The sequence below is a fragment of the Nycticebus coucang genome, chromosome 9 (assembly GCF_027406575.1).
Source record: "Nycticebus coucang isolate mNycCou1 chromosome 9, mNycCou1.pri, whole genome shotgun sequence".
Classification (NCBI taxonomy): Eukaryota; Metazoa; Chordata; class Mammalia; order Primates; family Lorisidae; genus Nycticebus; species Nycticebus coucang.
This window is the reverse complement of record NC_069788.1, coordinates 65,712,373-65,954,967: the sequence shown is the minus strand read 5'-3', so window position 1 is coordinate 65,954,967 and position 242,595 is coordinate 65,712,373. Positions and strand designations below refer to the sequence as shown.

The following is a 242,595-nucleotide window of genomic DNA, read 5'->3' as shown; positions in this document are numbered from 1 at the left end:
TCAGAACTTCCTCCTGGGCTCTGGGCTGTTTACTCACAGAATACGAACATGCTAGTTTTAAAAAAGGCTTAAAAACAAAATAGAGCAAAAGATAGTTAATATTTCCACCAGAAAGATGGCCACAATAAAATAGTAGAAATTTTATTTAATCAGAATTAAACTTCTAAACTCTATTTTTATTTATTTTATTTAGGGTCTTATAACCCTAAACACCAATTAGTTATACATTTCTAACTTTGCCAATAATTATTGACAAAATATATTCATATTTTTACATAGGTATGGACTTTGAAGTGAGACTCAAAATAATTAATACTAGTAATAACAAATTAGTAGTGAAAATTTTTGCCATTATCACAAGACAATATATTAACATCAACACAAGCTTATTATGTGCCAAGTATCACAATGAATGCTTTGTATATGTCATTTTATTTAATTCTGTGAAACAGGAGTTACTATTATGCCCATTTTGCAGATAAACAAACTAAGGCTCAGAGAAATCAAGCAAAAAAGCTAAGGCCACATAGCCAACAGCATCTTAATTTCCTCTTGAGGGATCATCTCTTCTATTCTTATTTACTACATGTGGCACAGATAGAACTGACCCAACCTCTCTGCTTTCTATGGCAGGACTTGTGACCCAAGTCTGGCCAATCAGGATAGTCCAGCCTGCTGGCCCAGTGGTTAGTCATGTGACCGAAGCTAAACCAATGAGATTCAGCCCCTATTTTGTATGCCCACAGGAAAGGATTCTCTTCCCTGTTCTGTAAACCCAGAACAGCTGGGAGGCATTTTTAACACCACGTTGAGAGAGCCTGCCTGAAAATAAAACCAAAAAGAGATGAAAGAGGTTAGGTCCCTGCACTTTACCATTTTTGTAGTGTCTTTCTACTATGTGTGACCCAAGTTCTCTTTTCCATAAGCCAGCATGAGATTTCTCCCTCTTGTGACAGAAGCTCTGAATACAGCAGTACGTACCACACTTAGCAGTGTCTGGCACATACTAAGCCTTTCCTCAATGTTAGTTTTTATTGTTGAGATATGTTCCCAAAAGTAGATAGACATTAAAAAAAAAAAAAATAGGAACTTCATTTTGCCTAAAGAAGAACACAGTTTTCCCAGTTTAATATTTTGTCAGAGACAAAGCAGTTGTTACATGGCTAATTAAATGTTCCTGTCAGCTTCATTGAATGCTAAATGTCCCTAAAAGAATGTTCATCTTATACTGCTACTGTTCTGTGACTTGTGTTTTGTAATCATATCTGTTACATGCATCTTTAAGTCTGGGATGTCCTGCATATCAGATTTGCAGGATTCATATGAAGAAAAGATTCCACAACTTAAAAAAAAGTTAGAAAACTATCTATCCAATTCACCAATTTAACCAACCAGGAAATACACCCCATGCTGGGCTTGTGATGTGAGGCCAGTCTTCCAGCTGAGTGTTTTTCTTTCAACAGTCACTTCTGCTGGCCTTTTGGGACCTGAACTGTGAAATGTGGCAGGCCCAAAGTCACTTGTTTTCTTTTTGAGCTGGCATCTGGATTATTCCACAGTCAATTTAGAAAATGACGTTTCATTAGTTTACCTGGTGAGTTTTGTTAATGCACACTCAACAGGCTACGTTCCTACCTTCTTTGGGTCAAATAACTAAATAAATACTTGCTTTCTCTAACCATGTTGCATTATGCCAGCTCAGAAGTCAACAACTGACAGTTGAAGACCTCAGAAAATTAGGTGGCACTCAGAAGACAAAATGTGAGTGACAAAGAAGTCAATTTAGGCAGAAGCCTTTTCTTTCTTTTTTTTTCAGACCACAAGGAAATAGCATTTAATGAACCTCCCCTCTATGTGGCTTCAAGCCACCAGGACACAAGCCCAAATCTCTTCAGCTCTTCTGCTGAAGAATTTGGCCTTCACAATGACTGGCTGCTTTGGGAGTTTTCCCTTCCCCAGAACTTTGTAGTAGCACGATTGTACTACATCAATAATGGGAACAACTCCAGTCTTGTTTTTGGCAGCATTTACCTGTGCTGCTCACTGACCAATGTGCACAATTTATCAAGGTTGACAGTTGGGCAATAGCTCTGGTTCCTCTTTTAAGTGGTAATGCCTCATACCAACTTTCCCAAAGTAACCTGGATGATATTTGTTGAAGTTGATCCTGTGATGATGCCTGCCGCCAGCATTACCTCGGTCTCCTGGGGGCTTCCTGTGCTTGCGGATACAGCCGTGGTCGTGGCTCACGTGGCCCCCGAAGCTTCTGGGTCTTCCTAAGTCTGGGTGGCATGTCAGCGGCCAAGACGAAAGAGCTAGAAGCCTTTTCTACTAGGCTAGAAAGTGATCTAGGTTCTTGGATTTTCTCATTAAATCACTATTGCTTAAGTGTAGGGCTCTCTGAAATGCAAGAACTGAATTGGAATCCCTCTCTAGACCTTTCCCTCAGCCTGAAGAGCATAAGATGAATTTGGAAGACGGGCAATATTGTGACTCTAAAGCCCACAGGTAGCAATCATTAATATTGCACAGCATCCTAGGAGTCGTCTCGGTGCTTTACCCTCCCCTTGACTGAGAGTCCTACAAAAAGGTGTAGTGTTTTAGTCAAATATATTTTAAATGACCCTGTTAAGAGACTAATGGAGTATTAGCTTTCAACCACTAATAGCTAATAGCTTAAATAAAATACAGATTTTATTAAGGTAAACATTTTTTTAATATCAATTTTAGTGACCCAGAGTTTACACCGTTTACACCATCTTTCATTAATCCCTAAAAAGGTCATTTTTAGAATATGAGTGTGAATATATGAAAACACAGGGAGAAATATTTCCAGTGACAGTTTCAGTGTCTGTGGTAAAGGTGCTATCTGGATGGATTTAGAAGGCTTATAGCAGTGAGGTTTTAGGCCCTTTCCTGGTCAGCACTCCCCTAAGCCAAGCTTCAAAAACAATCAGCTCAGCACTTCATCTTTGTGTTGATTTTGACTTTTAAAGTGGTTTGGGTTTAGCACAGCCTTCTTCCAGTGGATGATACAGTGTTGGAATTTTCAATTGGATCCTGCAATCCCAGGTTTGACACTACCTCACTCCCTAAACTTTGGCCCAGTCACTTAACCCCTATGTCCGGGTGGCTACATTTAAAACAGAAGATGTTAACGTTGACCTGAAGGTTCAGGGAAGACTATCTCATTAAGGACTTGAAAGCACTTAGGACATGTAAAGTGCTATAAAAATCTCTCCTGCAGCAATGTATGGATAGCTTAAATGAAGCATGATAGCCAACTACCATAGAGGAAATGAACTATAAAACATAGGCACCATTTTGGAGTTGTGTGAAATTTAAGGCAAGTGTTTTTGCCAAAGGACAAATACATCAAAGTGGATACTCATGAACTTGCCTACTACTCACATTTGGGTGTCTTGTGAGGATGTGCTGTGTGATTCAAAACTGCCTTTTTATGTGTCAAAAAGTGTTCGGTTTCCTCATTGCTTTTAGCTTTTATTGACTAAGGAGGCAGAAAGAAAAAAATCATGTTATGAAATACTCTGCAGCAGAAAATGCTAACTGGAGTGTGTAAGGGCCTGTCTGGAAACTGTAGGGGAGTATGCGGAAGAGACACATGGGCATGTGGATATCCTGTCACCTGTCTTCACATTTTAGAAAATGTGTGGGCATGGCCACTGTAATTGGAAGCATTTCCAGACCCAAAGAGGCCAATTTAAAGCAGCTCTTTGCAGGGTGTGGCGCTTGCTGTGACAGTAGGTGTTATTTTTCTTTTCTGCTGCTTGGTGCCTGTACCTCTTTCCTGTGTTTGGGAAACTCTCCCACCTTATGAGTTTTAGTGGGAGGCAGAATCAGCCCTCACCTCTAGCAGGTGAAAATGCAAGGTACTGGCTTTCTCTGGACACAGCCACAGGACTGAGGTTCTGTCAATCAGGGGCACCTACTCTGCCTTTGAAAAGAGGACTAGTGATGAAAAGAAGGGACCAGAAAGAACTCCCTCCAGCAGGGACAGAGGATGCAGTAGTTCATCTTCTTGGGCAGTGAGAGAGGCGTCTGGGATTGCCTGCATGTCCTGAATAAGCAGCTTCCATGGTCCAAGTGCAGAGCTGTTTCCCGGTGGTGGCGACAGAGGTGTTCTTTCTGCAGTGGGATCTGGGCATTGCTCCTGCTGGGAGGTCCCAGTGATCCTTTGAGATGCTGGTCTCCTCTTGTTGCTGTTGTCAGTGTTTGAATACGGACATTTTCAAACACAGGTGAGAACAGCAGGAATAGCATATTAACCCTCTCTACCCATTCCCTACCTCCCCATCCCTCCCACTCCTCGTGCCATTTTACTTGCCATAAAATTTACTCAGTGAGTTTCAGTAAATTTATAGTTATCCATCTATCATCATGATCAAGTCACTTTTCTGTTTTAAGTGTTTAGTTTTGCGAATTTTGACACAAGCATAAATTTGTATTAACTATCACCACAACCAGGATACAGTTTTCATCACCACGATGAACTCCCGCCTGCTGTCTGTAGCCACAGCTTCTCCCACTTTTAACTTCTGGCAACTACTGATCTGGCCTCTGTCCCTGGCATTTGGTCTTTCCTAGAATGTTAAATAAATGTAATTATATGCTAGATAGCCTTTTGTACCTGGTGTCTTTTACTCAGCATAATGTCTCTGACATTCAACCAATTTGTTTTGTGTATCAATAGTCCATTCCTTTTTCTTAAGTAACATTATCTTGCATAGATGTACTGCAGTTTATTTATCCTTTCACGTATTGAAGGACATTTGCATTGTTTCCATTTGTAGGGGGATTATGAATAGAGTTACTATCTAGTTTTTTGCTTTGAGACAGGGTCTTGCTCTGCTGCCTGGACTAGAGTGTCGTGGTATCTTCATAGCTCACTACAAGCTCAACCTCCTGGGTTCAAGCAATCTTCCTGCCTCAGCCTACCAAGTAGGTGGGACTACAGGCATGTGCCATATACCCAGATATTTTTTTCTATTTTTTGTGGAGATGAGCTCTTGCTGTTGCCTATGCTGGTCTTAAACTCCTAGACTCAAGTGATCCTCTTGCCTCAGCCTCCCAAATTGCTGGGATTACAGCTATGAGCTACTGTGCCCAGCCTAGTATCTTTTTAATAAATTAATTTTCCTAATTAAACCAGTTGGTGTTGGTTTCTGCTGCTTGCAAGTAAGATTCAGACTGCTGTTCTTCTATAAATCAGGATGTCCCGAGATCTCTATAGCTGAAGGTATAAACAAGGTCATTTTACCACTTAGACACAGCTACTGCTAAGCACACAGCCCACAGCTGCATAACTACAGTGTTTCAGGTTTTGTTGTGTTTTGATTCTTTTCAAAAGGGGTGCCCTGCCCCTTTCACGCCACTGCCCATTTCAGCTAGATGACTCATCTCTGCGTGTTCATTCCTCGGCTACTGCTCACACATCATCTCTCTCAGGTGATGGGTAAAGACCCCTGACTCCAACTTTTCTGGGTCTATATTCTTAGAGACCCCAGGAGAGATGCTTAGACTCCAGGTAGCACAAGAATTCAGTGAGCCAAATGCTTTCATTTCATATAAGCCTTCTCCTCTCTGTAGAGTTCATAGTCTGTCAAGGGGTCTAGCTTGGGCTGAGCAGGCTCGGGACATGAGCACTGTGCTCTAGTGTCCCCACCACTCCTCTCTAGACCCTGGACCTGGCGTTGAGTCCTGCTCAGTGTGCCTTCCTGCTTCTTCCCTCAGGATGAACTCACTCTGGGGGGCAGCAAGTTCTCAGAGGTGAGATGTCCTCAAGTAAACACTAGTAAGTGGACAGAACTTGGACTCCACAGCATTTGTGCTGCTATACCAAAACACCACAGACTGGACAACTTATAAAGAACAGAAGTTCATTTCTTATGGTTCTGGGGACTGAGGAGTCCAAGATCAAGGCACTGGCATGGGTGTCTGGTGAGAGCTGCTCTTCTACTTCTAAGCTAGTGCCTTGCTGTGTCCTCACATGGCCAAAAGCACAAGGGAAGAGTGGTGAACTCCCCCTGAAGCCTTCTGCAAGGGCATTAATCCACTTACAAGGGCACAGTGCTCATGACTTGCCTCTTAATACCACCACAATAGGGATTAAGTTTCAACGTGAATTTTAGAGGAGTCACATTCAAACCATAGGAGGAATCTACATCTGCTGATGAAGGTAGAGACAAAAAGAGAAATTCTCCTCCAATGGGGCAGTCAGTGGAGGGGGAACACATCATTCTTTTCATTTAATATCTTTTAAAAAATAAAATGTATCCATCAAAACAAAGAACAACAAATTGGACGGTGCAAACATAAAAAGAAAGAATAGAGCTCTTGGATATTAAGAATACAGGCACTGGCTCCCTCACCCCCACCATCCAACCATCAAAAGACATTGTGTTCTTTTGGCCCCAGACTGCCTTCTGATGCAGGTTTGTCCTTTGCTTTCCACACCACAGAGCGCGCAAACACCGGCAACCCCATTTTCCTGTCTGCCACTGTTCACGGTTAGTTATTCATGTTAATTTTATTTTTTAAGCATGTGCTGTGGGCATTATAGCTGTGCATAGCAGGGGCGGAAGAATGCCACTGTTACATATTATATGCAGATGCACTGACAGGCTGGTGGAGGTCAGAGTCACAACTCTCGGGTCATTAGTGGCGTTGACCATCCCTATGTGTTTATGTCCATGTTTATATTTGCAGCAGGGGCTTAAAGAGGACCCCCCCCACCCCCGGCCCCGGACAGTATAATAATCAGTCGAGTGAGGAATCCTAAGAGGATATAAAACTCAGGGTAGAGGGGAACTGGAATCTCTTTCCAGAGGTAGTTTGGCATGTCTGAATTTTACTAAAGCAAGTGGGCAATCCTACTTTCCAATTTATGTGCTTCTAGACTCTTCCCTCTCCTTCCCCATTGTCCCAGGAAGATCTCTGTGAATAGGGTGAGTCTTCTTTGCTTGTTTATTTTTTGTTTGTTTCATGCTGCTATAGACTCAAAGGAAAAATAAAGAAAGGGTCATTTGCCTTTTAACTTTTAGTAAAGATAGTTAAGCCATTATCCTCTGAGTTTTAGGCTGGTTTTCTGTGAGGTTGTTCATTCATTTATTTAACATGTATTTACTAATGGAGCATCTATTATCACAGATCCTGAGAGCCGGGAGGATCACAGGAAGCAAAAAATACCTCAAGAAGCCACTTTCACAGCCTGGTAGAGAGAAACTTAATCAAATACACAGAAATATATTTGGAACCTCAAATGGGATAACTGCCATGGTGCTACGAAGCCTGCGCTAGGGACAGGGCACGTCACTTAATTGGGAGAGAGAAGGGTCAGAGAAAGCTTCTCTGAGGAAGTAACAATTGAGACTGACAGGATGAGGGGAATTACTCTGGAGGGAGTAGGGAAAAGCATTTTTTTTTTTAAGAGACAGAGTGTCACTCTGTTGCCCTCGGTTGAGTGCCCTGGCGTCACAGCTCACAGCAACCTCCAGCCCTCAGGCTTAGGTGATTCTCTTGCCTCAGCCTCCTGAGTACCTGGGACTACAGGCACCTGCCACAACACCTGGCTATTTTTTTGTTGTTGCAGTTTGGCTGGGGTTTGAACCCGCCACCCTCAGTATATGGGGCTGGCGTCCTATTCACTGAGCCACAGGCATCACCCAGGAAAAGCATTCTGAGGAAAGGGAACAACCTTTGTTTCAAAAGGGCAAGGCCGGCGCCTGTGGCTCAGTCGGTAAGGCGCTGGCCCCATATACCGAGGGTGGCGGGTTCAAGCCCGGCCCCGGCCAAAATGCAACCAAAAAATAGCCGGGCGTTGTGGTGGGCGCCTGTAGTCCCAGCTACTCGGGAGGCTGAGGTAAGAGAATCGCTTAAGCCCAGGAGTTGGAGGTTACTGTGAGCTGTGTGAGGCCACAGCACTCTACCGAGGGCCATAAAGTGAGACTCTGTCTCTACAAAAAAAAAAAGAAGAGCAAGGCCATCAAGAAATTAAGCTGGGGCTCGGTGCCTGTGGCTCAAGCAGCTAAGGCACCAGCCACATACACCTGAGCTGGCAGGTTCAAATCCAGCCTGGGCCCACCAAACAACGACGGGGCATTGTGGCAGGTGTCTATAGTCCCAGCTACTTGGGAGGCGGAGGAAGGAGAATTGCTTGAGCCCAGGAGCTGGAGGTTGCTGTGAGCTGTGATGCCATAACACTCTACCCAGGGTGACAACTTGAGGCTCTGTCTCAAAAAAAAAAAAAAAAAAAAGAAAGTGAGAAATTAAGCTAGAGTTGCTTGAAAGATGAAAAGGATGGCAGCTGATGGTTCAGTAAGATGAAGGGCCTGGCTCAGCGCCTGTAGCACAGTGGTTATGGAACCAGCCACATATACCGAGGGTGGTGGGTTTGAACCCGGCGGGGCCAGCTAAACAACAATGACAACTGCAACAAAAAATAGCTGGGCATTGTGGTGGATGCCTGTAGTCCCAGCTACTTGGGAGGCTGACGCAAGAGAATCACTTAAGCCCAAGAGTTTGAGGTTGTTTCGAGCTGTAACATAGTGAGACTCTCAATAAAAAAAAAAAAGATTAAGGGGCCTGACACTGGTCAGGGAGAGGGGCGGGGTTGTGTGATGGCTGTGAGTGGTAGGCTCCCAGACCTTGATGGAATCCAATGTCCCAGAAGTGGCAGAACCTATGGGTAGTAGAGGGCCACATATAGGGTCTATGAAACAGAGAATTGCAATAAGGGGCTCTGTTCCCTCTACACCCCTGTATCTGACCGAAAGTATAGAATTAACACATGATGGTCAGTATGTAAGCACAAAAGCAATTAAACACAACACTTTAAGGAGAAGTAGTGATTCGGACCTTTGTCTCTGGAACCGAGGCACTTAGGTTTAAATCCCAGCTCTCTTGTTCAACAGCTTTGTCCTTTGAGCAGTTACTTGAACTCAATTTGGCCTCAATTTCCCCATCTAAAGTGAGGTAACAACACCCATTTAATGAGGCAGTGGGGATGGTATAAATTGGTTAATAGATACCAAGTTCTTTAAAGTGTCTGGCACAAAGTACATACCATATTATATGTTAGGGAGAAAAAACGGCAGCCAGATGTGAGACCCTCCTGAATTTTCTTGTACTCTCTAAGTCCCTAAGGTATTGTTAGAACCTACAAGAGTGAGAGAAGGCCTAGAATTGGGCTGAATTTCCAGCCAAACTGTGGGAAATCGTTGGGATTTGAGTCAGGCCAAAAAAAAAAAAAGTAACATGTTTTTGCCTCCAAGTTTTCAGACCACTTCCCTTTGTGTCCACTGGCATGCCCATAAGCAACTTTCATTCTAAGAACAGTAGTGCTATGGTAAGCCTGAATCAAAGAAAAGGGAGGCGGACAGGTCTGAAGAGCAGAGTGGTGAGCCCAGAGCCCCTGGAAGGATCTCAGCACTAGCAGGTGTGCAAGGCCAGTGCACAGGAGGGCAGGGGGCATTCGTCATTGGGTTAGAGGTTTGATGGGCTAGCCTGGGAACCAACTCACCATTATTTGAAGTAGTGTTTCGGGGGAAAATGTCCCCAACATGTCTTGTCCTGGTGTGTGATCCAGCTGTTTGCTCAAGGAGAAAGTAAGGTAGGTTGTAATTCACTACGTATTTCTACAGTGGAATGAACCCTGGAAGCTAACAAAGACCAAGCAAGTTACCGCGCGCTCCCCCACCTACCACCACGCCCAGCCCCCTCCCCCAAGAAAGATAAACAAATATTCAATTACCCAGAGGACTGGGGACTCTTTCCCTCGCAAGCCGGGCCAGGGCTCCGGGTCTCCGGCAGGGGCCGCTGCAGCCCGGCGGGACGCCCAGCCCCTACGCCCCCTGCCGCAGTGTCCCGCCGGCTCGGAGTCCAGCCTCCGCACCACCCCGCGCTCACCACCCGCAGGTGGGTCTCCGCCGCCTCTCCAGGGCCGGGGCGGCGCCAACCTGCAATGAGCATGCGCGGCCCAGCCTGCCCCGCGGTCACCGCGTGCTGCTGTGGGGGGCTTCCGGACCCAAAGACTGGGCCGGGGGTCCGCGAGGGTGGCGGGCCCCGGAGCTCGACCAGGTGAGCTGCAGATCAGGCAGGGCCGGAGCGCGGTCGGCAGGTGCCAGGAGGAAGTTTTCATGCGGTTCAGGGAGGGTCCCGGTTCCTGGGGCGGGGTCAGCAGTACCAGCAGAGACCCTAAGTGCTCTGGGGCGGGCGGGATCAGGAGGGGGCAGGGAGCGAGGTTGGCGAGCAGCCGGACCTGAGCAGTGGGCCGGGGAAGCCGCAGTGACCGGCAGCCCGGTGAGGGCTCCAGACAGGCCCTTCCTTTTGAGAAAGGTCACTGTGGTGACTGCAGCTGCCAGGGTGACAAGACGGTGGCTGCGGTGGTAGCAGAGGACGTGGAAGGAGGGGTCGGGCTCCGGACATAGTTTAAAGGTGGAGCCGCCAGGATTTGCTGCACGGCCTGCCTGTGAGGCGTGTGAGAAAGCGCAGGGTCAAGGCCCAGTCTGTTGGCCGGAGGAGCAGCGGAGGAGGGCGCCTTTGGGAGGCGGGGTTTGGGGACTTGTGGAGCACAGGCTGCTGTTGGAGCGTGAGCTGTCTGTTGGGCACTGGGGAGGGCGGATGCAGTCTGGAACTCTGGAAAGAAAAGATGGGAGACCCAGAGTGGCAGGTCCAGAGACGCCCGAGGAAAACCAGGGGAGGGTGGCGGCTGGAAGCCAGGGAAGCGATCAGCTGGGTCAGAGGCCATCAAGAAAGAGGAGGATGGAGACTTGACCTTTAGGGTTTGCAAGGTAGAGGTCATTGGTGACCTTGACAAGAGCAGATGATGCAGGGAGAGGGAATGGAGCCCTCCAGTATAGACTGGTGTATTGATTTGGCTCGTAGATGTTCAAAAGGTATTAATTGAGTGCTTGTGAAAGTTTTTGCCATGTGTTTTTTGTCACTTTTATTATTTTTTACTGAAAAATAATTGTATGTATTTGTGGGGTGCAATGTGATGTTTTGATATGTATATGTAGAAAGATGAAATCAAGCTAATTAATGTACCCATATCTCACCTACCAACTTTTTGTGGTGAGAATGTTTTAAATCTACTCTTTTAGCAATTTTGAAGTACACGAGTACAACGTATCGTGTATATTTGAAGTACAAGTATCAACGATGGTTACCATGCTGTGCAGTAGAGCACTAAATCCTGTGCTTCCTGTCTTACTGAAACGTTGTCTTCCTTAAACATCTCTCCCAGACCTCGGTAATCACCATTCTGTTCTCTGGTTCTTTGTGTTGGACTTTTTTAGATTCTGCCTGTGAGATCATGTGGTATTTGTCTTTCTGTACCCGGCTGATTGTACTTAGCATAATGTCCTCCAGGTTCATCTATGTTGTTGCAAATGACAGAATTTTTAACTTTTGTAAGCCTAAATAGTATTCTGTTGTGTGTGTGTCTGTATATTTTCTTTGTTCATTCATTCGTTGATGGACACTTAGCTAGTTTTCATATTTTGCTTATAGTGAATAGTGCTACAGTAAACATGGGAATACATTTACCGCTTAGATATAGTTTTCTTTTTCTTTCTCTTTAATTTAAAAAAAATTTTGTTTTTGAGACAGGGTCTTGTCCTGTCACCTGGATTAGAGTGCAGCAGCATCATAGCTCACTAAAGCCTCAAACTCCTAGATCCCCTCAGGGGACCCTTCTGCCTCCCAAGGATGTGGGACTGGAGGTGCACATTGCCAGCTGGAGCCAATTTTTGTATTTTTTGTAGAGAGGGGATGTCACTCTTGCTCAGGGTGGTTTTGAACTCATGGCCTCAGGCACTCCTCCTACCTGACCCTTATCATATTTAAGTTCCTCTGGGTATATACACAGAAGCAGGATTGCCCTGATCATCTAGCAATTCTGTTTTCTAGCTTATTTAGGAACTCCTATATTATTTTCTAAAATGACTATACTAATTTACATTCCCACCAGGTGCACTAGAGTTCCCTTTTCTCCACATCCTCCGTAATACTTGTTATCGTTCATCTTTTTGCTAATAGCTATTCTAACAGGTGTGAAGTGATACCTCATTGGGGTTTAATTTGCATTTTTCTGGTAATTAGAGATATTGAGCATTTTTCACGTATTCGTTGACCATTCATATATATTCTTTTGAGAAATGCCTGTTCAGGTCCTTTGCTCATTTTTTAATTGGGTTATTTACTTGCCGTTGAGTTGTTGGGGCTCCTTATATAAGTAGCCCCTTATGAGATGTATAGTTTGTAAATTCTCCTAATATGTGGGATGTCTCTTCACTCTGTTTTCTTTGCATTGCGGAAGCTTTTTAGTTTGATGCAATCCCATTTGTCTGTTTTTCCTTCTGTTGCTTTTGTGGTCCTATCTAAGAAATCACTCCCCAAACCAATGTTGTAGCGCTTTTCACCTTTGTTTTCTTCTGTTAGTTGTACAGTTTCAGATCTTATGTGTACGTCTTTAATCCATTTTGAGTTGATTTTTGTAAATCCATTTTGAGTGAGATAAGGAATCAATTTCTTTATTCTGCATGTGGATATTCAGTTTTCTGAACACCACTTATTGAAGAGACTGTCCTTTCTCATCCTCTTTTCTTAGCACCTTTGTTAAAAATCACTTGACCATTGGCTCAGCACCCGTAGCACAGTGGTTACTGCGCCAGCCACGTACACCGAGGGTGGTGGGTTCGGACTCAGCCTGGGCCAGCTAAACAACAACTGCAACAAAAAATAGCTGGGTGTTGTTGTGGGCGACTGTAGTCCCAGCTACTTGGGAGGCTGAGGCAAGAGAATCACTTAAGCCCAAGAATTTGGGGTTGCTGTGAGCTGTGATGCCACAACATTCTACCCAGGGTGACAGCTTGAGACTCTGTCTCAAAAAAAAAAAAAAAAAAAAAAGAAATCCACTCTACTGAGGGCCATAAAGTGAGACTCTATCTCAAAAAAAAAAAAAAAAAAAGAAAAAAGAAATCAGTTGACCATAAATACTTACTCCTCTTAAAGTAAGAGTAGTCACCCAGGTCAGCTTTCACCTCTGAATCTTCGGGGCTGGTAACCTAACTCACCGTCACACCCTCTCACCCTTATGGCGATATTTATAGACCTGGAACAGGTTGTAAGCTTGTGGAAAGTAGAACCACTGCCCGCCCTGACCTCTTGGAAAACCAGGTAACCCCACACAGAGGATGCTTTCACTAAAGACCTGTGGTAGCAGCTTGAAAAGAGCTTTCTGTGACAAGCATTTACGATCCTGGGAGTAAATTCAGGTAGCACTGTTCAATGTTGTTTTTAGTCTCAATTTTGTTTTCATACTTATTGAGGGACTGGAAGAATGTCTTATAAATTAACAGAAAATTTAGCAAAATAGTTCCCATATTCATTTTCTTAAATTATGTGAAATATTCTCTAGTTAAACAGGCAAAAGAGTGGTTTCTGTAACTAGTGAGACCAAAAGTATCTCACTGATTCACTACTTCAGATAGACATGGAAAATTTAGATTCCACTAATAAACTTGTAAGTTAGTATAGACGAACGGTTTTAAATAAAAGAATATTCATGTTTAAAAAGAGTATTTTAGGGGATGGCGGGTCATGGTGTATGGCACACCTCTTGGAGGCAAGACTCAATTATAAGAGGGACTTTATCTAACTAATGCAATCGGCGCAACCTACTTCTTTGTACCCACAATGAATCCCAAACAATAATAAGAAAAGAATATTTTAATTGTATACAACCCAGGAGTATCGTGTGTGTATATGCATATATACCTATATGGTATGTGTATGTCATTAGACCTTACAGTTCATGTAAGATGAGAACTTAAAGCTATAAAGGCAGTCTCGGGGGTTGTGAATGAGATAGGTTCTGTAGGTTCTGTTCAATGTTTGTTCTTAAGTTGACTATGTATTTAAGTTGGAACAGGTGCATTTACCTATTACCTGTAATAGCCACCATTCATAAGTGTGAATTGTACGTAAGTTGGATATTTGTGACTTGGGGATTGCCTGTGTTTCCAAAAAGTACTTGCAGGTTGTATTTCCTCATCAAAGAATCTAGAAACTAGTGATTTTGGAAATGTTGAAACATAAGCAAGTAAAACTTATTTCTATTTTATGTTCCACGTTATAGTGACTGTAATTAGTACCAAGCAAGGAAGAGTTTGAATAGAAAAACTTAGATGAAAAATTGGTTATCATTTTATCCATATAATACAAGTCCTAATTGTCAGTCCTACAATTAAAAACTCCTCAGACTGTTTATGTTTTTGACAGCTCTTTATAATTAGTAATATATTCAACAACCATCTTCAAAGTAGAATGAAGATTTGCCCTCCCTTTACAGCCCTTCAGCAGAAGACCTATCATTTTGACCTTGCTCGGAAGAGCTCTACAGTATAATCACACTGGGTGCCCTACATTGGTGCCTCTGTGGATGGGATTTTAAATTCTTAAATTCCTTTTTTTTTTTGAGACAGAGCCTTAAGCTGTTGCCCTGAGTAGAGTGCTGTGGCATCACAGCTCACAGCAACCTCCAACTCCTGGGCTCAAGCAATTCTCCTGCCTGTGCCTCCTAAATAGCTGGGACTAAAGGTGTCTGCCACAACGCCTAGCTATTTTTTGGTTGTAGTTATCATTGTTGTTTGGCAGGCCAGGGCTGGATTTGAACCCGCCAGCTCAGGTGTATGTGGCTGGCTCCTTAGCCGCATGAGCTACAGGCGCCGAGCCAATTCTTTTATATTATTAATGACATTTATCATCCTGCTTTCATGCCTGAGATAAAATACGACTATCTATTTATGTGACTGGAGAGCTCTCCATGACTATCTATTTATGTGACGTAAATAGTCATAAAATTTAGGGGTTGCCTCAAATTTTTTTACTGTAAGTGGGATATTTCCTAATGTGTAAAAACCTACAAAGGAAGAAAAGGATTTTCTGGATCAAATTGGGAGTCTAGATTGTATTGATGTCTCCAGATTCAAATATTAGAAAGCAACAGTGGAGGAAAAGATACTCATATTTGGGAGAAGTAACTAGAGATATGTATTAGGCTCAGAATGGTAGCATAGTAACTTCATGATACATGTAAGAGGCTTTTAGTTAGCTGGGTATGGTGGCTCACACCAGTAATCCTAGCACTCCGGGAGGCTGAGGCAGATGGATTACTTGAGCTCATGAGTTTGAGACCAGCCTGAGCAAGAGTAAGACCCCCATCACAAAAAAAAAAAAAAAAAATAGCCAGATGATGTGGCAAGCGCCTGTAGTCCTATTACTTGGGAGGCTGAGGCAAGAGAATCACTTGAGCCCAAGAGTTTGAGGTTGCTGTGAGCTGTGGCGCCATGGCATTCTACCGTAGGCAACAAAGTGAGACTCTATCTCAAAAAAGAAAAAAAAAAAAGTTTAAGCTTTTAGTTAAAGTTAGTATTGGGAACTTCATAGTTTTTGTCAAGATACGTAAGTTTGTTATCTGTGATAATATTTTTAAAGCCTCACACCCCTTTTTCTTGATAATTATTGAAACTGGTGATTATTCTGTTTTTGTATATGTTTAAATTTTTCTATAATTAAAAATTTAAAAAACAAATTATGGACTCACCTCATTTATCCCTTCCTGAGGTTTTCCAAACAATTCAAAGTTTAAAGAAACTGGCTAAGCTTGCTTGCATTAATTTTTAAGAAGTTTTTCCTTTTTCTTTCCTTTTCTTTTTTTGAGACAGAGCCTAACTCTCTCACCATGGCTAGAGTGCAATGGCATCTTCGCAGCTCACTGTAACCTCCGACTCCTTGGATCATGTGATTCTCCTGGCTCAGGCTCTCTAGTAACTGATAGCTGATATTATGGGGGCTCACCACCATGCCCAGCAATTTTTAAAAATTTTTTGTAGCGATAAGGTCCCAAGCAATCCTCCAGCCTTGCCTTCTCAAAGTTCTAGGTTTACAGGCGTGAGCTCTCCATGCTGTTTGGGCATCCCCCTTGTTGCTGAGTCTGTAAGCTGCTCACGAGAGTTGCCATCAGCCTCAAATGCAGGCAACCACGAGGGTGTCCCACTGCTCACCTCCTCCCCCAGCACCCAGTCTGTACTGCTTCCCTGCAGAAATGACTCCAGGCAGCCAGACAGTATGGTCCCTGAGGTCATTCTGGAAACCCTATGTCATGTTTCTCTAACCTACTCTTTTCTTAGCATTCCAAGTATTTTGTGCAGTCTTTTTCATTGCAGTAGAGACAGATCACATGGAATGTTTGTGAACTTACTTGCTGCTTATTTGTAGGTGAGGTTTATTGAAATATTCCTTGCACAAAATGTAAAATTTGTCCTTTTTGTTATGCATATATATATATATATATATATTTTTTTTTTTTTGTAGTTTTTGGCTGGGGCTGGATTTGAACCCACCGCCTCTGGCATATGGGGCCGGCACCCTACCCCTTTGAGCCACAGGCACAAAAAAATCACAAAAGTAAAGACACAGAATTCTCCATTGCTCTAAAAGTTCTCTGCTCCATTGTCCCCCCTCACTCCCTCCACCCCTGTATGTGGAAACCACTGATGCGGTTTCTGTACCTACAGTTTTGCCTTTTTAGAAGGTTATATAAATGGTCTCAAAGACTCTGTAGCCTTTTGTGTCTGGCGTCTTTCACTTAGCATAAGGCTTTTTTCTTTTGAAGCAACTTTGTTATGATGTTAGGCTTACAGAACTGTTGCAGAAATATCACACAGAATCTCTATATACTATTTACCCCCATGTTAACATCTTAACTAGAGTACAATGATTTAAACCGAGACATTTAATGTACCTAGACATTTACATACACAGTACTATTAATAGACTTTATTCAAATTTTGTAAGTTGTTCCGCTAATATCCCTTTTCAGGTCTTGAATCTGTCAATTGAAGAATGACGAGGTCCATACATTTGAAAGGGAGAGCTTTTTTTCTCATAAGGGGTTGCAGCCTACAGGTGGGCCATCTTGCAGGTTGGGAAGCATAGCCTAGGGGAGAAGCTGAGAAGTAGCACTTTGAGGGTATGGTAAAGGAATGGGAAAAAAAAAAAAAAAGGAATGGGAATTTTTGCTGGGTGGAGTGGCTGAATACACATACTTAACAAGCTGTGGGAGGAGTCACGAATCATTGTCACCTGAGCTGTATGCCCCTTTGTGGGGCCCATGTTTAGCATATGGCGGGACCCTCTGGTGTGGAAAGATGAAACGTCCTCCATAGACTGGCCAGAACCAGCCAGGACCACTGGGCCCTCATCAGGCAGGAACGCTGATCAGTTGTAGTGCCAAAACCACAAGAAGGAGGGAGCAGCATTAGACAATTGGCTAAAATCAGAGAAGAACGTTGTCTTTCCAAAGGGCTACTCTCGTCCCTTAGGGAAGAAACCCTGATGGGAGCGGGTGTAATGAGGCATGTTCAACCTCTGGTTTTATCATGACTGAGATTTCAGTTTTTAAGATTTCTCTTGGATCCCATTGGTCAAGAGGGAGTCTGTTCAGTCAGGACTTTATTTCTTAACTCCTACTGAGGATCCCACATTGCCCGTAGTTGTTAAGGCTCATTAGGACTTGGGGCAGTTCTCCAGTTCTCATCTTTGAGAACTTTGACATTTTTCTTTTGAAGAGTATTGGCTAGTTTTGTTGTAGAGGGTCCCTCAGACTTTGTCGCAGAGTCAAATTGGGGGAAAAAATACCACACAAGTGATGGTTTGCCCTCGTCATTGCATCACATGAGGAGGTAGATGAAGTTGATCACTTGGGTAATTAAAGTGGTAGCTTCCAGGTTTTCTACTGCAAATATAACTGCTAACGCTTTCAAGATTTCATTCATGTTATTGAATGGCTTAGCAGTTTGTTCTTCGTATGGCTGAAGAGTGTTCGTAGTATAGATAAACCACAATTTGTTCACCCGTTTATAAATTGAAGGTAATTTGGTTGCTCCAGTTTGTGACCCGGCCCCATGCAGGAGGCCGTGGTGTTCTCCTGTTGAACATAAACCACATGACAGAGCACCAGCACCAGACGAGGCCCCACTCTGACCACAGTGGAGCAGGACAAGAACAAGACCAGTCAGTGATCATGTCTGAACTCAGACAAAGACAACAACGTGCCTAAACACAGAAGCAGCTAAGCACTCCCATCCTGTTTAATATGAGGGACTGCTGCGTCTTGACCAATGACAGCTGTAGCCTCACTTCATTCCTTCTACTTTTTGGATAAGATTTCTTACAATATGCAGTCAAAGTGTCCTGTTTCCCAACAACACCCAATCCAGAAAAAAGCCCCATTTCTGTGAACCCTCCCCAACATGACTGAACACAAGCCCACATCCTCTGATAAATCCAGCTCTCAGGCGCCCTGCAGTTCCTCATGGCATGTTCTTTCTCTTGCAAAATGTGCTCAACTACAAGCATGTTCCTGATCTTTTGGCTGCAAAGCATTGACAATCAAAACAACATAGAAACACGTGGAGGGCATCAAAAAACGTACGCACATTTTAAGAAGGGGAAAAACTGTATTAAAATTACAATACTCAATATGTACTGATAACAAAAGATGGATACTAGTCACATTGAACACCTCTTATAATAGCAGAAGTAAAATGTGACCTGAGTATTACAAATATAATACAGTTTTCCCCTTTCTTAAAATATGTATACAGTGTTTTTGGTCACCCTCTGTATACTGCTCTTCTTACATACTGTGTCCCACCCACATTCCGTTCTTACTAATTTCTTGTGAATTCTCTTTTTTTAGTGTAAATGCAAATAAATCCTAAGGTATGGTCTTACATCTCTTTCCCTTTCTTTACAAAACACTATTTGCATCTTTTTTCCCTGAACATTATATTCTGGGGCCTCTATTAGATGAGAGAGAACTTTCTTATTTTTGTTTGTTTGTTTATCTTGTTTTGTTTATTGTGGTACAATTACACATAACAAAGTTTGCCATCCTAACCATTTTTAAGGGTAGAGTTCAGTGGTGGTAAGTATATTCACGTTGTTGTGCAACCATTGTCCTAAACTCTTTCAGTCTTGTGAAATTTAAACTTTTTTTTTTTTTGTAGAGACAGAGTCTCACTGTACCGCCCTCGGGTAGAGTGCCGTGGCATCACACGGCTCACAGCAACCTCTAACTCTTGGGCTTACGTGATTCTCTTGCCTCAGCCTCCTGAGTAGCTGGGACTACAGGCGCCCGCCACAACGCCCGGCTATTTTTTTGTTGCAGTTTGGCCGGGGCTGGGTTTGAACCCACCACCCTCGGCATATGGGGCCGGCGCCCTACTCACTGAGCCACAGGTGCCGCCCTGTGAAATTTAAACTTTATGCTCATTTTTTTAAGTATAATTTACATACAATAAAAATTAACTTTTTTTTTTTTTTAGTGCTGAATTCTATGAGTTTTGAGAGATAGAATCATGTAACCACCACAGCCAAAGTTCATAATGTGGATTGCCACTGTTGGTTGACCTCATCCCCTACACTTGGATACTGAGGTTATTTCTAGTCTTTTGCTGTTTACCACAATGCCCTGATCTAGCATCTGTCACTTTGGACGTGTGCAAGACTAACGCGCAAAAGTTCTCTGACTTGGGATTGCTGGGTCAAAGGGAATGCATTTGTAATTTTGGTAGCTTGTCCTGCAGAGGGATTTATCATTTGTTATTTTATAATTTTCCTATATCCACATATCTTTAATCCTCAATTCTGGCAACCATTTGGCTCCCTGGATGGAAGTCAGCTCTGCTGATTATCACTGTCATTGATGCAAATGTTGACTTACTCTGTGTTTATTTTCCTTTTATAAAATTCCTCAGGTACAGATAGAGATTTACCAAATGTGCTTGAGGTGCTACAAGTTTCTTTGGCACTGTGTCGTCTAATCCTATGTGTTGTCATAGTACCCGCCTTCCCTTCCTATTTCAGTTAGAAATTACATCCCATACAAACTGTGCATTGATCAAAAGGTGACAGGCTAGTGGTGGTTTTCATACCTTTTTAAAAGCAGTGGTTTTTCTGTTCTGTTCTTTTTTTTTTTTTTTTTGAGACAGAGTCTCACTATGTCGCCCTTGGTAGAGCGCTGTGGAGTCACAGCTCACAGCAGCCTCAAACTCTTTGGCTTAAGCGATTCTCTTACCTCAGCCTCCCAAGTAGCTGGGACTACAGGTGCCCGCCACAACGCCCGGCTATTTTTTGGTTGCAGTTGTCATTGTTTAGCAGGCCCGGGCCGGGCTGGAACCCACCAGCTTAGGTGTATGTGGCTTGTGCCCTCCTCACTGAGCTACGGGTGCGAGCCATAAAAGCAGCAGCTTTTCAAATGAATCCTCCCATCTAACCCTTTTCCCCAAACTTCTGAGGCAGTGGCCCTCAAACTGGAGTGGTTCTCAGAATCACCTGGAAAAAGATCGTGGGCTCCAACCCCTGAATTTCTGAGTCTGGGTTTGGAGAGGAGCCTGAGACTGTATTTCTAACAAGACCTCGGGTGGTGATACTGCTGGTGGACTGAGGAGAACCTCAGCTTTAGGGCTCCTTTGCACATCCTAGGAGTGGGTGAATACACAAATGGAAGTCAGTGGGTTAAGAGGATGAATATCATGAAGATCTGTTACTAGGATTTTTGTTAGGGGCATTCTTTACATATGTGTGTGTGTGTAACATAAAAATAGGCTTGGTCCCCATCGCTCAGTGGTTAGGATGCCGGTCACATACACCGGGGCTGGCAGGTTTGAACCCAGTCTGGGCCTGCTAAACAACAATGACAACTGCAACAAAAAAATAGCCAGGTGTTGTGGCAGGCACCTGTAGTCCCAGCAACTTGGGAGGCTGAGGCAAGAGAATCGCTTAAGCCCAAGAGGTGGAGGTTGCTGTGAGCTGTGACGCCACAGCACTCTACCGAGAGTGACATAGTGAGACTCTGTCTCAAAAAATAAAGTTTATCTATATTTATTTGCATGTATAAAAATATTTTCTGATTATTTCTACAATATGTATTTATTTTTGTGATTTTTCTAAAGCCCACCTCAAGATTAGAACTATAAAGAAAACCTGATGTGGCCTTTCTGGTTTGTCCCAAGCCGATTATTTTCCCAGATGTATTGTGGCCTGAAGCCTCCAGCCTCCACACAAATCAAGATTTGCCTGACAATGGCTCGTCCAAGTTCAAGTAAGTCATTCTTAGTAAGCCATCTCCTCATCTTCAGCAGAATATGAAGAGCCTGTGAAATGCCTGGACCATCCTATACTTGGAGGGGAACGTCTATATCAAAGCATGCGTTAGGCAAGATTTTGGAGAAAGCTACTCTGTTCATTCTAGGGCAGAGTCAGAGAGTATCTTTCTCTCTCTCTCTTTTTTTTCTTTCTTTTTTTTTTTTTTTGAGACAGAGTCTTATTCCGTTGCCCAGGCTAGACTGCCATGGCATCAGCCTAGCTCACAGCTACTTCAAACTCCTGGCTCTAGTGATCCTCCTGCTTCAGCCTCCCTACAGATGCCTACCATGAGGCTTGGGTAGCTTTTTGTGTTCTCAGTAGAGACGGGGTCTCGCTCTTGCTCACATTGGTCTCGAACTCCTGAACTGAAGCAGTCTTCCCCCTCAGCTTCCCAGAGTGCTAGATTATAGGCATGAGGCACTGTACCCGGCCAGAGCTTATCTCTTAATACTCAAGTCCATTTAGGACATTATGTTGCTTCTGCCAGAATAATTGCATTTAAACTTTTCACACATGATTTACATTTTAAACTCCTCACCTCTCTGCAGGGGAGGAAAGCTAATGATTGTCCTGTTGGCAGTATGGGGTTATATTTTCTACTCAACAGAATCTTTGTAGTTCTATGTGACAAAAACCTGTAAGTTGTGGCTCAGCACCTGTAACACAGTGGTTACGGCACCAGCCACATGTACCGAGGCTGGAGGGTTCGAGCCCGGCCCAGGCCTGCTAAACAACAATGACAACTGCAACAAAAAAATAGCCAGGCATTGTGGCGGGCACCTGTAGTCCCAGCTACTTGGGAAGCTGAGGCAAGAGAATAGCGTAAGCCCAAGAGTTTGAGGTTGCTGTGAGCTGTGATGCCACAACACTCTACCAAGAGCAACATAATGAGACTCTTGTCTCTGGGCCTTAGTCTTTGAGTATTAGAGTCTAACAAAGTTTTATAATGAAATGATCCATTGGTGTCATGTTAAACAGGGCTTCAATATGACATCAAGAGGCCAAGCTGAACCCTTTTTGCCTCATTTTCAACATTTGGGTAGCTTTTCCTAATACTGTGAGTCTGCTTAGGCACAATAACCTCTCCTTCCATTTTTCCCAACCTTAGGAACAGAAAGAAACCAAAAGAATCTGATTCCACTCAACTGCACAACCCTTTGGAGTTCACAGCTATGCAGAGTAGGCTGGTAGAGTCTGTGCAGGGGGGATCCAGAAGTGGGTGCCTGACCTTGTTTAAAAGTAGGCTATTGACATTTGGAACCACAAAACATGCTGGCATTGTTTTCCTTTAGCAGTTGGGAAATGTATTTTTTTTTTTTAAAAAAAGATTTTATACCACATTAACATTACTGTATATACTATATCCTGTTTTCCAAGAACCAAATTTAGGTTGACTTTGGCGCTGCCCTAGGTTGACTTTTTTATTTGTTTCTAAAAGTTGCTTAAAGTGGTACCTCAATAGAAGTCTCTCTGACCTAGGAAGATGTGAACAGTGGATGACAGTTTCCATTTGGGGTAGAAAAGACCTTTAGATATGGAGAGAGTTTTAGGGGTAAACTTTAAAGTCCTTAAGGATATGAGTTGAACCCAGGATTCATACAAATGGTTCGTAGAAAAGTACTTATACACTTTCTTATTAAGCAGCTTGTTCTTTCAAGAGATTAGATCAGATTAGAAACTCGAATCCACCCAGATCGGCTTTTTCTTTCCCAGTTCTTCCTGGTAGGACAGCTTGAATCTCCAGATGGGCTTGTCTTCCATACCAGGCCATCTCTGGAAGGAATTGACTTCAGCCAAACCTTTGGTAAAACTGGCAGGGTAGTTGGGTTGACTATACCTGCAGAGGACAGCGTATTTTAGCATCTTCTTTTCATTCAGTCTGAGGCTGCCAGGAACGTGGTCCTGGAGAGCTCTGGGAATGTAGCCGGAGAGGATGCTGGTGCTCTCTGCATGTCTGTTCCTGAGAGTCTGTCTTTGTTCATTTTCACAGTAATCTATTGTAGGGCAGAGAGGAAGGAGAGGGGAGGAGGGCTTGAGCCTTTATTGAGAGTGTCTGTCTTGAGCCAGGCGTAGCACGTGGCTCTGGACTTAGGAGGATGAGGAAGGCCCATCCCTGACTAGAGGGGGTCATGTCTGAGAAACTAGTAGAATGTGCCTAACAGCTGGGGATACAAAATGAGGCCACTTTGCCGTTTAGTGGTCAAGTTAACTGTCTCTGAGTCCCTACCTTACTAGCTTTCTTCTTTGCCCACTTCCCACCTGTCACCAGTTCCATCTCTGGGGACACTCATTCAGTCCAAGGGTTAGCCTTGGTTGCATTCCCTCAAGAGGGGAAGGGCAGGAGCCCGCGCAGTCAGCTGAAGAACTCAGTTCCACATTTGCTAAGTCTTTAGTGCTTTAACACAGGTTGGGCACTCCTGGAAGTCCCCATGTCTGGGACTTACCCTGCTTCTGTGGCCTGGGCCTGCCCTGGGTGAAGCAGTCCAGTCCTCCCTTCTTGGGAGTCTCTCTTCCCCTGGCAGCTTATGCCCAGGCCCTCCTGAAACGTGAGGGCCTGCACAGATGCATCACCTGGGAGAGAAGATGTCGGTCTCACCCACCTGCTATGCCTGTGGCAGCGTGTTATTGAAAAGTTTGACTCGTATTTGAGCTGTCGAGGAGATAGTCACACATTCCTGTTTGGGGCAGAGCATTTGTTCACAGGAGAGGAGCCCTTGTCTTCACCTTGGGTTGCCATGCTGAGGGAAGTTGTACTAGCCAGATCCCCAAAGGGAAGGTGAATTTGAGGAGGAAGGGGAGGCCTTGAGGTCCTGTCACACACAAGCCTGTTTTACTTTTACAAGGAAAGATGAATTCCTACCCATTAGTCATTTTTAATCTTCATAATAACACTGCTCTAAGACAGATGCTACTGTACACCTCAAACAACCAAGGAGCCTGAGGATAGAAGGGGGTGAGTGTTTACATGAGAGCCGGGACTCAGTGCCTGGGGTGTGTGCCCAAAGGCCCTGCCTCTTTGATTTGTAGCTCACCCATCACTGCATGAGATGGCATCTTCATGGCACAGGGATGATTTTTGTTTGAGTATCTTAAAGTATAATTTCATGCAAAGTCAAGTTTCAAGGTACAGATGTCCAAATTGGCACACTTATCTAATAAAGGTTTTATTCTCTGTTTAGGTATGGCCGATTTTCGGACATTTTTTGCAAAAGCAAAGCACATAGTCATCATTTCAGGGGCTGGTGTTAGTGCCGAAAGCGGGGTTCCGACCTTCAGAGGAGCCGGAGGTTATTGGAGAAAATGGCAGGCTCAGGTTGGTAATATTTCCAGAACATGGACAGAGTCTTTTGAATGAAGTTATGACAGAGTTTGACTTAGAACCTATACCAGTGCCTGAAACCCAAAGGGAAACGTTTACCTGTGACCCTATTGTTCTCTTGATTTGGCATCAACTCAGAACTCTTATGATTGAGGTCTAAAATTTAAGCAAAGAAACCACTTTCCTTACTTTGTAGATATGTGTAAGTTGCATTTATTCAGACAACAATTTCTTCTATTCATTGTGTTAAAGCAGAATCAGAAAACTTTGGTTAGCGTAATTCATTACTAGAACTTCTGTGAACTTTCATGTTAAAACTAAGGCTTAGGACTTGATATTAAAACATCTCTGGGAAGGCCATTGAAATGTTAAGTTCTGTGCAGGTAGGTGTGGATCATTTTTGCTAATTCAGTTTTTGAGATATACATACAATTAAAGGTCACCAATTTTAAGGTTAAAATTCAATGAATTTTAACCAGTGGATATAGTTGTGCAGCCCCCATCATGATGCTATGTTCCCTCCCATCCACCCAGACTCAGAACATAGTTTTGGAGGACAGGGGATTTTGCCTGTTGTATTGATTTCACTGTTCTAGCTCACAGAACTCTGGTACATTGTAGGTCCTTAGTGGATTTTGTTGGTTGAATGAAGGCAATCATAATTACTTCAGAACATGACTTCCCTAATTAGTAGGTCATTTCTCGCTGAGTATAAAGTTCATGAACCTGACCCTTCCTTCCTCCCATGAGTGTGTGCAACTGGCAGACGTGTGGGATGTTTTGGCACCCCTCTGCTGCCTTCTGGTGAGGCCTGGGGCCAGCACCTGGTGATGGGGGTCCTTCACCTAAAGGTGAAAGGGGAAGAGCAGGAGCCCTTAGGGTCCAGGGAGGAAGAAAGGCAACCAAGGGCTATTGCTGGACCCAAAGCAGCAGAGGTAGGACCTCAGGGGATGCAGGTGGTGCGTGGAGGGTGCTCCGTTGTGTCAGGGAGGCTCAGAGTTGGAAGGGTGTGCGAAGGAGTTAATCAGAACACATTTTCCTCCATCCCTCGTTATAAGGACACCTATGGACATGTTCATGTGCCAGCTGCTCCAGACCACTCATGTTCGGGGTGGGAGAGCAGGAAGGAGGGCAGCACGGGCTGGGTGGGCCCTAGTGTGGACGTCCCCACGCAAAGCAGAGGCTGGCATTGTTACCAAGCAGAGGGGGCCTTTATGGAGGAATAGATGTACAGCGTTCAATGTGTTCAGTCTCAATCCCTGACAGAGAAACCGCATTTTTAAAATTAACAGAATTGAGGCAGAATTTATATAGAATACAATGTATGCACTGTGTACATTGTGTCCAATCTGATGAGTCTTGACACACACCTGTGTGACACCACCACCTCCAGTCAAGTACAGAGCATTTTGGTCATGGCTGAAGTTCCCTGTGCCCTTCCCAGTCCAGACAACCACTGCTCTGGTATTCCATCTAGGTGAGCTCTGTCTCTTCTGGCAGGTGAGCCACACTCTAAACATGTATGTTTTACATAGTCTGTTGACATGTACATACTATTTTATATGTGTAGTTGTGTGTACGTGCCATGTGTGTATATGTGTAATTGTGAGAGTTGTGTGTGTGTGTAGCTGTAGTTCTAAAAACCGAATTCTCAACGATGACCATTTTACCTCAGTCGGCCATTTTGCATTTCATATTTTTCCTGGGCGCACTCAAAATTATATTCCCTTTGTATATTTTGGGACTCCATGAATAAGTAGATTCAACCGCAAATACTGCCGTGCATGTTACAGTACTTCCTGTTCGCAACTACTTGAAGGGTAGGTGGGGCAGGTTGCGCTGTCCTGCTTCACCACTGGGGAGATTCAGGCAGATATCTCCCGGCCCCGGGTCAGCGGCTGGACTTGGGGGTTGCTGCTTGAACCTGAAGCCACCCTGCTGCCACCTGCTCCCTTCTGACACCACTTACCCCCTCTAGAGAAGAGGGGCCTGTGTAGTTGCCCAGGGCTCAGCGCCTGCTGCCCAGCTCCCCCCCAACCCCTGCCTCCTCTCACACCCAGGACCTGGCGACCCCACAGGCCTTTGCCCACAACCCGTCTCGCGTGTGGGAGTTCTATCACTACCGGCGCGAGGTTGTGCGCACCAAGGAGCCCAATCCTGGGCACCTCGCGATTGCCGAGTGTGAGGCCCGGCTAGGCAAACAGGGCCGACGGATCATGGTCATCACCCAGAATATTGATGAGTTGCACCGCAAGGCTGGCACCAAGAACCTTCTGGAAATCCATGGTAAGGGCCCTTCAGACTCACATGGGGTGGGAAACCACACATTAAAACACCTCCTGCCATTTCATGATGAAATCATCTTGACAAAATCACCCATGCATATTAGTCAGGGCCTTGTTTAGTTCCAAATGATGAAAACTCTTGTTTTAACTTAGAAGAATATAAACAAACCCCTTCATTTTATCATCTCTCCTTCCCTCCCTGCTGAACACCTGTCTTATCCCCCAGGGTGCTATGGCATTTTCCTTAGGGACACTTCAGTGCCTTGTGCCACCTGAACAGCCACTCTCAGTAGTGGGAGGATCACCCTGGCCCCCGGCAGTATTCAGTTGCCATTTCCTACACTGTTGCTCTTCAGAATGAGGGCTGGGAGCCAGCAATGGCACATCCCCTGGGAGCTTGTCAGAAAAGCAGAATTTCTCCGGCTCCAGCTGCACCCACTGAATCAGAATCTGCATTTTCCCAAGAGCCCCAGGAGTCCAATGTTTGTGGGCTGCTGGCAGCGTGGCCCTGCCCACTAGGCTCCTGGACAGGACACTGTGTGGTGAGATAGCTGCCCCACCTGGGCCAGGGAGTGGGATGTCTGGGCCTTGAGGGGAGCGGGAGGCTTCAGCAGGATTGGCAGGAAGAAAGACTTCAGCTTCAGGGGCTGAAGTCCATTCCCATTCCCTTTCCCTTTGTTCCCATGGGTACACTCCACTGAAGCTGTGCTTCCGCCCTACCTGGAGCTTTAGGGGGCTTCTGGCTCTGTGCCTTTGGCTGCAGCAAATCCCCCAAGTTAGTGCTTTTGGTGGCATTTATATTGGGTCTGTCTGGCTTCCCTTCTCCACCCTAGAGAGTCTCTCCCTTCCCTCTGGTTCTTCTCTCCTCTTTGTTCTCACCAAAAGTCTAATGCATTCATTCTCATGGGCACAGGTGTTCAAATGGTGTCCAAGGCCGTTTTCCTTTAAAGAGTTTTCCTTCACACCCCAGGAAAGCATGTCTTAAGTGCAGTGTGCCAGTGTGGGTGTTTGTTTCTGTGTGTGCAGGGAAGCTGCCTCCTTTTGCTTAGGCTCAAGGTTACCCTAGTAAGGAAAAGGGGGTGCTGTCCACCTGGATCTTATCTCTTCTGTGTCTCAGGAGCAGTCAGCCACCTATTGACTGTCCTTGGGGTACCTACATCTGCCCGTTCAGGGCTCTTTTCGTTTCTTTGCAATGTCAGAAATGTTGGCCATGTTATAGCCATGCATAAGCCAGAGATGATAGTGCCTCTTTTACAGAGTTGTCGTAAGGATTGAATAAGATCATACATGCATGTCAGTCAGAGTTGTCATAAGGATTGAATAAGATCATACATGCATGTTAGAAGATGAGAACTCTTCTTTTAACTTAGGAGAATATAAACAAACCCCTTCATTTTATCGACTCTGATCATCAATTTTAAGATGCATCTACCCTGTGCCCACTTTTGTCCACATGAACGTCACTCCCAGGTCAACTGAAAACATGTTAGTCATAGAGTTAGTTATGTTCCCCAGGTTATAAAGTCCCTGAGGGTGTATGCCCGCACACCTGTGCATTTCCCATGACACCCACGACAGGCCCTTTGCTAAAATGAAGTACAGAAATGAAATTATTTTGTACCCATTTAGACATGGAGACAATTGCTCTTCATTATACTAAATTCTGGACTTGATTAACGTGTATTTTTTAGGTAGCTTATTTAAAACTCGATGTACCTCTTGTGGAGTTGTGGCCGAAAATTACAAGAGTCCAATTTGTCCAGCTTTATCAGGAAAAGGGTAATTACACTGCACTTCTGAATAAGTATGTGTTGTTTTCTTCTTTAAGGCAAACATAAATGTGAAGAAGTTGAACATTAACCAAAGATTCCCATGGGTATTTATGAGAGTTAAGACTAGAGACAGTTCAGTGATATGATAAAGAGAAATATTTTGCTTACAATTTACATTGTTAAGTGAAAAGCATGGGGTACCAAACTGTATCCAATATGATCCCAAGTTTGTATCTAAGAGCGCGTGCACACACGCTTGCCGTGTTTGTGGATCGTATAGTTAAAAGACCAGAAGAGAGATGAGGTATAGTAACCAGTGTGATGTAAGCGTTCCTAATTCTATATGAAATCAGCACAATGTGCCCCATAAATGCATTAATGTATACGTGATCTATGTGTTTATGATTTAATTAAAAATAAATAAAATAAATACAAGACCTGAAGAAAATACGACAACATGTTAATAGGGATTATCAGGAGTGGAAGGGTTATGGGTAACTTTTATTTATTTCTTATAGTCTTGTGAATTTTCCAACATTCCTATAAGTATGTACTATTATTATAATTAGGGAAACGTTTGAGAGTAGATTCAGAATATCAAGAAAAATTCTATTGCACCATTTTAAGACAGCATAAATTATATAAATAATATGTAAGTACAGTGGCATTGCAGAGGATTCAAATGGTGATGACGAAGACCAATCAGGAAGCTCTCCCTTAGCTCCTCCCCACATACAGACTCCCCCTCTGATATAACAGCCACTGGTGGTTAATGCCTGGGGTTAGGAATTTTGTACTGCATTCTGCCAGACAAATAAACAAACTTATTGGATTATATTATTTCCTTGTTGACATTGACATTCTTTTTTTCTAATATTATTTCTAATTATTTTTCTAATATTATTATTATTACTTCAGTGCTCCAGAACCTGAAACTCAAGAAGCCAGAATCCCCGTTGAGAAACTTCCCCGGTAGGTTAAAAAGAAAAAGCTTTGATTTGTTTTTGGTGTCCCAGATCGTAAAAATAAAGGAAAGTTAGGAGTCAAAACCTAAATGTTTATTTGGTGACATGCCTCTTAAATCAAATGCAGAAATGTAAAAATCAGCCTTTGACCTCTGAGACCAAAGGCAGAAGGACAAAGATGAACCAAACCAGAGTGAAAAGAGCAATTTCTTTCCGATCCCTTTTTGTTTTGTGTTGGGGCATAATTTGAGGTCTGAGAGGTTTCTGAAGCTGTTAAAAGACAGATGGTCATGGAGTGTATAGAAAGCAGGGAGGCTGGATCCTGTAACTGGTCAGCTAATGTCACCAGAATTATTTTTTTTTTTTTTTTTTTTTTTTTCTTTTTTTTTTTTATTGTTGGGGATTCATTGAGGGTACAATAAGCCAGTTACACTGATTGCAATTGTTAGGTAAAGTCCCTCTTGCAATCATGTCTTGCCCCCATAAAGTGTGACACACACTAAGGCCCCACCCCACTCCCTCCCTCTCTCTTTCTGCTTCCCCCCCCATAACCTTAATTGTCATTAATTGTCCTCATATCAAGATTGAGTACATAGGATTCATGCTTCTCCATTCTTGTGATGCTTTACTAAGAATAATGTCTTCCACTTCCATCCAGGTTAATACGAAGGATGTAAAGTCTCCATTTTTTTTAATGGCTGAATAGTATTCCATGGTATACATATACCACAGCTTGTTAATCCATTCCTGGGTTGGTGGGCATTTAGGCTGTTTCCACATTTTGGCGATTGTAAATTGAGCTGCAATAAACAGTCTAGTACAAGTGTCCTTATGATAAAAGGATTTTTTTCCTTCTGGGTAGATGCCCAGTAATGGGATTGCAGGATCGAATGGGAGGTCTAGGTTGAGTGCTTTGAGGTTTCTCCATACTTCTTTCCAGAAAGGTTGTACTAGTTTGCAGTCCCACCAGCAGTGTAAAAGTGTTCCCTTCTCTCCACATCCACGCCAGCATCTGCAGTTTTGAGATTTTGTGATGTGGGCCATTCTCTCTGGGGTTAGATGATATCTCAGGGATGTTTTGATTTGCATTTCTCTAATATATAGAGATGATGAACATTTTTTCATGTGTTTGTTAGCCATTCGTCTGTCGTCTTTAGAGAAAGTTCTATTCATGTCTCTTGCCCATTGATATAGGGGATTGTTGGCTTTTTTCATGTGGATTAATTTGAGTTCTCTATAGATCCTGGTTATCAAGCTTTTGTCTGATTGAAAATATGCAAATATCCTTTCCCATTGTGTGGGTTGTCTCTTTGCTTTGGTTATCGTCACCTTAGCTGTACAGAAGCTTTTCAGTTTAATGAAGTCCCATTTGTTTATTTTTGTTGTTGTTGCAATTGCCATGGCAGTCTTCTTCATGAAGTCTTCCCCCAGGCCAATATCTTCCAGTGTTTTTCCTATGCTTTCTTTGAGGATTTTTATTGTTTCGTGCCTTAAATTTAAGTCCTTTATCCATCTTGAATCAATTTTTGTGAGTGGGGAAAGGTGTGGGTCCAGTTTCAGTCTTTTACACGCAGACATCCAATTCTCCCAACACCATTTATTGAATAGGGAGTCTTTCCCCCAAGGTAAGTTCTTGTTTGGTTTATCGAAGATTAGGTGGTTGTAAGATGTTAGTTTCATTTCTTGGTGTTCAATTCGATTCCAAGTGTCTATGTCTCTGTTTTTGTGCCAGTACCATGCTGTCTTGAGCACTATGGCTTTGTAGTACAGACTCAAATCTGGTATGCTGATGCCCCCAGCTTTATTTTTGTTACTAAGAACTGCCTTAGCTATACGGGGTTTTTTCCGGTTCCATACAAAACGCAGAATCATTTTTTCCAAATCTTGAAAGTACGATGTAGGTACTTTGATAGGAATGGCATTGAATAGGTAGATTGCTTTGGGAAGTATAGACATTTTAACAATGTTGATTCTTCCCATCCATGAGCATGGTATGTTCTTCCATTTGTTAATATCCTCTGCTATTTCCTTTCTGAGGAGTTCATAGTTTTCTTTATAGAGGTCCTTCACCTCCTTCGTTAGGTATATTCCTAGGTATTTCATTTTCTTTGAAACTATGGTGAAGGGAGTTGTGTCCTTAATTAGCTTCTCATCTTGACTGTTATTGGTGTATACAAAGGCTACTGACTTGTGGACATTGATTTTATATCCTGAAACATTACTGTATTTTTTGATGACTTCTAGGAGTCTTGTGGTTGAGTCTTTGGGGTTCTCTAAGTATAAGATCATGTCGTCAGCAAAGAGGGAGAGTTTGACCTCCTCTGCTCCCATTTGGATTCCCTTTATTTCCTTGTCTTGCCTAATTGTATTGGCTAGAACTTCCAGCACTATGTTGAATAGTAAAGGTGACAGAGGACAACCTTGTCTGGTTCCAGTTCTAAGAGGAAAAGCTTTCAGTTTTACTCCATTCAGTAAAATATTGGCTGTGGGTTTGTCATAGATAGCTTCAATCAGTTTTAGAAATGTGCCACCTATGCCTATACTCTTCAGTGTTCTAATTAGAAAAGGATGCTGGATTTTATCAAATGCTTTTTCTGCATCTATTGAGAGGATCATGTGATCTTTATTTTTGCCTCTGTTAATATGGTGGATAACGTTTATGGACTTGCGTATGTTGAACCAGCCTTGCATCCCTGGGATGATGTCACCAGAATTATTAATCCAGGGTTAGGCAGGCAACAAAAGGTCTTGGTAAGGGAAGTTATAGGATCAAACAGAATTCTTTTTTAATTTTATTTTTTAATTGACATATACCGATTATACATATTCATGGGATACATACTGATAATTTTGACATATATGATATATAGTGAATAGATCAGAATAATTAGCATATCCATTATCTCAAACATTTATCATTTCTTTGTCCAAACAGAATTTTTGTAGATTAAAAAAAAAAAAAACAACTCTAAGAATAGCAGGTCCTCAACCTTTTTAGCACCAGAGACCAATTTCATGGAAGATAATTTTTCCATGGATGGGAATTAGGGATGGGACAACAGGTGGAGCTCAGGCATTGATGCTGCGTGGCCTGGTTTCTAACAGGCCGGAGACTGCGTAGCTCAGGGGTTGGGACCACAACCTAAGAAGATTTTTATTTCAGTTTTCAGGACCAGATATTAAAACAATACTTTCAAAAGTTTTTCACTAAACTAATTCCATGCTATGTTGATGGGCATTACTTCGAAAAAAAAATGTTAAGTGCTGAAATAAATATGGAAACATTAAACCAAAGTTACAACACATTTGATCCACTGTAGGACTTCTCCAAGCATCTAATCCAGGGGTCCTCGAACTTTTTAAACAGGGGGCCAGTTCACTGTCCCTCAGACCGTTGGAGGGCCGGACTATAGTTTAAAAAAAAAAAAAAACAAACTATGAACAAATTCCTATGCACACTGCACATATCTTATTTTGAAGTAAAAAAACAAAACTGGAACAAATACAATATTTAAAATGAAGAACAAGTAAAGTTAAATCAACAAACTTACCAGTATTTCAATGGGAACTATGGGCCTGCTTTTGGCTAATGAGATGGTCAATGTCCGGTTCCATATTTGTCACTGCTAGTCGTAACAAGTGATGCAAGTGTGCATCAGTTAGTCTAGATCTGGTTGGAGATTTCAGATGTTTCATTCTGGAAAAAGTCTGTTCACAGACATAAGTGCTGCCAAAGACGGTTGCCATTTTGAGTGCATGGTTCCTGAGATTAGGGTATGTCTCAGAGGGGAGAGATGCATGGAAATTAGGAAGGCTGCTTGACTTGAATGTGTCTTTCAGAGAGTCACAATTCTGCAGTTCAGCCAGTTCCATTTGGTACTGTATCCACATTTTCAATGTCAATAGAAAATGGGTTACGGAAAAGCTGTATGTCCTGTTCATGGAAATGAAGCTCTTTAAATCTAAATTGGAACTCCTTTTGCAACTTTTCCAGTGAATCAACACATGTTTTATTTGGGAATGCAACCAATGGTTTTTCTGCCAACAGATTTTGAGTTGTGGGGAGACGGCAGAAATTTTCCTCCTTCACTTGTTTGATGAGGAGGCCTGATTTTACTTCAAGTGCTTTCACATGTGATTGCATATCACAGATGAGCTTCCCCTTTCCTTGAAGTTGCACAGTGAAACTGTTGAGTAGCTCTGTTACAACTGTCAGAAAGGCAAGGTGCCATTTCCATTCTGCATCATTGAGCTCTGATACTTCTTTGTTTTTTGAAAGCAGAAAAGCTGTAATCTGTGGAAGTAAGTCATAGAAATGTTTCAAAACTCTCCCTCGACTCAGCCAACAGACTTGTGTGAACTTTTCCAGTTCACACTAGCCTGTGTGAGCCGCACTGCAATCTGTGAACTCGCACAGGAATCTGATCACGTGGGTCTTCTCACCCACGCGATCAGATTCCACTGCAGGAAAAAAGAAGGCACGTATGCCTTTTTTCTTCCAAATCCAATGCAAGTTCAGCCATACAAGCATATGGCTGAACTCACAATGCTCAGAGATCGCAACAGTGTGAACCGGGGCTTACACAGCACACAACATACAACATCATACACAACTGACTAGCAATCAGAATATAAATGCAGGGGAGTCCGAGAGTTCTGTTCACATTCCACACATGTGCACTGTGGGCCTGGGACGAGTTAGCTGCTAAGCAAGACAGGCAGCAGGGGCAAAAACACCCAGCGGGCCGGATAAATGTCCTTGGCAGGCCGCATGTGGCCTGCGGGCCATAGTTTGAGGACCCCTGATCTAATCACTAAAGACTGTTGTTGCTGTCTAAAAAGTGGTTGTGGTATGTTAACACTTTGCTGACTTCTTAACCACAAAACCCTTTTTACTTTTTACATAAGGGTTTTCATTGCTAGATTCTGAAGTTTCAATCTGAAAGGATAGGGAGTCTTGGGGATTCCTGTGATGTAGGAGGTTCATATGGAAATGGTGTTTGGAAGAAATGAATTTAGAAGGTTTGTAGAGGATGACCTAGAGGTAGGAGAGAGTGAACGGTGAGAGATTTTTGGTGATGGACACTGGAGAACTTGGCTCTGGATACTACAGATCAGGCCAGGGAGAGGTGAATCTGAGAGAACTTGAGAGGCAAATGTTGATAAAATCAGGGATGGTTGGGGTGTTGGAGCAAAGGTGAGTCTGATATTACTCCCAGGTCTAGATGACTGTGAGCACAGTGGTGCCAAGGAGTAGAATGAAGTAGCTGGGAACAAACAGCCATTTAGAAAGGGAACATCAAGCTTAGCTGAAGCAGCATGTCAGCACATCACCTTAGTGCACACAGACACGGTCTAACTTCATGAGGATGGTTAGACTTTGGACTGCATATCCAGGGTGAGCCCACAGGGTTGGGGAGGGAAGGGATAGGGGATAAGAAGCCTCCTAGGTGACCCATTTGAGTGGCTGGGTTTGGGGCAGCTGCCAGCCTCCCTCTGGTCCATTGGGCAGACCTGGCAGGGCCAGTTCAGGGTTGGCTGAAGGATCTCCTTCCTCCAGGTGCGAAGAGGAAGGGTGCGGAGGCTTGCTGCGACCTCATGTTGTGTGGTTTGGAGAAAACCTGGATCCTGCCATTCTGGAGGAGGTTGACCGAGAGCTCACCCTCTGTGATTTATGTCTAGTGGTAGGTCCTGCCCTTCCCGGACCGGGATTTTCTGAAAGGCTGAAGACTGGGCTGGGGTTTCTTATTTCCTTCCTCTCTTCTCCCTCTCCCTTTCTTCTCCCCTCCCTCCCCTGCTTTTCTCTTTCTCTCCCTCCTTTCCTTCCTTTTCTTGAAATGGGTATTGAGAAGTCTTGTGGTATCCTATAGGAAAATTAAGAAACAATGAATAAGAATTGATTTGAAAAACATGAAACTATGCAAGACCCTGTCTTGGGCATCTCCAAGCCTTCTAGCCTACCACCCCTCAAAAGAAAAGAATATGTTTTGGGTTCATGTTTTTAAAATAATTAATTCTCATTATTAAATTTAATTGAGAAAATTTTGAAAAGTATAAGATTGTAAAGAGGAAATTAGAAATCACCCATCATCCACCATCCAGAAATAGCCACTGCTAGCAGTTGGATGTGTTCTCTTCTAGACCAGGGGTGAGCAGACTGTGGCCTTGGTCCAAATCTGGCCTGCTACCTGCTTTTGTAAATAAAGATTTATTGGAACACTGCCATGTTTATTCTGTGCACTCTCCATGGCTGCTTTCACATGACAACAGCAGAGTCGAGTACTTATGACAGAGATCATCTGACCTGCAAAGCCTAAAAAATTTTTTGTCTGGCCCTTTTCAGAAAATATTTGCCCATTTCTGGTCTAAACCTTTTCTTATGCAGATATACACATATTCATTAAAAATCAAAACCGAGTTCACGAGATATATTCTGTTTTGAGACGACTTTATTCACGTAGCAATTTACTTAGCACATTCCATGTCAGTACATCCAAATCTGTATCATCTTTTAATTGACCACACAGTAATCTACATATGGACAAAAATAATATATTCAGCTAATTCTCTATTGTTAGACATTTGGGCTTTTTCAAATTTAGATATTTTATTATTCATTTATTTATTTTTTTTATTTTAGACAAAGTGTAATTATGTCGCCCTGGGTAGAGTACTGAGGCGCCACAGCTCACAACAACCTCAAACTCTTGGGCTTAAGTAATTTTCTTGCTTCAGCCTCCCAAGTGGCTGGGACTACAAGTGCCCACCACAACGCCTGGCTATTTTTTTGTTGCAGTTGTCATTGTTGTTTAGCTGGCCTGAGCTAGTTTTTGAACCCACCAGCCTGGGTGTATGTGGCCAGCACCCTACCCGCTGAGCTATGGGCACTGCCAAAATTTAGATATTTTAAACAGTGCTGTGGGAAATATTCTTAGATACTAATCTAAGAATGCCCTTCAAATTATTTCTCTAGAACAAACACATTTCCTAGAAGTAGAATTAATTGGACAAATCATATGTATATTTCAAAATTTGCAAATGTTTGTATTGTAAGTTAGAAAATACAAAAAAGTTGTGGACCATTTGTATGAATTCAAAATGCGGAAATAAAAACAGAATTAACCCCAAAGCATGTAAATCGAGTGATTCCTTATTCTTCACAAATTCTAGTGATTCTTCACAAATTCTAGTGATTCACCAAACTGTCTCTGAACTTTCCACATAACCCTTAGATACTCTCCATTTTATCCCATCTAGCTGAGCTTTCCTCACCCCCTGCAACCACAGACTTAAGCTGAATTTATGTAAGGTTTTCTGAAAAATTATTCCTTCTCCCTGTATGTGGCCACACGTGCATTGTTGTGTGCTTGCCTTGTAGGTGGGCACTTCCTCTGTGGTGTACCCAGCTGCCATGTTTGCCCCCCAGGCGTCTGCCAGGGGAGTGCCAGTGGCCGAGTTTAACATGGAGACCACCCCTGCCACAAACAGATTCAGGTACAGGGACAACCTGGTGGGAGATGGGAGGTGGAGGGCAGGTGTGGTTGTGGTCATCTAAACCTGCTGTTCTAAGTAGAAACCAAAACATAGTGTTTGTTTTCTTGTTTGGTCTGTAGTTGCTTTTATGAAAGAACAAAATATCATTAACTATAGACTTCCCTGTATTGTTTTATATGGGCTTTGCCATAGGGCTTTTGTTCCTTCACATTTTGAGAGCTCTTCTTTAATTCTCTAGGCTTTGTTTTTCATTTGTAATTTTAAACTAGATTTAGTAATTGCCCAAAAATTCAGCAAGTAAGCCTGGGAGAAGACCACGCAGACCTTCCTCATGCGCTATTGTCATGGTGAAGCCACCCAGGAAAGTTCCTCTTTTATCTACTTGCCAAGAATGTTGTTTTTGTGGCTGTGTTCTGATCCTGTTTCTTAAGTTTGTATGGAAGGTATACATCATTACAGCGTGCATTTTTAGTCTTATTCCAGGTTCCATTCTGTGTCTTGACCTTTGTTTTGCTTTTTTTCTCCCCCTTTTTTTTGTTCATTTTTAATTCTTATCAGTTTGCTTAATTTCTTTCTAGAACAAGATAGACTATAAATAAGTAATGGATCAATATAAATAAATAAAACATAAGATTTTACTGATATATCTTGTCATTACCTTGGCTGTTTATTTTTATTTTTTTAATTTAAATTTTTTTAAATTTTAATTTACCTCTGTTACCCAGGTAGCCTTGAACTACTGGGCTCAAGTGATCTTCCTGCCTCAGTCTCCCAGGTGTCCAGGACTATAGGCACATGCTACCACACCTGACTAATAATAAATTTTTTTTTTTTTTTAGAGATGGGATCTCACTGTGTTGTCCAGGCTGGTTTCAAACTCCTGGCTTCAGGTGGTCCTCCTACCCTGGCCTCCCATAGTGCTAGGGTTACAGTCATGAGCTGCTGTGCCCAGCCAAAGCTTTTTTTATATACGCTACCAGTTGTATAAGTAACATAAGAAAAATGGGTAAATTGGACTTTATCAAAATTTAGAACTTTTGTACTTTAGTGGATACCATTAAGTGAAAAGACAGTCCACAGAAAATATTAAAATTCTGAAACGTTAGCCGGGCGTTGTGGCGGGCGCCTATAGTCCCAGCTACTTGGGAGGCTGAGGCAAGAGAATTGCTTAAGCCCAGGAGTTGGAGGTTGCTGTGAGCTGTGTGAAGGCCACGGCACTCTATTGAGGGCCATAAAGTGAGACTCTGTCTCTACAAAAAAAAAAAAAAATTCTGAAACGTTTGTAAGAAGCTGTGCGTGGTGGCTCACACCTATAATCCCAGCACTCTGGGAGGCTGATGTGGATTGCCTGAGCTCACAGATTCAAGAGGAGCCTGGGCCAGAGTGAGACCTTGTCTCTAAAAATAGCCAGGCATTGTGGCGAGTGCCTTAAACACTTAGCTGTGCCTAAGTCCCAGCTACTCGGGAGTCTGAGGCAAGAGAATCATTTGAGCCTAAGAGTTTGAGCTTGCTGTGAGCTGTGACGCCACAGCTCTACCATGGATGATTAAGTGAGACTCTGTCTCAGAAAAAAAAAAAAGATATATAAAAAAAGATAAAATATTTGTAAGTCTGATACTGACAAGGGATTTGTATCTAAAATAGATAAAGAATCTGAAAACTCAGTAATAAAAAGGCAAAAATTCAGTTTTAAAGTGTGCCAAAAGATTTGAAAAGACGTTTTCCAAATATATATACATGGCCAATAAGCGTGTTGAAATGATGCTGAACATCAGTAGACATCAGGGAAATGCAGATGAGAACTGCAGTGAGAGGTCACTTCACAACTACCAGCATGGCTGTGATGTTTACAACGAAGGAAACAACAAGTGTTGGTGAAGAAATTGGAACCTTTAGACATTGCTGGTGGGAATGTACAGTGGTGCGGTTGCTTTGGAAAACATCTGGCAGTTAAGTATGGTGTTACCATATGACCCAGCAATTCCCCTCCTCGGTAGACAGCCCTCGAAATGAGAGCTTAGTCTACACAGATATTTGTACATGATTTTTCATAGCAGCATCATTCATGGAAAAAGTGGAGACAGCCCAAATGTCCATCATCTGGTGGATGGATAAACAAAGTTTGGTGCATGTGTACAATGGCCTGTGTTTTAGCTATAAGGGGAATAAAGTACGGATGTGTGGCACGGATGCATGCCAGCACCAGGATGACTCGTGAAAACATGCTAAGTGAAAGAAGACAGTCGTAAAAGACCACAGAACGCATGACTCCATTTATACAAAATGTCCAGAAAAGGCAAGTTGGTAGGGAGAAGGTGGATTAGTGGTTGGCTGTTTGGAAGGGTGGGGAGGAGTAGGGAGTGAGTGCTGACCGGTACAGTGTTTCCTTTTAGGTTAATTAAAATGTTCTATAGTGGATTGTGGTGGTGGTTGTGCAATTCTGTGAATATACCAAAAAACACTGAATTATACTTTTTAAATGGGTGGATTGTATGTGGATTATATCTCAATAAAGCTGTTACATAATAAAGTAAATTTTCAGGCAGCACCTGTGGCTCAGTGAGTAGGGCACTGGCCCCATATACTGAGGGTGGTGGGTTTGAACCCGGCCCCAGCTAAACTGCAACAGCAAAAATAGCCGGGTGTTGTGGCGGGCGCCTGTGGTCCCAACTACTCGGGAGGCTGAGGCAAGAGAATCGCCTAAGCCCAAGAGCTGGAGGTTGCTGTGAGCTGTGACGTCATAGCACTCCTCCGAGGGTGACAAAGTAAGACTCTGCTCTAAAAAAAAAAGGTAAATTCTCTTCTGACTTGTCCACTGGAAAGTGGACATCTGATTTGTATTTGAGCACATGTGAGTAGCATCAGGACTACTTAACATCATCAAAAGTGCTACCAGAGTCGGGTAACTGAAGCCATTTGTCTACTTGAAAGACCATCCGAAAATGACAAGAGTGGGACAGGATAAACTTTCTGAAGTAGGACTGAAGCTTCAGCCAGAGTTCCTCAGCTTCACCTTGTCCTGTCTCAGTGTCAGCGTCTCTGTTCAGACCAACAGGCTTGCTAGTTAGCAACTCTTAGCGATTTGCCAAGCTGCTCATGGACCAGAACTGATCACGAGCACCATCCTGTGTGTCGGCTTCATGAGGAGCCTGACTTGTACTAGTAAGTCAGGATTTTCCCAGGTGAGTATAACTGATACAAGCCAACAAAGATTTTATCTCAGAGTCATCAAAGCTGACATTTAGAAGGGATTCCAGTGATCATTACCTCATCCCACTCAATTTTTCAAAAGGGGAAACCAACCCTAGAGTTGAACTCTACCCTAGGTCAGGGGTCAGCAAACTACTGCCAGTGGGGTGAATTTGCCCACCACCTGTATTTGTGGAAAAGTCTTACTGGAACGCAGTTGTGGCCACGTATCTGTATCACCTACAGCTTTTCTGCGCTAGAGCAGCAGAGTTGAGTAATTGCAACAGTGACCAACTGGTTTGCAATGGGTGGCCCTTTACAGAAAAAGTTTGCCAAACCTTGCTTTAGGTTAATGAGAAAAAAGAAAATTGGAATAATACTCCCCACTACTTTTAACTTGATTTTCTTTATCACCTAAACAGGTGGCTGGAGTGCTGCAGTATTTTAGAGTTGAATCTCAGGAGACTCCTTCAGCCTTATACAAGTTGTTTAGATTCTTCCCAGTTCTAATCTAGAGACAAAGTTACAGAGTTTGCTTCCCGTGAGAATGTATTTATAGTGTTGAGGTGTCACTCAGTTCCCGTTTAGGTTTTGCCATTTTCCCTGCCCGAAGGTTGTCTTGGATGATTGCTGATCAACTATGACTATTCAAGAAGAGCCTAGGCATTTTTGGATTTAAACATCAGTGTTTTAATTGTTACTCAACCCAGGGGTCCTCAGCATGTAGGGTTTTGTACATTTGCTGAGCAAAAATGGAATTAGTACTCCCGGTGAGCTGGTGTGCAGGGCCTTCCCAGCACCCGCAGCGCTTGGTGTCCGACGGCCTCCATGGTGTGCTCTATTCACCTTTGAATTTCTCTAAACTTTGAAATTTAATTGAAATCTATAAATATTAAGTATCTGCTATATACCAGACACTGTTGTAAGTGCTTAGGATAGGATATATCTGTAAACTAAACAAAAATCTACCAAATGAAGACGACAGTATGTGAGATGGTGCCAAGACCATGGGAAGAAGCAGGTGGAGTTGGGGGTGGGGCAGACGGGTTGCAGGACCCAAGTGGGTGGATGGAGCCATCCTCACTAAGAAGAGACCCGAGTAGGGCGGCGCCTGTGGCTCAGTGAGTAGGGCGCCAGCCCCATATGCCGAGGGTGGCGGGTTCAAACCCAGCCCCGGCCAAACTGCAACCAAAAAATAGCCGGGCGTTGTGGCGGGCGCCTGTAGTCCCAGCTGCTCAGGAGGCTGAGGCAAGAGAATCGCGTAAGCCCAAGAGTTAAGAGGTTGCTGTGAGCCGTGTGACGCCACGGCACTCTACCCGAGGGCGGTACAGTGAGACTCTGTCTCTACAAAAAAAAAAAAAAAAGAAGAGACCCGAGTAGAGACCTGAAGGAGGTGAAGGGGTCAGCTGAAGATGCCCGGGATACAGGCTTTCCAGACACTGAGATGACGCAGAGGAAGAGCCTCAAGGGAGAAGCGCACGTTGGGGAGTGAAGAAGGGCAGGAGGGTCAGCATGGCTGGACTGGAGGGAGAGTCCCAGGCCAGGCGGTCAGGGGAGCATCTCCTTTGTGTCTGGGAAGAGAGGCCCCCAGAGAAAGCTGACCGCCTGGGGAGTTAAGTCTAAGGAATTCTTAGATAAAAGTGTTACAGATTGCTGTAGTTAAGTCATTACTCATCCAGAGTGTGAAGAGGTCACTTCCTTTAAGTCACACTTGGCCACATTTGATAAAGAAGTCACAGGCCCTCTCTGGCTGGGCCAGCAAAAGACGGGGAGCAGAGGCCTCTCTGTCCACGCAGTTGGGGCCCCTAGTTGATCTGTTAATCCAAAAAGTCATTGAAAGCAAGACTAATAAAAAAGGACACATGCATGCCTTAAATGCTTTAATTTAAAGCATAAATTTGCCTTCATTTGCTGTTTTGGGGGGTAAAGCTAAAACCCTTTTTGTTTGACTAGGCTCTGCTCATTAAAGCTCAATTTTCTTGCATAAATCATACTGATAATTTTCCTAGTGTTCCCCAAATCTCTCTGAAAATAAGAATCATTCCAGCCCTTATAAAACAGGCAACCAAGAAAATGAGCTCCCAAGGCCCCAACCTAGACTTCCTGAATCAGAATTTCTAGGAGGGAAATGCCTGCTTTTGTGTGTAGTTAATAAGTGATCCAGGTGACTCTTTATCAGGAAATGTGGGAAAACGCTGGATTACAACTTCTGGATATTTCTATCTTTCTGTTCTTTTACAGGGGAGCAAGCATTTACAAAAAGAAACTCAAGAAGCAATCTTCCCCCAGTCTTTTACACTTGTACCTAATTTAACAGAATTATATTTAGTGACTATGTCTTTCCAAAGCATTCAACTAGTTTTTTTGGAAATAACTATGTTTTGCAGTTTATTACATAATTTTAAGTTAAATGAGATGATTACATTGACCTCTGAAAGTGGCCTGGATAGATTTAGAGTTAACACAGTAGACTTGGTTATCCTACAGCTGAGAAGGGGGCTGCAAAGTGCACCCCCTTCAAACATTGTTCATCTACAACCATTCATGTTTTAAAAGTTGACATCTAAAATTTTTCTCAAAACTATTTTAGTGTGGGACATGGTGGCTCACAACTATAATCTTAACACTTTGGGAAGCCAAGGCAGGAGAACTGTTTGAGGCCAAGAATTGCGACCAGCCTGAGCAAGAGCAAGACCCTATCTCTACAAAAGGCAGAACGATCGGCAATGCTCAGTAGTGCACGCCCGTAGTCCCAGCTACTTGGGAGGCTGAGGCATGAGTTTGAGGTTACAGTGAGCTATAATGATGCCACTATACTCTAGCTTGGGTGACTGAGCAAGACTGTCACAAAAGAAAAAAGAAAGAAAAGAATAAAAAACAGTTGAGAGAATGTAAACAATGTAACTTAATTGTACCTTTATATTAATCTGATATTTAAAAATGAAGTCTTTCAAAAAAAAAAATAGAAAAATGTGATTCCAGGTACACGGAAAGGAAAATACCATATCATGGTTTTAAGTATATCTAGTCAAATCTGAATGTCATAACTATTTGATACACATCATCCATTTATAATATAAGACACAAGCCCTTCTTTAACAATTGGAACCTTAGGCTGGGTATTGTGGTTCACACCTAAAATCCTAGCATTCTGGGAGGCCAAGATAGGTGGAACGCTTGAGCTCAAGAGTCGGACACCAGCCTTAGCAAGAGAGAGACCCTGTCTCTACTAATAATAGAAAAACTAGCCAGGCACCTATAGTTCCAGCTATTCAGGAGGCTGAGGCAAGAGGATCCCTTGACTCCAAGAGTTTGAGGTTGCTGGGAGCTATGATGCCACAAGTAGTTTAACCTGAGGCAACAAATACTCTGTCTCAAAAAAAAAAAAAAAAACCCACCAATTGGAACCTTCACATATTTTCTTTTCTCTTTGCACCTGTATCTCCATTTTACTGCTACTACAGAAATTTATACTAATGTAATATACTCATTTTTTTATTCTTGAAAATATTTTACTGACTACCCTATTATACTTCTGCAACAAGATATATGAATTGTTTCATTGTTTTCAATTTCCTTAAAATTTAAAAAGTGTTCTTTCTAGATTGAGTTATCACTATAATAATCTATAGTACATAGTTGTTGACACAGTTGCCCTCTGTAGAGTGCCATAGGGTCACAGCTCACAGCAACCTCAAACTCTTGGGCTTAAGCGATTCTCTTGCCTCAGCCTCCCAAGTAGCTGGGACTTCAGGCACCCACCACAGTGCCCAGCTATTTTTTGTTGCAGTTGTCATTGTTACTTAGCTGGCCGAGGCAGAGTTCAAACCTGCTGGCCTCAGTGTATGTGGCCAGCACCATAACCACTGTGCTATGGGGGCCAAGCCAAGAAATAAATGTTTTGATTAATAATTCCAAGAGTAAAATTTTATTTAAAAAACATGCCTTAATATATGAATAGGACATAGGTTTTACGAGTTCATCCACGTATCTATGGTTAAGAATCGTGTATTGTTAAAAGGAGATAATTCCTGTTGTTCCTCCTATAGTCGTCACCACAAACAAACTGTCAAGATTGGGTTTTGTTTTGTTAAAAAAATTTTTCAAGACAGGGTCTTGCTTATTGCCCTGGCTTGGCCTCTGAAAGTGGTACGATTATAGGCATGAGCCACTGCACTGGGCCCGTGATCAGGTTAATTGACTCAATGCAGTGAAGGAGACTGCACCCCAGTAGAACTGTGGAGTGTGTCCCTAAAGAAAATGATAGAGATGGGCGGCGCCTGTGGCTCTACGGAGTAGGATGCCGGCCCCATATGCCGGAGGTGGCAGGTTCAAACCCAGCCCCGCCCAAAAACTGCAAATAAAAATAAAAGAAAGAAAATGATAGAGCTGTTACAGGAATTGTGGGGAGGATGGAATCTAAGTGCAATTTAAGTGTTGAGAGACTTAGAGCAATTCAGAGGGCTGTGTGCAAAGGAGTCAACATCCAGTCTGGCTGGCAAAGTAAGCCAGGTCCTGTTTCCTTAGAAATTGCAAAGTTAAGGTAAATGTGGAATGTCATGTCCAAAAACCCTTCCCTTGAAGCTCTGCACCTGGGTCAGAACTCCAGCCTGCTTCTTCCTGTCAATTCTCAGGCATGAGGGGATATTTCATTCGTTTACTGCTATAATTTCAAACAGCAGAGTTTCTGGTAGTATGATTTTAGAGAACAATGTCAATTCTCAGTTTTTGCTTTTTATATGTTAAGTGCTGAGAAACGTAGGGCACCTAAACTCCAAGCATGGAAGGAATTTTGATATGGCATTGCCACTCAGATTTGGATTACCTTCCAAGTTACATGCCAAAATACAGGGAATAATTTTGAATCACATTTAGTGATCTGTTCATGGACAATTCTATCAGACCCTCTTTTAACTCTATTGAAAGCAAGAACGAAAGCATCCAACTTGAAGGACGACGTGTTACCTAGCCTGTTTGTTTTCTCAGATCCACACCAATATTCCAGACATCCCTTTATTTGGCACTTGATAGGTTTTCACACTTGGTGAGGCAGAACCATTGAATATCTGGGATGCGTGAGAGGTCTGGCTTGGTTTTATAAAGTGGGAGGAAGGTAAATGCGTAAAGGGGCACTTGAAAGTCACTTTCTAAGGAAAGCGCATAGGTGGAAAGTGAGGATCTGGGCACTCCCCCATGCCTGGCTGTAACTCTTGGGTGACCACTGTGCTGTAGGGGGGCTTTCTAGCAGCCAGTGCTGTGTATGCCATGGGTGGCAGAAGGCCTGGAGATGACATTGGTTAGGGCTGTCCAGTCAGTGGCCTTCCCTTGAGAGAAGGGAGTATTTGAGGGCTAAGGTAGTCACAATTTGTATTGTATCAAGAATATCAATAAATTACCTGGAGGAAATGCCTTTTTCTATTTTTACTTGTGCTCAACTGGTTTTCTCATTAATGATGAGAAAAATCTTGCTTTTTAAATTGTTTTTACCCCCCTCTCCTTTCTCTTGAAGGAAACAAAAATCATCCCCCCCCTTTTCTCCCACTTCTTTTCTCTTCCCCTTTCTAACAAAAAGTCAGAGGCCAGTTAGTTATAAAGTCCAGTGGATGGTTTGAGAGGCTTATTGACCCAGCTAAAATCCCTATCATCTTAGGGTATGAGGTTTTTTTTCCTCTTGCACTCAGAACAACATGTGAATGCTGTTTTAATACAATGTATGTATTAAAATATACAAATTGTACAATGTATGTACCAGGTCAGACAGTTAAGTTTGTGAACATACCACCGTGCACGTATGTGGGCAGCACTGTACAAACAACTCTGTAAGGTTTTGTAACCTTGGCATATCAGTGTTTCACGGCTGTGTTCATGTGGATGTGTGGCAGCCTCTTGCTGAGTGGTGTACATTATTGCTTTTGCATGTTTTTGTGTGCTGTCACAAGACATCAGAGCTTGAATTAGAGCAATGAATAAACATTAAATTTCTTGTTAAACTTGGCAAGACTGGAAGTGAAATCAGGGACATGTTAGTCTAAATGTATGGGGATAATGCTATGAAGAAAACGGCAGTATCCCGAATGGATTAAATGTTTTTCTGAGGAGAGAGAAAGCGTCACTGATGAAGAGAGGACCAGGTGGCTGGTAACAAGCAGAGATGACAAAAACATTGCAAAAATTTGTTGAATTGTGGGTTAAGACTTTTTGCTGACTGTGAGAAGCACAGCAGAGCAAGTAAACATAGCTAGAGAAACATCTTTTAGGAGCCGAGGAGTCAAGCCACTAGAGAAACATCTTAAGTGAAACTCTTGGCATGAGAAAAGTGTGTGCAAAAATGGTCCCAGAGGAGCTTGCTGATGAACAGAAGCAAAGGAGAGTTGAACTTGGCCAAGATCTTTTGGTGAGGCAAGACAATGTTTTGGGCCATGATGTTGCTGATGATGAAACATGGGTGTACCAATACAACCCTGAAAGAAAGCATCAACGTGCACAATGGAAGTCAGCCAATTCTCCATGACCAAAAAGTTCCATCAGACCAAATTAAGAATCAAAATGATGTTGCTAACCTTTTCTCATATCAGAGGGATTATTCATTATGAATTTGCACCAACTGGACAAACAGTTGATCAGGTTTATTATTTGGACCTACTAAAAAGGATGTGCATGTATTATTTGTACTTGTAAAAGATGAAAATGACCTAAACTTTTAACCAATAACTCATGGCTCTTGCATCATGACAGTGCCCCAGCTCACCTGGCAGTGTTTGTGAACATTGTAAACAAATAACTGTATTAGAACACCCTCCCTACTCACCTTATCTGGCCCCCAGTGACTTTTTTTCTTTAGCTGAAGATAAAGGAAATATTAAAACGAAGACATTTTGATGATATTCAGGACATCCAGGGTAATATATGGGTCACTATGAAAGTTTTCAGTCTGTGTTATGGTCCATTATTTCACTTCCAAGAAACAGCCGTCAGTGTCCTTTCTGGTTCACCCACGCAAGTTTCAACTTGCTTAGCTTATCAGTGTTGCTGGGAGGGCTTCATTTGTTTCTGTTCATGTAGATTTTACATTTCTTGATTTTTGTGTATCTCAAAATTTTCATAATGACCCACGTACGACAACAGCTCTGATGGCCATTCCAGAAAAAGTGTTCCAAAATTGCTTTGACAGCTAGGCTAGGTACTGGCATGGATGCATAGCTTCCCAAGGGGAAAACTCTGAAGGTGACTGTAGTGATAGTCAGCAGTGAGGCATGCAGCACTTTTTCTAGGACGCGTTTGTGTACTTAATTGTCAGGCCTTGCATATTCTTTAACTTAAAATTTCAATCATGAGTGGGGCAATACAATCACAAAATGCACTTTACAATCATGTCTCCTACCCATTGAAATAAAATTCCTATTTGCAGCACATACAAATTCTAGATAATTGCTTCTCAAAATTGCCTTCGTCACAGAGGCCAACCTATGGTGAAGTGCTATAGCTTGAGTTGTCAGAAACTAGAAAGAAGTGAGTACAAAAATCCAGAATACCATGTTTATGAGAATTGCGATTTTACTTTGGATGTAACTTAAGAAGTGGGTACTTCTGAAGAAGTTTGTTCCATTTGCTAACCTCTACCTCCTAACTCCCCCTGTCTGCTCCTTGTCTTTCAGGTTTCATTTCCAGGGACCCTGTGGTACAACTCTTCCTGAAGCGCTTGCCCCTCATGAAAATGAAACTGTTTCTTAAGTCTCCTAGGAAAGAGAAAATATAGTATGTCTAAGAACTGGACCACACACAGGATAAACTGTCTTGTGGGTAGTGAGTGAACTATTGGACCATCTAAAAATATCCCCTGATTCCCTGGCAGGAATCCAAGCTGTTGGTAAATGGTGGGAAACTTAGAGGTTGCAAGAGCAAATGTATTTAAGAAGTCAAGATGACTGTGGGATATGGTGGCTCGTGCCTATAATCCTAGCACTCTGGGAGGCCGAACTGGGTGGAGCTCAGGAGTTTGAGACCAGCCCCGGCAAGAGGAAGACCCTATGTCTACTAAAAGTAGAAAAAAACTAGCTGAGCTTTGTGGAAGCGCCTGTCAGTCATCCCAGCTACTCAGGAGGCTTGAGGCAAGAGGAACTCTTGAGCCCAAGGGTTTGAGGTTGCCGTGAGCCATAGCACCACAGCATTCTACCCAGGGTGACAGAGTGAGACTCTGTCACAAAAAAAAAAAAGGCAAACAAAAAGAAGCTAGAGAACTGTGAAGTGAATTCATGCTGTCTGATTGAACTGAAGCATAAGATACCTTTGATGTATTTGGTTGGTTATTGGGAGGGAACAAATGTTCTAATTGTCTAAAAGATGTAATTTTCCTGATTCTATTTTTGCCAAAGATAGAAATAAAGGGGTAAAACCCTGGCATTCAATTTTGATCTTTGAATTAGTTTTAGTGGAAAATAAAGTCATTCTCTTTTATTCTATAAAGATGTTACCCCAGGAAATGTCTTTGCAGGAGGCTTTTTCTTTGCAGCAGCATTTACCTTGTCTGCTTTTCCTCAGAGAACAGGAGGAGAAAGCTGACTGCAGGAATTGGGTGCAAGGGTGGAAGAGAAAAATACTGACAAAGGAGAACAGCAGGAGAATGATGTATATGTGGGCCTGAGGAATAACAGCTCGGCTCGGCACCCATAGCTCAGTGAGTAGGGCACTGGCCACATATACCGAGGCTGGCGGGTTCGAGCCTGGTGGGCCTGCTAAACAATGACAACTGCAACCAAAAAATAGCCGGGTGTTGTGGCGGGCACTTGTAGTCCCAGCTACTCAGGAGGCTGAGGCAAGAGAATCGCTTAAGCCCAAGAGTTGGAGGTTGATGTGAGCTGTGACGCCATAGCACTCTACCAAAGGCAACATAGTGAGACTTGTCTCAAAAAACAAAACAAAACAAAAAAACAGCTGGCTAAAATTTTGCTGTGGCCATCTTAGCAGCCAGGAGGAAAAGGAAGGTGATGGCTGACTGTTTCTCACCATTATAAAGACAGAAGCATGCAGTCTCTGTGGGGTCTGCCAACCTTTCCCAGACACTCAATTCTGAAGGGGGTTTTTCCCAAGGGAACTGATGCCCTTACTACTTTGGAGTAAGTGATAAGAACATAATTCTTTCCATAAGCCCCATCAGCTAATTTACCACTTGGGGGCCCTTAGAATGCCTGCTACCCAGCAAGCATGAGGCAACTGACTGGGAGGAGTGGACATGACCAACAGTGTATGCAGGTCAGTCCTTGGGTCAGGTGGGCCGTGGGTGATTATGTATCTCTGCCACTTGCAAAATTGCATTTACTAGTATACTCTTGGCTTTTGTTAAAATAGGCAGCAAGGCACTGTCATAGAGCATTCGCAAGTCATAACTTTTAATAAGTCCCAAATACCCTTTGTGTGGGGAAAAGGGATGTTTGCAGACTCTAGGGAGTCTGGAGAACCAGCCAGGCACCCTGAGAGCGTGATTCACACTTTATTTGGGTGGGCAAGAGATACACACTGAGGGTACTGCTAAAAGCTGTAATTAAGTTCTGTAACGCATAAAATAGTTTTTGTACACAAAATACTGTAATACATACAATGCAGTTTTTTGTACATACAATACTATCACTCACTTCTTTTTTTTTTTATTTTTTGAGACAGAGCCTCAAGCTGTGGCCCTGGGTAGAGTGCCATGGCATCACAGCTCACAGCAACCTCCAACTCCTGGACTCAAGCGATTCTCCTGCCTCTGCCTCCCAAGTAGCTGGGACTATAGGCGCCCACAACGCCTGGCTATTTTTTGGTTGCAGCCGTCATTGTTGTTTGGTGGGCCTGGGCTGGATTCTAACCCGCCAGCTCAGGCATATGTGGCTGGCACCTTAGCCACTTGAGCCACAGGCACTGAGCCTACTATCACTTTTAATAGCTTTGTTGCTAAGACGTTGCCAATTAACTCCATATATTTTTCTCCTATTAGCACCCTACCTCAGGTAGTCTGATTATATTTTGATTTGTAATTTCTATTTTTTTTATTTGTAATTTCTAACTGACCAAGGCCCAGAGGTCTCAAAACTGTTCTTTGCAACTCCTCTCATACTGGACCTTTGGTTCCAGCAGCATTTTTCCTTGTGTTTTGTCATTTTTGTTCATGTTTCATTTTGTCATTTTTTTTATTTTTTGAGACAGTCTCACTATGTCGCCTTTGGTAGAGTGGTGTCACAGCTCACAGCAACCTCCAACTTTTATGCTTAAGTGATTCTCTTGCCTCAGCCTCCCAAGTAGCTGGGACTACAGACCCCCGCCACGATGCCGGGCTATTTTTCTGCAGCAGTTGTCATTATTGGCCCAGGCTGGGTTTGAACCCACCACCCTTGGTGTATGTGGCTGGCGCTGTAACCACTGTGCTACGGGCGCTGAGCCTATTTTGTCATTTTTAAATTGGGAATTGCTTCTAAATCAGAAAAAAATTGAAAATACAAAATACACATGAGATAGAATTATTCAACTTACCATTGATTAAACATTTGCTATATAATAGACATTAGAAATAAAATGGTTAGGAAAACCTGGATCTTAAGGAGTTCACAGAATGGATGGGAAACCCGTCATGTAAATTACTATACAATGTGGAAACTACAGGAATAGAAATTTGTGGAAGCCTCAGAGACTAGTACAATTAGAGATGGGCAGAGTGGGAAAGGGATGGACACTGAAGGTGCTTGAAGTCAGGCTGGGTGGGAGTTTTTGAAGTCTAAGTTCTGCATGACGCAGTGCCTGTCAGTAGAGGGACGTAGGAGTGGGAAACAGCTTCATTTGTTCAAAGAATCATGAGTCATTCAGTACTGTATAACAGGGTAAGGGAGATAAACACCGCGATCACAAAGGGACTTGTATGTCCAGAACAAAAACCAGTAGGACCGCCATAGCTGATCACCACCCTACACTCACCCCTCCTTGAGTTGACCTGATCTTCATAGGCTGGACATGCACCGCATGTACTGTAGGCCTCGTTCTTTATGTTGACCAGTTGGTTACATTCCCTTGGCTGGTCAACTTACACCGATTCTACTGCAAGAAGTGTGTATACCACAAAACTAATGTTCATTCAGAAGGTAACGGTGAAGTTATTCTTGCAAAAAAAAAAAAAAGATATTTATTCAGCATATGCGTAGGACCAGCCGCTGTTCCACGTCGTGGGGTCGCGAGGGGAACCAGACACGGGCCCCACTTTGAGCTCACGCCCTGACGGGGAGCCAGACAATGAATTATCAGAGTGGGCTGGTTAGGAGCAGAGCTGCCGTCGCCGGGCACGCGTCAGGTGCTGAAGCCTTATTTAAGCCGGGGTCTGTGGACCTCAGCTGGGCCGGAGACGGCAGGAGCAATAACGTCCTTCCCCTGGAGCGCTTCTGCTCCGGTGAAAGCCCCCTCCTTGGGGAATGAGTCAATCGACAACTGTCCACGAACTGGACTGACCACGCGGCGACACAGCGACTGGGCCCGCGTTTATCGGGTTTCTGGGAATCGGCGCGCCAGCCCTGTCTTGACAAGAGCAGCCAGCGAATTTCCCCTGCCTGGAAATTAAGCCCCTCTGCAGCAGCACCGCAGGTGGAGCATTTAGGGGTGGCCTCCCGCCGGCGTCTCGGGAGCCGGGTGGGAGCGTCTCACCCGCAGACCTCAGGCCACGCCCTTTTCTCTTTTGGTACCTGCACCGCCTCCTGTAGAGGGGCCTCCGAACCTGCAGGGGGCGACGGAACCCCCTGTCGCTCTCTGGTCACGTCACGCTCCGCTTGAGGCTGTTTCCGGGTCAGAAATCAACCGGTCCTGTGTTCATGGGCCATGGTGCAGCTGCGACCGCGAGCGTCCCGCGCCCCGGCGTCGGCGGAGGCGATGGTGGACGAGAGTCAGCCGGCCTCGGAGGAGGAGGCGGAACATGGCTTGTTGCTCGGGCAGCCCAGCAGCGGCGCAGCCGCCGAGCCCCTGGAGGAAGACGAGGAAGGAGAAGACGAGTTTGACGACGAGGCCCCGGAGGAGCTGACTTTCGCCAGCGCCCAGGCGGAGGCCAGAGAAGAGGAACGGCGAGTGCGGGAGACAGTGCGCAGGTTCGGAGCTGGCGCCGGGCGGGGAGAACTGCCCCTTCCCGTACCGCTTGCCCTTCCCCTTGCTGACCTGTCACCGCTTCTCCCAGGGATAAAACGCTCCTGAAGGAGAAGAGGAAGCGACGCGAGGAGCTGTTTATCGAACAAAAGGTTAGAGGGCAAGAAGGCGTTTCATTTTTAAACCAGCCCTGATTGGGTAGAATTCCCGTGTTTGATGCAATTTGGGCTGCTACGATATTGGGATGGGAAAAAAAATCACTAATGTTTCTTCTGACATTGATAAGAAAGATGCTTGTGCCCTTTGCTGTCCACCAATTGAAAATAGGACTTGGAAAAGTGAATTTGAAACCACAAGTGTTAGATGGAGACCTAACTCTTTTGACACTTACCTGGCTATGACACCTTACTCATTTGGCTTTAAAGAGGTAGTTTCCTTATCTGAAACTAGGTTGCTGTGAAGATGAGGTGATTTGTAGAGTACGATTACTTTGCTGTGTGTTTCCTGGCACCTTTGATCATAGAGAAAACTCCAGATACATATGATTAACTGCTGTCAATTTTCAGTGACCTGAGGGTTGGCATAGTGTGGGCACCCTTTCCAATTTTCAAGTCTTCCAGAGAATGTAGAATCAGTTCTGAGATTTGTGGACCCCGTTTCCCCACCGCTTACAGATAGTGGGAGTGGTATGCAGCCTAATTCATTTACTTGTCTAGATGTAGGGCTGTCCTTATAACGGGTATCTTCAAAAGCAACTCTGGACATAATTCTTCTGTACATCACTTCTTATTTTTAAATGTCTTTATTTCAAAAAGAAAAGAAAACTCCTTCCAGATACTATTCTAGAGAAGTTAACTACAGCTTCACAGACCAGGTAAGTAATGAATCTTGAACTACATACTGGTACATTTGTTTGAAGTCATATAATTGAAGAAGTTGTAGAGCCTAAATTAAAAAAGTACACAGCAAGGCCAGGTGCAGGGGCTCACACCTGGAATCCCACCACTCTGGGAGGCCAAGGCGGGTGGATTGTCTGAGCTCAGGAGTTGGGAGACCAGCCTGAGCAAGAGTGAGACCCTGTCTTTAAAAAAGTGCTGTAGTCCCAGCTACTTGGGAGACTGAGGCAAGACGGTCGTTTGAGCCCAAGAGTTTGAGGTTGCTGTGAGCTATGATGCCAGGGTGACAAAGCGAGACTCTTCTTTCAATACACAGTGGTATTTAATTTGGTGGGAAAGATGGAGGTAATATTAAACTTAATTTTATTTGTTTGCTATTTATTTTTGTTTATTCCCATAGGTGACTGACTCCAGCCTCTAGTTTCCTGATCCCAGTGTGTTCGTTCAATAAATTCTGAGTGCCTGTCATTGTGATAGGGTTGGTTGATGGTGGTGAATAAGTGTTTTGAAGTTTATCATCTAGTGGAATAGCAGACATTTAGCCACAGGCTTTTGAAACTTATGCCACCAGCCTGCTGTTCTTATTTCCCATTTTATTTAGCAGCTTTGGTGTTTTATGGTTTAAAGCCAAAGCTGTCGTTGTCTCATGGAATCAGGCAAACTATTTGGATTTTTTTTCTACCCCCTTTTTCTTCCTTCATGTTTTAAATTCAGCAGTTAAACCCCTTTTTACCTAGGCCATGGTCCCCAAATTTTTAGTAAAAGAACTTTACCGAAGAGTCATTCATTCAGATCTTGAATACATTAAACATACAAGCAGATCTATTAGATTTGGTGGCAAATTCCCTTTCCCCTCTCAGAATTTAGGGCATTCACATCTACATTCCCATTCAGTTGCTCTTTCATCACTTCTAGTGTCCTTTGTACTCTGCATGTATGTTGTATTTTGTATTCTGTATTCTTATATTGCATTTTATTTCCATTAGATTACAGACCTTTTGAAGCTGGTCTATCTCCTGTGTCTAAACTGTTGATTAACCCTTTGTGATTTCTCCAAGCAAAATGAGTCAGGCCTATTCTTTTCCCTGCATATTCTAAATATTGTACTATATAACTTGTTCTTAAGGCTTTCCCTTAGTGGTAACTCTTATCACTCATGGGGTTCTACTGCTTTGGAAGCCTCCTAATATGCTTTCAAATTTAAAATTGCAAAGACACTCCAATCCTAGTAAGATTAGTTTGTTGATTTGGAGTTAGTGGAAGTGCATTGGGGACTGACTTTTGCTTTCCAAAGATCCTGAAGTAAAGATTGAGGATGATAATGAAAGAGGGGTATTTTATTTGTAAACCCAGATGAAATACTGTAACAAGTTTTGAGTAACCTTTGATCTGCCATTCCAGTCAGTGATTCTGTTTTTTTCTTCAGCATAAAGAAATCACCAGCAAAGTTAAAAGAAGGTATGAACTATTCTAACTTAAATAACTTCTCATGTAAATAAATGTCAGGGGCACTTGTAGAGCTTTTCAGTCAAATATGATTGGCCCTTAGAGAGCATGGGCCTGGCAAAGGTTAGCTGGAGCCTGTTCCTAGTATATATTACAAATAAAAACCATAACTAGATGGGGTATAAGTGGATATCTGAAGCAAACTCAGTAAATGTTTCTGATGTATTTTTACATAAATGGTAATTAGAAAATGTAACTTAATTTTTTAGTTAATTTGCAAAAGAAAAATGAAGAGTGTGAAAAAGGAAGTGATTCCAAGAAAGTTAAAGTACAAAAAGTACAGTCTGTCAGGTAATGAGCCTTTTTTTCCCTCATGTGGGATAGGGAAAATATTTTAATTAGTAGACTATTTAGGATTGGATCCTCTATGGAAAAATATGAGGTTTTTTTTTTGTTGTCTGTTTTGCAGTTTTTGGCCGGGGCTGGTTTGAACCCGCCACCTCCGGCATATGGGGCTGGCGCCCTACTCCTTTGAGCCACAGGCGCCGCCCGAAAAATGAGTTTTGATAATGAAAAACTCACTTGAATAACGTCATTGAATTATCATTTGAATAATCTGTCTTTACAGGTCCTGTGGGTCAAGTTCACATTGTTTTTTTTTTTTTTGAGAAAATTTTTATTTCATGTATCCCAGTGGATGTTATTTCAAGATACACTGTAACCTGTTGTCAGCACTTCAGACCTACTAGCCATTCACTTTTTATAGCAGTGTGATTTGTTCTCTGTGACCTCTGAATGGTCTGTGTCACCCACCCTTAATGGTGGAGGGTATGCCAAAGCAAAGATAGTTATTCCTAGAAGGGCATTCACCATAGTGGTCAGTCATCATTGGCCTTTCTTCAAAAGAAATCCAACATTTCCCTGAAAATGTGGCTTCATCTTCTACTCTTATGGGTCCAAGTAAGTCACAGAGAAAGCAACTACTGCTATTGGAATTTGGCCCACATGGTTGATTATCTACAACTGCATCCAGTTCAGCTTGGGGTCTGGTCCGGGTCCTTACTTATAAAATGACAAATTTGTTTTAGCCTCAGAATCAAATTAAAAGTGCAAGACCATAAGAGGAGTTTGTTGTGATATGTTGAACTCATATTTGGCCCAATTTATGTGGTGTAATGGATTTGGAAATAATGATTGGCAACTCTGGTGGATGCATTTCCAGGAATAGCTTTCAGTTCCCTTTTATTAGATGTAGCAGAACAATTTCCTGTTAAATAATATGTTTTGACTTTTGGTTTTAGTATATTTTAGTACAAATATCCAGGGACCTGTTCTTCAGTTAAATGTTAAATACAAATCTGAAAGAGATAAATTGTTTAACTGAACCAAAATTTAAAATATTTGCTCTACTAAAATGTACGTTACCCTATTTCTTGTAAAATAGCTCTGTAATTTAATCTATGCATATACAAAATTAGAAATTTCATTTATCACTATGACGAAAATGTTTTATTTTGAAAGTAAGCATGTATCATCCTCATTATTTTGACCTTTTGTATCGATAACCAGCCTTGACCTTTTGTATTGATAACCAGCCAAAATAAAAGCTATGTGTCTGTAAGGCTAAAAGACCAAGATCTGAGAGATTCAAGGCAGCAAGCAGCCCAAGCCTTCATACACAATTCTTTATATGGTCCAGGAACCAACCGAACTACTGGTAATTTTCTTATCAACTGTTTTTCTCACTTTTTACTGTGAATAAAACAGAAATAATAAACGATCTTCTCTTCTCTTCTTCTAGTTAATAAGTTCCTGTCTCTTGCCAACAAGAGGTTACCAGTGAAAAAGGCTGCAGCCCAATTTTTGAATAATTCTTGGGGTAAGATCCAACTTTATCCTGTTGTCTCTGATGGCTTTATTATGTTATTTTGAAAGAGGTAGTTCATAACTTTTTCCCTTATAATGGCTTATAAATATTTTGTTACATTTTAAAGTTGCTTTTGAAAATAGGTCAATGTGTAGTATATAATAGGCCTCATTTTTATATTTATATAGAATCATGAAAAACATTTTGAATTATGTTTCTTGGGCATTTTGTGTATCTCTTATCTTACTGCATAAAACTTCCTATTCTAGGAACCCAGAAAAAACAAAATGCCAAGAAGTTTAAAAGACGATGGATGATCCGAAAGATGAGAACTCCTAGGAAGTAAACTGAAGCTAAATGAAAAGTCTGTATTGAAATTTAAAGATATTTAAAGGACCAACTTCTCTGAAATAAAAAATCAAATAAAGAAATCATTCATAAATCACTTTAAAAGGTCATTATAAAAACTATACAAATCTACTTAGAAGTACTTGGCCACATTTTATCCTTATGGAGTATGCCTTATAGTCTTTGAGGCTCCTAGAAGATGAAAAGAAATGAGTTTTCCTTTCTTTTTACACATTTAACTGAATGCAAGCAATACCCCCACCAGCAATAGCAACTCTTCTATTCCCATCACCCCCTGACCCAGGTGGGCATGTGGCAGGAAGATGGAAGAAGAACAGACATCAGAAAAGACTTCTCAATGGCTGTGCTCTTGAAGTTTTGGTGCAACTTTCACAAAATGCTGCTTTGTGATATTCCTCAGGGAATATGAGGAAGTAATTGTGAAAGAATGCAGAATCTTAGTATAGATTTAAGTATCTGTTCTTCTTACAAAGATTCAGCACACAAAATATAACTGACGAACACCTTTACCAAACTGAAGGATCAGGATAGTCTGAACAGCTTTTTAAATTTTACTTGGCTGGGTACAATGGTTCATGCCTGTAATCCTAGCACTTTGGGAGGCCAAGTGGGCAGCATAGTAAACCTACAAAAAGATTTTTTTAAAAATTAGCCAGGTGTGGTGGCACACACCTGTAGTCCTAGCTCCCTGAGAAGCTGAGGTGGGAGGATCACTTGAGCCCAAGGGTTGAGCTTACTGTGAACTATGATAATACCATTGCACTCTAAGCCTGGGTAACAGAGCCAAGACTCTGTCACAAAATAAATAAGTTGTACTTTTAACCAGTTTTGAGTTTTGCTTGACTGGCAAGTTTCACATGCCATATTGTGACTGAAAATAAGAAGTTAAATTTCCTTTTGTCTTTCTATACCCCCTACAATGTCAGGTTTGACTCCAGTCCAAGGAAGTCAGTAAACTGAAGTCTTAGCCTGAAGAAATCAGGTTAACAGTAGAAGCCATTAATTGTATCTGTTCTAATTTCATATTAATTGTAAGAAGTACACAAGTACCTAACATATTAATTCAACTGACACTAGTATCTGTAGAAGTAAATTTTTAATGGCTGGTTAATTATATCACTACATTTTTATTGCAATATAGTACTCATTTAAGCACTTAAAAATGGAAGGTGTACAAAGATTAAATTAAGACACGGTAAATTGACTAAATATTTGGTTTTTATATAAATAAAGGTCATAACCACACTGTTGACATGTAATACTGTTATAGTACAACAGTTAAACTTGTGAGTCTACAACAGAAGTCATCTGTAGTTAAACAGGAAACAAAGTTGAAAAAGACCATGTTAAAACAAAACTACTGGGACTTAACAGGTCGGGATTGTAAGTAGCAACAAACATATTCACTCAGCTCCTGAGTATTTCAAGTTTTACAGTACACATTAAAAATGATTTCTTCCATCAACACTATAAATTCAAACTGTCGGATGTTTATGCATTTTGCAAGTTACACTGATTGAATGCTTATATGGGAGTGGGGGTCGGAACATCTCCCAATTTGAAGTTTACATTACCCACATGCTAACACAAACACAACTTGTTCCATTTCCTTCCCCTCTCTCTACCCCCACAAAGGCGGCAGGATTTTTTGGTTTCTTTTAGGTAATTGTTTTAAAGGATTTGTGATGATCAATTTGAATGTCTGTCTGAAATTCAGTAATATTTAACTCTTAGACAACTAAGAGGTTAAAGATGGAAAATAATTTCTCCTAACACTAAGTTAGAAAATCATTTGCATCATGCTGTAAACTAGGAAGCAATGTAAAGCGACAAAAACCTGTCCCCAGTACATAATTAAAAAAATCTAAATTTCAAATCAGCAGAGCTGGTCTACTTCCATGTTGACTATATGCCACAATATAAGTGTGAGCTCTTGAAATGCATAGCTAATGTAGGTAGTCTTCCACTGTAGCAAATGCACAGGATCCAATTCCTGATCGAGCCATCAGTCCTAGACATTGTGTGGCCTGTCCCATTGCTAGGGCCAGTGGAGGTTGCTTTGGCAGATTGTGGGTTTCTGAGGAAAAGTGATTAAAAAATAGAAATAGTAATTAGCAATCAAGATATATTTTTAAAAAATCTCCATCAGGAAAATAATTGCGTTACTCAGAAAATTACCAATGCTATACCATTCTTAACTACCTTCTAGCAATAGTAGTCTGTAAATAAACGCTGCTGTGACAAGGCAGTATGGCTATTAGGTACTCATTCCACTGTAAGAAAACTCTTGCAGAATTAGACTTTAAAAATATCAGGTATTTGGGCAGTGCCTGTGGCTCAGTGAGTAGGTCCCCAGCCCCATATACCCAGGGTTCAAACCTACCCCCAGCCAAACTGCAACAAAAAAATAGCCGGGCATTCTGTCAGGAACCTGTAGTCCCAGCTACTCGGGAGGCTGAGGCAAGAGAATCGCTTAAGCCCAGGAGTTGGAGGTTGCTGTGAGCTGTGACGCCACAGCACCCTACTGAGGGCGATAAAGTGAGACTGTGTCTTAAAAAAAAAATTTTTTTTTAAGTTAGTAAAAACTGTCAAATATTCAAAAAGCTGTTTAATACCCATGATAACTATGATGGGGGAAATATGTAACTTGTGATCTGATATTTGGAGTAGAGAATAAGAAATATTTAGTATTTCTCTACTACTTGACCAAAGTCCATTGACATTATTGAAAAAGGCACTGGGTTTTCATTATAAGTTTCCACTGGTGGATTCTCCCACTTCCATGGACAGGACGCAGCTGAGGCTGCCTAGGTGTCTCCAAGGGATAGTGTGAATGACATCGGGATGGTCAGGAGCAGGTGGTGGTGGTGACAGAGAACACAGCAAAGCCACCCGATAATTTTGGAGGTACACAGATTGGTGAGAAAGTTTTAAGAAAGTGGTCTGTGGGTTAAGATTATTAAAGTGCTGACTTAAAAACTTTTAACACTGAAAAGGAAAAATCTTTCTAAAAATGCCTAACAGGTTCACAGGATAATCTTGCTCAAAGGTAATCATCCAAAGGGTATGTTATAAATTTTGGGCAAAGGAAGCATCTGGTTTTAAGTATCCTTAATTTTTTTTGACATATGAAACTTACTCATCCATAGACATTTAATAATTTTGCAGGAATTATATACACTTAATAAATGTAAGCACTCCTTACAGCTGAACCCAGATAGCATAGCACAGTATGTAAGACTACATGTATTTTAAATAATGGTCCTAAGCAATATTCAACAAATTTCCTTGTTAGAAGAAAACTGGTCACTTTTCTTCAAAAATTATTTTCAAGTCTGAGTATTACCTAGCAATTTGGTCTTATTATGTACAAGTATTTTCAAAAAGAATTATAGTAAACCATAATTTCCCCTATAATTCCAGCATTAATACTAAGTTCTTTTATTTTTACCAATAGAGCTAAATGAATTTTGTACAGCCAAAGAAAAACACATTAACCAAAGAAAACACCACCAAGGATATTATTCCTATTCCCAAACTCCAATACTAGTCCTTAACAAAGAATACATTAATGAATTTTATAAGGGCAAAGAAACAGATTAAGGCTCACATATGAATACTTTTCATTGCTGCTTTTAGATTCCTGTCGTAAGAATCCTGGCCTTCATGCCCATCTTCCTAAAAGAGCTTGAAACACGACTAAAAGCCACAAAACTTAACAAAGCCAGATAGCACAGCACAGACTTCTAAACTAGACTAGAGTCTCATTTTACCTGGGAATTAAAAGTCTTTAAGTCAAATGATAAATGACTTACGTAAATTTCCTTTGACCAGTCAATGCTATCAAGTTTATATACAAACGCACAGAATGTGCAGTTACAGAATTCATATACGAAGGGTTGTTTGTTCAGTGCATGAACACTGTCATCACACTCTGTGGGAAGTTGCTCACAGGAAGAACCGCCAGGGGACAGCAAATTAAGTTTCTCATGTCTTCCTCATCCCTGGCTAAGCTTCCCCTTCTAGCAGCTGCTTTTTTCTTCCCTCACCTCTTTTTATTGGGTAAGGGCATACAGTTTGAGCTGGCTAACTCAAATGCAAATATAATTTGACTCCAAAAGGGTAGAGAGGGGGGTGACACAAGTCACCTGGAAGCTCCTGCATAGTGGGAGCTGTGACAAAAGTGCCTCGGGCTACTCTGCGCCCAAACACCTCAAGCAAAAAGGAGGGGAACATGGTGGCAGGAGGCACCAGGTGGGAATCCTGACCTCCACTAGGTCATGTTCGGATATTCAAGCTCTAGCCAATCCCTCAATTCCATTCTCATTATACTCGCTCCTCAAAACTCCATTTCCTGTCCAATTCAAGTTTACCCTGTCCCCTTCTAGCCTCTCTTGTGGATCAATTATTAGACTTTATCTTCATTAACATTCCCAGATTCCCTTTATAGAAGCCAAGTCACACACTCAGTTCTGATCACTCTACTACACAAAATATATTCAACTATGTAAAATGGTTATGTACCACCATAAATTTATACTTTTGTTTCTCTGCTGGGCTCTCAATGTCACAAGTTAGCCCTATTCCTCTGTTCAATTATGTTTCAATCCCTTCGTTGGCTCTAATTCAAATTCTCACCACTTTCACAATACTTTCACAATACTCAGCCCTTGATGATTATTTACTTAGAAAAATAAGAGGCCATGGGGCTTGATTCCTCAATTGCCATCTTCCACCCATGCTCATATCCTTCTTTTCAGTATCTGAGGAAGATGTATAGTCTACCTAACTTTGAGAATTTAGGAGAATGCCACTCCCTAATCTCCAGGCTAGAAATGAATGGCAGAAAACACCTTTCACTACAAAGAGCTAGAGGGGGTGTCTTCAGTAGAGTATTTTTAATTTAGACACAGGACCACCAAAATATCTCATTCTAAAAAAGAACCAGACATTCACAGCTACCAGAAATGCTGGCATACCTGAGCATAAAACCGCAAACATCTCAACACAGACCCTCAATCTACTGTTTCTATCCCATTTGAATCTGTATAATCTGGAATTGGGATAAAGGAGGAAAGTTTCTGTATCTTAAAGTAATTTTATATTTTAAAAATGTATAACATATTCCTCTTATAATTTTACCAAAACATACAAGCCAGCACAAATACCCTCTGTCAGATGTTCAGAGAATGTAGGTAAATTGTGCTCTTTGGTTTTACTTACCTAATATTGCACTGTTAAGAGCTGAGCACACAGGTTCTCTCTGAATTGGGTCAAGCTGATTTCCAACTGGGCTGTTCCAAGGATCGGAATATGCTAGTAAACTGAATGCATCCTGTTGAAAACATACCAATTTAGTTTTAATTCCAACAGTTCAACTACTAGGCTCATAATGGTTCCAAGCTGAAAAACAGGTAAAATATGGCTTTAAAGTACTAGACTACTTAACCTTTCAACCCATTTAACCCATGCCTGTGATGTCTTATATTTTTGAACAATTAAATCACACAATAAAAGCTAATTTATTTTCATTTTTCTTGTAATTAGCCATTCTCATTCATCTCTGATCGCAACAACACAAACTAAACAGAAGGAAATAAAACCAATTCAAAGGAATAGGCTAATACTAGTTAAGGTAGAGAGGAAGGTAAAGCATTCATACACTTTACAATTTATTATCACTGATGTGAATTTGCCAGTGAGAGCGTAAGGCCTAGCCTACATTTCTTTTGTTTAGTGGATGTGGTAACGGGACCCATCTCACTGGATGACATCTCATACTTCATTAGGAAAATATGACACTAAACTGGCTCCGCTTTAGGGCCTTTTTTTTTTTTTTTTGTAGAGACAGAGTTTCACTTTATGGCCCTTGGTAGAGTGCCGTGGCGTCACATGGCTCACAGCCAGCAACCTCCAACTCCTGGGCTTAGGCCATTCTCTTGCCTCAGCCTCCCAAGTAGCTGGGACTACAGGCGCCCACCACAACGCCCGGCTATTAGGGCCTCTTTTATACATTTACTGTTTCTAACCAGTCTCCTCAAGCCACCCCCTCGTTCCACCTTAAAATAACTGCCACAGTCTTCAAAGAACTAGTCTACGTTTCTGTCTTCTTTCTAAGGGAGGTGCATACCATGGTGGTTTCAGATACTGGCTTCAAGTTCAAGCTCTCCCACTAACTAGCTATGTGGCCTTTGGCAGGTAATAATCTCTGTAAGTGCCTGTTTCATCACTTTTGCAAAATGGAGATTATTAAAAGGTCTTCTTTCACAGAGTTGTATAAAGACTAAATGAAATTAGCAGTATCAGTTCACTCTGCCTTTCCAATAAATGATGTCTTATTGTGACAAAAGTCAATACTCTAAATCAAGAGTAATACTATATACATATAAATAATATATAGATATAGGATACCCTTAACAATTAAGAAAGTAGATGCAGAGAGGTAATGAAGAAACCATAATCTGTGAATTCAGGAATGTGACACTTTGAAAATGCTGACTACTGAAATTCCTAAAGAGCACAATGTCCTAGGTTCAGTTGCTCAAGCAATCAGATTCCATTCCCATTGTCAACTGTACTCTTGCCCTTCATCATGCACATGGCCTTCTATATTGTGGATTTAGAAAATAACCCACGGAAAACAACTAAAGTCAGTCTGAAGGTACAAGACAGGACAAACAAGTGCCTCTACGTGAACGTACAAGGCCCCTCCATTGTCTTACATTGTTGAAGATTTCACTTAGGTTATTGGGTTACTCTTCTGCCTCAGTTATGATAAAAGTTCTTTAAAGATAAAAAATTATTTATCATGATTTTGGGACTGAGACTACTGAGACTACTCATAGCTGCTGGGTACAAAAAAGACAATCATATGCCTATGGATAGAAAGACCTGCTTTTTCTGGTGTCTCAAGATGTTTTATGCATCTCACAAAGCTACCTGGTTTTATTTCCTGTCCCCAATCCAAATTTATCATGGTAACAATATGATATCCTCTTATCCTGTAAAGCTAACTGTAATCAATCACATTATTCCTAAAGACTGAGCCTTGATCAAGACTTAATTCATCCCACAACCATCTAATGAGATACCATCCCCATAGCATAGACAAATCAAAAAGATATACTGAAGAATCTGTTCAAGGACTAATTGGTACATAAAAACTTCAAGTACAAAACTATCTTCATGGGTCTACACTGTGACACACACCAAAACGGTGAAATGTTGCAGTCCCAAAACCCAAAGTAAGACTATATCCTCTAGAATTTAAAACAAAAACTCAGAGAAAGTAATAAGAATGGTGGTAATTTACTGTGCATGAATACTGTGTGAGGCCATGTTTCAAGCACTATCATCTATCATCTCATTTAATCCTTAGAATAACCTGAGGTTGACAACATCATGCCCATCTTACAGAAAAACTAGAGAGGCTAAGATCACACTGCTAATTTTCTTTCTTTTAATTACTGATCTAAATATTAAGAAGAAAAAAGTCTAAATTTCTGCTCTCATATTTTATTTTTAGTACAATTCAATCAATGTTTATTGAACACTGAGGACAGACAGTGATGACCAGGACCAGTCACTGCTTCAAGGAACTCAGTGTCTTATACATATAATGTATGTTATTTATGTAAATGAAATAACACACAGTATATTACTAGTGACTTAATAGAAACAGATTCAAGGTACATGCAAACTGAGGCTTGAGAGAAAGGACAAAATATGGGTAAGTTGTCAGATCGTAAAATGTCCCAAAAAACATTAAAAACTTTGAAATTTTTCTGGTAAGGAAACTAAGTTTTAAATAAAGAGCAGTATAGATTAGACTTGATTAAGAAGGACCACATAGCCATTAAACATGGCTTAAAATGAGAGTGAAGCTGTAAGAAAACCAATACAGCCTTAAAAAAATTGGTTTACATCATCAACCTCCCAAAAGTAACCATCTAGAACTTTATCCTTTTTAAATATAGGAAAATGAATGAAATCAGCAAATCAACATTAATGTTTTAAACCATACCGTAAAACTTAATTGGTGGTGATAACCAAAGAAATCCCTAATAAGCAATTTCACAACACGATTATACGTTAAACCTACCAAAGCAGGATTAAGGTAGTAGATGCCACATACATTTTTTTTTTTTTTTTTTAGAGACAGAGTCTCACTTTGTTGCCCTCGGTAGAGTGTCGGTGGTGTCACAGTTCACAGCAACCTCCAGCTCTTGGGCTTAGGCGATTCTCTTGCCTCAGTCTCCCGTGTAGCTGGGACTATAGGCACCTGCCACAACACCCAGCTGTTTTGTTGTTGTTGTTGCAGTTTGGCCCGGGCCGGGTTCAATCCCGCCACCCTCGGTATATGGGGCCAGTGCCCCACTTACTGAGCCACAGGTGCCACCCACATTTTTTTACTACCGTTAGTAAGGTAGCTTTCTGAAAAGCAATATGGTAATATGTAGCAAGAGCCACAGTAATTTTCATGTTCTTTGCTTCAATAATTCTATTTGTAGGATTTTATCTCCATGGAATAATTTTAAGGCAGAAACAGAGCAAGTATAAGGTGTCACTAAAGCATCTGACACAAAAGCAAAAAGAAATACTGTCGCATTATGGGTTATTTTTTATTTTAAAGAAAAAAATTACCTCAGTGGAAATAATTTCTGAGGGAAATGTAACTATTTCAGTAGGATTATCAAACTGTACTCACAGTTTGGAGAAATCTGGAGCAGTTTCTAAATAGGGTGAATCTAAATGGTTCTGTTTCTCCTTCAGTTACTAGATTAAAAGCCCCCTGCAGGCGGAGGCTGCTCACTCATAATTGACCCTCCCTGAGTCCTCCACAGCTGAACACACATGCACCTTACAGCAAAGCAACTGAGGTAAATACCACCTTCAACTTAAATCAAGTCATTCTCTATGGAGGTATATATGGCTCAGAAGCTTATGCAAATCCAAAAACATTAAAGACTTTTTAAAAGCCCTACAATCTCACATGAGCTGAAGTGAAGAATAAAAAGAAGAATTTCTAAACCTCAACTGCAACATGAACCTCTCTTCATGTTGCCTCAACTCATCCAGCCTTCTTTTTTTTTGGTATTTACTCATCCTTATTGAGCAAGATAAGCTTGGCAAGTGAGAGGAAAGCAACTCAGAATATCAGGAAAGTCTCTGAAGGCAGTTGGCATTTGCTTAGAATTCAGGGTATAGAATCAAAGCCATCTACATTCTTCAGACAAAGATAAATTACATCTTCACATAATTCAGTGCATACTCAAGGAATCGCTTTGAAAATTGGTCATGCAATGCCATTTTCTGAGCTCTATGCTAATTTGAATCAAAGACACAGTAAGAGGATGGAGTGTAATCTTAAATTTTTAAAGGTACCACACAAATCACATTTCTTCACAAGGTTCAGTTAGCATAATATTGTACCAAAGAAAACAAGTCGATGACCCAGGATAAAAAAACCTAAGAATTTTTACAAACATTTCATTTCCCCAAATATCTCCTGAAATAGTTCCCAAAGTATGATCCAGGGACACCTGGGCCCAAAACCCTTTGAGGAGGTCTGTGAAGTCAAAACTACTGTCATAATAATACTAAGACACTCCTTGCTTTTTTTCACTTTCATTCTCTTGTGGCTACACAATAAAGTTCACCAGAGGCTACGTGATGTGTCATATCACAACAGATTAAATGCAGAGATACATATGAGAATCTAGCTCATCTTCTGTTAGACCAACCATTAAAGAGACTTGCAAAAATATAAAGCAAGGTCATTTTCATTTTTTTGTTTGTTTGTTTGGGGAAGATTGTTATTCTAAAATTGTTTTAATTTCTAATATGGTCAATGTCAACAGATGGTAACCCAAATATACAAAACTCTGTGGGAATCCTTAATCACTTTTTAAAAGATTCAGACACTAAAAAAGTCCAGAACCACTACCCTAAAATATCCTCAGTACCTACTATAGTAGTTAGTACTCAGTTTCCCAAAGGGATAATTTTAGATACCTAAATTAATAAAAAGCCTAAGTGTTAAGTTTCTTATTCACACTCTTGATACCAGAAAAAGTTCTCCAATGTTGCAGAGTGATAAAAATCCTCAATTTGGAAAAACCAGTTACACTTTTCATAATTAATTTCAATTTAATTAGCATATACTGACTACCTAGGTGGTACGCATTAGAGGTGTATACATTAGAAAACATAAAAAAGAAAGAAAAGAAAAATATAAACATTTAAAAGAGAAGTTAAAGGACACAGTATGACCTCAAGGAAATCTTAATCTTCTAAGGCAAATGTGGATAGCCACTTTCTTGGTATATGAACATCTGATTTGACTTTTTATTTAGCATAAATGTAGTTTAACTTTTTTTGATAACTCAGGGTCACCATTAGAAATAGCACTTATTGTACTATTTAGTAGAGTACCAAGTACTATTTAGTACTCTTTACCAAGAGTACTAAACTTGGTAAATATATCTCCTTCTCACCTAAACTACTGAAACTGTAAGAGTCTGCACCTTTAACTTACATAGCCACCATCCTAGACCAGGCAGACATTGTCTGTACCTGAGCTGTACTGAGGCTACAGAGTAGGCAGATTTTTTTTTTTTTTATTGTTACTAATCTTACACCAGGTGAGTTATGTTAGGTGCTACTAGGTATTGCTGACTGGTGCAATATCAGTATCCCTTATCTGAAATGCTTCAGATCAGAAGTGTTTCAGATTTTGGGTTTTTAAATTTTAGAATATTTACCAATTGAGAATCCCTAATCTAAAAATCCAAAATCTGAAATGCTCCAATGAACATGTCCTTAAGCATCACAGTGGCACTCAAAGTTTCATATTTTACAGATTATGGATTTCTGAATTTAGGGATACTCAACCTACTCAATTCAGGTTAGGAAGAGACAGCCAGAGTCTTCTGTCCTTTCCTACCATACTCAAGTGTCAGCCTCCAGGCCACTATATGTATCTCCTCCCCTTTGTTTTGTATGAATCTTCCAAAACATTTAGGAGAAAATGTTTATTATCAAATCATTGTTAAAAAGCCACAACATCTCTACAACTGCAGTGCTGACTTAAGCTGGAGAATATCCCTCTATCTTCAAATGATAAATAAAATTGTAGCTAATATACTATTTAAATTTTATCCATCTTACCATTTCATGGACATCGATCCAAAAGACTTTAAAACTCATTTTAACTGTCGAAATGAAAACCATGTGTTACACATCCGAATTGCTGCAACCCCAAACAATGTTTACTAAAATAGGAGTATCTCAAACTTATAACTTTATCAGCAAACTCACATTTCTCTTAAAAAAATTGCTAATTTTATAGCCGAGAAAACGAAGTTGACAAATGACACACAAAGTCTTAAGTAGCAGAACTGAAATTTAACCCAAATTTTTTTACTTGAAGTCCAAAGCTCTTTCCAGCAGATGAGAGCTGCCTACTACCATCAAATGCTTCCATTCTGAAATAAGGAAGGGAGCTGAGGGGAAGTTAAAGTTCCCCAACAAAAATTTCTAGTACCATGTATGATGTTTTTCACAACTACATTTTAGTTCCTTTGACATATTTATCGTATTTCGAGGAAAAATATATTCACCTTCAACATTTTTTTATTTGCTGTGTTCTTGCCACATTCTCTCCTCAGCTGTTCACTCATTGCTTGCAGCTCTCTTCCAAAGTGGATCATTCTTTCTATGGCAGCCTGACTTCCTCCACACAATTGGCGTCGTAACTGACTTGAATCAACTTCTGTAATCACAACAGACAAGTGGTTTATTACTATAGGGAATGGAGTATAATACAAACATGAACATAAATGTCTTATAACATTTTATAAAATTATTTAGAAACTACTACCTGTTACTTCATCTAAATATGCAGATTTGTAAAAATTTATTTGTAATCTAATGTGGAACTTTGCAGCTAAAAGGTATACTATTATCTAGGTCTCAAGAGTCTAGGATCCAATTTCTAGCATGCAGCTGGGAGTCAGATGACAACCTTTTTATGTTAGAATGTATGTAATATGCCACAGAAAATTTTAGGAAAAATTAAGCCTAATTCTCTAAAACTACATTAAGCAACATTTTAAGTAAAGAAAAAGTTAGTACTTGCTTCTCAGGCCGCTTTAACTGACACAAAACAGAAATGTAACAGAACGATCCTGAAAACGAAGAGAGGCTGACTGACTCTAACAACAGCACAGAAGACATCCAATAATACTAATCAAAAGCACTAATTATACTACTTTTACAGAAATACTTTTAGAAAATAATATTGTCTCAAGTGACCATTATCACTAATCAATAATGTAATTGTATAAGTTGTAAAAAATATATATATAAATTATTACTATGACGATGACGATAATGGTAAACATTTACCAAGTATTTTGCACTATTAGCTTTTCACAGAGATTAACAAATTTACTTTTCACAGTGACTTATGAGGTAGTTATTATTATACCCATTTTACAGATGAAGAAACCAAGGCAGAGTGGTTAAGTAATTTGTTCAAGGTCATACAGCTAGTAAGTGGCAGTTGCAGAAATCGAATCTAGGTAATTTGGCTCTAGAATTCCTGCTCTTACTCACCATGATTAAATTATTATTCTTTGGACGGTAAGGTGGCTGACATCATAGAGTAAAATAAGGCTGCCTTTTCAAAATAATTTGCATAAATACTTTTTAATCTCAAAATACTAACAAATCTAAAGTTGCCACAGAATCCCAACAAATAAACATTTATGAGCTTTAATGAATCTCCATTTGATAAGAAAGTTTGTTGGTAGTTTCATGTTATGGTGCAATTAACTACAAAAGTTGTGTATAAAATAAAATTATGTAAGCTAATATATTTTTGAACCACACCTTTTGTTGTTGTTGCTGTTTCTTATTTTTGGGGGGGTTTTAGTGAGGGAGGTCATACTTAAGCACCTACCACGTGCCACACACAGTACAATGCACAATCACACACTTCCATTAATCTAAGAAATTATTTGACTAGAATTTGTAAAATCATATCTATCCATTTGGCCTTATGGGCTAGATTGAAAGAAATGTAAGAATTCTTCCTATCACCAACCTTAAATACCCTATAGGCTGAACACTAACAAGTTACTACTAGATTAATGACAGCACTCAAATTGAGCCTACCTGGACAGTTCAGCATAGAAAACTTGTCTGGCACTTAATTTCAGAAGTTAACTCAAAAGTAACTACTTGCTCTAGCAACTTACTCTCAGGAAAGTTTAAGTTAACAAGTATTGCTGTCAAATCCTATGCCACAAACATCTTTAAATTTGGTTTATGCTCATCAGCTGTGAATCAATACAAGTAAAAACACAACCTTGTAGCCATCATTTTTTATTAAAAATGTAAAAAATATCACTGCAGACCCATTTCGGTGTCACAATCTTCCATTTCGTGGTCATGTTTAGAGCTACCATTTAGGAAACCATTGGATGAAGTTTCTCCAACTCCATTGGAGTAGTGATCTGTTTCCATGTCTACATCATTACTGAAAACGAAAAAACAAACCTAATTTTAGAAATATCACACTTGCAGCTTAGTTAAAATAAATTACTACTCAACTATGCAGCCTACTTATAACTAACTTTAAAAAAGCAATAGCAATCTGCAAAAAAGGTATTTTGTTCAGTCTTAAATGTATTCAAAGCCACTGATTTTAACAAATTTGTACCCCTGGAGATAAGGAAGGGAAAAAGTACAAGTACTACAATGTAGTGATTTTATAACTTTACATCAATATGGAGAAATCACACTTCAGCATAACAGAACTATTTCTCAAACTCACTTCTACACTTGTACTATGGCCCCAGCATTTCCCCAGTGTTCATTTCCAGTATGTCAGGGAAAGACCTCACTCTCAAAACAAACTAGTAAATGTCACACCTGGAACTTGTTTATCTCTTTCCTGCCCTCCCAATTCAATCTTCTTCTAGAGCAGTGATTTTCAACTGGTATGCCACAGCACACTGGTGTGCCATGAGAGGATCTTAAGTGTGCTGAGAAAATTTTTAAAAATTATTTTTGAAAGAAGTTCAAAGCATAGTCAGTGTATTCTTTTCCTTTTTGATCAACATAATTAAGTGTGCCACTGGAGTTTAATTATAGGTCCAAGTGTATCATGAGATAAAAAAAAAAAAAAAAAATGAAAAAACACTGCTCTACACTGTGTACGTTGGCTCACGCCTGTAATCCCAGCAGTTGGGAGGCCGAAGCGGGTGGATTGCCTGAGCTCACAAGTACCAGCCTGAGTAAGAGCAAGACCCTTCTAAAAAATAGCCGGGCATTGTGGCAGGCGCCTATAGTCCCAGCTACCCGGGAGGCTGAGGCAAGAGAATCGCTTAAGCCCAAGAGTCTGAGGTTGCTTTGAGTTGTGACGCCATGGCACTCTACCAAGGGTGACAAAATGAGACTCTGTGTCAAAAACAAAAAACACTTTTCTAGACCCAAGGGTGTCCAACCTGCTCCTGCAGGTTGAATTAGGTTGAACTTTATCTGTGGGGTGGGATTCAGGAAAAGCATACACGGACCTTTTTTTGCTAATCAGCTTTTGTTAGTGTTTATATATTTAATGTGTGGCCCAAGCAGGGGAGGAATAAAGGTTAGATATCCCTGTATAATCTAGACTATATTTTAATAGCTGGTATTTTTTTCTTTATTACTTAAAAAATACACTCTGTCAAAGGTGACAATAAATTTAAAAACAACTCAGTCTCATCATTTCATACCTTTTAAGTAACCGACTCTCTCCTCTTTTACAGGCTACCTTCCTGGCCAAATCTCAATTTTCAAATCATTTTCTTGGATTTCAGTTTCCACTCATTCCATACTGAAGGAATGAGTATGTATGGGTAACTATCTACAGACAGATCTGTCAGTGTACAGCCTTCAGACCCACATTCTTAGATGCAACAGTAAATGTCTAACCTTTCAGATTTCTTCTATGAAGATCTAAGTAATAACTATTTAATTCAGAGGTAAACACTTGAAAATTTAGAAAATGTTTATATAAAAATGAACTTTCTCATCACAAAAGCAACATACATTCACTTGTAGGAAAAACCAATACAGGTGAGCAAAAAATACTATGTATCACGCCCTCGGAGGCAACCCCTGGCTAACACCTTTGGGTGTACATGCATGCAAACACTCCCATTAGTAAAACTGTAAGGGAAAAAGACACAGAGATCTGGACAGACAGGGGAACTGGCCACACAACTCCAGACCAGATTTATTCAGCCAGAAAAGCTCGATTATCTTGACAAACCTTGCAAATGGTAAAAATAAAATTAAAAATGTTTAATGAAAATTCATGACATCATAACTTTCAGGGGTCTTCAAAAAATACTAAACATTTTTTCTCTTTTGACAATTCAGTTTAGTATTTGAGGGGCATCCGTTCATTTAACACATTTAAAAGTCACTGAGATATGATTTATGTTAGGTGCCAAGGATATTATGGAACAGCATGTGGCTTCAAATAGCAAAAAGGCTGTAGAAAGCTAATTAGGTCCTTATATCACAGAGAGATCATGATCAATACTATGATGAAAGTTAATCCCAAGGAGCAGCACAACATTCGGTGGGGATGTAAATCCAGCAACACATCCTGAAAGATCATCAGAACTTAAGATTTTACAGCTTCAACAGAACTGATGGAGGGAGGGAGGGTGGGGAGAAGAGCACTTTAGATGGCAGGGGGTATAATGAGAAAAGTTTGCAAGTCAAATCTTGGGAAGGTGCCTTAACTCTGCAACTTACTAGCTACTAATAATCTGTAAAAAGTCATTTATGTTTCTAATATCCAGCTCTACATCTGTAAAATGGTTTAAATAGTTATGATTACTTTGCCTACTTCACAATATTGTTATGAGAGCCACTGTCAACAACAAAATAACTGTTACTGTTTAACAGTTTAAAGTGGTTCAAAAGTTTCTTTCCCTTCTACCCTATGCACAAAGGAGGATGTGATGTCATCAGCCCTTTCTATCAGGATTGCTTCCCTGAACTAACGTAATCATAGGTCTCTTTAGTAAATTCCTGCCCTGAGAACAGTATTTAAGGGTAAAACCCACAAATTGACTGTAATCTTACCCTCAAACAATGGAAGAACCCCCTTATCAATGATAAAATACCAATGTACTTTATGTATATTATAAAGTAAATGAACTACTAAAGGCTTAATGTTTTTAATTTCCGTATTTTTACTTCAATATTTAGATTTTATATTTTCCAGTATGTCATCTCTCACGTAAAAGGGCATTTCTGACCTCCTTGACACAAGATAACCACTTTTTCTGGTGTTCTCATACCACTTTTGGGGTCCGCCATTATAACTTGCATGAATCACACAACACCATCAGTTTAGCAAATTTCTGCCATGTGTGACAGATAATCCAGACATTTTCATTACTCTCCAAATTTTCATATATAGATTTTTTTTTTTCCATAGACTCCTTTCTGAAGAATCCTATTTCCAATAAGATTCCATGCTAAAAAGTTAGGATCCTTCTAACTTTACTAAGAAAATGCTGAACTGATGACCATGCCTGAAAATGCAGTATGACCAACTGGTTCCTGTTGTAGAGCCCAAACCAGCAACAAATTGATTCAGATGCTGGATTATATACACAGGCTAAATTCACAAGAACTTGCTCTTGCACAGTAGTATTTAATTCAAAAGATTTCACTTCATGAACTTTTAGGTTTTATGAATATGTCAAAGGCCAGACTATACTGACAGAGATGTATCTTCTCTCAAAGTTCTTTAGACACCATACCTAACAGAATGTTTGAGACACAACAGATTCTCGATACAATCCTCATTCTGTTTACTAAATGATTTAACCACTTGCTATATGCAAAGACAGTCTTTCCAAAAGCATTCTTTGTAAAGTTAGCCATTTTAAATTCAGAAAACGTTCTATATATTTACACCAAAAAAAAAAAAAACCCACACATAAAGGAAAAATAAGTTATAATCTTTTTTTTGTTTGTTTAAATAAAAGTCCTGCTCTGTTGTCCTGAGCATAGTGCAATGGCATCATCATAGCTCACAGCAACCTCAAACTCCAAGGTTCAAGTGATCCTCCTGCGTTAGCCTCCAAAGTAGCTGGAACTACAGGCGTTCACCATGAAACCCAGCTAGTTTTTCTATTATAGTAGAGACAGGGTCTCACTCTTGATCAGGCTGGTCTCAAACTCCTGACCTCAAATGATCTTCTGCCTTGGCCTCCCACAGGGCCAGGATTATAGGTGTGGACAACTGTGCTTGGCTCACCTTATATTAATATTAGAGGTTAAATATACCACTATGTCTTAATTTGAACACGTAACAAATGGCATTTGTGATTATTTGTATAGATCTGTGATTAGTAAGAAGATGACGCATAGAGTCTTGAATCTGTCCTTATAATCTTACTTGAGGGAAAAGGGTAGCAGAGAAAGAGGAAGGAACTAAGGAAAGAGCTCACGTGCATAAGAAGAGACTGAAAAGCTGTAGGAACTGATTCCCTACCCTTTCATTCTCTGTGGGCTTAGGAACCCACAGACGCCCACTATAGGTCGTATAATTCAAATTCTTTCAAATTTATCACCATGATGGCACTTATAACTAGATTTCTTATATTAACACAAAAGCTGGTAAAGTCACTTACCTGGTGAAGTTATTAACTTGCTGTGATCTTGACATATTTATACTGTTCAGTTCTGGTACATTCAAATTGGATGACTGGTGTTTACTATGACAATATGATTGATGTGCTTTATTAGATATTACACCATTACTACAACTTTCAAAACCTGGGGGGAAAAAAGAAAAAAATGCCACATGGAAATAGAAATAAACACTAATTATTCATTAGATTGTAAATAATGTCTCCATATTTTGATTTTGTATTTAAGATTTATAGAATTTAAGAGCCAATGGCTGTAACTATGACCTCCTCTAACGCTCACTGAAGGCTCATCTGTGATCTCACTTAACCTCCACAATCCCCCTCCATGACAGTATTGCCTGTATCTTCATCATCATCCCTTTTTTACATGAGAATACACTGAGGCTCAGAATTTCTCCTAACCTGATATTTATATTGAAGAGGAATGATAGCCAAGGACACAGACATGAGAATCATCTTTAAAGTACAGGGAGGTGATGTGGTTAAACTGACATGAAGTAATGTAGGAAGGGTATATACTGACTGAGAAAAAGCAAAGGTGCTACTCTACAAAAGGAAACATTACCTGACTTATTTTAGAAAATTAAATATATAGAGAAAAGGTAACATCTTGGGAAACTGAGAACACCAAAATCCACAGAAAGTAATACTGGTGAGCCAAAAGAAAGTATGGAGAAAATAAAATGGACAGAGTCAAGTCTTACGAGAGGCTTGGCTGGGGAAAAAATAAGAGAGACAGGCAGCCAGAGAGGTTTGGTTATGGGGTAGCATAAGATTTCACAATCAGATTACCTTTAAATTTATACTTTATTAAAACACATAATTACCTTTTCATTGCTAAATATCAATTATTTAATTCTAGTGATGATGACTCATTTTAAATGTTGACCTTCATTTACAGAGGTATGTTAATAGCTGACTCTCAGTCTCACTGTACCACCCTCAGTAGAGTGCCATGGCGTCACACGGCTCACAGCAACCTCTAACTCTTGGGCTTACGCGATTCTCTTGCCTCAGCCTCCTGAGCAGCTGGGACTACAGGCGCCCGCCACAACGCCCGGCTATTTTTTTTTTTTTTTGGTTGCAGTTCGGCCGGGGCTGGGTTTGAACCAGCCACCCTCGGCATATGGGACCGGTGCCCTACTCACTGAGCCACAGGCGCCACCCAGTATTTCTTTTTTTAAATAGACAGGGCCTTGCTCACTTACCCAGTCTGGAGTGCAGTGGCATGATCGTAACTCACAATACCTTAAACTCCTGGGTTCAAACAATCCTCCTGCCTCAGCCTCCAGAGTAGGTGGATCTATGGGCATATGCCACAATACCTGGCTAATATTTCTATTTTTTGTAAAGATGGAGTATCTTGCTCTTGCTCAAGATGGTCTCAAACTCTGACCTCAAACAATGATCCTGCCTTGGCCTCCCAGAATGCTGAGATTACAGACATGAGTTACTGCACCCAGGCAGAAACAACTATTCTTTAAATTACTTCTGAGTACTGATAACATTATGAATCTGAACCTATAGTTTTTTATCCAGAACATCCTGAAATCAAGTAAACATTTACACAACAGCTACAAAGAAAACATGTAGACTAAAAAAAGTTTTGGTTCAAAATTTAAAAATAATGTCAGAAGAGTGAATCTCACCAGAAAAATGCGCAGTACTTCCTTTGCCTGATGCTAAATTGTGGATATTCACTCCGTGGCTGGGACTCATACTTGGGCTACTAAAAGGTCGAGGACTAACAGGATAACTATCTTGTGATTTTGGACTTCGGCCTCCCAAACATCGTACTTCACTATCGGTACCATTCACCATTTCTATAAACTGACGCACTCTAAAAGAGAAAAGAAAAATTTGCTTAGACATTATCTCCAAATGGCCTTTTTGAAAATAGTTTAAAAGCTTTTATTTACCAGTTTTGGTCTTTAGACAGTAAGCTAAAAATATTAAATATGGTGTCATATACTGCATTGGTTAGAATTCTAAAATTTCCAGAAAAATTAAAGAGTATAATATAAAAAACACTATAATAGCATTATCTCCTTTGATCAAGCGTTACTAAGAAAATTAAAATTTATTTCTAGTTACAAAAAAAGAAAAATATATAGACTTCTTTTTTTTTTTTTGAGATAGTGCCTCAAGCTATTGCCCTGGGTACAGTGTGAAAGCATGACAGCTCACAGCAACCTCAAACTCCCAATTGGGCTTAAGCGATTCTCTTGACTCAGCCTTCCAAGTAGCTGCGACTACAGGTGCCTGCCACAATGCTTGGCTATTTTTTTTTCTTGGTTGTGGTTGTAGTTGTCGTCGTTGTTTGGCAGGCCTGGGCTGGGTTTGAACCCGCCAGCTCCGGTGTATGTGGCTGGCGCCTTAGCTGCTGAGCCACAGGTGCCGAGCCTAGACTTCATATTTTTTAAAGATAGGAGTCTTGCTATGTTGCCCAGGCTAGTCTTGAATTCTTAGGCTCAAGCAATCCTCTTGCTTCAACTTCCTAAACATGTGGAATTACAGACGCATACTATTGCACTTGGCATGGATGTCATTTTTGAGCTTAAAAAAAAAAAAAAAAATCTATAATTTAATCAAAATAATATTTGCACTTGGTAGCAAATCAGATACACAGTACATAAGGACATGGTTTTACGTACATTATCAGACATACAAAGCATAGCTTTCCCCCTCATTCTTTGTCACCCCTACCACCATTCCCAACCTCTTCAAATGGGCCTCATTTATACACCAACATGAAAAGAATTCCATCATTTGACTTATAAAGGATTTCTGCTGCTTAAAGAGTTGAAATTTTAAACTCAGTAACATAATTTTTAAAGTAACATCCATAAAACCAATAAAAAATCCCAAATTAGGATAGCTTAGCTGTTATTACAAAAATCAGAAAATAAGTGTTAGTAAGGGTACAGATAAAGTAGACGCCCTTGGGCATTGTGGTAGGTAGGAATATAAACTGGTTCAGCCACTGAGGAGAGGAATATGGCTGTTCTTCAAAAAACTAAACACAGACTTACCATATGATCTAGAGTTTCCATTTCTGAGTATATAACCAAAAAAACTGAAAGCAGTGACTCAAATAGCTATGTTCAGAGCAGAATTATTCCTGACTGCCAAGAGGTGGAAGCAACCCAAGTGTCGACAGAGGAATGGATACACAAACTGTGGTATATATCCACACAACAGAATATGATTCAGCCTTTAAAAGGAAGGAAATTCAGAGACATGCTTCAGTGTGGATGAACCTTGAGAGTATTACACTAAGTGAAATCAGCCAATCACAGAGGACAAATACTGTATGATTCAACTTATGAGGTACCCTAGAGCAGTCAAATTCACAGAGGCAGAAAGGAGAATGGAGCTGGCAAGGGCTGCAGGGGAAGAAGGAAAGAGTTACAGAGTTTCAGTCAGAGAAGATGAAAAAGTTCTGGAGATGGATGGTGGTAGTGGTTAGTTATATAACAATGTAAAAACAAACAAGGTATATTTAATAATGATTAAAATGGTAAATTTTATGTATACTTTACCATAATTTTCTAAAATGCAAAGGAGACTTACTATAAGATACCTTTAAGAAGGAAAAATAGACACCCACCTTCTAAATAAGATTTTCACATTTTTAAACATGGGGAAACAATGATAAAAGAACATACGCAAAGCAAGGACACCATCTACTTATAGTTATTAATATAAAAGTGGTTTTTTCTAATTTGTTACTTAAATGTGCTAATTGCAAAATTATACGAAACTATTTGAAATAGGATAAAATCAAAATTAAAACTATAAAGAGATAAAAATTTTAATTATACAAAATGTATAATAAATGTGTATAATATATAACAAATATAACAGTTTGTTAAACAAACTCACTTTAATGTGAAAAGGAGATTAGGATTTCTTTCAAGTAAGCTTGGGTACAATTGTTGTGTTGTTTCAATGGCTTCTCCCATTCTTCCTGCTAACACCAATTTCTGAATTCCTATTCAGTAAAACAAAGCAAAAGACTAATTTATATAAGAGTAAAAACTTAAATACAGTGAATCTTCAGAAGAAAAAGAGTTAGTAAAAAGTTTTTAAATAAATTATTGTGATTGATTTCCATTTCTTTTTCTTTCTTTCTTTTTTTTTTTTGAGACAGAGTCTCAAACTATTGCCCTGGGTAGAGTGTCATGGCATCACAGCTCACCGCAACCTCCAACTCTTGGGCTCAAGTGATTCTCCTGCCTCCGCCTCCCAAGTAGCTGGGACTACAGGCGCCCGCCACAATACCCGGCTATTTTTTGTTGTTGTTGTTGTTGCAGCAGCTGTCATTGTTGTTTGGCAGGCCCAGGCTGGATTCGAACCCGCCAGCTCAGGTGTATGTGGCTGGCGCCTTAGCCGCTTAAGCCATAGGCGCCGAGCCTCCATTTCTTTTTCTAATACCCATTAGGCAACTCCCAGAAAAATTTCAGACACACTAAAAAATGAGAAAAGTTAAGTACCTCCACAAACTGTAAAAAGAAAAATCACAATAAATAAATAAATAAATAAATAAAAAAGAAAAATCACAAGCTAACATATAAGTAATATAGTTAGAACTATCAAATACGATGATCCCAGGACTAAAAAAAATGCTAGTCTTTGAATAAGATCTGAACTGCATTCATTGTGGGGCAATTATTAAATGGGAAAATAAGCATACAAACTGAGTAAGTGATCATCTCTATTCAGTGATTGTCTCTGCTGAACAGAACTTAATAGTGAGAAAGGCAAGCACATAATTAACTAAAGTGCAAGGTAATCGGTGCTATTACAGCAATTTGACCTAAAAAAAAATTTTTCAACCACTGATTTCATCCATCTGTTTTGTTTTCATCCTTGTATTTTTTGTCAAATCATACCCATCCTGATGGACCCATTGCTCTTAGGATGGCTAACTGTGGACCAGTTATAAACAGGCCCTATAGTTCTGGCCACACAGGTCAGTCCTAGGACCTAAATAACAAGTATTTATGATCAATGTTAGCTCCGATTTAATAAAGATTTAAATTCAAAAATATTTATATTTCTTTCACATCTTATCTCTACCATCTACTCAGGACTATGTTACTCAAAAAAACAAAACAAAACAAAACCATAAAACAAAGAAGAAACTTTTCACCCAATGTTTACTTCCTAAAAGCTTATGAAAACATTTTTTATTTTAAGAAGATATGGTAAAGTCAGGCAGTGCCCGTAGCTTAGTGGGTAGGGCGCCAGCCACATACACCCAGGCTGGTGGGCTCGAACCCAGCTCAGGCCAGCTGAACAACAATGACAACTGCAACCAAAAAATAGCCAGGCATCATGGCGGGCGCCTGTAGTCCCCGCCACTTGGGAAGCTAAGGCAAGAGAATCGCTTAAGCTCAAGAGTTTGAGGTTGCTGTGAACTGTGACGCCACAGCACTCTACCCAGGGCAACAGCTTGAGGCTCTGTCTCAAAAAAAAAAAATAGAAAGATATGGTAAAGTCATTCCTAATAAAATCTTCCCCCAAATTCTTTCTATAATTAGTCTGACATAGTCCTATGCAAATTTTTAAAGCTAATATTCAAAAAATATCAGTGAAAATAAATTTCAGAGGCATCCATTTAATACATTTAAGTTTTTTAATTTTAGAAAATTTCTAAAAATAAAGTAGCTAAACCTATAACCTGAAAATAAATGTTAACCATGCACCATTGTCCTTACTTTGTCTATTCTTAATGGAAGCTAATTCTTCTAGAACGGTCTGGTCTGTAGATCTGGCAAAGGCCTCTGCTGTGGCACAGTACCCATGGTGGACTAAATAAGATGAAACCATTCTTAAAAAGAAGAAACATACATATTTTAGTTAGGAAAATACACGATTCATTATAATTTATACAAACAAGTCCTATATTGGTATTGTAAAACAAACCTATTTACTTGAAACAGTAAGAAATTTCAACTTTAACTTGAAAAAAAATTTTGTCTTATCATGTAATATTTCTAAAAAGGTAACTGCAAATGCTTTGTTAAGACTACTCTCCCTAAAATAAATATTACTTGAGAATCAAGAACACTAGTGATCTTTTCTTATATCTCCATTACCCTCAGGTCCCTTTGTATTTATTTCCCATTCTATTATTCAATCCTAATAACCATAATTTCTGTTTCAACTTTATCATATTATCCCAGTAGTATGTCATCATGTTGTAAAATAACATTTAAAAATAATGGATTAACTCTTTATGTTCCGAAACATAACCACTTTCATTACCCATCAGTTAAATGAGGTGAGTATAGAAAAAACCCTAAGGTAAACCCAGAGAATCTTTCAGAACAAAATCTATGTGAGTACTACTAATAAAGGAGGAATCAGCCTGCTAATCTAAATTAATTACTCTGGTTTTGCACAGAAAATTACTCAAACATGATTTACATGGAAGTGGCACTCTTCAGTGTCACCTGTTTAAGAATAGGTATATTTCTTAAAAAGCTACCAAGTTGTTAAAATATGTATTTACATCTACCCACAATATGTAGATAGAAAAACTAGTGATCCAGTATTATTAACCCAAAAGCTCCAAACAAAAAACTCTTAAACCTGTCTGACACTACTAAGGCCAGTGAGGAAACGGTGGGAAGCAGTGGTTTACTAGGGGTACACTAGGTAAAAAGGAAGAGAAGGTGAAGAGGACCTCTAAAAAACAGACTTTTATCTTATTTTATCTAATTGTACAAATTAAGGGGGAGAAGACTTTTAGAATGGACTTCCTAGGAGATCCTGGCAAGTCACTTCAATTTTCTGGAGAACTGGGCAAGAGAATCCTAGTTATATAAATGTTTCCTTTACTATTATCTTGCTGTGATGCTCAGTGGCAACCATTTTCAGAGCCTTAAAAGAAAGCTGCCCCATCCTATCTCCTAGCTCATAGGGACTACGGGATTGTGAGTTGGGAGTGTTTGTTCTCTAACTGCATGGAACAAAGAAACTGGTATCAAAGCTCTGTAACGTATATAACAGTTCTAGGGAAGAAGCTTTCTTTCAGAGTCATCATCATGTCTCCTAATCATAATGTCCTCCAAAAAAATATTTAAAAAATTTTTTTTAAATTTAGGAACATTCAAAGTGGTGGTGGTGGGGGTCCCCCTCACATTTGTAAATCTTAGCACTCTGGGAGGCTGAAGTGGGTGGACTGCTTGAGCTCAAGGATTGGAGAGTAGCTGGGCAAGAGTTGAATCCATATCTACTAAAAATAGAAAAACTAGCTAGGTGTGGTGGTACATGCCTGTAGTCCCAGCTACTCGGGAGACTAAGGAAAGAGGATCTCTTGGGCCCAAGAGTTTGAGGTTGCTAGGAACTATGATGACACCATGGCACTCAACCCAGGGCAACAGAGTGAGACTCTGTCTCAAAAAAAAAAAAAAAGAAAAAGAAAAAAAGAAAGTTCAAAGCAATTTAAGGATATTCAAGATGAAATGAGATGGTGACGGTGTCTGAAAGTTTTTGCTATTTTCTTGGCGTTGATTATAATAGCAGAGATGACTTTTAAAATGTAACAGTGTTTGCATAATTTTTAAGTCTATGCTACCATTTTGAAGTCTGTGCTATTATTTAGTACTAATGACATCCAGGTGTGTCATCGCTAGCCTTTTAGCAAAAGTAAAGTTGAAAAAGTTGACTGTCACAGGAAATATATTTTCCTGCTAACTACTTATTTTTTTTTTAAGCTCCCCAATAAAACAGGTTGAAAATTTTTAGCAAAGAAGGAATTGCGATAATTTTATGGTACCTTTCATTTAACACCCATTTTCTGCCCTGCTACTGGCCATCTTCCATCAAAGTTATGAATGAATCCTAAGTATGCTACTTATAGGAATCCTAACTACATATTTACTGCTCTTTGGTCTTCATTTCCTTTCTGCTTTCTCACATGTCTAATAATAGCATATACAAGTCAAGCATTAACATTAACTAGTAAGTTTTTTGTTTGTTTTTCAGTTTTTTTTTTGGCTGGGGCTGGGCCTGGGTTTGAACCCACCACCTCTGGCATATGGGGCTGGTGCTCTACTCCTTTGAGCCACAGGGGCCGCCCTCGTAATTTTTTTTTTTAATCTCTTAAAATGAAGGCTTTGGTCAAATTTTCCTGTTTAAAACAGAGGTGGTTTTAATATCCCTGAATCTAAATGCTAAAAAGTAATTATTTAGCAAAAAGAAGCTTCTTTAATAGTAACCAAAAATAACTGACATTATTCTTCCATAGTAACTCAAACAGTGGAAAAACTTGGCCAAATCCTGAAATACAAAATCTTCACATCTATATCCCAATACATTTTGATACTTAATCTTACCAAGCCAAAATTCTTTCTTTCTACTCATAAATATCTGAACTACTGCTGAATGATATAGCCAAGATCATGTCCAAACCCCACATATTCTGATTATAAAATCTAGATTATCTCTCTAAATGTATCTTTGGCATGAACGTTATTAAAAGTTGAATTGTATAACCACAGAAATCATTAAATCCTATCACTAAGAATAGCCTAGGTAACCTAACATCACATTATCTCCTCCACCAAATTAAGTCACACTGAAAACAATTCTGTATGTGTATCATCAATCTATTTTTGCTTAAATTACTTTTTGAGAGTAAAATATCAATAATACAATAATTATTAGGATATAAATCAGTAGATTAAGCAACTTCTATGAATACCAAAAGAATAAATGTCTTATAAAAAAGATTTCTGAATAACGTCAATTCAAATTTCTTCACTCTTACTTTTGTATCATGGTCTGCCATTCTCCTTCGCGATCTCCAATTGGAAATCGGTCTATCTGTGCCTGTATTTTGGTTCTCCACTCTCGCATATAGTCTTCTATATCAAAAACGAAAGGATGTTGCCCAAAATTGGCATCAACCACTTCTCCTGGTGTCTGAAGCCCCACAGTAGGATACAAATTTGGCTGTAAGACAACATATTTCATCACCTATCCATTTTAAGTTAAGGACTTACTTATTGTTTTAATGCTACTATTAAAACACTATAACTACAAATTTACTTTATGACATTTAAAATCCTGACCATATTAGTAAGAAAAGATGAAAATTAATGACCTAAAATATGTTATATGTTAGATAAAAAAGTCACTTCCTGTGATTTAATCAAGAGAAAACTAAAACAACCTAAGATGCCTATTTTTTTCAGCAGCAACAATGAATTATCCACATGGCATCATACTTCTAATATATAAAGATGTAATTCTTGCTCTTAAGATTATGTTATGTAGTTGTTAATAGAAATTAAAATATAAACACATAACTCTTATTTCATATTTACTACATTTCTGCAAACTGCATGTTAAAGCTAGTTACCATAAAAGTACAACCCTCACGAGGCAGGTACTATTTTAAATTTACTACTTTCATTTATCTGTCCAGTTGGGATGCCTGACTTTACAAAGGGAAGGTGATAAGAATTTAAAACTATAAGCAAAATATAGCCATTAAGAGTTGAGATTCTCTATATAAAAATAAAACTCAAATATACATATTTCAAAGGAGGGATTTGAAGATTCTAACTCAGAAATGTATTCAGACATCCTCCAGAATTTCAAAGCTAAACAATCAAGTTTAAAAGATGGTAGCAAAGTATACAAAAAAATGCAGAAGTCCTTCTTTTTCTCTATCACTGATTATAACAGTTGTTACATCAAAAGGGCAAATGAGTTTCTGAATGTCTACTGAACACCAAGGTTTAATCTTATTACTCCTGTGTAGTATCTATTATTTCTGTAACAAAGATACAGAAATTGAGGATTTGAGATTAAATAACTTGCTCATGGTTGTTTTGCTAACAAGTGGCAGAGATGGAATTAGTACAAAGGTTTCTCTGACACCTAATCCGAGGACCAATATTTCTTTCTAAAACTCCAAATCCTACCACATCTTCAATTTGTGTTATGTATGGCTTATTTTTTTTCTTTCTTAGTATCATAAGTATTTTTAGTATAAAAGAAGGTAAAGATTATGATTATAATTTGTGTGTGAATGTAAGATGTTAAACAAATTTCATAGCAAAAGGCTAAGGGGATGTATTTTTAAACAACTTTTCAATCATGCAAGAAAAATCGGAAACAAAAACAAATATTATGTCAAAATATCAGAAAATATAAAGTACTACTGGATTATGAAAATAAATGGTTAAATCAAAGCATGCCAAAGTACTGATTCTTAATGATTAATACAACAAGTTTATAGAATTTTAGGCCCCAAACAGAATTTTAATCCCAAAACATTGCACACCATTCTCATTTCACCAATGAGAAGAGTATGGAGACCTGAATACACTAAGGGCATAGAATTAAAGTACGCAGCTTGATAATGGAAAAAACTCATGTCTCCCTACTTACAGTACAGTATTCTTTGCATTAAAATCCACTGTAGATTTATGAGATATTTTAAAATAAAAGAAGCCAAAGATAAAGAAATCAGAGTGACAGGTAATTCTGTTCACTGATGTTCAGGATTGTCCAATAAAGATCCTTTTAAAATGGTTTTCCAATCTAAATATCCTTACAAATGTAGAAAAATAATCATATCAACACTAAAAAAAAAAATCAACATTCATAAATTTTCTGGTAAAACTGTTCCATAAAAGTTTCAAACTTTATGACAAAAATGTCACAAAACAAATGAAGTTTCTACAAAAAACAATCTTCCACACACATGATAAAGAATCAGTATTTCAAATGTAAAAAAATATCCACACAGGAAGACAGAAATTACCAGTTCAAATTCTCAAAAATGGCAATAGATATGTAGGCAATTCACAGAAAAAATAAAAAATTATTTACTCTTTAGAATGTAATGTAAAAACAAGGTCCTTTTGTTGTTGCAGATCAGATTAAGATTTAAAAATCTGAGAATACCCAATGTTGATGAAAATAAACATTCTCATCCACTATACACACAAGTATAACCTACATAACCTTTTAAGAAAGAAATTTGGAAAAGCCTATTAAAATTGACAGAGTAATTTCATTTGTAAGAGTTTTATTCTACAGAAAAGTGAACATGTGCAAAGATACATATTCTGCAGCATTATCTGTCGTCCTGGATAGAGTGCTGAGTGCTGTTGCATCACGGCTCACAGCAACCTCAAAGTCTTGGACTCCAGCAATCCTCTTGGCTCAGCTTCCTGGGTAGCTGGGATTACAGCCGCCCACCATGAAGCCTAGCTAGTTTTTCTATTTTTAGTGGAGATGAGGTCTCGCTCTTGCTGAGGCTGGTCTCAAACTCCTGAGTTTAAGTGCTCCACCAGCCTTGGCCTCCCAGAGTGCTAGGATTACAGGCATGAGCCACTGAACCTGGACAATTTCTTTAATGTCTAGATAGTAGGTATCTATAGCATGCATCAAATCTCAAAAGCCAATAATAGGATATACCATTATTTTATGGTCTAAGAAAAAGTATTGCAAATTAAACTGATAGGCCATAGATTCCAAAATGGATTCCCATTTCAGAAATATTAAAATATGAAAAAAATTGCATTTTAGTTAGAATTGATGAATTGCAGCAGTATATTGTAAAGAGGCAAAAAGAACAGAATAAAAAATGTCTGGACACAGAAAGATATCCTGTATATCACTAAATGAAAAAAGCAACCTGTAGAATAATGTACATACTATGGCCCAATCTTCTGTGTAAATATTTAAATAATCATCATACTGGCTTACATCTGTTCAGAAAGGGTCTAGAACAGTGGTCTAGACCACTGTGGGTCGTGACCCACAGGAACTGTATTAAAGGGCTGCAGCATTAGAAAGGTTGGAAGAATATACACTCTAGTTAGAACAGTCATCAGAGCTAAAGCTGCTAGGATTATAAACTTCTTTTTTATGCATTTCAGTAGTTATAAACATTTTTTCTCATTTAAATATGTAATAAGAGGTAGATTTAAAAAACATAAAGTACTCTCAAGTCAGTTTGGGTTCACTGCAAAGTAATTACAACTGGTATCCCATTTACTCAATCTTAAAACTGGAATATTTGGGGGAAGAAGATTAAGGACACGTTCCTTAACTTGCTAGACTATAGATTTTAGAAACCAACGGCTTTTTAAAGCATACAGACCAATGAGTTTTAGTATATTCACAGAAATGAGCAAATATCTTATCTCATTTTATAACATTTCCATCACCCCAAAGTAAAACAGTACCCATTAGAAACTATTCCTCCTTCCCTCAATCCCCCTAACCTCTGGGCAAACCACTAATATACTTTCTGACTCTACAGAGTAATTTGCCCATTCTGGGTACTCTATATAAATGGAATTATACAATATGTGGTCTGTGCCTTCTTCAATTTAGCATGTTTTCAAGATTCATTTGTGCGGCAGCACATATCTTGATTATAGATTTATAGGAAACATTTTCCAGGAACATATTTCTAAATTTAAAAAAATTACTCCTGCCTATGTAGAAGTAGCCAGAACTAACAATAGTTTCTTTATGAAAAGAAGAGAAAAACAGATCTCACTTTTATTAAATTGTGAAAGATAAAGATACCAAAAATACTTTCAGTCTAGAAATTGCTCAACAACATAGCTTGTTCTACAAGTATTATATTTAAAAGATTTCCTCTAATGAAATGAAAGCAAAAAATGTACCCATAAGAAGTAGATTTCAAGTCAGCATCTATAACTGGAAAGTAGCATCACTTTAAACAAGAATGCCTAGTATAACACAAGAAATATATAACTCAATCTCAAACTGCATTAGTTGGTTTATAATTAAAGCCATTTCACAAACTGGTGAGATGAGCTGGGAAGACTAATTTAAAAACAAAATTTAGATTTTTCAGAGCTGTATAAACACCCCATGTTCTGTAACAGGTGCAATATAGTCCAGGTAAACTGGTTTTTCTGCATATATACTTTCTCCCAAGATTCAGTGGCATAACTAGCTAGTGAAGGTCATAGGTCCAAAACATATAAACACTTCCTTGGTGCTTCCTTTAGGAGAAAGACTAACTTTTTCCGTCTTCTTTAACTGGAGAATTGGTATGTAGGCATGTGGAAGTCTTGGAAGGTTTATAGTCACAAAAATGAAAAACTCTTAGAAGCACTATATTAAAAGGAAGTCTATAACCACTACCCTACATACTGTTGCAACAAAGGTGCATATCATTGGGAGGGAAAACATAATGTGTAACTCAAAACTGAGACAAAAAAATAGAAGGGAGCACCAAAGTCCACATGTCTAAAACCAATCAAGCTTTTTCCAAATAATCACCGCTCTATCAACAAGAAATAAAAGGTAACAAAAAACTTCACTCTGACAAGTTGATTTTACACACTTAATGCCACTAAAAGCGAGAAAAACACAGCCACTAAGCCTTTTAAATAACTCCAGATAAAACTTAAAAGTATTCTTACCAGAGCCTCTCAACAGTTAAGGACCACATCAACTCACCCACTGAACCTGCACCTACACACTCTCCTGCTTGCCTGTTGCCACAACGCTCTTCTCATAAGCCCATCCCCTCCACTTATGCACTTGCCTACCTCTCTCTATACTACAGAATTGTTTTTTTGCTTGCTGGTGAATCTATCAGCAAACATGTATCTCCCTAAATCTACTAATTTAGATATTTTTTATTGGCCTCACTTCCACCACTAACTACTATTTCATTTCTTTACTCCGCAATGTGGCCAAAGTCTTCTAGAATTGTCTAGTCTATAATGTCCCTCTTCCTTTTCTCTCTTAAATCCATTCCAATCAGGATTTCTCCATCACTCTGTTGAAACTTTCTTGTCAAGTTTACCAGTGCCCTCCATTCCTCTAACTACAACAGTCAATTCTCAGCCCTAACCTTCTGTGATGTGTCACTAGCATTTGACACCACTGCTCACTCCTTGCTCCTCAATGTGTTTCTTCACTATCCTTTCATGACATCCAATTCTTGGTCTTCCCCCTTACTTCAATGATTGTTCCCTCCCAATTTCCCTTTGCTGGTTCTTCCTTTACTCCCAAATTTAGCATGCCCTAGAACTCAAACCTTGGTCCTCCTCTCTTTCCTGTCTATACACAATCCCTTGTTGATTTGGACTAGTCTCATGACATTAACACTCAAGAGGCTGACTCCCAAATTTTCACATCCACCCCAGCTCTCTCTTGAATTCAAGGCTTACATATCCAACTGCATACTAGACAACTTTTATCCAAAACTGAACTACTTACTCCTCTCTCAAACTTGCTCCACTTATATACAGCCTGCTCCATATCAGTAAGTGACATATCCATTCTTTCAACTCCTCAGGCCAGAAATCTTAAGTCAGCAGCTCTTTCTCACATTTTCACACCCAATACATTAGCAAATTTGCACTGCTCAGGAGATTTTTAGAAGAATCTTATTTATTATCTTATTTTCTCACTTAACTCTTCAATCTGTTTAGAACTTACTTTGATATAAAATATAAGATAAAACCCTAATGCTAATTATATTTTTTCAAAAAATACTTATTCCATTATGGCTTATTAAATAATGCTTCTTGGTGAGCAATTCTGATCTGTAGACTCTAAACTTTCCTTTGGCTTAAAGTTATTTTCTATTATAACTTTGATTTCTTCAGTGTTTTTTCTACCCGATTTCCTTAAGGAATATCAATAAATCTATTTATTGATTTGGTGTCTATTCTCTGACTCTGAATCTTCCATCATCTCTCTCAAATCATCTCTGAAACTAGAATGCCTTGATGGCACCTAACAATCAGTAATGGTCAGGCGGCTGATACAGCTGTCATGATATAACCTATACTGGTGTGAATCTGCTACAGAATGAGCTCAAAAACTACAGACCAATATCATTCATGAATTTCAACATAAAAAATCCAACAAATAGAATACAGCTACACATTAAAAAATTTATACACTGTGATCAGGTAGGCTTTATCCCAGGGATACAAAGCTTGTTTAACATAAGCAAATACATAAATGTTAATTCACCATATAATAGGAGCAAAAACAAAGACCATATGATCCTCTCAATAGATGCAGAAAAAGCATTTAACCAAATAAGTGATCACAGCATCCTTTTCTAATAAGATCACTTAATAGGCATAAATGGGTCATTTCTTAAACTGATAGAAGCCATCTACAACCAGAAAAAATTCCAAATAGCCAACGCAATTCTAAGAAATAAAAACAAATCTGGCGGCATCATGTTACTAGACTTCAGGTTATACTACAAGTCTCTAGTGATCAAAACAGCATGGTACAGGCACAAAAACAGAGACATAATCTATGGAACAGAATAGAAAACCTAGAGATGAAACCAGCCTCATATTTCCATCTGATCTTTGATAAAACAAAGCATACACTGGGGAGCAGAATCCCTATTTAATAAATGGTGCTGACACAACTAGTTAATCACATCTCTCACCACTTACAGAAATTTATTCACAATGAATAAAAGATTTAAATATATGATACAAAATGATAAAAACTCTAGAAGAAAGTGTGGGGAAAACTATTTTTTTATTTTTTTTAACTCTTGATGACATCAGCCTGGGAAGAGATTTCATGAAGAAGACCCCACTGGCAATTGTAGCAACAATAAAAATAAATAGAACCCGATTAAGCTAAAAAGCTTCTGCACAGCTAAAGACACAACAATTAAGCAAAAAAGCAACCTTCAGAATAGGAGAAGATATCTGCATGTTACAAATCTAACAAAGGGCTAACAACCAGAATATACAGAGAACTCAAACTAATCAATAAGAAAAGAGGCAACAATCCCATTTACCACTGGGCAAGAGACATGGATAGAACCTTCTCCCAAGAAGATCCCAAGCAAATAGATGACTGGCCAACAAACACATGAAAAAATACTCATTGCTGGGGCAGTGGCTCACACATGTAATCTTAGCACTCTGGAAGGCCAAGGCAGGTGGATAACCTGAGCTCAGGAGTTTAAGACCAGCCTGAGCTAGAGTAAGACCCCCACTCTCTAAAAATAGCCAGGCGTTCTGGCAAGCACCTGTAATCCCAGCTACTTGGGAGGCTGAGGCAAGAGAATCGCTTGAGCCCAAGAGTTTGAGGTTGCTGTGAGCTATGATGCCACAGCACTCAACCCCAGGGAGACTAAGTGAGACTTTCTCTCAAAAAAATAAAAAAAAGAAAGGAAAAATGCTCACTGTCCTTAATCATGAGAGAAATGCAAATCAAAATCACCTTGAGATATCACCTAACCACAGTGAGAATAGCCCACATCACAAAGTCCCAAAATTACAGATGCTGGCATGGATACAGAGAGAAGAGAAGAATACTGTTGGTGGGATTGCAAACTAATACAGCCTCTTGGAAAAGAAGTAGGGAAAATCCTCAAAGAACTCAAAATAGAATTTCCATTTGATCCCACAATCCCATTACCAGGTATCTACTCAGAAGAAAAAAACATTTTACCATAAGTTCCCTAGAATGTTTACCACAGCTTAACTCACAATCACTAAGATGTGGAAACAACCCAAGTGTCCATCAACTCACAACTGGATAAATAAACTATGGTATATGTGTGTTATTGAATACTATTCAGCCATAAAGAAAGATACAGATTTTACAACTTTTGTATTTACCTAGATGGATTTGGAGAACATCTTCCTAAATAAAGTATCGTAAGAATGGAAAAGCAAGCACTTACGTACTCTGAAACTAGTAGTTTCATCTACTGAAACTAGTAGATGAATAACTAGAGGCCCACATAAGAAAAAAACTCAATTAAATTCAAGAAAGGAGGGGGAGAGGAAGAGGGTTTGGTAAGCTCTAGCCTAACAGGCACATGTAGGGGATACATGGCACAGCAGTAACCTAACCATATGTACCTTTATAACCAAAGAGAATGAGCTCAGAAAGGAATGCCGAAGTTCTGGTTGTTGCCAGAAAACTTTTGGTTAATATAACCTTCTGGTACTATTTAAACTGACAACATTTAACCCTGCACTGACAGCATTAAACTATGTACAATGTGATCAGCAGCCTGGAGGAGAACGTTTTAGAAATGTTCTTAATGTGGCGGTGCCTGTGGCTCAAGGAGTAGGGCGCTGGTCCCATATGCCGGAGGTGGCGTGTTCAAACCTAGCCCCGGCCAAAAACCAAAAAAAAAGAAAAAGAAATGTTCTTAATGTTTTATTAATGGAGAAAACATCACACAGACACCAACTCTAAAAAAGTGATTTAAAAAGCTAGACTCTGAACACAAAGGAGTTCTGATAATACCTTGCTCAATTTATATTGCTTGTCTCACTCATCCCTTGTAGATGTGCGACAAGAGATATGGATTACAAATCTATGTTTAAATAACTCTACAAGATCATTCAGTAAATATAAAATAACAAATTCTAAGTGATAAGGAAGCACTGTGTCATAGTTTGTTAGGTTTTTTCCCCCATTGCTATCTCATGTGATGCATTTTACAACCAACAGTGTCTTAGATGTGGTAAATAAGATACCTAGAATCTTAGGTATGGTATCTAACTCTCTACTGATGAGTGTCACTGTCAGACCTCACTTGAATTTCTGCACCAGTCTCCTTGGAGATCCCCTCATGACTACCCTTACTCCTCTGTATAGTCTATTTTTCAACCCAGCAGCCTGATCCTATAAAAACTGAAGCCATTATCATTACAGCTAAAACCCTGCAATGTCTCTGTATTTCAGGCAGAGTTAAATAAATACTCCAGTCCTTCTAGGTGATCTAGCTCACCCCTTCTGCATCATGATCTCTTGCTTACTCCTCTCTACCACACCTCACATTCTTCACCACCTTTTCCCTAACTTTCCTCTGCCTGGAACACTCTTACTCTTGCGGGCATAGCCATTTGGCTAACTCCCCCAATCTTTCGAATGTCTTTGCTCAGTTCCCAACTTCAGCAGAGGTAACCTTGCACAACCCTGTGACCACCTTTGGCACTCCCAGCTCTATTTTTTTCCTTTTTTCAAAAGTACTTAATATCTTTAAATATGTTATGATTTACTTATTTTTTTTTTATGTATTACTTGTTCTCTAACTTCCTTAGCTTGAATACTGTAAACTTCAAGAGGACAGAGTCCTTTACTACCTGTTTTGTTGAACCATGTATTTCCCAAGCACAGAACCTGCCACATGGTAGGCCTCAATATAGAGTGGATGAATAAATGATTAGAAGTGCTATACAGCCGTTTGCTGAAAAGTCCAAAGATATTGAAAAAACGGATTTTGAATGACTGCATGGTGACATTAAAAAGTATGTTTTAAGTAATCAGTTCTGATTTGTTTTCCTTTATGCAACTGATCCAGTGCAATGTGGAGCTTAATTCTGAAGCTACCCAGGACAGCTTGAGAAAGGATCTCTATTCTCTGTATGGCATATAAGCTTAATAAATATCAATAACACTGCATCCTATACTTTCTAAATGTGCTTATCACCAGTTTCTTTACACTACTTCCTTTACTTAATGCAAAACTGCTTTTAGAAAATGTCTTACCGGTAAGTCGGTGAAAGCAATACCTAAAAAAAAAAAAGAAAAAAGAAAAAAAAGTGGTATTAGAAGCTATTTTTCAAAGGCAGACTATAATTATAAGCTGAATTTCTAACTAAAAAGAAGGAAAAGAGTAGCAAAGGAAGAAAAGGAAAAATATAAAAATACAGAATTAATTTTTTTATTTAACACTAACATTTATCTCTAACTGCTGTCCCAATTTTCAAGATCGCCAACCTAGTTTTTCATACACAAATCTTATTTCTGGGATGTTGCCATTGTCTCCAAGATTTTTGAAATGGTTTTAGATACATCTCCAAAGCCACATTAGGAACTACACAAGAAAACTGGTTGAAAATTGTCACATTTGACCTTTTACCCCTAAGCTGCATTATCCAGCCTCATCACTTAATCTTCTTCATTTAGATTTAACTTTTAAATAATGTTGAGTAGAAGGAAAGGAGCTTTTCTGTTATAAAAGATAAACAAAAGAAAATACAATTTCTGCTTCTTTAAAAAATTGTTTGTTTTTTTTAAGTGTGTTTCTTAAGAAAATACATTCTCAAGTCACTCCCCCACCCCCACCCCAAAAAGAGTCTCTCTCTGTCGCCCAGGCTAGAGTGCCATGGTGCCAGCCTACCTCATAGCAACCTCAAACTCAAGTGATCCTTCTACTTTTAGTATAGACCAGCGATTCACAACCCACTGGAACTGTATTAAAGGGTTGGAACATTAGGAAGATTGAGAACCACCGGTATAGATAGATGTTGCTCTTGGCTCAGGCTGGTCTCACCTCCTGAGCTCAAGAGATCCTCCTGCCTTGGTGTTCCAGAGTGTTAGGATTACAGGCATGAGCCACGGCACCTGGCCCTTGAATGGCTTTTGACTACTCTGGAAAAAAATTAATTCTTCCTTCAAAAGATAAACATTTACACAATTGAGAATTTCTCTTGAATAATCTTTAAAAGTAATTTCAACAGAATCTTGTTCTAAATACAATTTGGACAATGGCAATATCATTGGAATATCTACTGGCATAACAAAGTCACAATGTAATAATCTCCTTTCAAATATTCAAATATCTTAGTTAGCTGAAAATGATACAATAAATAAACCAAGATTTCTGCAGGGCTTCATCAATACATTTAAATAGAATAATGGGAGAGCAGCCAAGTTGATGAGTCAATTAATCTCAATTATTCCAGTCTAAACACACATCAAAACAAAGCAAAAAGCCAAACCAGCATTAGTACCTCTACAGTCTTGTTCAACATCAAAAAATGAGGGCATTTCCAATAAATTACTTTAAGATCTCTTCCCATTTGACATTCTCTACCTCAACATTGTGCAACACACACTATCCAACTCTAATTATTAAAATAATACAATTAAAAGGAAAGCTGAACAGGGGGACTTTTGTGGGGGGGGAACAGAGTCTCACTATGTTGCCCTTGGTAGAATGCCATGGTGTCTATCTCACAGTAACCTCAAACTCTTGAGCTCAAGTGATCCTCATCTCTGCCTTCCAAGTGGCTTGTGATTACAAGCTCCAGGCACTATACCTGGCTATTCTTAAGGACTTCGTCTAATTCTTGCTTAGGCTGGTCTCAAACTCCTGAGCTAAAGCAATCCGCCCACCTTGGCCTCCCAGAGTACTAAGATTATAGGCATGAGTCACCACGCCTGGCCATGGACATGAATATTATACTTTTTTTTTTTTTTTTGAGACAGGGTCTTGTTCTTTCTCCCTGGCTAGAGGTTAGTGGCATCATCATAGCTCAATGCAACCTCAAACTCCTGGGCTAGGGTAAGCTTCCTGCTTCAGCTTCCCAAATAGCTGGAACTACAGGCACATCCCAACGCATCCAGCTAATTTTTCTATTTTTTGTAGAGATTTGAGGGGAGGGGCCAGGTGTCTCATTCTTGCTCAGGCTGGTCTTGAACTCTTGGCCTCAATTGATCCTCCTGCCTTGGTCTCCCAAAGTGCTAGGATTATAGATGTGAGCCACTGTGCCTGGCCAAATATTGTAACTTTTAAAAATAAATGTGTAAAAATAATGCTTTGTAGTTAGGAAAGCCCTATTTTTTATGACTTTTAAAGACTAGTAAATTTAAGGGCTAGATACAGTAGCTCAAGTCTGTAAGCTCAGCACTTTTGGAGGCCAAGGTGGAAGGATCACTTGAGCCCAGGAGTTTGAGATCAGCCTGGACAATATAGTGAGACTCTGTCTCTACAAAAATATTTTAAAAATTTAGTCTGGTGTAGTGGGACTTGACTGTACTCCCAGCTACTTGGGAGGGTGAGGCAAGAGGATTGCTTGGAAGCCAAGAGTTCAAGGTGACATAAACTATGATTCTACCACTGCACTCTAGCCTGGGCAACAGAGAGAGGTCCTGTCTGAAAAAAAAAAAAAAAAAAAAAAAAAAAAAAAAATTTTTTTTTTTTTTTTTTTTAGGAGATTAAAAAGAATACAGGAAACAATAGAGAATAAAGAAAATATTTTAATGAACTATCACTATACATATTTTTATCTTTTCATAAAATTGGCTAGTCAAATGTTTTCCTCAAAGATGTCTATTTATTACAAAGACTATTAAAAATTATATTGTTTTAGCAAAAATCCTTTTTGTCAGTAATTACTGAAATTCTCACTGTACCAGAAACTCTTAATGAAAAATCTAAATTCCGCAGATTAACATTTTAGAACACTGCCAAATACTGCTACTTCATCTGTACATGTTCAGACTAGAAAAAGATGCCACTTTAATAGATTAGTCTATTTAAATTTCAGAGAATATAATTTCCAATATTTATAATTTCCTAATTTGTTACAAGGCTTTGTGAAAAGTAATCTTCAATTGATGAATAATATTCAATAAAACAAAGTCAAAAATCTCAATTTAACGTATATAATGAAACGTTTTCTCCCATATTTTCTCAGTTAAAAATCTTTCCATTTCTCTTTACATAATAAGCAAATGTATATTTTGAAAACCTTCCATGAGACAGAAACGAAAATGTATCAGCTTTTAGAAATCATCCACTTAGGAAGTACAAGGGAATAGTAACTGAATAGTATTTTATCTTCTAAGATGTCGGAATCTAGACTAGAGGCAGCAAACCTCTCCTGTAAAAAGCCAGACAGTAAATATTTTCTGTTTTCCAGCCAGTCTTTATTATAAATATTCAACTCTGCTATCTGTAGCAGGAAAGCACATATAGACAATATATAAATGAATGAGTATAGTTGAGTTCCAATGAAACTTTACATACAAGCAGATAGAAGGCTGATTTGATCACAGCTTGTAAACTCCTATTCTAAAGGACTAATTTCTGCTCACCAATGTTTTATTACTATATCCCTGGCATCTAGGCCATAGCCCAAAAACAATACTACATAACATTTAATGAGTACTCACTATAAGCCAGGCAATGATCTAAGAATCTTGTATGTATCCCTTCAGTTTACTCTAACCACCTTAATGTGGGAGTGATCCTATTTTAGAAAATGAGAAAACTGAAGCACAGAAATGTTAACTAACTTTTATCAAGTCATGTGGTATAATAGTCAGGAGTCAAACTCTGGCAAGTCTAACAAAAGAATTCTTATTAACCGCTATTTTCTCTCCTCTCTATGTGCTGATTAAATATTTATTAGACTTATGAATGAATAATGTGAAACGTTCAAATTTACTTAGAATTAAAATGGGATTTCATCATTACATACCTTTTCTTAAGAAGTCTACATTTTAAAAATAGCTTTCTTTGGCCGGGCATGGTGGCTCATGCCTGTAATCCTAAGCATTCCGGAAGGCCAAGGCAGGCAGACTGCTTGAGCTCAGGAGTCTGATACCAGCCTGAGCAAAAGCCAGAACCCATCTCTACTAAAAATAGAAAAACTGAGACAGAGGATGATGGCTTGAGCCCAAGAGTTGGAGGTTGCTAAGAGCTATGATGCCATGGCACTCTCCCCTGGGGAGACAGAGCTTGACACTGTCTCAAAAAAAAAAAAAAAAAAAACTTTCTTGTCTAGGCCCGGTAGCTCATACCTGTAATCTCAGCACTTTGGGAGATGGGAAGATTGCTTGAGGCCAGGAATTTAAGACCAGCCTGCGGAACATATGAAGAACTCATCTCTATAAAGAGTTAAAAAATAAATTAGCTGGGATGGTGACATGCAGCTGTAGTCCCAGCTTCTCAGGAGGACTGCTTAAGCCTCAGAGGCTGCAGTGAGCTATGACTAGGCCACTGTACTCTAGCCTAGGCAACAGATTGAGACGCTGTCTCTTATTTGAAAAAATAAACCAGCTTTCTTAGCCAAGAAAAAATTCAATGTAAATGTTTGTGAAAATCTGATAGGAAAAAAATTAATTCCTATTACCTGTGATTTTCCCATCTCTCAAAATAAAATTTCATCTCTAGAAAGTTTAAAAGTTAGTATTAAAAAGACTAATTGTGTGCCGGGCGCGGTGGCTCACGCCTGTAATCCCAGCACTGTGGGAGGCTGAGGAGGGAGAATCGCTTGAGCTCAGGAATTCGAGACTTGCCTGAGCGACAGTGAGACCCCGACTCGTGAAAAAAATGGAAAAACCCAGCCGGGCGCCGCGGCGAGCGCCTGTAATCCCAGCGGCTTCCGGAGGCTGAGGTAGCGGGATGCCCGCAGCCCGAGTCTGAGGTTGTGGTGAGCTACCACGCCCACTGCACTCTGCTCAGGGGCATAGGGTGGGACCCTGTCTCAACAAAAAAAAAAAAAAAAAGACTAATTGTGGTTTTTAAAAAATGTCTGCTTTTCCATTTTGAACCAAAGGTCATACCTAAAAGCGTATTTCTCTTGGTTTAAGACTTTAAACATCTAAGCACCAGAGCCAACTAAGACTATCTCAGTTAACTGTTTTGACAAGTCAGAGTCAGAACACTAACAACAAATAAAGTAGCTACATCCCCCAAGACCAATTGGCCACAACAATCAAATCACACAAAAATACATATAATTTGCACAAAGTCTTTAACATGATTTTACTAATGAGAATATAAGGATCTTTTGTAGACTCGGGACATCTTGAAGTCAGATAACACAAAAAATATCAGAATTAAAAGTAACATCAGAAAATGTTAAGCCAACTATAAATACAAAAAAGAATTAACTTTAAGAAATATTTTGAGACATTAAAAAAGAGTTAACTATTACCAATGCAGCCAGAAATTTAGAATTTTCTACTATGACAAAAAAAATCTAGCTACTGTGTTATATTAAAGAACATCTAGTATGTGCTTAAGCATATTACTTGCCGTCTAATTTTAAAATATAATTTTTAAGCAAAATAGAATTTCTGCCTTCTAGGGGTACATAGTTTTTGCTTCCGTTCATTAGAAATAATTTGTTATGAGTCAAGAACTTTCCCAATAGTAAAATGTGAAACCATTCTATTTAAAAAACAAGGAGAGGTGGGTGGGGCCTTGGTGTGTGTCACACTGTATAGGGGCAAGACATGATTGCAAGAGGGACTTTACCTAACAATTGCAATCAGTGTAACCTGGCTTATTGTACCCTCAATGAATCCCCAACAATAAAAAAAAAAAAAAAAAACAAGGAGAGGGCGGCACCTGTGGCTCAGTCGGTGGGGCGCCGGCCCCATATACCGAGGGTGACGGGCTCAAGCCCGGCCCCGGCCAAACTGCAACCAAAAAATAGCCGGGCGTTGTGGCGGGCGCCTGTAGTCCCAGCTACTCGGGAGGCTGAGGCAAGAGAATCGCTTAAGCCCAGGAGTTGGAGGTTGCTGTGAGCTGTGTGAGGCCACAGCACTCTACTGAGGGCCATAAAGTGAGACTCTGACTCTACAAAAAAAAAAAAAAAAACAAGGAGAGCCTCAGTCTTGCTACCCTTTATATGTTCCAGGATTAAAAAAAACAACAAAAAAAACACCTTCTAAGAAAAAGGAATATAATGACCACTCTTAAATCTGAAGTGCTATGAGTACATAGCCAACTAAACCCCCTAACTTTCTATTAGTCCTATAACAGATGGTTGTCTTCAAGTTTTCATTAACTCATTATTTCTCATTAGCCACCTGTCTTGTATTCTTAGAAATTTTGCTACTGTTTGCTTACTTGATTCTGCTCCCTTCCACAAAACGAACTTGTAATTACCAGCCTTATTTTCTGAGCAAGTCAGAGTATGTCAACACCCTTCATATACTGATGGTATCAAGCTTTCCTTCTGTTTGTTACCATTCCTCACACTATTCTAAGAAATGGCAGCCCATTTTTCTAAACACCTATTACCTTGAGAATTGAATCATACTGTGAAGGGTTTTTTCAAAGCAAAGCAGAAAACTCTTGGCATTTCTTTTATAGAATAAACATCTCAGTGTGGGGATTATCTCTACAGTTATTCCTATACATAGAATGTATGTATCCTATAAATGGCCTTTACAGAATATAAATTTTCACCATTTCCTCATCTTCTACCTGGGAATAAGGAAGTAACTATTTCCAGAGACACTGATCTATAAAAAAAAGAATCGCATAATAAATGAGACTGTCATGCTGGAAGTACAAAAATCATAATATTTAGTTATTTTTACATGCAATCATTATATTATTTTGGTACCTAAACTATGTCCATTCTTGGTATAAAAGCAGGTATTGTTGATAAGGTTAACACAACAGCCAATGACATCACCAGTTGTAAAAGTAGGTCCATAAGGTTGTCCAGTTCCAGAAGAACAAAATGAGTGTCCATCATCCCCATGGTAACCATATGAATGTTTATCCCAACCTAAAGAGAAAATTCCAGCATATTTATAATGAAAAGTAAGGTCCCTCTGTACTAGATTTATTCGGTAAGATTATGATAATTCAGAATAGTACAAAGATAAAATTCCCAAATGTACACTTAAATTCTCAACAATTATATTACATAATTACTTCTATATGAAAATACTGTCTACAACATTAAGGAAAATAAATTAGCTACACAGAACACTAAAACAAGTATTAAACAGAAAGAATTTATACCTGGCAAAAACAAACAAACAAAAAAAAAACACAATATTCACAGCAGAATACATTTTTTCATGCATATTTCTTTTTGCTAATAGACCAAAAGAAATTTGCTTTCATTTGATTTAAAGAAACGCACATAATTTGATGTAAAACAAATTACATTATATTCAATCATCACAAGCTTTTCAAGGTCATAATCAAACAATAAAAGTCAAACAATTTATGTTCTCTCCACACCAAACTACAGATATGTCTGCATCATTATTAAGAGATTTTTACTTTAACAGTTATTTCTATCAGGAGAGCTTTCGAATAATAAAAACCTCATTTAAATCCTCTTTCAACTTACAAAAATCGACTTACAATGGATTAAAGATTTAAATTTCATAAATGATAAAAATTTTAGCAGAAAGCGTGGAAAAAATTCTTGATGATATCGGCCAGGGGAAAGATTTTATAAAGACAGCTCCATCAACAATTCCAACAACAACAAAAATTTTAAAAAGCGACTTAAACTAAAAAGTTCTGTACAGCTAGGGATACAACAATTAAAGCAAACTGACAACCTTCAGAATGGGAAAAGATATTTGCATTTAACAATCTGAAAAAAGGTTGATAACCAGAATGTATAGAGAACTCAAATGAACCAACAACAACAACAAAAAATAAACAATCCCATCTATCACTGGGCAAGAGACATGAACAGAACCCCTTCTCTGAAGAAGACAGACAAATGACCAACAAACACATGAAAAAATGCTCATCGACCCAAATCATCAGAGAAACACAAATCAAAATCACACTGAGATATCACCTAACCCCAGTAAGAATAGCCCACATTACAAAATCCCAAAGCCACAGATGCTGGTGCACTTGAGGAGAGAAGGGAACACTTTTATCTTGTTGGTGAGACTAAAAACTAATAAGCCACTTGGGAAAGAAGCATGGAGAATCCTCAAAGAACTCAAAATACACCTTCCACTTGATCCTGCAATCCCATTACTGGGTATCTACCCAGAAGAAAAAAAAAATCATTTTATCACAAGGACATTTGCAGTAGATTGTTTACTACAGCTCAATTTACAATTGCCAAAGATGTGGAAACCATCCAAGTGCCCATGGAATGGATTAATAAACTACGATACACACACACACACACACCCCCCCCCCCATGGAATACTATTCAGCTATAAAAAGATGGAAGCTTTACATCTTTTATATTAACCTGGATGGAGTTGGAGAACATTCTCCCTAGTAAAGTAACATAAGAATGAAAAAAGAAGTATCCAATGTACTTAATGCTAATATGAAACCAACAGATGAACAAATACACATCCACACAAGAGAAAAACTCAATTCAATGCAAGTTCAGGGAAGTGGGGTGGAAGAGCGGGGATTGGTGTGCTCTCACCTAACACCTCCTGGGTGAGGGGCACAACTACAACAGGGACTTTACCTAACAAACACAAATAATGTAACTGAATCATTACTAATCTCATATTAACCCGAAATAAAACAAAAAAGCAAAAATAAATCCTCTTTCAAGTATAAGCAAAAAGGTAAAATGAAAGTATATTAAGTTAACACATCTGATTACAATTAGATGACAACTACATTAACTTGATTTGTTTCTTTGTTTTATGGCACGTCATGTAGTTTATATTGGCCATTTTGCTTTACATTTCAAAAAATTTCCCCCCAAATGATTTTTTAATATTAGCAGATAGAATACTAGAAAATACAATCCAAAAATTACTTCCCTCAGATAAATGTTATCAGGAAATAGGTCTGCCATCTAAATTCATACCATCTTCGGTTTACTTTTAATGTTAGTCTGTATTCCCAGAACACTAAATAACTGAAGATGAGTTAAAGGCCAGAAAGAAATGTGATGTATAACAAGCAGAACCAGCCACATGAAATGTTTAAAGTAGCTGATATTTTTGTGACTACACACTTAAAGTTAAAAATAAAAAACAAAACAAAACAAAACAAAAAAAAGCATGGTATGTATGCTTTGTACGTTTTGGTAAATAGCTAATTTTTTTTTTTCATAGAGACAGAGTCTCACTTTTTCACCCTCAGTAGAGTGCCATGGTGTCACACAGCTCACAGCAACCTCTAACTCCTGGGCTTAGGCCATTCTCTTCCTTCAGTCTTCCAAGTAGCTGAGACTACGGGCACCCGCCACGACACCCAGCTATTTTTTTTTGTTGCAGTTTGGCCGGGGCCAGGTTTGCACCCGCCACCCTCAGTATATGGAGCCGGCGCTCTACCCACTGAGCCACAGGCGCTGCCCAATAGCTGGAATTTAAATGCATTAAAAACTGCTGAGTTTCCACTTGGAACTCATGATGTAGGTGATAGAGACAAGTAAATCAATATCTTCAACTAATTCAATTTGTTCCTTGAAAATTTTAACTAGAAGGTGCTAGCCATAAGACAATACCACAATACTATGTAATTCAATTACAAGTGTACCTGGTAGTCTATTCATGTTCACACCTTGAGCAGAAAGACCAATTCCCATGTAACTGTTGGGAAAAAAGAAAAGCAGGTTATTATAGTCATATGTGTATAAATTACCCAGCACTCTCAAATAATAGCAGAACCAACTCCAAGATGAAACTCCTAGTACAGCTACAAAAATGTTATTATAAGTAATCACATAGCAGTAACAAAGGTCAATATTAAGCATAAATAACACCTAGATTCACAGTAAATTCCTACAGTAATAATTCATAAACACATCAAAGTATTAGTAATACCAATGAACTCTGATACCTGTAACATCTTTCCAATTTACATACAGATACAGTAGAACCTCTGTAAGCTGACCACTCAAGAGACTATAACAAACTGGTGAACATATACAGGTTGACAAGTCAAAATAAAGAACCACCCTCCCAGACCTCTGTTAGAGCTGCACCGGGACCTGTGATCGACACACTCCCATCTCCTGAAGAGATGCAAGGACCCATGATTGGCACCCTCCCGGACCCAGGTAAGAGCTGCATGGGGACCCTCCCTGACCTCCGGAAGACTGCACATAGACCCGCTACCCCGACCTCTGGGCCTCCACACGCCCTGACCAGGAACTCTGGGAGGCGCAACCTGGCGACCTCCCTCCTGTATCCTCCCTGCCTCCACACCGCCCACTCGTCTGGCCAGGGACTCTGGTAGGTGCATGCCCTCTGGAGCCCTCCTCCTGGCCAGAGATTGCTGGAGCCTTGGGCCCTCTGTGCCAAAGTCACTGGGCAGCAGGCACACCCAGAACCATGTGCACCACCCCCCGCCCTGTTGCTGGATCCAGGGGTGTCACACTCTGGAGCTGCTCCCAAAACCAGAACTCCCTGGTTGGGAAAGTCCCAGAAGAGCTACACAGGGTCACTCCCTACAAAGACCCAGCAACAATAGAGTGATCCCCCCCAGATCTGATCTCGGAGCAACACCAACCCAACTCTGAGGACGGCTAGAGGCAACAGTGAAAAACAATCATGAGACAAAATCCAAGGAAATACTCTGGCAATATGAATAATCAGAGTAGATCAACTCCCCCAAAGATTAATGGGGCAGACACAGCACAAGATCCCATGCACAAACAAATAGCTGAGATGTCAGAAATCGAATTCAGAATCTGGATAGCAAATAAGATGGAATTAGAATTCCAAGCACTAACCCAAAAGATGTCTCAAGAATACAACGAATTCAAAGACCAAATGAACAAAGATTTTCACACATTGAGACAAGAAGTTGCAGCCCTCAAAGATCTGACAAACACAGTAGAATCCCTCAGTAACAGAATGGAGCAAGAAGAAGAAAGGATTTCTGACAATGAAGACAAAGCTTTCAAATGCTCCCAAACCCTTAAAGAGGAAGAGAAATGGAGGGGAAAAACAGATCACTCTCTCAGAGAGCGCTGGGATAATTCGGGAGCGCTTGGCTTATAGGGATCCCCGAAAGTGATGAAGTGGCTTCACAAGGCACAGAGTCTCTTCTCCATGAGATTATGAATGAGAACTCTCCAGACATGCCAAGAGATTCTGAAATTCACATAGCAGACAGTTTCAGAACTCCAGCCGGACTCAACCCGAATAAGACATCTCCCAGACATCATAATCAATTTCACTAAAGTTAATATGAAGGAGAAAATTCTGAAAGCAGCCAGACAAAAGAAAAACATTACCTACAAGAGGAAGAATATTAGAATAACTACAGATCTTTCTGTTGAAACCTTTCAAGCTAGAAGAGGATGGTCATCGACCTTTAATCTCTGAAAAGAAAATAACTTTCAACCCAGGATCCTGTACCCAGCTAAACTGAGTTTCATTTATGATGGAGAAATTAAATACTTTAACGACATTCACATGTTGAAGAGATTTGCCACAACTAAACCAGCTCTCCAGGATATTCTCAGACCTATCCTCCATAAAGACCAGCATAATCCTCAACCACAAAAGGAAACCCACCCAGAAAATTTTGATCAAATTCCAACTTTCACAGTCGCAAAAGGATTAAAAATGTCCACCAGACTCTTGAAAGGCTTATCAATATTCTCAATTAATGTGAATGGTTTAAATTGTCCTCTAAAGAGGCACAGGTTGGTGGACTCAATACAAAAACTCAAGCCAGATATCTGCTGCATACAAGAATCTCATCTTACATTAAAAGACAAATATAGAATCAAGGTGAAGGGATGGTCATCTATACTCCGCAAATGGAAAGCAGAAAAAAGCAGGCGTTGCAATCCTATTTGCAGATGCAATAGGCTTTAAACCAACCCAAATAAGGAAGGATAAGGATGGACACTTCATATTTGTCAAAGGTAATACTCAATACGATGAGATTTCAATTATTAATATTTATGCAGCCAACCAGAACACACCTCGATTTATAAGAGAAACTCTAACAGACATGAGCAACTTGTTTTCCTCCAGTTCCATAGTAGCTGGATATTTTAACACCCCTTTAGCAGTGCTGGATAGATCATTCAAAAAGAAGCTAAGCAAAGAAATCTTAGATTTAAACTTAACCATTCAACATTGGGACGTAACAGACATCTACAGAACATTTCATCCCAACAAAACTGAATACACATTTTTCTCATCAGCCCATGGAACATACTCTAAATCAGCCACAAATCTAACCTCAGCAAATTTTAAAAAAACAGAAATTATCCCTTGCATCTTCTCAGACCATCATGGAATAAAAGTTGAACTCGAATAACAACAGGAATCAGCATACCCATACAAGAACATGGAAGCTAAATAACCTTATGCTGAAGGATAAATGGATTATAGACGAGATTAAGAAGGAAATCACCAAATTTTGGGAACAAAACAACAATCAAGACATGAATTATCAGAACCTCTGGGATACTGCAAAGGCGGTCCTAAGAGGGAAATTTATAACACTACAAGCCTTCCTCGAGAAAACAGAAAGAGAAGAAGTTACTAACTTAATGGGACATCTAAAGCAATTGGAGAAGGAAGAACATTCCAAACCCAAACACAGCAGAAGAAAAGAAATAACCAAAATCACAGCAGAATTAAATGAAATTGAAAAGAATTATACAACAGATCAATAAATCCAAAAGTTGGTTTTTTGAAAAGGTCAATAAAATAGATAAACCTTTGGCCAACCAAATGAGGAAAAAAAAGAGTAAAATCTCTAATTTCATCAATCAGAAATAGTAAAGATGAAATAACAACAGACCCTTCAGAAATTCAAAAACTCCTTAACGAATATTACAAGAAGCTTAACTCTCAGAAATATAAAATCTGAAAGAAATCGACCAATACTTTGAAGTACACCACCTACCAAGACTTAGCCAGAACGAAGTGGAAATGTTGAACAGGCCCATATCAAGTTCTGAAATAGCATCAACTATACAAAAATCTCCCTAAAAAGAAAAGCCCAGGACCACATGGCTTTACATCAGAATTCTTCCAAACCTTTAAAGAAAAACTAGTACCTATATTACTAAACCTCTTCCAAAATACAGAAAAAGAAGGAATACTAACCCAACACATTCTACGAAGCAAACATCACCTTGATCCCCAAACCAGGGAAAGACCCAACAAGAAAAGAAAATTACAGACCAATATCACTAATGAATATTGATGCAAAAATACTCAATAAGATCCTAACAAACAGAATACAACAACACATCAAAAAAATTATACACCATGACCAAGTGGGATTTATCCCAGGCTCTCAAGGCTGGTTCAATATACGTAAATCTATAAATGTAATTCAGCACATAAACAAACTAAAAAATAAGAACCATATGATTCTTTCCATTGATGCAGAAAAAGCTTTTGATAATATCCAGCATCCTTCATGATCAGAACACTTAAGAAAATTGGTACAGAAGGGACATTTCTTAAACTAATAGAGGCCATCTCCAGCAAACCCACAGCCAATATCATATTGAATGGAGTTAAATTGAAATCATTTCCACTCAGATCAGGAACCAGGCAAGGTTGCCCATTGTCTCCATTACTCTTTAACATTTAATGGAAGTTTTAGCCATTACAATTAGGGAAGAAAAGGCGATCAAGGGTATCCACGTAGGGTCAGAAGAGATCAAACTTACACTCTTCGCAGATGATATGATCGTATATCTGGGGATTCTACTACAAAACTTTTAGAAGTGATCAAGGAATATAGCAATGTCTCAGGCTACAAAATCAACACCCATAAATCTGTAGCCTTTATATATACCAACAATAACCAAGCCAAAAAAACAGTCAAGGACTCTATTCCTTTCACAGTAGTGCCAAAGAAGATGAAATATTTGGGAGTATACCTAACAAAGGACCTGAAAGATTGCTACAAAGAGAACTATGAAACTTTAAGAAAGAAATAGCTGAAGATTTTCACAAATGGAAAAACATACCATGCTCATGGCTGGGAAGAATCAACATTGCTAAAATGTCCATACTACCCAAAGCAACATATAATTTTAATGCAATTCCTATTAAAGCTCCATTGTCTTATTTTAAAGATCTTAAAAAAATAATACTTCATTTTATATGGAATCAGGAAAAAACCTCGAATAGCCAAAACATTACTCAGCAATAAAAACACAGCAGGAGGAATCACACTACCAGACCTGAGACTGTATTGTATATAAATCGATAGTGATCAAAACAGAGTGGTACTGGCACAAAAACAGAGAAGTAGACATCTGGAAAAGAATACAGAACCAAGAGATGAATCCAGCTACTTACCGTTATTTGATCTTTGACAAGCCAATTAAAACATTCAGTGGGGAAAAGATTCCCTATTTAACAAATGGTGCTGGGTGAACTGGCTGGCAACCTGTAGAAGACTGAAACTGGACCCACACTTTTCACCATTAACTAAGATAGACTCTCACTGGATAAAAGACATAAACTTAAGAAATGAAACTATAAAAATACTTGAAGAAAGTACAGAGAAAACTCTTGAAGGAATCGGCCTGGGTGAATATTTTATGAGGAGGACTCCCCAGGCAATTAAAGCAGTATCAGAAATACATTACTGGGACCTGATCAAACTAAAAGTCTTCTGCACAGCCAAGAACATAGTAAGTAAAGCAAGCAGACAGCCCTCAGAATGGGAGAAAATATTTGCAGGTTATACCTCCGATAAAGGTTTAATAACCAGAATCCACAGAGAACTCAAATGTATTAGCAAAAAAAGAACAAGTGATTCCATCTCAGGGTGGGCAAGGGACTTGAAGAGAAACTTCTCTAAGGAAGACAGACGCACGATCTACAGACACATGAAAAAAAGCTCTTCATCCTTAATCATCAGAGAAATGCAAATCAAAACTACTTTGAGATATCACCTAACCCCAGGAAGAGTAGCTCACTTAACAAAATCCCAAAACCAGAGATGTTGGCGTGGATGCGGAGAAAAGGTCACACTTCTACACTTCTGGTGGGAATGCACACTAATACGTTCCTTTTGGAAGGATGTTTAGAGAATACTTAGAGATCTAAAAATAGACCTGCCATTTGATCCTATAATTCCTTTACTAGGTATATACCCCGAAGACCAAAAATCACAATATAACAAAGACATCTGTACCAGAATGTTTATTGCAGCCCAGTTCATAATTGCTAAGTCATGGAAGAAGCCCAAGTGCCCATCGACCCATGAATGGACTAGCAAATTGTGGTACATGTATACCATGGAATATTATGCAGCCTTAAAGAAAGATGGAGACTTTACCTCTTTCATGCTTACATGGATGGAGCTGGAACATATTCTTCTTAGCAAAGTATGCCAAGAATGGAAGAAAAATTGTCTAATGTACTCAGCCCTACTATGAAGCTAATTTATAGCTTTCACATGAAGGCTATAACCCAACTATAGCACAAGAATATGGGGAAAGGGCCAAGGGAGGGGAAGAGAGGGCGTAAGTCAGGGTGGAGGGAGGGTAATATGTGGGGCCACACCTACAGTGCATCTTAGAATGGGTACAGGTGAAACCTACTAAATACAGAATACAAATGCCTGCATACAGTAACTAAGAAAATGCCATGAAGGGGGTGGCGCCTGTGGCTCAGTGAGTAGGGCGCCGGCCCCATATACCAAGGGTGGCAGGTTCAAACCCAGCCCCGGCTGAAGTGCAACCAAAAAATAGCCAGGCGTTGTGGCGGGCGCCTGTAGTCCCCGCTGCTCAGAAGGCTGAGGCAGGAGAATTGCGAAAGCCCAAGAGCTGGAGGTTGCTGTCAGTCCTGTGACGGCATGGCACTCTGTCTCTACCGAAGGAAAAAAAAAAGAAAATGCCATGAAGACTACGTTGAACAGTTTGATGAGAATATTTCATATTGTATATGAAACCAGCACATTGTACCCCTTGATTGCACAAATTTACACAGCTATGATCTAACAATAATAATAAATTAATAAATAAATAAAAAGAAAAAATATACAAATACAAATAAAATAAAACAAAACAAAATAAGGAACCAGGCCTAGTGTACTGACAGGTACACGTGGCACATGTCTGGTCTGTGAAAATTAGGTCAACTTAAAGAGGTGGTCATTGTAGGGAGGTGGTCAAGTATGAAGGTTCTACTGTAATTATGTAGGACTAAGACGTCTCATAAAAGTATACAGTAATTATTAAATAAGAAAAAAGAAATGTTGAATAAAAATCAATATGTTTCCTAAAGAATAGTGAAAAGTTAGACCACCAGAATCAAAAGACACAGATTCACATTCAGAAAAAGTGTCAAACTCATGTCAAAGCATCTAAAATACTTAATGAAATTACCCTAACATGTACTTTTTAGCATATATAATGGTTTTCTAAAACTGAGCAAATTAATAGAGTCTACCTAAACAGAAGACTCACTCATCCACTTACAAGATTAAAGCAAAATAATTTCCATAAAAGAAATACACAAGGAAAAGTAATTGCTGAGTAATTGCAATTAATTTTCAAAAGTTTATAAATCATTAATAGTAAAACCTGATAAAGATAGTTCAAAAAAGAAAAAAGTAGAAAGCAAAACATTTATAGGTATGGATGCAGAAAGAAAAAAGTGAAGCAAATCTAATTTGTTAAAAGGCTAATTGACCATGATAGTATCAAGAGGTAGTTTATTTGTAGTTGGTATGATTAGAAAAACCAAAGAATCTACCAAATGAGCTTAATTAGATATTTTGGCAAAGTTGCTGGATATAAGAAAAACATTTTAAAAACACACAACACAATCTTTGAGAAGAAGAAAGACAAAGCTGTGAGTGGGGATATAGCTATGGGTCTGCAAAGTTCGGGTTCTATGATCACTCTCTGAAGTTCCTCCCTCTTCCTTTCCCCCTCCTTCTCTGGAGAATTAAGCACTAAAAAAACTCCACAAGAGGGACATTAGCCAAGCTTGCGGCTTAGAGCCAAAAGGTAGAATAGGCATCTCCTACTGAAGGAAGGCAAAGACTGCACTGACCCCACCTATTGCCTGGGCTAGAGCTTATCTGACATGCAGCCTAGTTAGGGGGAAAAGAATAGAAAGAAGCCTCTTGACCAGGACCTGAACCAGTTATTGAACAGATCATGACTGAATGTGTATACTCCTGATACCATCCTGAAGCAAGAATCTGTAAACTCTAACACAAATCTGGTTTGGGACTGGGGGGTGGTGAATTAAAAGGTACAAACTGCAAGAAAGAGAAAATAGCATAGAAAAAGATTAACAAAATTAAGGCAAATGTTAAACTTCCCTATCAAAATGAAGCTGCAAAACAAAATTCTAAAATGAGGCCAACAAAATAAACAACTAGAACCTAAGTTTATTCTAGATGACATCAATGAACAATATGATTTAAAAAAATAAAAATAAGTATGTTTAAGAATGTACTTCAAAAAAAAAAAGGAATCACCATCACTAAGAAATAAGGAGTAGAGCACCAGTACTTGCTGAGTTAATTTAGCTAATAATTTTCCTCAGGTGAAAGATACGTTGTTGAATTGCAAATGCACAATGCATACTGATTAAGATAAAAATTAAGTCATAGTTAAAACACACTGTAGAATATCAATGACAGACATAATCTTAAAAGCTACCAGAGTGAAAAGGCATGTTATCTACCAATGAACAACATTTAGACTGACAGCAAACCTCTTACCATCACCAACTGATGAGAAAAAGCAATAGCACAGTATGTTCAAAGTATTAAGGGTGAAGAAATGTCAACCTAGAACTTAATTCCCAGGTAAAGAAGCAAAAATAAGGGGGAAATAAGGTATTTTAAGACACATAAAAGCTTATAGTTTATTACCCACATACTCACAAAAGAACTATTTGAAGTGAGGACCTCAAAACATCATTACTACTGTTTTAAACAGCACTATTTTAACCAAATAAGATTAACAAGAGACTTATCAGAAGCCATGAAAGATAGATGGCAGTAGGATGATATATTTATTCTACAGGCTGAAAGGAAGAGAAAAACCTATAAACCAAGAATTCAATATCCAGCAAAACTATACATCAAAAAAAAGGGAAAATTAAGGCATTCCCAAACAAACAAAACCTGAGGGAATTTGTCATTACCATACCTTCAATACAAAAATATTAAAGGGATCCTTCACCATGAAAGGATAGGACACTAGACTGGAACTCAAATCAACACAAAGAAATAAAGAACTTCAGAAAAGATAACTACAGAAGTATAAGAAACAATATAAATGTATCTTTTTTTCTTTTTTTTTTTTCTTTGAGAGAGAGCCTCAAGCTGTTGCCCTGGGTAGAGCACCGTGATCACAGCTCACAGCAACCTCAAACTCTTAGGCTTAAGCGATTCTCTTGCCTCAGCCTTCCAAGTAGAACTACAGGCACAAATTACATTGTTTTAAGATATTAAGTGAATAATCACCTGAGCAAACACATAAAAATAACTCCAAAACTATAGTAAAAAAAAAAACAACACAATAAAATTTAAAAGATACACCAGAAATAATCTAAACCCCACAAAAGAGCTGTCCACCGTAGCTCAGTGATTAGCACACTGGCCCCACAAACCAGGCACAGCAAGTTTGAACCTCACCTGGGCATTATAGGTATTCAAGGGAGAAGAAAAAGCAAAAAGAATGGAAAACCCAGTTGAGGGAATAATTGAGGAGCTCATCCTTAGTACTGGCAGAAATTCAGATTCCCAGCTCCAAGATGGTCATCAAAAAACTAGTATAATTCAGGCTCAGTGCCTGTAGCTCAGCAGTTAGGGTGTCAGGCACATACACTGGAGATGGCAGGTTCAAATGCAGCCTGGGCCTGCCAAACAACAATGACAATTACAACAAAAAAAAAAATAGCTGGGCATTGTGATGGGTGCCTGTAGTCCTAGCTACTTGGGAGGCTGAAGCAAGAGAATTGCTTAAACTCAAGAGTTTAAGGTTGCTGTGAGCTGTGATGCCACAGCACACTACCGAGGGAGACACAGTGAGACTGTCTCAAAAAAAAAAAAAGAAAAAGAAAAGGAAAGAAAGAAAGAAAAAAAAAAAAACGAACTAGGGTAATTCATAGCAAATCAAATCCAGGAACATTCCCAAGATACAGAGTCATCTACCTGGCCAAGGTAAAAATGAGGAAGAAAACCCTACAAGTTGCTAGAAGCAAGCAAGAACTAACCTACAAGGGAAAATCCATCAGGTTAACAGCAGACTTTTAAGCAGAGAATTTATAAGCCAGAATGAAATTAGGGTCCCACTTTTGCTCTTCTTCTTCTTCTTTTTTTATACAGAGTCTCACTTAGTCGCCCTTGGTAGAGTGCCATAGCATCACAGCTCACAGTAACCTCAAATTCTTGGGCTCAAGCGATTCTCTTGCCTTAGCCTCCCAAGTACCTGGGACTACGGGTGCCTGCCACTACATCCAGCTATTTTTAGAGATGACGTCTCACCCTGGCTCCGGCTGGTCTCGAACTTGTGAGCTCAGGCAATCCACCAGCCTGGGCCTCCCAAGTGCTGAGATTACAAGCATAAGCCCCTGTGCCCAGCCTTTTTAGTTTTACTCTTCTTAAACAGAATAACAGCCAGTCTGGAATTGTGTATCCTGCAAACCTAACTTTAATAAATGGTGGAGAAATAAAGATTTGGTAGAGTGCCTGGTGTCAATTAGACAAGCAAACACTGGAGGAATTTTTCACTATTAAGACCTTCCCTACACAGAAATGCTTAAAAGTGCATTATGCATACAATAGCACAACAGATAGCCATAAGTGTAAAAACACCCCAAAAGTTAAAGCTCAGCTCTTATTAAAAAAATAGCACACAAGAGAAAACAAAAATATAAATAAATAAGGTATCATTCAACATGATGAATAGAACATAATCCTACATATCAATACTAACACTCTATGTGAACAGTCTGAATGCCCCACTCAAAAGACACAGATTCACTAAATAGATGAAAAACACAACCTAAATATTTGCTATCTTCAAAAAGCACATTGAAATCACGGGGACTCACAAAGACTAAAGGTTAAGGGATGGAAAAAATATTCCATGCAAACGGAAATCAAAAGTGCACAGATGCAGCCATTCTCATATCTGATGAAAGAGATTTTAAATCAATAATGGTAAAAAAAAAAAAAAAAAGAAAAAGGGACAAACATGGTCATTATATTAAATAGCAGTAAAGGGAGCAATTCAACAAGAATACGTAACAATCCTAAACATCAGGGGTACCAAAACCAAAAATATGCAATACGCATTCTAAGAGATGTTACCTATGTATTACTTTTTGAAGTTAAATTAAATTATGGGAGCAATGTGTAGGATGAGCACTCAAATGACAGTGTTAATCAAATGAATGCTGGCATCACCTCACCAAGCAACAGGCAGGACAGTCAAAGAAAACAGTGGAAACACAGTTGTTGCCAAAGGAGCACAAGACTATCTCGAAATTATTTGAAATTTGAGAATGCTGTGGAAGTACAACAATAGAGGTGTGAGTATGCAACAGAACCTCCAACACATCTAACCACTGCATGCATTCACAGTAAGTTCCAGACACATGGCATTGTGAAATGGGGTGCACAGTGATATAAGTAGACACTTTGATCAACAGTTGCTCAAGCAATATTTTGCCATAATCAGAAGTGTCTAGACCAGAGGTTCTCAACCTGTGGGTCATGACCCCTTGGGACTGTATTAAAGGTTCGGGGCATTGGGAAGGTTGAAAACCACTGGTCTAGACACTTAATGGTAACTAATTTGAGCACCTCTTGTAATTGCAGAAGTCAAATGTGACTTGTATTCATCTTTTGTTATTGGTAATATTGAGTATTACAATTTTAATACAGTTTTTCCTTTCTTCAAATTGTATACATTTTTGGCACCTGTTGTATATACACCTAACACAGGAGCTCTGAGCTTCATAAAGCTAATGTTTCTAGATCTATAAGTAAGCAAAGAAATAAACAATAGCATCTTAATTGCCAAGGATTCCAACACTCCACTGACAGATACAGTGATGACCTGAACTAGACAGATTATCAAAGCAGAAAATGAATTTAAAAACACTAGATGAGGCTTGGCACCTGTGGCTCAAATAGCTAAGGAGCCAGCCACATGCACCTGAGCTAGCAGGTTCAAATCCAGCCCGAGCCCGCCAAACGACGATGGCTGCAATCAAAAACTACCCGGGCATTGTGGCAAGCACCTGTAATCCCAGCTACATGGGAGGCGGAGGCAGGAGAATCGCCTGAGCCCAGGAGTTGGAGGTTGCTGTGAGCTGTGATGCCACAGCACTCTATTTAGGTCAACAGCTTGAGGCTCAGTCTCAAAAAAAACACACTAGACATAAAGTATTCTAGAACACACATTTGCAGAACATTCTACAATATACATTTCTCTCATCAGCACATGGGACATCTCCAAGAATGATACCTGAGGCCACAAAACAAGCTTCAACAAATTCAAAAAAATCAAAATCGGCTGGGCATGGTCGCTCACATCTGTAATTCTAACACTCTGGGAGGTAGAGGAAGATAGACTGCTTGAGCTAAGGAGTTTGAGACCAGCCTAAGCACAAGACTCCATCTCTACTAAAAATTAAAAAAATAGCTGAGCACTGTGGCAGGTACCTGTAGTCATAGCTACTCAGGAAGCTGAGGCATGATGATGGATTAAGCACAAGAGCTGCAGGTGCTGTGAGCTGCAATGACACCATGACACTCAATCCCAGGGTGACAGAATGAGACTATCTCAACAGAAATAAAAAAAGAACCAAAATCACACCAGGTATTGTCTTACTTTACTGACCACAGTAAAATAAAACTAGAAATCAATTCTAACAGAAACACTAAATCTGCACAAAGTTACAGAAATTATGCTGCATCATTCTTGAGCCAATCAAGAAATTAAAAAGGGGGAGAGACCAAGATGGCGACCGAATAACAGCTTCCTTGCATCTGGGCACCGTGAGTCTAGGGAGATAGGACTCCAGGCATCTCTGGCTGGTGGGATCTGCCTATAATCACCCCTGTGAGGATACAGGGAGTCAGCGAGAGACTTCTGGACCCCAAGAGGAGGACTAAAACATTGGAAAACTGGCAAGTGGTCGCGTGTGTTCAATAGGTCTAAACCTGCCCGCAACTGTAAGTACAGTAGCAACGAGACTGCAAACCGGAAAGGCCTTACCTGTGAACTGTTTTGGTGTCTTTGGAATTGGCACTCAGTTGAACTGCCTTGGGGAGAGCCTGAGCAGGAGTGCAGAGAACTTTGGCCGGTGTCTAGGGCCCCGCTGCTAACCCAGACCGAGCTAATAGTGTTTGGCTGTGGGCCACAGGGAGCCATTGTGAGTGATCTGCCCCGGCAAGCACCGCCCTCAGGGTCGCACAGCAAAAACAGGGTGAGAGCTGGTAACCTAGCGAATGAGTAGCCTAAGGGCGGGATCTGAGCCGCCTTACAGCCCTAAACCTCAGGGGCAGAGTGAGTCCGGTTTTGGCACACTGGGCAAATGGATTGCCACTTCAGCAGTGATTCCAGTGACAAGCACTTTCCTGGGAAAGCTTCTGCTCAGCAAGTTTACAAGTTCAAAGTGCCTTTTAAGAGGGCTGAAGAGAGATTTAGGGTGTCTACCTATTGGGGTTTGAGAAATCAGCAGCCTCCAGTTGTATCCAGTTGTATCAGAACTATGATTAACATCTCACACCCCAGAAGAACACGTGTTGCCCACACAATATTCAACAACATATATACTGCTTTGTTTTCTTTTGGTTGTTTTTTTTCGGTTTGATTGGTTTTCATGTTGATGTTTTTTTTTTTAGTTTCAAACTTCTCCGTACAGATTTTTTTAATTTCTCAATTTTTCTAGTTTAATTATAATTTCTCATTGCTGCCTTTTTCAATAAGTAGAACTTCATTTCTGCTAGTGTTTCTACTGCTATTATTTGGTTTTTCACCCAATTTTATCCCGTAAAGTTCTGTGTTTTCTTGTTTTGGTGGATTTATAGCATTTTTGTCTTTCCTCTCTACTTGGTGGAGGAGGGGTACCATGTCTGATCAGGTTAGCAAAGAGCTGCTGACCTCAAGGGAACCACCCAATGCGGCACCCCCAGAAGGTGGGGTTTTTTTAAGGTTGTGTCAAAGTACCCTACTGTACACCTATATTGCTCTGTCTCCCTCTTTCTGTGCCTCTCTTCTTCTTGTCAATATTCCATTTACCCACCCCCTCTCTTTTCTCTATTTTTTTTTTCTTCTCGCTAATTCCTTTCTTTCATCCCATTCTTACTCTTGAACCTTCTCATCTTTTCCAGTCCTGTACCAGAAGGACTCATTGAAACCTTAGCCCACAGGCACGAGAACTTAAAGAGCAAGAGGAAGTAAAAGGAAAATTAAGGCAAGGAAACAGATAAAAGAAATCACTCATGAGGAAGAATCAGCAGATAACTCGAGGCAACATGAAGAACCAGTCCACAACAACCCTGCCAAGGGACCATGAGGTAGCTGCTGCAGAGGATTCCACCAATAAAGACATGTTAGGAATGACAGAAAGGGAATTTAGAATACACATGATGAAAACAATGAAAGAAATGATGGAAACAATGAAGGAAACTGATAATAAAGTGGAAAATGACCAAAAGGAAATTCAAAAACAGAATCAAATAAGAGATGAACGATATGAAGAATACAGAAAGGATATAGCAGAGCTCAAGGAACTGAAACAGTCAATTAGGGAACTTAAAGATGCAATGGAAAGTATCAGCAACAGGTTAGACCATGCAGAAGAAAGAATTTCAGAGGTAGAAGACAAAGTTCTTGAGATAACTCAGATAGTAAAAGAGGCAGAAAAGAAATAGAGAGAAAGCAGAGCGTTCACTGTCAGAATTATGGAACTTTATGAAGCATTCCAACATACGAGTTATAGGAATTCCAGAAGGGGAAGAAGAATGCCCCAGAGGAACGGAAGCCATACTAGAGAATATTATAAAAGAAAATTTCCAAAATATCACCAAAGATTCTGACACACTGCTTTCAGAGGGATATCGGACCCCAGGTCACCTCAACTCTAACCGAGCTTCTCCAAGACACATTGTGATGAACCTGTCCAAAGTCAAGACAAAAGAAAAGATTCTGCAAGCTGCCAGGAGTAAGCGCCAGTTGACCTACAGGGGCAAATCCATCAGAGTGACCACAGACTTCTCTAATGAAACTTTCCAAGCAAGAAGACAATGGTCATCTACCTTTAATCTACTTAAACTGAACAATTTCCAGCCCAGAATTCTTTACCCTGCTAAGCTAAGCTTTAAAATTGACGGAGAAATCAAACCATTTACGGATATACAAACATTGAGGAAATTCGCCACAACAACACCAGCTCTACAGGAAATACTTCAACCTATTCTACACACTGACCATCACAATGCATCAGCAGCAAAGTAAGAACTCAGAAATGAAAGGACAGAACCTAACCTCCACACTGATGCAAAAGATAAAACTAAGCAATGGACTCTCGCAAAATAAGACGAATAGAATACTACCACACTTATCAATTATCTCAATAAATGTTAATGGCTTGAATTCCCCACTGAAGAGACATAGATTGGCTGACTGGATTAAAAAACACAAGCCATCCATTTCCTGTCTGCAAGAAACACACCTGGCTTCAAAAGACAAATTAAAGCTCCGAGTCAAGGGTTGCAAGACAACTTTTCAGGCAAATGGAATTTAGAAGAAAAGAGGAGTTGCAATCTTATTTTCAGATACATGTGGATTTAAAGCAACTAAAGTAAAAAAAACACAAAGATGGTCACTTTATATTGGTCAAGGGAAAAATACAACAAGAACACGTTTTAATTCTAAATATTTATGCACCCAATTTAAAATGCTCCCCGATCCTTGTAACAGACCTTACTCAGTCTGAGCAATATGATATCCGATAATACCATCATAACAGGGGACTTAAACACTCCTCTTACAGAGCTGGACAGATCCTCTAAACAGAAATTAAACAAACATATAAGAGATTTAAATGAGCCCTAGAACAACTGTGCTTGATAGACGCATATAGAACACTCCATCCCAAAGATAAAGAATACATTCTTCTCATCACCCCATGGAACATTCTCCAAAATTGATCATATCCTGGGACACAAAACAAATATCAACAGAATCAAAAGAATTGAAATTTTACCTTGTATCTTCTCAGACCATAAGGCACTAAAGGTGGAACTCAACTCTAACAAAAATGCTCGACCCCACCCAAAGGCATGGAAATTAAACAATCTTCTGTTGAATAACAGATGGGTACAGGAAGAAATAAAAGAGGAAATCATTAACTTCCTTGAGCATAACAACTATGAAGACACAAGCTTACCAAAACCTGTGGGATACTGCAAAAGAGTTCTAAGAGGAAAATTCATCGCTTTAGATGCCTACATTCGAAAAACAGAAAGCACATCAACAAGCTCACAAGCCATCTTGTGGAATGGGAAAATGAAGAACAATCTAAGGTTAAACTCAGTAGAAGAAAAGAAATATCCAAAATCAAATCAGAAATCAATGAAATTGAAAACAAAAGAATCCTTCAGAAAATTAATGAAACAAGAAGTTGGTATTTTGAAAAAATAAATAAAATAGATAAAGCATTGGCCAGACTAACGAGGAACAGAAAAGTAAAATCTCTAGTAACCTCAGTGAGAAATGATAAAGGGGAAATAACAACTGATCCCACAGAGATACAAGAGATCATCTCTGAATACTACAAGAAACTCTATGCCCAGAAATTTGACAATGTGAAGGAAATGGATCAATATTTGGAATCACACCCACTCCCTGGACTTAGCCAGGGAGAAATAGAGCTCCTGAACAGACCAATTTCAAGCACTGAGATCAAAGAAACAATAAAAAATCTTCCAACTAAAACATGCCCTGGTCCAGATGGCTTCACACCAGAATTCTATCAAACCTTCAAGAAAGAGCTTATTCCTGTACTGCAGAAATTATTCCAAAAAATTGAGGAAGAAGGAATCTTCCCCAACACATTCTATGAACCAAACATCACCCTGATACCAAAACCAGGAAAAGACCCAAACAAAAAGGAGAATTTCAGACCAATCTCACTCATGAATATAGATGCAAAAATTCTCAACAAAATCCTAGCCAATAGATTACAGATTATCATCAAAAATGTCATTCATCATGATCAAGTAGGTTTCATCCCAGGGATGCAAGGCTGGTTTAACATACGCAAGTCCATAAACATTATCGACCATATTAACAGAGGCAAAAATAAAGATCATATGATCCTCTCAATAGATGGAGAAAAAGCATTTGATAAAATCCAGCATCCTTTTCTAATTAGAACACTGAAGAGTACAGGCATAGGTGGCACCTTTCTAAAACTGATTGACGCTATCTTTGACAAACCCACAGCCAATATTTTACTGAATGGAGTAAAACTGAAAGCTTTTCCTCTTAGAACTGGAACCAGACAAGGTTGTCCTCTGTCACCTTTACTATTCAACATAGTGCTGAAAGTTCTACCCAATACAATTAGGCAAGACAAGGAAATCAAGGGAATCCAATGGGAGCAGAGGAGGTCAAACTCTCCCTCTTTCCTGACATGATCTTATACTTAGAGAACCCCAAAGACTCAACCACAAGACTCCTAGAAGTCATCAAAAAATACAGTAATGTTTCAGGATATAAAATCAATGTCCACAAGTCAGTAGCCTTTGTATACGCCAATAACAGTCAAGATGAGAAGCTAATTAAGGACACAACTCCCTTCACCATAGTTTCAAAGAAAATGAAATACCTAGGAATATACCTAACGAAGGAGGTGAAGGACCTCCATAAAGAAAATTATGAAATCCTCAGAAAGGAAATAGCAGAGGATATTAACAAATGGAAGAACATACCATGCTCATGGATGGGAAGAATCAACATTGTTAAAATGTCTATACTTCCCAAAGCAATGTATCTATTCAATGCCATTCCTATCAAAATACCAACATCGTACTTTCAAGATTTGGAAAAAATGATTCTGCATTTTGCATGGAACCAGAAAAAACCCCGTATAGCTAAGGCAGTTCTTAGTAATAAAAATAAAGCTGGGGGCATCAGCATACCAGATTTTAGTCTGTACTACAAAGCCATAGTGGTCAAGACAGCATGGTACTGGCACAAAAATAGAGACATAGACACTTGGAATCGAACTGAAAACCAAGAAATGAAACTAACATCTTACAACCACCTAATCTTCGATAAACCAAACAAGAACATACCTTGGGGGAAAGACTCCCTTATTCAATAAATGGTGTTGGGAGAACTGGATGTCTACATGTAAAAGACTGAAACTGGACCCACACCTTTCCCCACTCACAAAAATTGATTCAAGATGGATAAAGGACTTAAATTTAAGGCATGAAAACAATAAAAATCCTCAAAGAAAGCATAGGAAAAACACTGGAAGATATTGGCCTGGGGAAAGACTTCATGAAGAAGACTGCCATGGCAATTGCAACAACAACAAAAATAAACAAATGGGACTTCATTAAACTGAAAAGCTTCTGTACAGATAAGGAGACAATAACCAAAGCAAAGAGACAACCTACACAATGGGAAAGGATATTTGCATATTTTCAATCAGACAAAAGCTTGATAACTAGGATCTACAGAGAACTCAAATTAATCCACATGAAAAAAGCCAACAATCCCTTATATCAATGGGCAAGAGACATGAATAGAACCTTCTCTAAAGATGACAGATGAATGGCTAACACACACATGAAAAAATGTTCATCATCTTTATACATTAGAGAAATGCAAATCAAAACAACCCTGAGATATCATCTAACCCCGGTGAGAATGGCCCACATCACAAAATCTCAAAACTGCAGATGCTGGCGTGGATGTGGAGAGAAGGGAACACTTTTACACTGCTGGTGGGACTGCAAACTAGTACAACCTTTCTGGAAGGAAGTATGGAGAAACCTCAAAGCACTCAAGCTAGACCTCCCATTTGATCTTGCAATCCCATTACTGGGCATCTACCCAGAAGGAAAGAAATCCTTTTATCATAAGGACACTTGTACTAGACTGTTTATTGCAGCTCAATTTACAATCGCCAAAATCTGGCAACAGCCTAAATGCCCACCAACCCAGGAATGGATTAACAAGCTGTGGTATATGTATACCATGGAATACTATTCAGCCATTAAAAAAAATGGAGACTTTACATCCTTTGTATTAACCTGGATGGATGTGGAAGACATTATTCTTAGTAAAGCATCACAAGAATGGAGAAGCATGAATCCTATGTACTCAATTTTGATATGAGGACAATTAATGACAATTATGGTTATGGGGGGGACAGAAAGAGGGAAGGAGGGAGGGGGGTGGGGCCTTGGTGTGTGTCACACTTTATGGGGGCAAGACATGATTGCAAGAGGGACTTTACCTAACAATTGCAATCAGTGTACCTGGCTTATTGTACCCTCAATGAATCCCCAACAATAAAAAAAAAAAAAAAAAGAAATATAAACTAAATGTTATGAATGGGAAAAAAATACTGGATCGGTGAGCAGGGCGCCAGCCCCATATGCCGAGGGTGGCGGGTTCAAACCCAGCCCCGGCCAAACTACAACAAAAAAATAGCCGGGCGTTGTGGCAGGCGCCTGTAGTCCCAGCTACTCGGGAGGCTGAGGCAGGAGAATCGCCTAAGCCCTGGAGTTGGAGGTTGCGTGAGCTGTGTGATGCCACGGCACTCTACTTAGGGCAATAAAGTGAAACTCTGTCTCTACAAAAAAATACATAAAGAAATAAATACTGAATCTCAATCTGAGAAAAAAAAAAATGTAGACTTTACATTCCTTCGTATTAACCTGGATGGAAGTGGAAGACATTATTCTTAGTAAAGCATCACAAGAATGGAGAAGCAGTGGCGCCTGTGGCTCAGTGAGCAGGGCGCCGGCCCCATATACTGAGGGTGGCGGGTTCAAACCCAGCCCTGGCCAAACTGCAACAAAAAAATAGCCGGGCGTTGTGGCGGGCGCCTGTAGTCCCAGCTACTCAGGAGGCTGAGGCAGGAGAATCGCTTAAGCCCAGGAGTTGGAGGTTGCTTGTGAGCTGTGTGATGCCACGGCACTCAACCGAGGGCAATAAAGTGAAACTCTGTCACTACAAAAAAAAAAAAAAGAATGGAGAAGCATGAATCCTATGTACTCAATTTTGATATGAGGACAATTAATGACAATTAAGGTTATGGGTGGGGAGGAAAAGCAGAAAGAGGGATGGAGGGACGGGGTGGGGCCTTGGTGTGTGTAACACTTCATGGGGGCAAGACATGATTGCAAGAGGGACTTTGCCTAACAATTTTAATCAGTGTAACCTGGCTTATTGTACCCTCAATGAATTCCCAAGAACAACAAAAAAAAAAATTAAAATGAAAATTCTTCAAACTGAACGACAAAGGGGACATAACCTTTCATAATTTATAGAATTTAGCAAAAGCAGCCCTAAAGGAAAAATTAATAAGCTTAAATACCTACATTAAAAAAGATAAAAAATTAACAACCTAAGGTCACATCTCAAGGACCAGTAAAAGGATAACAAACCAAACCCAAAGCCAGCAGGAAAAAAAAAAAAAAAGAAATAACAAAGCTCAGAACAGATTTAAATGAAATGGAAACAAAAAAAGAACCAAGTTCACAGCTGCCCTTGTGGTCTAGCTCTAGCTCACCAAGCTCCAGCTGAAGGAGCAGGTGGGTAAGTAAGGAGGTTTTTATACCATGGCTTGCACAAAGCAGACTACCTACAAAATGCACCGGTGTTAAAGCACCCAGGAAGCAACTGGCTACAAAAGGCGCTCGCAAGAGTGTGCCCTCTACTGGACAGGTGAAGAAAGCTCATCGCTACAGGCCTGGTACAGACACTGAGTGAGGTGAAATTAGACGTTATCAGAAGTCTACTGAACTTCTGATTCACAAACTTCCTCTCCAGCGTCTGGTGCGAAAAATTGCTCAGGACTTTAAGACAGATCTGTACATCCAGAGTGCAGCTACTGGGGCTTTGCAGGAGGCAAGTGAGGCCTATTTGGTTGGCCTTTTTGAAGACACCAACCTGTGTGCCATCCATGCCAAATGTGTAACAACTATGTTGAAAGACATCCAGCTAGCACACCATGTCCGTGGAGAACGTGCATAAGAGTCCACTGTGATGGGAAAACATTTCATTACCAAAAGAAAAAAAATTCTCTTGTTTCTGTTATTGGTAGTTCTGAACGTTAGATTCCACCCCCCCCATGGGGTCAAAAGATATGATTGCAACTGGAAAATTAGGAGACAGAAATCAGTTATTGGCAATTTTTCAATTTTGTGTGTAAATTTTTAATATAAATGTGGGGATGTGCAGCATTAATGCCAGTCAAAATGTTTCAGTGAACAAGTTTCAGCAGTTCAACTTTGTAACAATTATAAATAAACTTGTTAAATTTTTCTGGACAATGCCAGCATTTGGACTTTTTTTAAACAAGTAAATTTCTTATTACAAGCTGCCATTAAGATGGCAATACTGTGTCAATAGTTTGGTCACACACTTGATTAATTTAATTGTACTGCTTCTTGTTTGAGATATAATAAAAACTTTAGATTCAAAATTAGACATTTCATATACAATGGCCTATTATGTTATAATCATATCTAATATCGAACCTCTTTCTAGAACATAAAAAGAACTCTTATAACTCAACAATAAAAAGAAAACACAAGTAAATAATGGGCAAAGGATCTGGACAAACATTTCTCCCAAAATGTAAATATGTCCAATAAGACATGAAAAGGTGCCAATCAGACCAGGCACAGTGGCTCATGCCAGTAATCTTAGCACTCTGAAAGGCCGAGGCAGGTAGATAGCCTGTGGCAGTTGCCCACAGTCCCAGCTACTTGAGCCCAGGAGTTTGAGGTTGAGGTGAGCTATGACACCATGGCACTCTACCCAGGACTAAAGAGTGAGACTCTATCTCAAAAATAAATAAATAAGTAAAAACTAAAAAAAGAAAAGGTGCCAATCAAATCCACAACAAGCTCTCATTTCATAAACACTAGGATGACAGGGACCAGGAAGACATGTGTTGGCAAGAATGTTGAGAAATTGAAACTATCATAACTAGTAATAAGTAAAATGGTATAGCCACTTTAGCAAACAATCTGGCAGCTCCTCAAAAAGTTGATCACAGGGTACCCTATAAATTAAATTCCAGGATATCTACTCAATAGAGACAAAAACATATTCACGCTAAAATGTTACACAAATGTTCATAGCAACATTATCCACAGTAGCCAAAAAAGTATTTCTACCAACTGATAAATGGATAAATAAAATGTGGTATAAATTCCCGTATCACAGAATATTATTTGGCAATAAAAAGGGTAAATATATGCTACAGCATGCATGAACCTTGAAAACATATGGAGGTAAAGAAGTCAGAAACAAAAAGTCAGCTCTTCCCCTAAAAGGCCCAAGGTGATCTGTGAAAATGGTTGACTATCCCAGAAAGTCATGCAAGTCAAGAGGCCTAAATATTCGTGTTCACTTTAAGAACACGTGAAACTGCCCAGGCCATCAAGGGTATGCATATGCGAAAAGCCACCAAGTATCTGAAGAATGTCACCTTAAAGAAACAATGTGTACCATTCCCACTTTACAATGGTGGAGTTGGTAGGTGTGCCCAGGCCGTACAGTGGGACTGAACACAGGGTCGGTGACCCAAAAAAAGCACTGAATTTTTGCTGCGTATGCTTAAAAATGTAGAGAGTAATGCTGAACTTTAAGGGTTTATATGTAGATTCTCTGGTCATTAAGCATATCCAAGTGAACAAATCACCCAAGAAGCGTTGCCAAACTTACAGAGCACATGGTCCATGAACCCATCCATGAGCTCCCCCCGCCACATCGACATCCTTAACTGAAAAGGAGCAAATCGTTCCCAAACCAGAAGAGGTAGCACAGAAGAAAAAGAAGAAACAAAAATGTATGGCATGGGAATAGATGCAACATAAAATAAATGCAAATTAACAGTAAAAGAAAAAAAAAAGAAAAGAAACAAAAGGTCACATCATGCTTGACACCATTTATATGAAATGTCCAAAATAGGTAAATCCATAAATACAAAACAGATTAGTGGTTGCCTCAGACTGAAAGCAGTGGCTGTTCAGGAGTACAGAGCTTCTTTTTCAGATGACAAAACGTCCTAAATAGTGGTAAGAGTTACATAACTCTTTGAAAACAGTAGAAAACTACTAAAATATGCACTTTTAAAGAGTGAATTTCTATGATGTATGGATTGTATATCTCAATTAAAATCTCATTAAAAAAATAAAGAACACGTCTAGGTTTAACTCTGACACATAAAGAACTTGGAAGTCAACACTCCCTTCTGTACAAGAAGATAAAACAGCTAAACTGAAAATTAACTACTTTTAGATTTATCAGAGAACTGAGTTCACAGGGCAAAACATCTCCAGGAAAACAGAGGAGACAAGTGAGTACAGAGAAACAGAACTTAACAGGAGCAGTGGCCTCTGAAGCTAGTAAATGCAAGGAACATTTTAAAGGTAATTAACAGCAACTTTAAAACTTGCTGGAGGCCTACTCTTACAGGAGCCCCCCACACTTTCATAACTTGCACTTCCAGAAGCTCTACCAGGTGTTCATTAGAGAGTCCCCTCCATTTGGGGGTAAGGAACAGGAAATGTTAATCATTTTGAATATGTCCAGAACAATCTGTTCTCTTTAACAAAGAAACAAAGACCTATCTTTAAGGACAAGTATTTACCAGACCTTCTGACCTAGAAGAAGGGCTAATAGACAATTTCAGCCCCTCTACCATTCCTCACAGAAGGCTGGGGGGGTGCGAGAAGGCTAAGAAACTATTCTAAAGGACTCTAGCCCACTAAAAAAAAGAGATTTAATTGTAAGACTACCAAACACTTCTCCCCAGTACCTTATCGTCACATCAACAGGGCTCCGATACAATTACACTAGATTACAACTGAGGAAGTTATATTAGTCACAGAAGAGACTATTTTAAAAACCAGCACATTGTACCCCATGACTGCATTAATGTACACAGCTATGATTTAATTAAAAATAAATAAATAAATAAAAATAAAAGTTTCTAGAAAACAGCAGGGAAGACAAAAACAAGGAAACTAAAGGAAAACAAAACCTTACACCTATAAACAATATAAACACCCAGCAAACATAAAACATACCCTAACTCCTAACCAGATAAACACAAAACCTTACATTTAAGATCTATTTACCTGAGTTTCTACTATTCAGTAAGTCATGTCCAGATTTCAAAAAAAAAAATTACAAGGCATGAAACAGGAAAAAGCAATCTGAAGAGAAAAAGCAAGCATTAAAACCAAACTCAAATAAGGTAAAGATTTTAATGATCTGAGAATTTTAAAAACCTGATTAATATGCTAAGCGCTAAAAGAAGGAATCAAGATAGAAATAAAAAACACTAACACCAAAGAATGCTTTCGATGGGCTATCAGTAGACTGGACACAGCCAAGGAAAGAATGAGTGAGCTTGAAAAAACTGGAACACAATTTCCAAGAACTGTGGGACAACTCTAAAAGATAAATAATATGCAAAATGGTAATGCCAGGACAAGAAAGAAAAGAAAATATCTGAAATAATAATAATGGTTGAAAATTTTCTAAAATTAATGACAAATATCAAGTCACCAATCTGGAAAGCTCAAGGAATATTGAACATCAAACATCAACACCTAGGCTTCTCTCAAGCCTAAGCCAAAAGACGAAGAGAATTTCTTAAAGGAAACCAGGAGGGAAAAGAAAAAAAAAAACTTAGCCTATAGAAAAATGGTTAAGAGTTACATCAGACCTTTCTTCAAAAACCATGCAAGTAAAGAGCAGAACCCCTGTAAGCTGACCCTCAAGGGACTGTATGTTACAAACTGGTCAACGTAAGGCGGTGGTCAACATAAGGAACTAGGCCTACTATCCTGATATGGACATGTAGTGCATGTCTGGTTTATGAAAGTTAGGTTAATTTAAGGAGGCGGTCAATGTAGAGAAATGGTCAACTAAGGAGGGTCTGCTGTATTTAAGTGCTAAAAGACTGGAAGACTAAATACATTTTTATCCTGCAGGGCTGGGGTTAACTTTTAATTTATGAGGTAATTAATTTACCCAGTGCCTTATTTGAAGCATTTTTATGAGCACAATTTCTGGATACAGTGTTAATGAATTTCAGAAATAAAAGAAATTTAATTAGATCAAAACTATACTAAATATTAGCTTCATAGTATATACACATTTCATCTGACAGGTATAATGGTCATCTATCAAATTCTTTGCTTGATTTTTAATTTTAAAATTTCAAATTCTGAATAGTTTCTTCATGTATAGAAGTTACTCAGGCTATAAGCGGGATCATTTTTGTCTTACATGTCTTAAAAACTATTACCTTTTGAAATAAAATGTTTTATTTCTGCCAAATGCATAACGAATAGAAGGAAATAACACTCTGTCTCTACAAAAAAAAAAAAAAAAAGAGTCTCACTGTACCATCCTCGGGCAGAGTGCCATGGCGTCACACGGCTCACAGCAACCTCCAACTCCTGGGCTTAAGCGATTCTCTTGCCTCAACCTCCCGAGTACCTGGGACCACAGGCGCCAGCCACAATGCCCGGCCATTTTTTGGTTGCAGTTTGGCCGGGGCTGTGTTTGAACCCGCCACCCTCAGCACATGGGGCCAGCGCCCTACTCACTGAGCCACAGGCGCCGCCCAGGAAATAACACTCTTAAACTAAGAGCACCAAAAGTTAATTACTGTAGCAAGATACATTGGTGTATTTATTTTTAAAAACTCAGGACACTTGTCTATAACTCACAATTACCAATCAAACATTTAAACATACACTCATTTTTTTCTTCATTTAAAAGAACATACTCTAGGGCTACGCCTGTGGCTCAGTTGGTAAGGCGCCGGCCCCATATACCAAGGGTGACGGGTTCAAACCCGGCCCCGGCCAAACTGCAACCAAAAAATAGCCGGGCGTTGCGGCGGGCACCTGTGGTCCCAGCTACTCGGGAGGCTGAGGCGGGAGAATCGCTTAAGCCCAGGAGTTGGAGGTTGCTGTGAGCTGTGTCAGGCCACGGCACTCTACTGAGGGCCATAAAGTGAGACTCAGTCTCTACGAAAAAAAAAAAAAAGAACATACTCTATACACCCAACTAGTGATTCACATAGTAGTGCTACAAAATTAAACCAAAAACATTTCATCAACAATCACAGATGCTCCTGTGAAAGTATTTCAACTAAGTTTATAAATGATGTATTTTTCAGAGTTTAAAAACAAAACTCTGCAGTGGCTCAAGCCTGTAAACCTAGCCCTTGGGAGGCCAAGGTGGGTGGATTGCCTGAACTCATAGGTTTGAGAACAAACAGCTTGAGCCAGAGGGAGACCCTGTCTCTAAAAATAGCCAGGCACTGTGACAGGTGCCTGCCTGTAGTCCCAGCTACTTGGGAGGCTGAGGCAAGAGAATCACTTGAGCTCAAGAGTCTGAGGTTCGAAGCTATGAACCATGGCACTATACCAAGGGCAACACTTAAAAAGTGAGTCTCAAAAAAAAAAAAAAAATCACCTGAAAGGTATGAAAACTTATATAAAAAAAAAAAGGGCAATTGTTTAGAAAGCTAAGGTTCTAAAAGATAACATTAACACATCAGAAATTCTGTAACAATAAATGAAACTTCAGTATGCTACTGTATTAATCACGTTTTTTATCTTCTTTATGTTTTTACATCTTAAAAAGCTTGCTGGCTAAGGAAAGACTAGACTGCCCCCATCAAGACTAGCCCTTTCTTAGAGATAGCAGAGGGCTCACAGAAGCATGTCCTTTATACACAAACCAACCAATCCTGACTCTATAGCCAGACTCACCTCCTTATCCAACTCTCACATACAACAGCCAATATTTCCCATCTTAAATCTTACCAGGCAAGTAGAGACCACCTTTACAACTCTAAGCCTACTGAAATAAACTGAAACTATTCACCCTGCCTTGCTTTTCCTGGGAAACCTCAAGGAAGGCTCTGACCTAGACCTTCCCTTAGCTCCTCCTATCCTCTGCCTCCTGACAATTAACATGGTATTTCCCACATGGCCCTGCAAGAAATGCAGTGACTCTCTCTGGGGCCTGTGAGTATAATAAAATTCTCCCTTCCAAGCCTCCTGTGACCAAACTTCACCATATCATATCCAACATTTACATTCTTAGAACAGCCACTGTTAATAGACAAAAGAAATTCAAGTATATCCATTACAAAACATTTCAAAATTAAATACTAATCACCAGATGATTATCTGAACCAACAGATTTGAGGAAAGAAATTTACAAACTAAAGTAACAGAAAATGGAAATCCTTTCTTTCAGTATTACTACTCAAACCTAGGACACTCTGCTTTCATATCTGTGATAAAAAACGTTGTCCCAATTCTAATTTATGCTAACAGTAAAGCTACTTATCTCTCTCTATATACCACACCTTCTCTATCCCTTCCTCTCAAGCACCTCTGACAAGTCCACGATAACACGAGGTCAGACAAGTTTGTGAACTCATCCTAGAAAAAAATACTACATACCTCACTGCCGAATATCACTACGGTCACCTTCAAGGTACTCTGCTTGGGAAGCTGTGCACCGATGCCAGCACCTATGCCACCCTTTTTCCAGAACGGTCATCATAGCTGTCATCACAAGGTCTGACAATTAACTTTGCAAACTGATCTTAGAAAAAGTACTACATATCTCATTGCTTAATATCATTATAATCACCTTGGATGTTCAACAGTTTTTAATAGGAATTCTCCAATTTTTAATATGAATCAGTGGAAAACGAGCACGGTTTTTTTTTTTCCTGCAGCACACAGGAATTAGGAGAAAAACTACTTCAGAAATTAAAGCAGGGAGGTGGAGCAAGATGGCGGCCAAGTAACAGCTTCCCTGCAACTGGGCACGGTGAGTCCGGGGAGATAAGACTCCAGGCATCTTTGGCTAGTGGGATTTGCCTATAATCATCCCTTTGAGGATGCAAGGAGTCAGCAAGGGATTTCTGAACCCAAAGAGGAGGACAAAAATAGTGGAAAACTGGCAAGTGGTTGCATGTGTTCAATCGACCTAATCCCGCCAGCAACCATTAAGTACAAGCAGCAGTGAGACTGCAAACCGGAAAGGCCTTACCTGTGAACTGTTTCTGTGTTTTTAGACATGGCACTCAGTTGACCAGCCTTGGGGAGAGCTTGAACAGGAGTCTGGAGAACTTTAGGCATTGTCTATGCCCCAGACTCAGTCGCTGAGGCAGATGGAGCTAATAGTGCTCTGCTGTGGGCCGCAGGGAGCCATTGTGAGAGAACTGCCCCAGCAAGCTCCACCCTCAGGGTCGCAGAGCAAGATCAGGTGGGAGCTAGTACCCTAGTAATGGAGCAGCCTAAAGGCGGTGACTGAGCTGCCTTACAGCCTTAACCTTCAGGGTCAGAGTGAGATGAGTTTTGGCACACTGGAGACTTGGGCTGTTGCCCTGGGTAGAGTGCCGCGGCGTCAAAGCTCATAGGAACCTCAAACTCCTGGGCTAGGCACAGCCGTACCTCCATAAGAGCTGGGCCGCGACCCCCGACCCACAAACCCCACCTGCCAGGCCACTGCATGCCCTGACCAGGAACCGCAGGAGCTGTGCAACCCTGCAACCTCCCTCCTGTACCCTCCCTGCCTCCACACGCCGCTCGTCTGGCCAGGGACTCTGGTAGCCACGTGCCCTTCAGAGCCCTCCCTGCCTTTGCGCAGAGCCCTTCTCCCAGCCAGAGACTGCTGGAGCCTTGGGCTCTCTGTGCCAAAGTCACAGGGCGCCAGGCACTCCAAGAAGCATGCGCACCACCTCCTGCCCTGTCGTTGGATTCGGGTGTGTCACACTCCGGAGCTGCTTTCACAACCAGAACTCCCTGGTTGGGGCAGCCCCAGAGGAACTACACAGCGTACTCCCTACAAAGAACCAGCAACAATAGAGAGATCCTGCTGGGGTAGAATCTTGGAGAGACACGTCCCCAACTCTGAGGACGCCCAGAGGCAACGGTGAAAAATAATCATGAGGAGAAATCAACAGAAAAACTCTGGCAATATGAATAATCAGAATAGATCAACTCCCCACGGATAAATAGAGCAAACACAGCACAAGATCCAATGCACAAACAAATAGCTGAGATGTCAGAAATTGAATTCAGAATCTGGATAGCAAATACGAACGAATTAGAATTCCAAAAAGTAATCCAAAGAATACCTCAAGAATTCAACTAATTCAAAGACCAAATGACCAAAGATTTTGACACATTGAGACAAGAAGTTGCAGCCCTAAAAATCTGAGACACACAGTAGAATCTCTCAGTAACAGAATGGAAGAAGCAGAAGAAAGGACTTCTGACATTGAAGACAAAGCTTTCGAACGCTCCCAAACTCTCAAAGAGGTAGAGAAATGGAGGGCAAAAACAGATCACTCTCTGAGAGAGCTCTGGGATAATTAGAAGAAAACCAATATTCAGATTATAGGGATCCCCGAAAGTGACAAAGTGGCATCACAAGGCACAGAGTCTCTTCTCCATGAAATTATAAGGAGAATTTTCCAGACATGCCAAGAGATTCTGAAATTCAGATAGACAGTTTCAGAACTCCAGCACCACTCAACCCAAATAAGACATCCTCCAGACACATCCTAATCAATTTCACTAAAGTTAATCTGAAGGAGAAAATTCTGAAAGCAGCTAGAAAAAAGAAAACCATCACCTACAAGGGCAAGAATATTAGAATAACAGCAGATCTCTCTCCTGAAACCTTTCAAGCTAGAAGACGATGGTCATTGACTTTTAATCTCCTAAAACTAAATAACTTTCGGGAGGTGGGCGGAGGGAGAGTGATTGGTGGGATTACACTGCGGTGCATCTTACAAGGGTATATGTGAAACTTAGTAAATATAGAATGTAAATGTCTTAACACAATAACTGGGAGGATGCCAGGAAGGCTATGTTAACCAGTGTGATGAAAATGTGTCCAACAGTCTATGAAACCACTGTATGGTGCCCCATGATCGCATTAATGTACACAGCTGATTTAATAATAATAATAAAAAAATTTTAACCCAGGATCCTGTACCCAGCTGAGTTTCATTTATGACAGAGAAATTAAATACTTCAGTGACATTCACATGTTGAAGAAATTTGCCATAACTAATCCAGCTCCCCAGGATATTTTCAGACCTATCATCCATAAAGATCAGTGTAATCCTCCACCACAAAAGTAAACCCACCCAGAACATTTTGATCAAATTCCAACTTCCACAGTCGCAAAAGGATTAAAAATGTCCACCAGACTCTCGAAAGGTTTATCAATATTCTCAATTAATGTGAATGGTTTAAATTGTCCTCTAAAGAGGTACAGGTTGGCGGACTGGATACAAAAACTCAAGTCAGATATCTGCTGCATACAAGAATCACATCTTACATTAAAAGACAAAGATAGAATCAAGGTGAAGGGATGGTCATCTATACTCCAGGCAAATGGAAAGCAGAAAAAAGCAGGCGTTGCAATCCTATTCGCAGATGCAATAGGTTTTAAACCAACCAAAATAAGGAAGGATAAAGACGGACACTTCATATTTGTTAAAGGTAACATTCAATACGATGATATTTCAATTATTAAGATTTATGCACCCAAGCAGAATGCACCTCATTTTATAAGAGAAACTAACAGACATGAGCAACTTGATTTCCTCCACTTCCATAATAGTTGGAGATTTTAACACCCCTTTAGCAGCACAGAATAGATCCTCCAAAAAGAAGATAAGCAAAGAAATCTTAGATTTAAACTTAACCATTCAACATCTGGACTCAACAGACATCTACAGAACATTTCATCCCAACAAAACTGAATACACATTCTTCTCATCAGCCCACGGAACATACTCCAAAATCGACCACATCCTAGGCCACAAATCTAACCTCAGCAAATTTAAAAAAACAAAAATTATTGCTTGCATCTTCTCAATCATGGAATAGAAGTTGAACTCAATAACAACAGGAACCTGCATACCAATACAAAAACATGGAAGCTAAACAACCTTATGCTGAAGGATAGATGGGTTATAGACGAGATTAAGAAGGAAATCACCAAATTTTTGGAACAAAACAACAATCAAGACATGAATTACCAGAACCTCTTGGATACTGCAAAGGCAGTCCTAAGAGGGAAATTTATAGCACTGCAAGCCTTCCTCGAGAAAACAGAAACAAAGTTAATGACTTAATGGGACATCTCCAGCAACTGGAGAAGGAAGAACACTCCGACCCCAATCCCAGCAAAAGAAAAGAAATAATCTAAATCAGAGAAGAATTAAATGAAATTGAAAACAAAAGAATTATACAACAGATCAATAAATCCAAAAGTTGTTTTTTTGAAAAGATCAATAAAATAGGTAAACCTTTGGCCAACCAAACCAAGAAAGAGTAAAATCTCTAATTTCATCAATCAGAAATGGTAACAATGAAATAACACACTACTCAGAAATTAAAAAAATCCTTAATGAATACTACAAGAAACTCTACTCTCAAAAATATGAAAATCTGAAAGAAATCGACCAATACCTGGAAGCATGCCACCTACCAAGACTTAGCTAGAAGGAAGTGGAAATGTTGAACAGGCCTATATCAAGTACTAAAATAGCATTAACTATACAAAATCTCCCTAAAAAGAAAAGCCCAGGACCACATGGCTTTACGTCAGAATTCTACCAAACCTTTAAAGAAAAACTAGTACCTATATTACTAAACCTCTTCCAAAATACAGAAAAAGAAGGAATATTACCCAACACATTCTACAAAGCAAACATCACCTTGATCCCCAAACCAGGGAAAGACCCAACAAGAAAAGAAAATTATAGACCAATATCACTAATGAATATTGATGCAAAAATACTCAATAAGATCCTAACAAACAGAATACAACAACACATCAAAAAAATTGTACACCATGACCAAGTGGAATTTATCCCAGGCTCTCAAGGCTGGTTCAATATACATAAATCTATAAATGTAATTCAGCACATAAACAAACTAAAATATAAGGACCATATGATTCTTTCCATTGATACAGAAAAAGCTTTTGATAATATCCAGCATCCCTTCATGATCAGACACTTAAGAAAATTGGTACAGAAGGGACATTTCTTTTTTTTTTTATATAGATACATAGTCTCACTTTATGCCCTCAGTAGAGTGCAGTGGCCTTACACAGCTCACAGCAACCTACAACTCCTGGGCTTAAGCGATTCTCTTGCCTCAGCCTCCCAAGTAGCTGGGACTACAGGTGCCTGCCACAACACTTGGCTATTTTTTTTTTGGTTGCAGTTTGGCCAGGGCTGGGTTTGAACCCGTCACCCTCGGTATATGGGGCCGGCGCCTTACCGACTGAGCCACAGGTGCCGCCCAGAAGGGACATTTCTTAAACTAATAGAGGCCATCTACAGCAAACCCATAGCCAATATCATATTGAATGGAGTTAAACTGAAATCATTCCCACTTAGATCAGGAACCAGGCAAGGTTGTCTTCATTACTCCTTAACATTATAATGGAAGTTTTAGCCATTACAATTAGGGAAGAAAAGGCGATCAAGGGTATCCACGTAGGGTCAGAAGAGATCAAACTTACACTCTTCGCAGACGATATGATCGTATATCTGGAAAAAACTAGGGATTCTACTACAAAACTTTTAGAAGTGATCAAGGAATACAGCAATGTCTCAGGCTACAAAATCAACACCCATAAATCTGTAGCCTTTATATATACCAACAATACCAAGCCAAAAAAACAGTCAAGGACTCTATTCCTTTCACAGTAGTGCCAAAGAAGATGAAATATTTGGGAGTATACCTAACAAAGGACCAGAAAGATCACTACAAAGAGAACTATGAAACTTTAAGAAAACAAATAACTGAAGATTTTCACAAATGGAAAAACATACCATGCTCATGGCTGGGAAGAATCAACATTGTTAAAATGTCCATACTACCCAAAACAACATATAATTTTAATGCAATTCCTATTAAAGCTCCATTGTCTTATTTTAAAGATCTTAAAAAAATAATACTTCATTTTATATGGAATCAGGAAAAAACCTCGAATAGCCAAAACATTACTCAGCAATAAAAACACAGCAGGAGGAATCACACTACCAAACCTGAGACTGTATTGTATATAAATCGATAGTGATCAAAACAGTGGTACTGGCACAAAAACAGAGAAGTAGATGTCTGGAACAGAATACAGAACCAAGAGATGAATCCAGCTACTTACCGTTATTTGATCTTTGACAAGCCAATTAAAAACATTCAGTGGGGAAAAGATTCCCTATTTAACAAATGGTGCTGGGGAAACTGGCTGACAACCTGCAGAAGATTCAAACAGGACCCACACCTTTCACCATTAACTAAGATAGACTCTCACTGGATAAAAGATTTAAACTTAAGAAATGAAACTAAAAATACTTGAAGAAAGTACAGAGAAAACTCTTGAAGGAATCGGCCTGGGTGAATATTTTATGAGGACGACTCCCCAGGCAATTGAAACTATCCAAAATACACAACTGGGACCTGATCTAACTAAAAAGCTTCTGCACAGCCAAGAACATAGTAAGTAAAGCAAGCAGACAGCCCTCAAAATGGGAGAAAATATTTGCAGGCTATACCTCCGATAAAGGTCTAATAACCAGAATCCACAGAGAACTCAAATGTATTAGCAAGAAAAGAACAAGTGATCCCATCTCAGGGTGGGCAAGGGACTTGAAGAGAAACTTCTCTAAAGAAGACAGACGCACAATCTACAAACACATGAAAAAAAGTTCATCATCCTTAATCATCAGAGAAATGCAAATCGAAACTACTCTGAGATATCACCTAACCCCAGTAAGAGTAGCCCACATAACAAAATCCCAAAACCAGAGATGTTGGCGTGGATGCGGAGAAAAGGTCACACTTCTACACTGCTGGTGGGAATGTACACTAATACGGTCCTTTTGGAAGGATGTTTGGAGAATACTTAGAGACCTAAAAATAGACCTGCCTGTAATTCCTTTACTAGGTTTATACGCAGAAGACCAAAAATCATAATATAACAAAGATATCTGTACCAGAATGTTCATTGCAGCCCAATTCATAATTGCTAAGTCATGGAAGAAGCCCAAGTGCCCATCGACCAACGAATGGGCTAGCAAATTGTGGTATGTGTATACCATGGAATATTATGCAGCCTTAAAGAAAGATGGAGACTTTACCTCTTTCATGTTTACATGGATGGAGCTGAAACATATTCTTCTTAGCAAAGTATCTCAGGAATGGAAGAAAAAGTATCCAATGTACTCAGCCCTACTATGAAGCTAAATTATAGCTTTCACATGAAGGCTATAACCCAACTATAGCACAAGACTACGGAGAAAGGGCCAAGGAAGGGGAAGGGAAGGGGCAGGTTAGGGTGGAGGGAAGGCAATAGGTGGGGCCACACCTGCAGTGCATCTTAGAATGGGTATTGGCAAAACTTACTAAAGGCAGAATACAAATGTCTACATACAATATAAGAAAATGCCATGAAGGCTACGTTGAACAGTTTGATGAGAATATTTTAGATTGTATATGAAACCAGCACATTGTACCCCTTGATTGCACTAATGTACACAGCTAGGAGTTAACAAAGAAGAAGAAGAATGTTAAAGTGATCTAGATTGGAAAATCCACTCACTTCATATGTTCTTACATAGTATTTGAAAATTTCCTCATGAGAATATATTACTTTCAATAAGCAATGTTTTTAAAAATAATTTTAATTATTATATTTATTGAGCTGAACTGCCTAGAAATTGTTACACCAAATTAAGTCTCCAACATTACCAAAAATCTGAGAAATTCCTGTAACTGTTTAAAATATGTACTAATATGAAAACCTAGCTCTGTATCATTTTCATGAATTTATACTCATATCAAAAAAAATCACTTTCGTAAGAAAAGAAAAAAAGAAATTAAAGCAAATTGAGACAGAAGGGGGAATGTATCCCAGAGGAAAAGAGGGGACAGAATGGAAAACAATTTAAAAACAAACAAAAGGGTTTTGTAAGCATATGATCTTCAGTTAGTCAAAGAACATGTAACATACTTTCACAACTGGAGTCTCCCAAAACCAAACCCATGTAATGCAACAGGGAAAATCCTGAAAACTATCATAACAAAAAACTTTTTCTGAAATAAAGCACTTGAACCTAGTGTTTAAGGCTGTAACTGAAGGGCAACACCAAGAAATAGTTAAGTTATTACTGGGTATTTTTGTTTTTGTTTTCTGAGACAGAGTCTCACTATGTCTCCCTGTATAGAGTGCTATGATGTCACAGCTCACAGCAACCTCAAATTCCTGGGCTTAAGCAATTCTCTTGCCTTAGCCTCCTGGGTAGCTAGGACTACAGGCACCCATCACAACACCCAGCTATTTTTTGGTTGCACTTGTCACTGTTGTTTAGCAGGCCCAGGTCATGCTCAAAGCCACCAGCCTTGGTGTATATGGCTGGTGCCCTACTCACTGAGTTATGGGCACCGAGCCAATATTTCTGGTTTTCAAAAGAAAAATCTTTCAGGCATACAAACAAATGATAAAATCCCTGGTGAGAGGGGAGGAAATGGCATAAGAATTTGACGATAATATCAATACTTCAACTTCATATCCAAGCCCATGATGCTCCTAAGAAAATATGAATCAGGAATGTTACATCCAATCAAATCTTCAAATAAAAGGGTTAGGATAGTCTGAACTAAAAAGACTTAAAGAATACTATTCCCATGACCTCTTCCTGAGCTCTCTAGTAGAGCAGAAGCTTCGGACAACAACAACAAAAAAAACACTTAAAAGCAGCTCTGGGATAAGGTCTAGTGATGCATATTGAACATATTTAATTTAGAACACTAAATAATGACGACAAAAATAACAAGAGTAGCATATGCAAATGTCATATGCTCTTCAATACAAATATAAAGAATTAAAGTGGAGAAGTGAATGACCTACTATACTTGAATGAACAAATGCATCATGCTACATGAAAGAAAAGCCACGCAAGACAACATTCTTGTTTCAAAAGGCAAAAGTATAGAATCAGAACACAGGCTGCCAGGAGTAAGGACTGGGAGGAGGGCCTGAGATAAAGGGGAAACAAGAGGGGAGGAAAGAAAACAGCTCTCTCTTTTGACTGTGGTGATTGTTATATGACCCTATTTGTCAAAACTCAGAACAGTACACAAAAAGAAATGTGTTTCACTGCATGTTAACCAACAACAAAATTTTTAAACACACACAAAAAAGAAAAATGCTGGGGAAGAGGGAAGAAAGGGTAAGGAAGAGATTACTAGCTAATTTCATCATTGCTCATAATAGAGAGTGCCTTAACAGGGGGGGACTACAGTTAGCACCATAAAGCTAACTCTCTCAATGTAAAAATATACTAACCCTCCCAAAAGAAGAGCAAAGAAAATAGATACACAATTAAACTTCCTTCCCAACCATCTGAGTACATAAAGAAAAATGACATTAGGAATATAAACTGTTATCACAATAAATTCATGATTTTAAGTCTCACAGTTTCTTGATATTTTTACTTCTTTTATCAACGAACATTTACTATTACCTATGTGTGAGACAACATAATAAAGCTATGAAAAAGAAAAATGCTTGTGCTCTCCTACAGCTGATACTCTTAACAGGAAAAATCTTAAATAATTGTGAATATGATTAAATGCTACAAAGGGGATGTACAACATGCTGTGAAAGTAGATACAGAGGAACCTAACCAAGTTAAAGATGGAAAGGTTGTCAAGACAGCCTTTCAAAAATAACAGTGATCACTTGTACCCAGGAGTTTGAGGTTGCTGTGAGCTATGATGCCATGACTCTATCCAGGATGACAAAGTGAGACTCTGTCTCAAAAAAAAAAAAAAGAGGTAACTTTAAGTTCCAGTAAGTTTCACATCATGCCCCACCCTCCTAACTCACACTTAAAGCCCCACATGCCCAGCACTCAGCAAAGAAACTCACCTCGCCTGTCTCCTCAGACTCCCACTGACTCACTAGATTTCCTCTTCACAGCTTACTTGTACAACAAGGTCTCTCCCACCCAAATGTAAATTGGAATTATATTTCTGGAGAATAATGTGGGCATTTGTATCATGAGCTTTAAAAATGTGCATGCCTGCCCGAGTGCAGTGGCTCATGCCTATAATCCTAGCACTCTGGAAGACTGAGGCAGGAAGATCACTTGAGCTCAGGAATTCAAGACCAGCCTGAGCAAGAGTGAGTGAGACGCCATCTCTACTAAAAATAAAAAAAAAATTAGCCAGGCATTGTGGCAAATGCCAGTAGTCCGAGCTACTGGGGAGTCTGAGGCAGGAAGAGTTTGAGGTTGCTGTGAGCTGGGCTGATGTTACAGCACTCTAACTTAAGCAACACAGTGAGACTGTCTTTAAAAAAAAAAAGTGCCTTCCCTTTCTTTTGCCTCCAGAAATTCCACTTCAAGAAATCTTCCCTTCTATTAGGATTTGGATTAAAGAAAGGGGAAGATTAGGGGACAGGGAGAGGAAGTAGAAGGGAAAGAGGAAGGGAAAGAGGAATGAAAAAGAAAAAGGGTGAAAATAGGGGAGGGGACAGCAGAGGGGATGAGAGAGGGAAGAGAGAAGGACAGAAATCTTTCCTAAGGAAATAAAGACAGATTTCATGCAAACAGATTTAGAATAATTAAAGAATTAGAAACAAGGGAGGTGGAGCAAGATGGCAGCCGAGTAACAGCTTCCTTGCATCTGGGCACCGTGAGTCTGGGGAGATAGGACTCCAGGCATCTCTGGCTGGTGGGATCTGCCTATCATCACCCCTGAGAGGATACAGGGAGTCAGCGAGAGACTTCTGGACCCCAAGAGGAGGACTAAAACAGTGGAAAACCGGCAAGTGGTCGCGTGTGTTCAATCCGTCTAAACCCGCCCGCAACTGTGAGTTCAGTAGCAGCGAGACTGCAAACCAGAAAGGCCTTACCTGTGAACTGTTTTGGTGTCTTTGGACTTGCCACTCAGCTGAACTGCCTTGGGGAGAGCCTGAGCGGGAGTGCGGAGAACTTTGGCCTTTGTCAAGGGCCCCAGTCTGAGTCACTGAGCCAGACGGAGCTAATAGTGTTTGGCTCTGGGACACAGGCAGCCATTGTGAGCGATCTGCCCCGGCAAGTTCCACCCTCAGGGTCGCAGAGCTAGAACTTGGGAGCTTGAAACCCAGCGACCAAGTAGCCTAAGGGCAGGGTCTGAGCCGCCTTGCAGCCCTAACCCTCGGGGGCAGAGGGAGACCAGTTTTGGCACACAGAGTAAGTGGATAGCCACTTCAGCAGTGATTCCAGCGACAAGCACTTCCCTGGGAAAGCTTCTGCTCAGCAAGTGAACAAGTTCAAAGTGCCTTTTAAGTGGGCTGAAGAGAGATTTAGGGTGTCTACCTGCTGGGGTTTGAGAAACTAGCAGCCTCCAGTCGTATCAGAACTGTGATTAACATCTCATACCCCAGAAGACCACGTGTTGCCCAGAAAATATTCAATAACATATATATACTGCTTTGTTTTCGGTTGTGCTTTTTTTTTTTTTTGGTTTGGTTGTTTTTTTTGATGTTGTTGATGTTGTTTTGTTTTTTAAGTTCAACCTTTTCCATACAGATACTTTTTCTTTCTCAATTTTTCTAGTTTAATTATAAGTTCCCATTGCTGCCTATTTCAATAATTAGAACTTCATTTTTGTTAGTGTTTCTACCGCTATTATTTGGTTTTCCACCCAATTTTATCCCGTAAAGTTTTCTCTTTGCTTGTTTTGGTTTGATTTATAGCATTTTTGTCTTTCCTCTCTACTTGGTGGGGGTGGGGTACTGTGTCTGATCAGGTTAGCAAAGAGCTGCTGACCTCAAGGGAACCACCCAACTGGGCACCCCCAGAAGGTGGTTTTTTTTTTAAGATTGTGTCAAAGTACCCTACTGTACAACTATATTGCTCTGTCTCCCTCTTTCTGTGCCTCTCTTCTTTTTGTCAATATTCCTTTTACCCACCCCCTCTCCTTTCTCTATTTTTCTTTTTTTTTCTTAACACTCGGTCCTCCTTTCTTTCATCCCTTTTTTGCTCTTCAACCTTCTCACACTTCTGGTCCTGTAACCCTTAGTCCACAGGCACAAGAACTTAAAGAGCAAGAAGAAGTGAAAGGAAAATTAGGGCAAGGAAACAGATAAAAGAAATCACTCATGAGGAAGAATCAGCAGAAAACTCCAGGCAACATGAAGAACCAGTCCACAACAACCCTGCCAAGGGACCATGAGGTAGCTACTGCAGAGGATTCCACCTATAAAGAAATGTTAGGAATGACAGAAAGGGAATTTAGAATACACATGTTGAAAACAATGAAAGAAATGATGGAAACAATGAAGGAAACTGCTAATAAAGTGGAAAATAACCAAAAGGAAATTCAAAAACAGAATCAAATAAGAGATGAACGATATGAAGAATACAGAAAGGATATAGCAGAGCTCAAGGAACTGAAACAGTCAATTTGGGAACTTAAAGATGCAATGGAAAGTATCAGCAACAGGTTAGACCCTGCAGAAGAAAGAATTTCAGAGGTAGAAGACAAAGTTCTTGAGATAACTCAGATAGTAAAAGAGGCAGAAAAGAAGAGAGAGAAAGCAGAGCGTTCACTGTCAGAATTATGGGACTTTATAAAGCGTTCCAACATACAAGTTATTGGAATTCCAGAAGGGGAAGAAGAATAACCCAGAGGAACGGAAGCCATACTAGAGAATATTATAAAAGAAAATTTCCCAAATATCACCAAAGATTCTGACACACTGCTTTCAGAGGGATATCGGACCCCGGGTCGCCTCAACTCTAACCGAGCTTCTCCAAGACACATTGTGATGAACCTGTCCAAAGTCAAGACAAAAGAAAAGATTCTGCAAGCTGCCAGGAGTAAGCGCCAGTTGACCTACAGGGGCAAATCCATCAGAGTGACCACAGACTTCTCTAATGAAACTTTCCAAGCAAGAAGACAATGGTCATCTACCTTTAATCTACTTAAACAGAACAATTTCCAGCCCAGAATTCTGTCCCCTGCTAAGCTAAGCTTCAAATTGACAGAGAAATCAAATCATTTACAGATATACAAACATTGAGGAAATTCGCCACAACACCACCAGCTCTACAGGAAATACTTCAACCTGTTCTGCACGCTGACCACCACAATGGATCAGCAGCAAAGTAAGAACTCAGAAATGAAAGGACAGAACCTAACCTCCACACTGATGCAAAAGATAAAACTAAGCAATGGACTCTCACAAAATAAGACGTATAGAATACTACCACACTTATCAATTATCTCAATAAATGTTAATGGCTTGAATTCCCCACTGAAGAGACATATACTGTTGACTGGAATCCACATGAAAAAAGCCAACAATCCCTTATATCAATGGGCAAGAGACATGAATAGAACTTTCTCTAAAGACGACAGATGAATGGCTAACAAACACGGGAAAAAATGTTCATCATCTCTATATATTAGAGAAATGCAAATCAAAACAACCCTGAGATACCATCTAACCCCAGTGAGAATGGCCCACATCACAAAATCTCAAAACTGCAGATGCTGGCGTGGATGTGGAGAGAAGGGAACACTTTTACACTGCTGGTGGGACTGCAAACTAGTACAACCTTTCTGGAAGGAAGTATGGAGAAACCTCAAAGCACTCAAGCTAGACCTCCCATTTGATCCTGCAATCCCATTACTGGGCATCTACCCAGAAGGAAAAAAATCCTTTTATCATAAGGACACTTGTACTAGACTGTTTAATGCAGCTCAATTTACAATTGCCAAAATGTGGAAACAGCCTAAATGCCCACCAACCCAGGAATGGATTAACAAGCTGTGGTATATGTATACCATGGAATACTATTCAGCCATTAAAAAAAATGGAGACTTTACATCCTTCGTATTAAGCTGGTCGGACGTGGAAGACATTATTCTTAGTAAAGCATCACAAGAATGGAGAAGCATGAATCCTATGTACTCAATTTTGATATGAGGACAATTAATGACAATTATGGTTATGGGGGTGGGAGCAGAAAGACGGAAGGAGGGAGGGGGATGGGGCCTCTTGATTGCAAGAGGGACTTTACCTAACAATTGCAATCAGTGTAACCTGGCTTACTGTACCCTCAATGAATCCCCAACAATAAAAAATAAAAATAAAATAAAATAAAATAAAAATTAGAAACAATCTAAATAACTGGAGAATAATTAGGATGTACCACAATATACTTAGAACAGGGGACAGAGACAGGATGGCTGACTGAAGCCAGCTTTCCGCAGACATTCCCGTCTGGAAGGATAGCTAAAGGACAGAAATTTAGCAAGTAACCTGGTGGATTAGAGCTGCACCAAGTGAAATGGTTGAAGAATGCACATCAACCCCGCTGAGGCAAGCTGCGACCCCCAAGGATATAAACAAAAGGTACAAAATCCATCACCAAGCGGATGGGAGTCCCCTCCCCCATGAGAACAGCTCGGAGTGCCCCACAAACAAACAAGCGGAGTTCAATCGTCCTCCCACTACACTCTACGAGAGAGACCCCCGAAAAACTGGACCTACCTCTCCTACTAGGGTACCAGGGCGTTCTCCTGCCAGGCATACAACTGTATATATTCTCTACCTGCAACTCCCCTCCACTCTCACTCTGAGGTCTGGAGGCCTGTCCCCCATGACTCCAGATTCTTGGGTGATTTCTCGAGGGGTATGGACAGGGCCTAAACTACAGCTGGTCAGTGCTGATTCTGCGGCACGGAGGTGAGGAGAGGATGGTCAGCTGACAGGGAACCACACCAGAGTGGCGGTGCCCCAAGGCACAGAGCAGCAGCCGTTTCTGGCAACAATAGGGCTCATTCCCAGATATTCCGAAGCCACACCGCCGTCTCCCTGGGCAACTAGAGGAGGCCGGGCATCTTCTCAGGTGGCAACCATCACAGAACAGATCTGGGATGGAAACGCAGGCCCCATGAGTAAAGAGTTTGCCTGAGGTGGTACCAGCCTGGGTGGAGCGTGGGGACTAGAAAACATAGGGGCAGAGCTGGGAAATTCCCAGGGTGGGGCTGACCCAGAGGACTGCTTTACTCAGCCTAAGACACACCCGGCCCTCAGGGGATCATCAGACAAAGGAAGACAGAAGGCTAGAACTGACAGATAACCAAATACAAACCTGCAAGAGCAAAGACAGGGCCTGAGGTGCAAGTTCTGTGAACTCAAAACAGCTTCTCTTCTGCAGGGGAATTTAGCAGGGACAGAAACAAATTCCCACAAAGTTGTTCTGTTCTGTTCTGTCAGCATCGTCAATCAGGTATGGGGCTGGAACTGAGTGAACACCACTCAACCTCAATCAAGCACCCAAAGTTGTCAGGACTCACCTCCCCGTGCTGGATAGAGGCAGAGTGCAGTGGACTGGCTGAGCAGATACAGATTTCCTTGTGATTCAGGCAGGTGCAACCCCCTAGAGTATCTGTTCACTAGAGGCCACTGGGTCACAGCCCTGCGGGGGTATCAGTGACTGGTTGCGACAGAGGTGCAAAGTGGGAAAGGAGGCATCAACCTTCCCAGACTAATATATTTGCTGGGTGGGTCCTCCTGACTTGATGGAACACCAGAGCAAGTCATATGTGTGTTGTCACCAGACCCATGCGATCCAGTTGCCAGAGACCTTTTAAATTCGCCCACCTGAGACAGGTGCTGACTGAGACAATTGATTTGGACCTTTTGAACTGAGCCAATCACCTGAGGACTATTCAAGTGGTGCCCTGGGTGGGTGGTTGAAGGAAGGTTTGATTTTCCTTTTCCAATTGTTGCCTGTGGGGGCAGGGTGACTTAATTGCTGGTATTTCTCCACAGCTGAGACTTCAACCCAGAGTGACTGTTTCACTAGGGTCGGACAGAGACCAGTTGAAAACAACACAGAACCACTTAGCCCCACCACACCAAACAGGTCCCCAGTTTCTCAGGCCATAGCACTGTACAGGTCCTCGACAAAGCTCCAGGGGAAAAATCAAACGGTGTAAAATAATCATGGGGTGTAATCAGCAGAACAACTCTGGTAACATGAATAACCAGAATAGATCAATCCCCCCAGGGAAAGATATGGCAGATGTAACTGAAGATCCCATTCATAAACAGCTCGCTGAGATGGCAGAAATCAAATTCAGAATTTGGATTGCAAACAAGATTAATAGAATGGAGGAAAATTTGGAATTAGAAATTCGAGGAGAGGGCGGCGCCTGTGGCTCAGCGGGTAGGGTACCAGCCCCATATGCCGAGGGTGGCGGGTTCAAACCGAGCCCCGGCCAAACTACAACAAAAAAATAGCCGGGCGTTGTGGCGGGCGCCTGTAGTCCCAGCTACTTGGGAGGCTGAGTCAAGAGAATCGCCTAAGCCCAAGGATTTGGAGGTTGCTGTGAGCTGTGTGACACCACGGCACTCTACCGAGGGCGATAAAGTGAGACTCTGTCTCTACAAAAAAAAAAAAAAGAAATTCGAGGAGAAATTCCAAAGTTCTCTCAAGAATTTAACGAATTTAAAGACAAAACCACCAAAGATTTTGACGCACTGAAGCAAGAATTTGCAGCCCTCAAAGATCTGAAAAATACAGTAGAATCCCTCAGTAACAGAGTGGAGCAAGTAGAAGAAAGGATTTCTGACAGTGAAGGAAAAGCCTCTGAATGCTCCCAAACTCTCAAAGAGGAAGAGAAATGGAGAGCAAAAACGGATCATTCTCTCACAGAGCTCTGGGATAATTCAAAGGTGACTAATATCTACCTCATTGGAATCCCTGAAAGTGATGAAGTGGCCTCGCAAGGCACAGAGGCGCTTTTCCATGAAATTATTAAAGAAAATTTTCCAGACATACCAAAAGATTCTGAAATTCAGATAGCAGACAGTATCAGAATCCCAGCACGACTCAAACTGAATACAACATCCCTCAGACATATCATAATTAACTTCACTAAAGTTAATATGAAGGAGAAAATTCTGAAAGCAGCCAGACGAAAGAAATCCATTACCTACAAAGGGAAGAATATTAGAATGAGTGCAGATGTCTCTGCTGAAACTTTTCAAGCCAGAAGAGGGTGGTCATCGACATTTAATCCCCTAAAGCAAAATAACTTTCAACCCGGATCCTGTATCTAGCTAAACTGAGTTTCATTTACGATGGAGAAATTAAATACTTTAATGACATTCATATATTGAAGAAATTTGCCATAACCAAAACAGCTCTTCAGAATATTCACAGACGTATCCTCCACACAGACCAGCCCAATCCTCTACCACAAAAGTAAAGTGACTCAGAACCTTGTGATCAAACTCCAACTTCCACAGTGGCGAAAGGATTAAAAATGTCCACTGGATTTCAAAAAACTCGATACCCAAAATTTTACCAGACTTATCAATATTCTCCATTAATGTGAACAGCTTAAACTGTCCTCTAAACAGGCAGAGGTTAGCTGACTGGATACAAAAACTCAGGCCAGATATTTGCTGCATACAAGAGTCACGTCTTACCTTAAAAGATAAATATAGGGTAAAAGGATGGTCGTCCGTATTTCAGGCAAATGGTAATCAAAAAAAAAGCAGGTGTTGCAATTCTATTTGCAGACACAATAGGCTTTAAATCAACAAAAGTAAGGAAGGATAAGAATGGTCACTTCATATTTGTCAAGAGTAATACTCAATATGATGAGATTTCAATTATTAATATTTATGCACCCAACCAGAATGCACCTCAATTTATAAGAGAAACTCTAACAGACATGAGCAACTTGATTTCCTCCAGCTCCATAATAGTCGGAGATTTCAATACTCCTTTGGCCAGCTCCATAATAGTTGGAGATTTCAACACTCCTTTGGCAGTGTTGGACTGATCCTCCAATAAGAAGCTGAGCAAAGAAATTTTAGATTTAAACCTAACCATCCAACATTTGGATTTAGCAGACATCTACAGAACATTTCATCCCAACAAAACTGAATACACATGTATCAGCCCACGGACATACTCCAAAATTGATCACATCTTAGGTCACAAGTCTAACCTCAGTAATTTAAAGGAATAGAAATTATTCCTTGCATCTTCTCAGACCACAATGGAATAAAAGTTGAACTCAGTAACAACAGGAATCTGCATATTCATACAAAAACATGGAAGTTAAATAACCTTATGCTGAATGATAGCTGGGTCAAAGATGAGATTAAGAAGGAAAATGCCAAATTTCTGGAACAAAACGATAATGAAGACATGAATTATCAGAACCTCTGGGACACCGCAAAGGCAGTCCTAAGAGGGAAATTTATAGCACTATAAGCCTTCCTCGAGAGAACGGAAAGAGAAGTTAACAACTTAATGGGACATCTCAAGCAACAGGAAAAGGAAGAACATTCCAATCCCAAACCCAGTAGAAGAAAAGAAATAACCAAAATTGGAGCAGAATTAAATGAAATTGAAAACAAAAGAAATATACAACAGATCAATAAATCAAAAAGTTGGTTTTTTGAAAAGGTCAATAAAATAGGTAAACCTTTGGCTAACCTAACCAGGAAAAAAAGAGTAAAACCTCTAATCTCATCAATCAGAAACGACAAAGACGAAATAACAACAGATCCTCAGAAATTCAAAAAATCCTTAATGAGGGCGGCGCCTGTGGCTCAATGAGTAGGGCGCCGGCCCCATATGCCGAGGGTGGCGGGTTCAAACCCAGCCCCGGCCAAACTGCAACAACAACAACAAAAATAGCCGGGTGCTGTGGCGGGCGCCTATAGTCCCAGCTACTCGGGAGGCTGAGGCAAGAGAATCGCTTAAGCCCAGGAGCTGGAGGTTGCTGTGAGCTGTGTGATGCCACGGCACTCTACCAAGGGCTATAAAGTGAGACTCTGTCTCTACAAAAAAAAAATAAATAAATAAATAAAAAATAAAAAATCCTTAATGACTATTACAAGAAACTTTATTCTCAGAAATATGAAAATCTGAAGGAAACTGACCAATACTTGGAAGCACGTCACCTTCCAAGACTGAACCATAATCAAGTGGAAATGTTGAATAGGCCAATATCAAGTTCTGAAATAGCATCAACCATACAAAATCTCCCTAAAAAGAAAAGCCCAGGACCAGATGGCTTCACGTCAGAATTCTACCAAACCTTTAAAGAGGAATTAGTACCTACCTATATTACTCAACCTGTTCCAAAATGTATAAAAAGAAGGAAGACTACCCAACACGTTCTATGAAGCAAACATCACCCTGATGCCCAAACCAGGAAAAGACCCAACAAGAATAGAAAATTATAGAGCAATATCACTAATGAATATAGATGCAAAAATATTCAACAAGATCCTAACAAACAGAATCCAACAACATATGAAACAAATTATAACATCATGACCAAGTCGGTTTTATCCCAGGATCTCAAGGCTGGTTCAATATACATAAACCTATAAGTAAAATTCAGCACATAAACAAATTAAAAAACAAAGACCATATGATTCTCTCAATTGATGCAGAAAAAGCTTTTGAAAATATCCAGCATCCCTTCATGATTAGAACACTTAAGAAAATTGGTATAGAAGGGACATTTCTTAAACTGATAGAGGCCATCTACAGCAAACCCCCAGCCAATATCCTATTGAATGGAGTTAAATTGAAATCATTTCCACTCAGATCAGGACCAGACAAGCCTGCCCATTGTCTCCACTGCTCTTTAGCATTGTAATGGAAGTTTTAGCCACGGCAATTAGGGAAGATAAGACGATCAAGGGTATCCATATAAGGTCAGAAGAGATCAAACTTTCGCTCTTTGCACATGACATGATTGTATACCTGGAAAACACTAGGGATTCTACTACAAAACTCTTAGAAGTGATCAAGGAATACAGCAGCGTCTCAGGTTACAAAAATCAACATTCATATATCGGTAGCCTTTATATATAACAACAATAGTCAAGCTGAAAAAACAGTTAAGGACTCTATTCCATTCACAGTAGTGCCAAAGAACATGAAATATTTGGGAGTTTATCTAACACAGGACGTGAAAGATCTCTATAAAGAGAACTATGAAACTCTGAGAAAAGAAATAGCTGAAAACGTTAACAAGTGGAAAAACATACCATGCTCATGGCTGGGAAGAATCAACATTGTTAAAATGTCCATACTACCCAAAGCAATATACAATTTTAATGCAGTCCCTATTAAAGCTCCACTGTCATACTTTAAAGATTTTGAAAAAATAATACTTTGTTTTATATGGAATCAGAAAAAACCTCGAATAGCCAAGACATTACTCAGAAATAAAAACAAACAGGAGGAATCATGCTACCAGACCTCAGACTATACTATAAATCGATAGTGATCAAAACAGCATGGTACTGGCACAAGAACAGAGAAGTAGATGTCTGGAACAGAATACAGAAACAAGAGATGAATCCAGCTACTTACCATTATTTCATCTTTGACAAGCCAATTAAAAATATTCAGTGGGGAAAAGATTCCCTATTTAACAAATGGTGCTGGGTGAACTGGCTGGCAACCTGTAGAAGACTGAAACTGGACCCATGCCTTTCACCATTAACTAAGATACACTCTCACTGGATTAAAGATTTAAACTTAAGACAGGAAACTATAAAAATACTAGAGGAGAGTGCAGGGAAAACCCTTGACGAAATCAGTCTGGGCGAGTATTTTATGAGGAGGACCCCCCCCCACCCCCGGGCAATTGAAGCAGCTTCAAAAATACACTACTGGGACCTGATCAAACTAAAAAGCTTCTGCACAGCCAAGAACACAGTAAGTAAAGCAAGCAAACAGCCCTCAGAATGGGAGAAGATATTTGCAGGTTATGTCTCTGACAAAGGTTTAATAACCAGAATCCACAAAGAACTCAAACATAGGGCGACTCCTGTGGCTCAGTCAGTAAGGCGCCGGGTTCAAACCCGGCCCCGGCTGAACTGCAAACCAAAAAATAGCTGGGCATTGTGGCGGGCACCTGTAGTCCCAGCTATTTGGGAGGCTGAGGCAAGAGAATCGCTTCAGCCCAGGAGTTGGAGGTTGCTGTGAGCTGTGTGATGCCATGGCACTCTACCTAGGGCGATAAAGTGAGACTCTGTCTCTACAAAAAAAAAAAAAAAAAAAAAGAACTCAAACGTATAAGCAAGAAGTTCAGAACAAGTGATCCCATCGCAGGCTGGGCAAGGGACTTGAAAAGAAACTTCTCTGAAGACAAGCACATGGCCTACAGACATATGAAAAAATTCTCATCATCTTTAATCATCAGAGAAATGAAAATCAAAACTACTTTGAGATATCATCTAACTCCAGTAATATTAGCCCATATCACAAAATCCCAAGACCAGAGATGTTGGCGTGGATGTGGAGAAAAGGGAACACTTCTACACTGCTGGCAGGAATGCAAATTAATACATTCCTTTTGGAAAGATGTTTGGAGAACACTTAGAGATCTAAAAATAGATCTGCCATTCAATCCCATAATTCCTCTACTAGGTATATACCCAGAAGATCAAAAATCACATTATAACAAAGATATTTGTACCAGAATGTTTATTGCAGCCCAATTCATAATTGCTAATTCATGGGAAAAGCCCAAGTTCCCATGGATCCACGAATGGATTAATAAATTGTGGTATAGGGCGGCGCCTGTGGCTCAGTGAGTGGGGCGCCGGCCCCATGTGCCGAGGGTGGCAGGTTCAAACCCAGCCCCGGCCAAATTGCAACAAAAAAATAGCCGGGCGTTGTGGCAGGCGCCTGTAGTCCCAGCTACTCGGGAGGCTGAGGCAAGAGAATCGCGTAAGCTCAAGAGTTAGAGGTTGCTGTGAGCTGTGTGACGCCACGGCACTCTACCCGAGGGCGGTACAGTGAGACTCTGTCTCTACAAAAAAAAAAAATAAATAAAAAAAAAATAAATTGTGGTATATGTACACCATGGAATATTATGCAGCCTTAAAGAAAGATGGAGACTTTACCTCTTTCATGTTTACATCGATGGAGCTGAACATATTCTTCTTAGTAAAGTATCTCAAGAATGGAAGAAAAAGTATCCAATGTACTCAGCCCTACTATGAAACTAATTTATGGCTTTCATATGAAAGCTATAACCCAATTATAACCTAAGAATAGGGGGAAGGTGGAGAGGGAAAGAGGGAGGTGGGAGGATGGGCGGAGGGAGGGGGATTGGTGGAATTACACCTGCAGTGCATCTTACAAGGGTACATGTAAAACTTAGTAAATGCAGAATATAAATGTCTAAACACAATAACTAAGAAAATGCCCGGAAGGCTATGTTAACCAGTGTGATGAAAATGTGTCAAACAGTCTATAAAACCAGTGTATGGTGCCCCATGATCGCATTAATGTACACAGCTATGATTTAATAATTAAAAAAAAATAATAAAAAAATATATATATACTTAGAACAGACTATGCCACAGCCAAAAACAAAACTGAAAGATATTTGGACCTGTTGATCTTGGAAAAGGAAAATGCTTTCAATTATACAAGAAATACACAGTAATTAGTATGTATTATTCTACTAATATGTATATTAGTATGTACTATAATAAACACAGGATATAAAAACCTACAAGAAGAATACAACTACACTTAAAAATATAAGTGTATATAAAAAACTGGAAGAACACAGTATAAATAGCAATTATTAATACAACATTATGGTTCATTTTCTTCCTCACATTTTTTAGTACTTTTCAAATTAGCAATGTCTTCTTTTTCTAAATGGGTCATGAATTACTGTTTCTTGCAATAGCAATGCAGCTACTCAGTCCACTGACACATTCTCTCCATTCCTTACCTGTAATTCTTTGACACACTGCACCTGCTATCATTTCAACTTTAAGGAAACTGCTATCACAAAAAGGACTGACACCCTAAATGCCAAACCATGAACACTTAGTGATGCTTCTGTGAACTGACTTCCTTGGCTTCTAGAAACATCTTAATTTTAGGATCTGCCTTATAACTTTTCAACAACTCCTTTTCAGAATCCGAAGCTGAATTCCGTCCTTCTATGTATCCTTTAAAGATGGTATTGTTGTTATCTACCATAGGTCCTCTTCTTTTTTCAAATTCCATGCTTGGATGAGCCTATAAATTTCTACAGCTTCAACAATTTACACTCTGACAACTCCAAAATCCACCTTCAGCTCTGCTCTCGCTCCTAAATCCTATTTATTTTTAGTCAAAGCCTTACTAAGGATAGATGTCATCCATCAATTCAAACATTGTTCTCATCATCTTCAACTCTAAAATCCACTTCCCTGTAGTATTTTCTCTTTTGTTTAGTGAAATCACCATTTATTCAATCATCCAATAAGTCAGAAACCTGGAAGTCATCCTTAACTCTCAATGGCAAGCCCTGCCACTACTATTTCCTAAGCAAGTTTTGCAGGGCTTAAAGTACTAAACAGTTAACCAATCTATCTACTTACCTCAGCAACCCCATTATGCTGAGTAAATCACCCTGAATTTACTATTACAATAATCCAACTAGTCTTCTTGATGTCAGTCTCATATCTATTTTCCACAGTACCCTCAGATAACTTATCTAAAATGCAAATCCAATTCCCTTGCTTAAAACCACTACCTGAAAAATAAAAGGTGGTGTTAGACATCTGTTAGAAATTCCTTCATGATCACCTCTAGACACATTCCTCCTACAAAACTTTATGCTGAGCTTCAGCAATAGCAGCAACAGCAGCAGCAAAACCACGAGTTTGCTATGCACCAGGCATCTCTGTTAGCAGCAGCATCAAGTAATCATGAGTTTGCTCCCCACCACGTACTTTAAGTGCATTAAATGATTTAATTTAGCCTTATGAGATCGGCATTATCTCCTTTTCACAGATGAGAAGAAAGAGTTTTTTTGGTAAAGTATAAAAATCTGTAGTAAGTGGCAGAGCCAAGATTTAAATGCCCACCACATTTCTCAACAGAAGTTGAAAACTGGCTCTGTGCCGGTAGCACAGTGGTTACAGAGCCAGCCACATACACCAAAGGTGGCGGGTTCGAACCCAGCCCAAGCCAGCTAACAACAGCTAAACAACTATAACAAAAAGATAGCCAGGTGTTGTGATGGGTGTGGTTCCAGCTATTTGGGAGGCTGAAGCAAGATAATCACTTAAGCCCGAGAGTTTGAGGTTGCTGTGAGCTTTGACGCCATAGCACTCTACCGAGGGTGACATAGTAAGACTCTGTCTCAAAAAAAAAAAGTTGAAAACTAATCAGCTCCTGAAAACAACAATCTTTAAAATCTCTTCTCAGACACATATACTATCTTGGAAAGGATATCCAAGAAAGTAGTCTAAGAAAGGTAAACAGGTGACTGTGAGAAAAAGAAGTAAGACACTTAATGTTTAACGTTATTCCTCTGTTATTATATATAAGCTTTCCCTGATCACTACCCCATCTTCCAACAGAGTTGGTTACTTCCTCCACTATACTTCTCTACTTTGTTTATATGTCTACTGCTACATATCTCTTACTAGATTTAATTGTTTATCTCGTGTTCATTTCTCTTCATATCTGCAAACTTCTGGAGGATAAGGTCCCTATCTCCGTCTTTGTCAATTCTATGTTCCTGGCACAGTATCTAGCTCAACAGATTAAACATCCTTTTTTTTTTTTCATTTTGCTCACTTTTTAAAAAAAATCTCAGATTAATATGAGGGCACAAAACGATTAGGTTACAATATTTGCATCTGTTAGGTAAAGTCCCTGCTATAGTTATGTCCCGCACCCAGGAGGTGTGCCATATACCCTTACACTGTGCCCATTAGCGGGGAACACACCAATCCCCTCCCTCCTCCCAACCCGAATTGAACTGAGTTTCTCTCTTGTGTGGGCATCTATTAGTTTGTTTACTGGCTTCATATTGAGTACATTCGATACTTGCTTTTCCATTCTCGTGATACTTTACTAAAAAGAATGTGTTTTGTATTAAGCATCCAGGTTAATACAAAAGATGTGATGGTTAATACAAAAGAGGAAAAAAAAAATTATAATACAAAAGAGGTAAAGTCTCCATCTTTTTTTATGGCTGAACAGTAGTATTCCATGTACATATACCATGGTTTATTAATCATGGGCACTTAGGCTGTTCTCACATCTTGGCAATTATAAATTGAGTTGCAATAAACAATCCAGCACAAACATTCTTATGATAAAATGATTTTTTTTCTTCTGGGTAGATGCTTAGTAATGGTGTGTTTTGTTTTTTTAATCTCCATCACAATCCATCCCTAGGCAATAGCCTCATAATCTAACTCCTGCCATCCCATACTGCATTCCCTCCCACACAGATTTTCATACCACTTTCCAACCCAAAAAGACTGAAGGCCCCCTACTACCTACAGAATCTTCCACTATTTTTTTTTTTTTTTTGAGACAGTCTCACTTATCGCTCTTGGTAGAGTGCCATGGTGTCGTAGCTCACAGTAACCTTAAAGTCCTGAACTTAAGTGATTCTCTTGCCTCAGTCTCCCAAGTAGCTGGGACTACAGGTCCCTGCCACAACGCCTGGCTATTTTTAGAGATGAGGTCTCGCTCTAGCTCAGGCTGGACTCCAGAACCTGTGAACTCAGGCAATCCACCCACTTCAGCCTCCCAAGTATTGGGATTATAGGTGTGAGCCACCGCACCTGGCCAGAATGTTCCACCTTAGAACTATCATCAAGGATCTGACTGTATTCTTACTTCTGTAAACTCTTCAAGCCCCAACAATATTGAACCATATACCTCTGTCAAAGACCATATAGTTACTGTCCCACTATACCTCCAGATACTGATACAGTCATGTGCTGCATAACACATAGCCCAGGCCATACCATCTAGGTTTGTGTGAGTACATTCCATGAGTTTCACACAATAATGAAATTGCCTAACAATGCATTTCTCAGAACATATCTGTACTGTTAAGCAACACATGGCTATCCTAAAATTTGACTTTCTTTGAGGGCAGGGACCACATTCAGTTCACTAATTGTATTTACTGACTTTCTACTAAATATTTCTCTACTAGAAACTGTAAAAAAGGGATGAATAAAATAATTTCTTAAAATCACTCAGCAGCTGACAATGTGGCAAATCATAGGTGTTCAACATGTATTTCTTAAATTAATAAACACATTGCTTACTTATAACAAGCATATTGCTTACTCTTTATTCATATTTTCAATCTGTGCTTTCATTTGCTGCTTAAAGCAAATCGAACTAGAAGAAAAAAGACTTCTAGTTTTCAAAGCCTTTTAAAGCTAGATGGGAGAAAAGGCCTTTTGTTTTTCACTTCTCCCAAGAAATAATCAGAGAGTCAGCAAGCATAGAGGGAAAACTCTGGGAGAGTACATTTTATCATCAACAGAAGAAATCTAGGAATGGAACAAAGAGATTGGATTACCTGCCAGTTCTTTCTGAAACACCATCAAAGAGTGACATCAATACTTTGTTTTAAGAGCCAGAAATACCACATTCATAATAAATTATAATTCTAAAAACTTTCAAATAAAAAATTTATTAGTTCTCACATTTAGAATTACTGCAGCTCCACTACCTATATCAGTATGCATAATTTGAAACTTGAAATTCCTGAACTGAAAGCACACAACATGTACACTTTTTAGAAATTAATTTCAATAGTCAAGAACACAAAGTAAATATACTCTTCCTTAAATGACTCCTCAATTAATGCAGATGATTTCTTTCTTTCTTTTTTTTTTTTTAGACACAGAGTTTCGCTTTGTCGCCCTAGGTAGAATGCCATGGCGACACAGCTCACAGCAACCTCCAACTCCTGAGCTTAGGCGATTCTCTTGCCTCAGCCTCCCGAGTAGTTGGGACTACCGGCGCCCGCCACAAAGCCCAGCTATTTTTTTGGTGGTGGTTGTTTTTGTAGTTTGGGCAGGGGCCAGGTTCGAACCCGCCACCCTTGGTGTATGGGGCTAGCACCCTACTCACTGAGCCACAGGCGCTGCCCAGATGATTTCATTTTTATTTTGAAATACATTCAAAATTTATTTTTAAATTAACCACAGTATTCAGACTATTCTGTCCTAACAAATTAAGCTTATTTAGCTGAAAATACACAAAAATTTTGTTCACTTTAAATAAAAACTCAGGCAGAAAATAAAATATATTGTTTCACTGAATAAAAGGAATTTCCTCAAGCCTTATTTTCGAGGCAATAATGAAATCTAAGTAGCAACCATCACAATCATATTCCTAATTCTCCAAGGCAGATCTAGAAATAACACCAATCTCAGGATAAAAAGTTTTTTCAAGCACATAATACATTAACCATGGTTCTTTCTGTTTTCTTTTATTCTACTGTTAGAAGGAAATCATACTCAACTCTTGCCACTTCATTAAAAAGCTTGTCAATGACAACCTCTCTAAAAAACTGAGATCTGTGACCCAAACACTTATTCCTCGGTCCTAATCTTAGATAAATACTCTGTTTAAAAGAAAACTCAATTGTAAATTACATACAATAAACTCTCAAACAGCCATATATTATCGCAAATGAAAGTTGAAAGTTGACTGACAGCTGCTCTTTCTCTGGTACATTCTTTAAAAAGATGTTGGAATTTTAGGAATAAATTTTTATATAACTTACTATAGTTCTATACATTTCCAAAAAGATATAATTAGCCAAAACTAGCAAAATTAGTTATTTCTCTTCATAAATGAACGTTCTTTCCTTACAAAAACACTGGGTTGAGCCTAGAACTTTGTTCAACAGTTTGAGATAAATGAAATCTGACCAAAGATACATTTTCATTTTCTTCAAGAACATACAAGTGATAGGCTCAGCACCTGTAGCTCAAGTAGCTAAGGCGCCAGCCACATACACCAGAGCTGGCAGGTTCGGGCCTGCCAAACAACAATGACAACTACAACCAAAAATTAGCTAGGCGCCAGGTGTTGTGGCGGGCACCTGTAGTCCCAGCTACTCGGGAGGCTGAGGCAAGAGAATCGCTTAAGCCCAGGAGTTAGAGGTTGCTGTGAGCTGTGATGCCACAGCACTCTACCCAGGGTCACAGCTTGAGGCTCTTTTTAAAAAAAAAAAACAAAAAACATGTAATAGGTACTGCTTCTCATCCATTCATGTATTCATTGAATGCTAGCTACAAGCTAAACACTGGAGTTAAAATAAAATAATGCTTTACACCCTTGAATCTGTAGGGTTATATAACATAAGACGACAAATTAAAACAGTAGAAATGCATATATTATAATCACAATTTGCCCAACATGTAAAGAAGGCATGGAAAAGACACACTCCTATTTTGGGGTACCCCTAAACTAAGACTTGAAGACTAAGGTAGGCAAATGGGGTATGAGAAGATGAATGTAAGAAGGAGGAAAGTGTTTGCACAGAGAACTAGAAATGTGAGCCATCATATGTAGTCAGGAACTACAAACTGTACCTTACAAGTGAAGGGCATGTAAAAATCATGGATTCTTCATCATTAGTCACTAAGGAAATGTAAATTAAAACCACAAGAAGAAATCACTAGACATCTATTATAACAGCTAAAAAAATTTTTTTAAAAAGTTGACAATATCAAGCAAGTGCTAACAACAAGAGGAGCTCTCATACATTGCTGGTGGAAATGCAAACTACTACAGTCACTTTGCAAAATAATTTGGCAGTTTCTTATAAAGTTAAAAATACTCTTTACTGTGATCCAGCAATCCTACTCCTATTTACCCAAGTGAAATGAAAACTTATGTTTACAAAAAAACCTGTACATAAATGTTTGTAGTGACTATATTTACAATTGCCAAAAACTGGAAATAGTTAAGATGTCCTTCAACTGGACAGTGGATAGCAAACTGGTTCACTCATCCACACAATCAACAATATAAAGAAACATTCTACCAATATATGCAACAAATGCATTATCCTAAGTGAAAGATGCCATACTCATAAGGCTACATACTATATGATCCTGTTTACTATATTTTGCAATATATAGTGTGCTCTCATGTATAATGTGCACCCACATTTTTGGCCCAAACTTTCAGGAAAAAAATCTTTCATTTAATTTTTTAATTCAGACTTGTATTTGTTTACATTTAGGCACTTGTTTTTTGCATTATAAGGAATTTAAATATTTTTTAACATATTATGGTACAAGAGTTGCATTTTTGATGCATAAGCATAAAAGAATTAAAACCAATCAGTTGTTGCCATGGGCTGGAGATGGGGAAGGACTGTCTACAATTTCTCTTTCCCCCAGAGAAATTCTGGGGGATGATGAACTGTTCTATATACAGTAGTCTCTCCTTATCTGCAGCTTCATTTTCCCTGGTTTCAGTTAGCAAAGTCAATCAAGGTCTGAAAATTCCAGAAATAAACAATTCCTAAGTTTGTTGCTCTTTTTTTCCCTTGAGACAGAGTGTCGCTATGTTGCCCTCAGTAGACTACAGTGGCATCACAGTTCACAGCAACCTCAAACTCTTGGGCTTAAGCGATTCTCTTGCCTCAGCCTCCCAAGTAGCTGGGACTATAGGTGCCCACCACAATGCCCAGCTACTTTTTTACTGTAGTTGTCATTGTTGTTTAGCAGGCTCAGGCCGGGTTCAAACCCACAAGCCCTGGTGTATGTGACCAGCGCCCTAACCACTGAGCAACAGGCATGGAGCCAATTCCTAAGTTTTAAACCACATACCATCCTGAGAAGAATGATGAAACCTCACATAGGCTGTTCAATCCCATCCATCCTCACCTGAGATGTTAATCATCCCTTTGTCCAATATACCTACACTGCATATACCACATGTCCATTAGTCACTTTAGTTATCAGAATGAAAAAAACATAGTATATACAGTGTTCAGTTCTACCTACAATTTTAGGCATCCACTGGGGGTCTTTAAACATTATCTCCCAGGGGCTCAGCGCCCGTAGCACAGTGGTTACAGCACCACCAAGGGTGGCGGGTTCAAACCCAGCCTGGCCTAGCTAAACAACTACAACCAAAAAATAGCCAGGCCTTGTGGTGGATGTCTGTAGTCCCACTACTTGGGAGGCTGAGGCAAGAGAATCGCTTAAGCCCAAGAGTTTGAGGTTGCTGTGAGCTGTGACACGACAGCAGGGTGAGACTCTACCCTGGGTGAGACTCTGTCTCAAAAAAAATATTATCTCATGGATAAGGGAGGACTACCATATCAATTGTGGTGGTAGTTATACAACAGTACACATTTGACAGAACTGTACACTAAAAAGAATAAATCTTACTATACGTAATATATTCTTTTTGAAAATAAAAGGAAAAGGAAAACAACGAGAGATCTTGGCCTCAAAGAGATTGAGATTAAAAAAATTATTGAAGCTACTCACATCATACAGGACCCTGCTAAGAAGTTCTAGATTTTTACCTTCAAAGCAACAGACATTCCAAATGATCTCAAGGAAGGGACAGGCACAATTCAGTTCTGTATTAGAAAGAACACTGACAACAGATATAGACTGGAATAAGCAAAACAACTGAGGGACCAACCAACTACCTCAGTAATTCAGGGGGTAAATTACCAAGACCTGACCAAAGGAGAGGCAGTAGAGATGAATAGAGAAACTTAAAGGTAGAAAACAGTTTCCAGCAACTGTGAAACCAACAACCAAATGTTACTGAGAAAAAGATTTTAAATGCCTGAGGGACATTCAAATGCAAGCATCTGGTTAGATATATTGTTCTGAAGGTCAAGGGTCCAGAGCCTGAGACACAGCAGTAGATTTGAGACTCATCAGGATATTTGCAGCCATCAAATATAAGGTCGCAATAATGCAACCTTAGATTAAGTAGAGTAAAAGGTAACTCCTGGAATCAATCTGAGAAACACCAACATTATGGAATTGATGATATAATTTGAAGTATCCAAAGAACTGGCTGATTATACAGCTATAAAGTAAAAAGTGGTTACAATCCTGTGCCTATTTCAACCTGGGGTTTCTCGAAACCACTTTAATCCTTGGCATCTCTAACTTTATCTTTTAACCTGATTACCCTAAGAAAACTGAAGCATTCAGATCCCAATTTTTCAAATATCAAAAAGTAGTTAAGTAAAAGCTGTCAATGAATTCCAAGTGTTCACTTTTTGCTTTTTCATACTGTTGACAATGAGCAAATAAAGTAAGAGGTAATCTACTGAATACACTTATTCTGTCAATTAAACATAAGAGGGCTGCTAAGAGAGGTTAAATAATTGACTTCAAAGTACAGGTCAGCTTACCCACACTACCCAATAGCTAGCTTCATTTTGGTAGTTGAACAAACACTACTATGGCTGCTTTAAGGGATTTCTTGACACTGCAACAAAGGTATCAGGAAGTACTATAGGATAGATGCAATGATTCCAGATAATTAGTTCTCAAACAGGGATAAGCACCAAAATTCAGTGTGGATGGAGCTTTCTCAAAATGTCTATCTTACCAAAAGTTACACTTCTAAAACTTCTGATTTAGGGACAGTAGTTTCAGGATTAGGCCCAAACTACTTATTTTTAATAGCCCCATAAGTGATTCTGATGTACACACACACCACACACGGATCCCAAGTTGAAAAGCAATAATATAAAAGTTGGTTCCAGGCTCTATCAGGGAGTGTCTCATTTGGAAGTTTCTAAATCATATCCTAACCTTCAGGAAGCTCCTCTGATCGAGAACATACAAATATTCTTTTACCAATCAAAACCTAAAATTCTAAGCCCAACCCCTGCAAAATACCTATGAATCACCTACTGGCTTTGATAACTAGCTTTGACAGGATTTAACGTCTCAGCAGAATTCAGAAAAAGGGAATGTAAAAAAAGTTATGAAAATGAGTCATTGTCTCTCCAGTGCTTAATTCCAATTCATATTTTAATAATAAACCTACCAGAAAAATTTGGTTAGTATCACCAACTCAAGCTTTAACTTCAACCATTATTTAAGCATAACCATATCCAATCTGCATGCCATACTGAAATATTCAGATTCCACTTTTCCAAATACCAAAATTTCCCAATTTTGCAATTATGTGATAAACATTATGAATCAAAACAAAAATAATTATCCAAGAATAGAAAATGATTTTTCCCACCAAAATTTACACTTACCCATCTCTTCCTTTACTGACAATTTTTACTTCAAAATAATAAATCCCACAGGCTGCTGGTATTGGATGTGTGGCACGAACTGACGCTGCATCTTTTGGGGTTTTGCCATGACCTGCATATGAAACAGGAAAGGAAAAAAAAAATCAAATTCATATTCACTGAAATATGAAAAGGGAAATCTTAAACAATTCAGGAACCAACAGGTTTTGGAATGATACATAATTTCTGCTCCCATCAGTTCAAATAAGACTTAATGAAACATTTATCATCCCAATTAATCCAATATACAAAATAGCCCAAGTTAACCACAGACTTCTTCACACTATTACTAGTTTTATTAGGATTTCAGAATCTAAATACATACATTGAGCAAATTAAAGGGTTTCATTATATACTATTTTTGTTTTTTAGACGAAGTCTCACTTTCTCACCCTTGGTAGAGTGCCGCAGCATCATAGCTCACAGCAACCTCAAACTCCTGGGCTCAAGCAACCCTCTTGCCTCAGTTTTTCTATTTTTAGAAAAGATAGGGTCTCACTCTCACTCAGGCTGTTCTCAAACTCTTGAGCTCAAGCAATCCAGCCATCTCAGCCTCTCAAAAGAGTGCTAGGGGTTACAGGCATGAGGCCACTAGTCCAGCCCTAATAGACTACATGTTTAAGAAAAAAGGCTGTGTTTGAAAAACATAATGAGAAAATAATCTTATCAGATATAAATTTGCGTATAATTTATAAAATTCCTAAACACTCTTTTGTCACATGGCCTCTTTTGAAATATCTGTATGATAGAGTGTATTTTAAGTGAAATTTTATATAATTGGATTGAACCGGCAAAACAGCTTTCTTATTTTAAAAACTTGTAATTGTTCTTTAATATAGTGTTATTAATTCTATACAAAGTCTGATGCATAAAATTTCTTCATCCAATAATAACTTACTGAGAACTATAACTAATCTCTACTTACATTTCTTTTTTTTTTAAGACAGGAAATAACACCATACTACTACTTACATTTTAAGATATTAGAAAATGGCTTTTAAACTCTTTAACTCTTCCTTAATTCTAACCCCAGAGGGTTTTCCTTTACTCACAATCACTTCTCCTACCCCTTACCCAAGACACAAATTACCTTGAAAGCTAGCATGTGAACAAAATAAAATGAATAAAATAAATTATGTCCATAAACCACAGAAGAATGAAGACTGAAGTTGAAGTAGCACGTCAGAAAGTTCACGATTAGTATGAGTGAGACATGAGACAAGTCTCTATAATCCCCAAAAGGTCTGTATGAGAAACAATACTCACCAGGGGTCCTCAAACTTTTTAAACAGGGGGCCAATTCACTGTCCCTCAGACCGCTGGAGGGCCAGACTATAGTTTAAAAAAAAACTATGAACAAATTCCTATGCACACTGCACATACCTTATTTTGAAGTAAAAAAACAAAAAGGGAACAAATAACAATTACACCGCCTCATGTGGCCCGTGGGCTGCAGTTTGAGGACTGGTTTAATTATCTGGAATCATAATGTTGGTGGAAACACCAACATTATGGAATTGATGATATAATTTGAATATTATATTTGAAGTATAAGGAGAGAGGAGGGGAGGGGAGGGCAGAAGAGGAGAGGAGAGGAGAGGAAAAGAGAAAGAAAATGAGAGTCCATTACATATGGTCACGGGGAGGGGAGGGGAGGAGAGGAGAAAAAAAAAAAGAAAAGAAAAGAAAAAAACAAAAAAAAAAAAAGAAAATGAGAGTCCATTACATATGGTCACGTTCAACTCTCCACTCTCCTATTACAAAGTGACCTATGTCCATACCACGCAACTTCTTCCACTATTTTCTTCCTTTTGGAGACAGGATTTTGCTCTGTCAGGATCTCATTCTGTCACCCAGACCAGAGTGAAGTGATATCATCACAGCTCACTGCAACCTCCAACTCCTGGACTCAACCGATACTCCTGCCTCAGCAATGCCCCTTTCCCAAACAGCTGGGACACAGGTAAACACCATCTGCCTGGTTAATCTTTCAAGTTATTTATAAACATTTTTTAAAATTTTTTTGTAGAATGACTCCCCATATTTTGTCCAGGCTGCTCTCAAATTCCTGGCCTCTTGTCCCCCTCTTAAGCTCATGTTTTCATCCTCTTCCTCTCCACTCTCTCCCTTCCCCTGAATTTATGTATATCTTTCCCAAAATTCTATACCTCTGTGCTATGTATCACTGCCAGTAATGCACTAGTGTTGACAGTTAGTATAATGAATTTTTTTAACTTAAAAACAAAGTAAGTCCTGGCCAGGTGTGGTGGCTCAGGCCTGTAATCCCAGCACTTGGGAGGCCAAAGCGGAAGGACTGCCTGAGCTCACAGGTTCGAGACCAGCCTGAGCCAGAGTGAGACCCCCATCTCTAAAAATAGCTGGGCATTGTGACTGGCGCCTATAGTCCCAGCTACTTGGGAGGCTGAGGCAAGAGAATTGCTTAAGCCCAGGAGTTTAAGGTTGCTATAAGCTAAGATGCCACAGGCACTCTACTAAGGGTGACAAAGTGAGATTCTGTCTCAAAAAAACAAACAAAAAAAAAACGAGGTCCTGCCAATCTATTTCATTTGTCAAAGTGTTAAAATTTTATATACCTATCCACCATACCTTGACCATATTCTCATTTAACTTAAGTCACATTCTCATTTAACTTACAACCAAATTAAGACTTATAAATGATACAATGCTCTCTAGCACAATAATTTCCGAAGGGACTTTTAAGGATAATTTTAATTATACAGGATTTTCATCTCCTATGCTGACATTTCCATCTTATATGCTAAATCACAGAAAAAATATAACTCCTCTAACAGATACTAAAAATTAAGAAAAAAAAATTCTGCCTTAACCTGTGTCCTCTTCAAGGTAATGCCTCATCTCTTCCTTCATCTGTATTTCTCAAGAATAATCTATATTGACTCTCCTATTACATGGGACCTATTACCCTTTCATTTACTCTTTCAACCCATTAAAATCTGGTTTCTGCCCCCATCACTCAATTCAAACTGCTTTCTCAAAGGTCACAATGATCTAATTTCCAAATCCAGTGGAATACCATCTGTGCCTATCCCACTAAACCTATCTGTTGCACTGGACACTAAAGATCACTCCCTCACTTCTGAAATTCCCCTGCTCAGTTTCTGTGACATCACACTTTCCCTGCTGTCCAGGGACCTCTGAACTATTTCTTCCTGGACTTCATCCACTCTTTCAACATTGGTGTTATTCAGGGTTCCCATCCATGGCCCACTGCTTTTCTCATTCTATATTCTCTCTCTTTCTCTGTCAAATACACTCTTCAACCACCACCTACAGGTATCTCCTAAATCCTTCATGCCCTAGACTTCTCTCTCAAGCTTCAGGCCAGTTATGGTACCAGTACCTGTCAATCCCTCCTAGGAGAAACTGCCCCACACATTGTCTATACTGAAAGAAGTGGGAACCAGACTATCCTTATGCCAGGAGGATATTTTATAATTTGTTATTCTCCTCACAGCTCTTTCAACACACGTTAGCACCTGATCTGAAGTCTGCCAATTCACACCATAGCATATAATTAAAAGCTCTGCCCAGTAGAAGAATGACGCCTACTAGCTAGGCCAATCTGGTAAGTTTTGCAGCAATCCTTAGGAAGGAAAGGATAAGGCAGTCAATAAGGAAAAAGAAATAAGAAATCCATGAACTAGTAACCGCAGCTGAGTCCCTTTAAACAATAGAATACAGTGAACAATCATGAATTCTAGCTGTTAAGATCACTTAGAGCTCCCTTAACCCCAGAAGACCTGTTCCTGTTCTTTCTGTAAGGCTTGCTTCTTTGGCTTCTTTTGGTTTCCCTGAAGTCAGATCACAGGATTAAGATTCCCATTTTTACTTAACTCCAAATAATCTGTAATACTGACTGGGATAAGGTGGCTCATGCCTATAATCCTAGCACTCTGGGAGACCAAGGCAGGTGGATCAACCTGAGCTCAGGAGTTCTAGACCAGCCTGAGCAAGAGCAAGACCCAATCTCTAAAAAAAAACAGCTAGGAGCTGTGGCAGGCACCTATAGTCTCAGCTATTCAGGAGGCTTATTACACAAGAAGCTCTCCTGAGCCCAAGAATGTGAGGTTACTGTGAGCTACGACGCCACAGAACTTTAGCCTGGGCAACAGAGACTTTGTTTCATTTAAAAAAATATATATATATATATGTATATATATGTATATATGGTAATCCTGACTTCTTCACAATAAATGTCATCCTTGATTTCTCTACCTTTCTCATAATCTCCCAGTATTACCTCTAAATATTAGTATCTTCACAAGTAAGTCTGCTCTTCTCTGCCCCTACCACTGACCAAGTTGAGGTCCTTATTTCTAAAATGTTACACTCTAACGGGCTTCTATATGAGTTTGCTATTTCCAGTCTTGCACCTCTCGAAATTATCTCACAATCAATTGTATAATCTGACAAAAAGAAAATATGAGTCAGTCACTTCCTAGTTAAAAATCCCTTGATGATTCTCCATCTCCTATAAAAAAATCTAAACTCAATAAAATACTCCATACTGCCCCTCACTGATCTTTTCCCAGTTGCTCCTTGTCACACACAATAAATTCCAAAAATCAAAAACTGCTTATAAAACCAAACATAAACAGTAATTCTCTTCTCTGTGCTTTTGTTTTTCCTCTACTTGTAATGCCCAGCCCCTCCTCTTCCCCTAGATTCTACTACTCCTCCTCTTTTAAAACTGATCCCTGACCTCAACTCCTCCCAACAAGTTATCCCCCTGACCCACCTCCTTCCCCCTATCCAATGTCAGCCTGGGTCAATGGTTCTCCCTATATCTTCCATAGTATTCTCTATAACACTCCCCTTACTACTCTAGTTTGTATCCTTTGAGCTCTTTGAATTCAAAGACAGCATCTTATTCACCTTTGAGTGTTTAGAACCTGGCACAAAGTAAATACTCACCAAAAGCTCTTTAAATAAATGAAGAAATACTGAGCAAGACATACAAACTGTCTAGGATGACATATAATTATTATTGTCTACTTTTGAGTATGATTATTAGATTCACTTGATTTTTACAGTTACCAATAGGCATTTTTAAAGCTAATTACCCAAAATTTTGGCAAAGGGATCCCTGGGAAAGCTGAATTTGGTTATTAAATTCCTTGATTAAGAAACATTTTTATGAAATAATTTAAAAAATTTTTATATTGCTCCATAATTCTTAATAGACATTTGCGTAGGTAAGCAAGTATTTGTTGAAACATTTGTTCAACCTTAAGTACAGAAATTAGATAAGCGATTATACTTAAAAAGTGTTAAAAGGCCTTATACAGTGGCTCACATCTGTAATACCAGCATTTTAGAAGGTCCAGGAGGGAAGATTGCATGAGATCAGTCTGGACAACATATCAAGATGCTGTCTCTACCAAAAAAAAAAAAAAAAAAAAAAAAAAAATTTTAAATCAGCCAGGTATGGTGGTGTACTCCTATAGTCCCAGCTTCTTGGAAAGCTGAGGCAGGATTGCTTGAGATCACCAGTTCAAGGCTGCAGTAAGCTATGCTGGCACCACTGCACTCCAGCCTGGGTGATAGAGTGAAACCAACTCAACTCTATATCAAAAAAAAAAAAAAAAAAAAAAAAGGCTTGACACCCATAGCACAGTGGTTACGGCGCCAGCCACATACAGTAAAGTTGGTGGGTTTGAACCCGGCCCGGGCCAGCTAAACAACAATGATAACTGCAACAAAAAACAGCTAGTGTGTGGCAGGTGCCTACAGTCCCAACTACTTGGGAGGCTGAGGCAAGAGAATCACTTAAACCCAAGAATTTGAGGTTGCTGTGAGCTGTAATGCCAAGGCACTCTACCTAGGGCAACACAGTGCAACTGTCTCAAAATAAATAAATAAATAAAAACATTAAAGAACTAAAAACTGGAGAAACAAAGGGGGAGAAAAAATAGGGATACCAAAAGTTCAACCTGTTTGGTTAAGATAGTGTTAATAATGATTCAATTAAAAAATGGAATTCATGGCTTGGTGCCTGTAGCTCAGCAGCTAGGGTGCCAGCCACATACACCAGAGCTGGCAGGTTCAAACGCAGCCAGGGCCTGCCAAACAATCACAACTACAACAAAAAAAATAGCTGGGCGTTGTGGGGGGCGCCTGTAGTCCCAGCTACTTGGGCGGCTAAGGCAAGAGAATCACTTAAGCCCAAGAGTTTGAGGTTGCTATGAGCTGTGATGCCATAGCACTCTACCGAGGGCGACATAATAAGACTATCTCAAAAAAAAAAAAAAAAAAAAAAAAAAATGTAATTCATTATTTCATTGCTTCCTATCATTCCCAACTTTTACTTATCTTCCATCTCTCCTAAGCTGTCCTTAATCAGTAATATCAAGGCGTCTGAACTTTCCGAAGCATCAGTGTGTTCCAGTTATCTTTTTCCCCCAGAGAAAGTACTTTTAATCTCAACTATTCTTCAAAAAGTTCTAAATGTGATCACCAGATTTTATCTATTTCAGATAATCAGGTCTCATACAAACTGAAAGAGGTCATAAATGGTATCATGGAAAGAACACAATGGAGTCTAGAAAAATTAATTTCCAATCCTAGCTTACTTATGACTGAGAATATCTAACCTCCAGGTACTCCTACTGTCTCAAATCTAAGTGAGAACTCCAGCATCCTGTCCACATTCATTTGTGTGTATGTATCAAAACAGTCTGTGAAGTTCCAAATTAGTAGTAATAACTTCAAAAATATAAAAATGCAATCTGAAATTGAACCATTTAGACTAAATCCACTCACATTCATTAAAATGCTTTAAAGTAAAAGTTATCATTGTAACTAAGTCTAAGCCTGTCACATTTGTATTTATTCAATATTGACAAGAATTTTAAAAATATGAGAGGCCATCCCTGGGTTTTCCAATAGTCAGTGTGTGACTTCTAAGCAAAGGTCTTTTAATATATACATATTATACACACACTGTTATCCCTCTGCAATCCAATAAACTTTATTTGCAAGTCTAGTTTAATGTTAATCCCTTGAAATGAATCAAGCAACAATACTGCTTCCAAACCCAATAATTTCAATGTAGAAGAATAACATCTTAAAAACAGAGTATGTTCAGAGCAAAAGAAACCAAGCTACCTCTATTTCAAAGATGAAAATTCTCACCATTCTGGACTGTAATCATCAATTTTTTGAAATTCTGTAATATGCAAATATATGAATAGTAGTTTTAATGTTAAAAGTCTCAAAATGCTTAGGTAAAATCAAGGCAGCATAATGATAGGTTAAATAAAAATTCACTCTTGTTATTTTGTGATTTCAAAGTTTTATTATCCACTACCTATGACACCTCCCCTTTGCTTCCTTCCTTTGCTACTTTGGACAGAGTTGCCCAATATGTTTGGTATAGTGCTCTCAGAAGACACACAGAAAAATAACAGTAACCACAACAGAAAACTCACACACACTCTATAATAACAAGACAAGAGGAAGAGGCAGTAGAAAGGGGGAAATAGAGACTGTGACAAGGGGGAAGGGAGAAGAAACAAAGGGGATAGAGAAAAGAAAAGAAAATGACATCTTCCAGAAATAATGGTTTATGTTCACAAAAAAGTGACGTTTCCAGAAAGAATCTTACCATTACACAACAAAAAGTAATAAAGAGGCCAACAGGAAAAATAACTGAGACAGCAGTGTCATAAATATTCTAAACTCCAACCAATTTCACATAAGCATGTACTCTTCTCTGACCCAAATCATCAATTTAATGTAAAAGTAAAACTAATCAAGGCACACTACAGTGCTAAATAAACTGAAATCACAAATCTTACACATCATGGTAATTCAGAGCTGGAAATTTCCTTACCAACCATCCAGCTCAACTCCCACACTCAGAGGAATAAACTGAGTAAGGCCCTGTCTTAAAATATATCTACAATCACAAATGACTTCAGGACTCAGGAAAGCTAGGATTCTTTGTTCAGTAATCTTTCATATATACTGCCTCTGATTTTATAAGCTAATTATTGACCATCAACCATAAATTTGAGAAAAAGTTCTGTCTCACATCTAACAAAAGCTTTCTGGTGGCCTGATCAGAAGTAACACTTCATAATACTGTTCACACACATTAATAAACAAAATTAAAAGAAAAAGCAAAAAAAAATTTATGAAAAACAAAATTAACTTCACAAGAGAAAACAAAATGTCCTAAGAAAAAAACAAAACCCCAACTACTGTATTTTGAAATTTTCAGCCATTTAGATTAGGAACATAAAATTAAAAGTACTTCTTTGCAGCTATGCCAAGAATAAAAAGGAGGACTTTTCAACAAGGCGTATTTTGTGTGTGATTTTCTGCAGCCAAATCATTTGGTAGGTTTCTGTTGCCATTCTCCTTTCAGATTAAACAGTAACTCACTTATCAAGGTTCTTCTCAAATTCGGTCATGTTTTGAGGATATAACCACAAGGTTGTTTATAACCCTGTACATACATGTCACTAGCACACACACCCCTTTGTAGCTGATCAAAATGAGGCTGTTTACAATGCAAAAGCTCCTGTTTTAGGTTTGGGGCCTAAAACACAGGGTATGTTTCCAGACAGACTGATACATTACATTGATTTTTTTTCTTCCACACAAGTAAACTTGATGCATGCTACTAAAACAGACTACATTTCAAAAATTCCCCTCAGCGATTTATAATTTTATATACAAAGTATTTGCTTCAAGCTCTGTTTTACCCTAAGATAAGTGAGGCAGGAGGGGACAAGCACAGGCCTAAGATCGTTGTTTTTAACTGCAGGTGTAAAACATAAACCAATTTCCTGTAAGTACTAAAGAACATTTTTTTAAAAAACCTTGTTTTCAACAAGACTTCGTGTAATACCCAATACGAATACCTGCACAGGGCATTTCCAACCCGGAGGGTACGTTTGTGCTTCCCTAAGGAAACAGGTACTCCTGAGGTTTCCCCTCTTCCCCTCCCAGTTGCTTTTAGTAAGAGACACTGATGGCAAACTTGGGCCCTTGTCCTTTTTTTGTCCCCCTTGACAATCTCTGGCCTAATTTTAATTACTCCTCCCCCCACGTATCTCAACTCTCCCTTACCTAGAAGTCCCTTACCTAGAAGTCGTACCTCAGAACCGTATCTCCCTTTCCCTCAATGTAAAAAGAGAACTCCAGACCCACTACCTGGAGAACAATGTAACCCAACTCCGAGTCCATGGATTCCTCTACCCAAGCCCCAGAATTTATCTTAAAGGGAAATCAGAAAGCGAGTTCTGTCCTGTCATCCCGGATTCCCTCAAGGTGTCCTATCCCGGCTGGGATTACCCAGCCTCCCTACTGGGAGCACTCCACTCACCTTCCTCTTCCACGATCTCGCCCCTCGCCCTCGGGCCTCTCACCGGGACCCCAGAGCCCACCCTCGGGGCAGCGGAGCCGGCGGCGAGCCACCTCAGGGGGCACACGCCCGCTAGGGCGGGGGGCGGGGGCGGGTCGAGAGCGTCGCAGGCTGCGACCGGACACGTCGGGTCAGCGCCCCACTCCCACCGCAGGACACACGCCCAGTACCTTTGTAGTGCACCCGCAGGTTGTTCTGAGAGAGGCCAATGTAGCTGAACTTGTCCTTCGGGCTCCAGGAGCGGGGCAGCGGCGTCTCCTGCTCGTCCACCGCCGGGTACAGGCGCTTCAGTCGCCGCTGCAGCTCCTTCTCCTGCTCGTTCAGGGCCGAGTCCCCGTGCGGGAAGGGGGCCGCGGCGCTGCTGCCGGCCGCCAGGGTTGGGGCCGGGGTGCCTCCGGCCGGGCCGGGACCCACGACAAGGCCCGGGGGCGCGCTGGCGGGGGCAGCCGCCGAGGCAGGGGGCGGCGGGGGCGGCGGAGGCGGCGGCGGGGCTGCGGTGGCCGGAGGCGGCGGCGGCGGCGGTGGGGGGTGGAGGAGCAGGGCGGCCGCTGCGGCCCCCAAGCCGCCGCCGCCCGCGCCGCCTCCGGGCGAGCCGGCCGGAGAAGAGCCGGCGCTGACGGCCGGGGGCGCGGGCAGGACGACTCCGGAGACCGGACCCACGGCCGCCGGTGGTGGCGGCGGCAGCTGCTGCTGCTGTTGTTGCTGCTGCTGCGGCGGCGGCGGCTGCCCGGACATCCCGGCCGCGACTCAGCCTGCGGCCACCTCCACCTCTTCTTCCTCCTCTGCTTCCCGGGGGCGCTGTCGCTGCGGCCGCCGGCACCAGGCGCCCAGTCCGCCCGCCCCGGAAGCAGGCGGCGGGCCGCGCGCCCAGGGAGAGCGCGGCAGTTGGGGGGCTTGGAGACGCGGGAGTGGGCAGCGGGCCCGGGGAGGCCCTGAGAGAACGTTGGCCGGAGCGGGGGCGCGCAGCCCGGGGACGAGGCGCCCGGGGCGGGGGCGACGCTCGAGAGCGCGGGAGGGAAGGCGCGCTGGCGGCCGCTGCTCTCGCGGCTGTTTCCCGGCGGGCGGGCCGGAACGGCGCGAGACGCTGCGCGCGGGCGGCGCTAGGCGAGGGGGCGGGACGGAGGCGCGAGGGGCGGGGGCGCGCGGGCCGCGGGGGTCCCGGCTGTGTGCGGGGAGGCGGCTCTCCGCGGCCCGCCAGCCGCTCGCAGGCTGGGACGCAAGGCTCCCGGCGCCGCAGGTCCCTTCCCAGGCACCGCCTCCTCCCACGAGCCGGCCGCCGCCTCCCACCCACCCCGCAGCCGGCGAATCTCCTCCTACTTCACTTCTTTTTGTTGTCGTCGCCCCACCTCCCCACAGCAGGGCTCCTCCGAGCCGCGGCGCTGCTCCTCGTCCAGGCGAGAGTAATCGAGCCCCGCTGAGGCCGCCACGAGCCCGGCCTCCGAGCGCTCAGGGACCCTCCGGACCCGGTCGTGCGGCGGGGCTCGGGCTCCGGGTGCCAGCTCCGGGCGGCCCCGGGCTCTCTCCTCCAGTTCTGCCGTGGGCTCTCGCCCCAGTCCGCCTTTCCGTTCTCTGCCTCCCTCCAAAAAGGACCGTACTGCTTGCTTTTCCTACTTCTTAGCTTGTAACACCGTAACACCCTTACGGACTGCGTGAACGATTTCTGAAGGTAAAGTCTCCCACTTAAAATAGTGACTGTTTCATTAGTTAATTTTATGAGGCCTAGTAGTGAACTTAGAGTGGTAGAAGGTGTCACTAATAAAGGTTGGCATGTCTTCAAAGAACAGGAAACGGGAGCTGTATAAATACAAGATTACGGTGTATATTTAAGAATGGCTTCTAGAGACGTCAAAACATTTTATAGACTCATTAATTTTCATAACACCTTTTACGTAGGAAAGAATTATGCCCATTTTTTAAACAAGGAAGTATTAACTGAGGTCAGCAAAGTCAAAAATAGGACTTCCGACTTTGCAGTTCCCAATTGAGTGCTTGGTCAACTGCTTTGACACAATTTGCCAAGTGTTGGTCTCTGACCATAATACTACTATTTTGTTTTGAACACTTTCCTGTCTAGCTTATCCTTTCCCTAGCTGGCAAAAATGAAGCTTTAAATGTGAAATCAATTCTAACGTTTTGTTTGCTTCCCAAAGCTACTGAGATGGTAATTGTTGGTCAAATAAGCAAGGAATGTTTGGCTGAAGAGAGAATTACTTCATTTTGAAGAAGGTAAGTAAATGGTGATTTAATTGAATACCCTCAATGTTTAGCTAAAACTGATTAACAGTCATTTAGCCTAATTTCTCCCTCAATTACCCAACTAGATGCCCTGTTGTTCTTTGATAAAAAATATATCTGATAATTTTGACCTATTCTTTGATGACATTTTTCAAACCATTGTACTTTAAATCACATGATTTCACTCTACTTACATTGTTCTAAAACTTTCATTTGTATTACAGCGACAATGAGTCCAAAGTAAACCAAACTGTCACTGTAAGATAGCCATGGCAGAATAAATGGACTTCACACATCATTAAAGTTTCTTGAAATGGTCATCAAGCATTTATTAAGATACATGTTTTCTTTCAGCATACATAGAAACCACTCCATTCTAGAACTTTCCATATTGTAGGAATACTTGAGGGAAAATAGAATTGTTTGACATTTTGCTGGAAGCTTTTTTTTTTGACGGACTCTCACTTTTTCGCCCTTAGTGGAATGCCATGGCATCATAGCTCACAGCAACCTCAAACTCTTGGGCTCAAGCAATTCTCTTGCCTGAGCCTCCCAAGTAGCTGGGACTACAGGCGCCCAATACAACGCCCGGCTATTTTAATTTATTTATTTTTTTTATTCTTTTGCAACACAAATGGTCCTTTTAATAGGTACTTCAATTATCAATAGGTATCATTCTCACTTTTGCCTCTAAATGTTGGTTCTATTTTTACTATGCACACTTTCAGGGTAATCAGCAGGAACAATGCCCTCATATCCTTAGTAAACCTGTTAAGTGGACTCCCAATATGCAGGTAAGGCAGAGATGCCACCAAAGAACCTATACTCAGACCACAAGGAAATAGCATTTTAATGGACCTCCCCTCCATTTGGCTTCTAGCCACCAGGACACAAGCCCCTCCAACATCCTTAATCTTCTCTTCAGCTCTTCTGTTGTTTCGTCTTGGCCGCCGACATGCCATCCAGATTGAGGAAGACCCGGAAGCTTTGGGGCCACATGAGCCCCGGCCATGGCCGTAATTCCCGTCTATTTTGAGAGGTGGGGTCTCGCTCTTGCTCAAGCTGGTCTCAAACCATAAGCTCAGGTAATCCACCCTCCTCAGCCTTCCAGAGGGCTGGGATTACAGGCATGAGCCATCTCACCTGGTCCTTGTTGGAAGTTTTTTATAAAAGTGACTGGTTGCTCTTTGCAAACAATCTCAAGAAATTAATGATTTCATTTGTGGGAGAGAGTGCTGTGAAATGGGCACTTTCTCATATGGAAAGAGGTAGAGAACACTGATAACATCATTTTAGAAAGCTATGCACTTAGTGATATTTATACAGAGACATAAAGGAGTTCATGCCTTTTATCCAGAAAAAAAAGCTAAGCATCAAAATCTAAATGTGGAAGTGCTTTAGGTCTAAAAATGTTCAATAGAAGAAGTATTAATGGTAGATTAAATATGGAAGCAATTAAGTGCCCAACATGAAGGGACTAATTGAAGAAATTATCATATATCCCACTCAGTGGAATTAGGGATATAGGAGCACATTTGTGCCATTTTTTAAAGGGTATCCTTTTGGGGTAGTGGAATTGCCGAAAGAAGAGGCCAACCAGTTAAAAAAGGCATCCATCCCTTCCTCTTGACTTAGTCAGTGGCTCTCAGGCCCAATTTCAGGCCCACTGTTTGAAGGCTCCTTGCATAAGGATATCCTGAAACAAGTTATTTATGGCCTCTTAGAAAAATGGTGTTGAAGACATGGAAAAATGATTATGACATACTAAAGGAAAAGAGACCATATAATAATTACAGCACTCCTAAAAATCATTACCAAAAAGACATGAAAGAAAATCATAAAACATTTCTATAAAGGACAATTATATAATAAAAGCAAAATTTTATTAGAAAAATATAAGAATTGCACAAAGAGATATAAATGGTAAAAATCCATTAGCCATGAACTTATCCTCACTGTTCTTGAAAGTATGTTTTCAGTCTTTACCATGTGATCCTGCAATATTCTATATCTAGATCTGTTGGGTTTCTCAATAGCAAACAATAGGAGCCAATTCTGGCTCTCTTAAGCAGAAAAGGAACTTAATAGAAAGATACTGAATAGTTCTCAGAATTGATCAGAAGGCTTGACAACCAGGCCTAAAAACAAAGATCAAAGGAGGACAGGCAGCATAAATGGATTGGCCTGAGCCCTACTACTGCTCATAGAAATGACCACCAGTTACCACCTCACCACCTGTACTCTGACCTCTCTGACCTCCAGTCTTCAGAGTTGACCAAGCCCAGATTACATGCCCATACCAGAGTCTACCAGCAAACAGAGATTCCCAGATTACCCAATGGTTGGGTTATAGAGATACTAAGGTATCTTCACCTCAGTGTGAGCTTGGAGCAGCAATGAGTCCATGGAGCTGGTCCCTTTGGGCAGTGAGCAGTCTCTTGGGGTTGGAGTACCATACTCATCTTAGCATTTTCTGTATGTGGCATGACATGACAAAGTTTAGAACATATTGCCCTAGTGGGAAAAGGGCCTCTGGTTCCCACAGTAGAGGATTTTCCATACCAGGAAAGAGGTTCAAGTACTGACCCGCATATTTCAGTCAAGGTCTATGACGATATCCTTCTGGGTACTGAAAAATGTGTGCCTAGAACTATAGTACGATTTTAGGGTCTGAATAAGTTCCCAGTTGCTGTAAAACAAATATCAATCCAAACTCAGTGGGTTAAAAGAACATTTATTATAGTTTCTGTGAGACAGAAAACTGACACAACTTCATTGGGTCCTCTGCTTCAGAGTCTCAGAAGCATTCAAGGTGTCAGCCGTGGCTGCAGTCAGCTCAAGAGAACTGGGGGCTGGGCGTGGTGGCTCACACCTGTAACCCTAGCACTCTAGGAGGCTGAGGCAGGTGGATTGCTTGAGCTTAGAAGTTTGAGACCAGCCTGAGCAAGAGTGAGATCCTGTCTCTACTAAAAATAGAAAAACTTGGGTATTGTGGCACACACCTGTAGTCCCAGCTACTCAGGAGGCTGAGACAAGAGGATCCCTTGAGCCCAAGAATTTGAGATTGCTGTGAGCTATGATGCCATAGCACTCTACCCAGGACAACAGAGTGAGACTCCATCTCAAAAAAAGTGTAAAAATAAAATTTAAAAAATATATATATTTTTAAAAGACATTAACTGGGGAAGAATCCACTTCCAAGCCCACTGACATGAATATTGGCAGGATTCGGTTCCTTAAGAGCCTCAATTCCTTGCTGGCTATTGGCCAGAAGCAGCCTTGGTGCTTGCAAGTATGAAAACCAAGAAGGCAATAGTAGAGGGACAGAAGTCATGGGCTTTTGTAACCTAACCGCAGAAATGACATCTCATTGTTTTTACCACAATATGTTCATTAGAAGTAAATCACTAGGTCCACCCCTTCTTCAAGGGGAGAGGATTACACAGGCCATGCACACCAGAAGGTAAGCATCTCTGAATGCCATCTTTGGAAATCGCCTCTCACAGGGTTCTTGTGATTTCCAGTGCTCCTGGAGGACTGCACCTGCTGCATTCACATCTAATATAGCTTCCAGACCAGAGACTGGCAATCTTTTTCTGTAATAGGTTAGACATATGGTACTTATCACTGCAACTACTCAGTTTTGCCATTGTGAGTAAAAAGTAGCTACAAACAATGCATAAACAAATTAGTGACTTCTCTGAAAAATACCAAATGGCAGATGACACCAGTGCCTCAGGACCCATGGGCCCTGGGTTGGAAAGCCATGTGCCTTCTGTGTAGGCTTTGACTATGGCTGAAGTTAAGACTGGGGCTGATGCCAAGACCACAGAGATCAAGGAGGCAAAGCCTAGAACAAAAAATGGATACCTGTCACCAAGCTGGGCCTCCTAGTCAAGGACACAATGACCAGGTCCCTGGAAGAGGTCTACCTCTCCATCAAGGAGTCTGAGATCGCTGACTTTTTCCTGGGAGCATATCTCAAGGATAAGGTTTTGAAGATTATGCTGGTGCAAAAGCAGACCTGCACTGGCCAGTAACCCAGACTCAGGGAGCACAATGGCCACATTGATCTGGGTATTTAGTGCTCCAAGGAGGGAGCCACTGCCATCTGAGAGGACAGCATGTCGGCCAAGCTCTCCACTGTCCCCATGAAGAGAGGCAACTGAGGGAACAAGATGGACAAGCCCCATACAATCCCTTGCAAGGTGACAGGCCACTGTGGCTTTGGGCTGATATACATTATGCCTACCCCCAGAGGCACTGGCATCACCTAGGCTTCTGTCCCCAAGAAGCTACTGCCAAATGGCTAGTATTGATGACTGCTCGTCAGCCAGGAGCTGCTTTACCATCCTGGGCCTTAAATGCTATCTCCAAGACCTATGAAAAACTAACCCCCAACCTCTGGGAAGAGATCATATTCATAAGTCCCATGAATTCACTAATCATCTCATCATCTCATCGAGACGCACACCAAAGAGTCCAAGGTAGGAGGATTGCTTGATTTTCAAGACCAGCCTGACCAAGAGTGAGTCCCTGTCTCTACTAAAAATAGAAAAACTAGCTGGGTGTTGTGGTGGGCACCTGTTGTCCCAGCTACTTAGGAGGCTGAGGCAAGAGGATCACTTAAACCCCGGAGTTTGAGTTTGTTGTGAACTAGGCTGAGGTCATGACCCTCTAGCCTAAACAACACAGTGAGACTCTATCTTAAAAAATAAAATAAAATAATGAATAAAAAAGACCCACACAAGAGTCTTGTACCTACAACATAGGGAATTTTTGTTTGTTTGTTGAGGCAGACTCTCACCCTGTTGCCCTGGATAGGGTGCTGTGGCATCAGAACTCACAGCAAAGTCAAACTCTTGGGCTCAAGTGATCCTTTGAAGTAGCTGGGACTACAGGTGCCCACCACAATGCCCGGCTAGTTTTTCTATTTTTAGTAGAGATGGGATCTTACTCTTGCTCAGGCTTGTCTCAAACTCCTAAACTGAAACAGTCTACCCACCTTGGCCTCCCAGAGTGCTAGGAGGCGGTGAGCCCTCATGCCTGGCCCCACATAGGGTTTTTATTACAAGAAAAATAAAATGAATTAAGCCTGTTTAAAAAAAAATCACAAGAGTGTGACTGTGATCCAATAAAACTGTACAAAAATAGGCACCTGGATTTGGCCTATAGGCTGCGGTTTGTGATTCCTGTTCTCAACCATTATAGATATACATTCCTTAAAAGCCATTCTGAACACTAAATGACAAGACTATGTCATTAGCAATGAAATCCCAAAAGTCAATAAGTTCACTTTATTACCAGCAATATGGGCTGCAGCCAGTGTCCTGCATCACCAAATGCCACACGGATGGAGTCAGGAAATGAATGAAAAATGGCTGAGCAATGCCAGGAAACTATAGCAGCAACGAGTCTAAACTGGAGATAATTCTCTGTCAGTGTTCATTAACCATCTACCTATTCTATATGAAACCGTGTGTTAGGTTCTGGACAGGGAGTAAGGAACAAGGAAAGAAGGATGGCAAAGAAAAATAGGGTAGTATGAAACCTATTCCTTCAGTGAATAGAGTCTAGTTGAAGAGGTAAGATTACTAATAGAGTCATCCCTCAGAATCCTCAGGGGATTGGATCCAAGATCTCTCATGGATACCAAAATGCACAGATGATCAAGTCCCTTATATAACATGGTGTAGTATTTGCAAACAACGTACATTCATCATCCCATATACTTTAGTCATCTCTAGATCATTTATAATGCTTAATACAATGTACATATTATGCAGTTTTTATATTATTTAAGGAACTTTTTTTTAAGGTTTTTATTGGCGAGGGAGGGATGCTGCAGAGCAGCACCAAGGAGGAGAGAAAAGGAGAGAGGGGAGAAAAGAGAGAGAGAGAGGAAAGAGCGGGGGTGGCGGGAGAGGGGGAGAGAGAGCTATTTAAGGAATAATGACAAGGAAAAAAAAGTTCATATATGTTTGGTCCAGATGCTACCATCATAGTCCTAATTAAATTTTTTATTTTTTTTTTGAGACAGAGTCTCACTACGTTGCCCTCAGTAGAGTGCCGTGGCGTCACAGCTTACAGCAACCTCTAACTCTCTTGGGGTTAAGAGATTCTCTTGCCTCAGCCTCCCAGGTAGCTGAGACTACAAGTGCCCACTACAACACCCGGCTGTTTTTTGGTTGTAGTTGTCATTGTTGTTTGGTAGGCCCTTGGCCGGGTTTAAACCTGCCAGCTCTGGTGTATGTGGCCGACGCCCTAGCTACTGAGCTACAGGCGCCAAGCCCTAACTACATTTTTAATCCTCAATTGATTGAATTCAAAGAGGTTTGCAGCTACAAAGGGCTGACTACACACATGAATTAGAGCAGTGCCTCTCACATATAAATGTGGGGATCTGCCAAATTGGACCTGAGATCTGCATTTCTTTCTCTTTTTTTTTTTTTGTAGAGACAGAGTCTCACTTTACTGCCCTCGGTAGAGTGCCATGATGTCACAGGACTCACAGCAACCTCCAGCTCTTGGGCTTCCACGATTCTCCTGCTTCAGCCTCCTAACAGGCTTCAAGAGGATGCTGCTGTTTCTGCCAGTGGTGCATGGACCTCCTTAATAGCAAGGACTGAGAGAACCAGTGATGCTCTTTGGGCTCCAAAGAGTCCACAAACAGTTTAAGAAAGGTCTAATGAGGGAGGATTCAGCATCAAAATTTGCATGCTGTCTTGGACAGAACACATGTAGTGCTGGATATTACTACAAATAAGGAGATGGTATACCTGGGATTCAAAGTTCAGGATGAAAAGGGTCTGTGGGACCACATGGAATAACACGAATGAACTATTTCATGTTCACGTGTGAATAAAAATAGTTATAATTAATTGTTCATGAAATAAAATCTATGTGAAAAACCAAAAGCTAATTTTAGAAGAAACTGTGTGTTTTATGTATCTGTTCTAGAAGAATTTGGACAAAAATTACAATTTTGGCTGAAGTCACCTACATTAATAATTATTTAACAAGTTAACTGACTCTCAATCTCATTCTGACTGTCACCTTAATTTTTCCTTCTGTTTTTTCTAGACCACTGAAGTTTTTCTTTCATCTGCCAAAGTTCACAAGCTTCCTTCCATCCATACTGATCTCTGTGTCCCCTCTTTATTGTTTCTTGATGGTTGATATCAAAAGTGCATTCAAAATGGAATAACAGGGCGGTGCCTGTGGCTCAGTCGGTAAGGCGCCGGCCCCATATACCGAGGGTGGCGGGTTCAAACCCCGCCCCGGCCAAACTGCAACCAAAAAATAGCCGGGCGTTGTGGCGGGCGCCTGTAGTCCCAGCTGCTCAGGAGGCTGAGGCAAGAGAATCGCTTAATCCCAGGAATTGGAGGTTTCTGTGAGCTGTGTGAGGCCACGGCACTCTACCGAGGGCCATAAAGTGAGACTCTGTCTCTACAAAAAAAAAAAATGGAATAACAACAGGGAGCAGATAGCAAGAACTCATTTCCTCCCTTAGCACTGCTGGGTCAGTGAACAAGTCCTTGATGGAATCATGGAATAATAAGGCTACCCCAGAATTTCTCTGAGCATTAGGGAATGCCACTTGCAGGCCTACGAAATACCGAGGGTTCAGTGGATTCTGTATCATGCAGGCAGTCAAAGGCATAGTTGGGAAAGAAGAGACTGGGGAAAGTTAGATGAAAGACAAAAATAGCATCGAAAAAAATAGAAGAAAATAATTGTCCTTAGGACAATGATAAATAGCTCACCAAAGTGCCAAATATCACTGAAGGTCATAATTTGCAGCCCACTGCGAGTTAGCCCGCTGTTTCCCCAAGTGGGGTGCATTCCATGGATCACCTATTGAGTGCTATTCTATGCAACACACAGTGCCAGGCAGCACGTGGAAAAAAATATTTTTAAAGAACTTAATATCCTTGCCATCAAGGAATTTATAGTTTTGTGGGAAATAGTTATTTACACAATCAAGTTTTGAGGATAGAATATGAAAAGTGCTATCATAAAGACAAAAAGCACCGTGGCTATTTTTCTAATATCCCACGAAAAGTAATTGTCTAGCCTCACTCATTAGTGTAAGTAAAACAAATCAAGTCTTCAATCTACATTTCTTTGTATCTAGATTACAGCATGGAGATAATCAATAGAAATTGTTTTTTACCATGATGGTCCTCAAAGAAGGCCAAATCTGCAATCTGCAGTCCTCCAAAGAAGGCCAATTTCATGGGTCACTATTTCTTTCATCATGGTTACATATCATGTTATGCTTGGTAATTAATTTTTGTAAGCACTTTTATTTGTTTTTCTTAAGGGCCTTGAAAGATAATACAAGGAGAAATATGCTAGACAATATGTAAGATTTTCCAAAATTATATCAGGTTGGGCGCCATGGCTCACGCCTGTAATCTTAGCACTCTGGGAAGCTGAGGCGGGTAGGTTGCTTGATTCGAGTAGTTTCAGGGCAGCCTGAGCAAAAGTGAGATCCCGTCTTTACTAAAAGTAGAAAAGCTAGCTAATCCCAGCTACTTGGGAGGCTAGTGCAAGAGAATCACTTGAACCCAAGAGTTTGAGGTTGCTGTGAGCTATGATGCCGCCACACTCTACCAACAATAACAAAGTGAGATTCTTTCTCAAAAAAAAAAGAAAAAAAGTAATATTTCAAAGATGTCAGATCATCTGCATCTTAAGAAGTATAAATAGTAAAGTTGTGTCAAAGACTTCCCTGGGATTTTTCCACTTTAGCTGTAATTAGTTTATTCTACAAATATTTAAACTTAGAAACAGACATCGATTATTTGAAGAGGGGTGGCACTTGCTGTGGAAATACTGCTCTGTCCCCGAATGTCACCAACAGTTCTTCATATGTGCCTTATACCATTGTCCATATGAAAATTTCCCACAGACCCCTTCTCTTGCTGCTGCTTGTGAGGGTCCGCGCCCTCTCCGCACGCCTTGTCACCATGCCTCGGAAAATTGAGGAAATCAAGGACTTTCTGCCAGGCGAAAGGATGCCAGGTCTGTCAAGATCAAGAAAAATAAGGATAATGTGAAGTTTAAAGTTAGATGCAGCAGATATCTTTATACCTTGGTCATCACAGACAAAGAGAAGGCAGAGAAACTGAAGCAGTCTCTGCCCCCTGGTTTGGCAGTGAAGGAGCTGAAATGAAGCAGACATGCTGATTTGAATTGTATTAAATTTTAAAAATTCAAAAAAAAAAGAAACTTTCCCATAGATAACAGCTCTTTGACATTCTTAAGAGGCCCGATCCTTTCTGAATCCTTAAACTCCAAGTCACCTGGTAGAATATTATGCTACCCCATAAAATTCAACAAGTATAAAGAGAATAGTCTACATGATTGGAGTACAAAAAAGCCACACTGATATGTGTCTATTTGGTGATTGGCCAGGCTGCTTAGTCACCAAGGGCATGTTTCCATATAGAGCATTAACTTTAACACAACACATGTGTGCTACAATCAGTGCTTGGCAAAATTATGTCAGGAACCTTCTGGATTTCTTCTAAAGCAGTGGTTCTCAACTTTCCTAATGCCAAGGTCCTTAATACAGTTCCTCTGGGTTCCTCTGGGTTGACCCACAGGTTGAGAACTGCTGTTCTAAAGAATCAAGATTGTGAGTGGTAGATCTGAGTGTAAGTATACAAGTACTGCCCTGATCCAGATTCATTTTTTTTTTTTTTGAGACAGAGTCTCACTTTATCACCCTCAGTAGAGTGCCCTGGCATCACAGCTCACAGCAACCTCCAGCTCTTGGCTTAGGCGATTCTCTTGCCTCAGCCTCCTGAGTAGCAGGGACTACAGGTGCCCGCCACAACACCCGGCTATTTTTTGTTGCAGTTTGGCTAGGGCCGGGTTCAAACCCACCACCCTCAGTATATGGGGCCAGCACCATACCCACTGAGCCACAGGCGCCACCCATGATCCAGATTCTTTAAGTGCCTACACTCCTCTATATCTTCCTATGATTATACACACACACACACACACACACACACACACAATTAGAGGGTCACAATGTGGTAGTTCCTACAGTGGCCCCCAAAAAACATTCCACATCAAATCCCTGAAACCTGTGAATATGACCTTAATTAGAAAAGGGGGTTTTGAAAATGTGATTAAAGTTAATGATCTTGATCAAGATAATCCTGGTGAGCCTAAATCCAATGACAAGTATCCATATAAGAGATGCAGAGAGATTTAAAACAGACCGCAGAAGACACAGAGGAGAAGTCTGTGTGAAGACAGAGCAAAGAGAGATGCGGCCACAAGCCAAGGAATGCCAACAGCTACCCAACCTTGGAAGAGGCAAAAAATGGATTCTCTCCCATGGAGCAAAGGAAAATGTAGTCCTGTGACCTTGATTTCAGACTTCTAGGTTCCAGAACTGCAAGAGAATACACTTCTGTTGTTTTAAGCCACCAAGTTGTGATAATTTATTATAGCACTCCTAGGAAACTATTAATAATACAAAGACAAACTTTTTAGATTCTGGGAGAAAATGTTGTTAGGAAGATTAAGTATACTGTGTACTGTAGAAACCAGGATGATAAAAAATCCTATTTCCCTCAGAAAAATGAAAACACTTTTTATTTGAATGTACTTGTTTTTACAAGATACAAAGCTCTGTGGATTTGTAAATGTCATACCTCAGTAAGATCAGTCTAGGCTCATTATTTGTCGTCATGATTTTATAGATTATGCTTGCACTCTCTTTCTCTCTCTCTGGGTTCTGACCACATTTAAGTAAAGGAAGGGGTTATACAAACACTCTGGATTGATGGAAAAGTCATTTTATAATTGAGATATGAACTTAAATGGCTCTTTGACTGGACAGAAGCATAATACCATAAAACTGCCTTTAAGGTGCTATTAGAGGGTCACTGTGGCTGCTGTAGCTCAGGGCTATTACTTTTTAACCACTGCATGCCTAATATCATGGGTATTATGCTTTAATGACCATTTAAAAATATGACCCCATAAGGACACCTTTGCAGGCTAGGTTAGGTGTCCAGTTTCAGGTTTCCTAGAAACAGAGCCTGAAATGGGGTTTCTGTACAAGTGATCTTTTGAGAGTCCTCTCAAGGGTGACCTGAAGAGGAGCAAGGGAAGCAGAATAGTGCAGAGGTTTGGCATCAGCCTGACCCCACCAGGAGCTCCGGAGTGCATATATGCCCTGTAACTGTCCCACCTGGTTTTTATATCTTGTATTAATCACTCACCAGCTGCAAACCATGTCCCTCCTTGGGGTGGCATAACATCTTGGGCATTTCTGAGCAAGGAGGCTCCCTCCAAGCTAGGCCATTTTCTGGAGGAAGGTGAGGCTATGAGCTGTTGGCAACCAACACTCCCAGCAGCCCAAGATGGACACACTGGCAGGTGATGGGAACTGCTCAGGGCACCCTAAGGGCGTCTCAGGATGCAAGGGCTCGATTTCAAATTGTGTTTCTGATCATTTCTACGATGATTATTTCTACGATGTTATCTGTCTTAAGAAAATGCTCTGAAAGAAAAAAATACCATGGCATTACTGACCAGTGTTGGAATTTCACGTCTTGCAAATTTATCCAGCAAATATGTTTAAATTGTAATAGGTTTAATCTGGGAAGAGGTTCTTTTGGAAAGAGAGTCTTAGGTAAAGTACTAGTTTCAGAATACATGTGTAAGTGGAAGCACAACTCCCTAAGTTTGGCTGGGCTACCGTGCTCGGTACTGACCACCACCATGTTTATTTTCATGGTTCATGTGTCTTTTACCGCCCTCTGTTGACCACATGAATGTCTACCTGTATCAACCCGGTTTATCTTAGTCTGTAAGGTCCCAGTGGGTGCAGGCCACATCTATTTCTTGTCCTCTATGTGATGTATTACGGGCTTAATAACTGCTTCTTGTTGATGCTACAGTGTAGATACAACACTATTTGCTTCTGGATGATGACAATGATATTCTATTTAATAACTGCCCAAGCTTTAACCATATAACTAAGGCATCATCCCAAGCAGGACTTGCAAGTTTAAATACCTCCCAGGAGAAAGACAGATAATGTAAAAGAGTGAACCAGGTCATGGGCGGCACCTGTGGCTCAAGGAGTAGGGCGCCGATCCCATATGCCGGAGGTGGCGGGTTCAAACCCAGCCCCGACCAAAAGAAAAAAAAAAAAAAAAAGAGTGAACCAGGTCATGTATAAAATAATAGACTGGAAAGCATAAGGGAATTCACATCTAAATGTTTGAAACACTACATGGGCCAAAGAAAATATTTTGGAGGGGCCCGTCTGGCCAGTGGGTTACCAGTTAGTGGCCTAAGGCTGGGTCTGAATTCAGAGCCAGAAATTCAGACCAATTATAGGTGTCCCAGATCCGTTTTATATTTGCCTGGGTCACTGAGGAGTAAAAGCTGTCATTACTTGTCTCTGCCTACCATGGGTGATCTGGAGCACCAAACTTTTCAGACATGCTGCCCTGCCTGTAGAACTTGACCTGGAGATCTTGAGGTACTTCCTGGCTTGCCAGGGAAATCTGAGTCAGTGATACCCCGTTTACTTAAAACAACCACGAAAAACACCTTAAAAGAGCCACTTCCCATTGTAGTACCCTATATTTAGTAGATACTCATTAAATACTTCCTGATGACATGAGCAAGCTACTTTCATAACACCAGGTCTTTTTTTTTTTTGTAGAGACATAGTCTCACCTTATCGCCCTCGGTAGAGTGCCGAGGCGTCACACAGCTCACAGCAACCTCCAAATCCTTGGGCTTAGGCGATTCTCTTGCCTCAGCCTCCCGAGTAGCTGGGACTACAGGCGCCCGCCACAATGCCCGGCTATTTTTTTGTTGCAGTTTGGCCGGGGCTGGGTTTGAACCCGCCACCCTCGGCATATGGGGCCGGCGCCCTACCCGCTGAGCCACAGGCGCCGCCCAATACCAGGTCTTTAAAACTCACTCAATGGCTTTCGTTCCCAGAATGAAGTTTTTTTTCACTATTTAATTATGATGCAAAGATTACATATAACAAGTGTTGATGAGGATATGGACAAATCAGAGCCCTGACATACTCAGACACTGCTGGTAGGAAAACAGTATGGTGGTTCCTCAAAAGCTTAAACATAGAATTAGTGTATGACCCAGCAAATCTGCTCCCATGTATATACCCAAGAGAAATGAAAATGTACGTCCACACAAAATCTTGCACACAAATGTTCATAGCAACTTTATTCATAATAGCCCAAAATGGAAACACTCCAAATATCATGAATGAATGAATAAATAGAACGTTGTCTATCCATATAGTGGATAACCATCATTCAATAATATGGGGGTCACTATGAAAGTTTTTTTTTTTTTAGATAGAGTCTTATTTTGTCGCCCTCAGTAGAGTGCTGTTGCGTCATAGCTCACAGCAACCTCAAACTCTTGGGCTCAAGGGGTCCTCTTGCCTCAGTCGCCCAAGTAGCTGGGACTACAGGTGCCCACCACAACACCCAGCTATTTTTTTAGAGACAGGGTCTTGCTCTTGCTCAGGCAGTTTTTTAACTCCTGAGCTCAAGCAAGCCTTGGCCTCCCAGAGTGGTAGGATTACAGGTGTGAGCCACCGTGCCTGACCACTACAAAAGTTTTGAGACAGACTGTTATGGTCCAGTTGACAGCATCCTTTCTGATTCAGCAGTGCAAATTTCAACTTGCTCCACTTAGGTGTTGCTGGGAGAGCTTCATTTCTTTCTGTTTACACAGATTTTATATTTCTTATTTTTTCGTATCTCAAAACTTTTGTAATGACTCATGTATAAAGGAACAAAGTTCTGATAAATGAATGTCAACATGGATGAACCTTGGTCTCTCTTACTTTTTCTCCTTCTTTTTTTTTTTTTTTTGTAGAGACAGAGTTTCACTTTATTGCCCTCCGTAGAGTGCCGTGGCATCACACAGCTTACAGTAACCTCCAACTCGTTGGCTTAGGCGATTCTCCTGCCTCAGCCTCCCAAGTAGCTGGAACTACAGGCACCCGCCACAACGCCCGGCTATTTTTTGGTTGCAGTTTGGCCGGGGCTGGGTTTGAACCCGCCACCCTCGGCACATGGGGCCGGCGCCTACTCACTGAGCCATAGGCGCTGCCCTTTTTTCTCCTTCTTGAGGAACTCTTTCCAACTCTCTTTGAAGTGCTCTAAACTTTCTCTTTGTACTTCGTAAATAAAATCTCTCTTTGTTACCCCGAAAAAAAAATGAACAAAACTTGAAAATATTATACTAATAATATTGAAAGACCACATATTTTACAATTCCTTTTATATGAAATGTCCAGGGTAGGAAATCTATAGAGATGGAAAGTAGATTCGTTTGGCAGGGAGAGGAGGGAGTGAGGTATGACTGCCAGATTTCGTTTTGGAGTAGTGAAATATTCTAAAATGAATTGTGGTGATATACAACTTCGTGACTATACTAAAAACCATTGAATTGTACATGTTAAATGTGAGTTGTATCTCAATAAATCTCTTATTTTAAGAAAAGATTACATATGCTATGAAGATTTTTGTCATAGTCACCAAGTACTTGTATGTGACTCTACTACTGTATAACTTTCAGTAAGCTTTGCTTATTCATGGCACATAGTAGGAGATCAATAGTTGTTTAATACGTTGGGCGGCGCCTGTAGCTCAGTGGGTAGGGTGCTGGCCACATACACTGAGGGTGGCAGGTTCGAACACAGCCTGGGTCAGCTAAAACAACAATGACAACTGCAACAAAAAAATAGCTGGGCATTGTGGTGGGCACCTGTAGTCCCAGCTACTTGGGAGGCTGAGGCAAGAGATTCGCTTGAGCCCAAGAGTTTGAGGTTGCTGTGAGCTGTGATGCAACAGCACTCTACCCATGGTGACATAGTGAGACTCTGTCTCAAAATATATAGATAGTTGTTGAATATAGTGAATGGTTTCTAAAAACTAGAACATTCAATGAATTGGGTGGAAGATTTCAGACTTAAATTTCTGGAGGCCATCCTGAAAAAAATCTATGAATTGTCTCTCCTATGGGAAAGAAACTAGCCTGAAGCCTGGCATATGGCATGCTCTCAATAAATAGGAATTCCTTCCTTCTTTTTTTTAAAAGAGTTCTAAAATGTATTATTCTGCTTTCTTAGTATCGATCTTTTCAACTTCATAATGAATTATAAATCAGGGTCGATGTTGAAAAAGACCAATCTTATTTGTGTTTAATAGTGGGAATCATGCTCAGCTAAAAAACGAATTTTCAATGTTAAAATTTAATAAATGGGGCGGCGCCTGTGGCTCAAGGAGTAGGGTGCTGGTCCCATATGCCGGCGGTGGAGGGTTCAAACCCAGCCCCGGCCAATAACCAAAAAAAATTAATAAATGGGCTAGTGCAGTGTTTCTCAGAGGGCATCAGAGTCACCTGAAGGACTGATCTAGAATTCACACTTTCAACAAGTTCTCAGGTAGTGCTATTGCTGTTGGTCTAGAGACCACATTTTGAGAATCACTGGACCAGAATTTCTTCCTTTTTGTGATTAAAAAAAATCTGAAACAATAAAGAAGTTACAGGGAAGTTAGAAACACAGTTCAAAGAACTTTTTCTATCAAGCCCTTTGAGAGTACCTAGCCGACATAATGTCTCATCACCTTTGTGGAATTTCTACACACAAGTTTTTCTCCTGCATAACCAAAATACAACCATCAAGATCAGAAAAGGAACTCTGATACACTAGCACCATCTAATCCTGACACCTCATTCAAGTTTTGCCAGTTGCCCGAATAACCCTATTTACAGCCTAAGGATCGGGTTCAAAGTCATACACTGCATTTAATACTTGTGTGTCTATAGCCACAAGCAATCTCCCTTTAACTTCTCTGACCCTGACACCTTGAAGATTATAGACTAGGTGTTTTGTTTTGTTTTGAGACAGAGCCTCAAGCTGTCACCCTGGGTAAGAGTGCTGTGGCATCACAGCTCACAGCAACCTCCAACTCCTGGGCTCAAGCGATTCTCCTGCCTCAGCCTCCCAAGTAGCTGGGATTACAGGTGCCCACCACAATGCCCAGCTTTTTTTTTTTTTTTTTTTGGTTGCAGCCATCATTGTTTAGCAGGCCCCAGGCTGGATTCGAACCCACCAGCTCAGGTGTATGTGGCTGGCGCCTTAGCCGCTTGAGCCATAGGCACCGAGCCCAGACTGGGTGTTTTTACAGCATCTCCATATTTAGGTTTGCCTGCTTTTTCCCTGTGAGTAGATTCAGGTTATGCTTCTTGGGCAGGAATATCATAGAAATGCCTTGTCTTCTTCTCAGGGCATCCTATTAGGTGCCACCTGATCTCAATGCGTACCAGGCCAGAAGGGTGGTATCTGCCAGCATTCTCCACGATAGGGTCTTTTCCTCTTTGCAGTTACTAAATATCTGTGGGGAAGTACTTCGAAATGATCTAAATATCCCATTCCTCATCAAACTTTCAATTTATTCCTTCATTTATTTATAGATTTATGGACTTGTGGTTTCTAATTTTATTCAACAAGCTTATAACTCAATATGATGATCATTTATTTGGATGCTCAAACTATCCCCGAGTAGGTCTATGGGAGCGCCTTCTAGCTGGCTTCTGTGCCCTATCATTCTTTGGGCACGTCCCTACTTTCTGGCATAACAAGATGTTCCAGACTGGAATCAGCCATTTCCCCAAGGAGCCATGGTTCCTTTTAATTGACAATTGTATTTGAAGCCAAAATCAGGCACTCAGTGTGGTCATCACTAGTGGAATGTTGTTGCTCCTGAGTCTTCCCAGTGAGAGCTAAGAAATACATATACATACATGTATTAGTCAATTGCTAATTGACTGCAATTGATGGTTGCTGTGTAGCAAAGTACCACACATTTAGCAGCTTGAAACAACGCACATTAATCACCCTACACATTTTGTGGATCAAGGACCTGGCATGGCTTAGCGGTGCCCTCTGCTTTGGAGTTCTACTATGTCGGCTGGGGCTATGGTCTTATCTCAGGGTTCAGCCAGGGAAAGACACACTTCTAAGCTCCTGGGGTGGTAGGATTTGGGTCTTTGTGGGTTTGTTGGATTGAGGGCCTCAGGTTCTTAGTGGCTATTGACTAGAGGCGGCCTGCAGTTTCTTGCCATGTGGGCTTCTTCATCGGGTAACTCACTACCTGGTAGCTTGCTGCATCAAAGTCAGCAGGAGAGAGAGTCTCCTAGTGAGACAGGCATTATAACCTTACGTAACATGATCACAGAAATGCATCCCACTATCTTTGCTGTATTCTGTTGGTTACAAGCGAGTCATAGGCTCTGCCTACACTCGAGACGAGGGAATTACATAAGGGCATGAATACCGGGGGGGGTGGGGTGAAGATCATTGGGGGCCTTCTCAGGGCCTTCATTTGAGGGCCAGTTCACAAGGTCCCTTATTCCACAGAAGTCCCTCACTAACTTGAGCCCAGCAATTTTCTTCCCTTTTAAAATTCAAGCTCACACTTATGTCTTTGCTATCATTTTACTAAGTAGCAGATGTAAGGGCGACCCAGGGCTCCCAAAGTGGATAACTGGGGATCATCTCAGAGTCCATCTGCCATTCTAGGTGTACACATACACACATTCATGTTTATATTTCTATACATCTATCCATCCACTTATCTATTCTCCATCTTGAAAACCTTGATTCATACTAACACATTCAATTCCAATCCAACACTACAATTCATCTTGGCTCTCTCCCTTTCTGTATTTGTGTATCCCCTTTCTGACAGGGAAACCTCAATATATTTATGGATTTGATCAACCCCCTAACTCCTCGGCCCTCCCTTGCCTCTGAATGCTCTTCTCTCTGCTCAGGCTCTGTTGCTCCATGGCAGGCTGCCCTTGTGTCATGATGCTCTGATGCACACATTGAGCTCCCCCATGAGTGGACACCCCTCACTCTGTGTGCTCCTATTCCCCAGGTCAGGCCTCCTCCTTGCACAGAAGCCCCTTGGCTTAGCACAGCTTTGCCACACAACAGCCTACCCTCTCTCCCTACCCCATGAATGTCCAGTTCACTCTGCCTCATTTCACACTTCAGGACTGAATCATTCAGGAAGGAGGGGGTGGGGAAGGAAAAGAAGGACACATTTCTCTTTAATGTCTCCATTATTCCTCATTAAAGATCATTCTCTGCCATCCCCCCAAAGATTAGTGAGAACGTACAAAATATTCTGTGAACAGATGGCATAAAGTGTGAGTGGCTATTCTATAAATTTGCAGCTTATTAGCGGGAGTTGAAGGAACTCTACTGTATGAGGCAGCAAGAAAAAATACAAAGGAAAGAGAGGCCTGGTGCAGTGTGGCTCTCGCCTGTCATCCTAGCATTCTGGGAGGCCGACGGGGAAGGATCACTGGAGAGCAGAAGTTTGAGACCATTCTGAACAAGAACAAAATTCTGTCTCTACTAAAAAAAGAAAAATTAGCCAGGTGTTGTGGTAGGCACCTGTAGTCTCAGTAGCTCAGGAGGCGGAGGTAGGAGGATTGCTTGAACCCAGGAGTTTGAGGTTGCTTGAACCCAGGAGTTTGATAGGTTGATGCCACAGCACTCTAGCTTGGGTGACAAAGCAAGAATCTATCTCAAAAAAATAATAATAATTAAAAAAATAAAGATAGTAAGACCAATTTCCCAGCATGGCTTTGGACCTTCAATTCCTTACTGTCTTACAGCCATGGTCTTTAGGGGATTGTTTCTTACATATCCTTCAAAGCTATATGGAAACCCATATAATTTGAATTTCGAACGTATTTATAACAACAAATTAGAAATTTGCCTAGGCCAGACACAGTGGCTCACACCTGTAATCCTAGCATTCTGGGAGGCCCAGACGGATAGCTTACTGGAGGTTAGGAGTTCAACTGAACAAGAATGAGACCTGGTCTCTAAAAACTAGCCAGGCGTTGTGGCGGACACCTATAGTCCCAGCTACTTGGGAGGCTGAGATAAGAGGATCACTTGAGCCCAGGAGTTGGAGGTTGCTATGAGCTATGATGCCATGGCACTCTACCCCGGGCAACATAGTGAGACTCTGTCTTAAAAAAAAAAAAAAGAAATTTGCCTAATAACAAAATCCCGATGTAGGGGTTGGCTATTGATCATCATCACAAAAACGTTAAATAGTTTGACCCAAGTCACTAAAAGGCATCACGTCTGGAAAATCTTAACCTCTTCCTGGAGTCTTTGCAGATATTATCATAATTTTTTTTCTCTTGTTGGTGTTCACAATGAATAATAAGATAATGGCTTTGGGTTACATATTGTCTTGGAGTTATCAAGCCTTCCCTAATCACCTCGATCTAACATCCAGCTAGTCAAAACACACCTAACGCATAACATCACATAATCACAACACACAGTCCATCCATCTGGTGGCTGCTGGGATCATGACCACAGTCCCACTTGGCTGAACGTAGCTCCTTTAAAAGGCGGAAGCAGGAAAGAATGCATGTGGGCTGCCAAAACAACATGTGAGCTGGTGAAGATGATCCTGAACTTGAGCACATGAAGAGAGTGATGCAAAACATACACAGCGGACTTTCTTTTTGGCAAAAACAAGAGACAAAAGACACTTCGTAGGAGAGAAAAAGAGAATTTTTAGATGTGATAGTTATAGATATTTTTAGAGGATTTTCCCATCAAATGGAAAGGGTTGTTTTTTTTTTAAGTAGAACATTTGAGTCTAGTTTTATAAGTAATTGGATACACATGTACACACACACACACACACACACACACACGCTTGCCCATTTAGTTGCCCAGAGAATATCTTAAGAAATCAAACTGGCATTTTGACTTTTGCTCTGCATGTCTGGTATCACTTAGAGCTTGCTTCTGAGTGTTCTGGTTCCTTCTGAAGAGCTGAAGGGAAAGGCTTCTGTGTTTTAGGATAGGGCTAGCTCTATAAAGAATGTTTGTTGAGGTTCCCCTAATCCTTTGTTTGCTTAACTCTCATTCTGAACCAACATATTCTTGTGATGAGGATGAGACCCTGTTAAAAATGAGGCTGAACAATAGCAGGCAGTATAAATCTATACTCAAACACACAAGCATTGAAAATGTTCCCTATCTGAGATACTGAGTAAAAAAATGAGAAGCTTTTGCTCAAGAGAGGTTCTGTGATGAATTAATTCCTTTGTTTAGCAAACATCCAACTTATTTTGGCTATGTATATGAATTTTCAATATCAAGATTGCCTAAAGTTCCACCTGTGTTTATCAGAATGTTCTTTAGAAATAATGGAAATAGGCAGCACCCATAGCTCAGTGGGGAGGGCGCCAGCCACATATACCAAGGCTGGTGGGTTTGAACCTGGCCTGGGCCAGCTAAAACAACAAAGACAACTGCAACAAAAAAAATAGCCAGCACTGAAGTAGGCACCTGTAGTCCCAGCTACTTGGGAGGCTGAGGCAAGAGAATCGCTTAAGCTCAAGAGTTTGAAGTTGCTATGAGCTGTGACACCACAGCACTCTGCCCAGGGCGTCATAGTGAGACTCTGCCTCAAAAAAAAAAAAACTGGAAATGAATAGACTTCTGTAAGTTGACCACCCAAGAGACTGTAACAAACTGGTCAATATATAGAGGTTGAGGAACAAGGCCTACTGTACTGATATGCACATGTGGTGCATGTCTGGTCTAAGAAAATTAAGTCAACTTAAGGAGGCAGTCAAGTTTGGAGATTCTACTATAATTGCTTTTTGTTTATCAGACTGCTACGTAGTTGAAAGAGCTTGGGATATGGAGCCAGACCTAACTAGAGCCATGTCTGTCCCTGAGCAAGTTAAGTAACAGCAGACAGGTCATTTTGCCTCTCTGGTCTTCAGTTTCTGCGTGTACAGAAGGGGGTCATTTTTTCTAACTTCACAAAGCACTGTCCAGAGCTGGCCTGTGATAGGTACTCAGGGAATGAAAGTGACAATTGCTTTTGTTAATTACAGAGTCAGAGCCTACAGATGTTGCACACATAGAGGGCCAGTGCCTCAGACCTAATTTCTCTGCAGGTCACAGAGAGAGACAACAGCCAGCTCATCAGAGATTTCAGGATTCAAGAGTGTGGATTCTATAGGAAAGCTGCTTGAGAAAACATGTCCTTGAAAATCCACTGCAGGCACAAAAGGACAAATATTGTATGACTCCACCTCTATGAGGAACCTAGAATAGACAAATTCATAGAAATAGAAGGTAGAATAAAGGTTCCCAGGGTCTGGGGGCAAAGGGGTGTTGATGTTTATAGGGTACAGGGTTTCTTTTTGGGATGGTGAGGTTCTGGAGCTGGATGGTAGTGACAGTCACAGTATGAATGTACTTAATGTACTTCTACACTGAGCTGTATACTTAAAAATGGTGAAAATGGAAAATTTTTACATTATGTACGTTTTAACACAATTTTTAAAAAGAGAAAAAAATCCATTGGAATGAAGCAAATTAAGCTGCATCTCATTGTGGAATACGATGTAGCTGTTAGAGAGAATGGAGTAGTTTTATTCTACTGGCATGGAAAGATGCCCAGGATGCACTGCTAAATGAAAAAACAAGTGGCAACCATATGTGTAGTATAATGCCAGTTGTTTTTTTTTTCCTGTTTGAATTGCTTTGCATTTATTAATGAATCTAATCTTTACAATGCTTCTCTGATGTATTTACTATTATTATTATTCCTCCATTTTGCAAATGAGGAGTCTAAGACACAGAGAGGAGAGATTAAGCACCTTGCCCCAGGACACAAAACGAATAAGTAGTAGAGCTAGAATTTGATCCAGCTCCAAATCTCTGGCTTTCAAAGTCTGACTGTCAAACTCTTTCAACACCGTCCAGTTCTGAACAGTTTGGAGGTTCTACTATTATAATGGTCCCTGGGAGCATTTTCGAGATGCAGATTCTCTGGCTCCCACCCCAGGTCTAATGAATAAAAATCTACAGGTAATCAGATCCCCTTTTGCACATTAGAGGCAGAGAAGACTGGTATTGTGAGTGCCTCTTAGTGTGGAGCAATGAACTGTGGTTTCTTTTACATGGGGATCATGCAGAGAGCATCAATCCAAAGAGAGAGCTGCACATGTCAGCCACAGAGCCACCGTCAAGCATCACATACTGGCAAGATAAAGACCAAATGGATGATCTGTGAATTCAAATATTAAGTGGGGCCAACACACCTAATGAAAAAAGGTGTTTTCAACCTGGAAGTTATCATTCCTGAGAGGTATCCATTTGAACCTCCTCAGATCTGATTTCTCACTCCAATTTATCATCCAAACATTGATTCTGCTGGAAAGATTTGTCTAGATGTTCTCAAATTGCCACCAAAAGGTGCCTGGAGACATCCCTTAACTCTGCAACTGTGTTGACCTCTGTTCAGCTGCTTATATCAGAACCCAACTCTGATGACCCACTCATGCCTGACATATCCTCAGAATTTAAATATAATAAGCCAGTATTTGTCAAGAATGCCAGGCAGAGGACAGAGAAGCATGCAAGGCAGAAACAGAGGGCTGATGAAGAAGAGATGTTTGAAAATCTACCAGAGGCATGAAGTATACAACTCAACATGATAGTGAAGTATACAACTCAACACAGAAAAAAAGGAAAGCCAGGCAGCTAGCTAGAAGGCATAGAAAAGAAACATCGTCCTGATGTTAGGGGATTTGTCCTGGTGCGTCTTGTTAATACATCCTCTGCTAAGGTGGTCTAATTTTCTTGTCTTTCTTGAATTTTTTTTTTGTGTGTATTTGATGACATTATAATTTTTGTGTCCCGTAAAAGACCTTGTATATTTATGTATTCTGCTCTATAGTGATTCTCAGTGTAGTCTGTTTTATTTATCTTGTATATAGTATTTTGAAACCTTTTAAACCTGAAAAATAATCATTTAATGTTGGGGGGGAAAGCCTGGGTAAACTGAAATTGAAACCACTGTGTAACACAATGACATATGCATAGAAAAATTTACTTGGAATTCTGTGGATTTTTTTTTTTTTTTTTTGAGATAGAGTCTCACTTTGTCAACTCAGTAGAGTGCTATGTTACCAGCTCCCGGCAACCTCAAATACTTGGGCTCAAGTGATCCTCTTGCCTCAGCCACAACACTTGGCTATTTTTTTAGAGACAGGGTCTCACTCTTGCTGAGGCTGTTCTTGAACTCCTGAGCTCAGGCAATCCACTGCTTCAGCTTCCCAAAGTGCTGGGATTGCAGGGTTGAGCCACTGCACCTGGCCTTGGATTTTTTTTTTTTAAGTAAATAGTTTATTTTAAAAATTAAACAAAAATATCTGGCCGTGAACCAGGTTTACATGCTCTGTTAATCACTGGCTTAAGAGTTATTCTGTCAGAAGTTCAGAAATATTTTTCTCTTGAAGCTCCTGCCCAGAGACTTCCTAATGTAGTCCTTTACAATAGTAAAAACTTATTAAGTTGAACTTAATTCTGAATGGTAATATATTCATTTGGAACATGGTAAAGTCTTTGATCAAGAAGGAACTGTTCAGGGGCGGCGCCTGTGGCTCAGTCGGTAGGGCGCCGGCCCCATATACCGAGGGTGGCGGGTTCAAGCCCAGCCCCGGCCAAACTGCAACCAAAGAATGGCCGGGCGTTGTGGCGGGCGCCTGTAGTCCCAGCTACTTGGGAGGCTGAGGCAAGAGAATCGCTTAAGCCCAGGAGTTGGAGGTTGCTGTGAGCTGCGTGAGGCCACGGCACTCTACGAGGGCCACAAAGTAAGACTCTGTCTCTACAAAAAAAAAAAAAAAAAAAAAAGAAGGAACTGTTCAGGTTACGGCGCTGGCCACATACTCCAAGGGTGGCGGTTCGAACCCAGCCCCAGGCCAGCTAAAAACAACAGTGACAACTGCAACAACAACAAAATAGCCGGGCGTTGTGGTGAGCTCCTGTAGTCCCAGCTACTCGGGAGGCTGAGGCAAGAGAATCACCTAAGCCCAAGAGCTGGAGGTTGCTGTGAGCTGTGATGCCACAGCACTCTACCGAGGGCGACAAAGTGAGACTCTGTCTCAAAAAAAAAAGAAGGAACTGTTCAGTAAATAAAGTGCCAAGCTAGTTAGTGTACTTGTACAAGAGCATATTTAGCTGCCTAAATGAAGCTAGCTCCTTTTTTAATTTTAAGGATTAGTACAATTGTTCCTGATTGTGAGTGAGACATCAACATTTATTAAAGGAACATGACAGCACTTCTCCATAGACAGTCTGGAATTACTTAACTAATTGGTTAAATGTGCTACAACAAATTTCCTTAGAAATAATTCCATAATTCAGATACTTGTTAAGTAGTGTAAATTCTTTTTTTTTTTTTTGAGATGGAGTTTTACTTTGTCGCCCTCGGTAGAGTGCTCTGGCACAATAGCTCACAGCAATCTCCAACTCTTGGGCTCAAGTGATTTACTTGCCTCAGCCTCCCCAGTAGCTGGGATTACAGGCACCTATCACAACTCCTAGCTATTTTCCACCCCTGCCTCCTGAAGTTTTTGGCCGAGGCTGGGTTTTTGAACCTGCCACCTCCGGCATATGGGGCTGGTGCCCTACTCCTTTGAGCCACAGGCACTGCCCTCCTGGCTATTTTTTTTAGAGACAGGGGTCTTGCTCTTGCTCAGGCTGCTCTTGAACGCGTGACCTCAAGCAATCCACCTACCTTGGTGGGAATCGAACCCTCTACCTCTTGCATGCTAAGTGAGTGCTCTACCATCTGAGCTAATTCCCCAGGTCTAGTGTAAGTTCTATCACCTCTCCACATCCACCCATGTAACTGAGTAATTAGGTTTTATTTTACCAAGATTTGAGTAATAGTATGTAGTGATTGTGATGATGATTAAAACTTGAACTGAGAATGTTTCACTTAATGTCTCCAAGCTTCAGTTTCTCCATCTAAAAAAATGACTGTATTAAGGGGATAGGCAAGGTCACGACAGTGTACAATTTTAGGGGACACCATTCATAGCCTGACCATTCATAGCCTGCATGGCTGTCGGCTACTCCTGTGCTGGAAAGTTTTGAAGAAGATAAATGAATTAATACACACATAGGAAGTAAACTTGTGCCTAGTACAGAAAAATCGCTGTTTAAGTATTTATTTTTTTGAGACAAAGTTATTTTTTTAATTATTTGTTTTTTTTTTTTTTTTTTTTTGAGACAGAGCCTCAAACTGTTGCCCAGGATAGAGTGCTGTAGCATCACAGCTCACAGCAACCTCCAACTCCTGGGCTCAAGCGAGTCTCCTGCCTCAGCCTCCCAAGTAGCTGGGACTACAGATGCCCGCCACAAGGCTGGCTATATTTTTTGGTTGCAACCATCATTGTTGTTCGGTGGGCCAGGCTGGATTCGAACCCGCCACCTCAGATGTATGTGGCTGGTGCCTTAGCCGCTCGAGCCACAGGTGCCAAGCCGAGACCAAGTTTTACTCAGTTGCCCTGGGTAGAGTGCTGTGGCATCATAGCTCACAGCAACCTCAAAATTTTGAGCTCAAGCCATCCTATTGGCTCAGCCTCCAGAGTAGCTGGGACTACAGGCCTGCCCCACCATTCCCTGCTAATTTTTTTAGTAGAGACACGGCCTTGCTCTTTCTTGCTCAGGTTGGTCTTAAACTCCTGAGCTCAAATAATCTACCTCGCCCGGCCAAGTGTTTAATAATTGTAACAGAGTAGGTCTTGATTCAAGGCGTTATTACCTTCACATATATATTGTAATGGATGTCATGGAGAGTAAGATATAACTTTCTCAATTAAAATCAATTGCTTTGGTAAGCAATTACTATATTGTATTCATATTCTTCCAATAAAATAATAAAAAGTCAGGGCTCGGCACTTGCAGCTCAAGCTGCTAAGGCACCAGCCACATACACCAGAGCTGGTGGGTTCAAATCCAGCCCGGCCTGCTGAACAATGACAACTACAACCCAAAATAGCCAGGCGTTGTGGCGGGTGCCTGTAGTCCCAGCTACTTGTGAGGCTGAGGCAAGAAAATCTGTTAAGCCCAGGAGTTGGAGGTTGCTGTGAGCTGTGATGCCACAGGGCTCTACCCAGGGTGACAGCTTGAGGCTCTGTCTCAATAAATAAATAATAAAAAGTCAGAAAAACAACCTACAATACAAAGACAAAAATAAAATATTTTCCTCCAAGGGGCCCATAATCTAGTGATAGATAAGAAAGGACAGCTTGGTAGAGAGATGATGGGATGATATTGGTTAGAAGTGTGGGTTCAGGGCGGCGCCTGTGGCTCAGTGAGCAGGGCGCATGCCCCATATACCGAGGGTGGCGGGTTCAAACCCGGCCCTGGCCAAACTGCAACAAAAAAATAGCCGGGCATTGTGGCGGGCGCCTGTAGTCCCAGCTACTTGGGAGGCTGAGGCAGGAGAATTGCGTAGGCCCAGGAGTTGGAGGTTGCTGTGAGCTGTGTGATGCCACAGCACTCTACCGAGGGCGATAAAGTGAAACTCTGTCTCTACAAAAAAAAAAAAAAAGAAGTGTGGGTTCAGGGGCCACACAGACTCCAAATCCTGGTTCTGCCGTCACCAGCTGAAAGACCTTCACCTTAATTTCAGCTTTACCTCTTTTTTTTTTTTTTTTCTGAGACAGAGTCTCACTATGTTGCCGTCAGTACAGTGCCATGGTGTTGTAGCTCACAGCAACCGCAACTCTTGGGCTTAAGCGATTCTCTTGCTTCAGCCTCCCAAGCAGCTGGGACTACAGGCACCCGCCACAAGGCCTGGCTATTTTCTGTTGCAGTTGTCATGGTTTTAGCAGGCCCAGGCTGAGTTCGAACCCGCCAGTCTGGTGTATGTGGCTGGTGCAGTAACCACTGTACTATGGGCACCCAGCCGTCAGCTTTACCTCTTTAAACCCAATTTCTTTATCCCTATAATGGGAAGAATGATAATTACATCACAGCGCTGTCACAGGGTGAAAGGAGACGACGCAAAGCCCATACCCACTGTTTTTGTCGCTAGTAAACTCTTAGTACAAGCTACATGCTTGTTTATTATTTCATCAGCATCATTTTTTTTTTTTTTTTTTTTTGAGACAGAACCTCAAACTGTCACCCTGGGTGGAATGCCATGGCATCACAGCTCACAGCAACCTCCAACTCCTGGGCTCAAGCTATTCTTCTGCCTCCACCTCCCAAATAGCTGGGACTACAGGTGCCCACCACAGCACCCGGCTATTTTTGGGTTGTGGCCGTCATTGTTGTTTGGTGGGCCGGGCTGGATTTGAACCTGCCAGCTCAGGCGTATGTGGCTGGCGCCTTAGCAACTTGAGCCACAGGCGCCCAGCCAGCATCATTATTTTATAGGCAACCATCTCATTCCATTTCACCCTCCACTTCCCAACATGTCTACTTTCTAGAGACTGCTCTTTCCCACTACTGTGATGTGGATGTGTTTCTTCTCCCTGGCCATTTCTCTTTAGCATTTAATCTAAACCCCCGCTTGGCCCAATCCAAAACTCACCTCCTTGAACTCAGGTGTAGGAGAAAGGCCAGGAAGGACGGAAAGCCAGTTAGAATACTTACAATCAATCAGCATCTTCTCCTATTCCTTGGAAATTGCTAAATGGCAATAGTTTTATCCTCATAATGTAAAATGTGATTTTGTCCTTATAATGTTATAAATGTCCCCAAATGTGGAAAAAAAAAAAAAAAGTCCTAGGGTTTTCTCTGTTTTGTGGTTAGCTCTTCATTGCTTCTATAATTTAAAGCATAAACAAGTGCTTATTTGTTCATTAAAAGAATCTACTGGACCACCTACTAACTGCATGGCAAGTATTGTGATGTGTAGAAATAAAGTCCTCAAGGAATTTACAGGCTTGTGAGAGAAGCCCACAGAAATGACAGTAACACAGGCTTGACACCTGTAGTCAGCGGCTAAGGCACCAGCCACATACACCGGAGCTGGCGGGTGCGAATCCAGCCTGGGCCTGCCAAACAACAATGATAACTGCAACCAAAAAATAGCTGGGCGTTGTGGCTGGAACCTGTAGCCCCAGCTACTTGGGAAGCTGAGGCAAAAGAATCGCTTAAGCCCAAGAGTTTGCGGTTGCTGTAACTTGTAATGCCACAGCCCTCTACCGAGGGAGACAGCTTGAGACTCTGTCTCAAAAAATAAAAAGAAAAAAAAAAGACAGTAACACAGAAAGTACTAAGTTCTACAACACAGGCAAGTTCAGGATGCTAGGGGTATTTGATTCCTTGGGCACCCCTGGCAAAAGCTTACAGCCTGCAACCTTTCCCAGGAACTATAAAAATGTTTGAGTCCCTGGGCGGCGCCTGTGGCTCAAAGGGGTAAGGCACTGGCCCCATATGCCGGAGGTGGTGGGTTCAAACCCAGCCCCAGCCAGAAACTGAAAAAAAAAAAAAAGTTTGAGTCCCAAGGGGAAAAAAAAGTATTAAGAGCAAAATAGGAAAATAAAATGATAATATCAAATAAACATTTGATTAAATGTCTACAAAATGCAACATTATGTCAACAACATCCAAATTCATTAGCATTTATAAAAGTTATTACATCTGAAAACAATTTGTAGACTAGATTATTGAAAGAGGTCTACAATTGCTAAATACAGAAAATTGCTGCTGGTATAAAACAATTGTTAATTTAAAATCATTACTCATAGTCAATTTCCAAAGCAACATTACAAAACAAATTCTTTTCATTTGGGATATGGACCCATTTTAAAAGTTGAATCATATGGGCGGCGCCTGTGGCTCAGTCAGTAAGGCGCCGGCCCCATATACCGAGGGTGGCAGGTTCAAACCTGGCCCCGGCCAAACTGCAACCAAAAAATAGCTGGGCGTTGTGGCAGGTGCCTGTAGTCCCAGCTACTTGGGAGGCTGAAGCAAGAGAATCGCTTAAGCCCAGGAGTTGGAGGTTGCTGTGAGCTGTGTGAGGTCACAGCACTCTACAGAGGTCCATAAAGTGAGACTCTGTCTCTACAAAAAAAAAAGTTGAATCGTATGTGAGTTGCTCTGGGAACATTTTTCTGGTTCTGAGGTCTTCTGCCCCTCAAAATTAAAAAAAGTATGTGGGGTGGGCTGCCTGTGTGGGCACCTGGTGAGTGATTCAGACTCAGTGGGGAGTAGGGGGCAAGAGAGGTCTCCACTTACAGACTGAGAGTTCTAAAGGGGAAGTGAATGGGACTATTAGTTTGCTAGAACTGCCTTAACAAAATGCCAGAAACTGGGTAGTTTAAACCACAGAAATTTATTGTCTCATAGTTCAAGAGGCTGAGAAAGTACAAGATCAAGGTAGTTGGCAGGGTTGGTTTGTTCTGTGGGTGTGAGTGTGAATCTGTCCTATGCCTCTCTTCTAACATGGGAGGGAGTGGTGGTTCACTGGTGATCCTTGGCATTCTTTGGCTTGTGGCAAACCATGACTCCAGTCTTCCCAAGTTATCCTCTCCCTATGTCAGTCTGTGTCCAAATTTCCCCTTTTCATGAGGATATTGGTCTTGTTAGATAAGGGCTCACCCTACTCCAATATGACCTCTTTCTAACTTAACTAATTATATCTGCAACTACCCCATTTCCAAAAAAGTCACAATCTAAGGTATTGGGGATTAGGACTTCCACATATGATTTTTTTTTTTTTTTTAGCAATATAATTCAGCCCATAACAGTGGGAGAAGAAGTGATGGGAGAAAGGCCTGGGCAGCAGGCCAGGCTGCACGTGCAAAGGCCTGACAGAGAACAAAGAACACAGGACCATTCTGGGAACAGAACTCAGAGAGATGGGATGAGGCTGGTTTGGGGTGTGTAAATGTAAACTAAACATGGCTTTGATGGAAAGGCCAGGGTTTTTCAATGTGACAAAGATCAAAATGAAATGAGAAAACCATCCTCATGCGTCATCCCCTCATGCCTTCCTCCTCCAAAGTCCCCTTTACCCCAAGATCCTGAAAGCTGACTTGGAAAGAACCAAGGCCAGAGGTCTAGGGAGTATTTGGGTCACACGGCTTGTTCCTGGCACAACCCAGGTCAGAATCCCAGGAACTAATTCCTGTCCAAGGCTCTGCTTTCCACACACCAGGCTATTTTTATTTGTCTCACTTAGAAGGTAATTCTTTGGTTGTTATGGAATCTTAGATCGTAATTCCTTGGATCCATTTTTAAACTAGAGTTCTATAATACTAAAAGAAGTAATCTAGTCACTATCACTACCTAAATTTAAACATTTTATAAGGTAGACTAGATGGTAATCAGCCATAGGAGACAAAATGAAATGATCAGTTTATGTATTCGTGTTTCCTTCACTGCTCTATATGGTACCTCAGGGGCAGGGACCTTGACTTTTTCATTCCTATATCCCACCCTGACTGCTCAGTAAATGCAGGCCCTCCCTTCCTCAGCTTAGGAGCCTGTGCTCCTAGGGTGTTTCATGGTGCCCAGGAGGGGGCACTGTAGACACAGTTCCAAGACCAGGGCTGGGCCCTATAAGATTTTTCAGTCCAAGGAGTTAAGAGCCTGTAGGGGGAAGGGGGAAAGGGAGAGGAGGGAAGGGGGAGGTGGGCAGAGGGAGGGGAATTGGTGGGATTACACCTGCGGTGCATCTTACAAGGGTATATGTGAAACTTAGTAAATGTGGAATGTAAATGTCTTAGCACAATAACTAAGAAAATGCGAGGAAGGCTATGTTAACCAGTGTGATGAAAATGTGTCAAACGGTCTATGAAACCAGTGTATGGTGCCCCATGATCACATTAATGTACACAGCTATGATTTAATAAAAAAAAAAAAAAAAAAGAGCCTGTACTAACATCCCAGAGGTCCAGGCCACTGTAGACAAACATTCCATGGTAAACCCCAAACCCGGAAGTGACCCAGCTCTAAATAGAAAAGCCAAATTTGCATCAGAAATCCCAAACAAAAACGTTCCTAAAAAAGACACAAACAGAAGCCACAAGAAAAAAAAGTGACAGATTTGACAACATAAAAAACATGAACTTCTATACAACAAAGGACATGTTAAAAACGTTAAAAGACATAGCTAGAATGACGGGTTAAAATAAAATATTGACATCATATATTTAATTAATGTAACTAATTAATGTAATCTAAATGTACACAAAGAGCCAAAAGGAAAAAGATAAACTCAAAAGAAAAAGAGGCAAAACAGATGGACAAGCAATTTGTGTAGTAGCAATACGAATGGCTGATAAAGCATTAAAATGCTCAGTCGGGATCTGAGAAATGCAAATTAAAACTGCAATAAGTAACTTTTTGCCTATTGGACTAGCTAAAATTAAAAAGACCCAGTGTTGGCTTGGTGCCTATAGCTCAAGGGGCTAAGGCGCCAGCCACATACACAGGAGCTGGTGAGTTCAAATCCAGCCCAGGCCTGTCAAACAACAATGACAACTATAACCAAAAAATAGCTGGGTGTTGTGGTGGGTGCCTGTAGTCCCAGCTACTTGGGAGACTGAGGCCAGAGAATCACTTAAGCCCAAGAATTGGAGGTTGCTGTGAGCTATGACGCTACAGCACTCTACCCAGGGAGACAGCTTGAGACTGTGTCTCAAAAAAAAAAGAAAGAAAGAAAAGAAAGACCCAGTGCTGGTAAGGATGGGAATCAAAGTGGGGGAGGGAGTAGTAAAACTTGCTTTATTTCTAGAGGGTAATTGGCAGCATCTATGAAAAGTTAAAAGGTTAATATGCTTCTGAAGAGAAAGTTCAATTCTAGGGATTGATTCCAATGATGATGATAACAGCTAATGTTAACTGAGCACTTACTATGTGCCAGATCTTATGCTAGGTGAATTATAATACATGGGGCACGTAATTTCTTTGATAAGATGGCCTGTAGAATGTAGACCAATAATTACCTCCATTTTCCAGAAGGAGAAACTGAATCTTTGGTAAGTTAAGCAGTTTACTTAAGGTTTCACAGCTAGTAATTAGTGAGGCCAAGATTTAAATCCAGGCAGTCTGATTTAATCACCCATACATTTAGTCACTCCCTATAATGTGTCGTACACATGTGTGAGATGTGTATGCATTAGTGCATTATCGTAGACACTAAATCTAAAGTTCTATTAGTAAAAGTAGAGGAACAGTTTGCTAAATTCATTACAGCCATACCTTGAGATACTATGTGACAAGCAGGTAGATTTGTTTGTGCTGATAGGGAAACTATCCATTCCATGCTATTGAACAGGGAAAAAAGCATATTGTGAAAAACCTGAGTATTATAACTGATGTAGCTTAACAAAAAACCCAACACCACCACCCCAAAAAATACAAAACAAAACTATAAGCCGGGCTCGCACCTGTAATCCTAGCATTCTGAGAGGCTGAGGTGGGAAGACCACTTGAGTTCAGGAGTTCAAGACTCGAATGAGCAAAAATGAGACCCTGTCTGTACTAAAAATAGAAAAATTACTCAGTTCTGGTGACATGCATCTGTAGTTATAGCTACACAGGAGGCTGAGTCAAGGGGATCATTTGAGCCTTGGAGATTGAGGTTGCAATGAGCTATGATGAAACACTGCATTCTACCCAGAATGATAGAGCAAGACTCTGTCTCAAAACAAACAAAATGAATTCCCCAAACCCTATATGTGTATATATTAAAAAGGGCACACACCAAATTGTTTACATGGGTTATTTGTGGGTCTTAAGATAGGGAGAATTTCACTTTAAAACCTGTATTAGTTAGGTCTCTTCACCTAGTAAGTAACAGAAAACCTAATTGAAATTAGCTTAAATAGGGGGGGAGGGGGAAAAAAAAAGAAATTAGCTTAAATACTATAGGGGACCTTTTGCTCATGTGACTGGGAGGCCCAGAGATACAGTATGGTTTGATGACATGACAGCGACAAGATTGGTGTGATCTGGTAACTTAATAATGTCTTCGCATTAATGTATACAGCTATGATTTAAAATTAATAAAAAATAATGTCTTCAAGGATTTGGTTTGTTTTCCATCTCTCTACTCTGCTTCCTATTTTGTCAACTGCATTCAACTGCAGGATTCACTCATGGTGGCAAAACGATCGTAGCAGTTCCAAGCTTCATACATGCAACCTGCCATATCCTTGGAGCAGAGAAATATTTCTCAGCAAAAATCCTGAGGTTTAACATTGATTAGACAAGCCCAGAGTGAATCCCTGTGTCCAGAAGAATGGCTGATTGGCTTAGGCTGGGATACTCTAAGTAAAACACTGTGGCAAGGACACCTGCTGAGATTCATCATCTGTAGTTGGGAGCAGGGTCACCCAGGGCTGCCATGTAATGGGGGAGGAGTGGAACGTTTGCTGAGGAAATAACATTATAATACACTTTTGCTTTATCTAATACTTTGGTAATTTTAAAATACAAGATCAGATCTTTCTTTCTTTCTTTTTTTTTTTTCGGAAAACATGTTGTGAATGTACAGTTTTGTAAACACTGTATTTCTTCACCAACTTCCAATGATTGAGATGAACTACTTGCATTGAGGGGGTCATCCAAGGACAGGTGTGATGTAAAGGGACAAGTGTGGACTGGGAGGTGGGAGACCTGGACCCTTCCATCTCTGCCTGTAACAGTAAGATCTCAGGAATGCCACAGAACCACTCAGGGCTCAGTTTCCTCATCAGCAAATGATGGTGTTGACTTAGACAATTTTTAAGGTCCCTCTATCTCAACTATTCTTTTTGTTTATAAAACTATTCTATCTATCTATCTATCTATCCATCTATCTATCTATCTATCTATCATTTATCCATTCATGTTGTTAACATCTATCCATTCAATTTTGTTAATACAGTAAATATTATAGTTAATATACCTAAGAAAAATATTCTAACAATACAAAAGGATATAAAATCTCCCTCCCTCTCATGACACACAGCACTCTGGACAACTCTTCATACTTTGTGGTACATTCTCCATCCTACCTTTTTTTATACATCATTTAGAAATGATAGTGTATAAAAAACGAGAAGATAGGTACATCTTATATTTTAATAGGCTTTGCTAATTATCCACCAAAGAGGACAATGCTTACTTATTTCTCTAATTCCTCAACACCTTGTGTTATCATTTTTGTTATTCTGCAAGATTGAAAAATCACTTCTCATTGCTTTTACTTTACATTTTAAAAGTTGTGTATGAGGCTCTGCGCCTATAGCTCAGCAGCTAGGGCTCCAGCCACATACACCGCGCCTGGAGGGTTCGAACCCAGCCAAGGCCTGCCAAACAACAATGGCAATTACAATAAAGAAATAGCCAGGCGATGTGGTGGACGCCTCCCAGCTACTTGGGAGGCTGAAGCAAGAGAATCACATAAGCCCAAGAGTTTGAGGTTGTTGTGAGCTGTGAAGCCATGGCACTCTACCAAGGGCAACATTGTGAGACTCTGTCTCAAAAAAAAAGAAAAGTTGGGTTATGAAGTTCAGAATTTTTTAATGTGCATGATATGTGTATAAGCCATTGATATTTATTATTTTATTGATCATCTGTTCATTTACTTTGCCCTTTTTCTTTTTTCAACTACATTTTGGCTTGGAATGCAGAAAATGGGCACCCTTAATACCCATCTCATGGAACAATGGAACTTAAAGGGCATCACCCTTAGGCCTTTGTGTTACTACTGGGTGGTGTTGGAGAAAAGGGAATGGGTGGGAGGGAAAAGGAGGGGTACAATAGACAGGAACACTTGTCACAGCCAGCTAAGAATTGCTTTTACATTCCAAAGGGTTTTAAACAACAACAAACAAACAAAAAGCAAGGAGAATGTTACCTGAAAGGACCACATGACCCACAAAGCCTTATATGTTTACTATCTGCCTCTTTACAGAAAACTTTTGGGATGAACAGAAGAAGAATCTGAGATGTGGCAGTCTGGAAGAGACTCAGACTGTTGTCTCTGAAGTGAAGGATTCCCAAGTTCTATTACACTGGAGGAGTAACCCGTGCTGAGTATGGTCCAGAATTCAGGTAAGATGAACATTTAAAATGAGTGCCTTGGGACTGACAATTAGGAAGCAGGTCACCGTGACCTTTGGCTAAGCAGTTTGGGGGCATGTCCATACACTGACTTTTGAGTCAGAAGAAAGAGAGGGAGGGTGGGGGGAGACCTGGTCATAACAAATGAGTGCTTAAATTAATAAAACTGGCATAACTTCTTTAAGACAAATAATTGCGGGCGGCGCCTGTGGCTCAGTGAGTAGGGCACCAACCCCATATGCCGAGGGTGGCAGGTTCAAACCCAGCCCCGGCCAAACTGCAACAAAAAAATAGCCGGGCGTTGTGGTGGGTACCTGTAGTCCCAGCTGCTCGGGAGGCTGAGGCAAGAGAATCGCGTAAGCCCAAGAGCTAGAGGTTGCTGTGAGCCGTGTGACGCCACGGCACTCTACCAAGGGCAGTACAGTGAGACTCTGTCTCTACAAAAAAAAAAAAAAAAAAGACAATTGGTATCATGCCTGCAAATATGTTCATTTCTTTAAAGTATACCTCAGGTCTGTCTCATGTAAGCTATGAATCTATTTCTAATATCTCATTTGATAAGGAGGTAGTTCCCTAGTGGACCTAAAAACAGAGTGTCAGTCCTGGGTGGGACCTTGAGGGCAAAGCAGCCCATCTCCCTCATGTTATTAGAGTTCTGCTGAAGCTTGAAGGAGACCAGTGACATGACCAGGCCACAGAGTGACCATCCAGGAGCCTCAGCTGTGGCTGTTAATTCCAACTGCTTCCCCCTCTGTGGCTGCTGTTTTATCTTCTTTAATACCCAGGGAGCATCAGATGTCTTACTAGCATCTAGTATATGAAGGTGGGCTGTCCAGAAAGTATCCAGCCATGTAAGATGAAAAAATACAAAGACATGAATGACTGGATACTTTCTGGACAGGCTTTGCATCCCCCATAAACATATTAAATAATTATATATTTCATTTCCAGACATTGTATCTCATTTTTTTCAACCTTCAAATTTTAGCACCTCCTTTCAGTTTTATAAAATCAACATTATTGAGGTATCATTTATATACAGTAAAATGCCCCATTTTAAGGAAAGAGTTGGTTGGATTTTGACAAATGTAAACGTGCGTAATTATCATCAAAATCAAGACTGAGAACACTTCTGTCTTGACAAAATATTCTCTCCTATTTCTTTCTCATCCCCATGTCTGATCCCAGGCCACCACTAATCTGTTTTCCGTTATTATAGGTTATTTCCCTGTTTTCTAGAGTTTCACATAAAAGGGATCATACAGTATATATGCTTTGGTTTCTTTGACCTAGCATGCTTTTCAAATAACTAAATGTATTTTTCAATGTTTTGAATTTATTCATCTGTATCAGTTTATTCCCTTTTATTGTTGAGTAGTTATTTCTTTATATAGATATACCATTACCTATTTACTTGCTGACAGATACTTTGGTTATTTTCTGTTTTGTTTTTGCTATAATGAATAAAGCTGCTATAAAAATTTATGTACACGTCTTCATGCAAACATGTTTTCATTTTTCTTGAGTAAATAAGTAGGAGTCCAATTGCTAGGTCATACGGTTAGTGTAATATCACAAGTAACTGCTGAATTACTTTTGAAAGTGGTTGTACCGGCAAGGTATATGAGTTCCGGTTGTGCTACATCCTTGGCAATACTTGATGCTGTCAGTTTTAAAATTTTTTACCCATTCTAATGGCTGGGGAGTGGCATCTTATTATAGTTTTAATTTGTATTTAATAAATAAAAATGTTTAGCATTTTTCCTGTACTGACTGGCCAATTTTGTATCTTCTTTTGTCAAATGTTGTCTTAAATCTTTTGGCCATTAAAAAAATTGTTTTTTATCTTTTTGATTTGTAAGAGTTGTTTTTATATTTTGGATATAAGTTCTTTGTCAGTCCTTTCTGATGCATGTGAAGATTAGAAGTTGAAATTGTGATGGAGTTTAATTTACCAATTTTTTCTTTTCATGCTTTTGTGTCCCATCCAAGGACTCTTGGCCTAATCCAAGATTGTGGAGATGTTTTTCCTATTTTTTTCTCCTAGCACTGTTATAAATTTAGCTTGTAGAAGGAGGTCTTTGATTATTTCAAGTTAATTTTTGCATCTGGTATGAAGTAAAATCAAGGCTCATGTATTTTCATGTGGATATTCAGTTTTTCCAGTACATTTGTTGAAAAAATATCCTTTGGCATTTTCATCGAAAGTCAGTTGATTATATGTGTGAGCATCTATTTCGGAACTCTTTATTCCATTAATCTATTTGTGTATTCTTACAACATACTACACTGTCTTAATTACCGTAGCTTTACAGTTAATGTTGAAATTAGTTTGTGTCATTCCTCCAATTTTGTTCTTTTTTTCAAAATTTTTGGCTCTTCTGTGTCCTTTGCAATTCCATAAAGATTTTAGAATGAATTTGTAAGTTTCTTCAAAAAACATGTACCGAGATTTTTTTTTGTTTTAATACAGAGTCTCATCACTCTGTTACCCGTCCTAGAGTGCCCTGGCAGTCAGCCTAGCTCACAGCAACCTCATGCTCCTGGGCTCAAGTAATCCTCCTATCTCAGCTTTCTGAGTAGCTGGGAGAGTAGCTGAGCCTATTGGTACCCACCACAACTCCCGGCTTATTATTATTTTTTTTTAATTGTTGCAGTTTGGCCGGGGTTGGGTTTGAACTCACCACTCTCAGTATATGGGGCCAGCACCCCACTCACTGAGCCACAGGCACCACCCTATTTTTTCTATTTTTACTAGAGAGGAGTTCTTGCTCTTGCTTAGGCTGGTATTGAACTCTTGAGCTGATCCTCCTACCTCAGCCTCCCAGAGTGCTAGGGTTACAGGCATGAGCCACCGCTCTGGCCCATGTACTTAGTCTTTGATAGGGATTGCAAGAATCTGTAGACTCTTAGAGCAATACATTTTTTTGCTAAAAAACAAAAACAAAAAATCATTCAGAGGTGCTGGATCTTAGGCATGAAAACTTGTTTCCTTGCATCTTAGTATCTTAGTAAGATACTAAGATATCTTTATTGTGAGCTTTTATATTCCTTAGAAATCTATCTCTTGTAATTTGTTGAGGCCTGGATTTAAAATGTGTTGTCCAGAGAAGATTTGTGTTTATATTTCCCAGGCATAATTTACTACACTGGCTTACTTTAAACAAAATTAGCTGAGTTTTGTGGCAGGTGCCTGTAGTCCCAGCTACTTGGGAGGCTGAGGCAAGAGAATTGCTTGAGCCCAAAAGTTGGAGGTTGCCATGAGCTATGATGTCACAGCACTGTACCCAGGGCAACAAAAAGAGACTCTGTCTCAAAAAAAAAAGCTAAACAAAAATTTTAGCCAAAAATAATTTCATTTTCTATTGACATACAATGATGGTGCCCAATCCCAATAATTTGTTTTTTCAATGTCCCCATGGATATAAGGGTGAGAAATATTGACCAGTTCATGCCACCATACATGTAGCTAAAATGAAGAACTTATAAGAGTATATTTTCTTCATGAGAGATTAACCACTTGGTACAAGGTTGAATTAGCCCAACTCAAAAAGGACAGTCGAATGAACTAAAATGGAGATTTATTTAGAATGACAGAACAACTGAATTTGTTTCTTTTATTATGAAATTGGGGCAATAAGCAACTGGTTTATTCTCATCTGTCTTTATTACAAATGAAACATACACAGGTAAAAACATGGTGGTGTGGGGAGGTGCATTTAGACCAGGAGGATGTGAAGGTGGAGGGAGAGGGGAAGGGCAACAGGAACTAGCAGAAAAATTAGTGCCTGCATCCATCTTCCCTCTCCACAATAATAATGCATTTTCCACGTGGATGGAACAGGCAATCCCAATATCTTGGGGGTACTTTTCAAACTCTACCATCCAAGTGGATCACCTGGAGATTTGGGTAAAATAAAGATTCTGGGACGGTAGCCGGGCGTTGTGGCGGGCGCCTGTAGTCCCAGCCTTGGGAGGCTGAGGCAAGAGAATCGCTTAAGCCCAAGAGTTAGAGGTTGCTGTGAGCCGTGTGACGCCACGGCACTCTACCTGAGGGCGGTACAGTGAGACTCTGTCTGTACAAAAAAAAAAAAAAAAAGATTCTGGGACGGCGCCTGTGGCTCAGTGAGCAGGGCGCCGGCCCCATATACCGAGGGTGGCGGGTTCAAACCCAGCCCCAGCCAAACTGCAACAGAAAAATAGCCGGGCGCTGTGGTGGGCGCCTGTAGTCCCAGCTACTCCGGAGGCTGAGGCAAGAGAATCGCCTAAACCCAGGAGTTGGAGGTTGCTGTGAGCTGTGTGAGGCCACGGCACTCTACCCAGGGCGATAAAGTGAGACTCTGTCTCTACAGGAAAAAAAAAAAAAGATTCTGATTTAGTAGGTCTGGGTGCAAGTCTGAGATTCTGCATTTCCAACAAAGCCCCCAAAGGATCTCAATGCTGTTGGCCCACGGACCACTGTTAAATAGTAAAGATATTTCCTGGTATCTTTATTCTCTGTTGGTGCTTTGGTCAGAACTTGGTTGAAGTGTGGCGGTTAAAATCCCATATGGCCACTTTGTTGTGCTATCAAATATTGTTCATTCTATCTAACTATATTTGTGCATCATTAGCCATCCCCACTTTATCCCCACTCGCCCACTATCCTTCCCAGCTTCTGGTAACTATCATTCTACTCTCTGTCGTAATGAGATAAAAAAGTCTCACTATGTTGAGAGCTGTGACATGGCATCACAGCTCACAACAACCGCAAACTCTTGGGCTTAAGTGATTCTCTTGCCTCAGCCTCCCAAGTAGCTGAGACTATAGGCGCCCGCCACAATGTCCCGCTATTTTTTGGTTGTAGTTGTCGTTGTTTGGCAGGCCTGGGTTGGGTTTGAATTCACCAGCCATGGTGTATATGGTTGGCACCCTAGCCATTGAGCTACAGGCACCGAGCTGAGATCAATTGTTTTAATATTTAGCGCTCACATATGAGTGAGAACATGTGAGATTTATCTTTCTGTGCTGGGTTTATTACATTAAGGTAATGTTCCCCGGGTGGCCCCTGTGGCTCAGTCGGTAAGGCGCAGGCCCCATATACCGAGGGTGGCAGGTTCAAACCCGGCAGCCAAACTGCAACCAAAAATAAAAAAATAGCCGGGCGTTGTGGCAGGCGCCTGTAGTCCCAGCTGCTTGCAAGGCTGAGGCAGGAGAATCGCTTAAGCCCAGGAGTTGGAGGTTGCTGTGAGCTGTGTGAGGCCACGGCACTCTGTTGAGGGCCATAAAGTGAGACTCTATCTCTACATAAAAAGAAAAAAAAAGGTAATGTTCCCCAGTTCCAGCCACGTTGTTGCAAATGACAAGAAATTGTATGACAATTTCTTTATCCATTCATCCGCTGATGGACACTTAGGTTGATTGCAAATCTTAGCTATTATGAATAGTGTTGCAATGAACATGGAAGTGCAGATGTCTTTTCAATACACTGATTTCCTTTCTTTTGAATATATACCCAGCAGTGGGGTTGCTGGGTCATATGGTCATTCTATAATTATCAAAAGTTATAGCATACTTTAAAATAAGAATGGAGTTAGAGTGTTCCTAACAAAAAGAAATGATAAGCAGTGATGGATACCCCAATTACCCATGTTTGATTAATACATGGAATAACACATTGTATTCCTTTCTCCAAACATCACATGTATCCTATAAATATATACAACTATACCCATAATAATTAAAAATAAAACATTAAAAAAAATAAAACACAGGGCTGGGCGTGATGGCTCAACACCTGTAATCCTAGCACTCTGGGAGGCTGAGGTGGGTGGATGGCCTGAGCTCATGAGTTCCAGACCAGCCTGAGCCAGAGCAAGACCTCGTCTCTGACAGTCAGGTGTTCTGGCGGGCGCCTATAGTCCCAGCTACTTGGGAGGCTGAGGCAAGAGAATCACTTAAGCCCAAGAGTTTGAGGTTGTTGTGAGCTGTGATGCCACGGCATTCTATTGAGGGCAACATAGTGAGATTTTGTCTCAAAAAAAAAAAATTTTTTTTTTGATCTCATGAAGACAGAGATTAGAACGATAGTTACCAGAAGCTGGGAAGGATAGTGGGGGAGTGCGGAAAAAGTGGGGATGGCTAATGATGCACAAATATAGTTGGATAGAATGAACAATATTTGATAGCACAACAAAGTGGCCATATGGGATTTTAACCGCCACACTTCAACCAAGTTCTGACCAAAGCACCAACAGAGAATAAAGATACCAGGAAATATCTTTACTATTTAACAGTGGTCTGTGGGCCAACAGCATTAAGATCCTTTGGGGGCTTTGTTGGAAATGCAGAATCTCAGGCTTGCACCCAGACCTACTAAATCAGAATCTTTATTTTACCCAAATCTCCAGGTGATCCACTTGTGCCGGGAGCCAAAACATATCACAAGAATGCCCCTTGCTATCTTGATTTTACGAGCAAACTATTCTCAGTAATTCAACCATAAACAGCAACGGTACTTTCCCCTTGCATATCTCCTCAAAAATGTACCCCCTGCCTTAGGGTCCTTCTCCTAGTAATTTTCCAGAAACTAGCCCCCTCCCTGCCCTGGTAGGAACAGCCCTTAGTTACTTCCTCGTTTGTGTGCTTATAAGCCCAGCTGAAACAATAAACTCTTCGGAGCTTGATCAGACTCTTGACTTGCTCTCATTCTTTCGTGTCTCTTGTCCCCTCATTCGACTGACCCCTTTGTTTCCCAGGTCCCCGTTGAATTCCCCCGCGGGCCGGGGCACACTTGGATGGTAGAGTTTGAGAAGTACCCCAAGATATTGGGATTGCCTGTTCCATCCACGTGGAAAATGCATTATTATTGTGGAGAGGGAAAATGGATGCAGGCACTAATTTTTCTGCTAATTCCTGTCCCTTCCCCTCTCCCTCCACCTTCCTCCTGGTCTAAATGCACCTCCCCACACCACCAGGTTTTTACATGTGTATGTTTCACTTGTAATAAAGATGGATGAAAATAAACCAGTTGCTTATTGCATGTACTACTATTCTCATTAGGCTTAGTATCCACACTAAATATTTGTAATGGCCTCAGTGAAACCTCATATAGTGGCTGGGCTTGGTGTCTCACACCTGTAATCCTACCACTCTGGGAGGCTGATGTGGATGGATTGCTTGAGCTCAGGAGTTCGAGACCAGCCTGAGCAAGAGCGAGACCCCCATCTCCACTAAAAATAGAAAAACTAGTTGTGCATGGAGCACATCTATACTCACAGCTACTTGGGAGGCTGAGGCAAGAGTATCACTTGAGCCCAAGAGTTTGAGGTTGCTGTGAGCTATGATGACACCATGGCACTGTACCCAGAGCAACAGAGTGAGATTCTATCTTAAAAAGAAAGAAAAAAAGAAAGAAACCTCATATAATGAGATGCTTATATTCTACATTTATTTTAGAAATTTTACTCTGAGGTTGTGCCAGAAGAAATACCCATAGCTTTTAAGTTATTGGGCCCACAACTGGATTCAGATGGAACGAGGCACTTAGGGGTTCAGGAAAGGCACTCCTGACCAGATGATGTTTCAGGTGAGACCTAAAGGATGAGTGAAGGTTAGCCAGGGGTGGAGGGAAGGTCTGACTGGCCCCCCAAAGGAGAATAGTATGTGCAAAGGCCCTGAGGTAGCTTGCTCATCTTGAACATGTCACTTTCAAGATGACCCCTGATAGCCTTGATCCTCCAAGCAGAGGGTAGGTCCTTCTCCTCAGTTGTCAGATTTGGCACCCTCATCCTCTCTGCAGAAATGTTGAGGCATACACATCCTCTGTCCTCCTGCCCTATACTGCTATTGGTATACTTAGGATCTTCTCCATATTAGATGCTGGTTCTTCAATTTCTTAAAGCCTTGAAACCATTCCTATGACTCCTGATGTTTATCTCCCTTGGGTCCTCAGGGGAACTGGCCTTCTGGCCCTGAATTCCTGTTCTCTTGAGTCACTGCCAGGCTTGGCTGGGTGCTTATCCAGTGGCATATGGAAAATAACATTCCTGCTCCATGTTTCAGCTTTTTAAAAACTGCATGCCATTCTATAATCTCACAGTCATATTGTGACAGCCTCGATTAAAAAAATAAAAAACTTAAGATGGTTTGAAGAAAATCTTATGTAATTATATTTAGTCTTATACTAGATGGAGTAGAGAACCAAAAATGTAATTATGGTGCAGCCAGTTTCTGGAAAAACTGATACATGGAAATTCTCATAGCATAGTTATATCTTTTCATATTAAAAATCACTACCAGTTTCCTTTAGATAATTTTGCCAATGTAGTTAAAATCAGATCAAATTTTGAAAACTTTCAGTCCATGTCAACTTTTGGCACCTGGACAGGCATGTCTCCGTTGAACAGAGAGCAGCAGGTCTGTACTGGGTCTCTACTCTCCTTCTACTCAGCATGCCAGGACTTGCGAAGCAGAGTCCTGGAACCCTCTAAACCCTAACCCTCAGTTAGGCCTCCTCCAGGGTGCTCCAGAGCTGCCTGTGGAAGACCGTCAGCTCACAGGCCTTTCCTGGGTCCCAGATGCACTTCAGTGGCTGCCCTGTCTCTTTGCTCCTTAGATAGTTGTCTGTGCTGCTTGTGTCCACGTACCCCCTTCTCATTACTCTCAAACTCATTTTAATCAGGCTGCCATTCCCTCCCCACCCCCCAGCCTAAACTGCTTTTGTCAAGGTCACCAGCCAAATCCAATGGACACTGCTCAGTTTTACTCGACCTCTCAGAAGCTGACTTCCCTCTCTGCCGTAACCCTGTGCTTACCTGGCCCCTAGACCACCCTCACTCATGCTTCTCCTCCCCCCTCTCTTGTCACTCTTTGCTGGTTGCTTGTCTCCCCAATCCCCAACCACTGGAATATTCCTGGGCTCAATCCTCAGACTTCTCACTCTACTGACACTCCCTAGGTGTTATCTTTTGGTCACGTGGCTTTAAATATAGTGCAGTCCCCTCTTAGCCATGGTTTTTCTTTTTTGGGTTTTAGTTACCCACAGTTAACCACCATCTAAAAATATCAAGGATTTTTTTTCTGGCTGGGTGCAGTGGCTCATGCCTGTAATCCTAGCACTCTGGGAGGCTGAGGCAGGTGGATTGCTTGAGCTCACAAGTTCAAGATCAGCCCGCACAAAACTGAGATTCCATCTCTACTAATTATGGAAAATCTGAGGCAAGAGGATCACTTGAGCCCAAGACTTTGGGGTTGCTGTGAGCTATGATGCCATGGCACTCTACCTAGGGCAACAACTTGGGACTTTATCTCACAAAAAAAGAAAGATTTTTTTTTTTCTTTTCTTTGGCAGGGGGTGGGTGTTGTCTTCCGGTGGAGACCAGAAAACCTGCTAGACAAATTCTAAAAGAGCTGTAATGCTAATATCAAGATATTTTGATCTTTGCATCATCATCATTATTATTAATATTTCGATGCAGCAACCGTCTGATTTCTTTTCTGAATGTATTTATTTTTGTTCGTTCTTTACGAGGTTTTTGTTTCTAGTCCTTATCTTAAACATTGTTATTGTTATTAAATTTCAAGCCTTTTTAATTCTGTGAAGGCAAAAAGTGGAAACCTAATAAACACGTGTATGTAAAAAATAAATAAATACAAAATTAAAAAAAAAAGATATTTAAAAAAATTTAAAAAAAAAGAAAGAGAAAGATCACATTCATATAACATTTATTGTTTTAACTGTTCCATTTTATTATTGGTTATTGTGGTTATCTTACTTTGCCTAGTTTGTAAATTAAAGTTTATCATAGGTATGTATGTTCAGGGAACAGTCCAGCATACACAGAGATTGGTTCTAGTCACAGTTCCGGGTCCCTCCTTGGGGTCTTGGAACATATCCCCTGCAGATGAGACAGCACTACTGCATATGGTGAAAACTACTGAATTCGTATTCCAGCTGGGACCTCTCTTCTGAACGCCAGACTCAAACTACTGACGTGACAGCTCCACCTGGACATTTAACAAGGCTTCTCACATTTCATGATGCTCACAACTGTGCTCTGATTCCACCGCCTCTTTCCAAGTATGAATAATAACCCCCAAAAGATGTCCACATCCTAATCCCCACAACCTGTGAATGTTATCAGACAGGGCAAAAGAGGTTTTGCAGGTTATCTTTGATTATGTAGGCCCTGTGTAATCACGAGGGTTCTTACAAGAGGGATGTAGGAGGATCAGAATCAGAGAGGAAGAGGGGAAGTGACTACAGAACAAGAGGCCGGAGTAATGCACTTGGAAGATGGCCACAGGTGTAGGGTGCAGGCAGCCTTTGGGAGCTGGAGAAGACAAGGAAACACCGTCCCAAAGCCTCTAGGAGGAATGTGCCTTTAGACTTTAAACATCTGACCATCATAACTGCAAAAGAAGACATTTGGCTGGGCACACTTATGCCTGTAACCCTAGCACTCTGGGAGGCTGAGGCGAGTGGATTGCCCGAGCAGCTTTGAGACCAGCCTGAGCCAGATTGAGACCTCGGGCATTGTGGCAGGCACCTGTAGGCCCAGCTACTTGAGAGGCTGAGGCAAGACAATCACTTGAGTCCAAGAGTTTGAAGTTGCTGTGAGCTCTGCCTCTATGGCACTCTACCAAGGGTGACAAAGTGAAACTCTGTCTCCAGAAAAAATAAAAAAAAGATGTTTGTATTGTTTTAAGCCACTAAGTTTGTGGTAATTGGTTATATCAGCAATAGGAAACTCATACATACAGGCTTCCTCATGTCAGTAAATGTGGGCTCCATTTTTTTTTTTTTTTTTAGTTACTCCAGAGGGACACTGGAGTTGTCCTTGTTTTTCTTCTTCTTCACACCTGACATCTAATCCATCAGCAAATCCTATTGTCTTTTCCTTCAAAACACATCCAGAATCCAATGACTTTTCACCACCATCACCTGCACCATTCTGGTCTAACCTATCATCACCTCTTTTTTCCTGGATTACTACAATCACCCCCTAAAGAGTCTACCTGCTTCCTCAATGGGCCATCTACTTTCTTTTCCACACAGCTGCCAGAGTGATCAGGTTAAAACACAAGTTAGAGCTTAGCACTGCTCACTCAAACCCCTCAGTGGCTCCCACCTCATAAGGATGCCACATCCTTGTCATGGCCTATCCAAGCATCCACATCTGGCTCCTGGACACCTCCCTGAACCCATCCTCTGTCCCTTCCCCTGGCTGCAACATCAATGACACTTCCCTGTTGTCCTTAAGGGTTGAGAGGTACTCCTGCATGCTGCTGGCTCACAGCTCAAATACTAGTGGTGGCCGGGGCTGGGGAGAGCTCCCTTCCTCAACACTCGTCCTGCCCCTTGCCTGGGACTGCCCACATCTAATGGCTAAATGTCTTGGGACAGGGGAACGAGGGCCTAATCCCTCTCTTCAACTTGGGGCAGCTCTGAAGGAGCTGGGGATTTCTCTGGGACTGAACCACAGCTCACCTCCCTCTGCCCAGTCTTCCTTCCCTTCCACAGCTTGATGACTCCCTAAAAAGCATCGTGTGCTAATTGTCATCCCAGACATGGCTGTCTAGAACCCGACCTGTGAACCTGATCTTTTCAAGATTCGTTCAGCATCCTGAGTATCCATTGCTTCACAGCTTTGCAATTGCTGTTCCTTCTGTCGGCAAAGCTCTTCTCTGAGATATTCATGAAGCTTCCTCTCTCCCCTCCTCCTGATCTCTGCTCTACTGTCTGTGGCCCGTGGCTTATGTAAAATGGCAAACACCACCACCATCACCAGCCCTGCTATCTCCGTGATGCAGCTGAGCTTTTTCTCCTATGGTATTAATCCTCATCAGATAATATTTCCTTGCTTATTTTCTCTCATTGTCCTCCAGCATCATAAGGGCAAAGTCTTGGTGTATTTTGATCATTTCTAAAGTAGAACCTGCCACATAGTAGAGGCTTAGTGGCAGGGCAGTCTGGTGCTGGTCTTGTTCTGATCTGATTCTAGTCATTGACCCACTGCCATATCCCCTGGGACAAAAGTTTAGCCCTGAGGCTTTTCCTCTTACTCCCTTAGAGCCCTCTGATTTCAAGTCAATGTCATGGTGGCTTCCACTATATCCTCCATAGGCAAGGGTCTGCCTTGTTCCCTCCTCAAGTCTTTCTACAGATCCTGGCCCTACTATTAGCCCCTGGCCTTACCCTATGCACCTGCTGTTATGCTAGCAGGACTCCCACGTCAGGCTCCACATGTCCTTGTATTGTTGATTACTGGAATCCCCCCATTTCCATTCAAATCCCCATTCTCATCAATGGGTCTGGCCAGGGTCTCAACTGGGAGCCACACCTTGATATTCAGCATCAAAGAGGGCCTTGCTATAGGGCAGGAAGTTTGCATTTGGGCTGCAATGGCCTGAACATGAGTCCCAAATGCTGTCACTTAACAGCGGGGCACCCTTGGCAGGTCACTCAGTGCAATGCTTCCTTCCTAGTGAAGCTAAATCAGTGATGTCAGCCTTGCAGAGTGACTGTGCAATTAGACATGAGAACCTATGAAGAGTGTCTGACACAAGCTGACAGTAAATTTCTCCTGACTGTTCAGAAATCCTCTGAGTCACCTGCCCCATTGTGTTGAAAGGAAAAGTGCTGCGTGCTCAGGAGAAAACCCTGAGACTAGGCAGCTCTATGTGCAAAAGAAAGTATTTGCTTGGGAAATCATTCCCTATGGTGTGAAGTTCCATGATAATTTCAAACATATTTGAACAATATAACAATAATCTGTGTCTCAAAATTATATTGTCAGCCAAGCATATTAGGTCCAGGCATTGTGTCCTACACAGGGAAGCCTGACTTCCCCTCCAAAAGGTAGCCTCTAATATGGAAGTAGCCTGAGGCATAACAAGTGGATGGGTTTCCCTCTTCAATTCTTGCCTTCCCCAGATTTAATGGAAACATTTATACTAAACCTTGGCAAATTCACAGAAGCTTTTCAAGTTCCCATTACTTTGCTATTCAAAAGGAAGGGAGTAATCGCTTCAGAGGTAGGGTGTGGCACAGTACATTCAACAAAGTGCTGAAAGCAAGTTCAATACAAACGACCCAGTGTCGGCAGATTGCACAGTTCTCAAGTTATTTCTGTGATAGACAAGGTTTTTCCTTTTTATGCCATTTTCCTTCCTCTGAGTTTGCTACTGATTTCCAATGAATAGAACTCTGTCCAGTACAATCCAGTTAGCCCACATTAAATATATAGTGTCAAAGAGAGGTGCTGCGTTGACACTCTTCATTCCAATGATTCCCAGCATAGGGAAGACGGAAAACCAACGGCTGTTGGGGAGGTTCATTTGTAATCTGTACTCTTGGTCTGGAAGTGGGCAACAGCTCAGCAAAGAGAATTTAAAAACATACAATAAGGTCACTACAATTTCTGAATTCAGAACCATCATTTCTTGGAGAATCAAAACATGTGTAGACACATGATGAAAACGTTTAACATTTTTCTACATGATCAGGTAGGAAGCTTCCTGGGCCAGCTGGGGGGAGCAGTTTTGTGTTGGCTTGGCTAGCAAAGTTGGGTGTCTGAGGATGTAATCCATGTCTTTAGCTCCCTGTAATCAGCAGACTGCTACTTTCACTACCAGCTGCATTTTCTCCATAATACTGCCAGAAAGAATGTGTTTAAAGTCATTATTGATTACTCTTTAATCTACACTGTGTTAGAAAAGATACCAAAGACCATGGTATCTTTTCTCCTTGTGCTTTGTCTGTTCCAATTAACAGGGGTGAAGACCATGTCCTTGAGGAGATGAAGTATGCATTTGAGGAGTCAGGCATATTCCTTCTTTGTACTCAGCCCTTGATTGTTCCCAGAGTCCCTATTTCCTCCTGGGGAGTTGAATGCAGGGGTCAAGGGTATGTGAATCCCAAGAGAAGCCTTGGCATTTAAGCTTCAGTTTTCATTTTTCAAAAATTACATATTTGTGGTTAAAAAAAAATTAAACAGGGCAGTGAATTGTATGTCTCCCTCACACCACTGCCCCCACCCTGGTTCCCAATCCCCAGGGCAACTACTGTTATGCAGGAAGGGTAGCTCACACCTGTAATCCTAGCACTCTGGAAGGCCGAGGTGAGAAAACTGCTTGAGGTCAGGAGTTTGAGACCAGCAGGAGCAGAACCCCATCTCCACTAAAAATAGAAAAAATTAGCCAGAAGGCAGAGAGAGCTAAGAGGATCGGTTGCGCTCAGGAGTTTGAGGTTGCAGTGAGCTCTGATGATATTGCTATGCTCTAGCTGGGGTGACAGTGTGACTCTGCCTACAAAAAAAAAAAGGAGTTTTGATTTTTAAAATGCATTTTTGTATGTTCAGCTCAAGTGGTTCATAAGATGCCTTTTCCAAATAACTCTCCATGGCAACATAACTCTGGAACATTCGCACACACATGGATATATACATGTACACACAGAGTCATTTTTTTAAGCATAAAGTGAGGGGGAAATGATGCAATAGAGAGTGAATAGAAGGCATATTACGGTAAACCGCAGTGGTTAGTGGCTTCTCAGATGGTTCCAGACAGCTTTTTATACAGAAATAGCTCAGTGAGAACACCCCAGCCCACTCAGGCTGCAGAACAAATCCCAGGAACTTGCCTTTGTGCAATCTTCTTGAAGCTCAAGTCTAAACACATCGGAGCTTGGCAGGGCTGCCTGGGTATGTTAGCAGACAGAATACTCTGGCTTCTCAAGCTTTCCTGGTTTTTTCTCCTCTGAACCAGCCCATTTTTCTCATAGCTTACACCTGTTCCTCCTCTACCCCCCACCAACACACAGAAATGGAAAGCCCCTTAGGTTTTTCTTGGTTGTGAGGTTAAATAAAAATCCAACTTACTCTCCTACTCTAAAGGAAAGGAAAAGAAAGCCACCGGTAAGTATAAAGCTAAGATGTATAGAGATATATATTCATGTTTGGCAGAAACACATTAAGGAAAATCATTTCATCTATGAGGCCATTCTGAAAACAAGTGATGCCCAGTGTTGTTCATATTTGCAAGGTGTGTTTGTCTTGAGAATAGAGGTTGCTGAAAGGGAGCAATACAGAAAAGTCAACTGATAGCTGGTCACCCGAGAGATTTTCCATAACTGAAGCTGAAGTGAGGACATTTGAGGGCTCTCTTTTACCTAAGTACTGATGCCAAATAAAAACCCTGTCATAATGATTAGTAAAATCAACCCAGTATAAGAGCCCAAGTAAATATCTTCCATCAAAAGCCAAACTCTCATATGGCAGCCACACGAACACCAGTAGAAAAGGAACATTATCACAAATATACTTGAAAGTCCAGTTTTTATTCTTGGCCAAAAGAAACAGCTACTGTTGTGCCCAGATCTTGAAGTCCCCCTCAAAGACCACTGCGGAGCCGAGTCCCATGCAAAAGCAAAAAGCCATTTTATTGCAAGTTCGAACTTGGACTCCTGGAGTCTCTGTTACAACGGATCCAAGCCAGGAGCCCCGGGCTCTGGAGTAGGGGGTTTTTATGGTCCCGCGCAGTGGGGGGGCGTACACAGCTTGAAACAAAGGGGGCACTTCTGGATTGGTGGGGGGAAGGGTCCCTGATTGGTGGGCAGTTGTCTCATGATGCCTGGGCTTACCTGGACTTGCCTGGGCTTGCCTAGGAGGTGAAACTTACTGAGTGAGATGGTGGGGGTAGGGGGGAGGGAAACTTAACTCCTAAGATGGCACTGGTCTGGTTCTTTCATTACCTGTGTAGCTATTCCAAAAAAAATACTGCCTCACCTGCTGGCCAGTGCCTTTAAGTCTTTCACGAGGTGAGAAAGCCTTAAATTACTCAATAACAGATAAAACATAATTGGCAAATTCATGTGAAAGGAACAGCAATAATAATAATGCTAAGGCTGGGCACAGTGGCTCAAGCCCATGATCCTAGCACTCTGGGAGGCCAAGGTGGGAGGATCCCTCGAGGGGAGGAGTTTGAGAACAGCCCGAGCAAGAGTGAGACCCTGTTTGTATCAAAAATAGAAACATTTAGCCAGGTGAGGTGGTCGTTGCCTGTGATTCCAGCTGCTCAGGAGGCTGAGGCAGGAGGATCACTTAAACCCAGGAGTTTGAGGTTGCAGTGAACTCTGAGGACCCCACCGTACTCTATCCAGGGTGACAGAATAAGACTCTGTCTCCAAAGGGAGGGAATAAGAGAATTGCCTAGCATTTAAGGTACGTGCTTTACTTTCATTCCTACTCAGGACTCGATGTGAATAATTTCCTTTACTCCTTGTGGTGGCTCGTTTCCCAGACAGCTCCAGTGTCCCTTGGCTCTGCACACTCATGTCCTTGTGTGGTGCCTTTCCCATGAATCTGGGCTGGTCCTGTGACTCTCTTGTAACCAATGGAATGGGAGGTGCTGTGTGGCTGTTCCAAGGCTAAATCTGGAGAAGCCTTACAGCTTTCGCCTTGTTTCCTTGGAATGGTTGTTCTGGAGAAAGTCAACTGCCACATACAAAAATAAACTCCCCTCAAACCACCGTGTTGTGAGGAAGCCCGAGCTAGCCACGTGTAGAAGCTGAGTGGAAAAAGGGATGCCTGGCCAACCCTCAGCTATTCCAGCCATCCCACACCACGTACCAACCCTACGAATGAAGAACCCATCTTAGATGTCCAGCTCAGTGTGGCCTTTGGATGGTTCGGGTTCCAACTAACATCCGACTTATAACTTCCTGAGACACCCTGAGTGAAGACCGAACAGCTAGCCCTTCTCAAAGTGTGGTCTAGTAGCATCTAGTAGCACCATTTCATAATGAAGCCATTAGTGAAGAGATTTGCTCCTTTCCTGTGAGTAGAGGGTTTTGTCTTTACTTTTGGTGGGTTAGGGCCTTGAGCGTACACATAGTGGGCAGCTGACAAAAGAAGGGATACTGTGGAATAAAGGAAACCTCATAACTTGTTAGGAAGGCAAATTCTCAAGCTCTTCTCCGGACCTGCTAATTCAAAACTCTGGGGCTGAGGCCTAGTGGTTTCATAAGCCCTTCAGGTGATTCTGATGCGTGCTCAAGTTTGAGAATCACAAGTCCCTATAACGATCACGGTAAGGCCGTCCCTCCTTGCTTGTGATGGACTTAGGAACTCAGGCCCATGCCAATCAGCACATAGCATTCCCTTAGTGTTAGTTATTAGTTTGTGGTGGAGTGAGTGGCCCTCTGTCCTGGAGGCAGCCATTCTGAGTACGAAGGGAGACAGCCCTAAGATACAGCTGACACTGAGGATGGAAAGCAGAGAAGCAGAAAAAGCCTGATACCTGGGTTTAATTAGCCTGCCCCAGCCCTGAACCCCCAGTTATGTAGGACACTAAATTTCCTTAATGGTTAAGCCCATTCCAGTCAACTTTTCCATTACACTCACCTAAAAGCACACAACTAGACACAAGTATCGTGATTTCTATTTTACAAGGAGAGGTTAGGCAATTTGCACTAGATCAGACAAGTAGAAAGCAGAACTAGGATTTGAACCCGGGTCTCTCTTGTTAAAACCCACCTTCAAAATAAAGCCATTAATGCTGAGATTTGCTCCCTTTTTGAGAGAAGAGGGTTTTGTGTTTACTTTTGGTGAGTTAGGGTAATATATAAAGGCAGCAGGATCTGACAAAAGGGATATCATGGAATGAAGGAAAATTCCAGAGAGAGGAGGGAGGATGAGCACAGACAGGTGATGACTGCTGAGTTCTATTCAGAGTTGGCCCTATGCTCTAGTATTTCTTCATGTTCTTAAATCAAATGATGTTCTTTCTCCTCTCCTTTCCCCAAAACCAGATTGACATAATATGTTATTTTGTGAGACCAACGCTGGAAGAGTGGAGAGCCGGTGTTCCTTTGAGGAGTAGGCTGATTGGTCCAAAGAACTCCATAAACTGCATCCACCCACACCATTCGCCTCCAAAGACACTTTATAATCACAAAAGGAACAATCCGGAAGATTCCAGTTGTCAACACGGTAGAATGTAGCAGCAGCAGACCTTGCCCAACAGGCATCTAGTGAGACATAAATTCAAGATTTTTATAACCTTGGGGCTCAATGCCTGGGCTCTGCGCCCCTCAGTGGATGCCAGCGCTTGAGGGTCCTGCTGCTTCCCTCCCACTACACCTGGTCCCTGCCGCCTCCTCTGCCCGTCTGATCCAGCCACTCCCACTACAATCGGCCTCCTCTGCCCCCACCTCAGAGAGTCATGTGGTTAATAGCAACCTGTCACCTGAAGCCCAGAAGAGGGAAGTCCCATTGTCCCAGAGCATCTACAGCTAAAGGACGGTGTTGGGGTAAACACAAAACAAGAAAGTGACAACTCTTGTTGGATGGATCATCCAGAGTTTAAAATAAAACAGATCATCCTTGTTAAAAATTCTGATGACGGACTTTCTCATAATTAGAAACTGATCACTATGGGAAACAGTAAGCATTCATTGCAGACTGCCAATTCCCTGCACGTACGGAAACTCAAGAGATCTGTTAAGTAAATTGATGGCCAGCAGGTGTGGCTTAAGCTTTGTTTTGCATGCCCTTAGGCCTGTTAATGATTATCTCCTTGTTGCAAAGAATATCTCCAAAAGGGAGCTGGCAGGATGGGGCACGTCTGACCTTCTCCTGACTGCAGACTCCCTGCTTTAAGGCTTTCCTGGGGTCCCTTTGGTCAAGAGGGGGTCCATTCAGTCAGCTGGGGTGGGGCTTAAGATTTTGTTTCCCTTTACAAAAGGGTTGCCCTTTTTGCTAACCCATGTTACTTTTAGCTTTATAATGGGCTTAAATTGTATCCTTCCAAGAGTGCTGGGGTGTGGGGCTGGAAAGGACAACAAAATCCCTGGCCCCCCTCACCCCCTCTTATTTTACAGAGGAGGCAACTAAGGTTCTCAGAGACTCTGTGGGACCCAGACAGAACCCTCCACCTTCCTGATTTCTCCAAAGGCCTTTTGACCACAAGGCCTCCCTTCTGGAAGCAGCAGTCTGAGAGGGCCAACTGGGAAGGACAGAGAGGGGCGGTGGCACTTCTAGGAGGATACTGGTGTTCTGCTGAGGAGGCCTGAGTCAGCCCAGAGTTTGGGAACACCAAGAGGGGAACGTTGCGGCTGTTCTCTGGCACACGTGGCCCTAGTTCCCTTCTTGCTTGGGGCCCAGACACCCCCTTAGAGATGCATGGTTGAAGCCAGAAAAGCGGCCTGCAAGATGGAGTCTGAGGAGCTAAGCTGAAGCAGTACAGCTGACCCCGTCTGCTCAGCCTTCCCCACACGCCTTCCACCATTACCCAGTTAAGCTATCACCATGACTGTGAGGATGTTTGTCTGAAAAGACTTTGGGGGAAGCAGTGACACATAGAGAATACATATTGTTAGAGCAGAAGTTACTTTGATGTTGTTTTCTTTGATGATTCTCTTAGATATTTTGTTAGGGTAAAGGTTACTTTTATTACTATATTAGAGTGAAAGTTGCTTTTATTATTGTGTTGTTAGAGTGAAGGTTACTTTTCTGTTTTATAAACATGTTACGTTGTTAGAGTGAAGACTGCTTTGAGGTTGTTTTCTCTCAGATAAAGTTAAAATTTTCTAGGTTTGGTTCCTTGTATTTTATTTTATTTATTTATTTATTTATTTTTTTGTAGAGACAGAGTCTCACTTTATGGCCCTCGGTAGAGTGCCGTGGCCTCACACAGCTCACAGCAACCTCCAACTCCTGGGCTTAAGCGATTCTCTTGCCTCAGCCTCCCGAGTAGCTGGGACTACAGGCGCCCGCCACAACGCCCGGCTATTTTTTGGTTGCAGTTTGCCTGGGGCCGGGTTTGAACCCGCCACCCTCGGTATATGGGGCCGGCGCCTTACCAACTGAGCCACAGGCGGTTCCTTGTATTTTATTATGAAAATTACTAAAATTGTAACTGAGGCAGAACAGAATTGAGAGGCTGTTCTCGCTGTTCTCCAGATTGCTGGCTTTCTGACAATAAAGCTTGTTGGCCCCGTCTCTGCATTTGGATGACAGTGACAGTCGGACCCTCTTCATCCTGTGACACAGCAGCAGTTGGTGTGGATGCCTCTGACCCCTCATTTTACCAAAAGTTCAGCACTTGTCCCCTGAAGCCACCTCAGAAGAGGCCCAAGTGGTTCGAAGAGAGGGGAAAAATTTATTCTTTGCGGGCAGAGGAAAATGGCAGACAATAGTCTCAAAAACCAAATTCCTGCTTCTGATTAGAAGCACAGAGCTTTTGAAGGTTCTAATCCCACAATCCCATTTTAGGCCCTGACAATCTCATGACTTCCACCCATCCCATCTTCAACCAAGAAGATCTTATGATCTTCATCCCCATGATTCTCTTGAGCTATCTCCTGTGGGTGCAAAGAACGAGAGATGTTCCCTGCCCTGCCCAGCCACTGGCCTCAGGCAGGGATGAAGGTTTCAGTTCCCAGAATGTTAGGGAGATGGAAAATACTTTTGCCTTTTTTTCTCAGGTCATTCCCTCCACCACACTCAGCAATGCACCCCTGTGAGCCCAGCCCTGCCCTGCCCCCAGGGAGGCCCCCAGAGCAGATAGGGAGACAAATTAATAAATGGATGATTTCAGTCTCTCTCCTGGTGCTCACCCAGAAAACATTTTAAATATAGGGATGTTGACTAGACTGTTTCATTTAGTTAATAAAAAGGAATTGGGATTTAACAGCAAACAAAGGAACACTCCTTAGAATCATCTTTTAAGGGAGACTAGTCATGTTGGGGAACAGGGATTCGGGGCATGGGATCCCAGGCTGGGCCTTCCAGCAACAGGCTGTGGTGTCCCCCCCAAACAAGCACAACCTCATCTGGCTTCAGTTCTTTATCCTGATATTTAAGGTGGAGAATGGACAGATGATTTCTAAGGTTCTTTTTGGCACTTGTTTTTTTTTTTTTTTTTTAAGAAATTATTTAGGCTAGTCGAGGTGGCTCATGCCTGTAATCCTAGCACTCTGGGAGGCCAAGTGGTGGACTGCCTGAGCTCACAGGTTTGGGACTACCCTGAGCCAAAGCAATAACTCGTCTCTAAAAGTAGCCAGGTGTTGTGGCGGATGCTTGTAGTCCCAGCTACATGGGAGGCTGAGGCAAGAGAATTGCTTGAGCCCAAGAGTTTGAGATTGCTGTGTGCTATGACACCACAACACTCCACCAAGGGCAACAAAGTGAAACTCTGTCTGCAAAAAAACAAAACACCCCAATTATTTGCTTTCTTAAGTCGTATTTTTTATGTCAACTTTACTGAGATATAATTGAATATACACTGTATCTATTTAAAATGTGCAATGTCATGATTTTGCGTATATTCACTGAGCTGTGCAATTGTCATCATAATCAACTTCAGAACCGTTTCCTTACCTTAAAGAAGAAAACTTGGTACTATCAGCAGTCACTCTCTACAGGGGGTCCCCAAAGCCACCATACATAGGGAAAATGGGAAACTGTAGGTCAGTGTATCTTTTTTTTTTTTTTTTAATAGAGACAGAGGCTCACTTTATCACCCTTGGTGGAGTGCTATGGCGTCACAGCTCACAGCAACCTCCAACTCCTGGGCTTAAGTGATTCTCTTGCCTCAGCCTCCCAAGTAGCCGGGACTACAGGCACCCGCCACAACACCCAGCTATTTTTTTTTTTTTTTTTTTTTGCAGTTTGGCTGGGGCCGGGTTTGAACCCGCCACCCTCGGTATATGGGGCCGGTGCCCTACCCACTGAGCCACAGGCGCCGCAGAGCTCAGTGTATCTTTATAGTTGATGCCCGCTGTGGCACCCCGTCACCACGCAAATAAAAACAGCCAGGACACGGATTGAAGGCATAAGCTGGCAAGGGGTGGGCTTCCCCAAGGTACAGGGAGAGCCCCAAGTAACCTCTGCCGTGGCCTTTTATTGAGTATTATACAACAGGTGTGGGGGCCCACTTACCGGAGCTATGGGCTTAATGATTACTAGGTGCTCAGGAGCGACCAATCTTATCTCATTAACGCAGGCAGTTGCTTGAGGGCTTGTCTCTGGGCTGCAGAGCATCTCCATGCTGGCTAGGAGATTGTCTCACTCCCAGCACCTCTGTCAACCAGTGGCCGCTTCTATAAGCCTGGGGCTTAGTCTCCTACACTTTATTTACAGAATTTTCATTACAAACTTTCACAAAATATTTTCTACATACTGCTTTGTAAAATTTTGTAATGAATACCTTGTAAATAAAGGTACCCTTAACTATAATTTCCCATTTTCCCTATGGATGGCAGCTTTTGGGACACCTGTATTCTTCCCACAGACCCCCAGTCCCCAGGCAACAATCCACTTTTTGTCTCTATGGATTCGCCTATTCTAGTGATGTTGCATGTCACACACACACCACCATGTCCCCAGAATAGGCAAAATATATTACATTTTTAATACACAAGGAGTTGCCCAGCAAGTGTTCCCATTCTTCCTTCTGCCTTTTTGAAATCTGAAGTTCTGCTTTTCTTGAGAAGAGGGGGAGACACATGGTTTCCATGGTCTCTCTCGCCATGAGAGAAGGCGAGCAGGGTTTTATGCAAATAAAACACAGACTTTGGATAAGATGTGAATGTTGCCAAGGGCCTGGTCAGGATTTGGGCAGAAAAGCTTTCTGGGAAAATTTTGAAAACTGATGAAATCTGCTTTATTTTTTTCATGAACTGCTACAGATGACCTGGATGATTAAGAATGAAATATCCTAGTTAATGACCATGTCATGAAATAAAGATACTGAATCAAACAGTAGGAATTATTTAAGGCCTAGATGCTGGATGAATCTAAGGCCTAAAAGTGGGCTCCATGTCAACATCAATCCCTTATATAAAGATCCTCCAATAAAAATGTGCACATTCACAGTCATTCTAGGACCTTTACAAAGAGTTGACGTGGTATAATACTTGAGAGCTCACTTATATTTCCCATAGTTACCCACAGTCTACCAACACCTACTACGATGAGGACACTAGTTGTTCAGAGGAGAAAGTTCTTTTGCTAGGATATTACATTTTTCTCGGTAAATTGGCCTGTTTTGGTACTCTGGAGTGGTTGCTAGGGAGCATACAAAGGGAAATATGCTTGTTTGGGTGGCTGTACAAGTAATCTTACAAGTAATTACTAGTAAATGATTCCAGTTATTGAACACAAAATACATAATGTTTTCCATGTACAAAGAAGTTCTATCGTTTACAAAACATTTTCATGTAGTCGACCTCATTTGATTCTTACTAAGTGTGATCAGACGTGTAGGGTATCTATTCCCTGGGGTCACCTTGTATTAACCTTGTGCTCTTGGGCAAGTTCCTTCAACTTTCTGTGCCTCAGTGGGTGTCCTCATCTGTAAAACAGAGATCGTTATAGTAGCTGCTCATAGGAGTGAAGATTAAATGATCGTGTAAAGACTTTAGAACTGCGTCTGAGATTGGGCACAGTAGCTCATGCCTGTAATTCTAGTGCTCTGGGAGGCCAAGGTGGGTGGATTGCCAGACTGAGTTTAGGAGACCAGCCTGAGCAAGAGTGAAACCCACATCTCCAAAAATAGCTGGGTGTGGTGGTGGGCACCTGTAGTCCCAGCTACTTGGGAGGCTGAAGCAAGAAGACTGCTTGAGCCTAAGAGTTTGAGGTTGCTGTGAGCTATGACACCACAGCACTCTACTGAGGCTGACAAAGTGAGATTCTTATTATTAGTATTATTTTTATTATTATTTTGTTTAGCAGGCCCTGGCTGGGTTCGAACCTGCCACCCCCGGTGCACAGGGCCAGTGCTATAACCACTGAACTATGGGCGCCCAGCCAATGCTCTGTATTATTATCGTTATTGTTATTTTAGAATGTGGGGACTAAGGTGCTATGGACTAAATGTCTGCCTCCAATTCTTATATTGAAGCTCTACTCCAGGCTCCATGCCTGTAGCTCAGAAGCTAGGGCACCAGCCACATACATTGGAGCTGGCAGGTTCAAATCCAGACCAGGGCCTGCCAAACAATGACAACTACAACCAAAAAATAAAAATAGCTGGGCGTTGTGGGGGGTGCCTGTAGTCCCAGCTACTTGGGAGGCTGAGGCAAGAGAATTGCTTAAGCCCATGAGTTTGAGGTTGCTGTGAGCTGTGACGCCATAGCACTCTACCCAGGGCTACATACTGAGACTCCCAGAAAAAAAAAAAGCTCTACTCCAGTAGGAGGTGGGGCCTTTGGGAAGTGAGTAGTTCATGAGGGTGGATCCCTTATGATGGGATTAGAGCCTTTATAAGAAGGGATGTGAAAGCAGGCTTTCTCTCTCTCCCTTCTCTCCTCTCTCTCTCCTTTCTCTCCTCTCTGTCTCTCTGTCCCTCCAACTCCCTCCTAACATACCGAGGACACTGCATGAAGACAGCCATTTGTAAACCAGAGAGTGATCTCTCACAAGACATCATATCTGCCAGTCAGTCCCATGATTTCAGACTTCCCAGACTCCAGAACTGTGAGAAATAAATGTTTGTTGTTTAAGCTGCCCAATCTATGGTAACCTGTAATAGTGACCTGCACTAAGTAAGACATAGGCTTGACAAGGTTAAATGGTTTTCCCAAGAACGCACAAGCGTCCAGGCCAAAAGCTAAACCCAGGTTTCCTGACTCATCATACACACGTATTAGTGGTTGCCAAATTAGCTGCCTGCAAAGAGTGGTGTTAGCAACCATTGCAAAATATTGTGCTGCTAAAAAAAAAAAAAAATCATGGTTTTATTAATTCACAAGAAAAAGTTAACAGGTAGACTTTTTCCAATCTCAAACTTTTCCCCATAGAGTTCTGTTAAACTTGGGAGACTGGTTTGTCTACTAGCACTTGCTGATGTTCACAATCTACCAAAGGCACTCGCATAAATATTAATGGGGAAACTCAAGAAATAATTGACCAGGCTTCCTTCACCAGCATTTTCTTTTTTTTTTTTTGAGACAGAGCCTCAAGCTGTCAACTTTGGTAGAGTGCCATGGTGTCACAGCTCACAGCAACCTCCAACTCCTGGACTTAAGCGATTCTCTTGCCTCAGCCTCCCAAGTAGCTGGGACTACAGGTGCCTGCCACAAAGCCTGGCTATTTTTTGGTTGTGTTGTCATTACTGTTTGGCAGGCCTTGGCTGGATTTGAACCCGCCAGCTCTGGTGTATGTGGCTGGTGCCTTAGCCATTTGAGCTACAGGTGCTGAGCCACTTTACCAGCATTTTTGTTTTCTATTTTTATTTGAACTTTTTTATTTTTTTACATTTATTTATTTATTTTTTGTGGGTTTTGGCCGGGGCTGGGTTTGAACCCACCACCTCCAGCATATGGGACCAGCGCCCTACTCCTTGAGCCACAGGCGCCACCCTACATTTATTTATTTATTTTTTTTTTTAGTTTTTTTTGTAGAGACATTGTCTCACTATACCGCCCTCAGGTAGAGTGCCGTGGCGTCACACGGCTCACAGCAACCTCTAACTCTCGGGCTTACGCGATTCTCTTGCCTCAGCCTCCCGAGCAGCTGGGACTACAGGCGCCCGCCACAACGCCTGGCTATTTTTCTGTTGCAGTTTGGCCGGGGCTGGGTCCGAACCCGCCACCCTCGGCATATGGGGCCGGCGCCTACTCACTGAGCCACAGGTGCCGCCTACATTTATTTTTTATTTCAAATTATTATAAGGGTACAAATTTTGAGGTTACATTGTTCTCACGTCCAGGGTAAAGTTCCATTTTGGAAGAGTCCCTGACAATGTGCGCATTAGGTGAGACCCCGCCTCCTGCCCTCCCTTCCCTCCCTGCTTCCCTCTACCCCGGAACTAGACTATATTAGTGTTTTATTGTTCTTATGAGCACGTAATTGTTTATATATTGATTTCATATTAGTATGGAGTACATTGATATTTATTTTTCCATTCTTGTGATACTTTACTAAGAATGTTTTTCAATCCCATCCAGGTAAATGTAAAAGCTGTAAAGTCTCCATCTTTTTTCTTTTTTTTTTTGTAGAGACAGAGTCTCACTGTACCACCCTCGGGTAGAGTGCCGTGGCGTCACACGGCTCACAGCAACCCCTAACTCTTGGGCTTACGTGATTCTCCTGCCTCAGCCTCTAACTCTTGGGCTTACGTGATTCTCCTGCCTCAGCCTCTAACTCTTGGGCTTACGTGATTCTCCTGCCTCAGCCTCTAACTCTTGGGCTTACGTGATTCTCCTGCCTCAGCCTCCCCAGCAGCTGGGACTACAGGCGCCCACCACAACGCCCGGCTATTTTTGTTGTTGCAGTTTGGCTGGGGCTGGGTTTGAACCCACCACCCTCGGCATATGCGGCCGGCGCCCTACTCAGTGAGCCACAGGCACTGCCCTGTCTCCATCTTTTTCAATGGCTGGATAGTATTCCATGGTACACATATACCATAGTTTGTTGATCCCTTCATGGGTTGATGGGCACCTAGGTTGCTTCCATGACTTGGCAATTATGAATTGACTTGGCAATTATGAATTGCGCCAGTAAACATTCTGGCGCAAATGTCTGTAGTAAAATGATTTTTGTTCTTCTGGGTAGCATTTTTGTTTTCATAAGCACCTGCCCTTGTTATCTAATTGCATACAATACATCACTGACATATTTTCTGCAGGTACGCCTATTACTAGGTTACATGAAGGAATCAGACACATAAATAACTTGCAGCACCCTCAGAAAGCTTATAGTTCAGTGGAGAACACTATGACGTCTAGGTCCCTCACTCTGTGAATAAGCATGAGGGACACTGACTCCCAGTCCTCCCTTACCAAATAAGAATTCTCCCAAATATAGATTTACTTTTGTATACTTTTCCTATGGTCATGTGAGTTTCAGACCAAGTACATAGGATCTGAGTTATTCTTCTAGGAGAAGCAGTAGTTAGAAAAGAAACAGGAGGCTGCAAAGAGGAGAGTGCTGGAGAAGGGAGTAACCGCTTTTGGCATGTAGCCTAAGGCAGCCATGGCAGAAGAAACTCAGGTTTCAAGTGTTGGAATTCTACTCCTGTTCCTTTTAAGGGGGAGTTGTACCTGGGCTATGCTACTCTTTGGTTAAAACAACGCGGCAAAGCCAAGGATATATAACTCCGCGTGCTGGGATGTTTCCAGAAATTCTCAAGTGTGTATGTGAATATGTTAATGAACAGTATGTTTTTTCCTTCAAGCATCCAAGTTAACCCACAACTGTTGTGGAAACCTAGGAACCAGTCAGAATATAGAAAAACAGTAATTGAAGATTTGGTTGGAGAGACGATAAAATATTATGTGAAACACAATAAACTTAAAATACCCACATACCACTGGAAATAAAAGGAAAGTACATTCTGTAATGTTTCTAGCCACTAAGGGATGACAACTTAACACCCATTGTGTGGTTCTGTTTCATTTTCATGAATATTGTAACCAACACTGCTGAACGCTGACCCAGCAACCATTTCTGGCCTTCTTCCTTGCCTACCTCTTACCAGAGGAGCTGAAAAGCTAAAAGTTCTGTTTTATAACCTGTGTGACCCAATCCTGGTCTATGAGACATAAGGGGGTTTCTGTGGTGGGAAAGTCTGTGGACAAGCTCTTTCTCCCTCATGTAAAAGAGAGAGACGCAGAAGGGCCCTCTTGCACCTTCTCCCGTGATGCCTAGAGCTGTTGTGGCCCCCTTGCAATTGGATATCCCAGCCTGAAGCTGAAGGCTAACACAGGCAGATTTTCAACCAGTGTGCCAGGGCAATGGTGGGCAGTGAGAGGATCTTAGGTATGCTGTGAACATTTTTAATTTTTTTGAGACAGTCTCACTCAGTCGCACTGTATTGAGTGCCATGGTGTCATCATAGCTCACAGCAACCTCAAACTTTTGGGCTTATGAGATCCTCTTGCCTCAGCCTCCCAAGTACGGGACCCATACCACTGTGGGTGGCTAGTTTTTCCTATTTTTAGGGTCTCGCTCTTGCTCAGGCTGGTTGTCTCAAACTCCTGAGCTCAAGAAATCCATCCACCTCGGCCTCCCAGAGTGTTAGGATTTACAGGCATGAGCCACCATACTGGGCCCCATGAAAATTTGTAAAGATCATTAATAAATAATTTTCTTTCTTTTTTCTTTTTTGAGACAGAGTCTTACCCTGTTGCCTTCGGTATAGTGCCGTGGCGCCACAGCTCACAGTAACCTCCAACTCCTGGGCCCAAGTGATTCTCCAGTCTCAGCCCCTTGAGCAGCTGGGACTATAGGTGCCTGCTACAATGCCCAGCTCTTTTTGTTGTTGTTGTTGTTGCAGTTGTCATTGTTTTAGCTGACGGGGGCCCAGCTCGAACCTGTCACCCTTAGTGCATGGGGCTGGCACCCTACCCACTGAGCAATAGGCACCGCCCCCAATTAAATAATTTTTGAAAGACGTTCAAAGCACAGTTAAGTATATTCTTTTTTTACGTTTTGGTAAACATAATTTACTTTTTTTCTTTGATCAACATAATTTAAGTGCCGTGGAAGTTTAACTGTAAGTTCAAGTGTGCTCTGAGGGAAAAAAAAGGTTGAAAAACACTGACACAGAGGAAGGTAAGAGTGGAAAGATGAAGAGAGCTCCACCCCTTCAAGTCAGAGAGCTACGGACCCAACCCTGACGACCACCTAATTCTAGACATCAGTATAAGTCATTAGATGTAAACTATTGTTTATTTCACCTTACCTGCATTTGAAATCATCTGTTATAAATATAAATGTACATATAGTAGAACTTCTGTAGTTGACCAGCTCCCTACATTGACCACCTCAAGTTGACCAAGTTTTCATAGACCAGACATGAGCCACATGTGCACAGCAGCACAGCAGGCCTGGTTCCTTATGGTGGCCACCTCCGAATGTGGACCACCTTAACAGTAACAGTCCCTTGGGTGATCTACTTTCAGAGGTCCTACTGTATTTAAAAGTACTTCCATGGGTTCATTGTGATCCTCCAGGTTTCCACATTTATTTCTTATGAAGTCTTAACCTCTGAGGTTTTCCGACATCAATTCCTGAGTTGGAGAAAGGCAGTGTCTAGTATACCCTTAGGATGCTGTGAGGTCCATGGAAACCGTAAAGTACTATACAAGTATAAAAGAGAAATATTAAAAAAAAAAAATCTGTTAGGAAAAAAACATCGACTTCCATGCTGTGAGGAACACGATGTCTTTAACCAGCTGTGCCTTTTCTCCTCTGAGAACCACCGTTGTGCAGCCTGAGGTAGCTGACTGGGCGGCGCCTGTGGCTCAACGAGTAGGGCTCCGGTCCCATATGCCGGAGGTGGCGGGTTCAAACCTTTCCCCGGCCAAAAACCACAAAAAAAACAAAAAAACAAAACCTTGGCTGACGGACACGAAAGGCAGAAACGGCACACTAAAGCTGTGACTGAGAGCAGTTTCCCGGCTTGAATATGAAGCTGAGCTGAAGCTTCAGAATCATGAACAATTGATCAGGGCGTACTGACATATAATTAGAATGTATGCAAAACGTAAATAAAAAGAATTAGTGTAAACTGAGAGGAAAAGTTAGGACTTTATAAAATACCTACACATTTCATTTCATTCCTAAAACAGTTCTCCCTATATTTGTGATATTTAAAAGATACCTATATCTGCGGAGCTTTACTTAAGCGAAGGATGCCGATGCTCAAAGCCTGGTGGTTCACCCTGGCCACCAGCCCCTCTCCACGGTCCATGATCCTCTGGCTTTCTGCCATGGAAGCTGCAGAATGAAGGCAGAGCCATGACCAGCAACTCAATGACTGATAAAGCTCTGCTGCAGAATGCCAGAGAGAAAGTTGTTTCTAGAACAATGCCTTTCTTTAAAGGTTTCCTTATTTAAAAAAAATACCCAAAGACCCACGGCAAAGAAAAGGTTTCCAGTTTGTTTATACACACTGATGTGAGATGGGGACCCAGGGAGACGTGGGTATGACTAAAATCTCACACCCTGCACACTAGTTTTGTATTCAAAGGCTGAGTTTGCAATCACATAGGACCTCTGTCTATCTCCCCTGCTGCTGCTCCTCCTCAAGTCTAGTTTATTCGACTCTCTAGCTTTGGTACGAGGTTTCCGGTTGGAGAAAATGCAGTGTAACTGGAGTTAGCCTCCAGGCTACCTTTGTATTTCATTTATCCACTCCTCCAAGATGTTCCTTTGCTTTCCCCTTGAGCAGATATTTATTACACTTTGTCTGCACAGGGTGACTCAAGAATACCTCAATTTTCAGGGTGGGACTGCTCAACAGCCTTCAGGAAAGGAGACGCAAACACCCCTCTCAGGCCCCTTCTACTGGCTGCTACCTCAGCTGCTGGCTTTACAGCAGGGTTTTCAACCTTTTTACCTCACGGCACACACTAACCTATAGCTAAACTTCTGTGGCACATTTTAATTATGTTGATTTAAAAGAAAGACTAAAAATATACATACTGTTTGAACTTCTTTCAAAAATAGTTTAACAATCTTTAAAAATTTTTGTGGCACACCTAAGAGCTTCTCATAGCACACAGATTGAAAGTCACTGCTTTAGAATTCTAGATACTTCCTTCCCCAGCGCTGCCAGCATGGAGCTCTCCCATCACTGAGCTGCAGGGGCTGTGCTGGGTGTTGCCTGCACACAGACAGGCTCTGTGCTCATGGAAGTAGGTGTGGGAGGATCAGAAAAAGTGGAGGTGAGAGGTGCAGAGTGCTGAGTTCTGACCATGGAATCTGAGCTTCGCCCTTTTAGAACTTTGGTTATTTAAGCTATAAAAGGAAATTTTCTTTTGCTCAAGCCAGTCTGATTTGGATTTCCATCACTTGCAACCTGAATCTTCGTAACTATTTCTAAAATTGTGTGTATTTCTAAAAACTTTTGCATAAACCTTATGATTTCTCCTCAAACGTGTAGTTATTTTACACAAGCAGGCTAAAGGAACTCCTTTGAATGAGAATTTATTTTTAAATCAAATGATCACAAATTTATTTTCTATGTTTATACAATTTTTCAGGTATTAGATTTACTTATATAATTCACCAGTGTTATAATTTTACAATTAGGTAAAATTTAACAGTTGAAAAAGTTGTTCTAGGCAGCAGTTATTTTAGTTTTTCACATTCAGTTTGAATGATCAGAAAAGTATATTAGTCACATAGAATTAAATATTTTATTTTAAATAAAAACACATTCTATTAGATAAAATGCAATCGAATTTTGCTTAATAAAAGAGTTAAGAAATGATTTGGGTTATAGTCAAAGGAACATAAATGTAAATCTACAGAAAGACAAGTATTTTATAAATAAAATTCCAAACATTTTATATAAATAAATTATTTCGGGCTAAACATGTTTTTGCTTTAGTGCCAAAAGAGCTACAAGTTTGATAAAGTTCTCTAGACTGTTCTCTAGACATGAGTTCCATAGTACTGTCCATATAGCAGCTCAGAATGGTGGAAAAATTCTTTGAACATGGCATACCAGGGTAGGGAAGAGAAATGCTTGCCAATGCTGACATGGTTAATGAACAGGCGGAGAGGCTGGGAAGGAGACTAGACAGCAAGAGTGAAGATTATGTCACTAAATACAGCCAAACGGGAAACACAGTGTGGAAACGGAGACAAAGACAATCCAGGCACATACAGACATGTTTGCGGTGGCTTGGGAGTTTTGTTTTTCAAGTGTTCAGATACAGATTCCAGAAAGACTTCTGGTTTGAGTCAAGCCTTTCCACTGAGATGCTTGGCATCCTCAAGGGAAAAAATGAGTACATTCAGATTTACTTGTGCTAGATAATAAGCTAGAAAACTAGCTGAGAGAGTAAAATCAGTAGATACACACTGATAATCTGTATGACAAACACCAATACAGAAATCAAAACTCATGTTTCTAGTAAAGAACTGTACAAAAAAACAGGTTTTGCTTAGTAATGGAGCAGGAAGGGAGTGGAATTGAAGTTTAGGCTCTTTAAAAAGAGCTCACGCCTGTAATCCTAGTACTTTGGGAAGCTGGAATGGGTGGATTGCTTGAGCTCAGGAGTTTGAGACTAGCCTGAGCAAGCATGAGATCCCATCTCTACTAAAAAACAAAAAAACAAAAAAATAGAAAAACTAGCCGGTGTTGTGGCAGGTGCCTGCAGTCCCAGCTAACTGAGGTTGAGGCCAGAGGACCCCTCTTGAGCCCAAAGACTTTGAGGTTATGAGCTAAGACGTCACTGCACTCTGGACTGGGGAACAGAGTGAGACTGTCTCAAAAAAAAAAAAAAAAAAAAAAAAAACCAAACAAACAAACCGCAGGAGGGGAGAGATTAAAGTAGGAAGGCAGAGAAGCCCTCTGAGAATGATTTGTGCACAAGCAGGAAACACAGTTCTGAAGTTCTGCTTCAGGCACTAGACAATGTTCCCCCCACCTACACCTAGAGGGTAGGCAGACTGGGTTAATCTCCCCACAAACTAGATGTAGGTTGCTACCTGAAGTTTTGTCAGGCGTCTTTCCCCCTTCCTAAAGCTAATGCTGACTTCCTAAGGTGATCTGAATCCTTATAAGCCAGGGTAGCTCAGAAGTTTTAATACGGTGTCTAGTCATGGCATGCTCACACCATCAAAACTTCATTGTTCTCAAGGCCAAAAAAAAGAAAAGCTGTTCTGCAAAGAATGCCACAGCAAAATCAAAGGCCCGAATTAAGAGACAAATGATATATCCACTATCGTCAAGAGGAATGACATGTAGGAATACTTATAGCAGAGGCACAGTTACTCCGCTGTATGTTACTTTAAAAGTACTTTATCAGAATACAAGGGCAATTCACACTGTTTTTAACCCATACACGGTTAGCATTTACTCTAAAACATAATCTCATGCAGTTTTTCTCTTGGGGAGTTTTTATTTTGCAGGTGTGACTTGATAAAGGTATCTGGTATCCTTGCCCTTTTCCCAAGCTCTGACTAACCAAAGTTACATCAATAGTTTCAAATGTGGCTTTAATGGAATGCTATTCACCTAGACCTTGCATGCTTAAGGTAATTGCTAAATGCACATTCTGGGGACTCTTCTCTGAAAGGGGAAGAAGATATCAAGACACTATTTTATAAAACAGTTAAGGCTGGGCGGCACCTGTGGCTCAGTGAGTGGGGCGCCAGCCCCATATGCCGAGGGTGGCAGGTTCAAACCCAGCCCCGGCCAAACTGCAACAAAAAAATAGCCGGGCGTTGTGGCGGGCGCCTGTAGTCCCAGCTGCTCGGGAGGCTGAGGCAAGAGAATCGCCTGGGCCCAGGAGTTGGAGGTTGCTGTGAGCCGTGTGACGCCACGGCACTCTACCGAGGGCAGTAAAGCGAAACTCTGTCTCTACAAAAAACAAAACAAAACAAAACAAAAAAAGTTAAGGCAAAAATTTTTTTTTCTTGAGACAGAGTCTCATTGTGTCACCAACAGTTCACAGCAACCACAAACTCTTAGATTTAAGCGATTCTCTTGCCTCAGCTTCCCAAGTAGCTGGGACTACAGGTGCCTACTTCAGTGCCTGGCTGTTTTCTTCTTGCAGTTGTTATTGTTTAGCTGGCCCAGGTCAGGTTTGAACCCGCCAGCCCCAGTGTATGTGGCTGGAGCCGTAACCACTGTGTTATGGGCGCCAAGCCAGTTAAGGCAACTTTTGATCTACTTGAAAAAGATTAAATTATATTTCACCTTGAGACTATTATCACTAATGCAAAAGTTTTGTAAAAAGGCAGTGACTTACACTTCCCAAAATTTAGGAATGACATCCAAAGGACAAAAGATAACTTCATTACCACCAACGTGGTCATTAACAGTGACAATGGGTATTCTGGCAATCTGATCAAGGTATTTTCATGTGGTTTTGCCACCAGCCTTTGCACATTGTGTGCAAGTGCAGAAAACATTCTGTCAATGTCCCTGTTTCTACAATGCTTACTTTTGCCTGCCCATATGCCAGTTATTTATCTATTTATTTATTTACAGAGTCTTACTCTGTCACCCAGGCTGGCATGCGGTGGCCTGATCATAGCTCACTGCAACCTCAAACCTCTGGTCTCAAGTCATATTCCTGCCTCAGCCTCCTCAGTAGCTGGGACTATAGGTGTGCATCTCCACACCCAGCTATTTCTTTGTTTAGAGACAGGGTCTTGCTATATTGCCTTGGCTGGTCTTGAACTTCTGGCCTCCAGCAGACCTCCAAAGTGCTGGGATTACAGGCATGAACCATCACGCCCAGCACTCCAGTCATTTAAACCAGAATGTGCTTCTCCAAAACAACTGCAGCTGTAACTAAGATGCATTTGTTTTAAATATACAGAGCTGTCTGGAAAGTATCCAGCCATTGTTAACACTATTTTCCACATTACATGGCTGGATGCTTTCCAGACAGCCTTCAAGATGTAAGGTAGGAAAAGAAAAAAAAAAAAAAAAGATGTAAGGTAGGTATCAGAATATCTTCAACAAAACAAATCATTC

General features: G+C 40.8%; 4 protein-coding genes, 1 non-coding gene and 3 pseudogenes across 10 annotated transcripts; 5 read left to right on the top strand and 3 right to left on the bottom strand.

The window, feature by feature from the left end:
• Positions 1-229: 229 nt before the first annotated feature.
• On the bottom strand, positions 230-10,156 carry LOC128594590 (uncharacterized). Of its 4 annotated transcripts, XM_053603517.1 has the most exons (4): positions 9,770-10,156; positions 9,539-9,604; positions 4,491-4,601; positions 230-4,220 (listed from the first exon to the last, which is right to left on the bottom strand). In XM_053603517.1, exons 1-4 carry the CDS (start codon positions 10,154-10,156, stop codon positions 4,032-4,034), a joined length of 753 nt encoding a protein of 250 aa, XP_053459492.1. In that variant the 3' UTR covers positions 230-4,031. The 4 variants fall into 4 exon arrangements, 2 of the variants coding, with proteins under 2 accessions (XP_053459492.1, XP_053459493.1); XR_008382601.1 differs by lacking the exon at positions 4,491-4,601 and having other exon boundaries at positions 9,539-9,677; positions 9,770-9,908; XM_053603518.1 differs by lacking the exon at positions 4,491-4,601.
• SIRT5 (sirtuin 5) lies at positions 9,965-48,028 on the top strand. The gene is made up of 9 exons (XM_053603515.1): positions 9,965-10,095; positions 21,042-21,190; positions 24,414-24,547; positions 26,614-26,839; positions 28,530-28,617; positions 29,529-29,582; positions 35,136-35,259; positions 36,954-37,069; positions 47,914-48,028. The coding sequence occupies exons 2-9, from the start codon at positions 21,076-21,078 to the stop codon at positions 47,987-47,989; spliced, it is 933 nt and encodes a 310-aa protein (XP_053459490.1). The 5' UTR covers positions 9,965-10,095; positions 21,042-21,075; the 3' UTR covers positions 47,990-48,028.
• A 2,737-nt stretch (positions 48,029-50,765) lies between these two features.
• On the top strand, positions 50,766-58,176 carry NOL7 (nucleolar protein 7). Its single transcript, XM_053603516.1, has 8 exons — positions 50,766-52,353; positions 52,440-52,500; positions 53,164-53,222; positions 54,671-54,702; positions 54,960-55,041; positions 56,286-56,407; positions 56,492-56,569; positions 56,827-58,176. Exons 1-8 carry the CDS (start codon positions 52,091-52,093, stop codon positions 56,901-56,903), a joined length of 774 nt encoding a protein of 257 aa, XP_053459491.1. The 5' UTR covers positions 50,766-52,090; the 3' UTR covers positions 56,904-58,176.
• RANBP9 (RAN binding protein 9) lies at positions 58,006-172,010 on the bottom strand. 2 transcript variants are annotated; one of them, XM_053603510.1, is made up of 14 exons: positions 171,128-172,010; positions 161,504-161,615; positions 102,662-102,714; positions 99,786-99,953; positions 93,181-93,203; positions 83,438-83,622; positions 80,379-80,491; positions 78,541-78,649; positions 76,305-76,495; positions 74,635-74,779; positions 70,348-70,469; positions 68,548-68,699; positions 62,150-62,261; positions 58,006-59,003 (listed from the first exon to the last, which is right to left on the bottom strand). In XM_053603510.1, exons 1-14 carry the CDS (start codon positions 171,690-171,692, stop codon positions 58,873-58,875), a joined length of 2,181 nt encoding a protein of 726 aa, XP_053459485.1. In that variant the 5' UTR covers positions 171,693-172,010; the 3' UTR covers positions 58,006-58,872. The 2 variants fall into 2 exon arrangements, with proteins under 2 accessions (XP_053459485.1, XP_053459486.1); XM_053603511.1 differs by having other exon boundaries at positions 99,858-99,953; positions 171,128-171,989.
• Positions 122,918-123,343, top strand: LOC128594592 (histone H3.3A-like; annotated as a pseudogene).
• A 9,581-nt stretch (positions 172,011-181,591) lies between the features above and the next one.
• Positions 181,592-182,421, top strand: LOC128594594 (60S ribosomal protein L38-like; annotated as a pseudogene). Its single transcript, XR_008382603.1, has one exon. The product of XR_008382603.1 is annotated as a 60S ribosomal protein L38-like (transcript).
• Positions 182,422-183,303: 882 nt separating this feature from the next.
• On the top strand, positions 183,304-195,778 carry LOC128594736 (ubiquitin-conjugating enzyme E2 T-like; annotated as a pseudogene).
• Positions 195,779-217,503: 21,725 nt separating this feature from the next.
• LOC128595133 (U7 small nuclear RNA) lies at positions 217,504-217,565 on the bottom strand. Its single transcript, XR_008382802.1, has one exon. It is a non-coding gene; the product is annotated as a U7 small nuclear RNA (small nuclear RNA).
• Between the last annotated feature and the right edge of the window lie 25,030 nt (positions 217,566-242,595).

Bases quoted from the DNA above. Each gene is read 5' to 3' on its own strand.
- LOC128594590 (XM_053603517.1), bottom strand. From the start codon at position 10,156: ATGAAAACTTCCTCCTGGCACCTGCCGACCGCGCTCCGGCCCTGCCTG. The intron at 9,605-9,769 runs GTAATTGAATAT...TTGAGCAAACAG, and splicing joins AAGAGTCCCCAGTCCTCTGG to CTGGATCACACACCAGGACA. The intron at 4,221-4,490 runs GTATCCTGGTTG...CACTGACAACAG, and splicing joins TCATCGTGGTGATGAAAACT to CAACAAGAGGAGACCAGCAT.
- SIRT5 (XM_053603515.1), top strand. From the start codon at position 21,076: ATGTGGCCTTTCTGGTTTGTCCCAAGCCGATTATTTTCCCAGATGTAT. The intron at 26,840-28,529 runs GTAAGGGCCCTT...TGTATTTTTTAG, and splicing joins GAACCTTCTGGAAATCCATG to GTAGCTTATTTAAAACTCGA. The intron at 29,583-35,135 runs GTAGGTTAAAAA...TCCTTCCTCCAG, and splicing joins CCCGTTGAGAAACTTCCCCG to GTGCGAAGAGGAAGGGTGCG.
- NOL7 (XM_053603516.1), top strand. From the start codon at position 52,091: ATGGTGCAGCTGCGACCGCGAGCGTCCCGCGCCCCGGCGTCGGCGGAG. The intron at 54,703-54,959 runs GTATGAACTATT...TTAATTTTTTAG, and splicing joins ACCAGCAAAGTTAAAAGAAG to TTAATTTGCAAAAGAAAAAT. The intron at 56,570-56,826 runs GTAAGATCCAAC...TTCCTATTCTAG, and splicing joins ATTTTTGAATAATTCTTGGG to GAACCCAGAAAAAACAAAAT.
- RANBP9 (XM_053603510.1), bottom strand. From the start codon at position 171,692: ATGTCCGGGCAGCCGCCGCCGCCGCAGCAGCAGCAACAACAGCAGCAG. The intron at 102,715-161,503 runs GTAAGTGTAAAT...TTTTCCCAACAG, and splicing joins GTCAGTAAAGGAAGAGATGG to TTACATGGGAATTGGTCTTT. The intron at 59,004-62,149 runs GTAAGTAAAACC...ACTTTTCCTCAG, and splicing joins TCTTAACAGTGCAATATTAG to AAACCCACAATCTGCCAAAG.